Genomic DNA, 288,358 nt, shown 5'->3' with positions numbered 1-288,358 from the left:
CACGGGTCATCCAGCGGCTTCCGAGTACACTCCAGGGGGAGGGCTTATATCGAGGGAGGGTTCTGGCACAGAATAGGCTACGCACTCGGAGCGGCTGCTCCTTCAATAGGCCTGAGGGGGGAGTGTGTCAGTGGTGTCCTATTTATATGCTGGCGCTGTGGGACAACAAGCGCCAACTAACAGCACAGCACTGATAAAGAACTGTAAAAGGCGGTGGACTCAAATGGGGGGGAATCTGAAACAAAAGACTATGGTGTACAGGTGGTAGAAAACCATAGTTTCATAATATTATAATAACCGCACTGGAGTTATAAGATGAACACTAAGAGAGAATGACATCTGGGGAAGAGGCACATAAGGGCTAAATAAATGATAATAAAATATAAAATCAAAGAAATATGTGTAAAATATATAACAGGAATGTATATAAAACAATATATATATATGATATAAAATTTAAATTATGGGAAATATATCAGGTAAGAAATACAGAAATATATTTGTGTATATATAATCTATATAAAAAATTATAAAATAATAATTTTATAAAATAATAATAAATTATAAAATAATAATTAAAAAGTGTGGTAAATAGAGGGGAGGTAGGGCTGTATATAAGGAGTATGTATATATATATATATATATATATATATATATATATATATATATGCCTGCGCACAATGGGGTGTGTACATATGTAATGATATAGGAAGATAGAAAATGGATAGGGGGAGGAAATATGGAATAAAGGAATAAGGGGGGGGGTTGGGGGGGTTGGGGTTTGTTTGGGGGGTTTTTGGGGGGTGGGGGGGGAAGAGACCCCCCCAACTCCCCCACTTATTCCTTTATTCCACATTTCCCCCCCTATCCATTTTCTATCTTCTGATATCATTACATATATACACACCCCATTGTGCGCAGGCATATATATACATTCTCCTTATATACAGCCCTACCTCCCCTCTATTTACCACACTTTTTAATTATATAATATTATTATTATGCCTGCCTCAGGAGATCCTGTAAGCCCGGGTACCTGCTCAAGAACCGCTGCACCACCAAATTCAGGACGTGAGCCAAACAGGGAACATGGGTCAAGTGTCCCTGTCGGAGGACGGAGAGGAGGTTGGTGCCATTGTCGCATACAACCATTCCTGGCTGAAGCTGGCGTGGCGTCAACCACCTCTGAGCCTGCCCTGCAGAGCTGCCAGAATCTCTGCCCCAGTGTGGCTCCTGTCCCCTAAGCAGACAAACTCAAGCACCGCATGGCATCTTTTTGCCTGAGTGCTTGCATAGCCCCTTGAACGCCTACAGAGCACCGTTGGTTCAGAGGAGAAATCTGCAGAGGAAGAGGCCATAGAGGAAGAAGAAAATGAGGGGGTGGAGGAGAGAGCTGTGGCAGAATCACCACAACTAGCATTTTGGAGACGTGGTGGCGGAACAAGCTCCAACAATACTGAACCCTGTCCTGCATCCTTCCCAGCTGCCAGCAGAGTTACCCAGTGCGCCGTGAAAGAAAGGTAATGTCCCTGTCCATGCCTGCTGGACCATGAGTCAGCGGTAATATGCACTTACTGCTGACCGCCCTGTCCAACGAGACCAAGACATTGCCTTCCACATGCTGGTAGAGAGCCGGAATGGCCTTCCGTGAAAAGAAAAGGCGTTTGGGAACCTGCCACTGAGGTACCGCACATTCTACAAATTCACGAAAGGGGGCAGAGTCTACCAGCTGAAAAGGCAGCAGTTGCAGTGCTAGCAATTTGGCCAAGCTAGCATTCAGATGCTGAGCATGTGGATGGCTGGGACCGAATTTCTTTTGATGGTTTAGCAACTGGGGTAGGGAAATTTGCCTGCTAAAATCGGATGTTGATGTATCGCTAGCAGATTGGCCGCAAGTACTTGGGACACCTATTTCTATACCTTCATTCCTCTCAGTGCAAGTTTCTGAGAGGACTGGAGGTATAGTGGGGTTGGAAATCCCAGCTGATGAGGAGCAAGGAGAGGTCCGCCTTGTTCTTTGATGTGGGTCTTTTAAGTGCTGTTGCCGACGGACTACATGGGAGGTCGTCATATGTCTGGTCAAGCATGTGGTGCCCAAGCAGCTGCTGTTTTGGCCACGCTTGATACGCTTCAGACATATGTTGCAAACAGCAACAGTGCGATCTGCTTGTATATATTTTGTTGTTTTTCATTTAGCAAGTCTGTTGACGCTCCTGAAGAAGCACAAGGTGCGTAACAACTCTTCTCCAGAGAGAATAAGTTCAGTGCTTGTAACCTTTCTTCATAACTAATATCCTCCAGACCCTTTACTAGCTTTGTTGCCCTTTTTTGTACTCGCTCCATTTCCAGTACATCCTTCCTGAGGACTGGTGCTCAGAAATGAACAGCATACTCCAGGTGCGGCCGGACCAGAGTCTTGTAGAGTGGGAGAATTATCGCTTTATCCCTGGAGTTAAACCCCTTTTTAATGCATGTCAATATTCTGTTTGCTTTGTTAGCAGCAGCTTGATATTGCATGCTATTGCTGAGCCTATCATCTACTAGGACCCCCAGGTCCTATTCCATCCTAGATTCCCCAAGGTTCATACCCTAGTGAGTAGATTGCATTCATATTTTTCGCCACCCAAATGCACTATTTTATATTTTTCTACATTAAACCTTATTTGCCATGTAGTTGCCCACCCCATTAATTTGTTCAGATATTCTTGCAAGGTTTCCACATCCTGCGGAGAAGTTATTGCCCTGCTTAGCTTAGTGTCATCTGCAAATACAGATATTGAGCTGTTTACCCCATCCTCCAGGTCATTTATGAACAAATTAAACAGGATTGGTCCTTGCACAGAACCCTGGGGGACCCCACTTCCCACCCCTGACCATTCCGAGTAATCCCCATTCATCCCCACCCACTGAACGCCAGTTTTCAATCCATGTACTCACCCTATGGTCCATGCCAACGGACCCTACTTTGTACAGTAAACATTTATGGGGAATTGTGTCAAATGCTTTTGCAAAATCCAGATACACCACGTCTACAGGCCTTCCTTTATCTAAATGGCAGCTCACCTCCTTATTAGGGATGGTCCGAACGGACCCCTGTTCGGTTCAGATCAGAACTTCCGAACACCGCAAACGTTCGGACCCCAAACATCGAACCCCATTAAAGTCAATGGGACCCGAATGTTAAATATCAAAAGTGCCCATTTTGAAGGCTTAAATGCAAGTAATTAGGCATACAATGGTTATAGGGGTCCAGGTCCTGCCCTGGGGGACATGGATCAATAAAAAAAAAGTTTGTGAAAAATGTTTTTTTTAAATGAGCAGTGATTTTTTTATTTTTAAAGTGAAAGCCTAAAAATGAAATATTCCTTCCAATATAGTGCCAGGGGGTCCCCTTAGTCTAACTGTAAAGTGGCAGATCTGTACCATGTCTAGAATCTGCTGCAGCAATAATTGAATTTATAAAGCCAAAAAAAAATGAAATTTTTCCTGCAAGCTGCCTTTATTTTGCTCAGCAACAGCTGGGGAGCCAGTGTGTATGATGAGGCCACAATGTAGTGGGAACAAGATTAGAGATTTTTTGGATACATTCTGGTGTCACTTTGACTTTGAATAGAAGTAACGGGTGCGTTAAGATTGGTCTTTGGGTGTCAGTGGCGCCTTCCCACCGTAACCCTATAGAGATAATCTTGATGAAAGCAAGAATTTGCCCTGCTGTAAAAAATTGCAATGATATGCACCTGTCAAACAGGTGCAGAAAAATTGGTCTTTTGGTGTCGGTGGTGCCTTCCCACCGTAACCCTATAGAGGTACTCTTAATGTAAGCAAGATTTTGCTGTAAAAAATTGCAATGATATGCACCTGTCAGACAGGCGCAGAAAAATGGATCTTTGGGTGTTAATTGTGCCCATGAAACTTATACCAAAAACATTCTTCCAGATGAAATGATTATACACCCTCAAAGGTAGGCAGCCTCGAAGTCCTGCAGAGATTCCACATCCCAAAAAGACTTAATCAGTGACATCTGCATCAGGGGCTTCATAGCTGGTAATCCAGGACTGATTCATTTTTATAAAAGTCAAACGGTCCACAGGATCTGTGGACAGATGCATTCTATGATCAGTAACGAAACCTCCTGCAGCACTGAATGCCCATTCTGAAAGCACACTGGATGCAGGGCAGCCCAACAACTCAATAGCATACTGGGCAAGTTCTGGCCAGTGGTCTACTCTCATGACCCAGTAAGCCAGTGGATCGTCAGCTGGAAAGCTCTCCGTCTCTGTTTTGGCCCCGAGGTAATCGTCCACCATGTGACGCAGACGCTGCCGATGGGATGTGGAAGCTGACAGCCCTGGGCGGCGAGGACTAAAAAAATTCCGAAATGCCTCACTTAGGCAGATGCCTTCTCCAACATGGGGGCACAACAAGCTGCACCACTGAGCCCTGTCCTGCATCCTTTCAAGTTGCAAGCAGCGTTACCCGGTGTGCTATGAACTAAATATATCGTCCCTGCCCATGCTTGCTGGACCGCGTGTCATCAGTAAGGTGGATTTTACGGCTGACTGCCTTGCCCAACGATGCCAGAACATTCCCTTCCACGTGATGGTAGAGAGATGGAATGGCCTTACGTGAAAAGTAGTATTGACTGGGAACCTGCCATTGTGGTACAGCACATTGTGCGAATTCACAGAAGGGGGCAGAATCCACCAGGCTGAAAGGCAAAAGTTGGAGAGCCAACAGCTTTGACAAGCTTGCATTCAGGCGCTGGGCATGTGGGTGGCAGGGACTGTATTTTTTTTCCGCTGCAGAAGATGGGGCAGAGAAATTTGCCGGCTACAGTCTACAGCTGGTGCTGTGCTGCTGGTAGATGAGCTTCTAGGACCTTGGAAACCCTGTGCTAAACCATCATCCCTGTCAGTGGAGGCTGCTGAAAGGTAATGACTTGGAATCGCAGGGGCAGACTGAAGTGAGTAAGGAAGAGGAGGAGGGACAGATTTGTGCCCCTTTTGTGTGGCTTTTAGGTGCTCTTGTCATTAGGCTGAGTGGTTGGACGTTGAATGCCTTCTTAGGCATGTGGTACCCAATTGGTTGGTGTTTTTGCCACGTTTGATGTGCCTGTGACACAGTTTGCAGATAGCAACAGTGCAATCTGCTGCAGATGTGCTGAAAAAGGCCCAGACAGCTGAGCTGTGGGGAGTTGGCCAGGAGATAACAGCTGCAGAATGTGATGGAATAGGGTGGCTGCTCTCTACTCTTTCTTGATGGTGGCCTCCCTGGGGTTGTGCCGCCTCACCTTCAGTTTCCTCCTCTGCTCTATCTGGCATCCAAGTTTCATTAGTGGCCTCATCATCATCATCATCATCATCTCCATCTCCTCCATCTTCATCATTACCACTGGGGACAACTTGGCAATACGCTGCGGCTTGGGGAACATGAATGCCAATTTGTCTACCAGTGTTCCTCCCTCTCTCTAGGCTCATGTTCCTGTCATTCTCAACCTCAGAACCAACATCTGAATCCAGTAATGGCTGGGCATCATCAGGGAGCAAGTGGCTGACGCTGTGGTCAAATAACTCAGCTGACTCCTCAATGGCTGATGTTAGGGCTATGGCAGGAATAGATTTGGACAAGGAGGCAGGTTTATCCACTCTGGCAACTGCAGGGGACTGCACACTTGTCTCTGCTTGTGTGACAGAGGATGAGGAGGATGAGGAAGGTTTAGTAAGCCAGTCCACCACCTCCTCTGCATGCTGTGGCTGGATAGCATGAGCAAATTCACTAAACAGAGGAAATGATGCCCTGCCTGAGGACTGACCACCACGTCCACCTTTGCCTGTGGACACATTTGTTGCTGGCCCCCTTACAGTGCCAAGGGAACGTCTGCCTATCCTTGTTGTTCTCCCAGACATTATTGGGAGGGAGGGGGCGGTGCTTATAAGCAAATGTAAAGGAGAAGTTGAAATCTGTACATAGATGCACTTTAATCAATGTAAAGAGGTGTTTGGTGCCCTTTAATTTGAATACTCACACTACACAGACACACTCCGTGGATACAAAATAATATACTGCAATATAATGCGCCAAACGTACAGTGATGCACAGAACTATATGGCGTTAAACTGGCAGTAACGCATGCAAAACTATATGGCGTTAAACGGGCAGTAACGCGTGCAAAGCGATATTTATTTTATTTTTATTTATTTTAGTTACTTATATAGCGCCGTCAATTTACGCAGCACTTTACATATACATTGTACATTCACATCAGTCCCTACCCTCAAGGAGCTTAGAATCTAAGGTCCCTAACTCACATTCATACATACTAGGGACAATTTAGACAGGATCCAATTAACCTACCAGCATGTCTTTGGAAACGATATGGCGTTAAACTTGTAGTAACGCACACAGAACTATATGGTGTTAAACTGGCAGTAACGCATGCAAAACTATATGGCGTTAAACAGGCAGTAACGCACGCAAAACGATATGGCGTTAAACTGGCAGTAACGCACGCAAAACTATATGGCTTTAAACTGGCAGTAACGCACGCAAAACTATATGGCATTAACTGGCAGTAACGCATGCAAAGCTATATGGCGTTAAACTGGCAGTAACTCACGCAAAACTATATGGCGTTAAACTGTCAGTAACACACGCAATATGATATGGCATTAAACTGGCAGTAACGCAAATCAAATAGACAGTGTTCAACCGTCACTACACTGAAGCTATCTGAACTTCCCTAATCTAGCTATATACTAATGTCAAGATTACTGACACGGTCTCAATACACTACACTGAAACTATCTGAGCTGTCCCTACTCTAGCTGCACACTATGAAAAGCTGAATGATGGTCCTCCTCACTACACTCACACTATCCCTAGACTGACACTAAACTAATATTCTACACTGACAATTGAAGCAAAATAGCACAGTATAGCACACTATCTAATAGCACTGAACAGAGCCCTGTTCTATCTCTCTCCACACCAAAATCACACTGAAAATGGCTGACATTGAAAGAATACTTTTATACTGTGGGGCGGGAATGAGCCATGATTGGATAAAGTCATGATGACAGTGTCCAATCATGACTCTGACAGTGCTCTGTGTCTGATTGGCTGAAGCTTTCACTGCTTCAGCTAATCAAGGCTTGCAATGCACTGTTCAACACCACAATGAATTGTGGTCGGTTCGGGGGTCCAAACAAACGGTTGAACGTCCCCTTTGTTCGGCTGTTCTCCGAACAGCCGAACAACAAAAGTTCTGCCAGAACTTATGCTTGGGCCAAGCCGTTCGCCTATCCCTACTCCTCATAAAAGGCTAATAGATTGGTTTGGCAAGAACGATTCTTCATGAATCCATGCTGATTACTTCTAATTATACCGTTTTCATTACTAAAATCTTGTATATAGTCCCTTATCATCCCCTCCAAGAGCTTGCATACTATTGATGTTAGCCTAATTGGTCTGTAATTCCCAGGGATGTATTTTGGTCCTTTGTTAAATATTGGTGCAACATTGGCTTTTGTCCAATCAGCTGGTACCAATCCGGTCAGTAGACTGTCAGTAAAAATTAGGAACAATGGTCTGGCAATTACTTGACTGAGTTCCCTAAGTACCCTCGGGTGCAAGCCATCTGGTGATGGTGATTTATTAATGTTAAGTTTCCCAAGTCTATTTCTAATTCTGTCCTCTGTTAACAGATTCAAGGATACCATACTAGGTAAATGGGCACTAACCTATAAACTGGCAGTAAATTTAACTACAGCAATGTTCAACAAAGTTATAACAGGTACAACAGGATAAAAGTATTAGTGTCAATGTATTAAAAAAATTAAAGGTCCTCATGTGCACACTATGCATACAGCCCCAATAATGGTCAGGCAAATGTGTTCCTGACTAAGGAGTACCCCTGAAGGTGTCTGAAAGTACCTGGTGCCTAATTGTCTGCTTTGGTCAGTTTTTGCTGGGGCCCTTCTGTAGGTGGTGCACATGTAGCTGTCCCTTTAAGACTGTATGCAATGGATGGCTGATAAATAAGCAGAGGTAGTGAGTTAGTCAACGGTATCTGTACTCAGATGAAAACCCCCCAAAACTCAATAAAAAAGAAAACATGTATAAATGTAAAAAGAAAGGGTGGGGGGCAGACTAGATGACCACTTAGTCTTTTTCTGCCGTCACTTTTCTAGGTTTCTAGGTTTCAATGTAAAGGGCAGTGTCAGTTGGCCTTAACTATGGACAGCAAGGGTTTAAGCTCGTTAAATCCATTCACCACTCCCAGTATGCAATGGATCAGGTCCAATACATTTGGCGATCGGTTGTCCTAGAAGTCTCAGTCTTCACAATTAGGTCCCCTCTAATGTGGTGGCACATGGCAACAGGTTTTCCTAGCTTGGGTTCCAAGTCACAACAACTCTCTGGGGCTCAGCCTTGAATCCTTACAGCTCTGTCCTCGATGTAGGCAAGCTCAGGACAGATCTGCTCACGCTGGTTTTCCCACACTGTCTGCCTGGTGTCCTGAACAGACCCCAGCAACAGTTCTTTGGGCTGGTCTGTGTGAGCTCTGATAATTTTGCCTGAGAAAACACTATATTTCTCCTCCCTTCTATGCAGGGAATTGTGGGCCTTTAGTTCTGCAGCCATTAGCCTCCATTTGTTTTTATTGTGCAGTGCCCTTTTAAGGACTACATATCCCATGATCCTTAGTGGCAGCTTCACACTTGTCCCTAACTGGATCTGATCTGCCATTGCCAGAAAGGGAGGGGGAACAGGGAATCCACACAGAGCCACTGTGATCCCAATGCAGTGTCCAGAAGAAGGAGGGGAAGAAAGGCAGACATGAAGCTTCACAGCCCACTCTGAAAGTTACACATCTGGCAGCCTAGCAGTACAGTGGTGGGGGGGTGAAGGATAGTGGGCACAGGAACACACTCACAGCCCACTCCTCCAGCCGCCTCTGTCCCTGCTCACAGCGGCATAGGGGGGCAAACAGGGGATGACACAACCAGGCTACATTTTTCTGAAGAAAGGATCATTTTCAAAATGGTGCCAATACATGCAATCATAATACACAGACTGTATTGTATTTGCATAATTTAACTACCTTATAAAATTAAATAAAATTTCAACAGTTGAAGGAGTTTTATTCTCAACTCTGACAGATTGGAAGGATTACGTATTTTCAACAAACAGAATGTAGTGCAGACAGCCAGAAATATCAACACGATGAATCACCTACACTTCTTTTGTAGAATATGTGTACAATGAGCTCATGCTTTACTGGCAGAAAGGAAACCTAGAAAAATGAAGCCACTGCTGCAGGCCATTAAAAAGAAAGTTGCTAAATCAAGGAATATTTAAATAAAGACGTGGTAGAAAGAATAATCACTTACAAAAAGAAAACTATCTTGATGATAGATATGGGAGTTGTTCACTTTATTTGTGTATTCGTACATACATACAAGGCTTAATTTAACAAGCTATAATGCATGTATAGGTTGCCAAAACAAACATTATTTTGCGTGACTTAATGTTTTTAGCTTCCTTTGGCTCTTTATGATGCAAATAATGGTGGTTATAGTGAACAGCAATTATTATAGCTTAGTGAATTGAGCCTACTGTTTCTTTCAAGTATTTTCTGAGCATGTTATACAAAATTCATATAGTATTGTAGGCTTATTTCTATACTCTTATGCCCCGTACACATGATCGGACATTGATCGGACATTCCGACAACAAATCCATGGATTTTTTCCAATGGATGTTGGCTCAAACTTGTCTTGCATACGCACGGCCGCACAAAGAAAATCCAATCGTTCTGAACGCGGTGACGTAAAACACGTACGTGGGGACTATAAACGGGGCAGTAGCCAATAGCTTTCATCTCTTAATTTATTCTGAGCATGCGTGACACTTTGTGCGTCGGATTTGTGTACACACGATCGGAATTTAACCGATCGGAATTTGTTGTCGGAAAATTTTATAGCCTGCTCTCAAACTTTGTGTGTCGGAAATTCCGACGGAAAAAGTCCGATGGAGCCCACACACGATCGCAATTTCCAACAACACAATCCGATCGCACTTTTTCCGTCAGAAAATCTGACCGTGTGTACAGGGCATTAAAGTGATACTAAAAGTTTTTTTTTTTTTATTAAAATAAAAAGAAATTATACTTATCTGCTCTGTGCAATAACATTGCACAGAGTGGTCCCTTATTTCCCCTTTGGTGGTCCCCTGATGACGCTGTCTGCTCCTTCTTCCTCCAGGTGCCCCCATAACAAGCCGAGTGCTAAGGGGTACCTGTACACACACATTTCTGACCTTGGCTGTGTGCGTCAATGGACACACTCAGCCCTGACAAGCCTATGGATCCTGCTGCTCTCATTGTCTCCTGTGGGACCAGGAAGTGAGATGAGCTGTGCTGCAGCTGAGACAGCACTGGAGCAGTGAAAGGAGTCAAGTAAGTGTTTAGAGATGGGATGGGTAGGATAGGTAGTAGGGAGTTTTTTTACCCTAATGCAGAGAATACATTAAGGTAAAAAAAATATTTTTAAGATTTAGCTGCTCAATGACCAGGCCATTTTTTGCGATTCGGCACTGCATTGCTTTAATTGACAATTGCGCAGTCGTGCGACGCTGTACCCAAACAAAATTTATGTCCTTTTTTTCCCCACAAATAGCGCTTTCTTTTGGTGGTATTTGATCATGTCTGAAGTTTTTATTTTTTGCGCTATAAACAAAAAAAGAGCGACAATTTTGAAAAAAACACAATATTTTCCTCAGTTTAGTATGTATTATTCTACATATTTTTGGTAATAAAAATCGTAATAAGCGTATATTGATTGGTTTGCGCAAAAGTTATAGCGTCTACAAAATATGGGATAAATTTATGGCATTTTTATTACTATTATTATTTTTACTAGAAATTGCAGCAATCTGCAATTTTTATCAGGACTGCGACATTATGGTGGACACATCGGACACTTTTGACACATTTTTGAAACCACTGACAATTATACAGCGATCGGTGCTATAAAAATGCACTGATTACTGTGTAAATGTCACTGCCAGGGAAGAAATTAACACTAGGGGGCGATCAAGGGGTTAATTGTGTTCCCTGACTGTGTGTTCTAACTGTGGGGGGGGGCTGACTATAGGAGATGTCAGATCATGGTTCCTAGCTATTAGGGACTTACGATCTGCCTCTCCTCTCCTCACAGAACAGGGATTTGTGTGTTTACACACACACGTCCCTGTTCTGCCTCTCGTGCCCAAGATCGTGCGTGGCTGGCAGTCATCGCGACCCCCGACCACGAGCATCGGCACCCCCCGAAATGCCGACCTGCCGCAATATAATGACAGCAGCTAGTCGCACGTGGTTAAAGGATATCTAAAGTCTCCTTTTTTTAAAAACAAAAAAAAGCAAACATGTCATACTTACCTCCTCTGTGCAGTTGGTTTTGCACAGAGGGGCCCCGATCCTCCTCTTCTGGGGTCCCCCAGTGGCGCTCCTGGCTCCTCCTCTTCTCGAGGGTCCCATTGGAGAGACACTCTCCCTTGGGGCACTAATGCGGGCGTGCTCCCGTGTCCTGCTGCTGTATCTATTGACATAGACAGCAGGACTCGGCCCCGCCCCCCCAGCTCCCGTGTCATTGGATTTGATTGACAGCAATGGGAACCAATGGCTACGCTGCTATCAATCTATCCAATCAGGACCCGAACACACCTGCTGGAGCTGGTGTGCTCATCCCCGTGGCTGGAAAGACCGGGTTCAGGGAAGTAAAAGGGGGACTCTGGGGGGCTACTGCATCACAGGAGGGTTTACAACCCCTTTAAGCTAGTTGTGGATGGATTGGAATTTGCCCGCTTCAGCAGGGACTGGACAAATTTTGATCCATGTGTGGTCTCCCCCGCTCAACAGGAGCCGATCTAATAATCTTCTGTGGAAAGGTAATGTTGGAAAATTGTTCTCAATCAACGGCTGTGGTCATTGGGCTGCAGCTACTTATTAATGTATTCTGATAGTGTGACTCTGTCTCTGCTGTCAGAATGCAACCCCTGGCAAAAATTATGGAATCACCAGTCCCTGAGGATGTTCCTTTGGTTGTTTATTGTTGTAGAAAAAAAGCAGATCACAGACATGGCCAAAAACTAAAGGCATTTCAAATGGCAACTTTCTGGCTTTAACCTCCCTGGTGGTTTTCCCGAGTCTGGCTCGGGGTGGATTTTCAATACCAAAAGCGGTATTCCTCGGGATTGCATAGCAGGATCCATGTAGAGTTTACTTACCTTGTCCCCTGGATCCTGCGATGTCTCCCTGCTGTGATCGGCCAGCCGCCGTGTCTCGCTCGATTCACAGTGCCGAGCTCCGTTCCCTGCGAGCGTTGCGACGTACGGGGACGGAGTTCGGCGGCAAAAAGTGAAACACACAGTATAGATACAGTATACTGTAATCTTACAGATTACAGTACTGTATCAAATAATTACACATCCCCTTTGTCCCTAGTGGTCTGCCCAGTGTCCTGCATGCAGTTTTATATTATAAAAACTGTTCTTTCTGCCTGGAAACTGGAGATTGTCCATAGCAACCAAAACTGTCCCTTTACATCAAAAGTGGTTTTAGACCAGCTAGAAAACAGCGATAATAAATTAGAATCACTTGCAGAATTGAGCGATAGTGATTTGCGGGGAAATCCGTCACCAAACACTAAAAGTAACGAAAGCGACAATTCTGCAACTGAGCAAATTTCAGTGTTTTTGATTTGATTACATTATTGAATAATTTTTATTATTATTATATTATTATTTGGTTTAATTATTTATAGTTATTTATTATATTATAATTTTTTATTTCATTTTTCAAACTTTATGATACCCGGGATGTCTTCTAGACTCTTGTTTGGACAGATTTAAGTGAATTATTCCTAAGAATTACCGGCCTATAATATAAAATGCCAAATTTCTGTGCAAAATAATTGTACCGCTTTCAGCACCTAAAATCTGAAATAATCATACCACCAGGGAGGTTAAGAAACACTAAAAGAAATCAAGAAAAATAATTGTGGTGGCCAGTAACAGTTAGATTTATAGAACAAGCACAGGGAATAAATTATGGAATCACTCAACTCTGAGGAAAAAATTATGGAATCATGAAAAACAAACAAATAAAATAACACTCCAACACATCACTAGTACTTTGTTGCACCACCTCTGGCTTTTATAACTGCTTGCAGTCTCTGAGGCATTGACTTAATGAGTGATAAACAGTACTCTTCATCAATCTGGCTCCAGCCTTCTCTGATTGCTGTTGCCAAATCATCTTTGCAGGTTGGAGCCTTGTCATGGACCATTTTCTTTAACTTCCACCACAGATTTTCAATTGGATTGAGATCCGGACTGTTTGCAGGCCATGACATTGACCTTATGTGTCTTTCTTCACAGATTTTTTTCACAGTTTTTGCTCTATGGCAAGATGCATTATCATCTTGATAAATTATTTCATCATCCCCAAACATCCTTTCAATTGATGGGATAAGAAAAGTGTCCAAAATTTCAATGTAAACCTGTGCATTTATTGAAGATTTAATGACAGCCATCTCCCCAGTGCCTTTACCTGACATGCAGCTCCATATCATAATTGACTGTGGAAATTTGCATGTTTTCTTCAGACAGTCGTCTGCATAAATCTCATTGGAACGGCACCAAACAAAAGTTCCAGCATTATCACCTTGCCCAATGCAGATTCGAGATTCATCACTGAATATGACTTTCATCCAATCATCCACAGTCCACGATTGCCTTTCCTTAGCTCATTGTAACCTTGTTTTTTTGTGTTTAGGTGGTAGAGATGGCTTTCTTTTAGCTTTTTTGTATGTAAATCCCATTTCCTTTAGGCGGTTTCTTACAGTTCGGTCACAGATGTTGACTCCAGTTTCCTCCCATTTGTTCCTCATTTGTTTTGTTGTACATTTTCTGTTTTCAAGGCATATTGCTTTAAGTTTTCTGTCTTGACGCTTTGATGTCTTCCTTGGGCTACCAGTATGCTTGCCTTTAACCACCTTCCCATGTTGTTTGTATTTGGTCCATGTTTTAGACACAGCCGACTGTGAACAACCAACATCTTGTGCAACACTGCGTGATGATTTACCCTCTTTACCTACATACTAACAAGCAGATTTAATCTGATGCAGGTGTTAGTGTTTGTAATGAAAATTTACAGGGTGATTCCATAATTTTTTCCTCAGAATTGAGTGATTCCATAATTTATTCCCTGTGCTTGTTCTATAAATCTAACTGTTACCGGCCACCACAATTATTTTTCTTGATTTCTTTTAGTGTTTCTTAAAGCCAGAAAGTTGCCATTTGAAATGCCTTTAGTTTTTGGCCATGTCTGTGATCTGCTTTTTTTCTACAACAATAAACAACTGAAGGAACATCCTCAGGGACTGGTGATTCCATAATTTTTGCCAGGGGTTGTACAATCTCGACAGGGAGGATTCCTCCATCTTTTTTGTTTGTGAGGAATCCATTTGTTTTTTTGATCAGCCCACCGGTTGATCCAAAAAAAAAAGAGTCATATATGACCAGCTTTAGAATGACAAGTGGGCTGCAGTGGTTTTACAGCCACTGGGGTTGCTATACTAAAGGAATGGAAACGATTTACTCTGCAAAGTGAATGTTAAGAAAGTGGGCACCACAGTGGTGTAGTGGGTAGCAATCTCGCCTAGCAGTAAATGGGTCGTTGGGTCGAATACCAACCACGACACTACCTGCCTGGAGTTTGCATGTTCTCCCTGTGCCTGCGTGGGCTTCCTCCCACACTCCAAAAAGACATGCTGGTAGGTTAATTGGCTTCTGTCTAAATTGGCCCTAGTATATGAATGTGAGTTAGGGACCTTAGATTGTAAACTCCTTGAGGGTAGCAACCAATGTGACTGTACAATGTATATGTAAAGCACTGGGTAAATTGATGGCGCTATATAAGTACCTTAAATAAATAAGAACAGAATTCTTGCATTTACGTGATCAGATGATTGATGTGAACACAGCTTTACCTTATTCACTAAACTAGGTTACCATTTTTTATTCTTTAGTAAATCAACTCACCTGGAATAGAAAAATATGGATGCGGTCTAGGGTACAGCCAAACACTGGGTGCTATGAAAGTGCACCATCGCCACATATTACCAATATGGGCCTCTGCAAAGCCTCGGGTCATGTTGTACACAGCCTGTAGCTTTAAAGGCACACAAAGCCAATGTTTTTGTATGGTGCAGACCTCAGAAACAGAGTGGCACAGAGTGAAGAAAAGCTCTTTTGACTTCCCCTTGGCTTTGATATGTCATATGACACAGAGCCGGGGGAGAAACCAGGCAAGGCTTCTCCTCACTCAGCCCAGGGTGCCGTTCTGCGTGTGAGACATGGGAAGTGTTGGGGGAGATTTTTGCTAGGGGAGAGGATGGAGGCTGAATTTTTCTGGTGTGGAGATTTTTGCTAAAGTTTCATGAGGGGGGGGGGGATTTTTGCTAGCGGGAGGTGGAGATGTTTATTGGGCGAGTGAGAGATGTGATATTTGCTTTAAGATATTTTGCTATGGGAGATGGGGGAATGAGAGGGGATCTTTGTTTGGGGCAGATAGAGTGGGAAGGAAATTTTGCTTGGGGGTCAGTGCTGTAGGATTTGTCTGCATATTATCAAGTGTTGTAATTTGTTGTTTTGTATATTGTATAGATTGCCCATTTGTTGCGGACATATAGTACCAATTGATTGTTTGTTGCCTGTGTGTTGTATATGATTGTCCATTTTTTTGCCTACATATTGTCAAGTCACCACCATTATGCAGCTGAATGATTGTATGAGTATTAAAATCATTTATTTGCTTCTGCCTGCTACAACAGAGTGGGAGGTTGAAACAATGAGAGTTATGAATATGTATATCTCCCTTGCAACCGCTTGGAGATTTTTTTTTATCCTGTGGTATGGACTGGGAGATGCTACAAATATTCAGTAGTGACCTTGGTAAGTCAGTCTACCTCCTGGGCCTCCTGGCTTGGGGAGAGACATAGATGGCTGATCGGTCCTCCTAGGCCTCCCGCCAGAGGAGAGGGACCATGGGTCATGATATGTCTAGGTTTTAGACCTGGCAGACTAAGCAAGAGGATCTGTCCTGTACTTGGTGAAGATCAAGCTGGAGAGGAGGCTTCTCTTGCACCTTTTGTCCAACACAAGCCGCAAGGGGCCGAACTCTACCCCCCATTTTGAGGATTGATTACATGGAGTTATGGAATGTACCAAAAAGGAACAGTTAATATTGTTTATTGTACACGGGAGCCATGTGTTGGTGCCATAAGCCCATCTTCCTGCATGAAATCCAATAGTATTTAACCGCAAATATCGTTTAGGATATTTGAGCATCATGCCATACAGGGGTCTATTAAATTCCTCCTGATGCATGGAAAGGGGATGGAGGGTCATGCACGCATTGGTGGGTATAGCAGGTCAAAGTGCAGAATAAACAGGAACTAGCTAAAGGCCACTCAGCAATCTATTAATGTCATAGCCCAGTTTAAATAGGCTGTTTGGTGGCGGCGCCAGTGCCAGTACTGGGCATGCATGTGCACGTGCACATTCTGTTTTGTGTGCATGCGGATACATTTATGCGTGCATGCCTGTTCTGCAGTGAGCCTTTGGTCATAATAATGAGCATGCGCATGCGCATGTGGTAGCCTTCTGGTTAGAAAACATACTGAGCTTCTCTTACAGCAGTGGTCATCAACTCCTGTTCTAAGGACCCACTAACAGGCCAGGTTTTATGTATTACCTTGGGGAGATGCAGACTAGAATACTGCAATCACTAAGCAGCAAATTATATCACCTGTGATGTATTTCAGTTATCTTGCAAACCTGGCCTGTTAGTGGGCCCCGAGGACAGGAGTTGATGACCACTGTCTTACAGGATAGAAGCACCATGGAGGAAATTGGGATACCTGACAAGCTGGATGTATCTTGGTCCTCGACCAAAGTGTGGTGGCCTCTCCGCAAGGATATGGTAGCTGAAACAACTAGTGTCTTGCAGTCAGGAGCTGATTTCACAGAATTCTGGGTTGGCTTGAAGGTTATCTATTTGTGAAGACTGTAAATATGATTTTTTTCCTCATCTGATGCCTGCCAAGTTCATTGGTGCCCTGTGCCCTAACCCTCTCTCCTAGGAGTGTTGAGTTAGAGTTGGTGACAGCACCCTGTTCACATTGCTCCACTAAGACAAGCACTAGACCCTAAGGTGTAAATGTTAGCCCGTCCTGCATCTGAGGTTCCTCATGAGCCTTTGAGGTTCAGGGGTTGTTAGATATGACTCCAAACAAACAATGTTGCTGTATACATTCATATTCTTGGCACAGAGATTTGATAAAGAGGTAGAAATTGCTTTATACTTTGGTAAAAATACATTAGATATTAAAGCATCAGTAACCCACTTTGATCACCACTTGGTTTTCATTGATTTATGTCTGTTTTTCTTAATTCAAGAACAGAAAAAAGTAAACAGGGATGAGAGCTGAAAGTGTCAGGGGCTTGATTGGAGTCCAGCTTTAATTCAACTGATATGCCCCGTACACACGGTCGGATTTTCTGATGGAAAATGTGTGATAGGACCTTGTTGTCGGAAATTCCGACCGTGTGTAGGCTCCATCACACATTTTCCATCGAATTTTCCGACACACAAAGTTTGAGAGCAGGATATAAAATTTTCCGACAACAAAATCTGTTGTCGGAAATTCCGATCGTGTGTACACAAATCCGACGGACAAAGTGCCACGCATGCTCAGAATAAATAAAGAGATGAAAGCTATTGGCTACTGCCCCGTTTATAGTCCCGACGTACGTGTTTTACGTCACCGCGTTCAGAACGATCGGATTTTCCGACAACTTTGTGTGACCATGTGTATGCAAGACAAGTTTGAGCCAACATCCGTCGGAAAAAATCCTAGGATTTTGTTGTCGGAATGTCCGAACAAAGTCCGATCGTGTGTACGGGGCATTAATCTTTATGTTTGTGTAACTGCTTTCCTCTATTATTGTTTTTATTTTAATACAAGAACAGTATGTTCTGTTAACATATGTAAATGCGTGTTTTATTTATGCTGAATTATATTATACTTTATTGAAAGTCATTGCTAAATAAAAGACCTCATTATAAAAAGAAGGCAGAATGCCATTTGCTTAAATGTCAGATGTAGAGTGAAATGTGGCCACTATCTGCTTTTTCCATGACACAAGTAACAGATAACTAAGTTAATGGCAGCCTTGTCCTTGCCCTGAGGCTTTTGGATTGAAACTGGAAAGTGAGCTGAACAAAAAAAGAAAGCAAATAGAGAATGCTGACATCAGCACTTTCCTGGTGCTCTTGTCTATGTCACTGTATGATGCGCTCCCTGTTCCTAAGAGATTCTGGTTTAAGAATAGTAAGGTGACTTTCACAATATTAGGCACATGACTGCTATGTTTAGCCATGCTAACCTCACCAATGTAATAATATCTATTAAGGAAATACAACAATGATCTTATGACTTCCGTTGACTAAATTCATGTAATAACTAAGTCAGCGATATGCAAACTATAAAAAGAGCAATTTGCTGCTCTTGCAAATTCAGTATGTATTATACACAATTATAGACAGGGCTTTTTTTCAGGGGGAACTTGGTGGAACTCAGTTCCACCACCTCTGGCTCAGACCCTTGGGGGTCTGGTTTCTGTGTTTACAAGTGACAGCTCTGCACTCTGTGTTTAACCCCCTGAACTCTGCATTCTGTATGTAATGCAATCCTGGTATTTAATGCCCCTGTAGGACCCTCCCATTGTTCGTGAAATTTGACTGACCACACCCACTGTTTGATGTGATTTGGAGGGTGTGTGTGGGTGGAAGGGTTTTAGGGGGTCGTGGTTGAGTTCCAGCACCTATTGTTTGAGGAAAAAAAGCCCTGGTTATAGAATAACTAACTTTACAAATAAATTGCCAAAAGACCTTTTCAGTTTGGCTTTATCCATAAACTTAACAAGCTTTTATATCATGTTTCACAGCAAATTTTGTGTTGTGCAATATCACTAAGCATTAATATAATCTCAAAGTGCACCTGCTGTCAATACTTTAATTATACTACATTGCATACTTATGCACATACTGTAACTGTAAATACCTTCTTGTTGTATAATTAACACATTTCAGAACTTACTGGTAGTGTTGATTACTGACCCTGCCCATTCTGACAGGTGTTTTTTGGCTTATGCTCAAGATTGAAGGCCTTACTGACCCATATAAAAATGTGTTCAACTGCCAAAAATGTATTAAAACTATCTACATCAAAAGCTGCAGCAACCATTAAATGTGTTCCCACAGCATCCAGAAATTAAAATATGTGCTTGCTCTGCTTAAAAAAACGAATCTAACTCTGTAATAGATACTAATAAGTCAATGCAATACATTCAGTGATTAGTAAATTAAAGAATGCAAATCAATAGATAATTGATAATCCTCATTACGTGAATCAAAAATCAATAGTCTTCAAATATGTGAATCGGTAATGAATTACTAAATATACCTTATATTGGAGATGAATAATTAATAATTAATCTTCAGTGTATATACAGTATCTCACAAAATTCAGTACACCCCTCACATTTTTGTAAATATTTTATTATATTTTTTCATGTGACAACACTGAAGAAATGACACTTTGCTACAATGTAAAGTAGTGAGTGTACAGCTTGTATAACAGTGTACGTTTGATGTCCCCTCAAAATATCTCAACACACAGCCATTAATATCTAAACCACTGGCAACAAAAGTGAGTACACCCCTAAGTGGAAATGTCCAACTTTGGCCCAAAGTGACAATATTTTGTGTGGCCACCATTATTTTCCAGCACTGCCTTAACCCTCTTGGGCATGGAGTTCACCAGAGCTTCATAGGTTGCCACTGGAGTCCTCCTCCACTCCTCCATGACGACATCACGGAGCTTGTGGATGTTAGAGACCTTGCGTTCCTCCACCTTCCATTTGAAGATGCCCCACAGATGCTCAATAGGGTTTAGGTCTGGAGACATTCTTGGCCAGTACATCACCTTTACCCTCAGCTTCTTTAGCAGGGCAGTGGTCGTCTTGGAGATGTGTTTGGGGTTGTTATCATGTTGGAATACTGCCCTGCGGCCCAGTCCCTGCAGGGAGGGGATCATGCTCTGCTTCAGTATCTTACAGTACATGTTGGCATTCCTGGTCCCCTCAATGAACAGGAGCTCCCCAGTGTCGACAGCACTCATGCAGAAAATAATGGTGGCCACAAAAAATATTGACACCTTGGGCCCAATTTGGACATTTTCCTTTAGGGGTGTACTCATTTTTGTTGCCAGCAGTTTAGACATTAATGGCTGTGTGTTGAGTTATTAGCAAATTTACACTGTTCTACAAGCTGTACACTCACTACTTTACATTGTTACAAAGTGTCATTTCTTCTGTGTTGTCACATGAAAGAGTATAATAAAATATTTACAAAAATGTGAGGGGTGTACTCACTTTTGTGAGATATTGTATAAGTAATGACTACCACTAGCCTTTAGTTTAATAAGGATATTTTCACCAATCATTCTATGAAAAGTCCCCAAACAGCCCAAGAAAAATGATAAAGTGTATTCCGGTGCTCCACCATAAAACGGTGCTCCACCACCAGCTGAATAGCGCACTCACCTTGTTAGTGGACCCATATAAACATACAGGTCTAAAGTGTTACTAAACCAAGAACCCTGTATTCACTATATCTGGTCACCCACAGTACACAGAACATGGAAATGCAATCGTTTTAATAAATATAAACTGCTAATACCTTTTTTCATCAGCAGTTAGAGAAGTCTTGTGGCTTGTATCAGTGTCAAATAAAAGATTGTAGGAGGAGTTTTCATTCTACTCTGACTGTCCTATAAGGCTTCTGGACCCCTGACCTTTTGTCTGGACAGTGCTGATTGGCCCTGTGTTGATCACATGCACTCTCCCAAGAAAAACGCTCTCTAGCAATACACCAATATACCAAATTGAGCATGTGCAGCTTGTCCCCAAGGCTCTGTTCCATCAGGAGATGTATTGGAGTCAGTGGAAGAAGAGGAGGATCAGAGAGACAGGATCACACAGCCTTTACTGTTGTGGGTTTAGTAACACTTTAAATAAACCGAGTCCTCAGTGGAGTGTCATGTCCCAAGGATCAATCTTCCGCTTGGATCAATTTTACCACAAGATAATTCCCTTTAAGAGTGGTATCTATAGATAGCTCATCATGGGGGGTGTGTTACAGCACCCCCCATGTGGCTTTGTGGGTGGGTGGCGTAGTGCGTGAAAGCAGAGCCAAGCGTCATCGCATCTAGTACAGAGTCTAATACTGGAAGCATCCTACTTGTATGTGTTATACGGTGATGGCACTTTCAAGGCTTGTATTTCATGTATTTATGTGAATAGATTTTTAGTGTTTTTATTGTACTAATAAATTAGATATACTTCACTATTGGCGGCTCTCCTCTCTTCTCTGTGGTGAGCTATCTAGACACACCGCTCGTAAAGGCAATTATCCTGTGGTAAAGTTGATCCAAGCGGAAGATTGATCCTTGGGACATAACACTCCATTGAGGACTCCGTTTATTTAAGTGCTGTAGACCTGTATGTTTGTATGGGTCCACTAGCAAGGTGCACTATTCAGCTGGGGCAAAAGGAGCTGTTTTCTAGAGAGACTGATTGTTCACTTTGTCAGATGGAAACTGTGCACAGAGCAAATGTGTTTCAGGTGCTAAAGTTTGATTCCTTCATCAGGTCCTAGAACTATGGGAAAAGTTGTGCTCATAAGGAGCAGGTTGTTGCTGCCTTCTGTTAGGTGAACCTTATGCTTTGCCTACTTTGTTATGGAACCTAACATTCAAAATGAATCATAACTTCTCACCGAGATAGTAAAACTTTACCTAACCCATAGCATTAACAAAAAATTATCGGTTGACTATGGATGAGCCGAACACCCCCCCGGTTCGGTTCCCAGCAGAACATGTGAACAGGCAAAAAATGTGTGCAAACACACGAACACCGTTAAAGTCTATGGGACGCGAACGTGAAAAATCAAAAGTGCTAATTTTAAAGGCTTATATGCAAGCTTTTGCCATAAAAAGCGTTTGGGGACCCGGGTCTTGCCCCAGGGGACATGTATCAATGCAAAAAAAGTGATTTTAATAATGCTTAAAGTGAAACAATAAAAAATAAATATTCCTTTATATATCATGCCTGGAGGGGTGTCCCTAGTATGCCTGTAAAGTAACGCATCTTTCCCATGTTTATAACAGTACCACAGCAGAATGACATTTCTAAAGGGAAAAATGTAATTTAAAACTGCTCGCGGCTGTAATGTATCGTCGGATCCCAGCAATATAGATAAAAATACCAAAAATACCCCCCAAAAAATGTCGTGGATGTCCCCCCCCAAAAAAAATCCATACCAGGTCCTTCAGGTCTGGTATGAATATTCAGAGGAACCCCACATCAAATGTTCTTTTAAAAATGGTGGGGGGGTCCCCCAGGCCCCCAGGCACTATATACTATGAACAGCAGTATATATATTATACGGCCTGCCCTATATACCCTTATGTTACCCTTATACCCTTATGTTCGACACAAACATCAAGCTCATCCCTACTGTTGACCATGTCAAGAATCTTGTAGGCTGCCCTGTGCTCTCTGTCTGTTATAAATTATTATCAGTTAATAAAAAACACTGGCTCCCTATTTTAACCATATTTTAACCACTTGCACTCCGGAAGGTTTTACCCCATTAATTTTTGCTATCGAGAACTGTGCTACTGTAACCGTTTCCCGACCAGCGTACAATGATGTACATCGACAGAATGGCACGGGTGGGACAAAGGGCGTACCCATACGTCCATCCATCATAGCGTAAGCGCGCGCTGCTGCCAGCATGCGTGTGCTTGACGCGCGTCGCGGGAACGTGTCCTTGGGTACCGCGGACTTGATGTCTGCCGGTGGCAGCGAGGGGAGGCAGAACAGGGAACTGCCTATGTAAACAAGGCGTTTCCCTGATCTGTCTAATCACATAACAGGGATACACTGCTCCCTGTCATGGGGAGCAGTGATCTCTGTCATGTCCTAGGTAGCCCATCCCCCCTACAGTTAGAACACACTGAGGGAAAACAGTTAACCCCTTGATCGCCTCCTAGTATTTAACCCCTTCCCTGTCAGTGACATTTATACAGTAATCAGTGGCTATTTTTAACTCTGATCACTGTACAAAAGTCAATAGTCCCAAAATAGTGTCAAAAGTGTCCGATCTGTCCGCCACTATGTTGCAGTTCTGATAAAAATTGCAGATCACCGCCATTAGTAGTAAAAAAAAAATAATAAAAAAAATGCCAAATATCTATCTCCTATTTTGTAGACGCTATAACTTTTGCGCAAACCAATCAATATACACTTATTGCGATTTTTTTTATCACAGCTATGTAGTAGAATATATATCGGCCTAAAGTGAGGAAGAAATTCATTTTTTTATATATTTTTGGGGGGTATTTATTATAGCAAAAAGTGAAAAATATTGCTTTTTTTCCAAAATTGTCAGTCTTTTTTTGTTTATAGCGCAAAAAATAAAAAACGCAGAGATGATCAAATACCACCAAAAGAAAGCTCTATTTGTGGGAAAAAAAGGATGTAAATTTTGTTTGGGTACAACGTTGCACTCCACGCAATTGTCAGTTAAAGCGATGCAGTGCCGTATCGCAAAAAAATGCTCTGGTCATTAAGGGGGTAAATCTTTCGGGGCTGAAGTGGTTAACTTGAAGTGACTTGGTCATTGTTTGGTCATTGCTTGGTCAACACTTTATTCAAATACAAATTATATCATTTTTTTCACACAAATAGAGCTTTCTTTTAGAGGTGTTAAATCATTGCTCATTTTTTTTTTGCTATTTAAAAGAAAAAAAATAAATAAATAAAAAAATAAATAAATGTTTTTCTTAGTTTCTGCTATAAAATTTTTATAAACAAATAATCTTTCTACATAAATTTAGGCCAAAATGTAGTCTGCTACATGTCTTTGGTAAAAATAACCCAAATCGGTGTATACTTTTTAATCTGTGTTAAAACTATAGAGTCTACAAACTATGGTATATACATTTGAAAATTGATCTATCATGATGTACTGAAGATCTATCTCATTTGTAGAGGCCCTAAAATGCCAGGACAGTACAAATACCCCCCAAATGGCCCCATTTTGGAAAATAGACAGTCCAATGTATTTAGTAAGAGGCATGGTAAGTTTTTAGAAGTTGTGATTTTTTGTCACCTTTTTTGAAAATAAAGAAATTCAATAAAATTTGCGCTTTTTTTTCTCAATCTTTTTTACTGTTACAAGTGCAGTACATCATCATCATATGACTGGTATGGCAGTGATCAAGGATACTGACAGGTGACAGTATGTAAAAAAAAATAGTGCATACAGTGATCATCAATAGTTTTAACTGTCATTAATGGCTTTAATTCATAACAGTTTGCTTTCTATTGTGATGCTGTGATTGGCTACAGCTAATCACATGATACAGTTTTCCAGGTACCATGTGATAGCTGTGGGCCAATCACAGCATCACAGTAGTAAAGAAGCTGGCAGGAATAGATGCCATTTCTTACATGTAATCATGTGATTGCTATGACCAATCATAGCGACCACATGAAATCCCGGCCACTCACAGCAGCCAAGTACCAAGCACCGTGATCACACCCCAGGGGGCAAGCCAGTGCTCATGTGCTAAGCAACATACCAGTATGCTATATAAATCCTGTATAATAATAATAATAATAATAATAATAATAATAATAATAATAATAATAAAGTATGTTGATGTTAAAAAGATAAATGGAAAGTGAGGTGTTCTATAGTCCTGTCCAACAATGACAAAGGAAAAAAAAAATCCTAAAAAGAAAGTTAATGCATTGAACAGATCAAAATCTTTATAAGTTGCAATATTAATAATAATAATATTAATAATTTTAATATTAAAATGTTTGTTCTTTGCTTTGGATATTATTTAGCTATTGCAAACTCTCACTTAGGTGCTGAAACTACCAATGCTGAAGGCTTCCTTTCCTTCACCAAGGTCTTGTGACAGGTCTCCAGTGAATCAACATTTTTAAGAATCTTAAGTGTCTTTCAGAAAATAAGGTTACAGTGCACTGCCATGTTGTAACCACTTAGAAAACGAATTGCATGATCCCTAAGTATGTTTATGAAGCTTCTAAGGTATAGCTCTTGGAAGGATCACAGTGTAAGGTTGAAAGATCTCTCAATGTTACAAGTTAGCAAATATCTGTGTATACTGAAAGAAGATAAACAGCATGTCAGGGTGTTTTTGCACATACATTTAAAAGCAGCTTTAAAGCGAGGGCCTCTTAAAATGTTATTCAATGCATTGCAGTTTTCAAAGTGCGATATAATCTAAGATTTGTTAGTAAGACAAGGAGAGAAGCTAAAGCTCTCTGACAGCACTCTGAAAAAAACATATTTTATCAAGAACACATTGTAATTGGAAACATTATTTTCAGAAAGTTTCAATTGTTCAGTTGCGGACAATTGCAGGGATCTGTGCTATTGAATTCTGACAGCGAGACTCAGCCACCGCCAGAATACACTGATCAGCATGGCAGCCATTGGCTGCAAGCGCTGATTGAATGCTGTCTTTCCAACAGGACCATTCAACAGAAGCCGGTTGTTAGACCAGCTTCTGTTGAACAGAGAGGAGTATGCACAAAATTTGGCCAGTTCCTGCTGAACCAGCTGAATTTCCATATGTGTGTACCGGGCTTAAGGCTTTGGCTGAAATGTGTTAGCATTCTGGTGAGTTTGTTTTGATGTCCCAGATCACGTATCTTTTACCAAATAAAGTACTGTGAATGATTGTTAAAGAAATTGGACTCCATTTCAATCTTTGAATTTAAGATTTAAATGGATCAGTCAGTGATTACTGCATGAGTTTTAGAGGCAAGTGAAGCTTGGTGTGGGACAAGCTAGTCTTTCCCTTGTCAAAAGCAGACATAATATATCATAGGGTTTCATTTACTAAAACTAGAGAGTGAAAAATCTGGTGCAGCTCTGCATAGAAACCAATCTACTTCCAGTTTTTTTGTCAAAGCTTAATTGAACAAGCTGAAGTTAAAAGCCGATTGGCTACCATGCACAGCTACATCAGATTCTGAGTGCTCCAGTTTTAGTAAATCAACCCAAAACTTGGCCCCTGCAGTGTTGCATTTACTGAAGGCTCAGCCAGTCCATGGATAGGCCCCATAGCCAATTTTTGGACAAGGTACATCCTTCAGTTAGTAATACATTGATGAAAGGCAGTGCTATCATTACTCTCAGTGCTGCAAAAGCTGTCTTGGAGGTTTGTAACCATACTTTTTGGTCTTGGCTTGTATTGGCATGTTTCGACCTAGGGAGATAAGGAATGGTGTATACTCTGGGTCCAGACAGAGCTTATTATGCCCCTGTCAAATGGGCTATGCTTTAAATGCCCTTGTTATTGAAAAGTTAAAATGGGTATAAGTGGGAAATATTCTTCCAGCAATTAAATTTGATTCTCGCATTAAGATGTTGTTGCAAACTGCTAAACAATATTTGTCATGTTTTCAAAGCTGGATGGTATCTGTGGTACCATGGTTCTATTATGTAATAGTGGTTTATCTTTTGTATATAGCTTGGCAGTGTGCATTAGTAGCTTGTCTTCCAGAGGATTTGCGTACTTGTTTCAGTGATTGACATATATATAATTATGTTTTTGTGGGCTTTGTGTTTCAACATATGTTTTTAAAGAGCTGGTCTGCCAGCTCAGTAATTCATGTACAAAAACAGCTGAGCAGATCACGTGTATTTGGCAGATTACCCAAATACCCAGAAGCATTTCATGTCAGCTCAGTTTAAACATGTACTTGCAGATTCAAAAAAATAACTTATTTAATCTGTTTTTCTGTGTCCTCCCTCCACCTTTTTTGCCTGAGGGGAAAGTATTCGGTTTTATAAAAAATGAATTGAAGCCATGGTGAGTCACTTTTATCTCTTCCCACTATTGCTTTTATCTTGAGGAAATTATACCGACTTTGAACAATATAACAATGGCATCAGTTACTTTTACATGAAGAAATTCCGTCTTACTAATTAACTACTGTAAGAGTTGCTTTGTGTTTTCATCCTGTTACGGAAAACTATTTCCTGGACTCAACAAATGCCTGCATATACATCAATGCGGCTGACGTCATATTGGGTACTGATAACTTTCAGTATGTCAACATTTAATCTTCCCTCTATGTAAAGTATGAAATGAGGGCACTTCACCTTAAAGAACTATTGTTTAGGCAGAAATGTTTCCATAGTTGTTAATGGAAAAGCCATTAAGATTCCAGTGAATAAGCTAAAAACTATTTTTTCTTAGATTCTGAATTTAGGAGGCTGCTAATATGGAAACTAAACTAGATACTCAGATAATGTGACCTGTGCCCACCCAAATTTAACACCATATAACAAGAATGACTTGTTCCTAGACATGTGCAATTAGTGTCGTAACGAATACAAATTCGGCCGAATTTTGCATCTTTTGGACATTTGGATGCATCCGAATAAAAAAATTAACGAATTTCAACTAATACGAAATAAATTATAATGAAAACAACGAAAAAATTCAGCACAATTTGTTAATTCGTAGACATGTGCACACTGAAATATTTCGTTTCGGAATTTCGTTTTCGTCCGAAAAATAAATTTATTTAGTTACTCCCAAAATTCGTTTTTATTTATTTCGTTTTTCGTTAAAAATTGCATTAGTCCGAAAATCCAAATTAAGGTCGAATCTGTCATTGAAGGCTTATGGTGTCTGTCGAATGTTCAAAGAAGATTCGACGGAGCAGCTAAACTGTACGACGCCGTATAGTTTACCTGCTCCGTCGCATCTTCTTAGAACTTTCAACAGACACCATTAGCCAAAATACGTGTGTACTTAGTTCTAGCTATTTTACTGCTCCTCCTCTTTGGTTACAATCAGCCAATAACATTCATGATCATCATTATTTTTATTTTACTTCCCCCACCCAATTCCAGCAGTGATCTTTTCTCCCCTACGTCGAATCTTTTCTCCCCTACGTCGAATCTTTTCTCCCCTACATCGAATCTTTTCTCTCTATGTCGAATCTTTTCTCTATGTAGAATAATCTTGGACTAATAGAGTTAAGGTTAGGCACATTCGACCACAGGTTTGATGGACACAGATTGTTATTGTCAGCATCATGTCAAATCTCCTATCTATATCGAACTGTTGTCGCAACGAAAACGAAAATAAAGCATTTGTTTATGTTGGATCTTTTGTTTTTCAGATTCTGCACTTTCGTTATCGTTTGTTAAAACGATAACGAAAATACCTGAAATTCGGACGAAAATGCATTCGGACGAAAATGTACATGTCTATTAATTCCTTAAAGATCTAATTGAAACAAAAGGTCAACTCGGAGTAAATATCTTAGTCCAATCAGCTGATTAATTTTGAGCGGGAGGTTGGATTACTGGCAAAGTGCATTCCTGAGAACTGAGTGAAAAGGGTGTTGTATTGTATTTGAGCAGAGGAGAAGAGATATTGTCATTGTGTGTGTTATTGGATTCAATAAACAAACGACTTTCCAAACTATGAATCGTTATTACGAATAAATATACATACATAAATAATGAATTATCCGAAAACAAAACAATTAAACAATAAAACAAATTGATTCGTTATAACGAATATCTGTACTCTACAGAAATAACGAATTATCCAAAAATGAATTAACGTAACAACAAATCTATATAAAAGAACGAAATGATGTATTTTACGAATGAAAACAAAACTAAACTAAATTTTCCATCTTACACAAGTCTACTTGTTCCTATGTCTGGTATTGTTAGGGATGGGGTACCCATGTAAACAATACACTGTTTTAACGAAAGTGAGTTTTTTTCTAAGATTTTCATTGTAACGCAAACTCGGGCAGACATACAAAACAATAATTATGTAGCTGTGTAGTCATTAAAAATATCATAAATGTGTTTTTCATTGCAGCTAATTTGAAGGCCAACTCCAGGGACAAATGAAGTGTAAATAATTTTTTTTAAATTACAATTTTTTTTTTGTTATTGCATTTTAGTGTAAATATGAGATCTGAGGTCTTATAAGAGGTCCTGTCATGATTTTTTCTATTACAAGTGATGTTTACATTCCTTGTAATAGGAATAAAAGTCACAATTAAAAAAAAAAAAAAGAACAGTGTAAAAATAAATAATAAAAGGTAAAATAAATAATAAAAAAAAAAATTGAGCTCGCGTGCAGAAGCGAATGCATACGTGAGTAGCGCCCGCATATGAAAACGGTGTGCAAACCACACATGTGAGGTATCACCGCGATTGGTAGAGTGAGAGCAATAATTCTAGCCCTAGACCTCCTATGTAACTTAAAACATGCAACCTGTAGAATTTTTTTAAACATCGCCTATGGAGATTTTTAAGGGTAAAAGTTTGTCGCCATTCTACGAGCGGGCGCAGTTTTGAAGTGTGACATGTTGGGTATCAATTTACTTTGTGTAACATTATCTTTCACAATATAAAAAAATTGGGCTATCTTTACTGTTGTCTTATTTTTTAATTCAAAAAAGTGTATTTTTTCCAAAAAAAGTGCACTTGTAAGACCGCTGCGCAAATACAGCGTGACAGAAAGTATTGCAATGATTCTCTAGGGTGTTAGAGAAAAAAATGTATAATGTTTTGGGTTTCTAAGTAATTTTCTAGCAAAAAAAATGTTTTTAACTTGTAAACAACAAATCTCAGAAAGAGGCTCGGTCCTTAAATGGTTAAAACAAAACCATATTAAGCTCTGTATCTATAAGCTGTAAAACTTAATTTTTAAAATTTAAACACAGGTAGTGTTGTTTTCTATGAGAGCAGAGTCTTGGCAGGCTGACAGCCTTCTAATATAAAGAACCGGCAGGTGGTCCTAAACTATTAGAAACCCTCTGAAGTTTAACTCTAGAGATGCTTTGTTATATTTTAGGCTCCTGGAGAAAGAATAACTTTATTAAACACAGCTAGAGAGGTCAGGATGCCGTTTTTAAAACTATTCTATTGCTTGTTAAGAATTTGTAAACAGTTTATTGTCCATGTTTTGGACACAGATCTACTTAAAAAAACTTTGCCAAAAAAAATTTGGAATTTGCTATTGTTGCCCCTCTATTAAAAATGATAGTTGTCTGGCTGTGGTGCTTGATTCTCTGACTGCAACACATTTTAAACCACTTAGAGTAAACAGGCAGCAAATTAAATCAGATTGCAAGTAAGAATTCCTAATCTGCATGCTTATTTCCAGGTCAGAGCCTTAAGCCTTGTACACATGGTACGATTGTTGGCAGGGGATTGTCTGTTGACAGACTGTTGTCCTAAAATCTTACCGTTAGTACGCGCCTTTTGACAATTGTTGTTCAACTTTCGGCCAACAAATGTTGGATGACAGGCTAGTAAATTCTCGACAGACAACGGTTTGACGTCAGATTTTCGTATGGTCAATACACAAATCCGTCACACAAAAGTCGAACGTACAAACACGCATGCTCGGAATCAGTGCTCGCCAAACACAAAATTAGCAGAAGGGGCCCAAAGGGTGGCGCTCAAGAGCTGAAATTCCTCGTAGTACGTCACTACATTCGTGTTTGTTGCACGACAATTGTGTACTGTTAGTATGCAAGACAAGATCCTGGCACATGCCCTTTTGACAAAAATCAAACGCTCGGTTGGCCAACAATCCAACCGTGTATACGAGGCTTATAGCCGGCCATAGACAGTTCGAATCTCAATTGGTTCAGCAGGGACCAGGCGAGATTTGAACAATGTATGGGTAGGCTGATTGTACCCAAGTTGATTGATTAATCAACTTGGGTACAACCAGCATGTTGGATTTTTCATGCTGCTGCAAATAATCGAAAGACCAATAATGATTTGTGTGAAACCGGAAGAGGTAGGCCAGCTTTCCTTTCTAAAGTTGAGACTGACATAACTTTTGGGGTATCAGGTCTACTCAGAAAAACACAGGAGAATATGCATAGGTTACTGTTTATAGCAGCATACATTCTTGATGCCAGTTATGTTATTAGAGTACAGTTGTACGTTACTACTGTCAAACCATATGCACACAAAAACTAAAAATAAAGCTTGAATCTTGGTCTGTATATCATGACCATCTCTGCCTATTTTCTTGTCACTCTTTATTTATAAAGATAATACATGACTGTCGTGCGAAGAGCAGGAAGTACTCACATGATTTAAATCTTTTTGGATCAGATAAGCAGACTACAAAAGCTGTGTTTTTTCCATTTTGGTGCCATGTTCTTTTAGCGAAATAGGGATTTAGAAGATGTGACAACTACACATACATTATAGACATGGCCAATGAAGTTTAGTAGCTGAACTCCAGATAGTTCTAAAAAACTCTATTAATGAATGCAGTATTGCTTTTTTTTTTTTTTTTTTAAATCATGAAACTTTTTTGATGGAATAAGTGTAAGTGCCTGAAACTATCATAATACTGCTATCCCGAGTGAAGAAGCTGGACAACCGAGGAGATCCCAGGGGAGGACCCGTCATGGAAGGATCACGCAGCGTGCTGGTCTGGAGAGTGGCCTGGTGACTCAGTTGGAGGACGTATCCTAAAGTAACTGTACAGCATAGTGTTGCCGGGTTGGCTTAAAGGTTCAAGCACTGTGACTGACGTTCATTGCAGAAAGACCAATACATCCTGTGGCATAGGATTGTACAGGTTTATCCCAAACAAGTCTGTGGCAGAGACTTTTGTTCGTGCTACGTACTGGCTGCTAGGCAAGTGAGAGAAGCCTATCCAGGCGTGCAAAGAGTGTGTCCCACGAGGGGAGCGCATTCTATTGTGATATCCAAATTCTACCAGGACATTTGTCAAGAATCTTACAAGAAGATATTTGAGTTTCTTCTGCAGTTTCCTTTCTGCCTCTTTCCTGCTACTTCCTTAGTAAATTGTTTAATAAAGCATTGAAAACGTACTCAAGTGTTGGTGCGTGTATCGTCCAGAGGTAAACTCAACGGAACCCTAGACCCGGTGCCGGTGAAACAGAGGGAAAGAGAGTGAAGGTAACAAGCCCACTTAAACCAGCAGCTCCACCGAGAGTTAGTGCTACATGTGGGGGCGTCGTCCGGGATTTGTTGACCGTCAATTCTCGCAACCCAGAGAAGTGTTTTACCGGGAGTTTATGGAGAGAGCTGGACTTTGAAAAAATCCTTCAGGAAGGAAAAAGGTTAAACTGCAGGACTTTATTTCTGAGTGCGTAGACGGCGGGCACCAGTGAATGCCCGGGAGCTACGTGACCAGAAGAACAAGTTGGAGGAGTCTACCCAACTTGTTACCGCGTGGGACACATGTATGTGTTTGGCGCCAGAGGAGAAGAGAGGCCTCGTGATCGTGCTGAGAAGATCAGAGTGTGGCCATGTCTTTTTCAGCGATGTAGCCAATTATGGGACCGAGAATGTTCCCTGCAAGCACCGTGATGAATACTGTGCTATCTGGAACTCTGCTCACAGATACTGGAGTTCGTTTGAAGCCGCAGGGGAGGTTTGTCCTGTATACCTCAGGAGATATTGAGGGACTGGGCATGATCTGCCACCAATGTGAAGGATTGGCCGTACATCTCCGTCCGTTTGGCCGATGTCCGCAATGTGGAGAGTACTTGTTTGTGGTGGAGCAACCTACCACGTCGCCCCGTGCTTATCGGATGGATTGGGCAACAGGTATCACCACAGTAGAAGTTGCTACCGCTACAGAGAGAGAATGACAGGCCACCACTTTGCCTGTTGTTGCTGAGAATGTTTCGGAAAGAGACGCTGCTGCTGTTGTCTCCTCAGGGGACATTACTTTGATTTCTGCGTCCACTACACCTACTCCTGTTGTATCTGTTTAAAGGAAGGTGGGATATGTGAAGGCTTCCCGCGGCCTACCTCAGAGGTTACCTGAACCAGAGCTACCAGAGTCCACGTCAGGAATGGGTAAGCCACCGATGGGGAATGTATCTGGGACTGTAAATAGATATCTGCCAGCGGAAGAGTTGGGAGATTCGGAAATAGAATCCATGTCGGATCTTTCTGGGGATGATGACCTATTTGAGACTATGTCACAAGAGCTGTTATGGTCACAAGGTGAAGATGTTGCTTCTGCTATGACTCTCCCTGAATGGACAGCCCTGAGTTCTGGGAAGACGTCACCCTGTGTGGAGCCACACAGTACTGTTACTGGGACTTTGCCAAAAGTTGCTAGTTCACTACAGACACCGGCTGGGTCTATGGTGAGCAAATCATTTTATTCCTGTGTACCGCCTGGTATGGGGAAGGACAGATCTTTGCCCAAAGTTGCACGTTTGCAAAGAATGTTGAACAAGCGTGTGGCTGCCGAGTATGGTTTGGAGTTTCCCTATGTGCCCCAGGACATAATGCAAGTGATTGAAACTAATCGGGAACTATGGTACAGTGAAGCTGTTTGGGACTATTTGTCTGTGCCTAAGCCTTTCCGAAAGACTGAATATTCCGTTAAGATGGATGAACGTTTTAGTGGATGTTTCATGCACTGGAATTTCGGTCGGCACATCTATGCTGACAAAGTGGTCATTTGCAGGCCCGGAAAGGATGATGTTGTCTATTTCATCACCACAGTGGATAAATCGGTAAAGACACTGACTTTGCCAGATCCCCGGTTCTATGGGTGATTCTGGACAAAAGAACTTTGCAAGTAGTTAGCTAGTTAGTGTCAGTGTAAAGAAATCTGCGTGGTCAAGATCTACATAATCTGTTCAGTGTTTTAAAATCCAAGGACTTCTTTTTGCTAGCCGGATTTTTCTTTATTTGAAGAGATAATATTACAGGGATGGACTTCTTAAGTTTATTCCAATGTGGATAAAAGGAGGGGAGGCTCATTTAAAAAAAAAAAAAAAAAAAGATGAGATGAGGCTTTGCTCCTGATATTGTACAGTATATGTGTGTGTTAAATATGTTTTCCTTTTCAGGGACTATTGGATCTCCTATCAAGCTGGGAGGCTTTTCAGCTAGATAGATAGTGAGGTTATGTACAGTCATAGTATGGTTTTGTTTGCAGATGTGAACATAATGTTTTGTAGATGTAAGTCTTATAATGTCTTTCCACTGTCTTTTCCTCTCTCTTTGTCTATCCAAGTTATAAGAAACTCAAATACCTACTCCCAGGCTTGGGAATTACTGTTACTGTTTTTGGACAGATGTTGGGGACAACGTCTACTGTAGTGGAGGGAGTATGTAGCGCTGGTAGATTTACGATCTACCATATGTTAGGTAAATTTAGTAACTTGTTCGTTAGGAAGGTTACGTTTGCCTCTGTTTCAGCTTGGCTGACGTTGTGTGTGTTTCCATACTGACCGGTGGGTGTCGCTGTTATCACTAGTCAGTGTTGGAAAGGCAACGTGTCGAAGCGTATGGATGCTCTTCTGTCCCGGAGACAACTCGTGGAGGTGGTCCTCCAAGTTGCATTCTGAGCGAGGGTATTTATGGGACAGACGCCATATTGTGGGGGTCGTTTTACAGCCACCTGCTGGCCCTCCTGGCCGACAGGTATGCGTTAGAGAGCAATCTCGTGGTCCTCCGTTCCGGAGGCCCACGTCGCTGCGGTGCAGGGGTGGGCCCAGAAGCTTCTCTGGGGCCTACCACAGCAGCCGAGGAATGGTCCTGAGCTGTCTATCCCGAGTGAAGAAGCTGGACAACCGAGGAGATCCCAGGGGAGGACCCGTCATGGAAGGATCACGCAGCGTGCTGGTCTGGAGAGTGGCCTGGTGACTCGGTTGGAGGACGTATCCTAAAGTAACTATACAGCATAGTGTTGCCGGGTTGGCTTAAAGGTTCAAGCACTGTGACTGACGTTCATTGCAGAAAGACCAATACATCCTGTGGCAGAGGATTGTACAGGTTTATCCCAAACAAGTCTGTGGCAGAGACTTTTGTTCGTGCTACGTACTGGCTGCTAGGCAAGTGAGAGAGGCCTATCCAGGCGTGCAAAGAGTATGTCCCACAAGGGGATCGCATTCTATTGTAATATCCAAATTCTACCAGGACATTTGTCAAGAATCTTACAAGAAGATATTTGAGTTTCTTCTGCAGTTCCCTTTCTGCCTCTTTCCTGCTACTTCCTTAGTAAATTGTTTAATAAAGCATTGAAAACGTACTCAAGTGTTGGTGCGTGTATTGTCCAGAGGTAATCTCAATGGAACCCTAAACACCTGGTGCCGGTGAAACAGAGGGAAGGAGAGTGAAGGTAACAAGCCCGCTTAAACCAGCAGCTCCACCAAGAGTTAGTGCTACACTTAGATTGTAAGAGGGAAGGTTAGCACTAGGAGCCAATCATAATCTGCAGAAATGCACATGTGCTGATAATACATATGCTGAAATAAGGAAAGAACAGAATCAACAGAGGGATGTTCACTTCAGTGTGCTGATTTTCATTCATTATCAAATAAGTATGTTCAGTTTCCTCAGGCAATGCGTTATCATAGTTACTTCTGGTGTTTATACAATGCTGCACAAATTTTTTTTTTTCTGTACTTATATTTTAACCACCTTAAGACTGCCCATGGTGCTTTTATTGTGGGTGAGCAGCATGGACATTGATTTGCACATTTGTGCCCCCTGGGGCATGCAGCACACCGCTCCTGTACTGCTGTATCCGATTCCCGATATCTGGGTGCTATGAGCAGCTAAGGGTTCACGTGATCACTGTGAGATCACATTATCACAATGTGTACACAACTGTTATGAATGAGTTTCATTCACAACAGCTACTTTTTCTGTAGAAGTGCTGCGATTGGCCAACAGCTATCACATAGTATCTGGACCAATCACAGCACCCTGTAACATGTGATTAGCTGTAGTCAATCACAGCATGTCAACAGAAACTGTTTTAACGAATGGCAACCCGTGTATGACAGTTGAAATGAATCCTGTTACAGTATTCATTGCTGTAACAGCAAAAACAGTGTAAAAAAATCCCTGATTCAAAAGGAAAAAAAAAAGTTTAAAAAAATTGAATAAAAAAATAGTTTTTGTTTTTTTCACATACTGTCACCAGTCAGTATTCCTGATCACCGCCACACCAGTCATATGATGACATTGTACTGCACTGCTGACAGTATGTAAAAAAAAAACAATTGTGAAAAAAAACAAAAATTGTATTTAGTTTCTTTATTTTCCAAAAAATTGTAAAAACAAATTGCTACTTCAAAAAACTCACCATGCCGCTTACATATTACCTTGGACTGTCATTTGGGGAATATTTTTACTGTCCTGGCATTTTAAGGGCCTCAAGAAAAAAGATTTTGCCATTAAGATATAATGATGCATCAATTTTCAAATATATATACCATGGTTTGTAGACGCTATACTGTAATTTTAACAGAAACCAATTAATAGACGCCTATTGGGATTTTTTTTTTTTTTTCACCAAAGACATGTAGCAGAACACATTTTGGCCTAAACTGATAAAGAACTTTGATTTTATTGGATATGTTTTAAAACAGAAAGTAGAAAATATTTTTTTCAACATTTTAGCTTTTTTTATTTATATCACTAAGAATAAAAAACCCAGTAGTGATCAAATACCAGTAAACGAAAGCTCTATTTGTGTGAAAAAAAATTATATGAATTTAATTTGCATACAGCCTTGCATGACCGACCAATTGCCAGTTAAAATAGCACAGTGCTGAATAGCAAAAAGTGCTCTGGTCATGAAGGGGGAAAAACCTTTCCGGAGGTCAAGTGGTTAAAGTTAAACTCCAAGGATGATATATTATATTTATTTTACTTTTTTTGGACCAGCTTGGTATGCATATGTAATACCTGATTGGCATTCTGTAGAAGTCATAAATCACTGTAGAAGCCTGGAGTTCCCAGAGGAAACCCATGCAGGTACAGAGAGAATATGAAAACTCCAGGGAGGTAGTGCCATGGTTTGGATGTAATGAATTAAAAAGTTAGCAAGCAGTATACCGTCATAATAACGATAGATTCTACATATTGTTTTTGCATATACATATAAGTCATATTTTCACCACTGAAATTTGTCCTGGTGACACCCAGTCCCCTAAATTCTTGATTTTTTTTGCCTAGTGGTTATAGAGACAGCAAGTGAGGGGATATCTGAAGAAATTTAGACAGCTGTTGGAACCTAACAGAAGATTTTTATTGAATTGTACTTTACTTTAAGTGAGTAGAAATTGCAGAAAGTACTAAGTATTTTTTATTGTTATTTCCAATAACATACATTTACTTATATACAACCGTTTCCATCTTTTTACACAACTTAAGATAATACTTAAACTGATGACTCTGTTTGGTTATTTATCCTCTAATGTGGGTAGTATTCTCACCTAGCAGTAAAAAGGGTCGCTGGTTCAAATCCCAGCCATGACACTACCTGCCTGGAGTTTGCATGTTCTCCCTGTGCCTGCATGTGTTTCCTCCGGGTACTCTGGTTTCCTCTCACACTCCAAACACATGCTGGTAGGTTAATTGGCTTCTGTCCAAAATTGGCCCTAGTATATGAATGTGAGTTGGGGACCTTGGATTGTGGGCTCCTTGAGGGTACGGTGTGATGTATGTGTGGAGTGCTGCATAAATTGATGGCACTATATGGGTACCTTAAATATATAATAGAGGAGTATCTTAATGAGACATGTACAGGTATAGGGACACTTGTAGACATGCACCCACACTCACTCAGGTTGAACTGGATGGACTAGTGTCTTTATTCAACCTTACTAACTATGTAATGTACAAAAAGTATCATTCTTACACCCATTCACAATTATACTAAAAAAAATAAAAAATAATACATAAAATTTGGATGAAGGTAACCAAACTGTTGATTTTCTAATGTTATATACCTTGAAAAGTGCCATAACTTAATAATCAGTGGTGCACCAAACCTGCATATTAAAACCTCTAGCATATCCTGTGACCTAATTTTAATGTCTTTATTATATAAAATTGTCACTTTATTACATTATGTCAACTTCATTAGATATTTAATTATCATGAGGTTCCTTTGGAATGCTCAGGAAATGGGTTTGTAATTGAATAGCACTAATTAGACAGTTTTATGTCCTTAAGAATTAATAACTCCTAGCAGTGCATGACAAAGCTCATTTTTAGCCTCATTTTTGTTTTTAATCAGGATATACTGACACAATACAGAATGTATATTATTATTACAGAGCTACTAATACAATTTCTGGGAAAACTAATGTTTTTTAAGGTGTCCCTAGGCCTCTAGCAGTCATTTATACATAATGATTTTTTTTTTCCTTTGTGTAGCCAATCTGCCTCCTCAGCAATTCATAGCCAATTATTGGGAACTAGGCTGCTTTGAAATACTCATTTGTTCTGTTCTATGTAAAGATGAACTGTCAATAATTGTGTTGTAAAAAAGGGACTGATCAGAAAAAAAATATTTTTCATGATATCAGGGACTCAACTTCATATTATCTCCTTTGAAAATGCGATATGTAAATGTTTAAATTTAATTTTTTTTTTAAACAGCTTATGAATGATACAGTTTTTTTTTTCATTCAACGGAGTGGGTTGATTTTAAAAAAAAAACTGACTTGATTCCCCCATCCACTTACTCGATGAGTGATTTGCCTCCCAATGTGGTCTCTAGAGTTCTAGCCATGATATCTTTGACGGAGAGGCACAGGACATGAAGCTAGGCATGAAGGTAGGTGCCTACTAAAGAACAATGATGGGGCATTATTTCCACTGTCATGTATTATTACCCCTGACCACAGCGGTAGGGACATTTCTTTCTCTGACATAGGGGTTATAATTACTAACACTGATGTGGGTATAATTATCGCTGCCATGGAGATGGGGCATTTATGACTCCCATTGACCACTAGGGATGAGCCGAACACCCCCGGGTTCGGTTCACACCAGAACCTGCGAACGGACCGAAAGTTCGCATGAACTTTAGAACCTCATTAAAGTCTATGGGACTCGAACGTTTGAAATCAAAAGTGCTAATTTTAAAGGCTAATATGCAAGTTATTGTCCTAAAAAGGGTTTGGGGACCCGGGTCCTGCCCCAGGGGACATGTATCAGTGCAAAAAAAAGTTTTAAAAACGGTCGTTTTTTCGGGAGTAGTGATTTTAATGATGCTAAAAGTGAAAAAAAAGTGAAATATTCATTTAAATATCATACCTGGGGGGTGTCTATAGTATGCCTGTAAAGTGGTGCATGTTTTCCCTGCTTAGTCCCTGCACAAAATGACATTTTTAAAGTAATAAAAGTCATTTAAAACTGCTTGCGGCTTTAATGTAATGTCGGGTCCCGGCAATATGGATGAAAATCAGTGAGACAAACGGCATGGATACCCCCCCCAGTCCATTACCAGACCCTTTGGGTCTTGTATGGATATTAAGGGAAACCCCGCACCTAAATTAAAAAAAGGAAAGGCGTGGGGCCCCCAGGCCCTATATACTCTTAACAGCAGTATACAGGAGGTCTCCGGGTTACAAACAAGATAGGGACTGTAGGTTTGTTCTTAAGTTGAATCTGTTTGTAATTTGGAACAGGTACATTTTTAAAGTGTAGCTCCAGCAAAAAAATCTATTTTTAAGCTTTTTGGATAACATAGGGAAGGGTTATCACCCCTGTAACATTTGTTTTGCTGTCTGTGCACCTCTTCAGAAGATTTCACCTCACATTCTGTCCCAATGACAAATGTTTTTTGAAAATTTGGGGTTTTTAGTGAAACAAGGATTGGTGACAAAGCATCAGTGAAGAGAAGACACGTTTTTTCCCATATTAACTCTTACAGGAGAGAATTTCCCTTCCTAGGGGTAGATCTCATGTCACTTCCTGTTGTCTCCTTCCGTTTGCAAGTAGGAGTCGTTTGTAAGTTGGATGTTTGAAAGTAGGGGCCTGCCCTATATACTTTGCAGAAATTGGGGCCTTAGGTGTTGGTGTTGCCACAACACTGTAAGCCCTCACAGTTACTCTTGGTGGGTGCAGGAACAGGCCCTGCTGTGAAATATTAGATCAAGAATTGTAATTACATGCCATTGTTGAACAATGGTAGAAAAATTGGGCCTTTGGTGGTGGTACTGGTGCCACAACACTGTAAGTCCTCACAGTTACAGTTGGTGGGCGCTGGAACGGGCCCTGCTGTGAAATATGATATCAATAATTGTAATTACATGCACCTGTTGAACAGGGGCAGAAAAATTGGGCCTTTGGTGGTGGCGGTGGTGTTGCCACAACACTGTAAACCCTCACAGTTACTCTTGGTGGGCGCAGAAATGGGGCCTGCTGTGAAATATTAGATCAAGAATTGTAATTACTGTATTTATTGGCGTATAACACTCACTTTTTCACCATGAAAATTGGGTACAAATAGTGCGTGCGTGTTATACGCCAATACTTCAGTTTTAGCTGCCTCGGAGGGGACAGGGAGGGGGGGCAGGACGAGCACCGTCAGATTACATAAAGTGAGAATCTCCTGTTTACTTGGCGGCCTCTGTAATAGGAACTCCCATCTCCTGGGCCTCCATTGGACCACTGTTCTGTCTATCATAGGAGATTCTCACTGTATGTAATCTGTATGTAATCTGTCGGCGCTCGTCCCACCCCCCTCCCTGTCCCCTCTGGGCTGCAGATGGGCATCGATCAGGCTGCACTAATGGCAATGGTGAGGCTGCTGCATTGATGGCAATGGTGAGGCTGCATTGATGTGGACTGATGAGGCTGCATTGATGGCACTTGTGAGGTGCAGATGGGCATTGATCAGGCTGCATTGATGGCAATGGTGAGGCTTCAGATGGGCACTGATCCTTATTTTGCTTCAAAGTTCCTTATTTAAAATTTAAGTTTTTTTCCTGAAACTTCCCTCTTAAAATGAATGTGCGTGTTATACGCCTGTGCGTGTTATATGCCGATAAATACGGTATATGTCCCTGTTGAACAGGGGCAGAAAAATTGGGCCTTGGGCACTGGTGCCACAACACTGCAACCCCTCACAGATGCTATAGTTGGAGCGCAGGAATGAGCCCTGCTGCAAAGTATTGCATCAAAAATTGTAATTACACGCCCCTGTTAAACAGGGGAAGAAAAATTGGGCCTTAGCCACTGCTGCCACAACACTGCAACCCCTCACAGATGCTATAGTAGGAGCGCAGGAATGAGCCCTGCTGCAAAGTATTGCAGCAAAAAATTGTAATTATACGCCCCTGTTAAACAGGGGCAGAAAAATTGGGCCTTGGCCACTGGTGGCGGTGCCCAGAACCAAAAATGTTCTTACAAGCTATCAGCATGAAAATTGAGGAGGAAGAGGATTGTCACTCAGCATAACAGGATAGTCACTCAGCATCAGCATAGGCAGTCTTGAAGGGATCTCACATTAAAAAAAAAATCAATTGGTTACATCAGCATCAGGTGCTTGGTAGCTGGTGATCCAAGACATTTTTATGAAGGTCAGCCGATCGACCATTCGTACAGGCGCACCCTGTGGTCGGTTACAAAGCCTCCAGCAGCACTGAATGTGCATTCTGAAAGAACACTGGATGCAGCACAGGCCAGTAGCTCAACTGCATACTGTACAAGCTCTGGCCAGTGATCCATCCTCAAGACCCAGTAACCCAGAGGATTTTCGGTGGGAAAGGTGTCCAAGTCTTATCTTGCCCCTAGGTGATTCTGCACCATGTGAATCAGACACTGGCGATGATTGCTGGAACCGATCAGACCTTGGGGCTGTGAACTAAAAATTTGTCTGAACGCATGGGTCAGATGGCCACCTTCCCCACCGCTCCTTCTGTGACTGACCGAAGCCTCAGCAACACGTTGTCCAGGAGGACCAGGAAATTGTAGCCTCCCAGGCTTTGGAAACACTTTGCACAAACCTTTCTGCAAGACCACCCGTAGATGTTTCATCCTCTGCTCCCTCTGCACAAACCTTTCTGCAAGGCCTCCCGAAGATGTTTCATCCTCTGCTCCCTCTGCGACGGCAAGAACCTTACCCTTGTAACGTGGATCAAAGAGGGTTGCCACTCAGTAATGATCCCCCCCTTGATACCACGAATACGAGGATCCTTCCGCAGGCTTTGCAGGATCAGGGAGGCCATGCAGCGTAGGTTTGCTGAGGCAGTCAGTCCAGAGTCCTCTGGGTCACTAAGGAAAACATGATCCGCAGCCACCTCCTCCCAGCCACGTACAAGTCCATTTTTTTTCGGACTGTAAATGGTCCCTTGAAGACTGCTGCTGATGCTGAGTGCCAGGCTCCACCTTCATGCTGACACAATCCTCCTCCTCCTCATCCTCTTCCTGTGTGATCGGCGGGCACGCAGGAACACTGTCTGGATAAAGGGGGCCTTGAGAGGTAAGGAAGTCCTCCTCTTCCTCCCTCTGTTCTGCCTCAAGTGCCCTGTCCATTATTCCAAGCAGTGTGTGCTCCAACAGGTGGACAAGAGGGACAGTGTCACTGATGCATGCACTGTCACTGTGGCCTCCTCAAATGGTGACAGGACAGTGCATGCATCCCTGATCATAGCCCACTGGTGTGGGGAAAAAAAACAAGCTCCCCTGACCCTGTCCTGGTGCCGTAGTCACATAGGTGCTCATTGGTGGCCCTCTGCTGCGTGTGCAGCAGCTGCAGCATGGCCAACGTTGAGTTCCACCTGGTGGGCATGTCACAGATTAGGCGGTTCTTGGGCAGGTTAAATTCCTTTTGGAGGTCAGCCAGCCGAGTACTGGCATTATATGACCTGCATAAATGCACACAGACTTTCCTGGCCTGCCTCAGGACATCCTGTAAGCCCGGGTACCTGCCCAAAAACCGCTGCACCACCAAGTTAAGGACGTGAGCCAAGCAGGGCACATGGGTCAGTTGTCCCTGTCGGAGGGCGGAGAGGAGGTTGGTGCCATTGTCACAAACCACCATACCTGGCTTAAGCTGGTGTGGCGTCAACCACCTCTGAACCTGCCCCTGCAGATCTGACAGAATCTCTGCCACAGTGTGGCTCCTGTCCCCCAAGCACACCAGCTCAAGCACAGCATGGCATCTTTTTGCCTGCATGCTTGCATAGCCCATTGAACACCTACGGAGCACCGCTGATTCCGAGGACAAATCAGCACAGGAAGAGGCCATGGAGGAAGAAAAAGAGGGGGGTGGAGGAGAGAGGTGTGGCAGAATCACCACTAGTAAAATTCTGGAGGCGTGGTGGCGGAACAACCTCCAACACTACTGCACCCTGTCCTGCATCCTTCCCAGCTGCCAGAAGAGTCACTCGGTGAAAAGATAGGTAACATCCCTGTCCATGCCTGCTGGACCATGAGTCAGGGGTAATATGCACCTTACCGCTGACTGCCCTGTCCAGCAAGGCCAAGACATTGCCTTCCACATGCCGGTAGAGAGCCGGAATCGCCTTCCATGAGAAAAAGTGGAGTTTGGGAACCTGCCACTGAGGAACTGCACATTCCACAAACTCACGGAAGGGGGCAGAGTCTACCAACTGAAAAGGCAGCAGTTGAAGTGCTAGCAATTTAGCCAAGCTAGCATTCAACTGCTGGGCATGTGGATGTGGTGCCTCCTCCTCCTCCTCTCTCCTATCAGGCACCCACGTGGAGTCAGTGACCTTATCATCCCCTCCCTCCTCATCACTGGAGCAAACCTGGCAGTATGCTGCAGCTGGGGGAACATGACTGCCAGATTGCTGTCCTTCTTGGGCACCCCCTCTCTCTGGGCTCAAGTTACTGCCTTCCTCTAGCTGGGTACCATCATCAGAGCCTTCAAAATGCTGGGCATCCTCCTGGAGCATGTACCCAACACTGTGGTCAAACAATTCGGGGGACTCTTCAGGAGGACATGGTGGGGCTAGGGAAGGAGTGACTGATGCCATTGAGCCGAGGGAAGAGGCCGCGTTGGCAGCTGCTTTGCCAGACAAAGTACCCTGAGCCTGGGTGAGAGAGGATGAGGAGGATGAGGACGGCTTGGTCATCCACTCTACCAAGTCTTCCGCATGTTGCGGCTCAACATGGCCAGCTGCCGAAAAAAAGGACAAGTGTGTCCCACGGCCACGTGCTGATGAGGATGCACCGTCTCCACGACCAGCACTGTTGCCTCTAGACACAAAGCCTGCTTGCCCTCTTTTATTGGCTTGTGACTGTCTGCCTCTCCTTGTTGGCCTTCCAGACATACTAATGGCCTGCAGTGAGATGTAGCTATACAAAGCTGGGATGCATATATATACTGATACTGCAGCTAGCAGAATCAACTGCCTGCCTGTAGTATTATTAGTATGAGAACACCAGCAATTGTCTTCAGGTAGCTTTAGGTGCGCACTGTGCAGAGGACATAGTACACTAACTGTAAATACTGCAGCTCTCTGCCTGTGGTACTAATAGGATCATCAGAACACCAACAATTTTCTTCAGGTAGCTTTAGGTGCACACTGTGAAAAGGACACAGTACACTAACTGTAAATACTGCAGCTGCCTGCCTGTGGTATTAATAGGATCAGAACAACAGCAATCGTCTTCAGGTAGCTTTAGGTGCACACTGTGCAGAGGACACAGTACACTACCTGTAAATACTGCATCTGCCTGCCTGTGGTACTAATAGGATCAGAAGAACACCAGCAATTTTCTTCAGGTAGCTTTAGGTGCACACTGTGCAGAGGACACAGTACACTAACTGTAAGTACTGCAGCTGCCTGCCTGTGGTATTAATAGGCTCAGAACAACAGCAATTGTCCTCAGGTAGCTTTGGGTACACACTATGCAGAGAACACAGTGCACTAAATGTAAATACTGCAGCTGCCTGCCTGTGGTACTAATAGGATCAGAAGAACACCAGCAATTTTCTTCAGGTAGCTTTAGGTGCACACTGTGCAGAGGACACAGCACACTAACTGTAAATACTGCAACTGCCTGCCTGTGGTACTAATAGGATCAGAAGAACACCAGCAATTTTCTTCAGGTAGCTTTAGATGCATACTGTGCAGAGGACACAGTACACTAACTGTAAATACTGCAGCTGCCTGCCTGTGGTAATAATAGGATCAGAACAACAGCAATTGTCTTCAGGTAGCTTTAGGTGCACACTGTGCAGAGGACACAGTACACTAACTGTAAATACTGCAGCTCTCTGCCTGTGGTACTAATAGGATCATCAGAACACCAGCAATTTTCTTCAGGTAGCTTTAGGTGCACACTGTGCAGAGGACACAGTACACTAACTGTAAATACTGCATCTGCCTGCCTGTGGTACTAATAGGATCAGAAGAACACCAGCAATTTTCTTCAGGTAGCTTTAAGTGCACACTGTGCAGAGGACACAGTACACCAACTGTAAATACTGCAGCTGCCTGCCTGTGGTATTAATAGGATCAGAACAACAGCAATTGTCTTCAGGTAGCTTTAGGTGCACACTGTGCAGAGGACACAGTACACTAAATGTAAATACTGCAGCTGCCTGCCTGTGGTACTAATAGGATCAGAAGAACACCAGAAATTTTCTTCAGGTAGCTTTAGGTGAACACTGTGCAGAGGACACAGTACACTAACTGTAAATACTGCAGCTGCCTGCCTGTGGTACTAATAGGATCAGAAGAACACCAGCAATTTTCTTCAGGTAGCTTTAGGTGCACACTGTGCAGAGGACACAGTACACCAACTGTAAATACTGAAGCTGCCTGCCTGTGGTATTAATAGGATCAGAACAACAGCAATTGTCTTCAGGTAGCTTTAGGTGCACACTGTGCAGAGGACACAGTACACTAAATGTAAATACTGCAGCTGCCTGCCTGTGGTACTAATAGGATCAGAAGAACACCACCAATTTTCTTCAGGTAGCTTTAGGTGCACACTGTGCAGAGGACACAGTACACTAACTGTAAATACTGCAGCTGTCTGCCTGTGGTACTAATAGGATCAGAAGAACACCAGAAATTTTCTTCAGGTAGCTTTAGGTGAACACTGTGCAGAGGACACAGTACACTAACTGTAAATACTGCAGCTGCCTGCCTGTGGTACTAATAGGATCAGAAGAACACCAGCAATTTTCTTCAGGTAGCTTTAGGTGCACACTGTGCAGAGGACACAGTACACTAACTGTAAATACTGCAGCTGCCTGCCTGTGGTATTAATAGGATCAGAACAACAGCAATTGTCTTCAGGTAGCTTTAGGTGCACACTGTGCAGAGGACACAGTACACTAACTGTAAATACTGCAGCTCTCTGCCCAGGGGCGGATCCAGAGTCTAGTCTCGGGAGGGGCACTGCCAGAAAATATGTTTTTTTGCAGGCAATTTATTGAGGCAGTGGCTGGTGTTAGCGCTTTCATCATCATTGCACCATGGTTGTTATGGTGTCAGAATGATTGAAGAGCATTATTTATATTATTACATTGTAATATAAAATGAAATGGTTCAACTCACCATAATGCAGAATCTGTGGCAGCCCCGAGTGTGTCACTTTCCACGTCGACCTGCCTTCAGATGCAGCTTGTCACTTGCCACGTCCCTGCCACAAGCTGCGGATTGTCACTTGCCTGCCACCAGATACTGATTGTCACTTGCCACGTCACCTGCCACATGCTGCTGATTGTCACTTGCCAGGTCCCCTGCCACATGCTGCTGATTGTCACTTGCCACGTCACCTGCCACACATTGCGGATTACACTTGCCACGTCACCTGCCACATGTTGCTGATTGTTACTTGCCACGTCACCTGCCACACATTGCGGACTACACTTGCCACGTCACCTGCCACATGTTGCTGGTTGTTACTTGCTACGTTACCTGCCACACATTGCAGATTACACTTGCCACGTCACCTGCCACATGTTGCTGATTGTTACTTGCCACGTCACCTGCCACACATTGTGGATTACACTTGCCACGCCACCTGCCACATGTTGCTGGTTTTTACTTGCCACGTCACCTGCCACACATTGCAGATTACACTTGCCACGTCACCTGCCACATGTTGCTGATTGTTACTTGCCACGTCACCTGCCACACATTGCGGATTACACTTGCCACGTCACCTGCCACATGTTGCTGGTTGTTACTTGCCACGTCACCTGCCACATGTTGCTGGTTGTTACTTGCCACGTCACCTGCCACACATTGCGGATTACACTTGCCACGTCACCTGCCACATGTTGCTCATTGTGGTTGGCCTGCTAAGGTGCAGATTGTCAGAGTGAAGGCAGGCAGCAGAGAGATGATGTAATCTCTCTGCTGCCCACGGCTGTACAGTGAGGGCGGAACTGCAGTTATGCAGAGCGGGCGGTGAGAGATGATGTCATCTCTCTGCTCCCCGCCTGCCGGCTCACTGACTGGCCAGTCTCTCCACTCACCTGTGGACCGGCCCGCCCCCTCACTCACTGTCTGCCCTGCATGCCCGGACACTCAGCTGGCGACCCCCCCTCACTCGTCCGTTGACCTGCCCGCAGCCCGCTCAGGCTCTCTCTCACCTGGCCCACCTGCTCCTCGTTAACCGGCACACTTGGCCTCCCGCCCGCTCACTCATCCGCTGACTGGCCTCAGCTGTCACAAATTTCTCGGAGGGGGCAATTGCCACGTTCCCCCCCCCCTGGATCCGCCCCTGTCTCTGCCTGTGGTACTAATAGGATCATCAGAACACCAGCAATTTTCTTCAGGTAGCTTTAGGTGCACACTGTGCAGAGGACACAGTACACTAACTGTAAATACTGCAGCTGCCTGCCTGTGGTACTAATAGGATCAGAACAACAGCAATTGTCTTCAGGTAGCTTTAGGTGCACACTGTGCAGAGGACACAGTACACTAACTGTAAACACTGCATCTGCCTGCCTGCGGTACTAATAGGATCAGAAGAACACCAGCAATTTTCTTCAGGTAGCTTTAGGTGCACACTGTGCAGAGGACACAGTACACTAACTGTAAATACTGCAGCTGCCTGCCTGTGGTATTAATAGGATCAGAACAACAGCAATTGTCTTCAGGTAGCTTTAGGTGCACACTGTGCAGAGGACACAGTACACTAAATGTAAATACTGCAGCTGCCTGCCTGTGGTACTAATAGGATCAGAAGAACACCACCAATTTTCTTCAGGTAGCTTTAGGTGCACACTGTGCAGAGGACACAGCACACTAACTGTAAATACTGCAACTGCCTGCCTGTGGTACTAATAGGATCAGAAGAACACCAGCAATTTTCTTCAGGTAGCTTTAGGTGCACACTGTGCAGAGGACACAGTACACTAACTGTAAATACTGCAGCTGCCTGCCTGTGGTATTAATAGGATCAGAACAACAGCAATTGTCTTAAGGTAGCTTTAGGTGCACACTGTGCAGAGGACACAGTACACTAAATGTAAATACTGCAACTGCCTGCCTGTGGTATTAATAGGATCAGAAGAACACCAGCAATTTTCTTCAGGTAGCTTTAGGTGCACACTGTGCAGAGGACACAGTACACTAACTGTAAATACTGCAGCTGCCTGCCTGTGGTACTAATAGGATCAGAAGAACACCAGCAATTTTCTTCAGGTAGCTTTAGGTGCACACTGTGCAGAGGACACAGTACACTAACTGTAAATACTGCAGCTGCCTGCCTGTGGTATTAATAGGATCAGAACAACAGCAATTGTCTTCAGCTAGGATGCATATATATATATATACACAATACTTTGTAAGTGCAGCTAACTGACTCGCCTGCCTACTCTATCTAACTTAAATCAAATGACACTGTCTCTCTGTCACAAGCGGCTGTGCCAACACCTATTGTGCAGGCATGGCCCACCATTGTCATGATCACTAAAATGTCAATCTAAGAAAGAAAGAAATCAAGTGAGATTCATACATCATGCAGGGTGACTTTCTGAATGTTAGGGTGAGTTGACATATCTGCGATCAGAAGAATTAGTGTAGATCATTCTTTGCAACTGACGCTAGAGCAGGTACATGTAAACAGGAAGTTGTTGAAAAATACTGGAGGAGACCAGGAACATGGAGATGAAAAAAAAAAATATTATATGAAAATATAAAATGACAATTACTTATGATACCCAATTCTTTAACCAACCAAATGTTATCCAGTTAGGGGCAAATTAATTACATTTGCTCTAACCCAACTCTCAGCCCACAAAGTGAGTAACGATTCTCCCAATAAATGAATACCCGTCCAGTTACAATAGACCCTGGAGGGTGTTGCAGATTCCACAGATTATGCAAGTTCACACCCAACTAGGGATGAGCCGAACACCCCCCGGTTCGGTTCGCACCAGAACCCGCGAACGGACCGAAAGTTCGCACGAACGTTAGAACCCCATTGACGTCTATGGGACTCGAACGTTCGAAATCAAAAGTGCTCATTTTAAAGGCTAATTTGCATGGTATTGTCCTAAAAAGGGTTTGGGGACCCGGGTCCTACCCCAGGGGACATCTATCAATGCAAAAAAAACTTTTAAAAACGGCCGTTTTTTCGGGAGCAGTGATTTTAATGATGCTTAAAGTAAAAAAAAAAAAGTGAAATATTCCTTTAAATATCGTACCTGGGGGGTGTCTATAGTATGCCTGTAAAGTGACGCGTGTTTCCCATGTTTAGAACAGTCCCTGCACCAAATGTCATTTTTAAAGGAAAAAATCTCATTTAAAACTGCTTGCGGGTTTAATGTCATGTCGGGTCATGGCAATATGGATGAAAATCAGTGAGACAAACGGCATGGGTACCCCCCAGTCCATTACCAGTCCCTTTGGGTCTTGTATGGATATTAAGGGGAACCCCGCACCCAAATTAAAATAAGGAAAGGTGTGGGGCCACCAGGCCCTATATACTCTGAACAGCAGTATACAGGCGGTGCAAACAAGACAGGGACTGTAGGTTTGTTGTTAAGTAGAATCTGTTTGTAATTTTGAACATTTTTAACGTGTTTAGCTCCAGCCAAAAAATCTTTTCTAAGCTTTTTGGAAAACATAGGGAAGGGTTATCACCCCTGTGACATTTGTTTTGCTGTCTTTCCTCCTCTTCAGAAGATTTCACCTCACTTTTTTGTCCCAATGAAAAATGTTTTTTGAAAATTTGGGTTTTTTTGTGGAACAAGGATTGGAAAGCATCAGTGGAAAGGAGAACTTGTTTTCCCATATTAACTCTTACAGGAGAGAATTTCCCTTCCTAGGGGTAGATTTCATCTCACTTCCTGTTGTCTCCTTCCGTTTGCAAGTAGGAGTCGTTTGTAAGTTAGATGTTTGAAAGTAGGGTCCTGCCCTATATACTCAGCAGAAATTTGGGCCTTAGGTGTTGCTGTGGCCACAACACTGTAAGCCCTCACAGGGCCCTGCTGTGAAATATTAGATCAAGAATTGTAATTACATGCCCCTGTTGAACAGGAGCTGAAAAATTAGGCCTTAGGCACTGGTGCTGGTGCCACAACACTGCAACCCCTCACAGACACTCTAGTTGGAACGCAGGAACGAGCCCTGCTGCAAATTATTGCTTCAAAAATTGTAATTACACGCCCCTGTTAGACAGGGGCAGAAAAATTGGGCCTTAGGCACTGGTGCTGGTGCCACAACACTGCAACCCCTCACAGACACTCTAGTTGGAACGCAGGAACGAGCCCTGCTGCAAATTATTGCTTCAAAAATTGTAATTACACGCCCCTGTTAGACAGGGGCAGAAAAATTGGGCCTTAGGCACTGGTGCTGGTGCCACAACACTGCAACCCCTCACAGACACTCTAGTTGGAACGCAGGAACGAGCCCTGCTGCAAAGTATTGCATCAAAAATTGTAATTACACGCCCCTGTTAGACAGGGGCAGAAAAATTGGGCCTTAGGCACTGGTGCTGGTGCCACAACACTGCAACAAGCTATCAGCGTGATGATTGAGGAGGAAGAGGATAATTACTCAGGGATAGTCACTCAGCATCAGCATAGGCAGTCTTTGAAGGGATCTGAGATTTCAAAAAAAATTATTCGGTTACATCAGCATCAGGTGCTTGGTAGCTGGTGGTGATCCAAGACTCATTCATTTTTATGAAGGTCAGCCGATCGACCGAGTCGGTGGACAGACGCACCCTGTGATCGGTTACCACGCCTCCAGCAGCACTGAATGTGCGTTCCGAAAGAACGCTGGATGCAGGACAGGCCAGTAGCTCAATTGCATACTGTGCAAGCTCTGGCCAGTGATCCATCCTCAAGACCCAGTAACCCAGAGGATTTTCGGTGGGAAAGGTGTCCAAGTCTGATCTTGCCCCTAGGTATTCCTGCACCATGTAAAACAGACGCTGGCGATGGTTGCTGGAACCGATCATACCTTGGGGCTGCGGACCAAAAAATTGTCTGAACGCATCGGTCAGACGGCCACCTTCTCCACCGCTCCTTCTTTGACTGACCGAAGCCTCAGCAACACGTTGTCCAGAAACAGGAGTTTGTAACCTCCCAGTCTCTGGGAACGCGTTGCACAGACCTTTCTGCAAGGCCTCCCGAAGATGTTTCATCCTCTGCTCCCTCTGCGATGGCAAGATAAGGTCCGCAACCTTACCCTTGTAACGTGGATCAAGGAGGGTTGCCAGCCAGTATTGGTCCTTCTCCTTGATACCACGAATACGAGGATCCTTACGCAGGCTTTGCAGGATCAGGGAGGCCATGCAGCGTAGGTTTGCTGAGGCATTCGGTCCGGAGTCCTCTGGGTCACTAAGAACGACATGGTCCGCAGCCACCTCCTCCCAGCCACGTACAAGTCCATGTGTTTCTTGGGACTGATCCCTTAAAGACTGCTGCTGATGCTGAGTGCCAGGCTCCACCTCCATACTGACACAATCTTCCTCCTCCTCCTCTTCCTCCTCGTCCTCTTCCTGTGTGATCGGCGGGCACGCAGGAACACTGTCTGGATAAAGGGGGCCTTGAGAGCTAAGGAAGTCCTCCTCTTCCTGCCTCTGTTCTGCCTCAAGTGCCCTGTCCATTATTCCACGCAGCGTGTGCTCCAACAGGTGGACAAGGGGGACAGTGTCACTGATGCATGCACTGTCACTGCTCACCATCCTCGTGGCCTCCTCGAATGGTGACAGGACAGTGCATGCATCCCTGATCATGGCCCACTGGCGTGGGGAAAAAAAAACAAGCTCCCCTGACCCTGTCCTGGTGCCATAGTCGCACAGGTACTCATTTATGGCCCTCTGCTGCGTGTGCAGCCGCTGCAGCATGGCCAACGTTGAGTTCCACCTGGTGGGCATGTCACAGATTAGGCGGTTCTTGGGCAGGTTAAACTCCTTTTGGAGGTCCGTCAGCCGAGCACTGGCATTATATGACCGGCGGAAATGCACACAGACTTTCCTGGCCTGCCTCAGGACATCCTGTAAGCCCGGGTACCTGCCCAAGAACCGCTGCACCACCAAGTTAAGGACGTGAGCCAAACAGGGCACATGGGTCATTTGTCCCTGTCGGAGGGCAGAGAGGAGGTTGGTGCCATTGTCGCAAACCACCATTCCTGCCTTAAGTTGGCGTGGCGTCAACCACCTCTGAACCTGCCCCTGCAGAGCTGACAGAACCTCTGCCCCAGTGTGGCTCCTGTCCCCCAAGCACACCAGCTCAAGCACCGCATGGCATCTTTTGGCCTGCGTACTTGCGTAGCCCCTTGAACGCCTACGGAGCACCGCTGGTTCCGAGGAAGAGGCCATGGAGGAAGAAGAAGAGGAGGGGGTGGAGGAGAGAGGTGTGTCACAATCAGCATTTTGGAGGCGTGGTGGCGGAACAACCTCCAACACTACTGCACCTTGTCCTGCATCCTTCCCAGCTGCCAGCAGAGTCACCCAATGCGCCGTGAAACTTAGGTAACGTCCCTGTCCATGCCTGCTGGACCATGAGTCAGCGGTAATATGCACCTTACCGCTGACCGCCCTGTCCAGCGAGGCATGGACATTGCCTTCCACATGCCGGTAGAGAGCCGGAATCGCCTTCCGTGAGAAAAAGTGGCGTTTGGGTACCTGCCACTGAGGAACCGCACATTCCACAAACTCACGGAAGGGGGCAGAGTCTACCAACTGAAAAGGCAGCAGTTGAAGTGCTAGCAATTTTGCCAAGCTAGCATTCAACCGCTGGGCATGTGGATGGCTGGGAGCAAACTTCTTTCGGCGGTGCAGCAGCTGGGGCAGGGAAATTTGCCTGGTACAATCTGACGTCGGTGTACCAAAAGCAGATTGCCCACAAGTACTTGGCTGTGACACACCTAATTCTACACCTTCATTCCTCTCACTGCAGGTCTCAGAGAGGACTGAAGGTCTAGTGGGGTTGGAAATCTCAGCTGATGAGGAGCAAGGAGAGATCCTCTTTGTTCTTTGGTGTGGGTCTTTTAGATACGCTTGCCAACGAACTGCATGGCAGGTCAACATATGTCTGGTCAAGCATGTGGTACCCAAGCGGGAGATATTTTGGCCACGCGAGATACGCTTGAGACATATGTTGCAAATAGCAGCGGTGCGATCTGATGCACTCGTCTCAAAAAAGGCCCACACCAAAGAACTTTTTGAATAACGCGCAGAGACTGCAGCGCCCTGCACATGTGGAGCTTTGGGGTGTGATGCAGTCAATGTGCTGCCCTTAGGCTGGCCCCTGGAGGGCATCCTGCCTCGTTGGTGATGTGCTGCCGCCTCCTCCTCCTCCTCCTCCTCCTCCTCCTCTCTCCTATCAGGCACCCACGTTGAGTCAGTGACCTCATCATCCCCTCCCTCCTCATCACTGGAGCAAACCTGGCAGTATGCTGCAGCAGGGGGAGCATGACTGCCAGATTGCTGTCCTTCTTGGGCACCCCCTCTGTCCGCGCTCATGTTACTGCCTTCATCGAGCTCAGTATCGTCATCAGAGCCTTCCAAACGCTGGGCATCCTCCTGGAGCATGTACCCAACACTGTGGTCAAACAGTTCGAGGGAATCCTCATGAGGACATGGTGGAGCTAGGGAAGGAGTCACTGATGACATTGAGCTGAGGGAAGAGGCCGCTGCTTTGCCAGACAAAGCACCCTGGGCATGGGTGAGAGAGGATGAGGAGGATGAGGACGGCTTGGTCATCCACTCGACCAAGTCTTCCGCATGTTGCGGCTCAACATGGCCAGCTGCCGAAAAAAAGGCCAAGCGTGTCCCATGGCCACGTGCTGATGAGGATGCACCGTCTCCACGACCAGCACTAGACACAGAGCCTGCTTGCCCTCTCTTATTGGCTTGTGACTGTCTGCCTCTCCTTCTTGGCCTTCCAGACATACTAATGGCCTGTAGCTGCACTAAGCTGGGATAGAACACCTGTAATTTTCTTCAAGTAGCTTTATATACTGTAACCAGACAAGCCTGCCTGTCAGTAGGAAGATAAGAGGAACGGATCTAGCTGAACACTGTGAGCAGGACGCACTGTACTAAATGTAAATAGTCTAGCTGCCTGACCGTGGTACTAATAGGATCAAATAGAACACCTGTAATTTTCTTCAGGTAGCTTTATATACTGTAACCAGACAAGCCTGCCTGTCATTAGGAAGATAACAGGAACGGATCTAGCTGTACACTGTGAGCAGGACGCACTGTACTAAATGTAAATAGTCTAGCTGCCTGACCGTGGTACTAATAGGATCAAATAGAACACCTGTAATTTTCTTCAGGTAGCTTTATATACTGTAACCAGACAAGCCTGCCTGTCAGTAGGAAGATAACAGGAACGGATCTAGCTGTACACTGTGAGCAGGACGCACTGTACTAAATGTAAATAGTCTAGCTGCCTGACCGTGGTACTAATAGGATCAAATAGAACACCTGTAATTTTCTTCAGGTAGCTTTATATACTGTAACCAGACAAGCCTGCCTGTCAGTAGGAAGATAACAGGAACGGATCTAGCTGTACACTGTGAGCAGGACGCACTGTACTAAATGTAAATAGTCTAGCTGCCTGACCGTGGTACTAATAGGATCAAATAGAACACCTGTAATTTTCTTCAGGTAGCTTTATATACTGTAACCAGACAAGCCTGCCTGTCAGTAGGAAGATAACAGGAACGGATCTAGCTGAACACTGTGAGCAGGACGCACTGTACTAAATGTAAATAGTCTAGCTGCCTGACCGTGGTACTAATAGGATCAAATAGAACACCTGTAATTTTCTTCAGGTAGCTTTATATACTGTAACCAGACAAGCCTGCCGGTCAGTAGGAATTTAACAGGAACGGATCTAGCTGAACACTGTGAGCAGGACGCACTGCATTAAATGTAAATAGTCTAGATAGAAGATAACAGGAACAGATCTAGCTAAACTGAATACAGTGTATATATATATATGCAACACCTGGGATGCATATATATACACAATACACTGTAAGTGCAGCTAACTGACTGACTGTTCTGCCTAATCTATCTAACTCAAATCAAATGACACTGTCTCTCTCTCTCTCTATCTCTCAGCACACCGGAACACACACTACACAGGGCCGCCGTGCAGGCGGCCTTATATAGTGTGGGGTGTGTACTAAATCCCCTGAGCCATAATTGGCCAAAGCCACCCTGGCTTTGGCCAATTACAGCTCTCTCTACTGACAGCGCTGTGATTGGCCAAGCATGCGGGTCATAGTGCATGCTTGGCCAATCATCAGCCAGCAATGCACTGCGATGCCGCAGTGAATTATGGGCCGTGACGCGCCACACGAATTTAGCGCGAACGGCCCATAACGTTCGCAATTCGGCGAACGATCGAACAGCCGATGTTCGAGTCGAACATGGGTTCGACTCGAACACGAAGCTCATCCCTACACCCAACCATCAGATTAATAAAACTACCCCTGGCCCATTATGGGCCCTCAACTTCCAATGACCTTTAACAGATGGTAATACTGGTAAGTGACAACTTTTTTAGTCTTCCTAGCAACTGCAGACTTTAGGTTAAGTCTGTACCGCTATGCAAGCAAAAAGGCCAAACATCCTTTTACAAATAAAGACATTTGTTTCAGTAAATAACATACCCTTTAATTAAATGATTGAAAAGAATTAAATCAAATGTATGGGACCAGTAATCCTATGGGGTCACAATATAAATTTCTGTGCCCCTGCCATGAGATAAAGTTAGAAACAGAATATAAAATTCAAATTTTGTACAGAGTTCTTCCTGGGAATCGCAGGTGTATTAATACCATGAAAATACAATACATATAGCGCCTTAAGGAGTTTGTTAAAATTCTTGCATCCATTTTGTTTTGCATTGAAGAAAGATTTTGATTTTCAGATGCATTGAAAATATGTAGAGTTCCCATGTCTGTGCAGGCTTTTCTTACACCAGTGAGACGTTTCAGATAGACAAGGCTTTTCATGCGCTGCTTGTCTAGACCTTCCCACACACATTTCTCCCCATTGTATGATTAAATGGGATTTTCCAGTGACATGTATGTGTGTCATTTGCTCATGTTTCACCTGTATGCTTTTTTGAACAGCTTGTATGAAATTAGGCAATGGCTTATGTGAAATGACAGCTACCAGAGCTTTAGTGTAATCTATCAAATCTCACAATATTGTCTACTTTTTTTTTTTTTTGGTGAGCTGTTATTTTACAACAAACGTATAATTACATATAATTATGGTGCCATTTAGTACAACAATTTGATAGAAAATATGATATCACATGCATTTTATTTTAAAGCATGATCACAGCTGTGCTGTAGTGTCTTATAAATCCATCTTATCATTTCTGCCAAAGTTTAAAGTAGGACAGCAAAATAACCCCTTTTTCCAAACAACAGTAAAAAATATAAATATTACAGTTGACATCCATGCCCTGACAGGAGACAGGGGCTTACCCAAAGAATGGAGTCGTAAGCATCAACTTGGTCTTCACCAGAGCACCCCACACAGAATGATGGGCCAGTGACCCTAGTGGCCCCCAGACTACTTTACTGTGAGATGACACAAGGTTGTGGCCCTCAAAATAGATCAACCAAGGGGTCACAGAAACAAGATGGATATGCCGTAGAGTCAGAACAGTAATATTGTGAGAGGTAAGGATTTAGGCTGAGGTTGAGGTAGGCATCAGGCAAGAGAGTAGTCAGTATCCGGGCACAGGTTGAGGTAGGCAGCAGGATAGAGAGTGTTCAGTGTCCAGGCAAAGGTTAAAACAAGGTGGCAGGCAACAGAGTAGTCGGTGTCCAGGCAGAGGTCAAAGCACGTAAAAGGAAAGGCAAGAATATCAGCAACAGAGTAAGCAACAGGCGTAGGAGATACAGGAGAAGTCAGGCAATCCAGGACAATAATGAGCAAGACAGAACAATAATAAGCCACCATACGATGGGCAAAGGAGTCTAAATGCCCTCTCTGGTCAGTGTGAATGCCATGCGCCATGGACACATTCCAATGCACGCTAAAGCACATGCACTAATATGATGCATTCACGTTTGTGGCGCATTCCTGTTCACTTGAATGGATTACACTCAGTGTGGCAGGAATGGTAACTTTTGCCATGCGCGTGAAGCAAAGCATTGCAGCCATAACAATTAAACACCCTGTCTGCTGCCTTTGCAGCTTAAGGGGGGCAGATGAAGGAGGCTAAAATGCAGCTCAACCGTTTGTTTTAATACCCCCAATCACAAATCCAAACAACCCTTAAGGATCAACAGGGAGACTCAAAAGCAGAAAGAGTTGTAGCAAGTGATTTCATAGAATAGCATGTTAATGCACTTTTAACCACTTCAGCCTGGAAGATTTGGCTGCTTAAATACCTAGCCATTTTTTGTGATTCGGCACTGCGTCGCTTTAACTGACAATTGCGCAGTCGTGCAACTCTGCACCCAAACAAAATTGACGTCCTTTTTTTCCCACAAATAGAGCTTTCTTTTGGTGGTATTTGATCACCTCTGCGGTTTTTATTCTTTGCGCTATAAACAGAAAAATAGTGACAATTTTGAAAAAAACACAATATTTTGTACTTTTTGCTATAATAAATATCCCCCTTTTTTTTAAAAAAAAAGCTATTTTTTTCTCAGGTTAGGCCAATATGTATTCTTCTACATATTTTTGGTAAAAAAAATTGCAATAAGCGTATATTGATTGGTTTGCACAAAAGTTATAGCGTCTACAAGATAGGGGATAGATTTATAGCATTTTTATTATTTTTTTTTTATTAGTAATGGCGGCAATTTTTATCAGGACTGCAACATTATGGAGGACACATCGGACACTTTTTACACCATTTTGGGACCATTGGCATTTATACAGCAATCAGTGCTATAAAAATGCACTGATTACTGAAAAAATGTCACTGGCAGGGAAGGGGTTAACACTAGGGGGCAATCAAGGGGTTAACTGTGTTCCCTGGGAGATGATTCTAACTGAAGGGGGAGGGTACTGAATAGAGGAAGTGACGGATTGTGGTTCCTAGTTAATAGAGCTCTTGGAACAGAACAGGGATTTGTGTGTTTACACACACACTTCCGTGTTCTGTTACTCGTGCTCGCGATCGCTCGTGGCCGGCGGTCATCGTGACCGTCGGCCACGAGCTTAGGTGCCTGCTATCCCGATCCCGCGAGCAGACGTATAGCTATGACAGTTCGCAGGATCAAGCTGACCTGCCGCAGTAACATGACGGCCGCTGGTCGGCAAGCGGCTAACCTGTATTTGACCTCTGCATTTAGTGGCCATTTTTCTTAAAATTTGGCTGTAGGGATCAATGCATATGTAGCACTAACTCTCGGTGGAGCTGCTGGTTTAAGCGGGCTTGTTACCTTCACTCTCGACACCCCTGTTTCACTGGCACCGGGTCTAGGGTTCCGTTCAGTTTACCTCTGGATGATAAAAGCACCAACACTTGAGTACGTTTTCAATGCTTTATTGAACCAAGTAACGAAGGAAGTAGCAGGAAAGAGGCAGGAGGGAAGCTGCAGGGAAGCTCAAATACCTTTCTTTAGGATTCTTGAGAACGTCCTTTAAAGTTGAATATTGTAATCGGATGTAATCCCCTTTGTGGGACACAATCTTTGCTCGCCTTGATAGGCCTCTCTCACTTGCCTAGCAGCCAGTACGTAGCACGAACAAAAGTCTCTGCCACACACTTGATTGAAATAAACTCATACGATCCCCTGCCACAGGATGTATTAAATTTTGCGGTGAATGTCAGACACAGTACTTGGACCTCTAAGCCAACCCGGCAGTACTATGCTGTAGAACTACTTTAGGATACGTCCTCCAACCGAGTCACCAGGCCCCTCTCCAGACCATCACTCTGCATGATCCTTCCATGATGGGTCCTCCCCTGGGATCTTCTCGGTTGTCGAGCTTCTTCACTTGGGATAGACAGCTCAGGACCATTCCTCGGCTGCTGTGGTAGGCCCCAGACATGCCTCTGGGCCCACCCACGCACTGCAGCGACGCGGGCCTCCAAAACGGAGGACCACGAGGTAGCACTCTAACGCATACCTGTTGGCCAGGAGGGCCAGCAGGTGGCTGTAAAACGAACCCCAAAACATGGCGTCTATCCCATAAATACCCTCTCCCAGAATGCAACTCAGAGGGACACCTCCACCGAGTTGTCTCCGGGACAGAGGAGCACCCATACACTTCGACACATTGCCCTTCCAACACCAGCCAATGGTAACAGCGACACCCACCGGCTCAGTGTGGAACCACACGCAACGTCAGCCAAGCTGGAACAGAGGCAAATCTAACTCCCTTAACGAGCAATTCACTAAATTTACCTATCAGATGGTAGATCACAAATCTACCAGCGCTACACATACATTGCCACAAACTGGATGAATCACAGAACACTGACATTCCCTCCAAGTGAAACATTATAAAATTATTCTTCTACACATGTGTGTGCCAGTATGCCCGTCTAACAGATTAGATTATGAATCCAAATGATCAGGAGTCATACTTTGCATGACTCCCCATGGCTCTGGCAAATCCCATTCACATATACAGAAGGAGGTCTACAAGGAAAAAGGCTCGGAAATGAAAGTAGCTAAATTTTACCAGAATTGGGTCACGAATAAATGAAAATTAAGTCCTGGGTATTAATTTGCTTCATTTTCCTAGATACAGCTTTAGGTCAAAGTTGCATCAATATAATTCAAAATTACGAGGGGGATGTGCGATTATGCTCCATAACTTTTCTGCAAAATGTGATATAGCAATGAGAATGGTGCCATACCAATCATCATAATTGTATCTTTTTATCGATACCAAAAGTTAAAGTTTGGGTCCGCTGACAACGACAGGCCCGGAACAGCTGAAGCCTGCTCATCGTATTTATCAACATCTGAGTCTAGAGAGTAGGATTCTGGTGGATCTGGAACTGACAAGTCCTCACCATGGGGTAAAGGATGCAGTGCGGATGGAATGTTTGGATATTCCACGGTCCACTTCTTCTTTCTTCAGACCCCATTTGCATTTGGGGGAACCATGCAAAAATAGCAGTCGCTTTTATGATTGGTGGGTTTTTCTTCTTGTTTAGCCAATAACACAGATAAGTTGCACATGTAATGCAACAATAATGAGGCGCACAACTCTTGTCCTGATCCCCAATTTGCATCTAAAATATATCGTATTTGCCGGCGTATAAGACGACCCCCTAATATTCCAGCTAAAACGTTGGTTTGGGATATACTCGACCCCCTTCTGACTAGTCTGTCCAGTAGCTTCGATAACATACTGAAAAAGCAATAATAAGTCTGTGCAACTTGATCACCAGCTTTGTGAAGCAATGCTGCGGTGTTAAATAACTCATGTACCCGGAAAAAATCTACTGTAGGGGGAGAACCAATGTGTGCAGAGCCAGATGGAGGGTCAGGTGCTTCAAACCAAAGCACCGGTGGTGGATGGCGAGATGGCCATGAAAGGAAGAGGAGCAGAGGGGTAGCTGGAACAACCGCTGACAGGAACAGGCATGATTTTGTCCAAACGAGATGGTTCCGATCAGCGCATTCGGTAACGTACTGTATACAGTATAAATACAGTATACCGCACTGAGCCAATCACGACGAGCCAATCATGATGAATTCAAAGCCTGCTCGAATTGGCATTGAGAGTCAGAGAGGCGCGGGCTGATGATGTTACAACCTCTGCCAATCCGAGCAGGCTTTGTATTCATTAATAGAATACATCGCTCACCATGATTGGCTCCGTGCAGTATACTGTATGTAGCCAAAGCTACATACGGTATTACCGCCCATCTAGAGGGCAGCATTTTATAGCGGTGTATAAGATGACCCCCAATTTTTGGGGGATATTTTTAAGTATAAAAGGTCAGCTTATACGCCAGAAAATACGGTAGGTGTTATGCTTTTTACCATTGCCGTAATACTGCACTTTTCAAATGAAAATGTAACCTCGCCACAAATGTAGTAGAAGTTATATGTGTTGTTTACACAGTTTCGAGGCATCTTGGCTTCTGAGGGAAGACATCACGCAACTGTTCTTTGGAAATGTTAGGCAATGACATTTTCACAAGTCACCAGATGTAACTGTATGATGCGTAGATCTGACCAAGACAAATGTACCTTGTAATAAAAGAACAATACATTACAGTTAAGTAATAATCTTTAGTCTCAAAGTGAAGATAAATTAATACACTTCCATGTGAATATTAATTGTTAATTAATTAATTAATTGTTCTACCGTACTTTTATCCAGAAGTTACGAGGCATCATGATCATCAGGCTCCTCCCTCCCTTTTAGGCAAATAAACTCTCCTGTGTATAAATCTTTTTTGTGAAATATCTTGAAATCGTTAGCCAACCAGCATCTTTATCATCTGTTTTCTTATTCATCTAATCAAAATATGTAAGAATTAGTACATTTTATCTCGGAGGTCAATCATTTCCCAAAATTTGTAGACCAGTGTAACACTTCTCATTTATCCAGTCTTGCCTGATCATCAGTGAAAAGTATTCAATGTATGCATTTTTTAACAAAGGATTTAGCTGTTTGAAACATAAAAGAGAATTGATTTCAAATGGCATACTATTACTGATCATTCTATTGTAACTATGGTGTTCATAATGAGCTATTCTTTGGCAAGTGTGTTGAATTTGTATGTTCAATGAAGGTTCTCCTGATTAAAAAGAATTTGCAATGCTCGTAATTTCATTGTAGAAATGTTGTAGCTTGTGTCACATATGATTATTCTTCCTATAAAATATAAATGTATTAAAAGAGATACTTCAGCATGATCACAAGGTTGTTGACTAAAAATAAGCAATGTCTAACCAAAGCGTGTCCAAACCTATAAATGTTAGCAGAAGGTCACTGGCAAGGAGGCAAGAGACAAGTCAGAGATAATTTGTTGGATAAGGTAGCATGTGTGACAGGTGTAAGATTGAAGCCCTAAGGTATAATAATGGGGGTAAAGTCAGGAAGCTGATGACAGAGTGTTATAGAAGCTGTCATAAAATGTAACTTATCATTTTCATCATGTAATTCTATTGACTTTACATCACTATTGGAAAGTATATATTCATAGCCTGCAGCAATGCATTGTTAGCTTTGTTTGGTTTGGAATGTAGTCCTTCAGGCCCAATTGATTTGCCATGCTTTCCAGCTGTACTTTGTGAGTGCTTACACGTCGACAAGTAACTGAGGAGTCATGCTACAGCAAGCAGCAAAGCATGATAGATCTGGTTCATTGACTGAACACAGACCATGTAGTCTAGATCAGGCTTAGGCAACCTGCGGTCTGCCTGATCAAACATTGGCTTGAAGAAAAATCTGTGATGTTATTCATATAATTTATAATAGTCCATAAAATTCTTTAGAATCATTAATATTAACTGAAAGCTAACAGAAAATGTTCAGGCTGTCCCAGACAGAATCAGTGTTGCAGCTATTGTTTAAGTCTGTGCAAGTACTCTTTCTTTGCATACGTATATAAGCCAGTAAGATTTATATTCTTTATATACTAATAACAACTGGAGACATTCTTCAGTGAGGCAATGTCCCTTTATCTTCTGCAAAGTCAGGAACACCATAAAATATAGTTATGTTTTTTTCTAAAAGGGAACTCTAGACTTTCTGTGACAGAGGGATAAAGTGGGTGTCAGGCAGGCGCTGTGATCATAAGATGAGGGGTGGTATGGAGGCACTGTGATTAAATGGATTCAAGGGATGAACTTTGATTGGGGTTCACTCTCTGTGACCAAGGGATAAGTAGGGATGAGCCAAACACCCCCCGGTTCAGTTCGCACCAGAACCTGCGAACGGACCGAAAATTTGCACGTTGGATTCAAACGTTAGAACCCCATTGACGTCTATGGGACTTGAACGATGAAAATCAAAAGTGCTCATTTTAAAGGCTAATTTTCATGGTATTGTCCCAAAAAAGGTTTGGGGACCCGGGTCCTGCCCCAGGGGACATGTATCAATGCAAAAAAAACTTTTAAAAACGGTCGTTTTTTCGGGAGCAGTGATTTTAATGATGCTTAAAGTAAAAAAAAAAAGTGAAATATTCCTTTAAATATCGTACCTGGGGGGTGTCTATAGTATACCTGTAAAGTGGTGTCGTGTTTCCCGTGCTTAGAACAGTCCCTGCACAAAATGACATTTTTAAAGGAAAAAAAGTCATTTAAAACTGCTTGCGGCTTTAATGTAATGTCGGGTCCTGGCAATATGGATGAAAATCAGTGAGACAAACGGCATGGGTACCCTCCAGTCCATTACCAGGCCCTTTGGGTCCTGTATGGATATTAAGGGGCACCCAAATTAAAAAAAGGAAAGGCGTGGGGCCCCCAGGCCCTATATACTCTGAACAGCAGTATACAGGTGGTGCAAACAAGACAGGGACTGTAGGTTTGTTGTTAAGTAGAATCTGTTTGTAATTTTGAACTGGTACATTTTTAAAGTGTAGCTCCAGCCAAAAAATCTGTTTTTAAGCTTTTTGGAAAACATAGGGAAGGGTTATCACCCCTGTGACATTTCTTTTGCTGTCTGTGCTCCTCTTCAGAAGATTTCGCCTCACTTTTTGTCCCAATGACAAAAGTTTTTTGAAAATTTGGGGGTTTTAGTAAATCAAGGATTGGTGATAAAGCATCAGTACAAAGGAGAAAAGTTTTTCCCATATTAACTCTTACAGGAGAGAATTTCCCTTCCTATGGGGTAGATTTAATCTCACTTCCTGTTGTCTCCTTCCGTTTGCAAGTAAGAGTCATTTGTAAGTTGGATGTTTGAAAGTAGGGGCCTGCCCTATATACTCAGCAGAAATTTGGGCCTTAGGTGTTGTTGTGGCCTCAACACTGTAAGCACTCACAGGGCCCCGCTGTAAAATATTAGATCAAGAATTGTAATTACATGCCCCTGTTGAACAGGGCCAGAAAAATTGGGCCTTTGGTGATGGTGGTGGTGGTACTGATGCCACAACACTGTAAGTCCTCACAGTTACTCTTGGTGGGTGCTGGAACAGGCCCTGCTGTGAAATATTAGATCAAGAATTGTAATTACATGCCCCTGTTGAACAGGGGCTGAAAAATTGGGCCTTTGGTGGTGGTGGTGGTGGTGGTGCTGGTGGCACAACACTGTAAGTCCTCACAGTTAATCTTGGTGGGCGCAGAAATGGGCCCTGCTGTGAAATATTCGATCAAGAATTGTAATTACATGCCCCTGTTGAACAGGGGCTGAAAAATTGGGCCTTTGGTGGTGGTGGTGTTGGTGCCACAACACGGTAAGTCCTCACAGTTAATCTTGGTGGGCGCAGAAACGGGCCCTGCTGTGAAATATTAGATCAAGAATTCTAATTACATGTCCCTGTTGAACGGGGCTGAAAAATTGGGCCTTAGGCGCTGGTGCTGGTGCCACAACACTGCAACCCCTCACAGATACTCTAGTTGGAACGCAGGAACAAGCCCTGCTGTAAAGTATTGCATCTAAAATTGTAATTACACACCCCTGTTAAACAGGGCCTGAAAAATTGGGCCTTAGGCACTGGTGCTGGTGCCACAACACTGCAACCCCTCACAGATACTCTAGTTGGAATGCAGGAACGAGCCCTGCTGCTAAGTATTGCATCAAAAATTGTAATTACACGCCCCTGTTAAACAGGGGCTGAAAAATTGGCCCTTAGTCACTGGTGCTGGTGCCACAACACTGCAACCCCTCACAGACACTCTAGTTGGAGCGCAGGAACTAGCCCTGCTGCAAAGAATTGCATCAAAAATTGTAATTACATGCCCTTGTTAAACAGGGGCTTAAAAATTGGGCCTTAGGCACTGGTGGCGGCGCCCAGAACCAAAAATGTTCTTGCAAGCTATCAGCATGATCATTGAGGAGGAAGAGGATAATTACTCAGCATAACAGGATAGTCACCCAGCATCAGCATAGGCAGTCTTTGAAGGGATCTGAGATTTCAAAAAAAATTATTCGGTTACATCAGCATCAGGTGCTTGGTAGCTGGTGGTGATCCAAGACTGATTCATTTTTATGAAGGTCAGTCGATCGACCGAGTCGGTGGACAGACACACCCTGTGATTGGTTACAAAGCCTCCAGCAGCACTGAATGTGCGTTCCGAAAGAACGCTGGATGCAGGACAGGCCAGTAGCCCAATTGCATACTGTGCAAGATCTGGCCAGTGATCCATCCTCAAGACCCAGTAACTCAGAGGATTTTCGGTGGGAAAGGTGTCCAAGTCAGATCTTGCCCCTAGGTATTCCTGCACCATGTAAAACAGATGCTGGCGATGGTTGCTGAAACCGATCATACTTTGGGGCTGCGGACTAAAAAATTGTCTGAACGCATCGGTCAGACGGCCACCTTCTCCACCGCTCCTTCTTTGACTGACCGAAGCCTCAGCAACACGTTGTCCAGAAACAGGAGTTTGTAACCTCCCAGTCTCTGGGAACGCGTTGCACAGAACTTTCTGCAAGGCCTCCCGAAGATGTTTCATCCTCTGCTCCCTCTGCGACGGCAAGATAAGGTCCGCGACCTTACCCTTGTAATGTGGATCAAGGAGGGTTGCCAGCCAGTATTGGTCCTTCTCCTTGATACCACGAATACGAGGATCCTCACACACGCTTTGCAGGATCAGGGAGGCCATGCAGGGAGGCCAGGTTTGCTGAGGCATTCGGTCCGGAGTCCTCTGGGTCACTAAGGACAACATGGTCCGCAGCCACCTCCTCCCAGCCACGTACAAGTCCATGTGTTTCTTGGTACTGATCCCTTAAAGACTGCTGCTGATTCTGAGTGCCAGGCTCCACCTTCATACTGACACAATCCTCCTCCTCTTCCTCCTCCTCCTCTTCCTGTGTGATCGGCGGGCATGCAGGAACACTGTCTGGTTAAAGGGGGCCTTGAGAGCTAAGGAAGTCCTCCTCTTCCTGCCTCTGTTCTGCCTCAAGTGCCCTGTCCATTATTCCACGCAGCGTGTGCTCCAACAGGTGGACAAGGGGGACAGTGTCACTGATGCATGCACTGTCACTGCTCACCATCCTCGTGGCCTCCTCAAATGGTGACAGGACAGTGCATGCATCCCTGATCGTGGCCCACTGGCGTGGGGAAAAAAAAACAAGCACCCCTGACCCTGTCCTGGTGCCATAGTCGCACAGGTACTCATTGATGGCCCTCTGCTGCATGTGCAGCCGCTGCAGCATGGCCAACGATGAGTTCCACCTGGTGGGCATGTCACAGATTAGGCGGTTCTTGGGCAGGTTAAACTCCTTTTGGAGGTCTGCCAGCCGAGCACTGGCATTATATGACCAGCGGAAATGCACACAGACTTTCCTGGCCTGCCTCAGGACATCCTGTAAGCCTGGGTACCTGCCCAAGAACCGCTGCACCACCAAGTTAAGGACGTGAGCCAAACAGGGCACATGGGTCGATTGTCCCTGTCGGAGGGCAGAGAGGAGGTTGGTGCCATTGTCGCAAACCACCATTCCTGCCTTAAGTTGGCGTGGCGTCAACAACCTCTGAACCTGCCCCTGCAGAGCTGACAGAACCTCTGCCTCAGTGTGGCTCCTGTCCCCCAAGCACACCAGCTCAAGCACCGCATGGCATCTTTTGGCCTGCGTACTTGCGTAGCCCCTTGAATGCCTACAGAGCACCGCTGGTTCCGAGGACAAAACACAGGAAGAGGCCATGGAGGAAGAAGAAGAGGAGGGGGTGGAGGAGAGAGGTGTGTCACAATCATTAGTAGTGGCATTTGGGAGACGTGGTGGAGGAACAACCTCCAACACTACTGCACCTTGTCCTGCATTCTTCCCAGCTGCCAGCAGAGTGACCCAATGCGCCATAAAACTTAGGTAACATCCCTGTCCATCCCTGCAGGACCATGAGTCGGCGGCAATATGCACCTTACCGCTGACCGCCCTGTCCAGCGAGGCCAAGACATTGCCTTCCACATGCCGGTAGAGAGCTGTAATCGCCTTCCGTGAGAAAAAGTGGCATTTGGGTACCTGCCACTGAGGAACCGCACATTCCACAAACTCACGGTAGGGGGCAGAGTCTACCAACTGAAAAGGTAGCAGTTGAAGTGCTAGCAATTTTGCCAAGCTAGCATTCAACCGCTGGGCATGTGGATGGCTGGGAGCGAACTTTTTTCGGCGGTGCAGCAGCTGGGGCAGGGAAATTTGCCTGGTACAATCTGACGTTGGTGTACCGAAAGCAGATTGCCCACAAGTACTTGGCTGTGACACACCTAATTCTACACCTTCATTCCTCTCAGTGCAGGTCTCAGAGAGGACTGAAGATATAGTGGGGTTGGAGATCTCAGCTGATGAGGAGCAAGGAGAGGTCCTCTTTGTTCTTTGGTGTGGGTCTTTTAGTTACGTTTGCCAACGAACTGCATGGCAGGTCAACATATGTCCGGTCAAGCATGTGGTGCCCAAGCGGGAGATGTTTTGGCCACGTGAGATACGCTTGAGACATATGTTGCAAATAGCAGCGGTGCGATCTTATACACTTGTCTCAAAAAAGGCCCACACCAAAGAACTTTTAGAATAAAACACAGAGACAGCAGCGTCCTGCACATGCGGAGCTTTGAGGTGTGATGCAGTCAGTGTGCTGCCCTTAGGCTGGCCCCTGGAGGGCATCTTGCCTTGTTGGTGATGTGCCTCCTCCTCCTCCTCCTCCTCTCTCCTATCAGGCACCCACGTTGAGTCAGTGACCTCATCATCCCCTCCCTCCTCATCACTGGAGCAAACCTGGCAGTATGCTGCAGCAGGGGGAGCATGACTGCCAGATTGCTGTCCTTCTTGGGCACCCCCTCTGTCCGTGCTCACGTTACTACCTTCATCTAGCTCAGTATCATCATCAGAGCCTTCTAAACGCTGGGCATCCTCCTGGAGCATGTACCCAACAATGTGGTCAAACAGTTCGAGGGGCTCCTCAGGAGGACATGGTGGGGCTAGGGAAGGAGTAACTGATGCCATTGAGCCGAGGGAAGAGGCCGCGTTGGCAGCTGCTTTGTCAGACAAAGTACCCTGAGCATTAGTGAGAGAGGATGAGGAGGATGAGGACGGCTTGGTCATCCACTCGACCAAGTTTTCCGCATGTTGCGGCTCAACATGGCCAGCTGCCGAAAAAAAGGCCAAGCATGTCCCAAGGCCACGCGCTTATGAGGATGCACCGTCTCCACGACCAGTACTGTTGCCTCTAGACACAGAGCCTGCTTGCCCTCTTTTATTGGCTTGTGACTGTCTGCCTCTCCTTGTTAGCCTTCCAGACATACTAATGGCCTGTAGCTGCACTAAGCTGGGATATATATATATATATATATATATATATATATATATATATATACTGATACTGATACTGCAGCTAGCAAAATCAACTGCCTGCCTGTAGTATGAGAACACCACCAACCTTCTACAGGTAGCTTTAGTTGAACACTGTGCAGAGCTCGCACTACACTAATATGTAAATAATTTAGCTGCCTGCGGTAGTGATAGGATCAGGAAAACACCACCAACCTTCTACAGGTAGCTTTAGCTGAACACTGTGCAGAGCTCGCAAAAAACTAACTTGTAGCTTATTTAGCTGCCTGCGGTAGTGATAGGATCAGGAAAACACCACCAACCTTCTACAGGTAGCTTTAGCTGAACACTGTGCAGAGCTCGCAAAAAACTAACTTGTAGCTTATTTAGCTGCCTGCAGTAGTGATAGGATCAGGAAAACACCACCAACCTTCTACAAGTAGCTTTAGCTGAACACTGTGCAGAGCTCGCAAAAAACTAACTTGCAGCTTATTTAGCTTCCTGCGGTAGTGATAGGATCAGGAAAACACCACCAACCTTCTACAGGTAGCTTTAGCTGAACACTGTGCAGAGCTCGCAAAAAACTAACTTGTAGCTTATTTAGCTGCCTGCGGTAGTGATAGGATCAGGAAAACACCACCAACCTTCTACAGGTAGCTTTAGCTGAACACTGTGCAGAGCTCGTAAAAAACTAACTTGTAGCTTATTTAGCTGCCTGCGGTAGTAATAGGATCAGGAAAACACCACCAACCTTCTACAGGTAGCTTTAGCTGAACACTGCAGAGCTCGCAAAAAACTAACTTGTAGCTTATTTAGCTGCCTGCGGTAGTAATAGGATCAGGAAAACACCACCAACCTTCTACAGGTAGCTTTAGCTGAACACTGTGCAGAGATCGCAAAAAACTAACTTGTAGCTTATTTAGCTGCCTGCGGTAGTGATAGGATCAGGAAAACACCACCAACCTTCTACAGGTAGCTTTAGCTGAACACTGTGCAGAGCTCGCACAAAACTAACTTGTAGCTTATTTAGCTGCCTGCGATAGTGATAGGATCAGGAAAACACCACCAACCTTCTACAGGTAGCTTTAGCTGAACACTGTGCAGAGCTCACAAAAAACTAACTTGTAGCTTATTTAGCTGCCTGCGGTAGTGATAGGATCAGGAAAACACCACCAACCTTCTACAGGTAGCTTTAGCTGAACACTGTGCAGAGCTTGCACTACGCTAACTTGTAGTTTTAGCTGAACACTGTGAGGAGGACGCACTACACTAACTTGTAGCTTATTTAGCTGCCTGCGGTAGTGATAGGATCAGGAAAACACCACCAACCTTCTACAGGTAGCTTTAGCTGAACACTGTGCAGAGCTCGCAAAAAACTAACTTGTAGCTTATTTAGCTGCCTGAAGTAGTGATAGGATCAGGAAAAGACCACCAACCTTCTACAGGTAGCTTTAGCTAAACACTGTGCAGAGCTCGCAAAAAACTAACTTGTACCTTATTTAGCTGCCTGTGGTAGTGATAGGATCAGGAAAACACCACCAACCTTCTACAGGTAGCTTTAGCTGAACACTATGCAGAGGTTGCACTACACTAACTTGTAGTTTTAGCTGAACACTGTGAGGAGGACGCACTACACTAACTTGTAGCTTTAGCTGAACACTGTGCAGAGGTCGCACTACACTAACTTGTAGTTTTAGCTGAACACTGTGAGGAGGACGCACTACACTAACTTGTAGCTTTAGCTGAACACTGTGCAGAGGTCGCACTACACTAACTTGTAGTTTTAGCTGAACACTGTTCAGAGGATGCACTACACTAACTTGTAGCTTTAGCTGAACACTGTGCAGAGGTCTCACTAAACTAACTTGTAGCTTTAACTGAACACTGTGAGGAGGAAGCACTACACTAACTGTAAATAGTCTAGCTGCCTGACTGTGGTACTAATAGGATCAAAAGAACACCAGCAATTTTCTTCAGGTAGCTGTAAATACTGTTCAATACACTGTAAGTGCAGCTAACTCACTGACTGTCCTGCCTAATCTATCTAACTTAAATCAAATGACACTGTCTCTCTGTCTATCTATCTCTCTCTCAACGCCAGATCACACACTACACAGGGCCGCCGTGCAGGCGGCCTTATATATTGTGGGGTGTGTACTAAATCCCCTGAGCCATAATTGGCCAAAGCCTCCTTGGCTTTGAAGAAGAGGGGATGAGTTTAATTTCCTGATAGGTGCCCAATTTGCCTGCTTTTTTCTTCTCATTTACAAACTTGTACATCTGTAACCCTACTGGTATGGGACCCAGGCTGCAGTGCTCTAATCTTCAGTTGAGCCCCTAGACTGGTGGTTAGCCGCTCCTTTTGCCCTTATTGTTAATATGACCTTGTTTACACTCACTGCTTGTACAACCTGCTATCCTAAATGCATTGCTTCTTCTATTCTTTCTGTTCCTACAGAAGTATCCATATGGTACCAATTTTGAGGACAAAATTCCTCAGATCTGTTGAAAGTTTTCAGCAGCAGCATCTTTTGCCCTCTAACAAAAGATGTCTAAAGTGACTAAAAGTATTTTGTGCTCCATGTGCCAGAACCAGAGTCTTGTCATCCATTGTTAAAGTGTAGCATTTGTGACTTCATACCTGTGTCAACTCTTCCGAGAAACTTGGGAGGCATCTGGTATTTGGTCCCCATTTAGTGTTTTGAATCTCAGAGGTCCAAAATGCTCAGCAAGCTAAATTCCATGCTTTTTAGTTGCCCCTGTTCACATTTGAGCATTCAGGTACCTGTAGCTCAATACCCTCAGTTTAGAGAGGTACACAAGCAACATGTCAAATATGTCTATATCACTTTTTTTAGACATTTCATTAAAAAAATGCAATTCTGCTCCAAAAAAGCTCCTATATTTCAATTCACTTGCAAAAAAAAGAAGAAAAAAAGCCTCTCCAAATCACTTAACTGTCTGACTGGGGGCTTAGCCTTAACTACCAAGTCCCCAGGATGTTGAGGTAAATCTCATTTAGTAGACAGAGAGCAGAGAACGCATTCAGTGAACTTAAATATGGTCACACACCCTCTCGGTAAACACCTGGTATCTTGATGGACCAGCATCATTCTGAGACCTAAAGATTATTTCCCTTTTAGATTATGAGTATCTGGATTCTGTTTGGACCTCTTGGAAGCAATTTAACCCATAGAGGATATTGATATAGATAAACCACGCAAGGTCATCTACAGCAGGGCTCAAAATTTCAAGTCCTGAGCTACTAGCCAGGCCTTAAGGGTTACTCGCCACCAGTTGCCCCACCCAATCCCTACCATGCACAGGCCCTAATAGCGCTCCTATACATGCCCTCATAAATGATATCATAAAAATTACACTTAAATGGTTTATGCAGAATTAAGTTACAAAAATAAATATTAAACAACAACTTTATCAGTGCCTACCATTGCAGCCTCAGCTCACCTGTGCCCATCATTGTTAGCCTCACCTGTGCCCACCATTTCAGCCTCACCTGTGCCCACCATTGCAGCCTCAGCTCACCTGTGCCCACCATTGCAGCCTCGCCTCACCTCACCTGTGCCCACCATTGCAGCCTCAGCTCACTGTGCCCACCATTGCAGCCTCAGCTTATTGTGCCCACCCCTGCAGCTTCAGCTCACCTGTGCCCACCACTGCAGCCTCAGCTCACATGTGCCCACCATTGCAGCCTCGCCTCACCTGTTCCCACCATTGCAGCCTCAGCTCACTGTGCCCACCATTGCAGCCTCAGCTCACTGTGCTCACCATTGAAGTCTCAGCTCATTGTGCCCACCATTGCATTCTCAGTTCACTGTGCCCACCATTGCAGCCTCAGCTCACTGTGCCCACCATTGCAGCCTCAGCTCACCTGTGCCCACCATTGCAGCCTCACCTGTGCCCACCATGCAGCCTCAGCTCACCTGTGCCCACCACTGCAGCCTAAGCTCACATGTGCCCACCATTGCAGCCTCGCCTCACCCGTGCCCACCATTCCAGCCTCACCTGTGCCCACCACTGCTGCCTCAGCTCACCTGTGCCCACCACTGCAGCCTCAGCTCACATGTTCCCACCATTGCAGCCTCGCCTCACCTGTTCCCACCATTGCAGCCTCAGCTCACTGTGCCCACCATTGCAGTCTCAGCTCACTGTGCCCACCATTGCAGTCTCAGCTCACTGTGCCCACCATTGCAGTCTCAGTTCACTGTGCCCACCATTGCAGCCTCAGCTCACTGTGCCCACCATTGCAGCCTCAGCTCACCTGTGCCCACCATTGCAGCCTCACCTGTGCCCACCATTGCAGTCTCAGCTCACTGTGCCCACCATTGCAGTCTCAGCTCACTGTGCCCACCATTGCAGTCTCAGCTCACTGTGCCCACCATTGCAGCCTCAGCTCACCTGTGCCTACCATTGCAGCCTCACCTGTGCCCACCATTGCAGCCTCAGCTCACCTGTGCCCACCACTGCAGCCTCAGCTCACATGTGCCCACCATTGCAGCCTCGCCTCACCTGTGCCCACCATTGCAGCCTCAGCTCACTGTGCCCACCATTGCAGCCTCAGCTCACTGTGCCCACCATTGCAGCCTCACCTGTGCCCACCATTGCAGCCTCAGCTCACCTGTGCCCACCACTGCAGCCTCAGCTCACATGTGCCCACCATTGCAGCCTCACCTGTGCCCACCATTGCAGCCTCAGCTCACCTGTGCCCACCACTGCAGCCTCAGCTCACATGTGCCCACCATTGCAGCCTCGCCTCACCCGTGCTCACCATTGCAGCCTCATCTGTGCCCACCACTGCAGCCTCAGCTCACCTGTGCCCACCACTACAGCCTCAGCTCACATGTGCCCACCATTGCAGCCTCGCCTCACCTGTTCCCACCATTGCAGCCTCAGCTCCCTGTGCCCACCATTGCAGCCTCAGCTCACTGTGCCCACCATTGCAGTCTCAGCTCACTGTGCCCACCATTGCAGTCTCAGCTCACTGTGTCCACCATTGCAGCCTCATCTCACTGTGCCCACTATTAAAGCCTCAGCTCACTGTGCCCACCATTGCAGCCTCAGCTCACCCATGCCCACCATTGCAGCCTCACCTGTGCCCACCATTGCAGCCTCAGCTCACCTGTGCCCACCACTGCAGCATCAGCTCACATGTGCCCACCATTGCAGCCTCGCCTCACCTGTGCCCACCATTGCAGCCTCAGCTCACTGTGCCCACCATTGCAGCCTCAGCTCACCTGTGCCCACCATTGCAGCCTCACCTGTGCCCACCATTGCAGTCTCAGCTCACTGTGCCCACCATTGCAGTCTCAGCTCACTGTGCCCACCATTGCAGTCTCAGCTCACTGTGCCCACCATTGCAGCCTCAGCTCACCTGTGCCTACCATTGCAGCCTCACCTGTGCCCACCATTGCAGCCTCAGCTCACCTGTGCCCACCACTGCAGCCTCAGCTCACATGTGCCCACCATTGCAGCCTCGCCTCACCTGTGCCCACCATTGCAGCCTCAGCTCACTGTGCCCACCATTGCAGCCTCAGCTCACTGTGCCCACCATTGCAGCCTCACCTGTGCCCACCATTGCAGCCTCAGCTCACCTGTGCCCACCACTGCAGCCTCAGCTCACATGTGCCCACCATTGCAGCCTCACCTGTGCCCACCATTGCAGCCTCAGCTCACCTGTGCCCACCACTGCAGCCTCAGCTCACATGTGCCCACCATTGCAGCCTCGCCTCACCCGTGCTCACCATTGCAGCCTCATCTGTGCCCACCACTGCAGCCTCAGCTCACCTGTGCCCACCACTACAGCCTCAGCTCACATGTGCCCACCATTGCAGCCTCGCCTCACCTGTTCCCACCATTGCAGCCTCAGCTCCCTGTGCCCACCATTGCAGCCTCAGCTCACTGTGCCCACCATTGCAGTCTCAGCTCACTGTGCCCACCATTGCAGTCTCAGCTCACTGTGTCCACCATTGCAGCCTCATCTCACTGTGCCCACCATTAAAGCCTCAGCTCACTGTGCCCACCATTGCAGCCTCAGCTCACCCATGCCCACCATTGCAGCCTCACCTGTGCCCACCATTGCAGCCTCAGCTCACCTGTGCCCACCACTGCAGCATCAGCTCACATGTGCCCACCATTGCAGCCTCGCCTCACCTGTGCCCACCATTGCAGCCTCAGCTCACTGTGCCCACCATTGCAGCCTCAGCTCACTGTGCCCACCATTGCAGCCTCAGCTCACTGTGCCCACTATTGCAGTCTCAGCTCACTGTGCCTACGATTGCAGTCTCAGCTCACTGTGCCCACCATTGCAGCCTCAGCTCACTGTGCCCACCATTGCAGCCTCAGCTCACCTGTGCAGAGGATCATCACGGGTAAGAGGAAAGCCGCCGGATCACATAGAGATAGCCTGCTGTTACAGTTTACATTGCCATTGCCTCCGCTTGTGATTACACACAGCCCCACCCTCCTGACCCCACACCTGTGATAGACACTGTGATAGACAGAACAATCCCAGAATTGTACTGGCGTTCTATCTATCACAGGCCAGGGTCAGGAGGGCGGTGCTGTGTGTAATCACGAGCAGAGGCAAAGGCAATGTAAACTGTAACAGCAGGCTATTGCTCTGTGATCCATGCTCTCTTCCCCCGGGGCAATTGATGGTAGAATGGCTCCCGTTCAACCCCGCATGCTGCCCCCCACTCCCTGGCAGCCCAACTCCTCACCAGAAACAATTTTCCACTCACAAAATGCGAGTAGGCAAGTGGAAAATTTGAGGGCTGATCTACAGTATCCCAGTCTCTGGATTGTGTGCTGTTTTGGGTGGCCTTGCCCCCTAGTGTATGGACCCCCTTGCAGGTCTTTCATGGCGTGTGGGTTCCATCTCTTCTCTTGTTGTGCTCCAGATAACCACAGCCGTAAATGTCTTATCACCCCCACTTTGGCTTCTAAAAAGGGGACTATGTCCTGGAAAGGCATTTAGCCCTGCACCACCCATATGCAATTTTGCTGAATGGATGCAATGGTTATTCACCATGTCTATAGTGGGAAAGTACATGGGGGTAGAATAATATGTGACATGGGTGGCCTTAAGGGGAAAAAAAGTGCTTTGTTTTTCTGTACTATTGTACTTTTGTACACATGCGATTAAAGAAATGTTAACATTAATAAAAATATTATTGGATTTTATTAAAAGTGTGTAAGTTGTTCCTCAAATATCCCCCCCCAAAAAATATTTATATGATCTTAGACCTTTACATTAAACATGGTGTTGTTTTCTATTAAGCATATACTGTATATAGCAAAATAATGCATGACGTTTCTATCCCTGGTTTTAGCGCGCACATCCATAATAAGCCATCCCCCATTCAGTTTAGCCACACCCACTTTTCAACGCACTACGTGCCCCTCGTATCACCCATTAAATGTTTTGCCCAGGTTGCAGCCCCTGTTGCTATAGAGGATTGTGCAAGGGCACTACCAAGATTCCACCAACATATTTAGGCCCTTCCCACTTTGCTGTAGCCTATTCTATTAGAAAATAAACTGCTGTACTCACCTATCACATAGCTAGAGAGAAGGACTAGTGGTAATTGTCAAAGGACAGGATCTTGGTTTTGGTATAGTCTTGTGTCCTGATGGTGGGTTTGTGTTCATCTGCAGGAAGCTGAAGGGAATCCAGAAAAGTTGGCAGGTAAGTAAATAATTTTTACGAAAATTAGGTTAAAGCACAATGTTAAGATTTTTAAATAAGAAGCTGCTTTCTGACTGCTGTATTGCTTCACCATATTTTGCTACCTGTACTGAGAGAAATATGGAGGCTGGCGCTGCTCACTTCCAACTATAAATTCCAGCTGCATGGCTGTGTTTGGCTTCAATACTGTCAAAGACACTGACCAAGAATAGGCATACAATTCAAGAAGGTCTTAGTGGTGTCCAACCTCCTAAGCTTTAAGCTTGTTCCAGGTCAGTGACACAGAATGTACTGAAGTTATTGGATCAGCATGACAGCCAAGGAACTGGTATTTTCAAAATGAGAGGTCTACTTTTAGAGTTCGTCAGTACAGGTTTGCTTTCAAATTGGTTCTACTGGGATCCACTAACATAATAGAAATTGTGTTTTTAATATTAGAAAGTGAAAGCAATATTATGCGTAGATCAGGATAAAAATAAATATCTTCTGTACACCTTATACAGACACAAACCACTCCTGTGGTCTGGTGCTTTCAGCAAGATGCCTTTAAGCTGGTAACAGGTTGGAAACAATTAGACTATTGATTTACAGCTTGTCGACCATATTTTTCCCACAGCTACACTTAGTCACCATCTATAAAAAGGGCACTGGTATTAAATAAAGAATAGGAGTGGTGTTGTAACGTCACACCAAACCGAAAGGTACCTATGACCTCTGAATTAGTCTTTGTTACAGTTATTTCTATGACAACATGTGACGCAACCATTGGTGTACATCTTGGCTTGAACATACTCTTTTGTTAGTGTGGTTTTACTTTAACATTTTATTATGGTAGTGACATATGGCTATGTGGAACTTTCCCACGTCTCTGCCTAGAGAAATTCTACAATTATCCCTTGGTGTATTTTTTTTTGCTATAAGTAAACGGTACACTGGTTCCTTTGCTGTATTAAATGATGAAAGTTCAAGTTTTACGTAGATGTGCAAGATCATATCACTCTTTTGTACTTTGTAAACATAGCCATTGAGTTGTCTAAATAAAAGCTGTGATTTTTAAACACACTAATGAGTTTATGTTGCAAGAAAAAGAAAGTGGTGTAATTATCACAGATATTAATACACTAAACAAAACAGAAGTTGTAAGAACATAACTTTTAAAGCAGAACTCTAAAAATAGTAAGTTAAAAAAATGAATGGCTTATTATTATAAAAAAAAAGAAAAAAAAAGATTTTGCTGTAATATTTAACTTCAGTTAAGAGATTTCCCAAGCAGATCTTTTTTTTTTTTGCTGCTGCTAGTCCTCAGTCTGATGGCCACCGTTATTCAACCCACCTCCTCTGAGCCCAGGTTGTCCTGGACCTGCTCCAGCCTGTGACTAAAAAATAAAACGGCAAAACGGACTGCACTCCTGTGACCTATCCATATGAGAAGCCCAGCCAAACGAGCTTTGGTTGGACTTCTCCTTTAACTATCAGGATTCTTATTGTCAGCATATGAACTAATTGGCTTTCTCTCACACCCCTCTTATAGGGACTGCAATAAGCTGATACCAAGGCAAATTCAGGTATTTACCATATATTGTTTGCATTAAAAAAAAAAATACATTTAATTGTAGATGTATAAATGATCGCAAACTGGCATTAATTTGTGTATTTTATATCTGACTTGACTTTAGCTTTGAAGGACAATTGCAATTTATATAAAACAAAACAAAAAAACTAAAATAACCTCCACCCATTTAATTATTTACCTCAATGTGACTTCCACAGCCAACTTTGTTGTTTACTTACAGTTCTATTTCAACAGTGACCCACCAGTGCAGTGAGCCCCCTTAGATTTGAATGGCTAGAATTTAACAGCCTGCATACAGGACACCCCAGAATAGTTCTATAAAGTCTGGGAAATTTTTAAGTCATTGTAAAGGCTGAAGATTTTTTTACCTTTATGCATTCTATGAATGAAGGTAAATAACCTTATGTGTTCAATATCCCCCTGACCTTCCTAACACTTACCCAAGCCTCATCTCGATCCATCGATCTGCATGAGAGCGGCGGCTCTTCCGGGTCTCTCTTTCCCATTGGCTCCCGCTGCTGCCAAGCACAGCCAGTAAGGAGGGAGCTGGGGCTGGGTCGACCCATGCTGTGTATCTTATAGACACACAGAGGCTGCTCGGGAGCGAGCACACACGCATGCCCCATAGCAAGCAGCTTGCTATGGGGGCATTCAGAAAGGGGGATTGGCCAGGAGCACTGGCGGGGGACCCGAGAAAAGGAGGATTAGGGCTGCTCTGTGCAAAACCACTGCACAGAGCAGGTAAGTATAACATGTTTGTTTTTTGTTTATTAATAAGCCTTTATTATAACTTTAGGTAAGACTAAGTGTGTGGAGATCGTCATCTGCCCCTGGAGACTGCAAGATGAGAGCTGTGTGCTGGATGTCAGACTGTGATTTGCCTGATAATCTTTTCTTTGCTCTCCATGTTTTTAATTTTTCTTCTTTTATTTCTATTTCTTATTTCTAGTCCTATCTATGTTATTCTTTTTTTTCTTTATGTAACATTATGTACAGTATCTCACAAAAGTGAGTACACCCCTCACATTTTTGTAAATATTTCATTATATCTTTTCATGTGACAACACAGAAGAAATTACACTTTGCTACAATGTAAAGTAGTGAGAGTACAGCTTGTATAACAGTGTAAACAGTGTTGGATACTTACCAGTGGTCACATATATTTGAACATTATATATGGTGTTGCTTGATGCTTAGTGGGGAGATTCTTCAGGGAACTCTGCTGATAAGATAATGAGACCCGTTCTTTCCAACAACCCCTGAATGTGTCCTGATGAAGCAAAACAGCTAAACGTGTTCATTATGTGATATGTATTTTTACCTCTTTATCTTTTTTGCTCTATTTTTGCCTTATGAATTGTTTTTTTTTTCTTGTTATAAACAAAAGTTTATTGCAAGAAATATGCAAGAAAGTTGTACAATGTTACATGCAAAGTAAATATAACCGTACTACTCAATAAACTTTAAAGTAAAAATAAAAAATAAGTATCAAACTAGTAAAACGAGTTCAACCAGTAGTTTTGGTGTTATTTTTTCCCTATGTACGTTAAGAGACCATATAATGTAAATTTGCATATTAACAGAGCATAATCCAAACAGCAAGTTGCACAGGCATAGCATATATCGGGCTCAATTACGATTCACAGGTTGTGCGGGATTTCAGCCATCTATCCCAGATTTTATTAAATTTGGGCAGGCACCCCCTGTTCATATAGACCACTTTTTTATATGGCAGTGTATTATTAATCTCTGCAATCCAGGCTGACAACATAGGAGCCGCCGCCTGGATCCAGTTACGAGCTATTATTTTCCTTGCTGTAAACAGCGTTTCATGTAAGAAATGGCGTGTAAATTTGTCCATTTCCTCTTCAGGGAATAGACCCAATAAACATTGTTTGGGGTCCAGGGCTACCGGTGAACCCATTTGATCATGCAAGAATTTAATTATTTGAGACCAGTATCCCTGGATCCGAGGGCACTGCCAGATAATGTGATCAAAGGTACCAAGAGCAATCAGATATCTGGTGCATCTGTCACTGCAAGATGGGCAGAATTTGGCCATACGTTGTGGAGTTAGATCTATGGCTAATCTATGGGTAATGTAGGTTTGTATAAGCCTGTCAGACAGTTTAGGACAGGGGTCTCAAACTGGTGGCCCTCCAGCTGTTCTAAAACTACAACTCCCATGAGCCATTGCAAGGCGGACAGTTACAAGCATGACTCCCTCAGGCAGAGGCATGATGGGACTTGTAGTTCCGCAACAGCTGGAGGGCCACCAGTTTGAGACCCCTGGTTTAGGAGAAACCAGTTTGGGAGTCTCCAATATGTCACCCAGTCCTCATCCTCTATTACACCTATCCCATCTGTCCACTTCTGTTTAACTGAATATGCTAATTTCGTTGTAGAGGGCGTGTTAAGCATATCATAAAAGAGGGATATTAGCTGACGTGGTTCATCATGAAGCATCACCGTAAGTATGTCTAGGGAGGATAGTGCGGGAGGCATGGTCCTGAACTGAGTGTGGAGTGTATGGCGTACCTGAAAGAAGCGAAATAGTATGTGGTTTGGGAGATTGAATTCCATTTTGAGCTTATCAAAAGTTTTAATCTCTCCATTATCGAGTACATGTGACATTGTATATATTCCCCGAGATATCCAGATTGAGGGGTCAGGTACCTGAAGGAGCTCCGGAAGGTGTTTATTGTACCAAAGAGGGGTGTTATCATGAAATACTGGACAGTCCAGTTTGGATGTCACCAGATCCCAAACCCTTTTGTATTGGAGTGAGAGTTTGGAGCGATGAGGAGATATCGGCGCGCCATTCAGTCCTCTCAGTATATCACAAAAGAGGTGTGGGAAGCATGAGTCTGTGGAATCGGATACCAAGGCCAAATACCTATGCCTATCTGACTTATCTATATGATAGAAATGGGAAAGTTGTGCGGCTAAATAGTAGGTCCCAAGATTCGGGACAGCAAGGCCCCCCAATGTTGTCGGGCATTGTAATGTTTTCCATGAGAGTTTGTGTCTGCCTGGTCCCCATACAAAGGATTGTAGAAGCGTGTCCATGATTTTAAAGTATTTGAAGGGGATGTATATTGGAGAGTGCCATATCACATACAAGATTTTTGGCAAGAGTATCATTTTAATTAAGCCTATACGGCCCATCACTGCCTTATGAACTGTTATCAATAAAATATATTTTTATATTCTATCTGTCGTCCAAAGTGCCTTTAAAGTCCAACCTTGGGGCAGTCTTTGCCCTTTTCCCTTTTTTTAAGTACAAATTGAAGCAATGTACTTGTTCTTATATATTACAAAAACAATGAAAATGGCATTTATTCAAAATAAATAAATAAATAATAATTAAGTATGGGCTTCAGTAAAATCAAAGAATTATACTCACCTAGGTGTATGCAGATCTATGACCGAGAACTGAACAAACACTACTGATCGCTCAGCTTCTTCAGGTTGCAGAGAGCTAGCGACTGTCAGTCCCCGGCTTTCTGCTCTGCCCCCATGCTCACTGAAGCACTTGACTGTCGAGGGGGCGGGAGCAACTGGCTCAGTCTCCTACCAGCTCACTGAGAGGCTGAGCCAGTTGTCAATCCAGGTATCTGGGTGGATCCCAAGCATATGGTCAGGATGTTTTCAGAGCCTGGACCAGCTCTGTGACGTCAGCTGATAGCGGTTTTTAGCTCGCTGTCTGCTGAAAATAGAAAGACAGAAGTGCAGAATGAACTGCTCCTGTGATCCATAGGAGAAGTACAGCCAAAAAGGCTGACGATGTCCCATTGGATGAAACGCATCAGGCGGGCCTAGGAGACACAAGCACGCTGAGAGCCGTGGAATTTTATGATTTTACACATGTCAATGCCTGTTTTTATTTCTTTGATGAAAGTACAACTTTATTAAATTGAATCCATTTACCATACGGACTTCACTATGTGCTGCCTCATTATTTTATTGGTGACATCATGATTGTGAGCGATACATGAGTGAGCCAGGCATCTGAGGTCCTAATTGTTTTGGTAATCCAGAGAGGTGATTGAAGAAAATCTTTCTTCCAAACTGCAACAGTGCTGATTGTTTATGAAGAGATTGGAGTGTGAGCTGTTGATTATACATGCCTCTTATCCTTTTTCTTCTGGTAAGGAGATTTTGATTGTCACTGTGGTGTGGAGTGCTGTTAACACACACTGAAGCTGATGATGGGATCCCTCTCTTTTTCCTGTTTCATGTAAAGGACTGTGACATTCATATACTGTATCAATATTTTCTCTGCTTTTATATATTGATTTTTTTAAATCATGTCTAGTCTTTTGAATGTAAAATAAATAAAACTTTTTATTCTAAAGTGTATTGTGCTTATCGCATTGTGCTTACCGAAATAGTCCGTTTTCCTTCCTCTCCTAGTGGAGAACAGCCTCAGCAACTGTCTCCGCTCCCCTTTCGCATATAATATTCAGATGATGGTACCCATTTTTTGTTTATTATTTTAATTTCCCATGTTGGGAACTCAACCCTGAGGCAAATTCCCAGATTTTTGCTGAAAATCATCATTAAAGAAAAACACTTCTTTCCTCTTTTTTTAAAACTGGCTGTATACCATAACCCTCATTCAATTTCAGAAGAACAAAAACCCTTTCTGTGAAAAATCAATTTGTGATAATGGGGGTTTCCTTGCCTATATAAAAGTGAAAGAATTCAAAGAATAAGGACCTGTACATGTCTGCTTCATCACATCATAACATACCAGTGAGCATATTTAACTTCTCTTTGACTAAAAATAAAACCACAAGCATTTACTTTGTCCCAATTAATTGGTACACATCAATAAATAAAAATGTAGACTTTCAACAAAGTTAAAAAAATAGATTTGTTATAAAAATTGAAAGAAAAAACACAATCAAATATTTATGTATATTTATTCAAAAAAAGCCATTATAAATTAGAATTTTCAAAGTTATTGTAAAACACTTTCAAGTGTTTCTTTAAGACCACATATGCATGTAATAAAATAATGTAAATGCTTTTATTATCCTAAACCAGTGTACTTAATTAAAGCTGGTGTTTGATCTGCTTATATTTCACCTTGGTTCCTCCTTTCCTCCTTCATCAATGTGCACTACTTTTTAAACAGACCCTCTGTATATTGCTCAATCTAGCCATCTTCAACTACCAGGCAACTCTACAGGTCAGCTTGTATGTCTTACACACAGTGTGAGGAGTGAGTGGGCTTTGCAGGCAATGCCCAGATTGTACAGCACCTACATGCTGTACAGGTATGAATGAGACTGGTTGGCGTTTAATAAATCCATACATTTCAATATGGCCAATCTATCAATAAATATGTATAGGTAATCAGCCTCGACCCAGGCTGAATTTGAAGATGTACCATTGAACAGTGTTCACTTTCATGCATGGAAGATTAAAAAGCATGTGTGGAATCTATGACACCGTTTCAACATTCCAAAGGTATGTAGTTCACTTCCCTGCCTTGCAGCTACCTTTTAGCACCTTCTTACAACAGTATAACTTTACTATCATGTATTGAATGTGAAAAAATAGTATGGGACAGAACTCTGCAAAAAAACCCCAAAAAAATGCAAATACATCCCAATGAAGTCAGATATTCAGAGCTTTATTTCATCAACCATGGTCTGTACCTAGGGACCACCCACTGATGCATTTCACCACATGAGGCTGAATCGCAGAGAATGATCTTTATAAATAAGCCTGGGGTTGTGAAATGCATCAGCTGTGGGTTGTCTCTAGACCCGGTGTGGATAAGAGGTTCACATACATGTTGGACTTTGGGGCAAGCACCTATTGGCAAGTACCTGTGGAACTTGGGGCAAGCACTGTGTGCAGAGGTGCACTGGGACCAGAGTGTCCATACATCACTACTGAATCTGCTACATAGTACAGAAGCCCATGGGTTTTGTAGTTGGGTGGAGCCTGATGGAGATTCAGAGATATTAATTCCACCTTAAGGTCCACCCCCCATGTGATTGACAGCAGGGAGTGGGTAAATCCATGGCCAGTAGATCGTCTGGTATTGGCTATAAAATCCACTCACTGCCTGCTGTCAATCACAAGGAGAGAACAGATCTGATAAGGAGCTAGTCAAGGAGCTCAGAGTCAGCCCCCCCCCCCCCCACTATGAACATCACTGGTTGTTAGTAGCCTGTCAACTGGAGATAATTCTTTTTGAATTTGGAGCAGGCAGTAATGCTACCGAAACTGATGGCAGGAGTTTTCAAATCTGGCACAGTCCATTTTAAAAAGACCATACTGGTAAAAAGGGTTTGTAATGCTTTATTTATTTACCTCTTTGCTCTAAAGAAATGTGTACTTTTTTTTTTTTAAGAAATATGCATTTTAGCACTATTATGTAATAAGTTCAGAATAAACAAGAGAAAAATGTTAAACACACAAACCTCCCCAGAGTAAGAACAAGTAATTTGGCTATTTATAGGGATGAATGACTTCACGTGACAGCTAAATCCACGCAATTGGAAAAATTACAAACTGCAGCAGTTATCCAATTAGTACAACACTGATCTTCCCATCATTACATCACTATAATTGATGGAAATTATTGTAAAACTATTTTCTTCTTTGTAAATCAAATGTCTGAGCAAGTTTTAATGTTTTTTGTTTTTTTATGCTTTATTGAAAGTTACATAACAATCAAAAAAGTGCTTACATTACAGAAGTCATACAGGTGTACACACAGGTGCGCAATTTCTGAAGTTAGCTACAGTTGGATAGATTCCAACTCTAGAGCCTGAAGCCGGAGCAGAGACCAGGGCCTCCTAACTCTTTTGTATTGAATTGTATTGTTGCTGTATCGTCTCCCTTTGTATTGTAAAGTGCTGTGCAAACTGTTGGCACTATATAAACCCTATACAATACTAATCATTTTTTCAGAGACCTGGAGTTGGATAATAAATGAGCTGAGGGGGCAGAGCCATAATCAGAATGGAGCTGAGCCCTGGAGACCACTGCTTTTGCAATTTACATTGTTGTGATACATTTAACATAACTGGTCAGCATGTAATTAATTGAATAGAATTGAATATGTGTACTTACTGCAATACTAGTTGTGAATGTCAGGAAATGATCTAGTATAAATATTAAACAGAGATGTTCACCAGGGCATCATCCCTCTTTAGACCCCTTTCACACTGGAGGCGTTTTTCAGGCGCTTTAGCGCTAAAAATAGCGCCTGTAAAGTGCCTGAAAAAAGCCTCATCTGCAATCCCATTGTGAAAGCCCGAGGAGATCACCATCTTCCCCATTTAGGTGCAGTCCATCCCTTCTACAGAGCTGGTAAACGACTGAGAAGTTCCCCAGTTCTCCAAGAACCCAAACCTCTCCTTTCTACACCAGCTCCTCAGCCACTTGTTTACTTCCCTAATCTCCCTCTGCATTCTGGTGTGGTATTTCTGAGAATACTACCTTGGAGGTCCTTTTCCTCAATTTTCCTCAATAAGTCCCTAAAATTGTTTTTTAGGACACTCCATCTTCCTCTGACTTTGTCATTGGTGTCAACCTGCACCATGAGAGCCGGGTCTTCCCCAGTCCCTCCCAGTAATCTGTCCACCAGATCTGTGTTGTGCCGAACCCGAGCGCCCGGTAGACAACATACAGTTCGGTGCTTTAGGTCTTTGTGACAGATTGCCCTCTCTGTTCTTCTAAGAACTGAGTCCACTACCACCAGAATCTGTCTTTCCTTTCCCTTGGCTTTACTCCCACCCTCACTGGAGGAGTTATTCCCCTGGCAGCTAGGAGAGTCACTCAGCTTCAGCAGTGCTGGTCCCTGACTGGTTTCACCAATGTCACTCAACGGGGCGTACATATTGGGATGTTCCAGCCCAGGACTGGCCTCCCTGACTCTTTCCCCTCTAACCTTCCTGACTGTCACCCATCTATTCTGCTTTGGTGCCTGCCCCTCTTTATCTCCACCCGCCTCTGTGCTTGACACTGCTGTCACCTACCTGGTACAATCCCAACTCTCGTTTAATATGGAGGGACTTAATGTTTACAGTTGCTTCCCTAGATTCAGAACCTGGGCTTTCAGGGAAACAATGTGCTTACATTTTGACAGCAGTATTCGCCCTTGATCAGATGATCAAGGAACGCATACACGCCGCAAGATGTACACCGAGTCGCATCTCCACACCCGCCAGGCATCATAACCACTAATTTAATGGGGATTGGGGGTTATACTCTGTCCAAAATAATGAACAACTCGCTTCCTGACACTAATACTCAACAATATATAGGTTCTCAACAAGACAATACCCAGGTACTCGCAACATACGTGCACTCACAGCCCACGTGCCCTCACAGCACATGTGCACTGTTAACTAGAGTGAGTTAAAGCGAAGTTCCACCCAAAAATATAACTTCCGCTTTAAGGGAAGGTGACCCCCTGACATGTCACATTTGGCATGTCATTTTTTTATGGGGGGGCGAATACCCTCTTTTTAGAGAGGTCCAGCTACCACTTCCTCCGCTGCCCAACCGGAAGGGAGATCACCTCTCCCCCCTCCCTCTCGGCAATCATCTGGAACACGTCACAGATCCCAGATGATTGCCCAGTCAGTCACGGCGCGCCACACGGCTTGCGCATGCGCAGTGCTTGCCCGGCTGTGAAGCCACAGTCAGGCGCCCACAGTGACAATGCCGGCGCCGCAGAGAGGAGGGGGAGATGGGAGGGGCTTCGTTCCCCCACATTGCTGGACCCTGGGACAGGTAAGTGTCCGATTATTAAAAGTCAGCAGCTGCAGTATTTGTAGCTGCTGACTTTAATTTTTTTAAGCGGAACTCCGCTTTAATGCAGTAATGATCTCACTAAAGATTGGTGAGATGTTGTATAGTGCATGCAATATGCATGAGTAATTGTAAATAACAAAAAGATTGTTATTAGCCATTTAAATCTGTTGTGTGATTTTTGTGAAGATATAAAAACAATTGCAGGTAAAAGCATAGAAAAATCAAGCTTACTTGCAATGTTTTTCCTTTCCATAAAATTATTTTAATACATTCTTTTTTATTCACTTGCATCATGCCTTTGAACTTACTAGAAAATGTGACTACTCCAGGAAGAGTCAATTCCCAAGCACAGCTCCTGTGCATGTCATAACCTTCTAAAGAAAATTAAATCATCATTAATGCAAAAAGTGAGCTGGCCTCTGGCAGCAGCACACCAGTATAAAATTGAATGAAAAATATTAGAAACTAAAATGGTTTATCCCAACACATTCTTAAACCAGAAACAATTGATGCCTTTTGGAGATAACTCTTGGCTAAAGACTGCTGTGTGCTGAGGTATGGGGTAACACCACTTTATAAGCCCTGTGTTAGCCTAGAGACAGTCCTGAGTAGCATTGTAGCAAGGTACCTAGGTAGGAGTGCTATACAGCAATGGTGGCAATTCATGAAACCTGGAGAGTAGAAAATGGGCATACAAGTGGAGTTGCTGTTCATGGTGACCAAAGTCAATCCTTGTTTAATATTTCAATAAAAATGTGAATCCTAATTGACTGGTTCTAGCAACAACTCCAATGCTTTGCTATTTTTATTTTCCTCCATTTTTTCATTAATCAGCTTCAATGAGGTAAAAGTAAATTTTTCGAGCATTTTAGTGTATCATAGTAATACTCTAATCAGATTGACTCCCTGCCAAGGATTACTCTATCACCTGTTCATAATTGTGGCTGTTTATATGTTTCATTGCCCTTTCACATTCTAACATCTAAAAGCAGGTGCAATTACACCGTATATTCCCTCCAACACTGAACTGACAAAATAGTCACCATCAGAAAATGTTGTGACTTTCTGAATGACATGGTGTAATATCATCTGAATATACACATCGCTTTCTGAGTTTTCAGCTACACAGGAAGTCGAAAAGCTTGTGGTTTTAAGTAAGAAGACAAACCCCCCCCACTAGAAAAATTTTTTTTAGAATCTTGTAGTTACTGAAACACTTCTACGCAAAACACAAGAGTGAACTTGCTGATACTCATTTCAAAGATTAAACATTTCATCACGTATGGGGTAAATAAATTAAAGGATCTGCTGATGGTAAGCGATTCTTTCTCATTGCCTTTTTGAAAGTGATATTGTTTGAACTGCACTCTAATGGCTTATGTGTGTTTTAACTCTCCTATGTGATTGTGGGGCTAAAAGTTTTTTGCTGTATAAACATTACAACCTACTGAAACGCAGGTAAAAGATGCATCCTACATCTTCAAGAGATTACCTTTTACCCATATCAGCTATTATTCTCGTTGTGTGGGCATTTATTAAATATATGTGTTTAAGCCATCTTTATGAAGAAGTCTAAAATAACAGGAAACAAGACACTGAAACTTATACCAATAACCTACATGGAAACAAAAGGCTGCAACAGAGTTGTTTAGTTTGTAGCATTAAATAAAGAATCTTGCTTCAAGCCACATTTGTTTTGACTAGTTACAGTCTACAGTGTGTTACATATTATATTTAGTGTTTTGTAAGTTTTCTAGTGATATGAAGTTATTTTTGCCATGGTTGAGATTTTTCATTTTTTTTATGCAGTTGTTTTAGAACTTTTAGTTCTAGTTAAAACCCCTGTCAGTTTTTATTTTTCATTTTTTGCTGTATCCAATTGGAGAGATTTCCTTTTACTTCCTGTCTTGTAGACACAATAGGAAGTGAGAGGAAATATATTGAAAGTAAGACCAATCCCCTCTTAGACAGTGGTCCCCATTGGAAAATTTCCTCTCTACTTCTGTTCTGGTGACAACCAAAAAACCTTACATAGATTTTAACTATTTCTTTCTAAGAGGTTTTTGACATTTATTCACTACAAAACAGCATCTTTAGAGCATGTTTGGAGAGCTAAAAAACTCCCCTCTCCGTTGAGATGAATGGGAAATGCCGGAAAAGCACCTGAAAAGCACTTCAAATGCTCCTCAAAATGTTTTTTGGAGATGTTTTTGAGGCACGTGTTTTTTAAAAAGCATACCGCAAATGCTGGAAAAGCGCATGAAAAGCTCCGCAAAAGTGCCGCAAAAGCACTGCAAAAGCATTCAGTGTTTTATGGCAGTTTAGAAGCACCTCAGTGTGAAAGGGGCCTAAGTGCTATTACAGAAGGACAGCCTGTCACTGTGTAAAAATGCAGATAGTGACAGAGGGAGAGTCTGCTTCTGCAGAAAATGAGTACTTGAACAGGTGTGAAACTGATTGGAGACAGTTGGATGTTGCCCACAAAGAAAGTAGTCTCCACTCAGACAGTGCTACCGAGACAACAAGGCTGTATGAACGTTCACTCCTTGCATATTCAGACCTGTCAGGCCCTACAGACAGTGAGATACTGTCTTATTTGAGAGACTATGGGATTGATTTACTAGAGGTAAAGATACTGTGCACTTTGCAAGTGCAGTTGCTCCAGAGATTAGAAAATAGGGTAAAGCTCCACTTTGAAAAGAATACCCAAACACATGCAAGAAAAAAAAAACTGCATTTTTACTTGCACATGATTGGATGATGGAAGTCAGCAGAGCTTCTGCTCATTTACTAAGCTCTGGAGCAACTGCCTGTTGCAAAGTGCACAGTCTATTTGCCTTTAGTAAATCAACCCCTATGCTCAAACAGGCAGAGAGCCTGCATCCCCAAGCTGGGTAACTAATATAGCCCGTAAGCTATTTTGAATAACACCCCTGCAAGGATATTGCCTTTGTTAGAAAACCCGAGACTGAATAAAAGTTGGCGCATATACTAGTCTGTCACAAATCTCTATTTGAAATTAAATTTGAAATGGCAAAGTTGTTACGACTCAACAGGGGTATACATGTGTGAAAAAGAACTGAAAACAAAGAATTTCAAGCATGCTTGAGGATTCTGTACGATGTGTTCAGCTTATGATTTGCCTGGATCATTAACAATCATTAGGGTCAAGATTTGATAATAGAATCTCAGTCATAATAAATACAACCATCTTGATATGTGAGGAATTTTAGGTATAGATTGGTAAAACAAGATTACTTTTTGTCAGGTACAGCTAAAAGTTCAGTCTTTGCCCGTTCTCCGAATGACTGCTGAGCACCAAGAGAATTATTTATAAATTGGCTTTGACTCAACTTGAATTCAAGTCAGCTTTTTCCAAGAATGCTCGAAAATTTCAAATTCAAATGGTTCAAATTGTGTGTGAGTCAAAACACTTCTTTTTAATTGCCAACCATACACAATCATTTCTTGTAAAGCAAAGCTTGACCTTTTGTTGAAATGCTGCTCAAGTGTAGATAAGGCCAGTAGTAGTGCATGAATAATTAAAATTGTAACAATATAGTTTAACTCCAATTCAACAAAAATGAGACTTTTAGGGTACCAAAGAATGCTTTTGGTACCTTGAAAGTCCCATTTTGTTGAACATGGAATTACATTATATAAGAGGGATGTGGGTACCTATATACTGATTATTTAATAACCTGGGTCCATAATGGCTTATGTAACATACTGTATATTTACAATATCGACTGGGGTGATTTCTAATGCATTGGCACCTAATTGCTCATCTCTACCCATATTAAGGACTGCGTTCTATGAAACAAAATGTACAATAAACAAGAAAAGTAAAATATGTGTCATGGTGAAATATTATGTCATGACCTGAGAAATCTATCATGCAAACTTACAGTAGAAGGTGTTGCTGACACAATGGAAGGTTTTGTGATGGAATATTTATGCATGTTGCCGGTCTACTAATTGCACTGTAGCATGAACAATAACAGTGTAAATATTGTGTGCCCCACTTTTTTTTATTATACATGTGACCAAGTAAAAGGGCAAAGATGTGCTACACTCAATAAACTGATAACACATGTTAGAGTAATATATGAATACTGTATATATTATATACACAGTATACTGTATATATATATATATATATATATATATATATATATATATATATATATATTGGATATAAAAAGTCTACACACTCCTGTTAAAATGTCAAAAATGAGACAAGGATAAATCATTTCAGAACTTTTTCCACCTTTAACCGGTTCAATACAGGGCATTTTCACCCCCTTCCTTCCCTGGCCAATTTTTAGTTTTCAGCACTGTCGCACTTTAAACGACAATTGCGCGGTCGTGCAACGTTGTACCCAAAAAAAATTGATGTCCTTTTTTCCCCACAAATAGAGCTTTCTTTTGGTGGTATTTGATCGCCTCTGCGGTTTTTATTTTTTGCGCTATAAACAAAAGAAGAGCGACAATTTTGAAAAAAAAACACAATATTTTTTACTTTTTGCTATAATAAATATCCCAATTTTTTTTTAAAAAAACAAATTTTTTCCTCAGTTTCAGCCGATACGTATTCTTCTACATATTTTTGGTAAAAAAAATCGCAATAAGCGTATATTGATTGGTTTGCGCAAAAGTTATAGTGTCTACAAAATACGGGATAGATTTATGGCATTTTTTAAAAAAAAATATTTATTTATTTTTTTAGCGGCGATCGCGATTTTTTTTCATGACTGCGACATTATGGCGGACACATCGGACACTTTTGACACATTTTTGGGACCATTCACATTTATACAGCGATCAATGCTATAAAATTGCATTGATTACTGTGTAAATGTGACAGGCAGTGAAGGGGTTAACCACTAGGGGGCGGGGAGGGGTTAATATGTTTCCTAGGGAATGCTTCTGACTGTAGGGGGAGGGGACGTACAAGGGGAGGAGACCGATCAGTGTTCCTCCATTCTGGGAACACAGATCGCTCTCCTCTCACCTGACAGGCTGTGGATCTGTGTGTTTACACACACAGATCCACGGTCTGGCCCGGTTAACGGGGCAATCGCGTGTGCCCGGCGGACACCGCGGCCGCCGCGCACACGCACCGGCTCCCGAGCAACGCGGCAGGCGCGCGCGCCCCCTAGACGGCCGGGAATCCCAGGACGTCATATGACGTCCACTCAGGATGGGAGATCCCATCCCAGGACGTCATATGACTATATGTGGGTAGGGAAGTGGTTATTGTGACCTATAAACTGTACAACTCAATTGAAAAACAACTGAAATCTTTTTTTGGGGGGGGGAGCAAAAATAAAAAACTAAAATAATGCATAAGTTTTGCATAAGTGTCTCTGCAAATAAAGTTCAGCTGTTCTAGTGGGTCTTTCCTGACATTTTCTGACATTTTCTCAGTCGCATTCTACAGCAAAAGCCATTGTCCACAGAGAGCTTCCAAAGCATCAGAGGGATCTCATTTTTAAAAGGTATCAGTCAGGAGAAGGGTACAAAAGAATTTCCAAGGCATTAGATATACCATGGAACACAGTGAAGACAGTCATCTAGGGGAGAAACTATGGCACAACAGTGGCATTACCAAGAACTGGATGTCCTCTAAAAAACTGATGAAAAGACAAGAAGAAAACTGGTCAGGGAGGCTGCCAAGAGGCCTGCAGTAACATTAAAGGAGCTGCAGGAATATGTGGCAAGTACTGGCTGTGTGGTACATGTGACAACAATCTCCTGTATTCTTCATATGTCTGGGCTATGGGGTAGAGTGGCAAGGCGGAAACCTTTTCTTACGGAGAAAAACATCCAAGCCCGGATAAATTTCACAAAAACACATCTGAAGTCTCCCAAAAGCATGTGGGAAAATGTGGTATGGTTTGATGAAACCAAGGTTGAACTGTTTGGCTATAATTCCAAAAGATATCCTTGGCGCAAAAACAACACTGCACATCACAAAGGAACACCATACCCACTGTAAAGCATGGTGGTGGCAGCATCATGCTTTGGGGCTGTTTTTCTTCAGCTGGAACAGGGGCTTTAGTCGAGGTAGAGGGAATTGTGAACAGTCCCCCAGTCAATATTGGCACAAAACCCTCAAGCTTCTGCTAGAAAGCTGAACATGAAGAGGAACTTCATCTTTCAGCATGACAACGACCCAAAGCATACATCCAAATCAACAAAGGAATGGCTTCACCAGAAGAAGATTCAAGTTTTGAAATGGCCCAGCCAGAGCCCAGACCTGAATCTGATTGAAAGTCTGTGGGGTGATCTGAAGAGGGCTGTGCACAGGAGATGCCCTCGCAATCTGACAAATTTGGAGTGTTTTTGCAAAGAAGAGTGGGCAAATATTGCCAAGTCAAGATGTGCCATGCTGATAGACTCATGCCCCAAAAGACTGGGTGCTGTAATAAAATCAAACGGGGCTTCAACAAAGTATTCATTTAAGGGTGTGCACACTTATGCAACCATTTTATTTTAGTTTTTTATTTTTACTTCCCTCCACCTAAAAGATTTCAGTTTGTTGTTCAACTGAGTTGTACAGTTTATAGGTTACAATAAAGGTGGAAAAAGTTCTGAAATGATTTATCTTTGTCTCATTTTTTTACATCACAGAAACCTGACATTTTAACTGGGGTGTATAGATTTTTTCTACCCACTGTATATATATATATATATATATATATATATATATATATATATATATATACACACACTATATTGTCAAAAGCATTGGGACACCTGCCTTTACACGCAAATGATGAGTCACAGATGAGGTAAACCAGATGGGGAACTAGTCTCCACGGTGCCTTTTGTAAGAACGGAGCCTATAGGGGAATTGAGAAAAAAGCTCCCCATCAGGTCTGCCTTGCTTTTGATTGACAAAACACAGCAGTGGGTGGAATCTACAGAGACCACCCCCCCCCATGCTAACTGCCATACACTGTCAATCAAAAGCAAGAGCAAGCATCCTCAGTTCTTTTTAGGCTTCCCCCACCACACTACAAAATGCTCTGTCATGCACGTGTCTGTGTGACGGGCACAGTGGCCAGAGTGGTAACTTACAGTATGGATACTCTGACCTCAGTGCCAGCCTCCAAAAGCTTATTTTATCTGTTTCTGGGAGGTACATGAATCGTACACAGGCACTAAGAATTTTGGTGCAGAAGCCCGACAGAATTTTAAAGGGTGTCTAAGACACTCTTTATGCATTTCTCCTAATGTGTCTCATGCACTTTCAAAGATTTTAAAGATAGATAGATAGATAAATAGATAGATAGGTAGATAGATAGATAGATAGATAGATAGATAGATAGATAGATAGATAGATAGATAGATAGATAGATAGATAGATAGATAGATAGATAGATAGATCGTTAGATAGATAGTTTATAATTGGTTCACTTTGAATGTTAATGAGCGACAACCTAAATTATAAGAATTCGATTCCACATATATATATATATATATATATATATATATATATATATATATATATATAATTCAAATTTCAGACAGCCAGAGTTACCTGGACTGGCCCATTATCTCAGAAGGAATAACCCATGAGCCCATGCATTACTGGATGTGAGAAACTGGGCCAGGTGCACAATTTTGCCATTAAAGTGCTCTTTTGCGCACTCTAAAGTGCATTACAATGTAGATCCCACTGGTGGCATAGATAGCGGCGGGTGAAATATGTGTGTGCTGGAGCGTAGATAACACTGATAACATGGATACTGCGGAATGAGTGTTGTGGTACACATATAACTTGTGGCATAAATACTGGAAGGTTAGCTATACAGTATGTGATGGAGTAAAGTTGAGCTAGTAGCAGGGGTACTGGAGAATGAAATGTACTGGGGGGACAAGTTCTAGTGGTCTATGGTCTAGTGGTCTGTCCCTTTGAGCTCGTGCAGTAAATCGGTAACATCTGAAAATGCAACATATGTACAGTATATATAATTATGTTGTGCAGTTTATTTCAATACAGACACGGGAGGAAGAACAAAGGTCAAGGTAAATCTCCACATCTCTGAAAACCGATTATAAATAAATAAAATCATGTTTGACGGTAATAGCAAAGAGTTTCAAAGCACATCCCCTTAAAAACAAAAATGCAAAAACTTTATTTTTTAAGATATAGAAATAAAGTCACAGAAAAATGAAAAACAACTTAGAAAAAAAGGAACTTTGGGTAACACTTATAATTCTTCTGGCTGATACCCTAATATATACACACATATGTGCCAGTTATAGTGCATGGAGTAATGAGAAAGAGAAAAATAAGAGCTAGAGAACTGATATCAAAAGCGGCATTATTTAAAAATGTCCACAATATTTTCCCTACTTAGTATTTGGGGTTTATACTCTTCATGAGGAAGATAAGATGACAGATTTAGGATAAATTACTCTGAAATGTCATCTTATGTAATGTCACACATGTGAAATTCTAAAACTTGCCGACAAACACAATGAAATTGAAACCAAGTCATACATCAAAGAGCCAGACAAGTTTATGGTGCACGGATACTGATGACAGTAATGGATGGCCCTAGGCCGCTGAATGACACTTCCTGCAAATTAGTTTATACATTTACTTCCCGACATTTTTTTTCCATATCATTTCATGCCTAATGTTAAAAAAAAGATCTGGATCTATTCTATTACCAATAAAAATCATTTTACTATATCATTTTACAAGTTTATCCAAGACCCTGCAATTTAATTTGGATGTCTATTGATACTCGTAGTATTGTAAATTAGGATGCTATTAGGATCACAGTTGGTGATGCTAGTTGAAAGAAGTGCATCTAAATCAAAACAACAGACAGCTAAAAGCCCCCCCAGTTGCTTTATATTTTTTTTGCCACCCACATCATTCTTTTAAACTAGTTGAGGCCTTGCACAATACAGGATATCTGGCCTGGAAGATACTAGTGTGTGGCCACTTAATGCCGCGTACACACGGTCGGACTTTTCGTCTACAAAAGTCCAACGGACGCTGACGGACTAAAGCTGGCTGGTAATCCGATCGTGTGTGGGCTTCTCCGGACTTTCAACGGACTTTTTTAGCCTCAAATCCGACGGACTTTAGATTTGAAACATGCTTCAAATCTTTACGTCGTAAGTACGACGGACCCCGAAATCCGCTCGTCTGTGTGCTAGTCCGACGGACAAAAACCCATGCTAGGGCAGCTATTGGCTACTGGCTATGAACTTCCTTATTTTAGTCCGGTGTACGTCATCACGTACGAATCCGTCGGACTTTTGTGTGGTCGTGTGTAGGCAAGTCCGTTCGTAAGAAAGTCTGCCGCAAGTCCGCCGAAGGTACGTCGGAAGTCTGTCGGACAGGCTGTCGGACTTTTGTAGACGAAAAGTCCGACCGTGTGTACGCGGCATAAGATTTCTTCCTGACCCAGATATACACCTGCACTGCTCAGCAGCTGAGTATAGCCAGCATGACAAACTTGGAGGATGCCTCAGGCTGGGTTCACACTGGTACGACAAACATGCCGACATTGGGAGCACATGTCACATGACATGTATAAATCGATGGTTCCTTATTGGAGCCGTCTTAACTGGTTTGACACAAGTCGGTCCGACTTTGAAAAAGGTTCCTGCACTACTTTGGTCTGACTTTGATCCTACTTCAGCCCAATGAATATCACTGAAGTCGGATCAAAGTCGGATCATCGTCTCAACTGATCCGACTTTGGCATGCTCTGAGGATCTTGAAGGGGAACCCCACGCCAAATTAAAAAAAATGACATAGGGTTCCCCTTCCAAGACTATACCAGACCCTTCGGCCAAAAAAAGGGCGTGGGGCCCCCTAAAATCCATACCAGACCCTTATCCGAGAACGCAGCCTGGCAGATCAGGAAAGGGGTGGGGAAAAGTGAGCGACGCCCCTCCTCTTGAACCATACCAGGCCACATGCCCTCAACATTGGGGGGGGGTGAGTGCTTTGGGGCAGAGGGATCCTGTGCCCCCCCACCTGAAAGCACCTTGTCCCCATGTTGATGGGGACAAGCGTCTCTTCCCGACAACCCTGGTCGGTGGTTGTCAGGGTGTCACGTACCTAGTGGCTTGAGCCGGAATTGCAGAGGGAGGCCTCCCCTTATGGCTCCTACTCACAGCCCCTGGTAAAGTAACGGGAGGCACAGGAATGAGGAGTGGTACGAGTGCCTGGCAGGATCAACAGCGGAGTGGGTCAGTCCAGAAGTCCAGGAATCCCTTGCAGGAGACAGGAAACAGGAACAGGAGGCAGGCTGAAACTGAGGTACTGGACTGGAACCAGGAACAGCTGACAGGTTAGCAGGCTGGAACCGGAATACTGGACTGGAACCAGGAACAGCTGACAGGTTGGCAGGCTGTAACTGGAGTGCTGGAATGGAACCGGGAACAGCTGACAGCCTGGCAGGCTGGAACCGGAATACTGGACTGGAACCAGGAGCAGTTGACAGGTTGGCAGGCTGAAACTGGAATACTGGACTGGAACCAGGAAAAGAAACAGCTGACAGGTTAGCAGGCTGGAACTGGAACACACTGAGAGTAGTCAGGCAAGCCGGATATCAAGTGGGCAGCAGAGGAACCAGAGGAACAGACAGGAGAATGGTCAAAAGCAGGCAGGAGGTCAGATGTAGGCGGATAGCTGGGATAGTCACGCTTAGCCGGGTATACACAGGTTAGGTCTCAGATCAGGTTAAGGCACACAGAATGCTGGAGAGCAGATAGTGAAGTTTGTATGTGACAGGCAGGTTTAAATAGCCCACTGGGCATCAACAGGAGTGTGCACGCGTGCACATTCCCGTGTGCGCATGCGCAATGGCGCCCGCGAACGTGCACCAATGCACCTGGAGTGCCTGTTACTGGCATGATCTTTCTGACACGGGGTGTGCGGGTGGGGGGGCTTATTGGAATCTGGAAGCCCCCTGATCCCATCCCCCGCACCCTATGTGAATGAGTATTGTACATTGTACCCCTACCCATTCACCTAAAAAAAGTCTCAAAAATAAAAACAGTACACAGGTTTTTGACAAAGTAATTTATTAAAGCAGCTCTGGTGTCTCTTCTCCTTCCGATTTCTTCTCCCTCCGGTGATGTCTTCAGCCTCTGGTTGTTTTCCCTCTGCTGATGTTATCTTCCTCTGGTTCTTCTCCCTCCGCCGATGTCTTCTTCTGCTGCAAGTTCTCTTTTCTCAGCTGTCTTTTCCCTCTGTCAGTTCTCCTCTCTTCGCTGTCTTCTTCCTCTGTTCTTCCTCCGATCTTCTCCCAATGCTCGCTCCCGCTGTAATGCTAGGTCTGCTGTGTTCCGTTACTTATATAGTCATAAGGCATGGCCACCCGGTGACATCATCAGGATGCCCCGCCCCTTGTGAGGTCACCGCCCATCGCATGATGGGGCGGTGATGATGGCATGATGGGGCGGTGACATTACAAGGGGGATGGGCCTCCAGATGATGTCATGGGATGGCCACACCCCATGGCTATATAAGTAATTGGGGAAAGATCGGAGGAAGAACAGAGGGAGAAGACAGCGGAGAGAAGAGAACTGGCAGCGGAAGGTAAAGAGCTGATGAAGATCAAGATGTCATCACCAGACGGAGAAGAACCGGAGGATGAAGACATCGCAGGAGAGAGAAGAAATCGGAAGGAGAAGAGACGCTGGGGCTGCTTTAATAAATTACTTTGTCAAAAACCTGTGTACTGTCTTTTATTTTTGACACTTTTTCTGGTGAATGGATAGGGGTACGTATGTACCCCATACTCATTCACATATGGTGGGGGGCTGGGATCTGGGGGCCCTCTTGTTAAATGGGGCTTTCAGATTCTGATAAGCCCCTCCACCCACAGACCCCAACAACCACCAGCCAGGACTGTCGGGAAGAGGCCCTTGTCCCCATCAACACAGGGATAAGCTGCTTTGGGGTGGGGGGGCGCAGGGCCCCCCCCGCCCCAAAGCACTCACCCCCTCTGTAGGAGGCATATGGCCTGGTATGGTTCGAGGGGGGCACTCACTCGTCCCTACCACCTTTCCTGACCTGCTGGGCTGCATGCTTGGATAAGGGTCTGGTATGGATTTTGGGGGGGGGGGCCCTATGTCTTTTTTTGGCGTGGGATTTCCCCTTAAAATCCATACCAGACCGAAGGGTCTGGTATAGGCTTGAAAGGGGAACGCTATGCCTTTTTTTTTCATTTTGGCATGGAGTTTCCCCTCGAGATTCATGCCAGACACAAAGGGCCTAGTATTGTCAGGATCAGATCCCGTTCATTAAAGTCGGCAGGAAGTTGGACTTCAAGTCACAGGGCAAAGTCGGATCCACAATTGTATGACTGTCATGTTGTACCAGTGTGAACCCAGCCTCAGGCTGGCCATGCATAAAAAAATCCCCCCATCCACACATTCGAGGTGGATGGAGGAACACCTGCCCACTATGCCATTTTATTCTGATGATGGGTACTCCTTCATTGTCGTAATACAGTAGTGCTGCAGCTGATCGAATGAAAATTTTCCAACATTCCCATTCAAGAGAAGTTGGTCATTATATTGACTTCTCTTGAGTGAGAATGGACATTGATGGATTGAAATTCAGTCTGTCCCTGCTGAACCAAATGAATTTTGATCCACCTATAAACCTACATGTAAATTGGTGAATGTAGGATGTACTACAGCAAACGTGTCATTTATAAAATGTCCTAGCTGGCTTCATTCTGTTTGCAAGCAAAGCAGCTAGAGGGTTTTCCTCAACATCTAAACATTTTAAGAAAAAAATTGCATGGGGTCCCCCCAAAATCCATACTAGACCCTTATCCTTGATGACCCCGTGCAAAAAAAAAAAAATGCACTTATCCAAAGCATGCAGCTTGACTGGACAGGAAAGAGCGGGTAGCAATCATGTGCCCCTCTCCTCTTGAACCATTCCAGACTATATGTATATATACTGTAGGAGACCCAGACTTAAATACTCAGGTTGCTAGTTGACAGGGCTCCAAACCATTAGACACTCTATCTAAAACATTAAAAATACAGGTTTTGGTTGGAGCTGCTCTTTAAATAAATGAAAACATAGGTAAACATTGCATACAATTGCATATACAGTAGATGTGAAAAGCCACACTGCCTTATCTTGGGTACCCTTTAAAAAGTAGTCTTATACTGTGTACACACAAACGGTCTTTCCATCGGACCGAAGTCTGACGGTCTTTACGACGGAGTTCCCATGGACTTCTGCTGAAACGGACTTGCCTACACACGATCACACCAAAGTCCGTTCGTTTAGAACATGATGACATACGTCAGGACTAGAAAAAGGAAGTTTAATAGCCAGTAGCCAATAGCTACCCTTGCGTCGTTCTTGGTCTGTCGGACTAGCATACAGACGAGCGTTTTTTCCGATAGGAACTGAGTCCATCGGAAAGATTTGAAACTTGTTCTATTTCTAGGTCCGTCTGAATTTTCGGAAAAAAGGTCCATGAAGTCCACACACGATCAGAATGTCCGACAGAATGGTTCCGTCTGACCTTTTCTGCCAGAAAGTCCGGTCGTGTGTACGCGGCATTACTGTCTTGTATGGAGGATGATCATCTGACTACTGAAGTATCGCATTTAAAAAGCCAGATTGTTTCAATAGCAGAGCAACACATAAAAATCCAGGCAGTTGAAAATTTCACACAAAATAACAAGTCACAAACGAACAATGAAGAGGTTTACCAGCACTTAAGCAAGCCATAGATTATACAATTTTCTTTCCTTCCACCATGGGTGGAAAGAAAAGAAAGTCACCTGATTCCCCCATCAACACAGTCAGTGTTGATGGGGGAATCCCTCCCGCCGCGCTATTGTGTTCTGCTAGCGGAGAGTCTTCCGGGGAGCTATAGCCACCGGCAGTGATCACATGCAAAAATCTGACAGGCTGGTTGTACTGAAGTCAAGGCTTAACTTCAGTAGAACCAGCCTGCCCATAGATGCATCAAATCTCATCTGGTCCCTGCTGAACTGGCCAAGATTTGATACACCTGGTTGTGTTGAAGTCAATCGAAAGATCAACTTCAGTACAACCAGCCTGGCCATAGATGGATTAAATCTTGTCCGGTCCCTGCTGAACTGGCCAAGATTTATTCCATCTCTTAAGTTGTGGCAAAAGGAAAAGGGGACCTATTTAAAATAATTTAAATGAATAACAAAAGTCTCATCACCAACATACATAAGTTGATAATTGCTTTATCAGCTAATTTGGGGATGTTAGTACATTGCCTGGCCTGCATATCAACATGCCCACTTGGGTTAAATGAATTTATGAAAGTACAGTATGTGTTCATGGACTGAACAATCATTCTTAGGTTGGTTGTGCCAGTTCCATTCATTTTTCAGTGCAGGATAGCAACTCCTAAAGAGGTTATTAGTACAATACTGTTTTGCCTGTTACCAGTACAGAATACTGTAAAGCTGTTTACAGTTTGTGGCATTACAGATGGAAAGGACTAATTATGTCACTAACTGAGATAGCTAAATAAGGAGTAAAATCCATGTAAAATTTCTCAAGATTCCCCAGCCAATTATTAATTATAGCCTCACACTGAAGTACATGGGTTCAATTAAAAATGACTTCAGCTTGTGGATGATGGGTGCTTGTTAACGAAATAGCTGAGGAGGCTGTTTAGGAAAAGTGGAAGCTAAAATGAGAACTGAATCATCCAGTTCTAATTTAAGGAAAAGTCTTCAGAGTTTATTTGACATTTAAGCTACTACGCATAGCTTATGTTAATGTGAATAGTGCATGGTGCTAGTTTTTTTTTTTGTGGTCTTCGTCATGAAAGTAATTTGTGTTATGCATGCATTGCAACACATTCAGTTTGACAAGTTTGTTAATGTATTAGACAGGATTAGCAACATATTTCATCTTGAATACCTACAAACATTGACGCTTCACAAACATCTGAAGTTTAGTCCACTTGACAGAACTTGGTCTTAGTCAGGGTTGCCAACTGTCAGTAAGTTTACTGACAGTTTGTAAATATCAGTGACAACTGTCTATAAATATCAGGGGCTGATTTTGTCATACTGTGTTGAGTTTTGTAAGTGTAAACAAGGCAAATTACTTGTTGCATTGTCAGTGTTTCCATATTGTGTTTATACTCTTTAACAACTTGCCAACTGCGCGATAGCCAAATGACAGCTACAGCGCGGTCGTCCAGTTCTGGGAGGGTGTCTATTGACATCTTCCCAGAACCGCTTTCTCCACGTATTAGCTGCGGCATGCACCCAGTTCGCTCTGTAATTGCTGTGTCCTTCAGACACAGTTGATCACAGATCGGGGTAAAGAGCCAATCACAGCAGCTTTGTACCAGGTGATCAGCTGTGTCCAATCACAGCTGATCACAATGTAAACACACTTGCAGGTTTTCAGCATTTCTTTCCTTACGCTGTGACAGCAAGAGGAGCAGAGAGAACCGGTAATAGGCTAGTGTGAAAGGGGACATCTGCACTGATCAGTGCAGCCCCAACAGTGTCCACCAGATCTTCCTATCAGTGCCCATTAGTGATGCCAATCAGTACCCATCAGTGCTGACAATCAGTGCCTCCTCATCAGTGCCACCTATCAGTGCCCATCAGTGCCACTTATCAGTGCCCATGAATGCCACCTATATGTGCCACCTATCAGTGCCCTTCAGTGCTGCCTATTAGTGTCCATCAGTGCTGCCTATCAGTGCCCATCTGTGCAGCCTCATCAGTGCCCATTAGTGCAGCCCATCAGTGCCTCCTCATCAGTGCCCATCAATGCTGCCTATTAGTGCCCATCAGTGCACATCAGTGAAGGAAACGATTTACCTGTTTCTACCAGAAACTAAGAAAAAGGTTGGGGTTTTTTTCACAATTTTTGGTCTTTTTTTGTTTGTTTAGCAAAAAATGAAAAACCCAGTGGTGCTTAACCACTTCAATACCAGGCACTTAGACACCTTCCTGCCCAGGCCAATTTTCAGCTTTCAGCGCTGTCGCAATTTGAATGACAATTGCGCGATCATGCAACACTGTACCCAAACATTTTTTTTATCCCACAAACAGAGCTTTCTTTTGGTGGTATTTGATCACCTCTGTGGTTTTTATTTTTTGCGCAACAAATAAAAAAAGACCAAAAATTTTGAAAAAAAACAAGTTTTTCTTTGTTTCTGTTAAAAATTTTTGTAAACAAGTACGTTTTCTTCTTCAATGACGGGCACTGATATGGCTGCACTGACGGGCACTGAGACGGCAGCACTGATGGGCACCGATGAGGTGGCACCAATGAGGTGGCACTGATGAGGTGGCAATGACGGGCACTGATGATGGGCACTGATAGGTGGCACTTATAGGTGGCACTGATGGGCACTGGTATGCGGCACTGATGGGCACTCATAGGTGGCACTGATGGGCACTCATAGGCGGCACTGATGGGCACTCATAGGCAGCATTGATGGGTACTTATGGGTGGCACTGATGGATACTTATGGGTGGCACTGATAGGTGGCACAGATGGGCACTGATGGGCACTGATAGGTGGGCACTGATGGGCACTGACAGGTGGCACCGATGGACACTGATGGGTGGCACTGATGACACTAATTGGTGACACTGATGACACTAATGGGTGGCATTGCTGGGCATCACTGAAATATAATGGTGCCAGTCAGTGCCCATTTGTGGGCACTGATTGGCACAGATTGGGCACATTGGGCACATGTGGATGGCCATGGGGTACATACCTGGCCATCCACATGTTGCCCCCTTCCCTGGTGGTCCTGGCAGCTTCACTGGTGGTCTAGTGCGGGCAACTGAGGGGGGCTGTGCTGATAAACAATCAGCGCAGACCCCCCCTGTCAGGAGAGCCGCCGATCGGCTCTCCTCTACTCGCCTGTGTCAGATGCGAGTGAGGAAAAGCCAATCAACGGCTTTTCCTATTGACATCGTGATCAGCCGTGATCGGACACGGCTGATCGCATGGTAAAGAGCCTCCAGCGGAGGCTCCGCCGGAGGCTCTTTACCAAGATCGGTGGAGCGGTGTGTTAGACTGACACACTGCTCCACCGATTGCTGCGATGCACACCCCTACGGGCGTGCGGCGGCATGTTATCCTGCTGGACGTCATATGACGCCCAGTCAGGATAACTGAACCACCGCCCGGTTGTCAATCTGCTATAGGGCGGGCGGGAAGTGGTTAAATACCTTTAAAAAAAAAAGCACTATTTGTGTGAAAAAAATGATAAAAATGTCATATGGGTACAATGCTGCATGACCGTGCAATTGTCATTCAAAGTGCGACAGAGCTGAAAGCTGAAAATTGGCCTGGGCAGGAAGGGGGTAAAAGTGCCTTGTAGGCAAGTGGTTAAATATTGTTTTTTTTTTTGTTTGTTTTTAATAGGAGTTCTGTCGTTTTTAAGGTTGTCAGTAAAAAATGTGCTCCACCAGTAAATTTTTCATGTTTTGTTAGTAAAAAATGCAGCGGGAGATTGGCAACCCTGGTCTTAGCCATCCACAGTAACAGGTAAATCTGATCAGTGTGGATATTCACCACCTACACTAAACATCCAGATCTTACAAAAGACAATGCTGATTTTTATATGGTAACTACATACTAATACAAACTCCAAAATGGCCTTCATATACTGTAACCGTTTGATCTGGACCTTTGATATTCAAGAGGCTACCTACTGGCTTCAATAGCCTCAGCTAATTTAGTCAAAGCCCAGTAACTGACTTGGATCAGGAGTCCTGATCTTTAAACGGAACCTGACATGGCCTAAAATATTTCTAGATAGTTACCATGTGGAACCTCCACAATCTTTTGTTAGTCTTCAAAATGCAAAATGGATGTGTAAAAATGATGTTAACAGTGGGGAGGGGGCTTAAAGTAGTATTAAACCCTTGGCTTTTTTCAAATGTACTGCGTAATGTCAGGCTGTGCAGCAATACCCAGTACATTTTTCTTAATATATGTGGCTGAAGGTTTACCTATCCCCCCTCCACTCCAGGTCTTTAGAAAAAACTTCCCTTGAACTTGCAGGTAGTTAAGCATGCACCCTGTGCCCTTTATAGGAACTGTTCAGCTAGGACAGCACAGGCTTCAGGCGCTGTCAATCTGGAGCTGGAGGGAGGAACAGGGACATGGCTTGCTGCCACAGGTATGGGCTTCTGTGGAGGTAAAGAAACTCTCCACAAAGCTGGGCAGGACATGGTGAACCTTTGTAGCCTCCCTGGCGGTATTCCCGAGTGTGGCTCGGGGTTAAAATTCAGTACCATTAGCGGTAACCCCGAGCCACACTCGGGATCGCATTGCAGGATCCTGGGGCGGCTTTACTTACCTTGTCCCCGGGATCCTGCGATGTCCCCCGCAGTGTCCGAGGGCTCTGTCCTCCTCCGAAGCCTCTCCGTGCCAGGCTCCGTTCCCTGCGAGCGGCGCGATGCACGGGGGCGGAGCCTGGCGGCAAATTCAAAAAAATGTAAAAAGCATAACACATACAGTACTGTAATCTTACAGATTACAGTACTGTATGACATCATTTCACATCCCATTTGTCCCCAGTGCTCTGGCCCATGCCCTGCATGCAGTTTTATATTGCATATACTGTTCTTTCTGCCTGGAAACTGGAGATTGTCCATAGCAACCAAAAAGTGTCCCTTTACGTCAAAAATGGCTTTAGACCAGCTAGAAAACAGCGATAGTAAATTAGAACATTTGCAGAATTGAGCGATAGTGAATCGTGTGGAAATTTATTTTATTACTATTTATTTTTATTTTTTTTAATTATTATTTTTTTTTTATTATATTATAATTTATGTTTTTGTGTTTCAAACTTTATCATACCCGGGATATCTACTAGACTCTTGTTTGGACAGATTTAAGTGTGTTATTGTTAAGAATTACAGGCCTACAATAAAAAGAAAAAAGTACGTAAACCTGTAAAGGGATTTTTAAGGCAATGGAAATTGTAAATTTGGATAAAAATATATTTATTTTAAATATGAATTTTAATTGTATAGATACAAAAATACAAAAAATATATAAAAAATACAAAAAAAACAAACAATAGATAGAATTGAATAGGAATATCACATTACAAAATTGTTAAAAGAGTGCATTCGCTTGTGGAAGGAAAATTTGAAAGAGAGTGATACATCACACTACACGATACAGTCACCACAGACAAGAAACCGTGGCGTCGAGTAGTGAAATTCCAGTTTTTTGTTACCTCACTACCACTTGATTTGACCAATGGCTTCTAGGCCACTTCTAGGTGGAGCTTTGAGATTTACTATTGTTTTTGCTGTTGTTTTTTACTGTCCTTACTAAATCATCCCTTTTGCAATTTGGGGTTGTCCGGTGTGGGGGTGGAGTTGCCCCTCCCCATGGGTTTCCCATCTGGGAAGGGTTTTCCCCCTCTTTGCCCTATCCCTACCTGACACAGGGGGGCCGCGATGTTCCCTACTACATCGCGGCGATCCCTACCCCAATGCTTGGAATGCTGTTCGAGCAGGGGTCCCTGTGTCGGTGGTTACTAGCCCTTGGTTATTCCCCCTTTTCCACTCTGTGTTTTTTGAGTGAGTCAGGGGGATAGCCCCTGTTGGTGTCCCAGGCCCTGGTAAACCTCTCCCCCATAGGCATAATCCATCTTCCACCCCACGTAGGCCACTCCGCCGACTAGGACTCACTATTTCTGTCAAGCGGTTCTTTGGGCATATTTTTCCATCCAGGGGGTGGGGGGAGGTTTTCTTCCCCTTATGAGGACATCGCTTTCACGGCGCCGATGGCGACCGGTCAATTCGGTTTTGACCTCATTCGTTTTCCCAACTATGGGCACAGCCCCTTTCCATCATGGCGGCAGGCCCATCCAGGCTGCTGTGCGTCGCTGCTGTCGTGCCTGCGGCGGCGCACTGTGTCATGGGGACGCTCGGCATCATCACGTTGGACGGCTCTGTCGGTGGCGATTGGAGGTTAGCCGTGCCATTGGCTGACACAGCGGCCCATCCCCGCCCACACCATACAAAAGGACGCCAGAGACGGCAAATGGCGCCACTCCTCCCTCGGGTACCACCGAGGGCCATCAGGGTACACAGGCCGCTCCAGGCTAATCGGACCTATACTCTCTGCCAAAAGTAAGTGCTTTTTATCTCACACTTCAATACCAGAACAGGAAAACCAAGGGGGGGTTTCACCCCCCCCTTCCCTATTATGGTCCCTTTACTCATTACTCCTTTTCTCTGCCCTGTTTTACACAGCCATCAAACATTTGATGCTGAAACGCCAATACTTGCATTATAACTTCTTATCCAGCCGTCTTGTAGAGGATATAGAACATTGTTAACCCATGGAGGATCAGGACCCCTTACCCTGACATTGGAAATATAATTAACCCACGAAGTGCATTAGGAGGATGTAAGTGATGTGTCAGCCTCAATTTGTGAGGAAAATACATATATATATAGATATATAGATATATAGATATATCTATATATCTATATATATATATAGATATATAGATATATCTATATATCTATATATATATACAGTATATATAGATATATAGATATAGATATATATATATATAGATATATATATCTATATATCTATATATATATATATCTATATCTTATAACATTACTGCTTTGATTTTTCTTAGACTGTGGTGCATTTCCCTGAAGAAGACTTTTCTTTGAAATAAGTATGTTGAAACGCGTTAGCATTTCACTACTCAATGCCACGGTTTCTTGTCTGTGGTGACTGTATCGTGTAGTGTGATGTATCACTCTCTTTCAAATTTTCCTTCCACAAGCGAATGCACTCTTTTAACAATTTTGTAATGTGATATTCCTATTCAATTCTATCTATTGTTTGTTTTTTTTAATTTTTTAAAAATTTTTTTGTATTTTTGTATCTATACAATTAAAATTCAGATTTAAAATAAATATATTTTTATCCAAATTTACAGTTTCCATTGCCTTAAAAATCACTTTAGAGGTTTACGTACTTTTTTCTTTAAACATATACGGGATGATGGCAATGACACATCCATACCACCAAGGTCAATCAGATATAGATAATTTCAGGTGAACCTTTTTAAACCAAGCAGCTCCTACAGGGGTACCACTACATATCTATACAAAAATGTTTTGCCTTTCCTTTCTATTTTAAACTAAATTTGGTTGTTTTACAATGCGAGGGCTTACATACACTTTAAGTGCTTCTGGACCTCCCCACGTAAAATTACTGTGACAGGGCGGCCCGGCTGCGCAAAATCACGTACTTGATTGGCTCCTGCTGTGATTGGACACATCAGAAGCCAATCAGCGGGTCCGGTGGCCGCTATGGCTGCCTCGACCCGCGATGGCCGCCGCGACCTGCCGATCGTTGACAGGAGTGACGGATCAGCCAAAACCACCAAAAGAAAGCTCTATTTGTGGGGAAAAAGGACATACATTTTATTTGGGTACAGCATCGCACGACCGCGCAATTGTCAGTTAAATCGATGCAGTGCCGTATCGCAAAAAATGGCCTGGTCAGGAAGTGGGTAAAACCTTCCGCAGCTAAAGTGGTTAAATATTTGATTTCATGCCACTTTCTCTTTAAACAAAACCAATTTTCCTTTTTATGATGTACATGCTAACTCAGTGACCTTTGAGAGGCTTGTGCTAGGAAAAGGCAAATCACGCATCCCCTGGCATAACTAGATTCATGCACTGTCAATTTGTGTATGAGAGCCATAATTGAACTGATTGCAGTTGCCATGGACGGAAACAACTAATGATATTATCCAGTTACTCAGACATGGATAAGAGGGCTAAATAACATTTGCTCTGAGCTAGGTTCATTCAGAGGTAAGACAGCAAATGTAATAAGCCTGATAGAGGAGTTGAGAAACTGCATTAGTACATATGTGCTGTGAGGATGTAATTCATAGACTACTGAAGTGTTTAGTCCTGCGTAGTGCATCTCAAGATAAAAGGATGTGTGTCAATTTACTATGAAAACCACTCAGGGGGTCTAAACTGTGCTGATTTAATTGGATAATATTTACAGATGTCTGCCATACTGTGTATTAGGCCATACTGTATATACATTCTGACTAGGAATTCGCTGATGGTTCGGTCTGAACTTTAGCTTGTTCATAACCCTGTTCGGAGGGAGCTAAAATTCATACATTTAGCCTAGGGTCACATTGATGTGACATGGCATGTGATTTGCCATGTCAAATAGCATGCCAAATCTGCAGCAATTGGCGGCAATGGCACCGTCCGAATCGGTGCGACAAAGTATTTGCAGCACCGCACCCATTCCCAAAAGTCGTTTCTGTACTACTTTTGGCGACCTCGAATGCGATTTCAATAGACATCTGTGCATGAACCCACAGAGATATGTCTCTAAAATCGCCCCCCGAAGTCGGATTGACATGCGGGAATGAGTTCAGCTGAACTCGCGGGAGGTACCCCAATTAAATCCATACCAGACTCAGAAGATCACATTTATTTTTTTTGTTCATTCCTGCTGTAGGATGTGCTCTAGTAAAAATTACATTTACAAAGAAAAAAAAAGGTACAGTTTAAATTGCTGGCAAATGAGATTCATTGTCAGCCCCCCATGCTATTTTTGACATTTTCATATTTGAAAATGTTTTTGGGCATTTTCATTTGACAGATTCAGCTTCCATTGATGTCAGTGGAGTTCAGGGTTAGGCAACCAAACTTCTTTGAAAAGTGCTCAACCCTGCTTGAGCCGAACCCAGAGCAGTTCAGCTCATCATTAAGTCAGCCATAGACGGATCAAATCTCAGCTGGTTCCTGCTGAACTATTCAAACCACGTATGATCAATCAACTTGGGTACAACTGGTCTGCCAGATTCACTTGCATTTACATTTATTGCTAGCGGCTGCTATAGCCGTTATCAACAGTCTTTTCCCTGCAGGGACAGCTCCCCCCCCCACTGGGAGGAGACAATTGCTCGGCAGGAGGGACTCCCCTGTCAGCACTGTGTGTATTGATGGCGGAATCGTGCAAATTTCCTCTGATGCCCTGCTGTCTGGATCCAATCTTGAGGCAGTGCCTACATTTTAAATGAGTTTTGGAGACACTTTACTGTTTAAACTATGAAAGTTACTCACAAGGCTGGCAACAATGTAGCTAAACTCAGTCTAAACAAGTCCAAGTCCCAAATCCATATACTATGTGATGCACAAGCCCCATAAAATAAACAAAAAACTTCTTTTAGGGCCAGTTCACACTATAGAAATGCAATCCGGATGCGTCCAATGCACCCCCCCCCCCTTTTAAATGAGGACATGTGTGTTCCAGTGCGTTTTTGATGCGTTTTACAGCTTTCCAGTACAATCCAGGAAATATGCAATATGTTCTACTTTTTCTGGAACTGGAACGCACTGGAACTGCAAGCACTGGTGTGAACTATGCCATTGAAAGCCATATAACTTACTTTCCATGCATTTAATTAAAGTGGAAAGAGATGATCAGTTATGAACCATAGCTGGTACATTGTAGACATTTGAGGCTAAATTCAACAAAAGAGCTGCAAGGGTTAGCGAGTGCAGGGGAAGTTGAGAGGAGTCACAAGGTTCTTTGTTGTTCAGAAAACATAAAAATAATTCTTTTTTATGTTTGGTGATCTTTACAGTTTAAAAAGTACTGCCTTCAGTAGTACATTCTAGCAGTAGTTTTAATAAAACAGTCACATGACATAATGAGCTGCTTAGCACAAAAGTACATCATAATTCAGGTTTATCTGGGGCAGCATGATATCTACAAATGTCCCCGACAATTGTCAGTATTTCAAAAACCAAAGTCTGTGTATTATCATATCTAGCACTAGCTCTGTTCATCACATTTTAAATGCAATATATGTGTAGCACTAACTCACGGTGGAGCTGCTGATTTTTAGCAGGCTGTTACCATCACCTTTTTTACCTGTAATTTCATCAGTACCAGGTCTAGGGTCCCGTTGAGCTTATTATCAGACAATGTAGGCACCAGTCACTTGAGTACTTTTCCAATGCTTTACTGGGAGATAACTGGAAGAAGTAGCAGGAAAGAGGTAGAAGAAGAGTTGCAGGGAAGTTCAAATACCTTTTCTTGGCGTAGCACTAAGGAATTGAAATCTTTGGGATGAATGTATCCTCAGCTCAGGATTAAATCTTTGCCCACCTGGATAGGTTTCTCTCACTAACCTAGCAGCCGGAACGCAGCACGAACAAAAGTCTCTGCCAGAGACTTGGGTGAAACAAAACTGTACGATCCTCTGCCACAGGATGTAGTAGTTTTCGATGAACAGCAAACACAGTACCAGAACCTTTAAGCTGACCCGGCAGTACTTGTGCGGTAAAGTAGTTTAGGATGCGTCCTCCAATCGAGTCACCAGGCCCTTCTTAAGACCAGCCTTGCATGGTCACTTCCAAGATGGGTCCTCCCATGGATCTTCCCGATCATACGACAGCACAGGACCATCCCAGCAAGAGCAGGCCCCAGACAGGCTTCTGGGTCTACCCGCTCAGCTGCCGCAACGCAACCCTCCAGGCCGGAGGGCCACGAGGTAGAACTCACTAACACATGCCTCTAGGCCAGGAGGGCCACAAGGTAAAGCTCCTTGACACATGGCGTCTGTCCCATAAATACTCTCTCCCAGGGCCGTCTTTAGCGCAGGGCAAACGGGGCACTTGCCCTAGGCCCGATCTTTGTTGGGGGGCCCGCGCTAGCCGTGAATTGGGGCCCCGATGACAGCTTTGCAGAGCGCACAGAGGACACGGGAGGATGTATTCCTCGCTAGCCAGCTGGGAGGGGGCGGGGCCGGGAGCTCCACTGACGCTCTGACCCCGCCCACGTGCAGCCTGTGGACTCGGAAAAGAGCTTCTGTAGTGAGAGCCAGTGATCAGAGTGGGAGTGTCAGTGGAGCTTCCGGCCCCGCCCCCTCTATACTGGCTGGTGAATACAGAGGTCCGGGGGCGGGGTCGGGAGCTCCAATGACACTGCCACTCCGATCACTGGCTCTCACTAAAGGCGCTCTATCCCCAGTACACAGGCTGCACGTGGGCGGGGTCAGAGTGTGCGCTCTGCAAAGCTGTCATCAGGGTGACAATTCACGGGTGATGTGGGCCCCCCAACAAAGCATCAGTGGAGCTCCCAGCTGCTTTAGTGAGAGCAGAGAGTGGAAGCCCCGCCCACAGTCCTGAATGTATGTAGTAAGTTTGGCTGGCCAGGTATGTCCTTACAACCATAAAATGCCTGACTGTTTAAACCCTGAGCTGTGTTATTTAACTGTACAGCTGTGCATTGCTGAAAGTTCTCTGACCATCACCTGTATAATGTCCGCACTCTCTGATTGTCTCCTGCAGTATGTCCACAGTCTCTAATTGTCTCCTGCAGTATGTCCACAGTCTCTAAATGTCTCCTGCAGTATGTCCGCAGCCTCTGAGTGTCTCCTGCAGTATGTCCACAGTCTCTGGTAATCTCCTGCAGTATGTCCACAGTCTCTGGTAATCTCCTGCAGTATGTACGCAGTCTCTGATTGTCTCCTGATGTATGTCCGCAGTCTCTGGTAATCTCCTGCAGTATGTCCACAGTCTCTGATTGTCTCCTGCAGTATGTCCGCAGTCTCTGATTGTCTCCTGCCGTATGTCCACAGTTTCTGGTAATCTCCTGCAGTATGTCCGCAGTCTCTGATTGTCTCCTGCAGTATGTCCGCAGTCTCTGATTGTCTCCTGCCGTATGTCCGCAGTCTCTGGTAATCTCCTGCAGTTTGTCCGCAGTCTCTGATTGTCTCCTGCAGTATGTCCGCAGCCTCTGATTGTCTCCTGCAGTATGTCCACAGTCTCTGGTAATCTCCTGCAGTATGTCCGCAGTCTCTGATTGTCTCCTGCAGTATGTCCGCAGCCTCTGATTGTCTCCTGCAGTATGTCCGCAGTCTCTGGTTGTCTCCTGCAGTATGTCCGCAGTCTCTGATTGTCTCCTGCAGTATGTCCGCAGTCTCTGTCTCCTGCAGTATGTCCGCAGTCTCTATCTCCTGCAGTATGTCCGCAGTCTCTGTCTCCTGCAGTATGTCCGCAGTCTCTGATTGTCTCCTGCAGTATGTCCGCAGTCTCTGATTGTATCCTGCAGTATGTCCGCAGTCTCTGATTGTCTCCTGCAGTATGTCCGCAGTCTCTGATTGTATCCTGCAGTATGTCCGCAGTCTCTGGTAATCTCCTGCAGTATGTCCACAGTCTCTGAGTGTCTCCTGCAGTATTTCCGCAGTCTCTGATTTTCTCCTGCAGTATGTCCGCAGTCTCTGATTGTCTCCTGCAGTATGTCCGCAGTCTCTGATTGTCTCCTGCAGTATGTCCGCAGTCTCTGTCTCCTGCAGTATGTCCGCAGTCTCTGATTGTCTCCTGCAGTATGTCCACAGTCTCTGATTGTCTCCTGCAGTATGTCCACAGTCTCTAATTGTCCCCTGCAGTATTTACACAGTCTCTGATTGTCTCCTGCAGTATGTCCGCAGTCTCTGATTGTCTCCTGCAGTAAGTCCGCAGTCTCTGATCGTCTCCTGCAGTATGTCCGCAGCCTCTGAGTGTCTCCTGCAGTATGTCCGCAGCCTCTGAGTGTCTCCTGCAGTATGTCCGCAGTCTCTCATTGTCTCCTGCAGTATGTCCACAGTCTCTGGTAATCTCCTGCAGTATGTCCGCAGTCTCTGGTAATCTCCTGCAGTACGTCCGCAGTCTCTGATTGTCTCCCGCAGTATGTACGCAGTCTCTGATTGTCTCCTGCAGTATGTCCGCAGTCTCTGATTGTCTCCTGCCGTATGTCCGCAGTCTCTGGTAATCTCCTGCAGTATGTCCACAGTCTCTGATTGTCTCCTGCAGTATGTCTGCAGTCTCTGATTGTCTCCTGCAGTATGTCCGCAGCCTCTGATTGTCTCCTGCAGTATGTCCGCAGTCTCTGGTAATCTCCTGCAGTATGTCCGCAGCCTCTGATTGTCTCCTGCAGTATGTCCGCAGCCTCTGATTGTCTCCTGCAGTATGTCCGCAGTCTCTGATTGTCTCCTGTAGTATGTTCGCAGTCTCTGGTAATCTCCTGCAGTATGTCCACAGTCTCTGAGTGTCTCCTGCAGTATTTCCACAGTCTCTGATTGTCTCCTGCAGTATATCCCGCAGCCTCTGATTGTCTCCTGCAGTATGTCCGCAGTCTCTGGTAATCTCCTGCAGTATGTCCACAGTCTCTGAGTGTCTCCTGCAGTATTTCCGCAGCCTCTGATTGTCTCCTGCAGTATGTCCACAGTCTCTGAGTATCTCCTGCAGTATTTCCGCAGTCTCTGATTGTCTCCTGCAGTATGTCCGCAGTCTCTGATTGTCTCCTGCAGTATGTCCGCAGTCTCTGATTGTCTCCTGCAGTATGTCCACAGTCTCTGATTGTCTCCTGCAGTATATCCGCAATCTCTGATTGTCTCCTGCAGTATGTCCGCAGCCTCTGAGTGTCTCCTGCAGTATGTCCGCAGCCTCTGAGTGTCTCCTGCAGTATGTCCACAATCTCTGATTGTCTCCTGCAGTATGTCCGCAGTCTCTGAACCTCTCCTGTAGTATGTGTATTAATGTGCCCCTTTACTTGCTCAATTATTTGGGATTGCTTCACTGCTCAGTGAGAGGTAATGATGTGCATGAACTTCTAGCAACCAATCAGCAAACAGTAGTGATCTGCTTTAATCTCTAGCAACCAATCAGTAAGTGCTAATGATGTGCTGTAACCCCTAGCAACCAATTAGTGAGCGCTAATAATGTACATTAACCTCTAGCAACCAATCGGCAAGCAGAAATTATGTGTTGTAACCTCTAGAAACCAGCCATTGAGCAGTAATGATAGGCTGTAACCTCTGGCAAACAATTGCAATAGCTGCGTGATCTGCTGCAGTAAACTGATTTTGAGTCTACCTGCTATTTTTTGTATGTCTCAGAATGGAGGGGGGGACCCAAAAAATTGTTTGCCCAGGGCCCAATCAAAATTAAAGACGGCCCTGCTCTCTCCCAAAATGCAACCCGGAGGACCACCTCCGCCGAGTTGTCTACGGGACAGAAGAGCACTCATATACTTCAGCTTGTTGCTTTCCAACACCGACCCATGGTGACAACGACACCCACAGGCAGAATGTGGAACTGCACGCAACACAGCCAAACTAGAACAGAGGCTAATCTAACTGTAAATTAAATCTGAACTATATACAGAACAGATGAACCACTAAATTTAACTAGAAGCGGTAGATTGAAAAATCTACCAGCGCTACATATGATATAATATAAATTCAATATACAGTATGACAAGCTTCTACTGCATGTGCTTTGTAAAATCAGAAGCCCAAACATAGCTGCTATCATTATTTACCAGCTTTTATTACTATCTGTTCAACATAAAACATTAATCATTACTTCACATTCCTTCCCTCATTCTTTTGTTTGCTGTATAATTCTTAATTTGAAAATTTCCTTTGGGAGCTTTGTTGATGGCCTTGGGTACACATCAGAATTACTTCCCTTTCTATATAAGTCAATGGGAATGCATACCTTATGTCTATGTTAAGACCTGTGTTGAAAGGCTTTCGTACACTTCAGAATTACTTCCCTCCCTATACAAGTCAGTGGGAATGCATAAGTTGTGTTAGGGCTGCACCATTGTGGCTAAAATGAGAATCACAATTTTTTTGCTTAGAATAAAGATCACAATTCTCTCACAATTCTCACGGCGTAAAATCATCTTTCACATTATACAAAAATATTGGGCTAACTTTACTGTTTAGTTTTTTTTAATTCATTGAAGTGTATTTTCTCCCAAATAATTGCATTTGAAAGACCGCTACGCAAATACAGTGTGACATAAAATATTGCAACAACCGCCATTTTATTCTCTAGGGTCTTTGCTAAAAAATATATATATATAATGTTTGGGGGTTCTAAGTAATTTTCTAGCAAGAAATACAGATTTTAACTTGTAAGCAAAAGGCTTAGTCTTTAAGTAGTTTAACCTGACATTTAGGCCCCTTTCACACTGGGGCGGTTTGCAGGCGTTATTGCGCTAAAAATAGCGCCTGCAAACCGCCCCTAAACAGCCTCCGCTGTTTGTTCAGTGTGAAAGCCCGAGGGCTTTCACACTGAAGCGGTGCGCTGGCAGGAGAAGAAAAAATCTCCTGCAAGCCGCATCTTTGGAGCGGTGAAGGAGCGGTGTATTCACCACTCCTAAACCGCTCCTGCCCATTGAAATCAATGGGACAGCGCGGCTATACCGCGGTAATACCGCGGCTATAGCCGCGCTATACGAGGGGTTTTAACCCTTTTTCGGCCGCCAGCGGGGGATTAAAGCCGCACCGCTAGCGGCCGAATACCGCGGTAAAACAGCCCTAAAAATAGCGCTGTTTTACCGCCGACGCCCCCTACCGCCCCAGTGTGAAAGGGGCCTAACAGAATGAAGTTCATCCCTTTGATCTAAAATAACTAAATGATATAATGTTTATAGTTACCTCTCAGCGTTCAGCGGCTTATTTTTTTTTTGACAGCTCTAAGCAGAGAATGCTTTGCACTTGTTACATGTAATTGTGGTAATGCCGGATTAAGATTGTGAGGGGGGGGTTGAATCGATGTAACGATTTTTTAACGATTAATCACACAGCTCTAACTTGTGTCTATGTTAGGACCTGTGTCGATGGGCTTTAGTACACGTCAGCATTGCTTGCCTCCTTATACAAGTTAATAGCAACGCAATGCAATTGCATATTCATTTGTGCCTATATTAAGGCGTGTGTAAATAGGCTTTTGTTCCTTCAAGCTAATTTTGCATTCCCATCAGTGTCCCCCCCCCCCCGACACCTCCACCGCCCTCCCCATCCATGCGCCCAGCCCCTTTCAGGACACCAGACACATGAATTACTATGGCAGGGATAGGCGGGGGTTGTGTATTTTGAAGCACGTGATTAGAGCCAGAGTCTCTAATAGGCCTCAAAATAGGGTGGGCTCAGGGCACAGAGCACTGTTGTGTGACAATAGCGAATTAATTTTTGCTATAGTCACACTACAGTTCCTCCCCGCCAATCAGGAGGCAGGTGTGTGAGACTTATTTACCAATTGGCCAAAGTGCCAGACAATCCTATTGGATGCCTAGCGCTTTGGCGGAAGAAGAGACACACAAGGGAGGAAGCTTGAGGAGCAGACACCGGAGCCGCCGCTCCCCGCACTGGAGAAGAGGAGGAGGACAGCCCCACCACTGCAGGAAAGGAGGAGGACAGCCCCACCACTGCAGGAGGGAAGGAGGACAGCCCCGCCACTGCAGAAGAGCCCTGCACGGGTGGACTGGTGGGCGGTCAGTGCCGCAGGTGGTCTGGCGGGTAGTTAGTGCTGCGAGTGGTCCAGCAGGTGCTGCTGGTGGTCAGTTCACCCCCCAAAGAGAACCCACCAGCCACCACTGATTCCCATGCAAGTAACTGGAAACATAGAACTCACAGGTCAAACACAGGTAAGAAGGAGCTAAACTGCAAGTCAAATGCTCCTGCCAACAACCTGTGAATCTCAGAAACGTCTTAGACTATCAAATCCATCAACACAAGCCATCAACACAAGCTCTTAAGCAAGTAGAAAAATATGTGTAGATATATTATTTTTGTTTTAAGCTATACAGATCAAGAGTAGTATTGCTGACATGCAGGTATCTTTGAACTTGTTGTTATTTCCACATTTGTCATCCATTAGACTTTTTAGCTTTGACACCAAAAACTACTATGTTTTCATATTTTTTACAGCTAAATACAAAATCTCTTATGACTGATTCAATGCATGGAAACGTTAAGATATATTGTTTTTTAGTAACACTTTTTTTTTGTTTAAAAGACAAGCTAGACCTTGTTTTAATAAAAAAAAATCCCACCAAACCCTCTGTTGTTTTCAGTGTAATTTTTTCCTCTAGGGCCCTGTGATTAGTTATTCCTGTGACTTGGTACATAGTTCTAGTATTATTGTTTTGCAAGAAGAAAACACAGCATTTATGCCACCAAGACATTTCCAGTAAACTTGTATTTTTTTAAGAACATTTACTAGTGGATTCCTTTGAGGGAAAAAAGCCAGACCAATGTTCCACACATTAATACTACCCTGCACTAATTCCAGACTTGCTTCTCATTGGCCGTACTTACAAATCACAGTTCTGTGCCAATGAGCACATCATTTCTGGAACAACACACATTTTCCCCAAAGTTTGCATGTGGTATTTAACATCTCACATACTTGTTACAAGACTAGTAAACAATAAACATTCATTAGCAGTTCTTGCTCCATGGGGAAACAGAGAGAAGCGTTTTGGAATGTCTGACCTTTTAAACATGTACGGTAACTGTCTAGCAATTGCATATTCTCTCATACTTCCTAAATATCTTCTTAGATTTTAGTTATTATGGTTAATTGATGAAAAAAAAATGACCTAATTACCTTTGGTAACACAAAACTATGCCAAATGATAAAAAATGTCTAGCTATGCCCTCGCTCCTCATTAGCAAACACAGATTTAAAGTGGTAGTAAACTCTGTTCTACCACTTGTACCTACAGGTAAGCTTATAATAAGGCTTACCTGTAGGTACTGTGAATATCACCTAAACTTGCACTGTTTAGGAGATATTCAGAGTGCATGCATCCACTGATGTCACGGGCGCATGTACTATGAAGGTCCGGCATACAGTGCTGGATCTTCAGAGCCAGTTCTGTAAACGGCAGCTCCAGCGCGCATGCATGGGAGTGACATCATCGTGCCCCTGGCCACTCATGTAGCCAGAGGTCGCAAACTTGGAAGAAAGACCGGGGGAAGATGGAACCCTCTCAGTGGCGATAGTGCAGCGCTGTAGGGCTTCGTTTTGAGGTAAGTCTATCATAATGTCTCTCTGTCACATGATGACATTGCCTTGAAGGGATTTTTTTTTTTTCATCAACTGCAGTTTACTACTGCTTTAACATGCTCAACCCCTATAACTCCCTATAAACCCAACATGCCCACCCTATTACCTCCTATACCTAAAGTCCCTAGCCCTTAAAACAAGTCCTTGTTTACTAAAGCTGGCTATACACATAAAATTTTCATTTTAATAAACTTCTTTCAATTTTCTATTTATTAGCGGGGTTAAATGTACGTTTTTGACTGCAGCGGTGAGAACACTCAAAGAAACAGGGTTCTCAAATGATTTCAATTTACAAATACCATACTGGTGACCCCACAATAGGGATAAAACATTTTCACGAAAGAGAGTTTAACAAGACACGTGGCCACTCACTAAAATTAGAAGAAAAGAGGTTTAACCTTAAACGGCATAGAGGGTTCTTTACTGTGAGAGCGGCAAGGATGTGGAATTCCCTTCCACAGGTGGTGGTCTCAGCGGGGGGCATCGATAGTTTAAAAAAACTGTTAGATAAGCACCTGAACGACCGCAACATACAGGGATATACAATGTAATTCTGACATTTAATCACATACATAGGTTGGACTTGATGGACCTGTGTCTTTTTCAACCTCACCTACTATGTAACTATGTAACTTCAAAAAATTTGTAGTAGCGTATCTGGTTTTCATTTGGTAAAGTCCATTTCTTCCAAATTTAAACGTTAACAGCAAGTACGGTACTTTCAAACTCTCAGCCTTCTAACGTGCTGAGAATTATTGTACACATTTTCGTATGAATTTCCATTTGAAAGTCTACTAATATATGGCCAGCCTAACTCTTCCCCTACATCTACAGTATAATCCTTTCTACCTTGCATACTACGTCCCCTCTCTTAAAGGAGACGTGTCCTCTTCTCCAGAGCTCCACCAGCTATAGTAAAATAAAATGTACTGTATGCTTTGCTCTCTGTGTTATCTGGTCTAAGAAAGGGAGGACACACTATCCCTCCTGCCACCATAGGAGAACTGTGCATCTGATTTGAATAGGACTTGGTAAGCTCTATGGGCTTGCCAGGCACGGGGGCAATCACTGTTAACCCTGTACTATTCCTTTAATACAAATGCCTGGCTAGGATCTAGCCCCTGGGCAGGGGCGTTGCTAGGGGGTGGCTTTTGGGGCTATAGCCCCGAATGTAGGGCCGATAGCCCCGAGTCTCTGCAAGGGTCCCCAAAGGGGAGGGGAGGCTCTCTGGGGACCCTGATGCAAGAGAGAGGCTCTCTGGGGACCCTGATTTTAAGGCAGAGGCTCTCTAAGGACCCAGATTTAAGGGGGAGGCTCTCAGGGGACCCTAATGTAAGGGGGGCCCTCTGGGTACCCCGATGAAAGGGGGAGGCTCTCTGAGGACTCTGATGTAAGGAGGATGCTCTCTAGGGACCCTGATGTAAGGGGGGCTCTCTGGGGACCCTGATGTAAGGGGGGACTCTCTGGGGACCCTGATGTAAGGGGGCTCTCTGGGGACCCTGATGTAAGTGGGGGGCTCTCTGGGGATATATATACACACACACGTATATTACTGTATATACATGTGTATGCCCGCCCAAGCTTATGACTTTCTTTACTATGCTGCTATGGGCTCTAGCCCCAGATCTTTTGTAGACCTAGCAACGCCCCTGCCCCTGGGTAACCTATTTTTACCGGTGATGTACATACCCTTTTCAAAATGTGGACCCATCGACAGGTTTATATACACAATCATACTTATGGGATAGAACAGACTATGAGTTAATGAGATTCGAAGAAAAAAATGTTCTTCTGTCAGCCAGACCATTTTGCCAAGCCTTCATATCTGAACAGCAAGCTTTAAAATACCCTTAAAGCATGTTTATACTTTGTTCAGACACCTCTTAGGAGAGCAACAGTAATCATTTGAGAAAATGAGGCTGAGGGGTGTCTGTCCTGATGCTCATCTATTATCAAACAGATCGGGCATCTGTTATCCTTACCTTTGGAACTATCATCTTCACACATATGGCAGACAACCTGATACATTTAAATTAAACGCACAGACCCATCAATATGATTATTAAAATTATAAATAATGTAATTTATATAGTCAAGCCTTGCAACAGTAAAATGATGTGCCTCCCCTAGACTCATAAACCAGTATTCATTTTCTAATACCTGCCATTAATAGTGTTGAAACTTTAGAACTTTGCAAATAATATGGGGGCAGCTACATGGTTAAGGAGGCCCTATTGCCAGACCATTCATGAAGGAGGAGTTGGACCAGCATAGAGAGTAAAGCTGGCCATAGATGGATTGAAATTATGCTGAACCAGCCAAATTTCAATAAATGCAGGTATGAGGTTGTACAGAAATCGATCTACTGATTTTCCAAGCTTGATCAGTGCCACAGGCTATAGCTGGCAGCATTGATCAGTGTATTCTGATAGTAAAGAAGTCTCCCTGAGTGTTTGGCTGGGGAATCAAGTTATCTTTTTTCATTCAAGTGGCTATGGGCTGCCTAACCGGACACTCTCAGCAGAGGAGAGGGCTATGAAAGGGAACTGAAGTAGTCAAAGTGGCTAACTATTTCAAAGGTGCATTGGAAGAAAAAAAATATTTATGGAAAGGAAAAAAATGCAAGTAAGTATTTAAAAGAAAAGTGCGAGTTTACAAAAAAACAAACGTACATACTCATGCTAGATGTCTGCAGCTGTCCCCCACTGGCTTTACACTGAGAACTGTGCAATCAAAGATTGCTGATCGCTTAGTTCTTAGTTCTGAGTGCGCTGAGAGGCTGAGCCAGGTGACGGTCAAGCATCTGGGTAGATCCCAGCATTATTGTTGGGATCCCTGCAGTCTAGACTATCTCTGTTGCATCAGCCAACAGCTGGCTTTATTCTGGTGTCAGCTGAATCTGGGACACAGGACTGCAGAACTAAGTGCCCTCCTGTGATCCCAAGGAGAAGTATGGCCAAAAAAGCTTTGGACATACTTCTCTATTAAATACTCGATTTTTCTGTTCTTTCATATTGCATTATTTTTATGAGGTGTGCAGAACTATAGTTATTCTAAAATTATATCTTTACTATCTGCAAATACTTTATGGTTGCAGGAGGCAAAGGTGGTATATTCTTTAAAATTCTGGTACACACTTCGATAAAGGGGGTTCCTTCACATTCCCCTCCAAACAATTTCCCCAGATCTACCACTCCTCAGGACCTCATAAGCGAGCTGAGGTTGCCATACTTATTAAACACGGGTCCCCTTTCACTTGCTCTGAACACTATAGCGACCCACATGGCCACTTCATCATCCTCAGAGGTCTGTGGCAAACACAAGTGGTCACTTTTTGTGCCTTATATGCCCCGAACATTAGACAACATAGATTCTTGACTAAAGTGTTCACCCGCCTCTTCCGATCTGAGCACGGGTTTTTGGTGGTGGGGGGGCGACTTTACCCTTACCCAATCTGTAACTGCGGATCGCCACTTGGTGAACCCCTGGACATCACTGGCTCGAGCCCTCAGGGACTTGAAGCTCTTTCGACAACTCTCCAGATGTTACGCTCTCTTTGATGCCTGGAGGGCTCTCCACCCTGGGTGTCGGCAGTATACCTTTTACTCAGCCCCCCACCGAACACACTCCCGCATTGATTACTTTTTTATCATCAACCCCACACTTAGAATAACACGCGAAGCATGGATACTCCTGATCTCATGGTCCGACCACGCCCCTATTTTGCTAACGTTAGACCTAGGCTCCCCCAACCATAGGCCTTAAAACTGGAGACTAAACACACTCCTTCTCCAACACCTCCCATCAAAAACAGAACTAATCTCTAACCTAAAATTCTGTTTTGTGGAGAATAACACTACAGACATATCCCTCCCCACACTTTGGGAAGCCCATAAGGCAGTCCTCCGGGGTAGATGTATGGAGTTATCCTCTGCCATGAAAAAAGATACACTATCTACAAAGCTGCAGACCAAGAAGGAGCTCCAGGCCCTAGAACGTCGGCTACAACTGTCCCCTGCCCTATCCCTCCTCAAAAAGATTACAAACTTGCGAGCGACCCTAAGCGATTGGCGCTGTGCTGCGTAGAAAAAGCTCTGCTTAGATTAAAACAAGTGTACTACGACAAAGGTAACAAGGCCCACTCCCTACTGGCAAAGAAGCTACGTGACAACTCCCACACAACGACACCCCACCAGATTAAGAACAGATCAGGCTGCCTACTATCCCACCCCAAAGATATAGCCCATACCTTTGCAGAATTTTACACGGACCTCTATAATAATCCTGACATCCCTAGTAACCCCCCTGACCTTTCTCATCGCATGCGGAGTTCCCCAACTCCAACCCACTGACTTATCATCCCTAAATGCACGGATTACTGAAGAAGGAATAGAACAGACTATTAAATCTCTGCCATCCCACAAATCCCCAAGCCCGGATGGACTGCCTTATGAATATTACAAAACTGTTCTTCCCCTCCTACTCCCCCACATGTGCAAACTTTTCAATGCCTTTCTTCAAGACACCCCCATTCCATTGGACATGCAGCGATCCTTTATCACTTTGATCCCCAAACCAGACAAAGACCCCATCCTGTGTGCCAACTACAGGCCCATCGCTCTGCTGAACTCGGACCTAAAATTTTTTACGAAGCTACTCTCAATCCGCTTGAATGTAGTCCTCCCCTCTCTCAACCACACGATCAAGTGGGCTTTGTCCCACTCAGACAGGCGGGTGACAACACCAGAATAGTGATCAACCTGGTGGATGTGGCGAACAGGGAGAACTTGGCATCCTTGCTACTTAGCCTGGATGCCGAAAAGGCCTTTGACCGTCTTGGGTGGCCCTTCCTGTTCGCAACGATACATCATGTTGGGTTAAGGGGACCTTTACTGTGAGCGATCCGGCAGCTCTACTCCAACCCTTCCTCTCAAATTAGGACCCCCTTTGCCCTTTCCTCTTCTTTCTCCGTAGCTAACGGCACCTGGCAGGGGTGCCCACTTTCACCCCTGCTATTTGCACTCTGTGTTGAACCCTTAGCTGCCTCTATCCGAGGTAATCCTGATATTCAAGGTATCTCGGTCAGGGATAGAAAGTTTAAAATTTCGCTATTCGCTGACAACATCATCCTCACCCTGACTAAACCTAGAATCTCCCTCCCGAACCTCCATGCGGGATTAGACCGCTATGGAGCACTCTCGGGATATAAAATTAATGCATCTAAATCGAGGCCCTTCCAATTAAAATCCCCGAAGTGGAAATTGCTCACCTGAAGGCCAACTTCTCCTACTGTTGGAAACGCACCACCCTAAGATACCTGGGGATACACATCACCCCAAAATTCACCGTCCTATACAAAGAAAATGTCCCCCCCTCTTCCGCTCAATCAGAACCCTGCTCCTGCAGTGAAAGAAGCACCACATCTCTCTTCTACATCGGATCACCTCAGTTAAAATGACGATCCTCCCGAAGCTACTGTACCTCTTCCAAACACTGCCCTTACCTGTCCCCTATAAGCACTTGAGAAAACTTCAATCCGACCTATTTCAATACACCTGGGACTACAAAAGGCATAGAGTACCCCAATCGGTACTAATGGCGGCTCGCTCGTATGGAGGCCTCGCATTTCCCAACCTCATTAAATATTACCAGGCGACCCAGCTTCGTGCAATAGCTTTGTGGTTCACCCAACGATCCTACAAGTGGACGGAAATCGAAAACATTTGGCTTGCCCCGACACATCCGAATAATTTACTTTGGAGTGCGAATGCAGAGGCAGCCCCTGAACGTTTGCTAGGATCCATGTCCCAACTTCGGCAGCTTTGGCGCAAACTGTCACATCCACATGGGCTGTCTTCAGAGAGATCGCTTCTAACTTCTTTTGTCTGCAACCCCAAGGTGCCAGATAGCCTCACCCACCAAATGTCATACCCGTGGACATCACGGAATCTATTTCACTTTGGGAACCTAGTGGACCCTAGATCACACAAATTATTGCCCTCTGCCAAACTTCAGACCAAATTTGATCCACCTCGCCAGGTTTTTTAACAGGTACTTGCAAATACGCCACTACGCCCTATCCATAGCTCCTAACTTGCAATCCCCCCCCCCCCCAACCGCATTTGAAAACCTAATTCTAGCAGGCTCTGCCCAGAAGGGCCTAATCTCCTACATTTACAAAATACTAAATACCTACCCCTTAGAAACACAAGGCAAACACACCTATATGAATAGGTGGGAGAAAGCCCTCAATGAGGAAATTTCCATAGAACACTGGCAGGTGATCTGGTCCCAGGTGGCAAAGAGCTCACTCTGCACACTATATAAAGAGAATGCGTATAAAATCCTCCTTTTCTGGTACATGACCACGGATGTGCTCCATGCCATCTATCCCACTAGTTCTGATCGCTGTTGGCAATGTCAGGGAGATCGAGGTTCCCTGCTCCGTATTTACTGGAGCTACCCACTAATCACCATCTTCTGGAACACCGTCCAGCAGTTGCTGGCCCGTCTTCTTGAAATACCTGTCCCTACGACCCCCAAATTTTTTCTACTGGGCCTATCGCCACTGAAGATTCCCACATCCTACAAAAAACTAGTTCGCCACATCCTCACAGCTGCACGCTGTCTTGTAGCCCTAAATTGGAAAAAATGCTCCTCCCCTACTCTGGAGGCCCTATACGCTAGAATTAAAGATGTGGAGCTGATGGAGAAAATGACCACTAGGATGCAGGATAGGCTGAAAGCCCATGACAAAGTCTGGGAGCTGTGGCACCTTCGGGAGGACCCACCATGATCAGGTAAAAGAGCTACTACGATGACCCCTTCCTTCTTCTTTCTCTATTCCTTTCCTTTCCCTCTACTTTGAGTATTCTTGTGACTCTTACTACCTAACATAAGTTACTACATGTTATTAAATGAGACCATAACGCATATACAACAACATCAGATATGTGACTACTATTGTCTTTGAGCATATTGCAAGAAGTTTCGAGTAAATGTCTAAAAGAATTGATGCATAATATGATCTGTAGCTTTCAATTCACATATTCTTTTTTTTTTTTTGTACTGCAAAAGCAAATAATAATAATAAAATGCTATTTGGAAAATAATGATGGTACAAGCTACAAAAAGAAGGGATTTTGCATGTATAGATAAAACTGGAAACTACAGTGCTGTTATATCTAAATGCAAAACATAGAAATTCAGTGATTAACATTTGTAAATGTAAAAAAAAAATGTGTGCCTAACATATTCACATTTTATAAAAGCTTCCTTCTCTAATACTGTTATGTTGACTTCAAATTACCTAATCTATCCTCATCACATTAACTATTCATTATTGTCTACTGTTTTCCCAGCTTTATAGAGAGAGTGCTAATTAAATGTTTACCATAGGCTCCCTAGTGAAATTTGCAAACACAAATTAACCTTATATTTACTTACCAGAAAGGAACAGTTAGCTGATTAACTAGGTGACAAAAGTAAAAGTCAGACTCTATGTGTAAGTTGGGCCATAGACAGAGCTATTTTATTTCCTGCAACCTCGGATTGTACAAAAGATAATCTCTTGATTTCCCCATGGGGGAATCCCTCCCACGGAGCCAACATGTTCTCCCGGGGGGGGGGCTTGGCGGGGGAAGCCATCCCTGCTGGGAGAACTGGGTGATTACTAAGCCGATACCAATAATTGCATGCAAAATCCAACAGGCTTGTTGTACCCAAGTTGATCAATCGATCAACTTGGGTACAATCAGCATGCCCATAAATTTTTCAACTAGATTTGAACCATCTATGGCCGGCTTAAGTATGTCACTCAGAGAAGGGTTTCTATGCCTCTTGTATTTGTCTGGTTTGCCTGAAAATAGATTTGAACAGATGATCTATAATTATTCACATATGGAAGAAACTAAATATCAAATTGGTTCATATGTTGAATGTATCTGTCTATGTACAGTATGTGGCCATTCCATAACTGCTTCCAAGACCAACCCCTATAATTGGAATTTGATCTAAAGCCAGTGCCAACAAGATCTCATTTGAGTGAAAGGGTACCTACAAGTTTGGAAAATACTAACATCTGCATACATGCAAATCCCTACATAGTTGTTTTGTTTACCGCAGTGTTAATTACTGTTTATGGATAACACATATTTTTCACTTTAGTGTGAATGATGGAGATGGAGCTTGGAGTTCCAATGTGCCTTATCACTTCTTTTTGCTATGGCGCTAAGTTCATAGTAGTTGAACTGGCCACACACTAGAAGATATATTTTGTTCAGTCTGTGGGCAGAACAAAAGAAATCTAACAGATTCCTTAATCCACACAAAAGTCATTTGTTGACAAACCCTCCCTACCAGGCAAATGTATTTTAACAAATGCTAGTGCTGGTTATCACTCAGACCACCCAGACAGTGTGCAGGTGAATGACTACAGGTGCTGTTTGGCAGACAGTTTTCAGACCCAATTTCTCGGATAAAAATTTATTGAGTAATCAACTTTTGTTGAGCCAGCAGGGCCACCCATTATTAGAATTTCAGATGATTCCTCTGACTTGGCCGAAATTCTAAAAGTGTAGAGCAAGCATTACTCTTCTCACTGCTTCTATGACATCCTGCATAATAGTAGAATCCATATTGGTCTTATTCACAACTTGGCTATTTTGAGACATGACTATGCACATAAATAAATAATAGTAGTTCCGCGCTTAGAACTGAAAGGAAAAAAGGAGAACTGCAGCCCCCCTATATAGTAATTTCACCAAGTGAAATACAGATCAACAAATGTCTTAGGAAAATGGGGAATTGGCGCTGTTCTACTAAATGTGCATAAAATGTGATTCCTAAAAAACATATATAAAACACAAATATAACACAATTGTGTGTGAGTACATCCAATGTGATCATAAATAACTGTGATTTAGTGCAAAAGGGCTCATCCACCCAGTGTTATGCAATAAAAGTGCAATGTGCTGAGAGATATATATATATGAATATGTATATGTGTACCCAAAATTTGTAAACAATCCAGAAATAAACAAATGATGATCTACTTATTAGACCAATATTGTGAAATCACCAACATAAATAAGTAAAAAATCCAAATAACAGCTCAAGTGATGAATGAAAAGTGCTAAGTGAAAACAATGTCCAAAAAAAAAAAAAATGTCCCAAACACAAAAAAATATATATTTTTTTAAAAAGTCTCAGAAAAAATATATTTTACATCCCAGGAAAAAACTATTTCTTGTATGAAGAAAGACTTTTTAAATGTGTCCCTTGGATGGAAAAACTGTGAAAATAGTGTTGCAGGTGTCCCCCGTCTTCCACCGCACCCCCACTCGTGCTCTCACTCACCAGACAGCCCAACCCCTGCAGGGGTAAAAGGCATGTAGGTAGACTCCAGCGATGTTGAATCCAGGAGAAAAGTCCTCAGCCCACTGTGGTATATCCTTCAAAGGTGTCAATGGTGTCACGATATCCCCAGTGTTAAATATCCATGTACATCAAAAAAAGATATGTCTCATAGCGTGAGTCCGTAAAAATAAATTTATTATCCAAAAAAGCTTTAAAACATTGAAACAGGAGCTAGCAATGCTGCACAAGCCGGTTCAGAGCCTGGAGGGCAGCGTGGTGAAGCGTGCGTTCCACCGGCCGCCTGTCTGAAACCGGAACTGGTCGTAAACCAGACAGAAGATTGATGTATGCGTATCAGGAGGCCACGCCTTACGCGTTTCATCATCAAGACGTCATCTGAGGCGCGTCCGGTTTCAGACAGGCGGGCGGTGGAACGCACGCTTCACCACGCTGCCCTCCAGGCTCTGAACCGGCTTGTGCAGCATTGCTAGCTCCTGTTTCAATAAAGGATATACCACAGTGGGCTGAGGACTTTTCTCCTGGATTCAACATCGCTGGAGTCTACCTACATGCCTTTTACCCCTGCAGGGGTTGGGCTGTCTGGTGAGTGAGAGCACGAGTGGGGGTGCGGTGGAAGACGGGGGACACCTGCAACACTATTTTCACAGTTTTTCCATCCAAGGGACACATTTAAAAAGTCTTTCTTCATACAAGAAATAGTTTTTTCCTGGGATGTAAAATATGTTTTTTCTGAGACTTTTTAAAAAAATATATTTTTTTGTGTTTGGGACATTTTTATTTTTTTTTTTGGACATTGTTTTCACTTAGCACTTTTTATTCATCACTTGAGCTGTTATTTGGATTTTTTACTTATTTATGTTGGTGATTTCACAATATTGGTCTAATAAGTAGATCATCATTTGTTTATTTCTGGATTGTTTACAAATTTTGGGTACACATATACTGTACATATTCATATATATATAACTCTCAGCACATTGCACTTTTATTGCATAACACTGGGTGGATGAGCCCTTTTGCACTAAATCACAGTTATTTACATTGGATGTACTCACACACAATTGTGTTATATTTGTGTTTTATATATGTTTTTTAGGAATCACATTTTATGACTATGCACATACTTTATATGTCCAAATTTATTAAAGATCCCACCATCCTAGGATTTGGTGAAACAGTTGTTCCTTATGACATGTGGGCATCTTTGGGATTTGAATTGTATCCCAAAACACTCTTTTCTATATTTTCCTCTCTTTACCCCTCTAAATGTTGGTACCCATAGACTTGAAATAACATTCACTCAATCCAACCATCTGGAAGACTTTTGATACCACTTACTGGCAACTGCCTGAGGAAACAATCAATAAGCCAGGTTAAAAAAGGTGAAATAATTACTATTTTTCTGCACTGAAATGAATGGCAGTAGCAGCATCTGCCACTAATGCACTAATCTCTACTCTAGCACGAACAAGAATATTCATATTTTTTTTTCAGTGTACCTACAACCAATCACTTTACTATCTCATCTTTATTTACCACTTTAGACCTATCTTAAATACATTTTACATTATTTGTCAACATTCCTTCTCCTAATGTCATGATTTAGCCCCCTTTCACACGATCGGACCGTTCAGGTCCGCCTGTCAGTTTTGACGGTGGACCTGAACGGGCGCTCCATGTTAGTCTATGGAGCGTCGGATGTCAGCGGAGACATGTCCGCTGACATCCGACCCAGTCCGATCCGCTAAAAGCAGACGGATGGCTCTACGTCCAGGTCCGTCGCTGACGGATCGGGTGAGATCGGATGAAAACGGACATGCTGTCCGTTTTCATCCGATCCCTCCATAGGCGGCAGCGGCGCCCGACAAGCCCCTCCCCGCTCAGTGAGCAGAGAGGGACCTGTCATCCGCCGGTTCAGCGGAGATCAACAGACTGATCTCCTGCTGAGCCGGCGGACCGAGGCGGGCTCCGTGGAAATGGAGTCCGCCTCGTGTGAAAGGGGGCTTATAGTAAAGAATATTTTTAAGTAGGGAAATTAATGAAATATTGAAGTGTTGGTGATTTTCAGAAGTTGAGCATTGGTGTCAAAAGTGTTCCTAAGTAAGAAAGAAATGTATTGATGAGTTGAGTAGGTCTATGACTGAGACAGGCAAAGGCTGTATTTTGTGACCTGTCATATTTCATAATGTAAATAATTTTAACCTTCAAATGTATACTTTGCATACTGTTAAATATGAAAGGGACTGAAACAAAGCATGAAGCTCAGATAATCAACAGCTAGTTGCTTTTGTTTACAGTAAAAAATTGGTAACTCCATTTGCCCCTAAAGCCTCATACACACAATAAGAAAATTAGATTGGAAAATTCGTAAGACGAGCTGTCTGCGGATTTTCGGATCGTTAGTACGGTGCTTTCGACAGCCGATTTCACTTTTTCATCAGACAAAAGCTGTATGTGCAGGCTATAAAATTTTTGTTGGATGTGAACTCAACGTCTGATTTTCAGATGGTCAGTACAGAAATCGTCACACAAAAGTCAAAAGTACAAACACACATGCTCTAAATCAAGGAACGACCGGGAAGAGTTCGGTCTTGTAAACTACCATTCGTAATCTAGAAATAATATTCGTAACGCGGCAATTGATGAAATGTCAAAATGCAGCGCACATTCTCATCTTCTTTAATGGGATAATAATGAAGCTGCTTTGCTGGTGATACTGAGGTAGTTATGCCAAACGTATTTTAAAAAGGCATTTGCTTTGTAGTGATATAAATAATATTAATATTACGGTTGTTTGATTTTTTGGAGAAGTTACCATAACACCATTATCCCTGAGTTTTTAAGATCAAAGATACAACTATGTTGGTGTCCCTTGTTAATTTTCCATTGTGTTGTTTTTAATGTAACTGCCTACTCCCAAACTGTCATTTGAAGAAAAACACATAGCCATGTATTATTCTACACAATTTTTTTATTGTGCAGAAAAAAAAATCAATAGAAATTAAATTAGAGATGCTATCTCCCATCCAAATAAAAATAACTTAACAAAAACGTGTGAATCTACGCTCACCACACTTCCACTAACATGAAATTAACAGAAGGGGCTCAAAGGGTGGTGCTTGAGAAATGAACTTCCTCTTTATACTCTCATAGTACGTCACTACAATCATATTTGTCAAATGAGAATTTGTGGATAGTTAGTATGCTAGATAAAATCCTGCACACTTGCTTTTGACAAAAATCAGACGCTCGGTCGTACAACAAATGAACCATGTGTACGAGGCTTAAGTCTTGTGCAGCAGTGTGGACCCAAATTCCACTAATGTTTCCGAACCCAACAAACAGATAACAAATACAAGCGCAACCTTGTTGTACTACAGAGCACTTCTTTTCAGCAAAAATAGAAGTTATTCAATCTATTACTGAAAGTATAAAGGTCCAATAATTTGCATTGACGGTAATTTGTCTTTGACTTTGTTAACCTTGTCACAGATGAAGGGAAGCTTCCCACCAATGACACTGAAAATAATTTGTACAAAAAAAAACTAGTAAAAAAAGTTTACTGGGAATTTTTTAACAATTCAAAACTGTGATAAGCAAACCACAACAGGGAAAAACAGTACTAAATGAGCATCCTTTTTTTGTACTACAGTATATGAAGGAAATGGAATATTTATCTTTGATATGCAATGTTTTAACATATCTGGATCATTACATAAAAGTAAACTGACTTGGCTTAAAAAGCCCAACAGTGCTCAAGTACAGGGAACTTGTGGTACCTGTAAAGCTAGCCATAAACATTTGGATTTCTTTCAGCCTTCAGGGCGGAATGAGAGAAGCGAGTCAAGTCAGTCATTCTAAAACTCAAACATGGCCTCAACTTTCATTCAAGTTGCAATTAAGCCCTGCCTGTGGTTATTTCATTGTCAAGTCAGAGCCTCAGTGGGCTATAGAAGCTTTAACATTTTTAAAATTTCACTGTAAATGAGGCTTAAGCCTTGTAAACACGGTCAGATTATTGGATGAATTTTCGTCAGTTTTTTTGTTTAATGCTAGTCTCAAATCGAAAGTGAAGAGGGTACTCACCATCAGAAAATTTTCTGATGACAGAATTCAACGTCACAAGTGACGTAATGTGTTGAATTGTTTTGTATGTGTTCTTTCATTTCTGAGCATGCCTAGTCTTGCTCTTCAGATTTTTTTTTTGGCAGAAAACCGTACTAATGAAAAGAAAATTGGACGTTGTGGTCACATCAGACAAAAATTTTCAAGCCTGCACATCCAGTTTTTGTCTGCCGAAAATTCGTAAATGGCTGTCAAAAGCAGCATACTAACGATCAGAAAATCGGCAGATTGTTCATCGGAAAAAGTTCATCTTCAGATTTTCTGACCGTGTGTGCGGGCCTTAAGACCACCTACACACTATTAGATTTTCTGCAGATTTTTTCCTTCAAATTTACCAAAACCATATAATATGAGGTCAAACCTTAAGAGTTTCAATTTTTATGCAATCAGGCAGGCCCTTGCACTACATAGGTTTGGTAAATCTGAAGACAAAAATCTGCAGAAAATTTTACAGTGTGTATGGGGTCTTAGGCTCAATTCACATCTATGCATGTTGCTTTTGAGTGTTTCTGCAGTGTTTTTTGTGGTGCTGCGTTTTTGAACAGCGTTTTTACAGCGTTTTTGCAGCGTTTTTGCCGCATTTTGCGTTTTTTTTTTTTTTTTACAGTTTTTTTGTTAGACTGTATACAGTCTAAAAAAAAATGCCAAAAACACAAAACGCGTCAAAAATGCTGTAAAAACGCTGTACTTGCGTTTTTTATGTTGGTCCATTGAATTCTTTTACATGCAAAACGCTGCATTTTGCATGAAAAAAGTCCCTGACCCTTTCCAAAAACGCAGAGGTACAAAAATGCATTGATGTGAACATGTTCCATAGGAACCATGTTAAAAAATTCCCATGCATTTCTACAAAATGCAAAATGCATCAAAAAACGCGTTAGTGTGAATGGAGCCTTAGGCTCGGTTCACTCTGGAACCTAATGTGTCAGCAGGGGTGAAGCTTGAAGAGTATCTGTGAGTGCCAAGCCAGGGACCCAGCAGGGAAGCGGGGATGACGCTTGAGGAAGATACTGAGTGCTACAGTGAAAGAGCTCAGGGGATCCAGTGGCTGGTGGATCTGAAGTCTAGTAAGAGAGACTGGGAGCTCGTTGAGTGAACAGTGAGTAAGTGTGGGGTAAAGAGAACTGTTCATGTTGCAGATAGTTGAATACCTTTACTGTTAGTAACAGCTATAAGATTGTTGCCATAGAAGACAGTGATCCTGCCTATACAGAAGTGGTGTCCGGCTGGAGGCCTTCACCTGTATAGCTGTCTACCTATAGAAGTCTCGGAATCTACCAATTAATATTGCATCTACCTAAGGGAGTCCTGGTCCTAATACTCGCTCTCACAGTTCTGTTTAAGAGACAATAAATCTCTTTGCATTCAAAAAGTGTCTGGTGCCCACCTGTTCATCTTGCATTACACCCACCATGCCTTGTAACCCACTCCACACTGAAGGATGTAAGCTGTCCTTAACTCTGGAGGTCACCATTGGGCTTCAGGGGCCCTGAAACTTTGCTACAAATATAAATGTGTATTTTTAAATATATATAATATTAATAATATTGTTTAATCGTGGGTGTTTTCAAATATTTACTATCATAAAAAATCCATATTCTGAATATTTGACTTTATATAATGAATGAACAAGAAAAAAAATAAGCTTAAACACATACATATTATGGAGTAATGGAAGATAGTAAATGCGCTATATCTGAAAATTCAAAGAAGAGCTGCTACAAACAATGTGACAAACATAAAAATATAAAAGTGGGTGAATTGTAGCGCTAGTGTAAAAATAACATAAAACACACTGTGAAGTGATGTATAAACGTCTATCAAAATATATGACTGTACATCCCAAATAAAACGAGTGTATTCCAGATGTTTCTGAATAAAGTCCGTGCCAAAATGATAACATGCAGTGAATCAGAGGGGAAATTCCATCAACAATCTGAATGTCCAGTATAGGACCATCAAAACATTGGATAGGTGTAGATACGCTTACCGGAACCGGTGGACTCTAGTGCCGGCAGCATAGAGTCTATCGAGCAGTGTGCCACCATGGCAGATGGAAAGATGGTCACGGGGAGGATGGATGGTTTCCGGATCGTCACAAGTCACGCATCCAATGTTTTGATGGTCCTATACTGGACATTCAGATTGTTGATGGAATTTCCCCTATGATTCACTGCATCTCACCATTTTGGCACGGACTTTATTCAGAAACATCTGGAATACACTCATTTTATTTGGGATGTACAGTCATATATTTTGATAGACATTTATACATCACTTCACAGTGTGTTTTATGTTATTTTTACACTAGCGCTAAAATTCACATACATATTATGCACAGAAACATGCTTAAAAAAATCAGCTTAACCACTAGCCGCCCGCCCACTGTCATATGACGGTGGTACGAGGCAGCTCTCGTTCTGGGCGGACGTCATATGACGTGATTGCCTTCCCGAGCCACTAGGGGGCGCTTGTGCCCCACCAGCGGCATGCGCGCGCGCCGCGTCACTGGGGAACCAATGCGCGTGCCCGGCGGCCACGATGTCCGCCGGGCACCTGCGATTGCCCAGTAACTGAGCAGGACCGTGGATCTGTGTATGTGAACACACAGATCCACGTCCTGTCAGAGGAGAGGAGACCGATGGTGTGTCCCTTGTATATAGGGACACCGATCGGTCACCTCCCCCAGTCAGTCCCCTCCCCCCACAGTTAGAATCACCTCCTTAGGACACACATTTAACCCCTCGATCACCCCCTAGTGTTAATCCCTTCCCTACCAGTCACATTTACATAGTAATCAATGCATTTTTATAGCACGTATCGCTGTATAAATGTGAATGGTCTCAAAAATGTGTCAAAAGTTTCCGATATGTCCACCTCATTATCGCAGTCACAATAAAAATCGCAGCTCGCCACCATGACTAGTAAAAAAAATTAAATAAATAAAAATGTTATAAATCTATTCCCTATTTTATATACGTTATAACTTTTGCGAAAACCAATCAATATACGCTTATTGCAATTTTTTTTACCAAAAATATGTAGAAGAATACATATCGGCCTAAACTGAGGAAAAAATTTGTTTTAAGAAAAAAAAAATGGGTATTTATTATAGCAAAAAGTAAAAAATATTGTGTTTTTTCAAACTTGTCCCTCTTCTTTTGTTTATAGCGCAATAAATAAAAACCGCAGAGGTGATCAAATACCACCAAAAGAAAGCTCTACTTGTGGGGAAAAAATGATAAAAATTTCATTAGGGTGCAGTATTGCATGACCGCGCAATTATCATTCGACAGCGCTGAAAGCTGAAAAATGGATTCGGCAGGAAGGGGGCGAAAGTGCCCTGTATTGAGATGGTTAAACACATGTGGTAATGGGTGTCAAAAGCAAGCATTATTGAACATGCATATGAGTGAAAGGGCCATTGTCCTCAAATCACCATCAGTAAAGAGGTTGAAGTCATTGAGTGGAAATTTAAATGCTTTACTTTAGGTACAAGAAACTCAAAGGATTGCAGGAGAAAGTTTATCTACCCACTTTACATCTTAGCAATTCATATTTACATAGTACCAGCCATGCTGGGGGCTGATAAAGGCTCCTCAAACAAAAGATAAGCCTGGCATTTCCTATGTAGGATTGGAGGCCAATTAGGCCTGCTATCACTTTGCGCCAACAAAGGCCCAGTGTCGTGTTTCATCACTTCTTTTGTCAGCTTGGAACAAGGTGGAGTTCAACTGCTTTCATATTACTAGTGCAGTCAACGGCACATCTAAGCCAGCTCTGAAGATAAAGAAAGTTGATGGTTCTAGAAATTGTCTAGTATACATTACACTAGAAAATGTGCATACAGCTACAATAAAATCTTTACAGCCTCTGGTTATCTGGTATATATTATTGATAATACAAATAAGTTTTATACTGTAGTATGTTAATTCTTTATCTCAATTGCTACTACATCTGATCCACCAAATACTTGGGTCATTCAAGGCTATGCTTGATACAGCATGGTACACTCCCAGTTGTGTTAAATGATTGCTAATTTACAGACAGATATTATTTTTGGAAAATCTGTGTGTGAAGGGTACAAACCTTTCTTCATTTCAGCAAGACTCCCTCGGGATTCTCACCCTGGAGTCTCTTCCATGAAGGGCCCCTGCATGCTCTAACTTCTTGCTCTCCCATGAATCTCTGACAGAAATGGCTTCCGTGATGCCTCTTTCTGTTCTTGCTCTATCTGGGGTGTTTGATTTAAACTTTTTCTATGGCCTTGAGAACCATAATACTAGGCATTACTTCAAGTTCTGGAAAGCATATTATTTTCTTGCCCTGGTATTTCTTTAAATGCAGGTCAAGGGCATAACTAAAGCCATAGCATACCATGTGACAGTTTAAAAGCCCCATCACCTGTAGATGTAGATAATGACCCAGATACAGTAAAATGACATACAAAACCACAGCAACTTTGTTTGGTTTAAGTATCTCTGATTATGCACTTTTTTCAGGTGGTGCTTTGGATATACAGGACTGGCAACACCATTAAATTATTTTTCTGATATTAGTACTAAAATATATAGCACTGCTAACAATTCAGTACAATTTCTTTAAAATTGGCTCTAGTGTGAATGAGTTTGGTAGGAATGTTATGCAGCGTACACACGATCGGGATTTTTGTCGGAAAAAGATATGATGGCTTTTCCGACGGGATCCTGCTCAAGCTTGCCTTGCATACACACGATCACACAAAAGTTCGCTGAACTTTCGACCGTCAAGAACGCGGAGATGTACAACACTACGGGGCAGCACAGTGGTGTAGTGGTAGCACTCTCGCCTAGCAGTAAGAAGGGTCGCTGGTTCGAATCCCAACCACGACACTACCTGCTTGGAGTTTGCATGTTCTCCCTGTGCCTGCGTGGGTTTCCCCTGGGTACTCCGGTTTCCTCCCACACTCCAGAGACATGCTGGTAGGTTAATTGGATCCTGTCTAAATTGTCCCTAGTATGTATGAATGTGAGTTAGGGACCTTAGATTGTAAGCTCCTTGAGGGTAGGGACTGATGTGAATGTACAATGTATATGTAAAAGCGCTGCGTAAATTGACGGCGCTATATAAGTACCTGAAATAAATAAAATAAATATAAAATAAACACTACGACAAGCCGAGTAAAAGTTCAATGCTTCCGAGCATGCGTCGAATTGTTTCTGAGCATACGTAGGAATTTTGCGTGTTGGAATTGCTACAGACGATCAAATTTTCGGATAGGAACTTTTTCCAACCGAAAAATTGAGAACATGCTCTCAATCTTTTGCTGGCTGGAATTCGGCCAGCAAAAGTCCAATGGAGCATACACACGATCACATTTATCGACCAAAAGCTCTCATCGGTCTTTTGCTGGCCGAATTTTCGATTGTGTGTACGCGGCATAAAGTGCTATCTGGGAACATGGACTGATGTGAACAGATCTGTGTACTCTATAAAGTTTTAGAGAGACTGTGTTTTTGAGAGTGTTCTTATTTTTCTTTTTTTACAAAATTAGATGTCATTGTATTTTATTTTTATTTTTTACAGCGCATGTAAACTGCATGGAACAAAAAGATCCAGGAAAAAAGAAAGAAGAAAAGGTCCATGAAATACACCCAGCTAATGCCAAAGGGGATTTCCTATGGAGATTACTACTGCGTCAAAATATTACATAGCTTGATTCAAGGAGGAAGATCTGAACAATGGTAAGAGGAAAATGACTGTGTATGTTAACAGTGAATACATTTTAGGTTTTGCAATTTGATTGCTATCAGTTGTACAAAAGGGATTTGATTATTTTAAAATGACATGGATTATTCTTCAGTTTAAAACTCACAAACAGGCATAAGTCGTTGGTAAATTCATATTACATTCACATTGTAAACCTCTAGGTATTACCACCTATAAAAAGGTAGGTAATGTTATGACTGGGCTATGTGTGTGACAATAAACAAAGTCCACAAGAAGAGAATAAGCTAGCATCTTTTAAAGAAAAGATTAATATAAGGCATTTGTTGTACACTCAGCTATTACAGTATTCACACAAATAGAAGGTTGACAGGGGGCGAAGAGACTGCAGCCACCCTACAGAAGTAGCCTATGAGTTATAAATGGTATAGGGGCAAGACCTGGTACATTGAACCAGTTGCCTCAAAATTTCTTGAATTTGAGTGGACAAGTCCTCTGTTGATAGACTCATTTTTCTTGAACCAAAATATCTTTAACTATGGTAACCCATGTTTTGTCATCTGGTGGTATAGGAACAATCAGCCACTGTGCTATGAGCTTGCAGACCAGAAACAGTAGTATGTGCATGGGTATTCTCTACACTGGGTGAAACCTCTTTGCCATCTATTAATCCATGTAAATATAATTTAGGGGCTAAGGTAAAGGCAGCTTAAAAAACGCTATTCACAGTGGTTAACATATTTGTCTAACAAGGAAAAAGCTTTGGCCACCTCTATAATATGTATATAATATTCCCTGGAGACTGTCCACATCTTCCACAATCCAGTAGAGACCTACCACCGTACTGATGGAGCTTTGTGTGGTGGGTTGCGATAGGTTCCGTGTAGTATAAAACAATTGGAGTTTTTGAGATGGTGGCAAGGACAGCACGAGAAGGACCTCTAGAATAGATTATTCATCTACCAGCCTACTCAAATCCATCCTCTATTTCAATTTCCACTGTAAAAACATTCTGTGTTAAAAGCTGAAGTAAGAATAAGATATATAATGAAAATATGGCCCTTTGTTGTGGAGGTCTGAGTCACTAAGCCAAACAAGGGGACGTGCATTCATTTAAAACACAAAGACATACAAGTACTGTTCGTTTTCATAGTTTGTGGTTTAGAAAAGAGCTTAAAAGGGATTTAGGAGAAGTAGTTAACGGTAAATGGTAAGATCTTAGAATGTACAAAAAGGTAGATTTAATATGTGATAGAAATGTAGTAATAGTCTTGAATGAATCATTTAAAAGACACATCTTGTCTACTTCTGCAAGATCATAAAGAAAACAAAGATGTTTGACAGCCAAGTAAATACTGTACATTAATGAAAGGAATGAATAGACCTACTGTAGCTATAATTAATGTTAAACAAAAAATGGGCTCATTTACTGTAGGAGAAAGGTGGAATAAAAGTGACATAATCTGTGTGTATAATAATATCTAAGGTCAGTTGCTATAAAGATTTAGCTGTATCGTTCACAAATGGAGTAAATTTGGTTTTACTACCTCTACGGAAAGTGTGATTCCTGTGGTTAGATTGTGGAATGCACCTTTTGTAAGGTGGTAAATGCAAACTCAGTAGCTCAGTTTACTTAGATAGAAGATTCTTTGCAAGTAATGGTACAGTATATATAGCCATGATCAGAGAAATCCAGTACTGTATCTGATACTTTTTTTTTAGCAGCATTGGCACCTCATTTTTCAAGACATGTTTTCAAATGATCCACTCACTTTATTAATACTGCTTTGAGTTGCGAAATAGAACAGATCTTTTGAAAGCTGTTAGAGCCCTTTCACAATGAGGCACTTTTCAAGAGCTTTGGCACTAAAAAAAGCACCTGAAAAGCTCACGAAAACCTATTTCCATTAAAATCAATGAATGCTTTCACACTGCAGCGGTGAACTGGCAGGGAGGTGGAAAAACTCCTGCAAGCAGCATCTTTGGAGCATGTTTGGAGCACTATAAAAAACACCTCAAAAGTGCCCTTCTCTATTGAAATGAATGGGAAGTGCCTAAAAAGCGCATGAAAAGCACTTCAAAATCGCCTTAAAATGGTTCTTGAAGCAATTTTTGTGTTATGTGACCTTCAAAAAAGCACACAGCTGACGCCCGAAAAGCGATTGAAAAGCGCTGCAAAAGCGCCTAAAAAGAGCCGCAAAAGCGCTTGCCATTTTATGGCCAGTTTTCAAGCGCCTCAGTGTGAAAGGGCTCTTAGTGCAAATAAAAACTTACATACACATCACATACAGTACTCAAACATACACTATATTGCCAAAAGTATTGAGTCGCCTGCCTTTACATGCACATGGACTCTAATGGCATCCCAGTCTTAGTCCGTAGTGTTCAATATTGAGTTGGCCCACCTTTTGTAGTTATAACAGATTCAGCTCTTCTGGGAAGGCTGTCCACAAGGTTTAGGAGTGTGTCTATGGGAATGTTTGACCATTCTTCCAGAAGCGTATTTGTGAGGTTAGGCACTAATGTGGACGAGAAGGCCTGGCTCGCAGTCTCCGCTTTAATTAATCCCAAAGGTGTTCTATTGGGTTGAGGTCAAGACTCAGGCCAGTGCAGGCTAGTCAAGTTCCTCCACCCCAAACTCGCTCATCCATGTCTTTATGGACCTTGTTTTTGCACTGGTGCGCAGTCATCTAGAACAGGAAGGGGTCATCCCCAAACTGTTGCAACAAAGTTGGGAGCATGAAATTGTACAAAATGTCTTGGTATGCTGATGCCTTAAGAGTTCCTTTCACTGGAACTAAGGGGCCAAGCCCAACCCCTGAAAAACAACCCCACACCATAATCCCTCCTCCACCAAATGATTTGGAGGGGTGGACCAATATTTTTGACAATATAGTGTGGATTAGTGAGTTTAACTCAATATTAAACCCTACGAACTAATGCCCCGTACACACGGTCGGATTTTCCGACACAAAGTTTGAGAGCAGGCTATAAAATTTTCCGACAACAAAATCCGATTGCGTCAATTCCGACCGTGTGTGGCCATTTGCGACGCACAAAGTGCCACGCATGCTCAGAAGAAATTTCGAGACGGAACAGCGAACAATGTGAGAAGAATGAAGTAGTTTTGCTGCTCATATTCACACAGACTTCTCACAAACTTCTTTCTTTATTATTTATTGTGATTCCCTCAATATATTTAGATTTCTCACATCTGGCCAAATTTGTTTTGTGTTGTTTTTAATTTTTTTTTGTTTTATTCCAGGCTGGTTTTGTATTTTTTGGGGGGTTTGTTTTTTTTTTTTCAAGGCTGTGTTTTTATTGTTGTTTTTGTTGTGTTTTACTCTATAATATTTTTGTGTGTGTTTTGTGTGTCAAGTTACCACAACACCATTGATATCTTGTATTATTTAATCTGTAGGAGATTGTTTGGTGTTGGTGTCTCTTGTTAATTTCACATTGTATTTTTTAAATGTACCTACCTACTCACAAACAAACTGTCCTTTTTGAAGGAAAACACACATAGGCAAGTATAATTGAACAAAAAAAAAAAGGGAGGCAACACTGGAGAAACAGCTGAAATGGGTGAAGCCTTTGACCCCCAGGGCACACATTAACTATTTGCAAGCAAAATTGGTGACCTGAGGAGTCCATATCTAAGGGAGTTCAGTCTGGTCCAGAAGTCCCAGAGATCCGGAAAGCAGCAGATGACATCTGCGTCCCCAGGCTGTGGTCATACAAGAGACTGCATCTTTTGTCAGACCTGACTGAACCCAGGGTCATCACTCTCTGGTCTTTCTTCCACACTTCCTTCCACGCTGTGGCTGTGGTGGTGGAGTTGTGGCAGCAGGAGGAGGAGGAGGAGGGGCCAACTCACTCAGGTGGGTATTGGGTGTTAGTTCCCCACTCACCCCTTTACTTAGGACTTTATACAGAAGGTCCTCACACAGCCGGCGTTGGCCCTCCTGCATGCCCTTCAGTTTGGTGGCAGCCATGCAGGCGAAGGCCTCTTCAGGAGTGGGGAAGGCTCTGAGGGACGCAGAAGCCTCCTGAATGAGCCTGAGTGCTGAATCCTGCATGTGAGTCGCCTTCCTCGCTTTTTTGTATGGAAGGCGGAGGGGAGGAACCTGAAATTCTGTCAGGCTGCGACTGGTCCCAGGCTTCTCCTGGCTGCCACTTACCCCTGCCTCCTCCTGGCTGCCACTAACCCCCGCCTCCTCCTGGCTGCCACATTCCACCGCCTCCTCCTGTGTGCCACATTCCACAGCCTCCTCCTGGCTGAGGTCTTCCTGTGTATAAAAAAGGGACATAGTTTTAGTTTTTTATTCATCAATCACACACAATTTTCACCTCATGACTGTTGCAAATTGAATGTTAACAAATATAACAGAATATCATTCTGAGCCCAGCATTTTTCATTCTTGTCCCAATTATTTTTGCCCACTACTGTCTATTGTCAAACACTTTATTAAATCAGCAATTAGTGATCAATACTAACATCTATTAAACATAATTTATTTATTGAGCAGAAATCTGTAGAACAATGCTATACCTGGCTCAAGCTGGCTCCTCCATTTTTTCCTGGCTGGAAGTCCCAGGTTGGACATCGGAAGCCTCAGCTGGGGTGGAAGGAAGAGTGGAAGGAAGAGAGGAGAGGGATTCCCTGACTCCAGTGTGGTCTGACAGAAATCGCAGTCTCTCATAATACCACAGCCTGGGGACATAAGCCTGGGGATAAGTGCTCCTCAGGCCACCAATTTGGGCTTTTAAATAGGGGATGGTTGCCGTGGGGACCACCGGCTTCACCAACTCCAGCAGTTTCTCCAGCGCTGTCTGCCTCTTTTGTTTATTGTTGTAATGGGGGTGTCTCACCTGCCACAGACAGGGCATCTCCCTGTATTTGTCTATGAACAGGAGGAGGAAATTGTGGTCATTGAAGCCATCCATTTTCTCTGCAAGACACAACACAAGACAAACCCTAATGTCAGGCGAAACTCTCCTAATATAGTTACAATATAGGCCTCAATTTGGAAGCAGTATAGGCCCAAGTTTAGATCTTACCTTCGTTTTCACGATCGGCGCCTCCGATACTCCTTCCTCCGCTCACAGATCGTACGTACTACGCACGCATGTTACGCTTTATAGACACTGCGCATGCATGTAACTCCGCCCACCCCTGACGTTCTTTCTAGTCTATTCCCCGCCCCTTTTTGTTCGGCGCAGTGGGGGAAGAGCAGATGGCGGAGACACAGCAGGTGCGTGCTAATTGCAGCAACGAGGAGGAGGAAAGCCCGGAGCCGGAAACGTCTGGATCCAGAAGGAGAAGATTTAAGGCCTCAAATATGTCCTTTGGGGAGATGTTGGAGATGGTGTACATCCTGAAGAGGGCCGACTATGATGGAAAGTATGGACCTTACCCCAACCCCAATGTCAGAAAGGCCAAGATAATGGCGAACGTGGTCAAGAGTCTGCACCGGAATTCCGGGGTACGACGATCGAAAGATCAGCTCAGGAAGCGGTGGTCGGACCTCTAATTAAGAGAACATGAGCAGTACAGAAAGATCCGGAGAGTGCTGCAAAAAAGTAAGTAGTTATGCTGTGTTCCTATTCTTTTTGTGTTTATTACGTTCGTGCTGCTCCATGTGCTTTTCTTAAATGTTGTACAGTTTAAAATGGCAACTTTCATGTTCATGGGCACATTATTCGTTCGTATCAAAGATTTTTCTTTCGGCCTATAAAACACCATTGTTTTGACCATATGCATTTGACCACATTTTTTAGGGCCTACTTGTATGAAAATAATTTGGTTGTGTAGATGGGTTTGTTACTAGAATGAAATGCAAACTCGATTCTGTGTAAGGAGAGGACACTCAGCAGCAATTTTCACATCTGGACACTGAAGCACTAGTGTGGGACACAAGAACACCCTTTTTATTAGGGGGCCCACACAGGTGCTCCAGTGTATACTATAGGGGTGTCTCCATCTGTGAAGCTTGGACAAAACAGGTAAAGTATTGAAGCTTGACAAAGGACACTAAAAATTCTACATCTTGGAACTCTGCCAAAAGAGACAATTGTACCCCACTTCCAAGCAATGTTTCATATTTATAGTTCTGCCATCAAATATCTGTGTGCTAAGTATACCATTTTTTTTTTTACATAGGGCAGAAAAGACTCGGAGGACACCCCTCATCTGAGGAGACCAGAGACCCCCCACCTCTGGAAGAAGGGGAAATCCCCCAAAGACAAGAAGAGCAGGAGGAGGAAGATGTGGTGGAACTAGTCACCACAACAGGTGAGTGTCTGCGACCACAGGCTCAGGTAAGAGATGGATGCCGGCATATTTATAATACATGTTTTTTTTTGGTTTCTATCTTTTTAGGTGATCGTGATGTTATGGATCCAGGGCATTTCATCTCGGAAAGTGCACAGATCCTGATTGGGGAGATTTTGGGGTGTAATGTTGCATTGGAAAACATCAAGAAAAACATCAATGATGTTATTCAAAAAAATAAGAACATCATTGATGTTTTGGGGAGAGTTTAAAACCCCTCCAAATCCCTTTCTTTTATGGTGTGCTACAATTTTAATTTTTTGTAGAATTGTAGAAAAGCAAAATTTTGAAGAGGCACACAGTGTGTCAACATGTGCCTTCTGCCATCACGGGAGATCAATGGACACGTTTTGGGGGTGCAACCCCTTCCTCAATAATAAAGTAGCTGAGAGGAAGGGGTTGCTCCCCCAAAACACGTCCCTTGATCCCCCGTGATTGGCAGGTAGCACATGTTGACATTCGTAAATTTGTGTGCATCTTCAAAATTTGGCTTTTCCTGGGGTGACTTCACCCCATCTGAACGCAATATCAAACACAGTTCCTAAATACTCATGTCTGATATTGCCTTCAAGTTCTACCAAAAGTGAACTTTGTAAGTTCAAGATTTGTGTCTTTCTTGTTGGTTTGAAACATGCCTGTTTTATCTTAAATGGACATTTCTACTTTTCTAATGCCACCCCAAAAATTGTTATACAACAAACATGTTGGTTTGTTTTAAAAACCTTTTCTAAATGCACATGTGATTGTGCAGGTATTAAAAAGATTGTTAATCAAGAATGTGTGGATTATTGTCTCAACGCTCCAACACTTTTGTTGTGCCCTAATTGCTGCTTTCTGTGACAATGGGGGTTATTTCCACTTTCAAGTGCACTTGTAGTGCAAAGTGTCTTTGCCTTTAGTAAATAACACCCAACAGTGCTTTGTAAGGTTACACAATCACGTCATTTTCAGGACTCCACACATTTCTGTCAGGGTCAGCTAAAACAAACACAAGCAGTAAATGTCACCAAAGATTTGCTTAATGTTTTTTTTTTCATTTGATAAAGGTTTCACACATTGTCTGGCATATTGATAGCCCCCCTACCCGCAAAGAATTCAAAGTATCTTAGCCGGACATCACGGGCACTCAGGGAGGGCAAGCCAGGACGGCCACTTTCAAGCGCCGTCAGGGTTGGTTCACTTTGAATTCCGGCTTCAGGCCCAACTGAGCCAGCATAGTTGGCAGAATGTTGCCGTAAAAAGTTGTGTAGAACACAGCACGCCAGGATAATGTGATTCAGTTTATACTCCGCCATATGTATGGGTGTAAGAAATAGGCGGAACCGGCTGGTCATGATTCCAAACGTGTTTTCCACCACTCTTCTGGCTCTGGTCCGGGGTGAGGGTCCTCATCGGTAATGGCCACATAAGATGGTCCCCCAGCGCAAAGGCTTCATCCGCAATGAAGACGAATGGGAGTCCTTCCACATTGTCTTCTGGAGGTGGCAAGTCCAAGCTGCCATTCTGGAGACGCCTGTAGAACTCGGTCTGGGTGATTACTCCACCATCGGACATCCGGCCATTCTTCCCCACGTCCACATACAGGAGCTCATAAGTAGCCGACACCACCGCCAACATCACAATACTATTGAACCCCTTATAATTATAATAGTACGACCCCGAGTTGGGTGGTGGGATAATGTGGACGTGTTTCCCATCAATTGCCCCTCCGCAGTTAGGAAAGTTCCACCGCTGGGCAAAGTGGGAGGCCACAGTCTGCCATTCCTGTGGCGTGGAAGGAAACTGTTGAGGAAAACAAAAAAATTAGGCATTTTGCACATAAACATGGAAAGTGGAGATGACACATAAACATTCATTGATTTATGGGAATTTTTAAAGACCAAAGTATAAGGTACACCTATCATATTCCCCCTCCTCCCCTCTCATGGGCCATTTCTAACTTGGACAGGTAACTCTCTCCACTTAATTTAGAGATGAATGCCTAAATAATGTGTATTACTTGGAACAGCCCCTCCTTAGTTACACTATTGGCAGCCCACTGGACAGGTAAGAAGTGTCATAATACAAAGATATAAATACACACTGTACACATTTGAGCATATTTGGACATTCTGCTATTACCTATCAAGATAATAATAGGATACAAAAACTTGAAACAGTACCATTTGAAAGCATACAGGCAGGCCCTTGCACTACATGCTTTGGGGAATTCATCCATAAATCTGACCACAAAAGAGAGGTGTGTATGGGTTTGGCAAAGTCAGCAGATAGATGATTGAGGATAGATAGAGAATTGGTATCAGCTGACTTAGCAGTTGGGGGGAGGGAGGGTTCCAAATGATTTGGGGACCCCCCAAAAAAGCCTCTGGCACTCTGCCTGAATTTAAAGCACAAATCACATTTAAAAACATTTTAGGGGGTGTTTGGGGTAAAGCACTACTATGGAGCTGATAAAATACGCTGTTAAGTGACTACATGAGGTGAATATAAGGGCAGGAGACCATGCTGGGGAGGTAAGTGAAGGCAAATAAGTATGAAGGACCAAAAAAAAAATAACATAAAAATCCAGCATGCATGAGAACAAAGGGGACATTCACAGCATATTCCAATCATGGTAATTAAGGAATGAGGAAAGAAATACAATATATTAGCAAACATTATATACAATAAAATGTGATATTAAAGGATAAAAATCTTACCTTCATATACTCCTTCTGCAGGACCTGGATGATGGCAGAACAGGTCTCTGGGATAATGATCCCCAGAGCCTGGGGGGAGATGCCTGTCGAGAACTTCAAGTCCTGCAGGCTTCTCCCTGTCGCCAAGTACCGCAGGGTAGCGACGAGCCTCTGCTCCGGAGTGATGGCTTGCCTCATGCAGGTATCCTGCCTGCTGATATAGGGGGTCAGCAAAGCCAACAAACGGTGAAATACAGGGTCCGACATCCGGAGAAAGTTCCTGAAATCATCAGGATTATTCTCACGGATCTCACGGGGCAAAGGCATATGACAGAACTGGTCACGCTGAAGCAACCAATTCTTGGTCCATGAACTCCTCCCCACCCTGTTCATGGACTGGACTTGTGTCAAGGTCAGGTCCCCAACACCAAGCCCCCACACAGCACAAACTCTGCGAGGAGTACGTATACGCAACATGGCAAGAAAATGGTCGGCTGCTCAGAACTAAGTAACAGAACGCACTGAAGAACAGCAAGGCCTGTGAAGAGCGACCTGAAAAACAGTAACGAACGAACAAGAACACACTGACAAGTCAATGGTACTCGCTGCATGCACTGAAGAGCAGATACAAACCCACAAGCACAAACTGAACAGCAGAAAACGATCTGAAAACCACGAGTCTGAAAAAGCGTGAATCGTCTCTCACCAAACTTTTACTAACACGAGATTAGCAAAAGGAGCCCAAAGGGTGCCGCGCTTGGTTCTGAACTGGCCTTTTCTAGTCTCGTCGTACGTGGTTTACATCACCGCGTTCTTGCCGATCGGAAATTCCGACAACTTTGTGCGTCCGTGTATACGCAAAACAAGTTTGAGCCAACATCCTTCGGAAAAAATCCTAGGATTTTGTTGTCGGAATGTCCGATCAATGTCTGACCGTGTGTACGTGGCATAAGACTGGTATGTCATTAAAGTTTATGTGCATGTAAAGGCAGGCATCCCAATACTTTTGGCAATATAGTGTATGGCTGCTGGCTTACCATGAAATATTGTCCTTTTGTGAGACATATTGGTTACACTTGGAGTTTTGTGTTCCTCAGGAAGGATCAACACTGCTAGACAACAGGCCTGGTTAATGCGAAGGCCCTGTGTATTTTTCATTGAATAAAACAAAACTTACAGCACTTTGAATCTCTGAACTCACCACACTGCAAATGACCAGTGTTGACCATCAATGTAACAATGAATAATTGATCAGTCATAGAATTCGATGGTTTGAAATGATCCCTTGACCATGAGCAATTATTTAAAATATCAAACAATAGGAACATTTTAACTTAAATAATTTTTTTTTTACCAGAAATAATGAAAAAATTGGATATGGACGGAACTTCTTATATAGTGCATGTAACTACTATATGATTATATAAACCTTAATAAATACATCTTCAGTAAGCTTAGGGAATGGTTTTGCTATATAGGCTATTCGTAACAAAATCTAATGTTTACTGTTTAAATATGAGGTTGATTACCTCAGACTCCAAGCCTGTCGGTGGCCATCTCATGTAAGGGTACCTGAGGCAGACGCCCTTTAACTTCCAGCTACCCAACATGCACATCTAGTTCTTGAACTTGTGCAGTAATGACTGCACAGAAAATATAATTTCTTAGACTACTGACAGAGGTCATGCATTAACCTGTGCAGTGCCATGCAGCATGCATTATTGTTTGAACACAAACAGAAACTTCTGACACCACTATACTGTCCGTACAGGTCAACAAATGACACCAGGAAACTACATGATCAATGCACATTTTATGCAGGTGAATACCCCAAGGTGCAGGTCGAAAGGTCTATAATGCTGTTAACTTTGCAATGAAGTCTCTGCTGACTTCCATCATCCAATCATGTTTAAGCAAAAATACCATTAGTGATTGTGTATTCTTTACCAAGTGAATTTTCACCGCATGTACTATGAAAACGATCTACTCCTTTAGTAGATAAACCCCAAAGTGGCAGTTGGACATGCTGCTTGTTTTCTTAAAAGCTGAAAGCAGAAGGTTTTTTATCTTAATGCATTCTATGCATTAGGATAAAAAAAAAAAAAAACTTCTGTGGGCAGTTTCTCCCCTTTAGCCCCCTAATACTTACCTGAGTCCCATCTCTATCCAGCGATGTTGCAGGAGAGACACCGCTGTCAGAGATGCTGTCTCCTGATTGGCTAAGACACACAGAGGACACCATTGGCTCCCACTGCTGTCAATCAAAGTTAGTGAGCCAATGAGGAGAGAGAGGGGACAAGGCAGAGCCACGGCTCGGTGTCTGAATGGACACACAGAGCAATAGCTCGGCTCGGGTGGTCCCATGGCAAGCTGCTGTCTGTGGGGGCACTCAACAGGAGGGAGGGGCCAGGATCACTAGCAAGGGACCTGAGAAGAGGAGGGTTGGAGCTGCTCTGTGCCAAACCACTGCACAGGGCAGGTTAGTATAACATTCTTGTTATTTTTCAACAAAAAAAACAAGACTTTAGTATCTACTTGAAGTTTAGGCAAATGTTTTTTACCGGTTTGTTTTGGCTATACATACTGTACACTGTACACTTTAAAATGGATCCTACAAAAAAAAAGTAAATATTTGCTATGTTGTACAAAAAAGTTAGAATGCTTTGAATTCCCGCTGAAAAAATGGCAGTGAACTTTCTGTCATGTAAATCTATGTTTCTTTAAAGGTAACTTTATTGTACATAAGGTTTGTAAGTACAATAAAATAGAGCAAACACTGCTCATATATAAAAACGAAGTATAAACAAAATATCCATGCATTACACTGTCATCAGATAAGAAAGGAACAGCTATATGACACAGCTGAAGACATTAAAGCAGAGTTCCAGTCATTTGTTTGTTTATTAAAAGTCAGCAGCTACAAAAACTGTACCTGCTGACTTTTAATAAACACACACTCACCTGTTACATGATCCAACGGTGCACATACCGCAGCCGTGTTCTCCCCGTGTCCTCCCTTGGCGGCACTGGCATCTCTACAATGGGCACCCGGCTGTGACAGCTTGCGGCTTCACAGCCGGATGCCCACTGTGCATGCTGCTCTGCGCTCTGTTACTGGTCCCAAAGTCTTCTAGGACATGTCATTTATCCCAGGAGACTTCGGGAAGGAGAACTTCCGATTCTGATCGGCTAAGGTGACTGGAACGGAAGTGGGAGCAGGTACCTGTCAAAAGCTCAGTTTCACAAACAGGAACTGGGGAGGAGGCCATAAAGCGGAAGTTGCACTTTTGGGTGGAACTCCACTTTAAGTGCAGGTCACTAACAATCCTGAAAAAAAAATGAAAATAAAATATACATGGGATGGTCCTTGGGTTGCAATCTTATAAACAATGTATACATGCATAGTAATCTATTAAATCAGCAAGTGGGCTTTAGCTCCAAGCAATACCTTTAAGCTTCATGTACACTTAGTCATTATTTACTGCGGCCACGGTTTTGCTGCGTTTTGCGTTTTCCCGCAACTGGAAAAGGTTGAGGGAGGTTGAATCTCACCTAACGTCTCCTAAACTCTGCTGTAAGCCTATGTGTACATTGACACATAGGCTTTTATAGAGTTGAGTTTAGGAGCTTTGGCAAAAAAACGCAAGTTTAGGAGCTGCTAGTGTACATGAAGCCTAAACATTGGGTGGTATAGTATGGTCCGAATTCACCCAGGAGTTTCGAATCTTATGACATTTCTTAGGGCAGCCTCTGGCCTAATATGTCAATTTGTATAATGGGAGTGCCTGATTAATTAGTTTGAGCCAAAAAGACACAGTAGGGGGAGCTTGAGATTTCCAGTGAATAGCTATAGATTTATTGGCATAAAACATAACTAAGCGCAGAAAAAGCTTGGCACAGTTAGGGAGAGAATCAGCATCAATATAACCAAATAGCAATCTTAAGGGATTACAAATATTCTGTCATGGGACTCTAGCTATTTATCTGCTTTGTGCTGGATCTGACTGCTAGTCTTAGGAGATTTGGCAATGTCACTACTGTGCTGCCCAATGTTCTCTTTGCTGGAGAGTATACTGTATCTGAGGACCTGCACTGCATGCATCTCCCCGCCTCAATTATTTAGTGGATTTCTGCTCTCCACATTTCTTGCTGCTTCTTGGATATTCCTCCTATAGTCACTAAATCTCTAGTCATCAGGGGAGCAGCTCCAACATGAGAAAGCTATGCTCCTCTCCTGAGATGACCACACCCTCAGAGAAACAGTCAGTTGCAGGGAAACTTCAGGCAAAACTGGTGACTTTGCCCCTTGCTTGCTTTGTTGACCATATATTCCACAGGTCAGGTTTCCATTTAACAACATTTGAACTAAGGTATGTTTAAAAATGGCAAAGTGATGAATGGTATTTACCTAGTACTGTTTATAAATGGCACTAGATATAACACCATTGGGCAGCCATTTCATCCATTATTCCAGGTAGGCTCAACCATCCTCAGGCACTGTGTATAGAGCCAATCTTAATGTCTCTGTACCTTCAGATCTCTATGATTGCTCGTAGCGAGACCAATCACATGATATAAACAGTATGTGTTTACAGCTAAGAACATTCCTCTTCCTCTTGCAATGGAGATAGGGTAGGAATCAGAAATGAATGAATGACTGGCTTTTTTATTAGTTTCTGAGCAGAATATACAATCACTGCAGCAGCTACAATAATAATGTTGAATGCTTTCATCCCCCTTCTTCTCCTACCCACTCCCACTCTCTCTATGTGACTTGTATATTAACCCTTCATCTCACTTATTCTGAACATTTGTACATTAACTTCTTCATCTGAATTCTACCACTGTACAGTATGTGACCTGTAGACTAAGGCCCCTTTCACATCTGGGCATTTGCGATCGCCGAGATTTTGCCCACAATCCCAAAACACTTGGCAAAACTGACAAATTACACCATGCTTGTTCAGGGGTCATTCATTTTTAATGGAACCTAAATGCAGGTATGATTCTGCTGTGATTGTCTTGCGTTCAAGGTAGGCAAACCGCAAGCTTGTCGCACAAAAAGGAGCTGGAGGTTCTTTTGGGCGACAAGCTTCGCACAATGAGGTTTGCCGTGATTGCAGAGCAATTTCTCATGCAACAATCACGGCAGAATCGCACCCGTGTTTAGGTACCATTGAAAATGAATGGCCCCTGAACAAGCATGGTGTGATTTTTCTATTTTGCAGAGCGTTTTGGGATCACAAGCGGAATCGTGGTGATTCTACTCACGATTGCAAATGCCCAGGTGTGAATAGGGCCTTATCCTTTGTGTTTGACCTGTATTCACTGTATCTAGTGCATCATTACCTGTGCTTTGGTAGATTAGAACATCACTTCCAGTATACTGCTCCAGTCATCGGTGAACAATATTGAACATTTGGAAACAATAAACATGGGTGGTACATAAACACTGATCCCTTGAAAAGTAGCATTTGGGAGGAGGCTTATTAAAACCAGCAATGGAATTCTTAAGCTGAACTGGAAAACTCTCAGCTTGGTTGCTTAGTTACATTACCATTAAGGCTTTATTAAACACAAAATCAAACATTTGTATTGTTGCAGCTTTAGGCTTTCTTTCTTCTATTTTCATCTGGTGATCTGGTGATCCAGCCTACAAGTCTGTTGTTTTTTTCAACAGAATGCTTCTATTTACACGGATGAGACAAACCACTTAACACTAGCATGGGTGATTAAAATGATAATTTTTTATTTATTCAGGCAAAACCTTTATCCCAAAAAGAAAAAAAAACATTAAAAGCTATTTCACATGGATATTTTACACTTTGCTTGAAATTATCTATGAAAAAATGTCTGATCCTTTGGTATTCTCATTGATAAAGAGGAAGGAAGTACTTAAAGAGTAAATGCAGTCTGCTCACATGTAATAAAAACATCTTTGCCTTTCCGAAGCTTCCCTCCAACCACTTTGCATATTATTTTATATATACTGTGATTCTGTACTTGCCAAATATGCTGCAGAAATCTCCCTCCACTGAGTCTGTCTGTAACCATTTTAACTGTGGGCACCTAAAGCTGCTGCCTGTTCACTTCATGGATTTACACATACACACAGAGGCACACCTCCAGCTCTGCAGCTCTCATTGGCCCTCTTATGACTCACCCCCCTCCCTTCCTGGTAAACTCTCACCAGAGTGTGAGAGAGAGAGCTGTGCGTGATGTCATAAGCTTTTTATCAGACAAGAAACAGGAAGCGGCTGTATAAGGTATTTACTGGCAGAAAAAAAAGTTTTACTATCCAAAGTTAAAACAACAAGGGCAGAAGATTTAATAGATGGAAAGATGAAAAAATGACTGAAGTTCTGCTTTAATCATACGTGCACAATGTCTACTCTCAAAGACACAAGGAAGAATGTAAAGAGTCATGAAGCTTTTGATGCTGAACACATTTTTCACTTCCCCTCATTCTCAGAGAGTCATATTCTAATCTAGTATTAGCACCTGCATATATATATTTAAAGTAGATAAAGATAATGCTTAAAGCAGAGCTCCAGGAATTTAGTTACTTCCTAAAATGTGCCAGATTACTATGGGTTAAGTCCAACAAGGTTCAAGCAACCTCATGGACTTATCTCTTTAATTTACATTTTTACTGAGTGCTGGTAGCTCAGCTATTGCTGTATTTTTAACGCTTCGACAGTGGACCTTCTGGTCTCCACTCCTGCAGCTGCAAAGTCACTCTACCCATCTCTCCCCTCCTCCTGGCCAATCATAGAATGCTTTGTATTATGTGAACCTATTCACAAAATACAAAACATTCTGTGAATGGACAGCAGAGGGGAGCATCTCTCCTGTCAGAGCATCGGGAGTATAGTGATAGCTGTACTCCCAGTGCTCAGAAAACTGCCAGTTGTAAATAAAGGAGATCCATGAGGTGGCATGCACCCATATTAAGCTAGCACATTTTAGAAAGAGTCGGAATGCATCCTTTAGACTTTAAATAATAAGAAACCAACATGTAAAGTGCAAATCATAAATAACCATTCTTTATTCTTATAGCTCAAAGCTATGATCAAATCAATGTGAGTAGTTGATATGAGTATTTGAACATTGTGCATCTTTTTCTCAGTATACTGCTGAATTCAATAAACTTTCATGTGTTATAGCTGCAAGTTTTGCTTACTGGTTAAGTAACAGAAAGCAGCACAGCTGTAACCTTTGGGGTTAACCACATGAGCCTTAATTAACATTAACAACCTTATGATACATCTTCGGGGCCATTAACAGTGCTTGTTTTAGCTTCTTAAGTACGGTAATTGCATTTTATTTAAAATTGAGTACATTTTATAAATGTAATTTGCTTAAATAAAACAAGGTAATTTTGTTCCAAATCTATAAATACACTTTGCTATGAAAGCATAGTAAAACATAAAATAATATGTAAAAGTTGTCTTTATGTAACATATTTTTAGTTGATAGTAAAAGCATTGGTTACATTTCTTTTAAATCATGTAATGTAAAATATTTTATTATAAATTAAAAATAAGTTTAGCTAATGCCTCTAAGATGTGACTCATCAGCTACAAGAAGCTACATGTTTTCAGAGAAGGTTTCAATCAGACAAAGCCAGCCTCAAGGCAGGCAGCTACTGCTGATCTGTCTCTTAAAGCAATACCTGAACTGTAACAAATACATAAGCAAAGGGCAAAGGAATTAGAAACAGTATTACCTGTGGTCTCCCTGAAGATGACCTTTTCCCCATTATTGACTCTATTATTGACTTACCAATCTTCACTCCACATTGTGTATTTCTAGCTAGTGGGAGCAGCCGTAAATGGATTGAAATTCAGCCAGTCCCTGCTGAACTGGCATCATTTTGATCCCTGCATGTTCATAACTGGATTGCACAGATCATAGACACCAATTTCAAAGCAACCACCTGTTACAGGCAAAGACAACCCTGATTGATTGATAACATTTAGCAATCAGTCAATAGACAAAACTTAATGTAACAATTCATCAAGAATTCATACAGTTGTCAGATAAAAAAACAACCTTCTAAAGTCTTGTTTTTTTCATTAAAAATAACAAACATGTTATACTTACCTCCTCTGTGCAGTGGTTTGGTTTTGCACAGAGCAGCCCGGATCCTCCTCTTCTCAGGTCCCTCTTCAGTGCTCCTGGCCCCTCCCTCCTGATGAGGGCCCCCACAGCAAGCAGCTTGCGATGGGGGCACCCGAGCCGAGCTGCAACTCCATTCAGACACAGAGCCGGGGGCCCGGCCCCACCTCCTTTCTCTCCTCATTGGCTGACTGACTTTGATTGACAGCAGCGGGAGCCAATGGTGCCACACTGCAGCCAATGGCGCTACGCTGCTGTCTCCCAATGAGGAGGGGAGTCCCGGGCAGGCGAGTCTCTCATGCAACATCGCTGGATAGAGATGGACCTCAGGTAAGTATTAGGGAGGCTGAGGGGGGGTGCTGCACACAGAAGGATATGCACATAGAACATAGAATGCATTAAGATAAATAGAACCTTCTGCCTTTACAGCCCCTTTAATACATAATATACTTTTGGAGCAATGTTCAATGTATGTACTTTTCAATTTATTTATTTATTTTTTTTCTTTAGAAACCATAACCCATTTTTGTTTTAGCCATATGACCATAATTATAAATTACTGTTATTACTGTCTGGCACAGTAAGTTAATTTTCTGTAGCTTTTTTACGTTGTTGTAATTGTAGATCTGGATCTGATACAAAGCACATTTTTTTTTATTTCAATAAAAGGCTTTCTCCACTATCAGCTTATTTAGCCTAAAGCGGTATTAACCACTTCAGCCCCGGAAAAATTTGCCCGGGGCATTTTTTGCAATATGGCACTGCGTCGCTTTAACTGACAATTGCGCGGTCATGCGACGCTGTAGCCAAACAAAATTTAAGTCCTTTTTTTCCCACAAACACAGCTTTCTTTTGATGCTATTTTTATTTTTTGTGCTATAAACAAAAAAAGACAGACTATTTTGAAAAAAAATCTTTATTTTTTACTTTTTGCTATAATAAATATCCCAAAATATATATAAAAAAACAAATTTCTTCCTCAGTTTAGACCGATATGTATTCTTCTACATATTTTTGGTAAAAAAAAAATCACAATAAGCGTATATTGATTGGTTTGCGCAAAATTTATAGCGTTTACAAAATAGCGGATAGATTTATAGCATTTTTATTATTAATTTTTTTTTACTAGTAATGGCGGCGATCTGTGATTTTTATTGGGACTGCGACATTGCAGCGGACAGATCGGACACTTTTCACACTATTTTGGGACGATTGACATTTATACAGGGATCAGAGCTATACATAGCCATCAATTACTGTATAAATGTCACTGGCAGGTAAGGGGTTAACACTAGGGGCGATCAAGGGTTAAATGTGTGTCCTAGGAAGTGATTCTAACTGTAGGGGGATGGGACTGCCTGGGTGAGGAGAGCGGATTGTTGTTCCTAAGCAGTAGGAACAACAGATCGCTCTCCTCACCCCTGACAGAACGAAGATCTGTCTGTTTACATTAACAGATCTCTGTTCTCTCCTTCTCAGGAGCAATCGTGGGTAGCCGACGGGCATCACGCATGCCAGCCACACGCACGGCTCCTACATCACGTGGCGGGCGCGCACGCCCTATACTCCTTAAGGCGCCCACCGTACAGCTACGGCGATTCCCGCAGGAGTGCCATTCCGCCGCCATCAATCGACGGCAGGTGGCCATCAAGTGGTTAAATTCCAAACTGTAATACATTGCAGCTTATCATTCCTTAGATTGGTGGTTGCATTCATTTTATTTATTTATGCTTTTTTTTTTCATCGTCTTCTTCCAAACCACCTGTATTAGAGTGCCTGCACTCTGAATGAACGAGCACAGGAGGCACCTTTGGAAAGCAGCATTGTCAGTCTGGGGGGGAGTGTTAGATGTACTAGAAGATTTAGATAGACTAACAAATTGTAAGCAGCCCTGTCAGTGGTAAATGGTTTATCTCATGTCAAATGGTAGTAACTGATACATTCCGCTGTAGAGCTTGTTATTTTGAAAAACAAAAAACTTACTGGCTGGATCACCAGGTGAAAATAGAGTCTAAAAAAGAAAATGAATGCAGCCATCACATCTAATGCTGCGTACACACAAGCGAAATTTCCATCGGAAAAATCTTGGATGGTTTTTCTGACGGAATTGCGCTCAAGCTTGGCTTGCATACACACGGTCACACGAAAGTTCTCTGAACTTTCGACCGTCAAGAACGCGGTGACGTACAACACTACGACGAGCCGAGAAAATGAAGTTCAATGCTTCCGAGCATGCGTCGAATTGTTTCCGAGCATGCGTAGGAATTTTGCTCGTCGGAATTGGTACAGACGATCGGAATTTCAGATCAGAACTTTTTCAGACCGAAAAATTGAGAACATGCTCTCAATCTTTTGCTGGCTGGAATTCCACCAGCAAAAGTCCGATGGAGCATACACAAAGTCACATTTTCGGACCAAAAGCTCTCATCTGACTTTTGCTGACGGAATTTCCGCTTGTGTGTACGCGGCATAAGAATTAGTAAGCTGCAAAATAATAAATGTTTTCTTTTGTGTTCAATTGCACTTTAGAAAGGTAAGCAGTGGTGTTGCAAAGTCCTTTTGAATGTTCTGTTTCTTAAAGCCTGGAGCCACTGTTCACAAAGAACCAGAGTACTATTGTTTCAGTTCTAAGTGAGTGCTGCAGGTAAAGGGAAAGTAATCAAAGAGAGGGAAAAAATACAAGAAGACAGAAAAGAGATACGATGGAGATAAGAAACAGTCTCGCATTTTTGTTTATGCTACAAGTCCTACTTCAATCTAAGTGCCCAGAGTCCCAGGTCTTTTAAGATCCTAGCAACACCATGGAAAAAAAAAACAGAAATACATTAATACATTTATACATTTCTCTTTGAGAAAGAAATGTTTTGTACTAATGATCTTTTAGAACAGGCATGTCAAAAACATATGGTTCAGTGAGTAGGATAAGTCTAGAAGGGGCCACTTTCACTCTATGGAGGAAAGCACTTACCTAACTATAAAGATATTTTCTAATTGGAAATATACTAGAGCACTCTGGAGATTAACACATGCATTTAAGATAATCTGATTAGTCTTTAGTTTAAATTATTGCAGCCTGCAAATATATTAATATAACAGAGGTTCAAGAAAACATTTTTGAAAGTACTCAAGTCCAAGAAGTGTGTTTTTATTAGGTCCCAGTGTATTTAAAAGTGACCCATTTAAAGTGTAAGTTCACCTTCAGCAATATTTTGCAAAATCCCCCTATGCAATTCCATAACTTCTGAATAGTACATACTAGCAATGCTCCTGCTTCAAATGCTGCACCTTCTGCCATTACACATGCAGGGGATAAGGGGGGGGGTGGCTCTCCACAACAACTGCTGCTCCCTCATTTCCATTCCAGCCTGCCATTTTCAGGATGGGTTAAACATTTTAATTGTGTGCCTCCTAGCAGCAGCCCCAGGGCCTTCAAACTGTGTGCATGCGCAGTGCACTCTCTTTCTCTAGCTGAGCTTGGTAATGGAAGGAGGTAGAGCATTTAAAACAGGGGAAGCGCTGGTATCTGCTATTCAGAAGATATGGAATTCTACAGAGGGATTTTTGGAAAATCAGGAGCATTGCTGAAGGTGTACTTACCCTTTAAACATCTTATTAGCTTTTGGTGCTCTGAGCTGTGGTCAGTGGCGTACCAAGGGGGGGGGGGGGGGAGTCCGCCGAGAAGGGATACTGAGAAGGGAACGTCCTGCTGAGGGAAGGGATCCAGCGGTAGGTGCACAGCGCTGTGTCTGGGAGGATCTGTATGTAAGTCCGGAGGGCTCCTGTGCCAGCTGCGGGATTAAAGGGATCCGGACACCTGGGATCAGCATCGCTCCAAGAAGTGCAGATTGAGCTCCAAGTAAGAAGACAGGGTGCAGTCATTGAAGGTCATGCACTGGCTCCCCAATGACAGCCATCCCCTGCTGAGAAAAAATAGCCTAGCACACAACTAGTGAAAATCATCCCCATGACTGATCCATGATGGGAAACACCTGGATTGGAAAGACTGGGTTGGCCTCTATTAAATAGGTTAGATCCTCTAATTAACAAAGTGGTGCAAAGTGCCATAACCCATAGCAACCAAAATCATCAGTCAGCGTCCAAAATTTAAAAGACTAAAAGACTGATTTCTGATTGATTGCTGGGGGTTATGATACTTTGCTTCTTGCAATCAGACCTGCCCCCCCCCCCCCCACTGTGGTTGCTGGGGGTTACTTCTCTAATGTAATGTAATTTTAATGAGCTCTTCATTGGTTGTCATAGGATCTGTGTGATCCTCAGAGAGGCCTTATAGAACTCCTCTTAGGAATCCAGATCTAATCACAGCAGAATATCCTATACCGGGGGGGGGGGGGGATGCTCTAGGTATGCCCCTGGCTGTGGTTGTTCCCCTGAGCATCACCACAGGCAATGCATGGCCAACAACCCTGCTCCTCCTTTGTAAGATGGAGACAGCACAAGACTGCTGGAACTTTAAGACAGGCCCTGTCACAACCCAAGAAAAACCATACCAAGCAAATAATAAAACAGCAGCTGAAGTTCTGAAAAAGATATTGACTTTTCCCACAAAAGTTTAACTTTCCTTCAATTCTTTTCCTCTCCAGTTAAGAATGTTAGAAGTTTTAATGTGATCGACACCCTTTTTGACCAACAGGAATCTTTGGGTGGTGGGAGAGGCTGGGCCAAGCCTAACTTTTATGAGAAAATGTCAAGATTTTCATAGAACTTCTCTTAGCTCAGCATTTACTGATTGTTTCACTGAAGTTAACCTCTGCTTACCATTTATTTACACTGTTCAATACAGTCAATGAGCTTGACAGGGCTGAAACTAGGGGGCGGGGCGGGGCGGGGCGCTTGCCCCGGGTGACAAATCTAGGGGGGTGCCGCCAGGGGTGCTGCCCCCACCCGCACTGGGAACCACTTCTCTAAGGGTGTCACTGCCACCCGATCAAGTGTAATGGACAGGCATGTCTCCCTCCTAGTCCTGCCCAGTGCCCAAACAGCCTATGTCTTTTCTACGTGAGGCATCCCAGAGAAGGAAAGGCTTCAAAGAAGGCTCTGGACTGGGGGGGTGCAGAGGAGGCCCTAGGCTGGGGGGGTGCAGAGGACATCCTGGGCTGGGGGGTGCAGAGAAGGCCCTGGGCTGGGGGGTGCAGTGAAGGCCCTGGATTGGGGGGTGTAGAGGAGGCCTTGGACTAGAGGGTGCAGTGGAGTCCCTGGGCTGATGGGGGTTGCAGAGGAGGCCTTGGGCTGGGGAGTGGGGAGGAGGCCCTGGGCTTGGGGGTGCAGAGGAGGTCCTGACTTGGGGGGTGCAGAGGAGACCCTGGACTTGGGGAGTGCAGAGGAAGTCCTGATGGGCTGGGGGGTGCAGAGGAGGCCCTGACCTGGGGGGGAGCGCAGAGGAGACCCTGGATTTGGGGGATGCAGAGGAGGTTCTGGGCTGGGGGGGTACAGAGGAGGTGCTGGAGTGGGGGGTGCAGGGGAGGCCCTGGACTAGGAGGGGGGTACACATGAGGCCCTTGACTGGGGGTGCAGAGGAGGCCCGTTAACTAAGAAATGGTGGTTGGTGTGGCAAAGGTCCCTGGATAGGTGGGGAACAACGGAGATACTGAACTAGGTGAGGGGGTGCCTGGAAGTCCTGGATTAGGGGAGGGGGTGTCTGGAGGCCCTCGACTAGGGCAGCAGGTGTATGGAGGCCCTGGACTAGGAGAGGGGGATCGTGGAGGCCCTCTGGACTAGGAAAGAAGGTGCCTGAAGGACCTTCCAGCTTCAGGGAGAGAGTGCCTGGATTTAAAGCCTGGGCTGAGGAAGAGCCTGCCTGGGCCCTAGAGGGTGAGTTCACAACATAAATGGGGACATTTATCAATTGTCGCAAGTGATGCGAAACAGGAGCAGAGAGACAGGTCCTGTGATAGATTTATTAAAGGAGAAGTACAGCCAAAGCCTGATTGGTTGTACTTCTCCTGTTGATTGCATCAGTGTAGATTGTTTTGCACTCCTGTGACCCATTTTCAGCTGACAGCGGGCTTAAGCCTGCTCTCGGCTGATGTCACAGAATCGGTCCAGGCTGCGGAAAGATCGCAACCATATGGTTGGGATATGCTCACATGCCTGGATCGGCACCCAGTCCAGCCTCTCAGCGAGCCGCTGAGAATCTGAGCCGGCTACTCCCGCCCCTCCACAGCCCAGTGTTTCAGTGAGCACCGGGGGAGGGCAGAGCAGACTGACAGCCACCAGCTCTCTGCTTAGAAGCACTGAGAACTAAGTGATCGGCTGTTTAAATACTCGGTTCTCAGCCTTAGAGCTGGTGGAAGACAAATGCAGCATCTACCTAGGTAAGTATGATCCAAAAATAAAATTTCCATACTTCTCTTTTAATTACCCAACATCTCCTCTTTCCTGATGTCTGGCCCATTTACATGGAGCATATGCGTCCATGCCCAGTGTGATGGCCGTGTACTGTGTGGGGATATTTGGTATTCTGTGCATCCCTGTGCAAGCAGTCCAGTCAAAGTCAATTGGGACGCAGCAGCTGCATTGATAGTCAAATATCAAAATTTAACATGCAGACAGGAAGGGATGCATGTATCCAAATGCACAGTGTCTGCATTCGGGTCTGTGCACCCACCTCTATAGGTGAAGCTCTCTGGTGGATGCAGATGCAGTAAAAAAGTGGCTCAGCATACAAGACCTGTCTGCTTAGCCCTTAGGGGAATTTATCAAAACTAGAGCAGACAGAATTTGGAACAGCTTTGCATGGTAACCAATCAGCTCATAGCTTTCATTTTAAAAGCTGAACAAGCTGAAGATAGAAGCTGATTGGTTGCCATGCGCAGCTGTTCCAAATTCTGAGTGCACCCGTTTTGATAAATTCTCCTCACTGTGTTTTACATTTCTTACTCCTGACTACTGCATTCTAAGTACAGCACATTCTTTGTTAAAGTGGTTGTAAAGGTACAACATTCTATGCATGACGGTAAAAAACCTTCTGTGTGCAGCAGCCCCCCCAGCCCCACCTAATTCTTACCTGACCCCCTTCTGGATCCAGCGAGGTCCATGAGAGCCTTGGCACTCCTGACTGGCTGTTGGCAGCAGTGGGAGCAGAGTCAAGCAATGGCTCTATAAGTGAATGGACACAAGCTGCTTGCTGTAGGGGCACCCAGAAAGAAGCAGGAGCCAGGGGTGCCGGCGAGGGACCCAAGAAGAGGAGGATCCAAGCTTCTCTGTGAAAAACCATTACACAGAGCAGGTAAGTATAACATGTTTATTATTTAGAAAAAAAAACAAGACTTTAATATCACTTTATGGTTAGCTGTGTGTATTAAATAATGTGCAATAGAACAGTTTTATTTCATTAAAATTAGTATACTGAGGTTTGTACTGTCTGATACATACTCGCTTGTGGCACAGTCATTAAAGTATATGGCCCTTTAAGCCCTTCCCAGTGTTGATGCAATCTGATCACACCCACAGTTTTGAGTTTTGGCATGGTGCCGCTATATTGCCACATACCATTTTTCTTGGTAAAAAAATGCCCAGCCCCAGTTGCCAGATGTGCTAGCTACGCCACTGGAGCTTGAATTACATAAATTCATAACGCATACATTAATACAGAATAAAAAATAAAGACTTTGATAGCAAGTACATTTTTATGGTGAAAGAGAGCGTATTAGCCCCTTCTACCAAAAAATGTTTTACCGGTCTGCTATGAATTTTTTTTATTAGTGTACACTGCCTGCTGCACATGTGCAGTGAACTGCACACTGCCGTTCATTTACGACTTCTTTAGGATGCCAAGGATGGAGCTGGATTCAGGGACAAAGTAACTTTAGCACAAGTGTACATAAGTGACATTATCAGTGACCACCTCAAGGTCAAAGATAGAAGACTCTGGAGAAATCATTAGCAGCCATGAATTGAAACAAAGTGGGGAAGTGCCAACCTTAAATCGCTGAAGGAGGGCATACTAGAGGATAGGTGTGCCATAATGTGTAAGTGCACTTGAAAATTATTTCAAGAGTTTCCAGACATGCAGTGGATTTAATTCTTAATGAAGTGAAATTGTTATTTTGCAAATATTGTAAATCTTAAATATTACCAATCAAAACAGTGTGTTAAAAATACAGTAAATGATAGAAAATGCCTACCGATATGTTTGCTACAGAAACTGGTGCTTTAATTTCCTAAAGAGAATGATGGGAGGTGTTAACTGGGAATGTAGTCACAAGATACATTCTACAACCCAGTAGGTTCCAGCATGGGTGGAGGCACCACCTCATCATATTATTTTCATTGAGACATCTGTCCATCTGTGGCCACCCTTGATCGATATGTGGGCATCTGTACTGATACACTGAAAAAAGCTTCAAATGGGCTGTGATATGTTATGCACTGTAAACTTTTAAAACTTTTAAAGCCACTACCACCACCCACCAGTCAATTTGTTTCTCAATTAAACCATTTACTGTCTTTACCCCTACTAATTCAGATTCTTTTTCTTTGTTTTCAGCATAAAATTATCCTTTTTATGTCAGACTCCAGTCCTTTGTATTGTAACATGTGCTTATTACAGAGGAAATGGCAATTATCTTTTGAAAGTAAAAGAATTCTAATTGCCCTGTCCAGAAGATTACAGGGATCAGCCCTTTAAATTAGGTCCTTCATATCAGGTCACTTCTATCAACAATAAATCAGCGTAAACTCAGGAGCAAAAGCCCAAGTATTTTGTTTTCTTTTTTTTTTGGGGGGGGGGGGGGGATCACTTAAAATAATTACCAATGGTGAAAGCAATCTTAAGGATTTACTAACTGGATATTTAATTCAGGTCAATAAATTAAATAAATGTACTTTTTTAGAATTTTTACTGGTAACTGTAAAATCAAAGTTTTACATTTAGTAAAGCATTTCTACAAATCAATGAGATTGTTACAATTTTTAGAATTCACACATTAATCTGAGTTGAAAATGTCCAATTTTGTTATGCTGGGAATGTTAGAAATAAAACTGAGAACCAATATATATTCTCCTTGTTCATCAATTTATTAATTTGGTATTAAACTGAAGCTAACAGCATGTGCTATAGAGAGCTCGTTCACAGTTAGCTTTCCTCTTCAACTGGACAGTGTAGAGTCCTTTTAGCCCTTTTATAACAATATTCTGTATACTTATGTACCTATGATAACTTTCATAACTTGTTATCTTCTCAGATACAGTGGGTAAAATAAGTATTGAACACGTCACCATTTTTCTAGGTAGATAGTAAGACCCCTTTCACAGTGAGGCGGTGCAGGCGTTTGCGGTAAAGCCCTGTTAGTTTTAGTGGCGCTTTACCGCTGTCATAGCAGCACTTTTTTGGCTGCTAGCGGGGAGCTTTTAACCCAACCCCGATAGCGGCCGAAGAAAGGGTTAATAGCGCCCGTGTTGCGGCGCTGCCGAATCGCTTTGCAGCCTCTTCGGCAGCGCTGCCCATTTATTTTAATGGCCAGTGGAGGAGCGCTGTATACACCACTCCCGCACCTCCCCAAAAATGCTGCTTGCAGGATTGTCCTGCAAGCGCACCACATAAGAGGCGCATTTCAGGCGCTTTACAGGCACTATTTTTAGCACTAAAACGCCTGAAAAGCCCCCCAGTGTGAAAGGAGTCTAAGTAATTTCTAAAGGTGCTATTGACATGAAATTTTTACCACATGTCAGTAACAACCCATGCAATCCATACATACAAAGAAACCAAAACAAATAAATTCAGAAATTCAGTTATGTGTAATAAAATAGAATGACACAGGGAATAAGTATTGAAAATGCTAAATGAAATGTATTTAATACTTTGTACAAAATTCTTTTTTGGTAATGACAGCTTCAAGACACCTCCTGTATGGAGAAACTAGTCGCATGCATTGCTCAGGTGTGATTTTGGCCCATTCTTCCACACAGTCTTCGACCCCTTTCACACTGGGGCGGTTTGCAGGCGCTATTGTGCTAAAAATAGCGCCTGCAAACCGACCCGAAACAGCCACTGCTGTGTCTCCAGTGTGAAAGCCCCGAGGACTTTCACACTGGAGCGGTGCGCTAGCAGGAAGGGAAAAAAAGTCCTGCTAGTAGCATCTTCGGAGCAGTGAGGGAGCGGTGTATACACCGCTCCTTCACCACTCCTGCCCATTGAAATCAATGGGGCAGCGCGGCTATACCGCCGACAAAGCGCCTCTGCAGAGCAGCTTTGCGGTGGTTTTGAACCCTTTCTCGGACGATCTTTAGTTCTTTCCATAGATGTTCTATTGGATCCGTGGCGGCCACGTCTATACGAGATTGCAGACGTGGCGCTTCATTTGCGGGCCTTTAACCCGCCTTGTGGCGTGATCCATTGCGCCGAGTAGCTTCCGCATATTATATGCATTAGATGGCCGGGACTTTGAGTGACATTCAAGTTATGATGTCACTTCCGCTTTGTCCAAAAATGTACTTTTTCTCTGTGCTGCCTGTACATGTTATAATTGTACATTATTTTGCCTTTTGCACGTTATTGCTTATATCTGTATGATTAATATCTATCTAGTATATCTATGTAGTATATCAGTCACTCTTTCACTTTGGTTTATCTCATTTTATATTAATTTTATATTAACCTATCATCTGTCTGGCTTTATCTGTCTATCTATATCTCTCTATCTATCTATCTCTCTATCTCTATCTATCTATCTATCTATCTATCTATCTATCTATCTATCTATCTATCTATCTATCTATCTATCTATCTATCTATCTATCTATCTATCTATCTATCTATCTATCTATCTATCTATCTATCTATCTCTCTATCTATATCTCTCTATCTCTCTATCTATATCTCTCTATCTCTCTATCTATATCTCTCTATCTCTCTATCTCTCTATCTATATCTCTTTATCTATATCTCTCTCTATCTATATATCTATATCTCTCTATCTCTCTATCTATATCTCTCTATCTATATCTATATCTATATCTATATCTCTCTATCTCTCTATCTCTCTATCTATATCTCTTTATCTATATCTCTCTATCTCTCTATCTATATCTCTCTATCTATATCTCTCTATCTATATCTCTCTATCTATATCTCTCTATCTATATCTATATCTCTCTATATATACCTCTCTATCTATATCTATATCTCTCTATCTATATCTCTCTCTATCTATATATCTATATCTATATCTCTCTATCTATATCTCTCTCTATCTATATATCTATATCTATATCTCTCTATCTATCTATCTATCTCTCTATCTCCCTATCTATCTCGCTATTACTATTGATATCGATACTACTACTACTATAGATACTACTACTATTGATATTGATACTACTACTATTGATATTGATACTACTACTACTGATATTGATACTACTACTTCTGATATTGATACTACTATTGATACTACTACTATTGCTATTGATAATAATACTACTGATGCTACTACTACTGTTACTACTACTACTGATACTACTGCTACTACTATTGATACTACTATTGATATTGATACTACTACTACTGGTATTAATAACACATGAAAATAAATATGAATAATATGAAATACATGGGTTCATATAAAATCCTACTAAAGATCCCAGCGGTATGTACATGGAGATCAGTATATAGGAATATCTATCTATCTATCTATCTATCTATCTATCTATCTATCTATCTATCTATCTATCTATCTATCTATCTATCTATCTATCTATCTATCTATCTATCTATCTATCTATCTATCCCACCCAGTGTCTCTCTTTTTGTAGGCCCTATTGCGGGCGAGCGACAGGGGGAGGGGGGTATGGGGCACCAGCCACCACTGTATTGGATTCAAGTCAGGTGATTGGCTGGGCCATTCTAGCAGCTTTATTTTCTTTCTTTGAAACCAGTTGAGAGTTTCCTTGGCTTAAAGATCATTTTTCCATTCATCCTTCCTTCAATGATATGAAGTTTGCCAGTACCATATGCTGAAAAACGGCCCCACACCATGATGTTCCCATGATGTTCCCACTTCCAAACTTCACTGTTGGTATGGGGTGTTTTTGGGGTGATGTGCAATGCCATTAGACCCCCAAACATGGTGTGTATTATGGCATCCAAAGAGTTCAATTTTTGTCTCATCTGACCAGACTATATTCTCCCAGTATTTCACAGGCTTGTCTAAATGTTGTGCAGCAAATTTTAAATGAGATTCAACATGCTTCTTCTTTAGCAATGGAGTCTTGCGTAGTGAGCGTGCATACAGGCCATGGCAGGTGGGTGCATTACTTATTGTTTTCTTTGAAACAATTGTACCTGCTAATACCAGGTCCTCCTGAAGCTCTCCACAAGTTGTTCTTGGCTCTTGGACAACTCTTCTGATAATTATTTTCACTCTTCTGTCAGAAATCTTGCAAGGAGCACCTGGTCGTGGCCGGTTTATGGTGAAATTATGTTCTTTCCATTTCCAGATTATGGCCCCAACAGTGCTAACTGGAATATTCAGAAGTTTGGAAATCCTTCTGTAACCAATGCCATTAGTATGTTTTGCAACAGTAAGGTTGCAAAAATCTTGAGAGAGCTCTTTGCTTTTACTCATCATGAGATGTTTCTTGTGTGACACCTTGGTAATGAGAGTCCTTTTTATAGGCCATCAGTTGAGGCTGAACCGGATGATATTAACTTGCACTGACAAGGGGCAGGATTGCTTTCTAATTACTTATAGACTTCAGCTGGTATCTTGCCTTTCCATGCCTTTTTACACCTCTCTTTCTTCATGTGTTATAATAATAATACGGTGAGCTCCTAATCTGCACGCTGGGTGGAGCACTTTGGCTAAACACAGCATTGGATAGTGTTCCAGAAGTGCATTTGTGAGGTCAGGCACTGATGTGGATGAGAAGGCCTGGCTCGCAGTCACCGCTCTAATTCATCCAAAAGTTGTTCTATCAGGTTGAGGTCAGGACTCTGTGCAGGCCAGTCAAGTTCCCCCAGCTTTATTATTATTTTTTGTGGCACTAGTAATTTGTGCTCTACATTTATTATTGTATGTAAATCATTTTAGGTTGGGGAAACCATGTTGAGAGCACCGGGAATTTGGGAGCAGCATCCCACATTTTATATGGTGTAACACTTATATTTTGGTCTGGCACTACGCTTTTATTTAATTGGTCATATAATTGGAATTTAGTTGTGTTTATACATTTTGGCCAAAGCGCCACACTGATTTTAAAGAAATTCCACCATTACATTAGTTTATTATATCAGATCATTATTGAACCATCTCCAGCTCAGATATAAGGGACTATTTCTCCTTAACCAGGGTCCAAATTTGCCGACAAGTTCTAGTATTCCATGGAGTAAGTGAAAACAGACCAGGGGAACCACACATCTGTAAACTTATCTTCCATTTGATACAAGGAGACCATAAGCTCTTCCATCTGTTAACATTAGTTTTAGTGAACCACGGTACCTGCTTGTTTCCAAGTGGAGGGAATGCAGGTCCTGGTCGAATTAAACAGAATGACCATCAAGGAGGTCTTGTACTGAAAAAGAGTGGGACTTAATTAACCCCTATAGACCCAAGTAACCCATATGTACAGCAGCAAAATGCTGGGCTTTAATGCCCACACACTGCATATGTGATGGGAGCGCGCACCGTGTGTTCTCCCAGCACAAAGACCAAGCTGCCAAAAAATTATTTTGGTCCCAAGTAAATATTAGTACAGCCAATCACAGTGGTCACATGATCACCAATCCTTCCCACCCCCCCCCGGGGCAGTAAGAGCATTTAAAGCAGTAGCGGTGCGTCCATAAGGGCGCACAAGCGCTACCCCCTCTCTCCAGCCACCCCCTCTATGACCAATGGATAGATTCATGCATAGCATGAATCTATCCATGGCCGCTGCTGCCATCCCCTATTCAGGTGCCTGGCACCTTTTCGGGCGCCAGGCGCCTGAATTACAGCGGCAGGGGGTGTTTTTGAAGCACCTGATTAGAGCCATAGGCTCTAATAGGTGTCAAAAAAGGTTCACCCAGGTGTGTTAGAACAATGAATGAATATTCACTTTCCTAAAACTGAACCGCCTCTCGCCAATTAGGTGCTCGGGTCTTTTACCTGTCACCTGATTGGCTGAAATGACAGGCGCTGTGATTGGACGCCTATCAGGAGGAGAGGACGGGAGGAGAAGATGGGAGGAGATGCATGGAGGACACCGCTCGTCGACGTCACCCGCTGCCCCACCAAGACGGGTCACAGTGGTGGCATTCGATTGCACAGTGGCAGCATTTGATGGCACAGTGGCAGTATTTGATTGGCACAGTGGCAGCATTTGATGGGCACAGTGGCAGCATTTGATGGCATAGTAGCAGCATTTGATGGGCACAGTGGCTGCATTTGATGGGCACAGTGGCAGTGGCAGCATTTGATGGCACAGTGGCAGCATTTGATGGGCACAGTGGCTACATTTGATGGCATAGTGGCAGCATTTGATGGGCACAGTGGCTGCATTTGATGGGCACAGTGGCAGCATTTGATGGGCACAGTGGCAGTGGCAGCATTTGATGGCACAGTGGCAGCATTTGATGGGCACAGTGGCTGCATTTGATGGGCACAGTGGCAGCATTTGATGGGCACAGTGGCAGTGGCAGCATTTGATGGCACAGTGGCAGCATTTGATGGGCACAGTGGCAGCATTTGATGGGCACATTGGCTAAATTTGATGGGCACAGTGGCAGCATTTGATGGGCCTATAGCTATGTGTGCTAATATATATTTTCTACTAGTGGTCACATCTGCATTCTTTAATTATGGTGAATCCTTTTTTTTTAACTAAAAAGTGACTCGAGCAGATGCAAAGTATATGTTTCTTATTTCACACATAAACCACAACACAGTTTCACATCAAATTAACATGTTTAAGGCAGGAAACCCAATTCCTCAGCTACGCTTATACCATATTAAGTGTTATGCACCCTATTCTACTTGAGCTGTCCTTCTTAGAACTGCATATTCCAGAAACAATTGTCATTACTGTTGATATTTTGATGCTAAATTTTCACATATATCGCAACTACCAAGAAATATACAGTACTATTTTTAAACTTCAGAGATATAATACAGTTGGCAAAAAAAGAAAGCAAAGGAAGGTACCTAAATCCCTACAGACACATACAAAGTAGCTGTTCCTCTATTTAGGACTACCGAGATCCTTTAACATTATTATAAAAATCTTTATTGTGTCTTTATTTTATATTTTAAAAATGTAAAAAAAAAACACTTATATATTTTAGATATAAAAAGTATTTATATACTTTCTCCTTAATGGCCTACCCTTACACAGGCTATCCCCCCTTCAATCTATTATGAATGCTGCTGCTAGACTAATACACCTTACTAATCGATCCGTGACTGCTGCCCCTCTCTGCCAATCCCTTCACTGGCTTTCCCTACCCCACCGTATAAAATTCTAAATGCTAACCATAACATACAAGGCCATTCACAACATCTCCCCATATACATCGCCAACCTCATCTGCAGATATCGCCCAAATCGTCCCCTCCGCTCCTCCCAGGACCTCCTGCTCTCTAGCTCCCTTGTTATCTCCTCTCATGCTCGCCTTCAGGACTTCTCCAGAGCCTCTCCCATCCTCTGGAACTCCTTGCCCCGGTATATCCGATCAGCCCCTAACCTGTCCACCTTTAGGAGATCCCTGGAAACTCACTTATTCAGGGAAGCCTATCCCACAACCACATAACAACTGTCCCCGAGCCACCCCCATCAAATCATTCCCTGCATCTATTACCTTTTGTACCACCACCCCATCCCTTTAGAATGTAAGCTCTACAAGCAGGGCCCTCCTGTCCCTTCTGTATTGAACTGTACTGTAATTGTGTTGTCCCCCTCTACATTGTAAAGCGCTGCATAAACTGTTGGCGCTATATAAATCGTGTATAATAATAATAATATACAAACTAAAACAAAGATACATACATAAAACAATTTTTGTGCACTATTTTTATATTTGAATCACTTATCAAACCTCCCTATTTTGGTATACATTTCAACTATCCTATGGAATGGTTAGTCTCACATTTGTATCTGAGAGGGATTCATGGACGGAATGAATTGCTCTGCTCATTTTGCAGGTGAGACCTATTTCCTCAGGATAATAGATATCAGTGCTGTCCTATAGCATTAGCAATTTCCGGAATGTTAATTTTCCTCTGGGAATCATGGGGCATCTACAGTGTATGCAGAAAGAGCGGCTCATAGGAACTAGCATTTTCAGTTGGCAATGGAGACCCATGTACTCCTCCAGATACTTGTTTCCCCTTCAACCGCTACAGGCCTATTTTCAGGGTAGTTTCATGCTAATAGAAGCTACATGAAAAAAAATGTGTATATTAAAAGGGAAATTATACAGATTTTCCATATCAGCACTCATTGTCCTACAGTGATATAAGCATCCTGCTTGCATAAGAAGCATTCAAATGTATAAAAAGGCCTACTGTAATGTGGGAATGTTACCTCCCCACCCAAACTTGTCAACACATGACCAAAAAGTCAAATAAGGTAACTTCTTACAATGCCACCATATAAGAGTATTTGCACACCACTGGCATATGATATGTTAGAATAGCAATGTCTGCATTGCTTTATTGTTACAGGATGTTGTCTTACTTTACAAATATACAGAAGATATGGATAAAGGCTTGTGAATAAAATACAGAAAATGTAATTGTTTCTTTAAGGCCACTTTCACACTGATTTAGTGCTAAAAATAGCACCTGTAAAGCGCCTCTCCTGTCACTCCAGTGTGAGAGCCCGAGTGCTTTCACACTGGGGTGGTGCACTTGCAGGACGCTAAAAAAAGACCTGCCCATTGAAATGAATGAGCAGCGCTGCCAAAGAACCTGCAAAACGCTTTCGGCAGAGGCGCTACACGGGCGTATTAACCCCTTCTTTGGCCACTAACGGGGGTTAAAAGCGCCCGCTAGTGAAAAGCGCTGCTAAAACTACTGTAAAGCGCCGCTAAAACTAGCGGCGCTTCACCGCCGACGCGCTCACCGCCCCAGTGTGAAAGTAGCCTAATTGATTTCATTTCATGTTTCATGCTTACAAACAAACACATAAACACATACATATTTATCCATTTCAGCTGCCATACCGGTATATACAGTATATCATGTTTATAAACCATAATACAGTATATAAATGTAGATACTTTATGGAAATAAAACATTTTTACATTTCAACTGCAGATTTGACAAAAATGTATTTTTACATTTCATAACAAAGTAACACTAATATTGTTTTTGGGTGAGGCAAAAAGGCTTTATTTTGGCAATATTGTCATGAGAAAATAATTTTATTTTGCAATAAATGGGCAAAAAGAGGTAACCAAACTAAGGAATACTTTTCTTATTTTTAGCAGTAATTTTTTTTTTTTAAGTTTGACCAATGATAGTTTTAAAGCAACTGAATTTATTGGATAATTTATCCAATTCATAATACAATAAAATGATGGTTCTAGTACAAAGTATTACAAAGTTTACAAATAGAATACCTTTTTTGTTTTGAGGGGGTTTTTTTATACAGGAAATTGCAAAATTGAAGAAATAAGTACAGGTGGGTGCTATCTACTTATATCACCTGGGAGATAACAGTTACTTAACCACTTCAGCCTCGGAAGAATTTGCCCCCTTAATGACCAGGCCATTTTTTGTGATACGGCACTGCGTCACTTTAACTGACAATTGTGCGGTCATGCAACATTGTAACCAATAAAAAATGACGTACTTTTTCCCCCCACAAATAGAGCTTTCTTTCGGTGGTATTTGATCACCACTGCGGTTTTTATTTTTTTAAATAAACAAAAAAAGAACGACCATTTTGAAAAAAAAGCAATATTTTTTACTTTTTGCTATAATAAATATCCCCCCAAAAAATATAAAGAAACACATTTCTTCCTCAGTTTAGGTTGATATGTATTCTTCTACATATTTTTGGTAAAAAAAACAAAAACAAAAACGCAATAAGCGTATATTGATTGGTTTGCGCAAAAGTTATATCGTCTACAAACTAGGGGATATATAGCATTTTTATTATTTATTTATTTTTTTACTAGTAATGGCAGTGATCTGGGATTTTTAGTAGGACTGCGATATTGCAGCAGACAGATTGGACACTTTTGACACTTTTTTAGGACCATTGCCATTTATACAGCGATCAGAGCTAAAAATAGCCACTAATTGCTGTATAAATGTAATTGGCAGGGAAGGGGTTAACACTAGGACATGATAAGAGGGTTAAATGTGTGTCCTAGGGAGTGATTCTAACTGTGGGGGATGGGACTGCCTGGAGGAGGAGACCGATCGTTGTTCATACTTGGTATGAACAACATATCTATCTCCTCTCTCCTGACAGAATGGAGATCTGTCTGTTTACATTGACAGATCTCCGTTGTGTCTCTCTCAGGAGCGATCACGTGTGACCGGCGGTGACCGCCGAGCACGCGCATTGGCTCCATCGTCGAGGTGCGCCCCCTAGTGGTCTTAAAGCAGTCGACGTACAGCTACACTGATTTGCCCAGGGGAGCCAACCTGCCGCAGTATAACTGTGGTGGCTGGTCCTCTAGTGGTTAAAATGTTACTAAGCCCAGTAATATGAAAATAGTTCACCCCCCCCCCCCCCACAGTGCCCACAGCTTAAAAATCTTTTTACATTAAAATATTGCCACTATATACCTTTTTGAATGATCTGTATACCACGGTTACATCATAAACTGCACAGTTTCTTCAGTGCTGAGAGTTCAGGAAGGTGGAGATTTTCAGCCTGTATACACGCCCACATGTGTGATGTCAATATCATGTGACCTGGCTATCTCTGAGAACAATAAACTGTTATCTCCAGCATAAAAGACACAACTGAGCATGTGCAGGTTGAGGTTGGCTACCTTGCTTGTTCTTTCCAAGGTTGACATTGCAGGAGGGGGAGGATCTATGCATACAGGATAAAACAGCCTTATTACACAATGCAGAAGATTAACCCCTAAAGTACCACAGTGAGTTTACCAAGCATGCTATGCTGCATAAACAGACTGATTTTACTGTTGTGGGTTTAGTAACACTTTAAGAACTGCATGTCCTACAATTGCATCCTTCAGATAACTACATTGTCATTTCTATTTGAAATCAGTTGGCCAGGTGCCAACGTCATAAACTGAAAGGTTACCATAGTCTTACAATATTTCCCAACTAGTATCTGTCAAATTAGGTGATAGTTATCCAATCGCTACAGGTAGCTTTTAGGTCTGGTTCACATCTATCCAGGTTGCGGTTTGCATATTCCAGGTGCATTTTGCGTTTTTTAAGGCTTGATTCACACCTTTCAGTGCTTTTTGCATTTTGCAGATTTGCACTACAGCCCATTTAACATGGTTTCCTATGGAACACAGTCTGTAGAGCAAATCTGCAAAATGCAAAAAGCACTAAAAATGCATAGGTGTGAATCAAGCCTAATAAACGTTTTTGATCCATTGAAGTCTATGGCAGCCTTTTTCAACCAGAGTGCCTTGAGGTTTCTCCAGGGGTGCCTTGGCAAAATGCCTAAAAATCACCCAGAAATTGTATACAAGCTGGCGTATGGATGAAGCCTGCCTTTTAGTTACACAAAGCCACTTGTTTGGATTGTGCACCATTCCAACCTTCTAGCTGCCGGCGTCCTAACGATCAATGGCATCATCAGTTGATAAGGAGGATGTCGGTCCTTGTTTGCCCCTCTCCCTCCCCTGCCCCTCTCCATAGGCATTGGGTAGAGAGGTAGAAGAGAAACATTGGAATATTAGTCAGTACCACTTTGCAAAAGTGTATTTGCTTTGGTAAAATAAATCACCTCTTACGTTGGGTGCCCTACTTGTGTGGATGTTGCTGCATTTTGTAAAAAAAAACTACAAGAATATTTTTTTTTATTTTGGAATGGGTCACCTCAAGTCTGTCCATAATTTTTAAAGGGTGTCTTGACTGTACAAAAGGTTGAGAAACGCTGGTATATGGAACCAAAAACCAGAAAAAAGTCCCTGGCCCTTTCCATAAAATGCACAGAAGTGAACATGAGCTTGGTATATTGTAGTTTGTATCTTGTATTATGTATTATGTATTTTCATGGTGATGTCTGCACTAACACAATTGTAATACTTTAATAAACTTTGCTAAAAGTTTTAATCATTACAGTGTTCAATATAGTTTGCCCATAAAGTCTCACAGTACAGGGGGTACTTTTTGTCCTATATATAAAATTTAGGGCTGTTGGCAACACACATTTGGAGATATATTCTCTTCATGGTTGTTTTTCCCTTTTAAATGTATTATATGGAGGTTTACAAATTCTTAGATTTGATGGCTGTACCAGTTTTAATTTTTAGGCTTTCTTCTATTTTCATGGATGGGACAAGCCATTTAACACTGGCAGGGGTGCATTCAATGATAGTTCTATTTATATATGTTTGTGACCTTTATCACAAAACGACAAAAAAAATGTTTGCTGTAACCAATATTAAAAGTATGAGCTGGAGTTTGGCTTCAGTTTGCTATTGTATTGAAATCTTCTAGTCCGTCTAACCCTCCCCCTTCCCCCAGACTGACAATGCTGCTTGTCTGCTGTGTCACCTGTTCTCCTACATCCAGATTGAGGGCACTCTAATGCCCCGTACACACAGTCGGACAGTGATCGGACATTCCGACAACAAAATCCTAGGATTTTTTCCGACGGATGTTGGCTCAAACTTGTCTTGCATACACACAGTCACACAAAGTTGTCGGAAAATCCGATCATTCTGAACGCGGTGACGTAAAACACGTACGTCGGGACTATAAACGGGGCAGTAGCCAATAGCTTTCATCTCTTTATTTATTCTGAGCATGCGTGGCACTTTGTGCGTCGGATTTGTGTACAGCCGATCGGAAATTCCGACAAACTTTGTGTGTCGGAAAATCCGATGAAAAATGTGTGATGGAGCCTACACACGGTCGGAATTTCCGACAACAAGGTCCTATCACACATTTTCCGTCAGAAAATCCGACCGTGTGTACGGGGCATAACACAAGAGGTGTGTTACTGGCCAGATCCACCAGGTGAAAACAGAGGGGGGAAAAGCCCAAAAAAAAAGAGAAAACAAATGCAACCATTACTTCTAATGATTGGTAAGCTGTAATATATTACATTTTTGGTTTGGGGTTTAACCACTTGCCGACCGCCTTCCGCAGATATAACGTGCATGAGATAGTGTGGTCATGTGCTCGCTGCACGCCGGGGAGCGTGTGCATGGGTCCGGTATGTCCGCCGGCCACCCACAATCATGGTACAGAGAGGCAGAACGAGGATCTGTCTATGTAAAAAAGGCGGATCTCCATTCTGACAGGGGACAACTCTGAGATCGGCTGTTCCTAGTAATCCGGAACAGTGATCTCTGTGTTGTCCCAGTGAGCCCATCCCCCACACAGTTAGAACACACCCAGGGAACACAGTTAACCCCTTGATCGTCCCCTAGTGTTAACCCCCTTCCCTGCCAGTGTCATTTATACATTGATCAGTGCACCAATACACCAACTGTATTGGTGTCACTGATCCCCAAAAAGTGTCACTTAGGGTCAGATTTGTCCGCCGCAATGTCGCAGTCTCAATAAAAATCGCAAATGGCCACCATTACCAGTAAAAACTATTTTAAAAAATAAAAGTCTCTAAATCTATACCCTATTTTGTATATGCTATAACTTTCCGCAAACCTGAGGGCTGAACAAAAGAAATCTAACAGACACCCCTATTCAAAAAAGAGTGGCTTGCCCCCCCCCCCCCCCCCCCCCCGGCAACCGGGAGAACTTGCTGTCAATATACCTGAACAGTGCCTGTAGCAGATTGGTTGCCGCACCATTCACCCAGCACATTTCGGCCTGGCTCCTCTACTGAGTAAATCAAGGTGGCCACTTGGTTGTCTTTTTTTGCATTCACCAAGTTTTACAAGGTGGGTGAGACAGCATCAGTTTTAAGTGTAAAGTTTTGCAGGTAATACGTTTTCATGACCTGTATTATTCTCTTTTAGGATGGTTGGTATACATTATTTTTGCTTGCCTGTTGTGGTGCATCCCAGTAGGCGATGATCTAAAGCAGAGCTGTGTTCTCCAATGAACACAGGAGAAGGATTTTATAGCAAGTTTACGGCAAAACTATTTTTTAGTAGGGCATTTATATTTCAGATAGTACCACCAAGCAGTATTTTAGACATCTTGAAATTTCCAGGTACCAGTCTTGTCATGTTAAATGGACTGTAGGGTGTTTCTGCAACACTGAAAACGCACTAAAAAATGCATAGGTGTGAACCAGGCCTTAATAATCCTGCATATATTTTCACATATGGGCGCCTGTAGCCATTCATGACTTTTTTCTCCAAAAAAAAAAACTTTTGCTACATAGTAGGACCGCACCATTACCTGAAAGCAAGCTGACTGGTGTGGTCAATGCTGGAAAATGTATTTCTTCATCTAGTGTCTGTATACATAATGACTAATATAATAAATAAAAACCTTTATCTTCAGTTGTTTCTTACATCACAACAACGTAGCTAAAGAATTGTTTTTGAACCCAAATCATGAAATATTTTTTTACTTACTCATATAATAGCTTTCACTGTTAGGGATAATGATGTAGTAGACAAGAAAGCACAAATGTGTTCGCGACAACAAAACAAGAGGTTCATTTACTAACAATGTGTGAAATGTAAATATGTAGCAACACACAGCTTTATTGATCCTGTCCAATAGACAATCAAAGCACATGCCGGATTGCACTTTTGCACTTTTGAACTGTGTTAGTAAATAAGCTCTTTCTGAAAGAGACAGTTTGGTTTGCTACCAAATAGTTTTACCTATCATTTAGACACGTTATGTTTCCACAACAAAAATGCTTACTCCGGAAGGAAGTGTGTTCTGACCTCAGGTTTTGCTAATTTTTGTACTTTAGTGTTGGTGCTTTCACATGCATTAAAATGTATAAACATCATTTTACATGTGTTTACCTACATTTACATGTATTTACATTCATTAACATCAGTTAGAATGCATTTCCTACAAAAATAAATAGTTCAAAAATACAAATGCACATATAGTACTTGTTTTTAGGCCTAATTCACACCTATGCAGGTTGCAGTTTGCATACTGCAGGTGCATTTTGCGTTTTTCAATAGACGCTTTTGATCCATTGAAGTCTATGGAACCAAAAACCAGAAAAAAAGTCCCTGGCTCTTTTCATAAAATGCACAGATGTGAACTACAGCCATAGGAAACCATGTTAAATGGACTGTAGTGTGTTTTTTCAAAACTGAAAACACACTAAAAAAAGCCTAGGTGTGAACCAGGCCTAAAATAAAATGCAGGAAATGCATTGCTGAGCATACCCTGTGCACGGCATCATTTTTAATGTCATACTTATTTCAAGGCAGTGCACACCAATACAGTACATTGCGCACCATTCTATTGTATGAGGTTTATCCCCTTGCCGACCAGCCGCCGTCATTATACGGCGGCAGGTCGGCGCGACCCCACGAACCATCGTAGCTATACGTCGGCTCACGGAAATGGGATAGCAGGCGCGCCCGTGCCACCGGAGGCCGCCGGTCGTGATGACCGCCAGCCACGAGCATTCGTTGGCACGAGAGGCAGAACAGGGAAGTGTGTGTGTAAACACACAAATCTCTGTTCTGTTCTGTTCTGTGAGGAGTGACAGATCGTGTGCTCCTACTAGCTAGGAATAACGATCTGTCATTTCCTCTAGGTCAGTCCCCTACAGTTAGAAACACACACAGGGAACACAGTTAACCCCTTGATCGCCCCCTAGTGTTAACCCCTTCCCTGCCAGTGACATTTTTACAGTAATCAGTGCATTTTTATACAACTGATCACTGTATAAATGCCAATGGTCCCAAAAATGTGTCAAAAGTGTCCGATGTGTCCGCCATAATGTCATAGTCCCCATAAAAATCGCAGATCGGCGCCATTACTAGTAAAAAAAATAATAATAATAAAAATTCTATAAATCTATCCCCTAGTTTGTAGACACTATAACTTTTGCACAAACCAATCAATATATGCTTATTGCGATTTTTTTAAACAAAAATATGTAGAAGAATACATATCTGAGAAAAAATTAGCTTTTTTAAAAAAAAATGAGGATATTTATTATAGCAAAAAGTACAAATTATTTTTTTTTCAAAATTGTCACTCTTTTTTTTGTTTATAGCGCAAAAAATAAAAACCACAGAGGCAATCAAATACCACCAAAAGAAAGCTCTATTTGTGGGAAAAAAAGGACGTCAATTTTGTTTGGGTGCAACGTCGCACGGCCGCACAATTGTCAGTTCGGCAGTGCCGAATCGGCAAAAAATGGCCCGGTCATACAGCAGCCAAATCTTCCAGGGCTGAAGTGGTTAAAGTAAAGACAAAACTTTTTTTTTAGTTTTGGATGGCGTGGAGATGGATTGGAACCCCTGTCAGTTTTATTGCTGTCTGTGTCCCCATTAAGGAGATTCACCCTGTCTATTTGTCCTGTTTACCATTATCACTGAAAGTGAAAGTAAAAGAAAATCACAAATTTTGGGTTGTCCCCAGAAAAGTAATAGAGTGGAAATCTTCCAATGGGGACACTAGTTCTGGTGACCTGGGAGTCCCTAAGGAGTTCCCTTAATTTGCAGGGATTTAATTTGCCCTTCCCGTTTGGCTATGGGACAGGAAGTGAAGGGAAATCTTCGCAATGGCACACAGATGACCAAAAAAAATCTGACAGGGGTTATAACCCTCCCTCATGGACCCCTAGCCTAGGTTAACACTGGTGCGGTGCGGGGAACCGTTTGTGATTCGGACAGGAATCGCACCACATTTCTGTTCAAGTCACATGCGACTCGTTGCAGTGCGATTTGAACCGCACTGGAATCGGATCACATGGGTGTTCACACTAACTTAACATTGACACCCGCAATGGTTAGCATGAACGTAAAGTGTAGGAAGTACACAGGAATTGCTGCAAATCCCGCACCACATCAGTGTGAACCTAGGCTTAGAGTTACTACTGCACAGCCCTGGATTATTCACTGAAAAAATTGCACGTGCTTACAGCAGCCTTTTTCAACCAGGGTGCCTTCAGGTTTCTTTAGGAGTGCCTGGGCAAAATGCCTAAAAAATTGGTCAAAAATTGTATACAAGCCAGCGGATGGATCAAGAATGCCTTTTAGTTACACAAAGCCACAGAGCCACAGATTTTCACTGTGCACCGGGTCCTAACAACCAAAGATATCATTGATTAATAAGGAGCATGTAGAGTGCCTCCACAGCATTCTTGTTTGCCCCTCCCCTGCCCTTTTCTGTCAACAATGGGATCACATTAGCAGAAACATGGTGAGAAATTAGGGGAGAAGAGAAACATTGGAATACTAGTCAGTACCGCTGTGCTAATATGTATATGGGTTTTTTTTTAAGCACATGATTAGACCCTGAGGCTTTAATTGGCTTCAAAAAAGGGTGGGCTTTGTGTGACAATAGAAAATTAATATTCACTGTTGTCTTCTTGCTTCTCCTCCTGGCCCATCAAGAAGTGGGAGGAGCAGGATTGACCAAGGAGAAGCGATCATATTGGCTGGGCAGGGGGTAGGATGTACAGGAAGATCCCGGACTCGGGAGGTGGCTGCCCAGAGCGATCTCTCAGTGCTCTGCATTGGTGCAGATTGAGAGCCCGACCATGTGAGTACTATCTCGGGGGGGGGGGGGGGGGGTTGGGATGGTTTGTTTTCCACCCCACCACCACCCGGCTGTACAACAAAGACTGGCTGAAATGAAAAATCTAATCCAATAAATTAATCTAAAATAAAACCAAAAGGTCAGTGGGAGGCAGACCGCAGAATACAGCAGAACAGTGTCTCGACAAGCCGTGTGAGCCAATAACAGGCTCACCACAAGCTGTCAAAACACACACTTCCTCTTGATCATCCGACAAAATTAAATCAATATAAAAATGTGACAAATACAAGTCATCCTAAAGAAACATAAATGAGTGTTAGTAAACAATGTCTGGGTGTTGGACTTTTAGTAAAAATTCCAAACTGCAAAATGATATGTCCTTTTTGTCAGGGTACACTGACCTATCCAGTCATTAGCACAAAATATTCTAGAGCAGTCATTTTCAACCAGGGTGCCCAGACACCCTGGGGTGCTTTGAGGCTTCTTCAGGGGTGCTTTCACAAAATGCCTAAAAATTGCCCAAAAATTGTATACAATTCACAACCGGGGTGTGGATGAAGGCTGCCTTTTAGTTACACTAAGCCCCCTTTCACACCTGTGCGACTTCAAAGTCGCGTGATTTTGCGGCCGCGATTCGTACAACTGTGGATCTGACTTTGCCCTGCGACTTGAAGTCCAACTTCAATGAACAGGGATCCGACTTTGATCCCTGACAAGCACTGTCTGGTATGAATCTTTAGGGGGAACTCCATGCACAATGTAAAAAAAAGGCATGGGTTGCCCCTCCAAGAGCATACCAGGCCCTTGGGTCTGCCATGGATTTTAAAGGGAACCCCACCCCAAAAAAACAGCGTGGGGTCCCCCCTTTAAATCCATACCAGACCCTTATCCGAGCACACAGCCCGGCAGGTCAGAAAAGGGGGTGGGGACGAGTGCCCCCCCTCCTGAACCGTACCAGGCCGCATGCCCTCAACATGCGGGGCAGGTGCTTCGGGCAGGGGGGAGCACTGCACCCCCCACCCCCAAAGCACCTTGTCCCCATCCCCACAAGAGAATCCAACCCCTTGTAGATCTTAAGGAGGTGTTAAAATACTGCCATTGTTGGATATTGGGGGACCAATATTTCAATCTCCTCTTTGCTAAACACCCCAACCATGACCTCCTTATGGACTAATGTATTCTGTCTTTCCTTATAGATCTTCATAGGATTACTTTTCAGTGTCTCATAGGTATGGTTATCAGATAGTTGTTTTAAGATCCCATTCCTGTAAGCTGAAGCACCTTGCACAACAACCAAACCTCTTTACCTGAATTCTTAATTACAAAATCATTACCTCTACTCAATCTCATGAGCAATTCACGCTCCTCAGTCGAAAGGTTGTCGTTAAAGATAGTACCACGTACAGATATTTGGGACACTGGCCTAGTAAGATCTCGCTCAATCATCTTTTGAAACTCGTTCATTACTTTATCCCGCAAATTGACCGGATAAAAATCGGATCTGGTTTTACAGCTCATGGGTCCAGCAATGGCAGTGCCCTCCTCTCTAACCATACTTGACTGACCCATCAGATCTTCCAAATCTATGATTGCACACTGGTCTCCAAGATCTTGGGTCCATCCATAGGATGCATGATGATGTCGCTGGGCACTGCCACCTGACGCAATGCATCCCGATTGGACTTCCTTAGAGGTAAACACCTCCGCATTAGCAGATGCCAGGCTACATTTGCTGACACTTACTTTATAGTTCGAGGCCAGCTCAGTTATTCTTGTGTGTCATGCCGTGTCACGTAGCACACCCCTAGTTACAGAAGGTGATGGGAATAAATAGATAAAGGGTGTGCTACAAATTAGTTAATTATGCCACTATGTTTTATATATGATTTTTGGGGATAATTTTTAAAAAAATTGTATAATGCTGCTGTGGGTACCTAAGAAGTCAGTTTTTTTCTTTTCTTTTCTTTTTTTTTTTTTTTTTAGTCTAAAGTGTTTATTATTATTATACAGGATTTACATAGCGCCAACAGTTTGCGCAGCATTTACAATATAAAGGGAGACAGTGCAGCCACAATACAATTCAATATAAGAAGGTTAGGAGGACCCTGCTCCTGATAGCTTACAATCTAATATGCTACAATGCAATTAGATTATCATATATTTCCGCAGTTATGTTTGCTGTATCATATGCTTAAAATTCAGTTGGTAACATCATTCTAAGAATTGTGAATTTTTAAAGAAACTAGTCAGTATAATTGTGATTTGTAGCTAGATGTTAATAATTATTGTGACTATCACCCATACACTAGGGATTGGCCAATGGCTTAACATACATAAGCTTTGAACTGGCCACTCAGGGGTTAAAGGACATATATGCTAGGTATTTTTAACTGAGGGGTTAACACACATACCCTGTGAACCAACCACTGTGGGGTTGATACATATATGTTGGATACTGGCCACTAAAGGGCTTGCATACACTCAGTAGTGTATTCGGATTTTGTGCTGCCCTAGGCCTGACTAAACTCGTTCACCCTCTAATTTAAATATAACCCACCCCTTCCTGTCAAGGCCACACCCCTTGCTGTTTAAGACCCGGCCTGAAATTTTCGAGTGGGGACACTAGTTCTGATAGTTCTGAGGGCCTGGGGGGGGGGGGGGGGGGGCAATGGATTCCCTTAGTTTGCATAGATTTCCTCTCACTTCCTGTTTGGCTATGGGGCAGGAAGTGAAGGGAAATCTCTGCAATGGGACAGTAATGGTAAAAAAATAAACTGACAGGGGCTATAACCCTCCCTTATCGAAAATGAAAAAAAAAAAAGCATTGTCTATAGTTCTACTTTAAGCACAAATTTCTGATAATTTTATGGAGAGGACTAAGAAGATATAACCATGCCATTGGTGCAGCAGAAAACATATAGCACAGTAAGGAAGGTTTGTGGTACAGGATGGTAGGACAGTCAAAATTAGAAGCGGCGCCCCCCCCCCACAGTTGCGGAATGCTGGCCGCCCGCATACCGGAAGAAGTGCGGCTACTTTATGGGGGTACTAGACTAATTTTCCTCTCAGCCTAGTCCGCCCCATAAGACTGGCGCTACACTAACAGTGTAACGCAAGCCGGCGGTTACTCTTTCCATGCTGCCCCCCTGCAAAGTGCTGCCCTTGTTGGCCTAGGCCAGGATACAGCATTGCATACACTTGCTATGGACTGGCCACTGAGGGGGTCACCACACATAATCTGGGACCAGGCTACTAAAAAAATGAATGCACACAACAAGGGGACTGGCCACTGAGGTGATAATGCATATATGCTGGGGAAAAGTTAGCACACATCCCACACATCAGTATACTATAGATAAAAATGCCTGGTTGGCAATACTACGTTATAGGTTGGCCCTTTATTAAAGTCAGTATTGAGATGTGTGGGTGACTATTTGCCATCCTGAGCAGCCTTATTATGTTGCTGCCTTAGGCCAGCGGGCTGAGCAGAACAAAAGAAAGAATTCCTCCATCCAAATAAGCAAATTTAGTAGAGGAATCCACTCCACTGGGACATTATATTCTGATAATGGGACTATCCACTGTCCAAATACCATGAACAGCAGCTGCAGCTGATCAAGAAAAAGTTTCCAATGATTTTTTAATGATTGACTTTTGTTGAACAGGTAGGCCACACATGGATCAAAATTCGGCCAGTCTCTGCTGAACTGGCCGAATTTCAAACCATCTACGGCTAGTTATAGCTATACGGAAGTCTGATACTATAAATGATACAGATATTTGTCAATTGCACATCGTACATCCCTATAGATAGTTGCATTTACTTTTATCTAGAGGGTAGGTATGAGAGGGGTCTGCAGGCATTCTAAAATACAATGAGCCTAATTTTACAAATAAGAGAATCACAGACACTTTATTTATTTTTTCTAAGCTAACAATCAGGTTGGAACATTTTTTGTTTTTCTTTTCCCAAGGAGTTTTCTGTTTCATGTCGGAAAAGAATTAATCTAATTGATTGTTGCGGCCAACGATTTTTCATACATTAACCCAAGGACTCCTTCTATGAAAAATACAGATAATTATTTAACTATAAAACATATTGCTGACGTTTATAATAGATTTGATAATTATTCTCTTTCATAACTATAAAACCTTCTTAGAACAAGGTACTTCGATGGTAATAATTATTTTTTTTTTTTTTTAATAGATTTTTTATTTTATTTTAATTTTTTTTGAGAACAAGGTAGACAAGGCAAACAACACATGCCAAAACAGTGATATCGCCAATCGTAAAGAAGAGAATGTTACACTGGAAACAACATAACAGAGTATTCCTTAATGCAAACATAGATGGACAATGATGATAATCATTTTATCTTTATAATTTTCATCATAATCCTCATCGTTATTAAAGAAGGCAGTCAAGGCAATTCCAGTTTTCAAATTTAATTTGCTTCCTGTCACCTCTGCAGAGACAACAATCAGCATACTGTGTCACTGTATGACTCAGGACACTCATAGTAGGAGTGGGTACTGCTCGTTCAGCTGGAATACAATTGATACTTTATTTAAACTTTGGAAAACAATATTTGCGTATGGCCAATTACATTAAGGAAATACGTGCATCCTTGAAGAGCTTCCTTGCTGATTTCACAATTGTACATCAAAACAAACATTTCTGGCTACATATTCATTCTATTTGAGCATCTGAGTATCATAATGGAAACACATAGGCAGTAAAAGTTACGCTAATTAAATCTAAATTCTCTGTAATCAACTGCAACAAAAATTCAGACAGCAGCAAACAGGGTCACTGGAAGTGTATTTCCTGAATCCTGTGCTGCATTTTTATTAACAATCATATCATAAAGGATAAGTTTACCTTTATAAAAAAAAATGCAGAAAAAATGTTTTTTTTTGTTTTTTTTTACAGTAGCCTACAGAGCTTTGCACCCACGATCAGTGGATTACAAGTGCAATACATTACAGATACTAATTTATGCATTAACATCATTATAGATCATTGTGCCATTGGAAAACTGCAGCTAACATAGCCTTACACAAGATGCCCGATTATACATCCTGAACCCAAAAAACCCTGTGCAAAATATGTTTTTTTTGCACAGATCATTTTAAAGTGTTTCTGTGCATAGTCAGCAAAAAATAAAAAAATTAAAAAGATGTCTAAAGTTTTCCACTAAACCAACCAAATAAATTGTGATGTTTGATAAGGATCATTTACCACAAATTTTTATTCCAAACAAGGATAGATGATTTACACTAACTGCTTAATTTAAAAAGAAGGAAAAAAGGGAGAAAAGAGAAGAGGAAGAAAAAACAAGGAACACCACTGATATCTACAGCATATTGAAATAAAGGTTGTAAAGAATACAGTGTAAATCAAGTCTCTTCCCCTGAACCCCCCTCACCTTGCAACAGCTGGAGGGCCGTAGTTTGGACACCCCTGCCTTATTCCTTTGACCTTACCAACTTAAATAACTACAGGGAAAAATCAAATATGATGAATGCTTACTTGTAGTGTTTTTTCTTTCTATGAATTATGTTTTATTCACTTGCAACATGCCTTTGAACATGCTAGAAAATTAGACTGCTCCAGGAAGAATCAATTCCCTAGGACACATCGAAAGCCCTCTCCCTTTCTGGGAGTGTCTGATTACTCTCTGTGCTGGCCCAATTTTTTTCTCCCTTCACCGCCCTACATAACTTTTTTTTTTGTAACAGCCTGTTGGCAGGTTCCTAGCCAGGTTTAGTATTGGCACTCTTCTAGGTGACCCACCACAATACAGGACTGTACTGGGGCCTAACACTTCAGCCCACAACCACCTTATAGCCCAGTCTGGCATAACAACAACTGCACAACAGGGCTCTGACAGTCCAGCCGAACACCTGTAGTCCGTGTCACCCCTGTGACATCCCCATATCACCTGGTACATGTCGCCGTCAGGAGGGCAACTTCTTCCCCTGACCACCACCACACCCGACCCAGTGAAGTTTACCTTGTATATATGATCCTGTACACTAAAAACCATGTAGCACATCAAAATCTGCAGGCCCCACCTGTGACCTAACTGTGTACCAGCCCAACCAAAAGCCCAATTTCTTTACTTGAATAATGAGCATAACTTCCAAACATTTGGCACGGTGAATAAGACACTGTAGGTTTCTGTCCAGTAAACCCATATCTTTGGGTACAGTCTGAAGTCCATTTTCCCTTTAGGTCAGTGTTGGTATCTCAAAACCCAGAGTTGGGGAAGCCCACATGAGGGAAACAACACGGTTCCCTTGGCCCTTCCTGCATTCTTCCTGTCCAAGATACACAACAACTCTCACTCTTCTAGACTCCACCCACGTTATATCAAGGATCCTGCCAGAGGGGCAGAGACAACAGGTCACTTTCTGCATGGAAGAACCTTAGCTAAGAATTAACTCTCTCCTGCAAGCTGAGAAAGTAGTGAAGGGGAATGCTATAACTTGTCACTATAGTGACAGCTCTGGGTCTAATAGGGCTGCCGACATCAAATCCAAGATGGTGGCACAGCAATAGCCTTAGAACTTTTGGATTTATAAAAAAAGTAGGCATTTACAGGTAATTAACCTGACTAAATTATGCTAAAAACACATAAAATCTTATGGGAGGATTGTTGTTAGAATGGCGACATGGTCTCTTTGTCATAGGCAGCAAAGGGGGTGGGCAGCTTAACTGTTCCAGTATATTTTCTCTGCTACAGGAAGAGCAAACAAGTACAGCTACCCTTAGTGATAGGAAGTGCATCACCCTCTACTTTGATTAGTTAGCACATACATGTATATAGTACACTTCTCATTCATTGAAGGGGAAATATAAATGGCAATGCTCATCCTAAAGGAGAGTGAACTCACTAGAGAAATTTGACCACCTAAAATATTAGGTAATGTAGAGAGTCTAAAATATTGATTGGAAACATGGGGGGAAAAGCTTGGTTACCAAAATGATCCATTACTAGTAGGGTTACATAAATATTAGTGTTTCTCATTGCACGTACTCACTATGATCCATGACTCAAGTGAGAGTTTTACAAACAAACAAAATCCTGGGGCTTTCCATAGTGTGATGTAATACTATTTGTGTATGGCACAACATTTTTGGGCTAAATATGCCTTTCTGTAAAACCATCCCCACTACTGCATTTTGTGAATGAATGGTAGATCCCTGCGGATCAAACTCTCACTTGGAAGTTATGTGATCTTTGACTCATATATAAAAGCCACATGGACATTTAATCATATGGAAAGTATTGGGACATTCATAAATCAAGTAACCTTAAGAAGGCTGTCAAACCCTTACCAGGGTGCTGTGCACCAGCTTCACAGGAGTCTTTGAGAAACTAGGAGATATCTTCTTTTTAATCTTTTTTAATACTAGTGTGCTATATCCTGCATTCTTATGTTTTCATAAAATGAGTTTGTGAAAAATGTATGCCAGCATGGGGTCTTAGGCAACCATGCCCAATGTTTAAAGTATATCCAAACCACAACATCTTTTCCACTTTGTAAAGAGTAGAGAAGAGTTAATATCACTGTCAGGGTTTTTTGTGTCCCATTCAAAAAGTTTTCCCTCACTTCCCGTCCTGTAAATACAACAGAAAGAGTATATCTCTCTAATGTAATGTAAAAAATCTCTGCCTACAAATTCGTCATCAGAACAAGTGTCCTTTTATTCTATTCATTTTATTTCTATTTCTATTTCATTTTTATTTTATTATTCATATTTGTTTCATTTCATGATTATTACTGAAAAAAATTGATATACAGAAAAGTGAAGTGTTAATAAAAATCCACTCTGGGTGTGAAATATTCTATGTACACGACATTGTTTATTATTTTATTTATTATTATGTTTACAACTTACTTATCACACCAAAAAGTTTCAGATATAATGACTTTTAACAGAGGTACCTTTAAGACTCTAAAACTTTAAAAATTTGAAGGGTTCGTCTGGGGTAAAAAGATTGAGAAAGACTGGCCCAGTGGAACAACTCCATTTTTGGCAAGGGTCTCCTTATACCAGGGATAGTGATGGATGTAATATTTATTTAACAAATTTAATGCATCAAATCCCATGATTATTCAGTGAATATATATCTTTCTCTTCATCCTCCCTACTTACTCAGTTGCTAAAAATAAAAAGCCAGCAAAAAAAAAAAAAAGAAGATAGATTTAATGTTACGGAAAAATTGCTTTCTTCCTATCTACTTAGGCTGCTGTTGGACTCTCTTCTTCAAGGGGAAGTTGTTCAGTGGTAAAACTGTGAATAACGCCAACATTCTTCATAACCTAGCTGGAAATTCTGAAACAGACACGACATTTACATTGAGACTGCCACAGGGGAATGCCGAGCTATTGAAAGGAGTTTCATTACAGCAAATATAAAAATTAAAAAATCCCTGACTTTAATAATGTAGATTTTTGGTTTCAGGGACATTCAGCATTTTTTATGGAAATTCAGCAAGTTCAGAGGTGACTTGGTGGCTTCTTAGCTATTGGCTACAGGGTCTGTATCACAAAGCTAAAAAACCTTTGACAAGGAAAATAAAGTTGATGTTATTTACATAGTTACTGCATCACAGCAAGTTCCAGGTCCAGGTCCAGGTCCATGAGTTTGTAGCCTTGTTATAACACTGAAGATCTAGTATAAAAATAAAAAAAGTGCAAAAAGTGATTCACAAATTGTTTTAACCAACCAAAAAGTATCATACAACTAATATGTACAGTAACCCTTTGGCTTTGGGTCAGCTAATAAAGGGCTTTATTTAAATTCCTGTTTTCACTACAGTCACCTGAAATGTATTTGGTTGATATGGACTTTTTTGAATAAGCTGTAGCTTTCATTATTTCCATAAGGTCATGTATGGTTGTGTCGTGTCATTTCAGAAGTTGATAAGAAAAAAGTTACATATATAATGAAATGTACTGTATATGTAATAGCTACTGAATACAGCTAATCTCAGCCTGTAGTATCAATTGCAGATTTCCAGTTGCAAGCCAAAAGAGAAGCATTATCTTTTCAAGAACCTCTTATATGTCCAATAAGGTATTCTGATCAAATTCATGGAACTGGAATAGGGTGATTTTCTATCATAAAGTACCCCCCAAAAATAGTATCTTGCAGATTACCAGACCATAGATGTGGTGGTTGCATTTGTTTTCTTCCTTAAGCCTGTGTTCACACTTGTGCGAACACAGACATTGCATGTAATTCGCACCCACACTGCGGTGCTGATCGCATGCGATGTCTGTGCATAAAGTTGTATGGCTGAACTCACATTGGATTCTCGCACTGGCATCGGATCGCATGGGCATTTCCAACCATGTGATCTGTATCCTGTGCGAGTTCACAGTTCGCACTGCGATCTGTGAACTGATCTGGGGTGTCATTAACATTGTATTGACACCCGCAGCAGTTCGCAGAGGGCAGTGTGAACTGCCTGCGGGAGGGATGCGTTGCGGGAACCGGCGCTGTAATCGCACTGGTTCCCGCTTTGCATATGTGTGAACCTAGGCTAAAAGAAAAGTATGGCCAAAGCTTCTTTGTTTGGTCATATTTCTCTTGTGGGTCACAGGGGTGCACTTACGTTTGCACTCCTGTGACCCGGAATCAACCAACAGTGGGCTAAAGCCAGCTATATATATATATATATATATATATATATATATATATATATATATATATATATATATATATATATATATATATATATATACACAGGGGCGGATTAATGCACAGGCTGGTCTAGGCTGCAGCCTAGGGCCCCACGTGTGCAAGGGCCCCCGATTGGCCATGATATTTTTATTAATTTATATATATTTATGTATATGTAGAAGAAAAACCATGCCTGCGTGTTATATGAATACGCCAATAAATGTTTTTTTACCAACAGGGAGCGGGGATCGGGCGGTCCGCCCCGGGTGCCACCCATGGGGGGGGGGGGTGTCAGGCCAGCTGTACCGCCTCTCCTGGCCCTGGGACAGTGCTGCCAGCATACTTTAAAGTTGAGAAAACATTACTGCCAGCCCTTTCTCATGCACAGCTCCTCGTGTGTCACTCTCAATGTAAATGGAAGTCTCTTAATAACTCAATTAAAGCTGCTCTGTCTGGCCGCTCTCCTCCTCCCGCTCCACCTCCTTCCCGAGTGTAGCCTTTGATTGCAGGAGGAGAGCGGTCATGTGACCGTCAATGAAACAGCAGAGGAGAGCAGTCACATGACGGGGTCACGAAGAACGGCGTTAATTGAGGTATTTAGAAGCTTTGATTTACAATGAGTGACAAAGGAGGAGCGGTGTATGAGAAAGGGCTGGCAGTGATGTTTTCTCAACTTTAGAGTATTCTTTCCCAGGAGACTGGGGGTCTCCTGGGAGTGCAGGGGGCTTTATAATGAAAGAGGCCTGTGTGATATGCAGGCAAAGGGGTCTGTGTACTATGCAGATGTCTGTGTACTGTGCAGGGAAAGGGGTCTGTGTACTGTGCAGGGAAAGGGGTCTGTGTACTGTGCAGGGAAAGGGGGCTGTGTTATATGCAGGGGGTCTGTGTACTGTGCAGAGGGTTCTGTACTGTGCAGGGAAAGGGGTCTATGTACTGTGCAGGGGGTCTATGTACTGTGCAGGGGGGCTGTGTACTGTGCAGGGGGTCTGTGTACTGTGCAGAGGGTTGTGTACTGTGCAGGGAAAGGGGTTGGTGTACTGTACAGGGGGGCTGTGTACTGTGCAGGGGGGCTGTGTACTGTGCAGGGGGGCTGGGTACTGTGCAGGGGGCTGTGGGAAGTTTTTTTTCCTGAAACTTCCCTCTTAATGTTAGGGTGCGTGTTATATGCACTCTGAAAATGAAACAAAGGCGCCACTCTAAGTGCAGTAAAAAACATGGAGTTTAATAAAACTGTAAAAAAGGTACTCACAAAGGTACATAGTGAACAAGCATGTTAGCAAAAGCTGACGGATATCCTGGGAGTGAGTCTGGTCCGTTTCCTGGATTACAGTGGTGTCCGATGGACAGGCTGCACCGATGGATGCTGGCACTTCCTGCGTTGGAACATATGATTGTTCTGCTGTTGATTATTGCTTGCTTTTATGTGCTGCTGCTGTTTATGGTATTTGAATGGTTTTTATTCGATTGGAATATTACACAGCGTTTCGATTGGTCTCTGTCAGGATGTTGTGATTTTGCCTCAGTTAAACAGGAGCTGCTGCAGACGTTTTTGGCCTAACTGTTGGTTTAGAAAGGTAAAATCTGTTACCAGCTTGCAGGTGTATTTTGAATCCTTTTTTTCTGTGGCATTGCTGTTTATAGTAGGCTCATGTCTGAATGTGTTTGGGCTGTAGACCTGAGAGTGGCACTTGAGGCATGTAATATAGGTCTACCCTTTTACACATGGCACTAAATAATTTATTTTCTGGTAAAGCATGCTTAGGAGGAGGCCACACAAAAAGTAGCTTAGGGGCCCATGACCACCTTAATCCTCCACTGTATATATATATATATATATATATATATATATATATATATATATATATCCCAGAATCAGCCAACGGCAGGCTAAAAAAAGCCAGCTACACACATATATATATATATATATATATATATATATATATACAGTGGAGGATTAAGGTGGTCATGGGCCCCTAAGCTACTTTTTGTGTGGCCTCCTCCTAAGCATGCTATATATATCTCAGAATCAGCCAACAGCAGGCTAAAAAAAGCCAGCTACATATATATATATATATATATATATATATATATATATATATATATCCATCCAGATGCCTGACCAGCAGCTGGAGTGCAGCTGAGAGCCTGAGCCAGCTGCGCCAGCCCCCTCCACAGCCCAGCGCTCCAGTGAAAACTGGAAGGGCAGAGCAGACAATGGTGACTGACAGTTACTATGGTCTGTTCAGTGAAGAACAAGAACTGAGCGATCAACGGTCATGTGATTGCCATATAGGTGAGTATGTATGTTTGGTTTTTTATTCCCGCACTTCTCTTTTCAGGGTCTTTCCCTTTTTTTCATCTGGTAATCCTGAAAGTAATACACTTTGGGGGTGAATTACTAAATTTGGAGCTTACAAAATCTGGTGCAGATCCACATAGAAAACAATCAGCTTCCAGATTTTATTGTCAAAGCTTAGTTAAACAAGCTGAATTTAGAAGTGGATTGGCTACCAGATTCTGAGTGCTCCAGTTTTCGTACATTTCTCCCTTTCTGTCCTAGAGTGACAATGTTTACTCACTGTACTAGAAAGAAAGTTGTCACCCTAGAATCAAAATACAGAACATCTGCCCTTCTCCTCTTCTCAATAACATAGGAGGGAGATGTCCTGTAGTGTAGAGAGAAAGCTGGGAACAATGCTAACTGATTTAACTGACAGTATTTAACAGATGAAAATTTAAAGTGTTTGTTAACCCAAAAAAGAAAATTGAGATCCTGTTCCCTTAAAGCAGATTAAACAGCACAGTGCTTGTGCTGTGTAATCTTCCCCGCTCTTAACTGTAAAAAACCTGGCTGATCCTGCCACTTCCTGTATCTGCGCTGACCACGATAATCAGGGCTGAGCCCTGACCACCGTGGTCAGTGTACGTCCCTCCGTCATCCGCAGCTCTGCTATGCTCTCCTCTCTCCCCCTTACCCCCTCCATTCCTGCCTGTCAGCTCCGTGTTCTGTGTGTGTCTCCACCCCCCCTCCCCCTGCCAATAGCTGTTTAGTACAAATAAAATATTACAGATTGTCACTCTCCAGCCCCTCTATTTCAGGCAGGCATAGTACACTGTATATGTGTTATATTAAAATGAGGCATGTAAATAACTTTTTAGAGCTATCTTCAGGTCAGTCACGTGACTTGTGGCCGCTTTACAGCTCTGATACAGGGCTTCTGCAGGAGGGGCTGAGCGGCCATGTGACCTCCCCAGCTGACATCAAAGGGAGATCTTGGCCTCTCCTGCAGAAGCCATGTATCGGAGATGTAAAGCGTCCGCGAGTCATGTGACCGGCCTGAAGATAGCTCTAAAAAGGTATTTACATGCCTCCTTTAATATAACACATATACAGTGTGCTATGCCCGCCTATAATAGAGGGGCTGGCAGTGATTTAAAATGTTGGCTTAACAAACACTTTAAAGGAGATTTATTGGGGTAATAAAGAGATGAATACATATTCACATTAATACTGTAGCAGTTCCACACTGGCTCTAATGCCTCGTACACACGTTACGAATATCGTACGACCCTTCTCGCAAGTAGAAATTGAATAGCTTAATAAAGTCACGAAAATTTTCAGACGACAGGCAAAAAAAAAAAATCGGAAGTGATGTCATGTATTGTAATGTATTTGTATTGTATTTTCGGACGACAACTATACTGAGTAAATGAAAATCGTACGATCTGGATTAGTTAATATACTCCTGTGGGATGGAGAAAATAAACCCTTGTAGTGCGGCCCCAGCACTGCAAGGGTTAAATATTCATTAAGGGATATAGAAATAAGTTACTTGCTCTGGCAATCCGCTCTTCTGCCTGACATTCCAGGCTGTGGGCAGTCCCTTGGGGTCACCATGCCCAATGTAGGGCTATTAACCCTGCACTGAAGGTGGGAAAGTCAGGTGCGCAACTGTGACCAGGAGCACCTTTGTGAGGAGCAGCTGCACTGATGGAGGGGACCTACAGGAGCAAGGAGTAAGGTAAGCATTCTTTTTTATTTTTTATCTCTGTACTCCTAGACTTTATGAGACTACCCTTGTTGTGTGGGAGGGATTACTGCAAAGGTAATTGTTTTCCTCTGCCTGTAGTTGGGCTTTAAAGTAATACTAAATACACACTGTTTAATTTACATTGTCCCTTTTATTTCTGTGTGTTTATGATGGCATTGTAATTATTTTAATTTAAAAAAAAACATTTAAGTATCTTTTTCCTATGTGATATGGCTGTCACATGACCCAGATCTTTCCCAGCCTGTCTGCAGGGAAACATAATCATGAGGAGCTTCTAGTCCTCTGCTGCTGGTCACATGTTCAAAATAAAAAATAATTAAAAAAAACAGCCTTTGGAATACAGAGTAAAAAGAAATAATTAATATCAATAAACTGTTTTAACTTGTCATACAAATATATATTTGAAATCAAATCTTTATTATTTTTTGGCAATAACATGGTATGGGTGGATTTCTGCCAGTCAGAGGCTGTGTACGGTCCTCCAGCCTGTGTCTTGGAACAAGAGGGAGGTGAAGTCTCCATCAATCTACATGTAATATCCCGCCTCCTTTGTGTTTAGTTGGTTAGTGAGGATGGAGGAGGAGGGAGGGAGCGGCCTGTCATTTATCACTGTGTATATGCCCACATGTGTGACTCTATAGTCATGTGAGAGTGAAAAGATATACCTGTGCTCAAATCTCAATAGCTTGTATGAGTTTTTAAACTATCAGGTGCTAAAGGGGTGTGACTGTATATTAATACTACAAATTCTGAATGGACCCTCTGCACACTTCTATACACTCTTTCCAGCAAACTTTGCAAATGAAAAACAAGGATTTTTAGTTCACATACATATATTGCAATACATGTTCAAATTGGCCAACTGTGTCAAAGAAATCCCTCTTATGGCCAGTCCTACACTGCTTTGCCACTGCAAATGCTACGGTGGACACCATGCCAACCTGGGGCATAGCCTCACAAAGGTGGGGGGGGGGGGGGGGGGGGGCTACTAGGTTCAGGTCTGGTCACTGACCTGTGTTACAACAGAGACAAGATATATCTGTGCTCAAATCCCAATAGCCTGTACATGTATTTAAACTAGCAATCCCTCTTATGGCCAGTCCTGCACTGCTTTGCCACTGCATATGCTACGGTGGACATCATGCCAACCTGGGGCATAGCATCACAAAGGTGGGGGGGGGAGCTACTGAGTTCAGTTCTGGTCACTGACCTGTGTTACAACAGAGACAAGATATACCTGTGCTCAAATCCCAATAGCTTGTACATGTATTTAAACTAGCAATCCCTCTTATGGCCAGTCCTACACTGCTTTGCCACTGCATATGCTACGGTGGACACCATGACAACCTATAGTCACATGCTCAAAAGTGATAGGAAGGAAATGTTCAGTATAGAAACACACTGAAAATTGAGCATGTGGAGAGCTGCCAACACTGCTCTGCAAAATCCTGAACTGCAATGGGGGACATGGACAGAAGGGGGAGATAGAGAACAGCAGGATCAACCAGGTTTTTTTTTCAGAATACATAAAACGAATCTCATAGTAACTGAGTGAGTATGAACAGCATGTAATACACCATTTATTGATAGTTTTTTATGATGTGGGTTTAGTGATACTTTAAGGTGTAAGGTTAGGTTCTGTTCAGGGTGACCTTGCTTGCAAAATTAAAGCTAGTGCTTTACTATGGTGAGCTAATTTCAAGGAAACCACTGTAATCTGATTTAGAATCATTCATGTTTAAGCATAGAGAAGTAGATGATTCACAATTGTTTGATAGTTATAGAGATATAGAAAAAATGGTGTTGGGTCTTGTTAAATTCAAAAGTGCTATAAGGACAGACAGATCTACACTACCCACAATTCTCATTGATAAATCAGAATGATTACAACCTGCTTTCCACAATCAAGAAAAAAAATGTACAGTGATACCTTGGATTAAGAGCATAATTCGTTCCAAAAGAAGGCTTGTAATCCAAAGCACTCGTATATCAAAGCGAGTTTCCCATAGGAAATAACGGAAACTCAGATAATCTGTTCCTCAGCCACTGCTTGGCTATGCTGTACCGCATGTGGCCAGAGGTGCGGGGGCACCGGAGACACTCGGAAACACTCGGAGACGCTCAGAGTAGACCCTCGGAGACATTCAGAAACACTCCGTTCCTGAGTGTCTCCTCCGAGCGTCTCCGAGTGTCTACTCTGATCGGCTCTGAGTGTCTCCGAGCGTCACCGGCGCCCCCCGCACCTCTGGCCAAATGTGGTACTACACACCCCAGAGTCTTCAATCCTGCTCGTCTTGTGAGACAATGCTTGCAAAGTGTGTCTGGATTTTTCTTTAAAAAACAGCTCGTATTGCGAAACGTTTGTAACCATGTTACGCGCAATCCAAGGTTCCACTGGACCCAGAACCTCAAAAATTAGTTTTATACTATTGTAGATAACTGTATCCAATACACTGTAGCTAATGTACAAATATTGTGATCCTATATGCTAACATTGCTTCCACCAGCTCACTCTGCATTTCACCATGGTTTTATTTATTAACTTGCTGCTTATGAAAGGTGGTGACCTAACCTCCCGGAGCGGCACATTTCTAGAGCATCATTCCTTCACACTCTGGCAATTTAACACCAAATTCACGGCCTTTTTAAATATCGTAAAAAAGAACCTTTTGTATTATGAAGAGGAAGCAGACATTTTTATGAGAAAAATGTTTATAAACCAGGTACTAAAAATAACTGAGAAGTAGGGGAGGTTCTATTTAGATCTGTCAATTCATTCATCTGTTTTCTGCATTTAGACTTCAGCAGGAAAGAAAGGAAGCTCATGGTCCACACCCTGTTTATTGCACTATAAACAGCACACATACATAATGTCTGGGAACAGACTTTATTGTGTTCCATGAATGCAGAAATTGTTAAAAAAAAAAGTTGATATCTGTGTTGGCATTTGCTTATGCAGACAATTTGTGGCTCTGTAGGAGCAAAGGGCAGAAAAAGTGCTCATACTAAAAATAATTACAGGAATATAGCTCTGGTGTTGGAGAATAATTTGGCCCACAACCAATACACTATATAATTGCATAACTGTAGGCAAAGGTTTTCTATTTCTCTATCAGGATTCCTAACTCTGGCCTCTTCCATTGACATAATGACCCTGGCTCACTCTGGTCCGAAACAAGTCGGTCCGACTTTGAAAATGCTCCCTGTACTACTTTGGTCCGACTTTGATCCTACTTCAGCCTATTGACTATCATTGAAGTCGGATCAAAGTCGGATCGCCGTCTTGCATGATCCGACTTTGGCATGCGACTTGTACACTGATGATCTTGAGGGGGAACTCCGCGCCAAATTAAAAAAAAACAAAACGCATGAGTTCCCCCTCCAAGAGCATACCAGGCCCTTCGGTTTGATATGGATTGTAAGGAGAACCCCCTACGCCCAAAAAACGGTGTGGGGGGTCCCCCCAAAATCTATACCAGACCCTTATCTGAGCACGCAGCCCGGCTGGTCAGGAAAAGGAGTGGGGACGAGCAAGCGCCCCCCCCCTGAACCATACCAGGCCGCATGCCCTCAACATGGGGCAGTGGGTGCTTTGGGGCAGGGGGGCGCCCTGCGCCCCCCCACCCCAAAGCACCTTGTCCCCATGTTGATGAGGACAAGGTCCTCTTCCCAACAACCCTGGGCGTTGGTTGTCGGGGTCTGCGGGGGGGCTTATCGGAATCCGGGAGCCCCCCACCCTATGTGAATGAGTATGGGGTACATTGTACCCCTACCCATTCACCTGGGGAAAAACAGTGTCAATAAAAAAACACACTAGACAGGTTTTTAAAGTAATTAATAGGCAGCTCTGGGGGTCTTCCGAGTTCGGGGGGTCGCTTCCGACTTCGGGGGGGTTTCTTCCAACTTCTCCGCTCTTTCCGGCCTCTTCTCCCGGTCTCCGGTTCTTCTCCGGCTCTCCGGTGTCTTCTGTCGGGCTCCTCCGCTATCTTCTGCTCTTTTGCTAGTGTGGGCCCGGTCTTCTCCGTCGTCTTCTTCCCTCCGGTCTTCTTCCGATGTTGACATGACGCTCTCTCCCGATGTAATGCCGTGTGTGCGGTGCGCAATGACTTATATAGGCATGGGGCGTGGTCACCGGGTGATGTCACCCGGTGACCCCGCCCCTTATGATGTCATTGCCCCATCATGCCCCAGGCGGTGACGTCATAAGGGGCAGGGACACCGGGTGACATCACCTGGTGACCACGCCCCATGACTATATAAGTCGTTGCCACACACAGCATTACAGCGGGAGAGAGTGTCGTGTCAACATCGGAAGAAGACCGGAGGCAAGAAGACGACGGAGAAGGCCAGGCCAACGCTAGTAAAAGAGCTGGAAGAAGATAGCGGAGGAGCCTGGCAGAAAGCACCAGAGAGCGGGAGAAGAATCAGAGAGCAAGAGAGGACACCGGAGAGTGGGTGAAGAGAGCGCCAAAGTCGGAAGAGACCCCCGAATTCGGAAGAAGACCCCCGGAGCTGCCTAATAAATTACTTTAAAAACCTGTCTAGTGTGTTTTTCTATTGACACTTTTTTCCACCCAGGTGAATGGGTAGAGGTACGATGTACCCCATACTCATTCACATAGGGTGGGGGGCCGGGATCTTGGTGCCCCCTTATTAAGGGGACTCCCAGATTCCGATAAGCCCCCCGCCCGCAGACCCCGACAACCAACAGCTAGGGTTGTCGGGAAGGGGCCCTTGTCCTCATCAACATGGGGGCAAGGTGCTTTAGGGTGGGGGGGCTGCAGGGCGCCCCCCTGCCCCAAAGCACCCACCCCCCATGTTGAGGGCATGCGGCCTGGTACAGGTCAGGAGGGGGGGGGCACTCGCTCGTCCCCACCCCCTTTCCTGACCCCCTTTTAAAAAAAATTGGCGTGGAGTTCCCCTTTATGCGCAAGTCGCATGCCAAAGTCGGATCAGTTAATACAGAATTCGACCTTGATCCGACTTCAGAAAAAAAGTAGTACAGGAACTACTTTGAAGTCGGCACGACTTAAAGCCGTGCCAATATGAATGGTAGTCATTCAGAATCATGGAGAATGATTTGTCATGCGATTTTGCAGTCCAAAATCGTGGGACAAGTCGTATAAGTGTGAAAGGGGGCTAAGACGGCTCCCATAGGGAAACATTGATTTTCACACGTCATGCGACATGAGCTCCGAATGTCGGAGCGTTTGTCGCACCAGTGTAAACCCGGCCTTAGAGGAAGGCAAAAGTGATTAGAAAAAACTTCCACCTGAAAGTATTTAGTCAGAAGGTATCTGCTGCTGGCCGCATCCAAAGGTTAACAGATTTGATCTAAGCCACCTTCCATAGACATACTCTATTCACATGTTCCAACAATATGAGAGAAATATAAGAAAAACATTAGGGCTTACAAGTTAAAAAAAGAGCCCCAAACCTTTGTATTTTCTGAAAGCATAGGACCTATTCGATAAAAGATAATAGTCCACATTTTGTACATTTCAAAATTTTTGAGCTCATGTTTATGAAAATCTATATTTTCAGTGAAAAGACACTAGATTTTCTTAAGTGACCTAAAAATTTCCTTTTTTAATATAAAAAAAAGCGAGACTGTGTGGTTTTAATAAATACCAAATATATCTAGCATATATCTAGCATGTAAATTGTATCAACTTGTGAAACAGTGTAAAACAATGATAGCTAAAACTGTACATAGGTGGTAAATAGGTAAAATTGGTAAATAGGTAAAACCCTTTGAAGCTCATTAGTTTACATTTAAACAAAAATGATGGCCCTGAAATTATTATTCTATCGCTGGCTTGTGTGTGGAGGCATAATATTATTGGTTTAGGTAGGCACAAACATTTTAAATGTAGGTATTTGTATGTACCGTATGTGCCTGTGTATTTGTGAAGCTCATCTCTATTTTAATGTATTTAACTGCTTGCAGACCGCCCGCCTGCAATGTACTGTGGAGGGGCTGCCCGGACAGGCAAAGCGGCGTACCGGTATGTCACCACCTGCTTCTGAGTTTTGGGCGCATGCATGCGCATCCCCTGCCAACACCTGCTGTGATTGTACATAGCGAAAGCCTATTAGCAAGTCCCGGCCAATGATTCACGGTCAGGACCTGCTGATTGGCTGTGTGCAATCACAGCCCTGAGCCCTGTGTTGACAATCAACACAGAGCTCTGTACAGTCGGAACGATCTCTGTTTCTTATTTCTGCTTTGCAGAGATAAGAAACACAGAGATCTGTAGTAAAAAACAGCACACATTATACATTGTTAGGCACACATTTAACCCCTTTATCTCCCTAGATGTTAATCCCTTCCCAGCCAGCCAGTGTCATTAGTACAGTGACAGTGTAAAGTATTATCACTGATCACTGTATTAGTATCACTGGTGATGTCAGTGGCTGTTACACCCCCCCGCGCGTGAGTTTGTTTTAGATTTCCCGCCACACTATTGCAGTCCCCATTACATTATAAGTCGTAGTATAAAAACAAATATATAAAAATACCTGTATATATACCATAGTTTGTAGGCACTTTATATTATGGGCAAAATTTATGAAGAATTTTTTTTTTTTAGTTTTTTATTGGATATGTTTGTAGCAGAAAGTAAAAATTATGTTTTGTTTCAAAATTTTCTGTCTTTTTTCATTTATATAGCAAAAAATAGAAAACCCAGTGGCGATCAAACACCACCAAAAGACATTTGAATACCACAAAATGAAAGCTCTAATTGTGTGAAAAAAATTATATAAATTTTGTTTATGTACAGCACTGCATGACTGCACAATTACCAGTTGAAGTAGCGCAGTGCTAAATAGCAAAACTTGGCCTGGTCATGAAAGGGTTAAAATCTTCCGGAGCTCAAGTGTGCAAGTAAAGACTTCATAAAAGTTTGCTTCCTCCTTCTCCTACTTATGTTGTATACTGCTGGTAAAAAGATATTTGTAGAAACCTTTTTTAAACCCACACTGGTATGGTCATGTCTTGCAAAAGTTCTGACTCTCTTTTGTCATGAGTGGCTGCTGCAGGGGAGAGGAGAGAGCACCAACAATGGATGGGCAATGGACGCTGGAGGGCGACATCACGGCTCTCTGCATTCAGCCCTGTTGTTGAGTGCTCTGTGATACAAGGGAGCCTATGTGTACTCATTAATTGAGTTTTATTTCTAGCACGAAGTATACGCAGGGAGTCAGGTGCTCTTTATGGTGATTTAGACACCCACCATGCCCTAGGCACCCACTAAGGTTGCCTTGTGGGCAGACCAGTCCTGGGTTGGACAGCTGTATGTATAGCAATTGACCAGTTTCACCTTACTGATCTCAGATCAGATAAAGGAGATTTTATCACTGGCTGCTGTGACTTACTGCACTTTACATATTAATCAGAAAAGGAATAAAATGCCCAGGAGCAGAAAGTGCTGATTATCTTAACTCTTTGCATTGCTTTTTTAAAGTAAATTCTTTTGTTCGTATCAATTTTGACTTACTATATCCCAAATAAAAAGGGCATCAAAGGGCGTTTGAAAAGAATGAGTAAACAACCTGCATACTATACAGATGCAACAGGTCACCTAGCGGATACCTTAAAGCTGAACTCCAGGAAATTATTTGTAGGTCCAGCCTAGCACTATGTAAGTATGCATTACTCATACTTGATGGACCACTGGAGAAGGTGGAAATCACTTGACTGCTGAGAAGCATAGGCTCATTTATGACCAATTAATAGCCAAAACCTTGCCCCCCAAAAAGACACAGAAGCTGATTAAGTTGGAAATACGGCAAATGTACCAAACAATGCCAGTCACAGTATACCATGAGCACCCATATATATAAACTCACATAGTCTAAGAGGCCTGTCCTTACCATCAGTGCCAGACAGGCATTAGACTTGACCCCAGAAGTTAACTTGAGGGCATAGCCCATGAAGCAACATCAATTGCTGGCAAGGTCAAAACTGCCAATAAAGCTGTGACAAAACCTCACAACGGGCTGGAGGGTGGGCAACTCTTGTGACCGCTAAATCTGCTCAGAGCAGTTGGATGTGCCTCAGCGTAGCCTTTTACTAGATTTCAGGCTTCACCCAGTCACCTCAGGTCTTTATAGTCAATCCTAAGGGAGCTACTTAAAGTGGAGTTCCACCCAAAAGTGGAACTTCCACTCATCAGATTCCTCCCCCCCTCCGGTGACACAGTTGGCACCTTTCAGGGGGGAGGGGGGTACAGATACCTGTATATTACAGGTATCTGTACCCACTTCCGGCATAGATAGCCGCAGAATCTGCGGGTATTTACGCCACATCCTGTTCCCCCCCCCGCTGCCTGCTGGGAAACACACGGGTCCCAGAGGCAGCAGGGAGCATTCGTATTGCGCGGCGCGACTCGCGCATGCGCAGTAGGGAACCGGGAAGTGAAGCCGCACGGCTTCACTTCCTGATTCCCTTACCGAAGATGGAGGCGGCAGCACCCGAGGACGAAGAGACGATTCGGCCTCGGGTGCCGACATCGCGGGCGTCCTGGACAGGTAAGTGTCCATGTTTTAAAAGTCAGCAGCTGCAGTATTTGTAGCTGCTGACTTTTAAAAAATTTTTTTTTAGGTGCCACTCCGCTTTAACTTCCCTTTTAGGTTCACACCCATAGTGATACCATGCTTCTAGCAGTCAAGGCTCCCTTTCCCTAAAAGCGGTTCAAGGGGCCTTCATTAGTACTACTCTACTACAGTGTTAGCCACAATCTTCCACCTCCTGCTCAGGTTCTGTACACACACACTGACCACAGGGGGGGGGTAAGTAAGTATAATCTTAAAGTGGTTGTAAAGGTAAAAGGCTTTTTTACCTTACTGCATAGAATGAATAAAACCTTTTAAGTGCAGCTCCCCTAAATACTCACCTGAGCCCAATCTCGGTCCAGCGCTGTGCACTCTGCAGCAGGAGGGGAGGAGCCAGGAGCGCCGGTGGGGGATCCGAAAAGAGGAGGATTGAGGCTGCTCTATGCAAAACCATTACACAGAGCAGGTAAGCATGACATGCGTTTTAATTAATATCACTTTAATTGATTGCATACCTAAATTGATCCGATATGGACCAATTAACAGTATGTATGCATACTTCATGATATAGCGGGAACTAAGCTGTGAGGTTACTAGCTGTCTACTTATTACAATTGAAGCGGTTTATCCAGGATTCAAATCTATTTATCTGTGTATGCATACCTCATACCTAAGGATTTGCTGTGATAGTTGACAATCATAGTTACTGCAGTGACAGCTGCGACCTTTTGGTTCCTGTGTCCAGCAGCTTCCCCACCGCACACTGACCACAGAGGGTTGCTCACTTGGCAACGCCACCATTTATAGAATGCCTTGTATTTTTTTTTTTATATAAATACAAGACATTCTCTGAGTGGACCAAGTGCAGATTGTGACATCACCTCCCCTCCTCTCCACCTTGTCAAATCAGAGAATACCTCGTATTGGCTGAACAGTGGGGGTGCCGAGCAAGCGCCTCTCTGTGGTCAGTGCACAGTGGGGGTGCTTGCATAGAACCTCAGTAGGACCCAGGAGATCACAGCTATCTCTGTAGTATCACCAACTACTAGAGTGATTTCAAGCTACCCCAGTGGCCCATCATGTATGAGTAATGCATATTTACATCATGTCAAGCTGGATCAATGAAAGTATGTAGTACAAAGAATTGGGTGGCCTTTAAAGATATAGGGGTAGATTTACAAAAATGTGGAGCACTCAGAATCTAGTGCAGCTGTGCATCTGTGCATGGTAGCCAATCAGCTTCTAGCTTCAACTTGTTCAATTAAGCTTTGGCAATAAAACCTGGAAGCTGATTGGTTTCTATGCAGAGTTGCACCAGATTTTGCACTGCCTAGTTTTAGTAAATAACCCCCACAGACTGCAAGATCTATACTGAGTGTTATCATTTCATCTGTAATGTTTACTGAAAGATATATTAGATATCACTTACTGTATATGTCACAGATACAGGTTATATTATGAAGTAGGACGAATGCATTCATCAGAACCCTTTATTACACAACAAGCACTTAACTGGGGCCTTTCTTGCATGCGATTGTTTTCATTGTGCCTGCATTCCTCCTCTCTGGCCCACGCATAGCTTGGATTCCATCTGACTGCTTTGCTTTTTCCTCTACAGTCAGGCTGAGCGTGCCAAGTAGACTGGAGCAGTCCAGGCAGACCAGACATTAGCTGCAGACCAGCCATACCTCATGATTTAGCTCACTGTCTGACAGAGTTCTAGCAATGCCAAACATAAGCAATGCTCTCTCAGAGGCAATTGTTTCACAATTATTTTCCCCCTTTAAGCTTTGGAAGATGCTATTTTCCACTTTCCACAAAAAACAAAACAAAAATATAACCTCTTCAACAGAAATGTAATACTATCTAGCGTCTTGTCTTCAATGCAGTGCTCTGTATTATTTATTATTACAATATAAAGAATAGCCAGAAACAGTTTTCCCATATTGATATAGCATTGACATATGCATTCTTTTATGCTATATTATATACAGATGAGTAAAACCCAAATTCATGTAGCATTGACATACTGCTTAGCCTTTTATGCTGTGATGCAAACAGATGATTCAAAAGGGTTCCAAGTGTGGTGAAATGTATCACAGTCAATACAGCTGATACGAAGGAAAGTGGAAGGCTTGTCTGCGGCAACTAATGTAGCTGTCATTTTTTTTTAGTGATTTGTCTAATGTATTTACAAATAAACAAACATTTAGGCTGGGTTCACACCTATGCGAATTGGACGCGGGTTTCCCCGCGTCCAATTCGCATGACAGGAGATTGTGATCGGCTCTCTATGGAGCCGGTTCACATATCTCAGAAAAAAAGAAAAAAGGGAATATTTGTGGACTTTAAATGAGACGCAATGGGGAATATTGCGCCTCCTTCCCTGGCTGCTTTTGCAAAAAAGAGGGGGGGGAGGGGGGACTTTAAATGAGGTGCGTGGGGTAGACCCAAAAAAAAAACCATATACATATGTAAAAAATTGTATTCTTTATTAAACCAAAGATAGAGCATGGATCAACCCATATAAACGCATAATAGCACATTGGCATATAAAATACAAAGTATCAACATACATATTGAAGATAGTCACCAACATGACACAGAAAGTAAATATTATACATCACAGTCTGCCAAATGGAGTAGGGATAACATTATATCAGGGTGGTAGAGCAATAAAAACCATCTAGAATCATAAATAGATGGATGCATCAAAATAAGCTTGAGGACGTTTTGTGGACTTCTATCCACTCATCAGGAGCAAGTGCATCCACATACTAAAAAGGGGATAAAAAAAATCACCATTATAGTTTGATATAACCACAGACTGGGGGGGTAGAGGGATTAAGGATGATGATGAACAAATAAATGGCCATAACTGAAAGTACTCACATAAGAGCTGATACTAGGCCATGCGATACCACCTCCGGAGGTCATATCTCCGTTACGGCTGCGGAGCGGCTTGCAAAGGAACGCTGTGCATCTTTGGCTCTGTTTCAGGGCCAAATTCAGGCAAAAATTCGGCCCTGATTTGTCCCTGAAATGGAAAACAGGGACGCACCGGACCCCTGCTGAGAGCTGCATCCGTCGGAGGTGTGAACACAGCCTTAAACTGTAAAAAAACAACACTGCAATACATACATGTGGACTGTTTTACCTGCCAAAAGATGTGTTTTTCTGTTCAGTCCTTTCTTTGATTCACACTTCCAAACTACATAGCCAGGATGGTGACATCACTTTCGCTTATAAAGATCATAAACAGAGTGGTGTGACCTCTACTGAACAAAGAGAAGCAGCAGTTTTCTCTTTCTGTAAAGATGTTTGCAATTTAAAGTATTACTAAACCAAGGACCCTGCATTCACTATATCTGGTCTCCCACGGTACACAGAATATGGAAATGCAATTATGTTAGTAAATATAAACTGCTAAATACCTTTTCTCATCAGTTGTGTATAGCAGTCTTTTGACTTCTATCAGTGCCTGATTAAAGCTTGTATGTGGATTTTTTACACTGCACTGATTGTCCTATCAGGGTGCAGAATCCCTGATCCTCTGTCTGAACAGTGCTGATTGGCCCTGTGCTGATCACATTCACCCTCCCAAGAAAAAAAAAAACTCTTTAGCAATACTCACCAAACAGAGCATATGCAGCAGATAGAATGGGGACAGTGGACGAAGGGGGGGTTAAGAGAAGACAGAATCAGGCAGCCTTTTTACACAATCCGGAGGATTAACCCCTTAGGTTCCACAGTGAGTATAACAAGCATGCTTTATTGCGTATACAGACTGATTTTACTGTTGTGGGTTTAGTAACACTTTAGGTTAGCCATATACCAACAGGTTTCTTTCGTTCAGCCTGTGATGAAAAAAAGAAATCGGGTGGCACAGTGGTGTAGTGGGTAGCACTCTCGCCTAGCAGTAAGAAGGGTCGCTGGTTCGAATCCCAACCACGACACTACCTGCCTGGAGTTTGCATGTTCTCCCTGTGCCTGTGTGGGTTTCCACCGGTTACTCCGGTTTCCTCCCACACTCCAAAGACATGCTGGTAGGTTAATTGGACCCTGTCTTAAATTGTCGCTAGTATGTATGAATGTGGGTTAGGGACCTTGGATTGTAAGCTCCTTGAGGGTAGGGACTGATGTGAATGTACAATGTATATGCAAAAGCGCTGCGTAAATTGACGGCGCTATATAAGTACCTGAAATAAATAAAAAATAAAATCTAACAGATTCCTCCATCCACATTTACAAGTGGATGAACGAATCCCTATTGCCAGGCTATTGGATTCTGACAGCTGTGAGCATCAGCTATCAGAATATCCAAACAGTAACAGCTGCTGATTGAATGCAGACTCTTCTGTAGAGCCGTCAAGGCCACCCAATTCCTTTATATAGTGTCCAGCCCCATCCAGATACAGGCTTCCGAAGACATTGACAGACTGCCTGCTGAGTGGCTAGATGAAGCACCTGTCACTTCCTGGTGCCCTAAAGCTCCAGAAAGGATATGCTGCAGCTGGACAACCTCCTGTGTAAGGGGCCATAGGCCCCTTTCACACGGGCATTCTGTGTGTCCGTTTTTCATCTGTCTATTGATGGATGAAAAACGAACAGCAATTCATTTCTATGGACAAACAGATGTAAACGGATGATCATCTATTTACATCCGTTTACATCCACGTCCATTTAATTCTGTTTTTTTTAAACAGAGCAGCAAATGTCCAGATCCATTGAAACGGAACAGAATTTGATGTAAATGGATGTAAACTAATGCCGTCCATTTACATCCATTCTGTTTATGTCTGTTTTTAGAGTTGTTACCTCTGATTTATTTCTTCAACGACTAAAAAAAAGGGATGCAAAAACTGATGTAGACAAATGTAAAATGCTGAAAATTGAACTGAACTGATATAAACTGATATGAACTTAACTGAACTGAAGACCAGGGCCAATCCTAAGGGCACAGACGCCTGGGTGCAGAAATATTAATGGTGCTCCCACATGGGTGTGGTCATCTTACTAACTCCTCCCTTTCACACATGTTCATATGGTAACGAGTCCCGCTATAAGACGCTGATCACCAATACTAGTAAAAAATCCCATAGTTTGTATACGTTACAACTTTTGTGCAAATCAATCAATATACGCTTATTGGAACTACATGCTGGGACTTGCAGTCGTTCACTTTTGGGAGGGTCACATCCCCCAAAAATGACAGATGTGACACCCCCCCACCCCCAACTAGGAGGACAACAAGTCCTAACATGAGCCCCTGAGATTTAAAAATGTGATCCCCCCAAAAGTGAAGGATTACAAGTCCCCGCATGAACCTCTGAGATCTCATGACCCCTGAGATCTCATGGGTTCATGCTGTGACTTGTAGTCTTTCACTAGTTGGGGGGCCAGGGGGACACCTCTTCAGCTCTGAGGGATTCATGCTGGGACAGTGAGACCTGTAGTACTTCACTAGTTGTGCGGGGGGCGGGGTGTGATACATCCTCAGCTCTGAAGGGTTCATACTGGGACCTGTAGTCCTTCACTTTTGGGGGGTCCCTGCATTAATCCTTGTGACCTCCTCCTCCCATCCCTCTGCGGGTGTCATATGCTGCCAGCCTCATTCTGCCCAGCAAACACAATAAAGAGACTGCTGCTCACTGCTAGTGCTTCCCCTTTCCGGCCAGCATCTGCAGGAGCTTCAAATCTGTTTATTTTCTTCACCTACTTACTTGCCTGGTTACAGTACAACCCCACTGTCTTTCAGCTGCCCACATCTTCTTGTCAAATGTGATGGGCTGCGGAAAGAGGGGCAGGTTACAGTAGCGCTCTAATGATGATTGGCTGAGAGGCAGTAGGGGGCGGAGCAGTTGTCGCAACTGCAGAGGCTCGGATCGTCTCGGGCGGCTGGCTCTCCAGCATCTCCAGAACTGCACATGAGCAGTTTCGAGCTGAGCCAGTCACAGGGCAGTTGGCAACACTGCTTAGCTTGTGGCACCTGGGCACGGTGTACCATGTGCACTTGCCCAGGATCGGCCCTGCTGAAGACGGATGAGCAAAATGATGTTAGCTGATGTAATCTGAGTCCGTTTTCATCAGTTTTTTTTTGTTGCCACTTGCCGACCGCAGTACGTACAATATATATACATTGCAGTTTGCAATTGGTTTACTGGGGTTATGGCTGAAGATATCAGTCATAACCCCGGTACCATTTTTTGCAGCCGGCAACTGGCTTTCTCATGAAAGCATTCTGAGTGGCTCATGAGCTGCTGGAATGTTTTCCAAAGCAGCGATGGGGGATTAAAACCACCCCCGTTCGCTGGTGTTTCTCGGGCTTACCGTTTCCGCCAGTTTGTCCAAGAAACGATCCAACAGTGTGGCTGGCTGCTCCCGTAGGCCAACTCTAAGGCCTTGGAGGACCGGAGGGACATCATGACGTCACTTCCAGTCCAGGCTGGAAGTAAATGCATTTTTAACAAAAAAAACAAACATTTTTTTTAATCTTTTGCTTTTAAAAGTTAAGAGATTTTGGGTCTTTTTGACTCCAGATCTCTCCATAAAGAGGGCCTGTCATCCTTATTTCTATTGCAAGGGATGTTTACATTCCTTGTAATAGGATTAAAAGTGTTTAAAAAAAGTTAAAGGGACAGTGTAAAAAGAAAAAAGAAAAAGTAAAATAAATTAAAAAAAGTAAAGCTCCCCTATCCTTCTGTACTCTAGCGCAGAAGCGAACCCATACGTAAGTTGCGCACGCATATGTAAACAATGTTTGCACTACACATATGAGGCATTGTCGCGAACGTTAGAGCGAGAGCAATAATTCCAGCACTAGACCTCTGTAATGCTAAACAGTAACTTTACACCTGTAAAGGCGTTTAAAACTTTGTCCATGGAGTCATAGTTTGTCGCCGTTCCACGAGCGTGTGCAATTTTAAAGCATGACTTGTTAATTATCTATTTACTTGATGTAACATCATCTTTCACATTTTCCAAAAAAGTTGGGGTATATATGGGGTTTTTTTTAAGTTGCGTTTAAAAAAACGCTGCACAAATACCGTGTGACAGAAAAAACTGCAACAAATGCCATTTTATTCCCTATGGTCTCTGCTAAAAAAAAAAAAAAAATGTATAATTTTTGGGGGCTCTAAGTAATTTTCTAGCAAAAAATACTGATTGAAACTTGTAAACAAAAAGTGCCAGAAAAAAACCTGTTTGGCATGTGGTTAAGAAAAAGGTGAAATCTGAGTTCTGTTGTAGTCATACATTTCCATCATTTACCAGCATCAGATGCTGTACAACAAGATAGGGTCTCACCTCTAGTGCTTTGACCTACATGACTGAGTTTAAACGACCTCCCCTTGGTTTACTGAAGCCTGTGCAAGACAGAATGACATAATTAATGTCATTGCCCCTGCAGGCACATTTTTCCTCAACCTTGTTATGGGTGGAGTAGAGAAAACGCCTGTAATTTGCAATGCAAAACAGAACTTAAATCTACTGCATTGCTACTTAAAGATGTGGTTAGCAGCTCCAAGTGCTCTGTGGCTTCTTGGAATGTGGAATTATCATGCAGAAATCTCTGTATTGGAAGGCAGTAGTCCCATTGTGGGCAGTGAATCAAATGAGTGAAGTTTAATTCCTGCAGTGCATATTTTAGTTAGGGGAGGATGTGTTCCTGCATTGTTTAGTAATCTCTTTTGGCTGGGTCCTTGTAGCCTTAGGGGCCACATTTGTAAGACACAAGTAACTCAAAGCGTACATGCATGCATATGTACCCACAGGGGCAGTACATTTTCAACCTAATTTGTGAATGTGCTGGACATTGATAAATTAGATAACACTACTCAATAATTGTTTACAGCAGAAATGTTAAAAGATAAACTATAATGTACACACTCGGTAATATTCTTTTTTTTTTTTTTTTGCTTTCATAAAACTAAAGTCAGCCAAAGAAGGTTTGAATCTCGGCTGGTTCAGCAGGGACTGGCCAAGATTCGAATCATATAAGGGCACTGGGCAGACTGAATGTACGAATGTCGATTCATTGATCGACTTAGGTACAACCAGCTTGTCCGATTTTTGGCATGAGATTATTGCAGCTAGTGTTCTCCTGGCAGGGACACTGTCCCCCTGCCAGGAGAACACAATAGCTCTGTTGGAGGGATTCCCCCATCAACACTGGCTGTAGTTGCAGGAAAGAAAATCCCACCATCTATGGCCTGCCTTAAGCCTAGTACACAGAGGCCGAATGTCGAGCAACATTGACCGGTTCAATAAAAAACGCTCGACATTAGGCCCATGTGTATGGCAGCTGGTCCAATAGAAGCCAGAAGACGCGGCCGACTGGCTCGTGATAGGCGCTCTCAGCCAATGACCAGAGTGTTCTGGCGGCGGGGGCATCCCCCTGTCAGAACACAATAGCTCAGTAGGGGAGATTGCTGTACTAACATCACACTGTTAGTACAGCGGTACCAATCTGAGCTATCAATTTTTTTTCATAGTATGTCCGCAGTCTCTGACACTCTCCTGTAGTATGTCCGCAGTCTCTGACCGTCTCCTGTAGTATGCCCGCAGTCCCTGACGCTCTCCTGTAGTATGTTTGCAGTTTTTGACGCTCTCCTGTAGTATGTCTGCAATCTCTGACGCTCTCCTGTAGTATGTCTGCGATCTCTGACCTTCTTCTGTAGTATGTGTATTAATGTGCCACTTTATTTGCTCAATTATTTGGGATTGCTCCACTGCTCAGTGAGTGGTAATGATGTGCAGTAACCTGTAGCAATCAATCAGTGAACAGTAGTGATCTGCTGTAATCTCTAGCAACCAATCAGTGAGTGGTAATGATGTGCTGTAACTCCTAGCAACCAATGAGTGAGCACTAATGATGTGCTGTAATCTCTAGCAACCAATCGGCAAGCAGAAATTATGTGTTGTAACCTCTAGCAACAAGTCAGTGAGCAGTAAGGATAGGCTATAGCCTCTGGCAACCAATTGCTCTGCTACAGTAAACTGATTTTGAGTCTACCTGCTATTTTTTTGTATGAAATGGGGGGGGGGGCAAGAAAATTTTGCCCAGGGCCCAATCAATATTATAGATGGCCCTGAATTTGCTAATATGTTTTTGTAGCTTTGTGGTGGCCAAAATGCTTAAATAAATTACTGATTTCTCTTCCAATCAATCTTTTCCAGTAGGAATATTTGGTCTATAATTAATAAATCCATTTGAACGATATGCCACATATGGGGAAGCTGATTTCAATCAATAGTTAAGTTATCAATCAGTTGTAAGTTATTAATCCCATCCCTTTTACCACCATATAATCTCAATATCAAATCAATTGAAAGATGATCATATTCATCCCAGTGCTTCCAGTCGATGCAAAATGATCGATACATTTCTGCCTCAAAAGTTGATGAGAAGGGAAGTTATGGCTACTCAATAATTTGTGGATAGGATCTTTTTTATTGAAACACATATCAATCAGAAATTAAAAGAGTGTATAACCACCATTAAGCTGTTGGCAGATGGGTAATTCTGCTGCTAGAGACAAATCACCAGCTGTAGGATTGCTAAAGAGGTTGCCTGTGTGTCTCTATAGAGTTGCACCTTCTGTAGCCACAAGCAGCAAGATGTTGATCTGTTGCTGACCTGAGTGCAACCTAGGCAGCCCATAGATGTTTTCATTTTCTTTTCTTCCAATATGGGCGGAAGGAAAGAAAATCATTTGATTAACCTATCAACACAGTCAGTGTTGGTGAGAGAATGTCTCCCGGAAAACACTATTGTGTTCTGCCAGTGGTGGGCGCGGGGAGCCTTCCTGCCCGCCAGAACACGATTACTGCTAGAGGCTATAGCCGCCAGCAGCAATCGCATGTTAAAAATCTGACCGGCTGGTTGAATCAGCCTGCTCATACAAGGATTGAAATTCGGCCGGTCCCTGCTGACCAACCAAATTTTCGATCTGTGTATGATGACTTTAATCTCAATCACTAGCAATGGAAGCTCTGCCTCAGCTGCAGAGAGAGAGAGAGTGATTCCATAGGGACTGACAGACAGCCTCTTAACATTCTGCCAATCCTCGCCAGAGGCAGGAATGCTGGCGCAGAGTTGCCTGTCTGACATCAGTCTTAATGATAGGAATTACACATTTTGTATGATGATTAATATGATTGATATGAGGACATCTTCTATAATAGTTCATACCACAAAGATTGTCTAAATAATTCAATTAGAAAACAGGTCAACACCACAAATATGCTTATTTTGTTCTTTTCGTTGTCATCCTGACAATTGTCTTTATTCACATTTTTTATATATATATTAACTACATAAAGCCCCAAACCTTCTCATAACATATATACTTTTGTTAGATATCTCAATGACTTCCTAAATAAAATTCTATTGAATACCCCTTGTGAATGCATGGCCCATCATTCCACATTTCTGGCACTTATGTTAGGATAGTTCCTCCTGTGTGATGACACATTGGTGTTTAAGGATTGCGACAGCTGCAAGACTTTGAAGTTCTCAAAACAAGGGTTTAGGGAGAAGAACTGGTGAACAGCTTGGCTACAAGAATTTTTGTACACCACCTAAGGTAAACCTGTAGATGCCGGTTTGCTGCACATCAGAAACAGTAAAGTCCCTGTACTTACATTGACCTGCACACCATCTCACTTCACCACCATGGAACCCAAGGTTCCTAGATAAGTTTCCACTTTCTAAAGGATGAAACTTGCACAGAGCTCAACAAGCTCTTTATTGTCCCCATATACCAGTATTTAGGCCTGACAGGCCACTCGGGCACCAAGCACTGCATTATGGGGTTCCAAGTAGAATGTCACACCCCACCACCACCATACCCAGATATACAGCATTCTTCAAAGCAGTGGGGAATGGAGAGAAAGAATGTATGGTCACCTTATGATGCTTGCTTTACACCAAACCTGTTACTTTGCTTATTAAAGTCAAAGAACGGCTTTGTCTTAAAGTGGTTGTACACCTCAAACATTAAATATGAACAAAGCATATCCTTCTATAGTGTGTACTTGTCTCACCTAAAAGCACTAAGTGTAATTTCTGTCTGTTGCTTCATTTATCTGCTATCAGCATGAATCACTTCTAACAAGTTTCCCTGACACCATGAGAAAAAAAGGTGACAGGGAAGGGCACAACCCGTAATTGACAGCCTCAGCTCTGTTTCTGTGTGCTGTGTGAATTAGGGGGAGAAGGGGTGTCCTTTACCTCAAATCAGCTCTCAGAGTTCTTCGTCATATTTGCAATTTCAGCTCTCCGTCCCTTTTTTCTGTCAGCTCAGACAAGCTTTATAAATTCTGGATTTTGAAAATTCTGGCCATTCACTTCACTGGGTACACTGTATGTAAGGGTTTACAACCACTTTAAATCAAACCTATCACAAACCAACGTGGTTCAAACTGAACCCATGATAAAAATATTAATTATCAGAAGTTTTGTTTACTGCAAGTCAATCATTAGATACAGAAATATAGGCAGCAAAGGCCGACCAAATAAGGGGTAAATTTCTTTCCTGCAACACCGGGTTCCCATTGCCCCATTAATACAGCCAATGACAGGGGAGTCCATTGTGTTCTCCTGGAGGGTGGGGGGGGGTCAAGGCAACCCTGTCAAATGCTATGATCGACTGAAATATTCTGTGACTAGAGGAGACTGAATGCTGTACCAAGCAGTACTTCTGTTTAGGGCCCTATGCGCTTAGGGGCAAATGCCCTGAAGGCAGAATACTGCAAGCATAGCAGCCCATGTTCAAGTTTTGTATTCTTCTGGCAATTCTTCCTTCTAAACTCTTTGTATTTAGTCACTAGTGATAAGCTTGGGTTCAGGCCAAACTCAAGTTTGTCCGAAACCTGGAATGTAGCTGTCATTGCTGTGTCAGGGAAGTAGATTTCTTGCTCCACAGTTGACAGGGTGGGAATGCTTGTGACATTATTGACCCAATATGGGCACATGACCAAATAAGGTCATTGTTGTCACAAGCATCTCCACCCCCTTTTTTACGTACAGCTGTAGACAGGGAAGCTCCTGTCCATATCTCATTGGCCCAGCAATGACAGCTATCTTCCAGATTCAGACAGAGCCCATGAGAATACCGCATGAATGATTGTCCATTTTTTAAATTCTTTTTGCATGCTAGTCTCATATGGAAAATGAAGAGGTTTTTAAACCAAAAAAATTCTCGTATGACAGAATACAACTTCACAAATGATGTCGTGTTATATTATATTGTAATCTATTCTTTCCTTTCTGGGCATGTATGGTCCTGCTCTTCCGATTTATTTTGGACTAATACTGTACTGATTAAATGAAAACCGTACAATCTGGTATCGTACGTGAAAATATTTCATGTTTGTCTCTTCAGATACTTTCAGAGGAACTGCCACGATCGGCTCTGGAAAGCTGTGTACTAACGATCAGATTATCGTATGACCGATTCGAAAGCAATATTTTTCATTCGATTTTCTGATTGTGCGTATGGGGCTTAAAATGATGTTAAAGGCAAAAAAAAAAAAAAAAAAAAAAAAAAGAAGAAACATGTCATACTCACCTGCTCTGTGCAGTGATTTTGCACAAAGTAGTCCTTCTCCTCCTTTCCCCACGCTGGCGCTCCTTGCTCCTCCCTCCTGTGGAGTGCCCCCGTAGCAAGCAGCTTACATTGGTGGCACCCAAGCAGGCACACTCCGGAGCCGCAGCTCTGCGTATCCATTCAGACATGGAGCCGCAGCTTGGCCCCACCCCCTCTTTTTCTCATCATTGGCTTACTGGCTGTAATTGAGTGTCTCAGCCAATGAGGAGGGAGAGTCCTCGAAGAGTTGATGCTCTTGTGCACATCGCCAAATCAAGAGGGAGCTCAGGTAAATATTAGGGGGGCTGCTGTACAGAGACCTGTTTTTGACAGGTACACGTCCCCACTTCCGGAAGATTCGCGCATGAGCAGTAGGGAACTGGCAGTGAAGCCGCAAGGCTTCACTGCCGGTTTCCTTTAGAAAGAATGGCGGCAGCACCCGAGAGTCGATTTAAAAATTGGCTAGGGTGCCGACATCGCAGGATCCCTGGACAGGTAAGTGTCCTAATATTAAAAGTCAGCAGCTAAAGCAGTGGCGACTGGTGCTCCATTTTTTTTGGAGGGGGCGGTAAACAAGCTTGCCCCCCCTCCCGCTCATGCAGGTTGGTTAGTGACAGGGAAGTCAGCAAGTGCTTGCTGTAGCTCCAGAGCAAAGTCAACTTCTGAGTCCCCAGCATCAGGCATTTCTTTTTTACTCACCGGCCCCTACTGTGGAGAGGGAGTGTGCTCCATGTCCCATTCAGCCTCTCCTCTCAAGGCCACCATGCTCCTGTGAGCCGTTTGGGCTGTGCAGAGTTCGCCGAGTAGTGGGAAGCGGAGCTCCCTGTCATATTGACCCTTCGGGCACACAGTGCGGGCTGTCTCCTCTCTACTGGCACTGTTGCTGTGTGCTGCTAATTAGTCGCTGATCCCCGCTGGAGCTCCCCAGTCAAGCGCCCATACTAACTCGTGGCCAAGCTCCATCCGACTCCTGGCCAATCAAGTCTCAGGACTGCTTCCTGATTGGCCGGGAGGAGATGCAGTAAGACATTAGCGAATAATAATTCGCTATTGTCACACAAGTAGGTGGGCTTGGGGTGCAGTGCCTTTTTAATGCCAATTAGAGCCTCTGGCTCTAATCACACGCTTCAAAGAACAAAAAAAAAACATTGAAATGATTATTATTATACAGGCTTTATATAGCGCCAACAGTTTATGCAGCGCTTTACAATATAAATGGGAGAGAATACAGTTATTATACAATAAAATACAAGAAGATTAAGAGGACCCTGCTCAGAAGAGCTTACAATCTAATAATCCATGCATCCAGCGCCCTGCATGGATATTAGGGGCCAGGCGCATGGATTAGGTGGGCCTAATGAGCGCCCCCCCCACTGAGCTACAGTATTTGTAGCTGCTAAGTTTTCATTTATTTTTTGGGGAGGGGGGTGGCTGGAGCTCCTCTTTAAGTCACATCACATAACATCTCATGGCCACAAAGGAAGTTGATGTCAATCGCTGGACAAGGAGAGAATACATATATATAACAGCTTCCCTAATTGGGGTCTGAATGGGGAAGCATCTCCAATCACAACCACCAGCCCAACCTATATCATTATTACTGATCCAGGGGGAAATGATCTCCTGCAACCAAGCCACTCTTCCTCTGCTCACCCACATGATGAAATAATAATAATACCTTATAAAATAAAGTGCCCTATAAAACAATGTGCTGTCTTCCAGGAAGCTATTGTCAGTACATAGCTATGTGAGCTGCCTTCCCTTGTGTTAAATACAGCTATGCCCCGATATAGAAGTATCAGATCATTCCTGCAAGAGTTCATCACAACTCCAAATACTGTGTACACAGAGAGGGGACGCCACACCCCCCCTGTCACTAAGCCCTGCCCCTCCCAGCCTATCAGGAGACAGTATGCAAATGTGATCACACTCTGCAGGGTGCAACCTAAACAGAGCTCTCACATAGCAGACCAGCTTGTAGTAGTCGCTTGTGATTTCTCTGTTCCCTTCTTATGAACACTGATCCAATGCAGGCTTCCTAACAGCAACCACCGGAGAGTGTGCAACCATGAAGTACAAGGTGAGAGCAACTTTTCCCTGCCTTCTACTATTGCCTGACACTTTTCAAGGGTTGGGATGAGCTTCTGTGTGGCAGCAGTGCTGGGATCTGGGATGACAGGATGGCATATGTGTCTGTAAAAGCTTTGCTGCCCAGGATCAGGCTGATTTCTAGTGCTTGGTAGGAATAGATTGTGTTGGCAGACTTCTAGTAATCCTGATGGAGTCTGGCTCCATGCTTCTTCATAATAGGAGGCTGGAATGTTCCCAAAGTGGGATCGCAGTCTGACTTTGTAATGAGGCCCTATGGCAAAGGTTAACCCCTCAGTGTGAAGGCGTGCGAGCTGCTGACACTCACTGGGGGGGGGGGGGTTCGCTCCCATCCAAGTCCCAGCACTCAGGGAGGGGGAATCTGGCAGGTTCTCTCTACTAAGCCATTACAGCTAGTGGTGGCCATATACACTGCTATAAACCGATCGATCGCATACATTGATCGCGTGCCACACATAATTCAATCAATGTTTCATACATGTGTATCCTGAATTATGATTCATTGTGTACATACATCGATCAAGTTAACTGGACGGCAGCACTGGTCTCTTATTGTGCTCCCGAGCGATTGGAAGTGGTGAATCACAAAAAAAAGTCATCAACCCCGTACAATCTTCTTTTTTTTTTTTTTTTTTTGCTCATCCTTGTCTTTTTTTATATCTTTGTCCTGGTTGATCGATGTCCAACCCGATCATTTTGTCAAATCAGACATCAGTCGTTCAGTTTTGTCGCACAATGTATGGCCATCCTAGGACTTGTCTCTCAATCTCTGCCAGAAACTTGTATTGGAAGATCCCTCTAATAAGCTGGCCATACGCCAGTAGAATTTTGTTCAAAATGTTTTCATTTTCAGGATGTTTCCTTTAAGTTCCTAATGATTGGGGTCAAATTGATGTCCGCTTTGGACCGCAGTGACAGAAAAAGTCCAAGAAGTGGAATGGAATTTTTTCTTTTCTTAAAAATCCTCTGAATGTGGTTCTCGTTTGGAAAAATCGTACATATTGTCATGAAACCTGTTTAATACGTCTGGGATGCCGTTCAAATAGCAGGTCTGGACAAAATTTGAAGGGCTTTAAGCAAAATTAGTTTGCTCAGTGAAGGCAAGAAAGAATGTTCTAGCGAATGATTTTTTGTACGAAAGTATTGAAGAAAAGTCTAAACGTGTGCGGCCAGCGTAAAGCGGAACTTTACCCAAAAGGGCAAGTTCTGGTTTTCCTCCTCCTCTTTCCCTTCCTCTATCACTTTTGGCTACAGTTATTTTTTTGGGGGGAGTGGGCACCTGATTTTGACAGGTACCCACTCCCACTCGGACCACCCTTCCTTATTGCCCGCAGTCTTCTGGGAGGCATCACTGGTACCAGAAAGCCGCGGGACCATTCACATAGCGCGGCTCGGGCATGCGCAGTGGGAAGCCGGCTGTGAGGCCACAAAGAAGTCACAACTGACTTCCCTTAGTAAACATGTTGGGGATCCGATGACTGGTGAAGAACCAGCCTGGGTGAGGACGGTGCTGGATCCTTGGACAGCTAAGTGTCCTTTTAATAAAGGTCATCAGCTACAGTATTTGTAGCCGCTAACTTGTCATTCTTTTCCTATATCCTGAAGATCCGTTTTCTTTACCTATATATCTGTTAGTAATGAAAAAGTATTAGACTTGGCTGATGCTTTTGAAATCATAACAGGTTTGTTCAAAAAGGTAATAAAAAATGACAATCCTGCTGTGATTTTTACAGATCTTGCATTGTTTAGTCTATGGCACATTGTTTGTAAATATTACATTGTCATTACTCCTAGATCCCTCCCTATCTTTGGATGTCAGCAGAGTAATAATTCAGCTTTGTATGGATGAGGGGTGGTGGGCTTACCACTGAGTTGTGTTTGTTCTTTTGATGTTGTTCCTTAAAAAAAAACCTCTAAAACACTACCTATAAAGAATAATTGATCTACTAAAATAACAAGTGACAAAGTACTCCAGCATAGATAGCTCTAATGTCTATTATGAGCTGTTGCACCTTGTACAATCTTGTTGCTCTTTGCACTACAATATGAAACAATCCCATATTGACTGAGTGCTTAGGATACAATGTATATGATGATTCTGCATTGGATAAATGGGAGAATATTGAGCGTAATGATTATCCTTCTCAGTATTGTAGTTTATCTTTTTAAAATTCTGTTGAACCTGATTGGGTACATGTAGTGAGCATAGATAAGTGACATATCTGTAGACAAACCGTAGCTTCCGCAAAGCAAAAAGTAGCTTTCTGAGTGGTCAGCGCCATCTTACATATAAGCTAGTATAGATTATACGCTAAGCACGCCCCCCATCATCACAGGAACAAGCGTAAAGCTGCTGTATTGCTCGTCCACAAATCCACACATGTGCAGTGCGCTCTCCCACCCCCTGGCACAGCAGTGCTGAACTCAGTGCTGCTGTGACAAGCACACTGAGCATGTGTAGATTTGTGGACAAGGGAGAGCGCTGTTCATGTGTAGATATGTGGACAAGGGAGAGCGCTGAACATGTGCAGATTTGTGGATGAGGGAGAGAACACAGTGCAGGTATGGATTTTTTGTTGAGGGAGAGCGTACTGCACATTTGCAGGTTTGTGGAATAGGGAGCGTGCGCTAAGCATGTGCAGATATTTATGGATGCGTTAGAGCGCACTGAATATGTGTGGATTTGTAAACAAAGAAGATCACGCTAAGCATGTGTAGATTTGTGGACAAGGAAGAGAGCACTGAGCATGTGTAGATTTGTGGACAAGGAAGAGAGCACTGAGCATGTGTAGATTTGTGGACAAGGAAGAGAGCACTGAGCATGTGTAGATTTGTGGACAAGGAAGAGAGCACTGAGCATGTGTAGATTTGTGGATACAGAAGAGATCACTTAAGCATGTGTAAATTTGTGGACAAGGAAGAGCGCATTGTGCATGTGTAGATTTGTGGACAAGGAAGAGCGCATTGTGCATGTGTAGATTTGTGGACAAGGAAGAGCGCATTGTGCATGTGTAAATTTGTGGACAAGGAAGAGCGCATTGTGCATGTGTAGATTTGTGGACAAGGAAGAGCGCATTGTGCATGTGTAGATTTGTAGATGAGGGAGAACACAGTGAGCTTGTGTCTATTTGTGAATGAGGGAGAACACCCTAAGCATTTGTGGACAAGGGAGAGTGCACTTTATAGGTACGGATTTGAGGTGCACTGTGTGGATCTGTGGACAAGCAACGCAGCAGCTCCACTCTTGTTCCTGGGATTGCGGGGAGAGCATTCGATGTACCATCCATACTGACCTATTTGCATGAAAATGCTAGTTTTTTGGTCCGAACATTATGGAAGCCGTATTTGGAATACAGATATGTCATTTAAATAAAGTTCAATTACCCTACATTGCACCATGATTTGTAAACCACCAAGGCTCCTTGACTGCTTTACAAAGTTTATTATAAAGGTAAACCAACCCTTTAATGTTGTAAAGCGCTATGCAAACTGTTGATGCTATATAAATCTTGTATAATAATAATAAACTAGCCCTTCTGACTCCAAATTCTTCCACTGTCATCTTGGCTATTTTGGGCTATAATGGGAGAGTATACTATATGTATGTGAATTGCCTTGGTGAACCTCGGGACTGTAAAAGGTCAGCATTGACAAGTAGCAGCAAGCTGAAGAGGTGCGGAGTTCTTGTTCCAGCCTGTATACATCCTCCAGTCTCATCTACATGACATTGCTTCTACTGTAAGGCTCAGAAGAGGCTCTTTGTCCTTGGCTCTACTCCTGTTATCTCTGCTGGAAGAAAAGGCAGTTTGAACAAGATTCAGCACAACAATGCACTACTTTCTTGAGGGTTTATTCACAAGACCTAAAGGCAGTCGTGATCAGGCTGATTCTTCCATTGTTAAACCTACCCATTGCATGTATTTTGTAGAAAGACTACCAAGAGATGAAAACCCTTCATAAGCACATTAATACGTTGATTCAAGCTGACACTTTCCCACAGAATCACACAGCTCATTTTGTGCCCGCAAATTGCATTCCAAAAATATGTTGGAATAGCGTTTTCTTGTTCATTATTGTCATATACTCTTCTGGTAAGAGGAGGGCATTTGCATTAGGTTTATATTTGGACCCGTATACCTTGAAATGACAGCTGTATATTAACAGAAGGTTATCATTTTGTACACACCTATATCATTGTGTGAGGCTGTGATTTTGCTTTGATATACTGAAGGGTGTAATTTTTGTAAAAAATAGTAGCTTGTAATTTCAATTTACCCTTGTTATGAGCATATGTCAGTTCTGGAATGCCTAAGTCCCCCTAAGAGTAGCACTAGCGCATGGGAATTGTTACTTAACACTGCTTAAAATCAGACCAGATTGTCTTGGACAGATAATGGTTTTGACTAGGTTAAACACATATGGCTAGACTAATAGACTCTCCCTCCGCATATCTGGCTAAGAACAATATAGGGCTTAAAGTGTTACTAAACCCACCACAGTAAAAATCAGTCTGTATATGCAGTAAAGCATGCTTGTTATACTCATTGTGGAACCTAAGGGGTTAATCCTCTGCGTTGTGTAAAAAGGCTGTTTGATCCTGCCTTCTCTGGTCATCGCCTTATTTCACAGTCCCCAAACTATCTCCGGATAGAACAGAGCCTTGGGGACAAACTGCACATGCTCAGTTTGATGCTAGAGAGTTTGTTTTTTTTTTTTTTTTTTTTTTGGGAGCGTACATGTGATCAGCCCAGGGCGAATCAGCACTGTCCAGACAGTGGGCCAGGGGTCCTGCAGCCTCATAGGACAGTCAGAGTAGAATGAAAACTCCTCCTACAAGCTTAAACCAGACACTGATAGATGACATAAGACTGCTGTAACTGCTGATGAGAAAAATTATTTAGCAGTTTATATTTACTAAAACTATTGCATTTCCATGTTCTGTGTACTGTGGGAGACCAGATATAGTGAATACAGGGTCCTAGGTTTAGAAACACTTTAATCATTTGGTGGGATGGCCATTGATCTACTTATCACCATCTAGACACACAAATCATTATGTTTCTGGGGTGCAATAAATTGATGTACAATGTGATTGTTGTATGCCTTCGACTTGTTGCTGTTCTTTATACATTCTCATTTACTTTTAGCTAATATGACCTGGTGTCTGGAAAACTACATTATCTCCAACAGAAGCCGTTAGTGTCAATAAATAAATTGTCACATTTGTTCCTACATATTAGTATAAGGCTCCTTTCACAGGGGTAGCGTCCGATCAGTAGGGGATCTGTTCACAGGGTCAGAGCAAAATGGAATGGATGTCACTTTTGTATGTTCAGTTTCTTCCAACTTCTTGTGAAGTAGTAAAAACTGGAGTTTAATGGACCTATGTTAGGTCTATGAAGAGGCTGATGTGAATGAACATTAATCTGAGTTAATTGGATGTAAACAGATGCCTGTCTGTTTATATCTGCCTGCCCATAAACTAACATTGAGCTTCCATTCAGATTTGCCTGAAAAAATGGCTGCATTAAAAGGGGCCTACTTCATTCTGTAATAAACACTGTATTTGCTCATTGGATACTTTGCTTTTTTTTGCAGTCCTACACAATGACTGTGCCTTACGGAACCCTTCCACAAGACAAGTCTATGAGTTGGCCATCTTACTGAAAAAATGCGCTCCCTTGGAAGCTGATATCTTATTCAATCATTGCAGTAGCTAATCTACAGTGCCTCTAGTGGCCAATATATAAATCTGTATATTTAATATAACAACACAAATATGGAAGAGCAAGAATGTAAAATGTACATGTTGTATCAAAAGTTGCTATTTGATTTAAAGTTTATTAGAAAAAAAAGTTTAATAGGCTATTAAGTAAATACATTTTGCGTCCTTAGGCCATCCATAGATAGCTCAAACCTCAGCTGGTTCAGCAGGAACTAGCCGAGATTTGAACCATGTATGGGCATGCTGAATGTACCAAGCTGATCGATCAATCAATTTGGGTACAAACAGCCTGTCGGATTTTGCATGCGATTATCACTAGCGGCTAGTATATCCTTAACCCCTCCCCCCAGGGAGAACACAGTGGTTTGGCGGGGGGGGGGGGGATTTCATGGTCAGCACTGTCTGGGTTGATGGAGGAATCAACCCGTGGTTGCAGGAAAGAAATTTGCTCTGTTTATGGTTGGCCTTAGCTGCTTTAATTTCTTTATAGGCTGCTTTACAATGTTAGCAATTTATCACCGGTTGTATTTGGGTTATGCCACTTCCGTTTAACGTTTATTGGTCTTTTAAAGAGATACAGTAATCATGACTCCTAGGACTAGCTATAGACATAGTAGTCAGATAATAAGACTGCCACTGTGGGTGCACTCCTGGTGCCATCATTATCTCCCCCTGTGGTCATTCTGAAATGTCTCTAATGTATCCATAAAAATACAGTCATTGTTTATTTCAGCCACAGGGTGTCTGCAATGCTTATAATGTATCCCTATACATACAATCATTCCCCTTTTCTGCCACATAGTTTCTGCAATGGCCATAATGTGTCCATAGACATACTATCGTACCCTATTCAGTTGTTATCAGCCATATTGAGCAATGATCATCTCAAGTCTGGGGGTAGCCTAAAAGCAGCAGCTTGGTTTGGTATGTAAATTACAAATTGTTGCAGTCACTAAAGAGGCAAAGATTGACCTGCTAGAATGTCACTAATGCTGATTGCAAAAGTGAATACATGACTTGACATGACTTACTGGAGTAGTTAAGAAGGTTTCTACAGAATGGACCTCATTATGAAGGTAAACATTAGAAAATAAGCCTCCAGATGAAATACAGCATTATTGTAGTGCAGTTTTTTCAACCAGGGTGCCTTCTAGATTTTTCTATAGGTGCCTTGGCAGAATGACTAAAAATTGGGTCAAATTGGCAAAAAAAAAACTTGTCAACGTGGTCCAAGCCTGCCTATTTTATTACACAAAGCCACAAGTTTTTGTTGTGCAGCATTACGGCCTTGGTCACTATGTAGGTCAGTTATTGGCATTATAACAACCAATGATGTCATAGGTTTAAAAGGCGGACATCAGGTGTCTGAGGACATCTTTGTTTGCCCCTCCCCATCAGTACTGGGTTCACATTAGCTGAACGATGGAGAAAAATTGAGGGAGAAGAGAAATGCTGGGATATTAGTCAGTGCCAAAGTGTTTTTGCGTTGTAAGCATAAATTCCCTCTAATGTTGACTGTCCTATGTAGGTTGATGCCTCTGCATTATATGAAATTATTAGTTTAGTTTTTTACATTATAGAATGGGGTGCCTCCAGATTGTGCATAATTTTAAAGGTAGCCTTGATTGGAAAAAAAGTTGAGAAACACTGTTGTAGTTCACCAATTCAACTCAATCCCTTTTGTGAGTAATCTGAAAACCCCAGTTTATTATGCAGGAAAGGAATTCCCAAACACACCCACTACAGGATGCATATGACAGGACAAATGTAAAAAAATATTGATACCAAAAGAAGTTTTTTCACGGCCATCAAACACCTTCGTTGGCAGTTTAAATGTGGCTCGTGCTGCAGGTTGCAGAGAGAAAGTTACACAGCTGAAGCTTTAGGATGTTCGTTCACTGTAATCTTTTAGGCTCGGTTCACACTGCCATGACTTGAAAGTCGTGCCATTTTCGGTGCCACTTTGCCAGGTGACTTTCGGCGTGACTTTGACGCGACTTTGGCGTAACTTTGGCATGACTTTGAAGCAACTTCAAGGAATGCCTGTGTAATCTTCCTGTAATATCGGATCCAAATCACATCAATTAAGATGAGGGTCCAACTTGGAGGCAACTTCCATTAAAGTCTATGGGAACAAATCGGATAGAAGTCGCCTTGAAGTGGTACAGAAACCTTTTCTAAAGTCGGAGCAACTTTAGTAGTGCTAATTAAGACAGCTCTCATTGCCTAAAATGGGATTTCACATGTCATGTGACTTGGGGTCTCACAAGTCGGATCCCAAGTTGTGGCAGTGTGAACCAAGCTCTGGATTTGGGCAGCAGTGGATTGCCAGGATTAGTGAAGTGCAATTGAAGCTCTCTCATTGGTTTCATTTATAGTCTGGAATTTCCCTCAAAATGCCTGGGTTTTCTGCTGCCTAATTAGTAATACTGTATCTTGCTTTTTATCGCTAGAACACTTGGCATTAACCCTACTTCTTTTAAAGGTTTAGAAAAATACTTCTGAAGTTTTAGCAGCAATAACATACCGTATTCCGAGCTCCTGTGCCAGTAAGAACATGGGAACTATTGTTGGAAAGATTCACAAGAATACCATTAGATGGACGCTGATTACCCAGGCAACACAAGACAGAGTGTATTTTACTTTGTAGAGAGAGGGGGAAAATAACAGTGTGTGCTTTGTAGACTTGGATATGCTTATGCCTCACATTCCTGATTCCTATGGTTATTAAATGTCTGCTAAATTGGTAGATAGTGCTTTGGAAAGTTAAAGAAAATGCTTTGGACCAACTAAGTTCTAATGAAAATGATTATATAGCTTTCGCCCTCTGGCATAGCTGCTACTAAACACATTTAATGTGTGTGCTTGGAGGATCTGATGTTGGGTGGAACATTTTAAGCAAACAATTTAATTCTTCTAAGATTACAGACAATGACTAGATTCCATGACAGTAGGTATAAAAAGGGGACCTCCTTTATTGTTTATAGAATACATGGTTTAAAAAACCTCCTTAAGACTAAGCTAATCACCTTTTTTTTTTTTTTCAAAATCAAATCTGTCATCAAGTTATTATCAGATTTTAATCACCATTTGTGCTCTTGCCAATATACGAATTGAAATATAATACACATATACGATGGTGTAGCAATTAGTCCTGCCTTGGTTCATTGAATCAGTAGGCTTGGATTTCTGGGTGCTGAAAGCTTGTGTTCAGACACAATTTTGTAGGTTTTGCATAATACCAGTTTTTCTATAGGAGAAATCTAAATTAATCCTGGTGGCAAGGTGTTTGAAGTTCTTACTCTGTAGATCTCTGTACTGCTTAAGTTTTCTTCCTTAAATTGATATTAAACCCTCCTAGAAAAAAATAAATGTAGCTGCATACCTTAAAACACATTTTGTTCCTGTTTCCAGTTTTGTGCTGCCTTTACAGCATTATCAGCCCATGAAAGTTTCCTCTGTTGAGTTTCTCACTAAAGGGTGTCTCCTGGTGACATCCTAACATCTGCAGTTCCGCCATCTTGTGCCTTGCGCAGTAGGGATCACTGCCTTTCAGTGCTCTAGTACTGTGTCCGGCCGGTGCATTAGGGGCTGCTGGTGCTGTTTGGCTGACACACAGTACAGCAGGGGTTTATGTCATTTTAAGCTCTGGTGCTGGGCCAAACCATCAACCTCCATGACTAACCCCCATGAGCAGGGCGAAATGCGTTCAGGGGCATGGTCTGGACGCAGTCTGGGCTGAGGCTGCTCTCTTCATTCACCCAGGGTTTTGTGAGATGTGCGGTATTCGGGACCATTCCTTTTTCTACATGTACAGTGGTGGTTTATGTCTTTTTGAGATCTGGTGCTGTGCCAAACTGATGCACATACAGCACTGTGCTTTGAATTTAAGCACAGTACTGTTCTCGTGCCGCCCACGCAACACCAGTGGCCCATACTATATACACTCCCTAGCTTACATGAATTGTGTGAAGCTTAATGTAAAGGGCAGTTTTAGTTTCAGGGTTTAACACTACTTGAAGTACCTATACATATGAAGATTATCTGCAAAGAAGCTCATTTAAAGCCCTGTCAAAAAGTAGCATAACCATTTCTGTCCTATATTTACCTAACTGGATACTGTTTGGGGAAATGGAAGACGCAAACCATAACTCCCATTGCCCCTGACATGCCCACCAGTTACTTACTATATCTAAACCCCCAACATTCCATACACCTTTTCTGCACCTATTCTCCCCAAATGTACAGAGCCCCATCCACTTTGCACAGTATGACCCCCTTAAAGGGGAAATAATTTATCCACATACTTGTTCAAGATGATAGAGCTGCAGAAGAAGTTTGGATATAGCTTGGTTGGCCGTATGGGACCACAGGAGTAAGGGCCCAGTTGTAACCTTCAACCCTGCCACCCCTGTTCCTACATGACTGCTTCACCAAAGAACATAAATGTCTACAAACTGTACATAAGAACAAAGTTTTTAAAGTAACAAAAGTTCATCTCTAACCACGTTTTTCAATTTTCCGAAGAGTGGGAAAGAATCTGAACTTCTTTCAGGTTTACATTGTTTGTGTCCCTTTTGGAGAGAGTTTCTCTCACTTCCTGTCCCAAAGGTACCACATGAAGTAAGAGAAAAAAACAAAATTTAGTTGAAACCACTGACAACCTTATAACCGCAGGGGATTTCCCTTTACCACCTGTTGCGGTGACAAATATTTAAAAAAAAAAAAAAAAATTGTTCAGGTGGCAACTGTCATTGGGGAGGGTGGTAAAGGAAAATCTCACCAACAGGGACAGAGGCCGCAGTTTAGCTCTTCCCGACTCCAACTCCAAGAGATTGGAGTTTACAGTATGTTAGTCGTATGTAAATAAATATATTTACTGAAATCATTTTTTTAGGAGGTCACCCAGTGAAATAAATCATGCATCTTTCCTAAAAGCCACAGTCTGTTCTCCTACATCAACATTCTAAAGATAGTTGCTACTCCACAACAGACAAATTTTCCCTATAAAAGTAAAGTTTCTGGTAATGATTCATGTTTTACAAGCTGTTACAAAAATATACCTAAAAGGCAAAACTTTCTCCTTTGTCAAAATCTTAGGTGCGTCATTCTGTGTCCAGGAAATGGGTGGAATAATAGGGAATTTTGCTGTCTGGAGGCACACTTTTATTTATGAAGCTAAAATTGTAAGAGAAAAAAAAAATGAACTACCTGTTTCCTGCCACGAGATGACAAATACTTCTGCACATAGATTCGGCAAGAGGGCGAATTAATAGACGGCGATGAATAAAGAAGTGCTTTATTTTTTTATTTTTTTTGTGGTTGGCCCATTATTTTCTCCTTCAGCCCTGGAGATGACATGCCATGCTGAATGCTTAGGTTTGCGCTGTTGATAAGTACAAAGAATAAAATGAAGAAAGGAGTTGTTTGTGAGATAAATAAATGGGCTGGTTACGCACATGAATACAATAATCAAATCAGCAGCCTTTTAGGAAAAGTATCCTATTCACTGAAGGCCTGGCAGCTCACTGGAAACAGGCCTGTGCATTCCAAACACACAATGGGTGCTGAAGGATGCAATAGTTGCTTGGGAATTTAGCTCGATTGTATGTGACTGCTGGTAGCCATTGGTAGCTGGATACTTCATCAGCTATTCAGAATGCCAATGGACAAAGGTTCAAAGGCCTGGTCTAGAGCCAGATTATTAAATCACTGTCTAGATCAAAATAACAATAAATATGCTAATAGGTAATTTAGTTGTTTACAATAGTATATGATCAGGTGTCTTGATGAAGGGATTGTCTTCTGTTAATATTTAGCATTTTTAGTAAGTGTACCATGTCTATGATTAAATCCTAACTACAGTCAAGATCCATTTCATTTTAATGCTTCACAGCACTTTATATCTTTCTAACTGTTATAAAAATCATTCTGGACAAAAAGTTGCTAAAAACCCTCTTTTCCACCTACTAGGATAGTACCATGGAAGCTTTACTTCTGGTCAATCGCTGACATCAGCCAGGCTGCTATAATGCACACCGTTTCCTGCGTTGTGTCTCCGCCTTCTCTGTGTGCTTTGCCATTCACAAAGCATATGATGTTTATGATGCCTTGATCATCCGAGGGAGCATAGACACAAAAACCGGACTGGTGTCTGTTATCTGACCTCAACAATTATCCAGAAAAACAGCTATTGCCGTACTATCCATGAAAACCAAGGTTTTCCTCATATTTCCAGTCAGGTGGATTTTCATAACGGTGAGGAAGGTATAAAGGGCTGTGAGATACTACAACTGTTTTAAAATGAAACTTGCCCAGAGTTGGGGCCCATTGCATATTTGCATTCTTGTAGGATTATGAGCACCCATCTTTTCCAGGAGGTAACGGTGAGGCACAGTGGCACCACCCTCACCTCCTGGAAGCAGAAGCCGAGTCAGTGGTAAGCTATTTTTTCTTTTTTTTTGCAAGCTTTATTGTTGAAACACCTTTTGGAGGTGATTTGACTTTGGGGGGTATGGGACTTTCAATAGAGTGGACCTTCCATTTTCATGGAAGGTCTACTTTAAAGTGTTTCTAAAGCTAGAACGTTTTTTGCCTTAAGTAGAGTAAGGAGCAAAAAAAAAAAAACGTAGGGTATTTTTGCTGCCTGTGATTTGCCCCCTCTTCCCTGGTGAACTTTGCAATGGGAAATCCAGAATCTTACAGTTGTCACCAGATCATACGGTAAGGGGACATTTTCCAATGGTGACATCTGTCCCATTAACAAGTGACTATAAGGAGATTCCCCTTACTGTGTAGAAATGTGCTTCAGTTGCCAGGACAGGAAGCAAAGAGAAATCTCCCCAACAAAATACAGACAGCAAATAATGGCTTGGGTTTAACCATCCTTTACTTTTACTAAAGCTATATAAAATGTTTTGCCTTTAGATATGCTTTCATAATATTACTTTTGAAAGGACAGGGTATGATCACAATATATATGTGTTACTGTAATAAGTAGCTGTAGAGGAGCCATTCATTGATGTTTTATCCTAGAGGAACAGGTGGAGATTCTAAACACATGGCAGCCTTTAATCTTATTAATAACTGCTTTGCTTATTAATTAGTGTCTCTGAGTTCTAGTAGCCTCTGGCATCAACAACCTATGCTTTTCTTTCCTAAGTACATAATAATACACCTTGAGAGTGTCTGCACAAGTGAGCGTATGATTTCTCACACGCCTACCACTGTACCACTGTGTGTGTTCATATGTGTGTGCCTTTACTTTGGTGTGGCTTCACTTGCTCACTATGAGATCATTTCACTTCACAATCAGTTGGTATTTTCTGTTTTCCTTGACTTCTCCTTTCTCGAACTCTGACAACTATCACTGCAGGAAAAAAAAACATGAATGCATACCTGCATATTTTTATTAACCTGTCATACCTTGCCCTGAATGCTGCAAAGATGCTAATAACAGGGTTAGTGGCACAGCACATCTGCACATACACATTTGTGCCCTTCTAATATACCTTTTCTTTGTACTTGGGAGGCTGTTAAAGTAAGTGGGAGGAATTTACTGCACTTTTCAAAGACAAGTTGAACCAAGACCCTTAGTTGAATGTAATTTTTTTGCGAACTAATTGGATGTATAATAGAGGGAAACTCTATTCATTAGGTTCACATATACTGTCCTGGCCCTCTCACTTGTATAAATTGTCTGGTAAAATTATATTTACAACGAGTATATTTATACAAACGTTTACAGTGTACCAATGTTAGATTTTATTGTTGCCTTATTGACATCTTTCTGCATCACTAAGCATGACATCACCATCCATTCCCAAGGGATGTAGAGTGGGTCAAATCGCATGAGAAGACATCCTAAGAGCATCTTCTCAGGAGATTTAGGCTTGTCTCTTTTCCCCAGTATCTTGGTAGAGCAGTGTGACATTACCCTCACCTGGGGGCCACAAATGGAAGAAGTAAGTATAAAATCTAACTTTTTTCTTTACAGGTAGCTTTTGCACCTAATATCACCTCCCTGTCACTTTGAGAAAGTGGACTCGTGTTTCCAAAATTTGATGGTCAAATGTTTCAGAAACACATTTGACCAAATTTGTCAAAGCTATGTTTTTCTACTAAGATCTCAGTGAAAAGTTGAGATCTGCCTATTTTGGTGTGCTGGCCATTACTAGTCTTTGGTCCTCAACAGTGTCTCGAAAGGCATGCACCCACCCTCTGCAGGGTGTGAAGTTGTAGGATAGATGGCAGGTACATGAATTTGACCCAGGCTCGGACCTTTGCTGTGCAGAGGCCCGACACTTTTCTAAAGAGTGTCTACAACTCTCGTTATAAATTTTATGGAGAATGTCAGAATGGCAGTCAAACAACTAGCATTTTCATATACAGTGTATCTAAAGCAACCTCTGTATTTTCCCCATGTTAAGTTTATTTTGAGCTGAAAGGACTGACAACAGAACTGACTCATAGCTGGAATAAGTTTATCAGACAAAAAAGGTTGCAAAAATGGGATGGGATTTTCTAGAAGCACTAAATGCATTCATCAGAATATTTATATAAAGTTGTGTGAAAAAATGAAGTTGTGGTCAATAGGGTGAAATGGAGAAGTGAAATTCAAATACACCCAGTTTAAGGACTGTAGGGAAGTAGCCAGCCAGCTCTTTGTCAAAAATATTCCCGTGGTCCTTTTTCTTGTCCAGCAGAGTCCAGTTGTGTTAGTGGTGTATATTCTGAAAAATACAAGCAGGAAAACAATGTTTCCAAATTGTAACATATTTGTTTTAATCCTAATGATATCCTTTCACAGGGGACTTGTTCATGCCAGCAAGGCTGGTAGTCACTGATAACATTGTATAATAGTATAACTTTACCAAGACAAATTAGGAGTAAGCTGCAGTTCCTTTGCAGGTGTAAAGTCGGATGCATTTTGGAACAATTAGACCAAGGAACCAGGAAAAGGAGGAGGGGGGATCTGTTCCAGGAAGCTTAACCCATTAGATGTGGCTAATCATTAACTCCAGTCAAATTTCACTAACAAATTAAAGAGTACATTTGTGTGAAAGACCTTTTAATCCCTTTTTTTTTCCATTATTATTTGATATACTTTTATTTGAAAGGGACTGGTTTTTAGCCCATATGTGCTAAAGATGCTCACCCAGAGATACACTCTTGATGGCAGCTTCCATAAATCTTCTATACACGTGCATTAAGGAAGCCATTTTGATTATATAAATCTGCAATAAACCGTTTGATCATCTAGGTACATGAAAATAGAATGAGAGGAATAGTTCTCACATAATACCTAGTGTTTTCCCTTTAATTGTGAAATTAGAGAATTCCCAGTTCTCCACTGTGCTAATTAATCTGAAATGATGTTGGGTTAATGAAGAAGAGCGCTTCTGTTACTAAATATTGTGTACTGACCTCTTTTACAAAAGTGACCACAATTCTTAGGAGCAAACGCTATACTAATTCTTAGTATTTTTCAGAACTTTAAACTTATATTTTCAAGAGGTCTCTAAATAAAATAATTGTCAGGTCTCTAAATAAAATAAAACAACACTTATCTGCAAAGAAGAAGGATTATACTCATCTTTTCTGTGGTTTGTAAGTCTAACCTTCCCTCTGGTCCAGCACTGCAACCTCCTTCGGTGTCTTTGGCATTAAATACTTACAGGATTGTTGGATGCCTGTGCCCCCTGCTGCATGCCTTGGTTTCATCCTCCATTCTCCATCACTACAGGATTCAGTAGTGATGTAGGGATCAAAGTGAATGGTAGCAGAGACAGACATCCCCTAAGAGTCGAATGACAAAAACACTAAAATAGGCTGCAACAGTGGAAGAGAGGGGAGGTAGGAGACATAGTCCACCGAAGAAGGGACTACTGTCAGTCTACCTTATTTATAGACTTGACAGGGTTTCAAAATAGCAATTCTATGCAACAAGTAAAATAATTTAGTGGACTTATTCAGCAAATACAACATCTGTACTGAAGTCAGAATTTCAATAATGTACTTTAAAGAGGTTGTAAACTTCCAAAAAAAATTAAAAAAAAAAAGAATAACGTGCAAGACAAAGGCATAATGAGCTAGTATGCATCGCATACTAGCTCATTATGAAATACTTACCTTACAACGATGCCCTACAGTGCCGCCCACACTCTGCTCCCAAGGCCGTTATCTTTCTCGGAGTTACTTTCCAGTTCGCGGGATCCGGCGCTGTGATTGATCGGAGCCGCAATGATGTCACTCTCGCACATGCGCACAGGTGCCGCCGGTCACGGCATGGGTCCTTTCTTTAGTGCGCATGCACCGATGATGGCAGTGGCGGCAGCGTATATAGTAAATATCTCCTAAACGGTGCAAGTTTAGGAGATATTTACAGTACCTACAGGTAAGTCTTACTATAGGCTTAACTGTAGGTACAATTAAAGAGGAAGACTTTGCGTCCTCTTTAATGGGAGTTTCATGAAATCCATTGCAGCCAGAATCCTGCAATCTCCTGTAATTACTGTCATTTTTTATATAAGGTTTTCTGTATGTGACTAATGGCAAGGAACATGTGGTGGATTTGTTTGGAAATCTCTCTTCTTCATAGTAAGAATAGGTTTTCAGATCGCCAGGTTACTGATCAAAGGGGTTTTGTTGGACTAGTGCACTACAGCAATAACTGGATGAAAAACTGAAGCAATGAGCGGGTAGGCTATGCTGCTTGCATGCTTCTCTTATGCGTTATGGATGTTGAACTATATGAGAATCATGTGACTTCATATAGCTGACCTAACATAGAAGCTAACAGTGATCTTTGCGTGAAAACCAGGCAGGCAGCTTCCTTGGTGACATGGCAAATAAGGGGAAAGGCCTGCTCTGTGACAATGTAGATCAAATCAACAAAGCCATAACTTTCTTTATCTGCATGGTACGTGAGCTTATGCAGCTTTACCTATTTACTTTGAATACACAGTTGCTTTGTTTAGAAGGGATTTGGATATATAACCTTGTAGCTTCCTTTTATTCCTAAGTGAATTATTAACAGAATTTAATTGTATGTCCATAGAAATTCCTGATCATCTGTGCACCACACAGTAATTAAAAAGCTTTTTTTGTTGAAAATTTGAAGACTGTCATTCACATGAATCTGTATACCCTGAGATAAAAAAAAAGCATTTAATTATATAAAAAAAAAACGGGGCAGTGCTATTCAGCTCCGATTGTTGTAGGTCCAGTTTTGAAATGGCCTTTGCAATGTGCTGAATAATAGCCAGCCAGTCAAGTGAATTAACTTATAAATTCATTAACTCCTAGGGAAAGTAAATAAGGTGTAGTGCTTACCTTTCCCTCTTTCTATCTGTGTGACTAGTCCCCTAAAGCCTCCTCTTTAAGATGCTTTGTCTGACTTCTGACATAATGACTTCATCAAGTACAGTGCAGGGCCAAAAAGCAATTAGGGACTGGCCACAACCTGGAGATGGGGAGAGCATTGGAACCTGCTGGAGCAAGGCGAGTATAGTATCCTATTCCTCATCCCCTAGAGTTAATGAGCACTTGACCCTTGGGGTAGTTTCATAGAGTTGGGCTTTAGACCTTTAGAGCATAGTTTAAAATGAACCTTCAGTTTCCCTATACAGGGTAGAGCAGCATGTTTACTTTAATGGTGCCCCCGCTAGCAGTACAGAATCCTATCACTCCACGCAGCTGCCAACAGCGAAGCAGAATGCCCAGGTTTGAGGGAGCATGTGTTTTTACACTTTGTCCTCCAACATGACTCTGCAGGTGCTTGCTTGGGCACTCAGGTACCCACCTTTGTGACGTGGTGCAGGGATGAAGAATTCTGCCCATCTGACTGACAATGACATGCTCCTTGCGGGCTAATGGAGCAGTAGGGAAGTGTAGGAAAGAAATGTAGGGTGGGGGTCAGAATAAACCACCTTGGCACCAGCCTGTATACACCCCATCATTACCAGGCCATTTTTCAGTTTTCAGCGCTGTGGTAGTTGACTGACATTTACTTGGTAACATAGCACTATGCCTAAATAAATGTTATACTATTTATTAAAACTGATAGAACTTACCACAATTTTCAGAATGGAGAAAACATGCTGGTATTGAGGCAGTTAGAGAGTTTGTTACCCCAGCATTTCATATTCTGAAATGTGCCTGCTGTAACATGTACTTGTATGAAAAAGTATCCTGTTCTGTTTGTATTGCTTTCTTTGTGTGAAAACCCTGGTGTTCCTGCCAGTCCCTCTGTTTTCCTGTTAGTAACTGACCACACTAAGCAGGAGAGCAAAGCGTGGTCAGTTCTCTAGCTGTGCTGGGAGCTCAGCCTGCTCTCCCCCAATAATCAAGCTTGTCCTGACAACCCCCCCCCCTGCAAAGCCTTTCACTGAAAAGTTCAGCGCGCTGCTGCTTCTCCTCCCCCCAGCTCTTATGCAGCTGAGAACAGAGGGAATGTGATTACTTATTAAAAAAAAAAAACAGGGAAAAAAGGTTATTTATATATTTTTTTATATCTATACACAAAAGTTTTGCCTTTCATTTCAATCTTAAACTGCATGGGTTGTTTTACAAAGGGATCATTTATAATCGCTTTAAGGCCCCTTTTGCACTTGTGCGACTTTTCCTGCGATTTTGGACATCAGTCACATGACAAGTCGTACCCCACGACTCCCAATGTTAACCATCCATATCTGTGCGACTTCAAAGTATTGGGACTACTTTGGTCCATAGACCTCAACTTTACACAGGCATTCTCTGAAATCGCCCTCAAATCTCGCAACTTTCAAGTTGCGGCAGTGTGAAAGGGGTCTAAGGTAAACGTGTTGACTGTCTTGCATGGGCAAAGCAGAGCTTTACTTAATATTTGTGATGATCATTCCTAGAACTGAAAACCTCATCACGCTCCGCACTTTTTATCTCGTAGTTCCACAACAGATCTGCTTTCTTTTCTGAACTGGTTTCAAAAGCAGGAATATTCTAGAATTGTTATAGTGGACTATAAATTATTTACTGCAAAACACATCAGAAATACACTATCTACCAATGTTGAAGTTATGTCACATATGCTAATCCAGACGTGCAAAAACAAATAGCTGACATTCAGGTCAGTCTGCTTTGCTTGCAGGAGTTTTAGCTAACGGCAACAATCTGCGTGTGGGAATATTTACTGTGAGACAGCATTCTATGCTGATTTCCACCGTGTATTGTGAATTAGGTGGTTACTAGTTCAGTGATAAGAACCTACTGACTCTTTTCACATGGGAATATGATAAGTACTAATACAGTTTCTTACTACCAGGCTAGCTCCCAAATACTTGAAACAGTTGAATTTGGCGCCAGAGTATCTCTTCTGTGGCAATATGATAAATGTGGACCTAATATGGAGCCCATTGTGAGCTCATTTGCACAAAATAAAATTTTAAAGATACGCTGCAGTCTGTCAACAGCATTAACACAATCGGAGTCCTGACCAGTTGATTCTGTCAGTAGATCTGTTCATATTCTAGTTTCTTTTACAGAGTGACAACATTGCAGTTCTGCAATGAAAGCACTTCTGCACCGTGGTCAACCCGTGGACCAGGTTTCCTAAATGAATTTTCATTTTAGGTAGACATTAAATAATTGACAAACTTCAACAACTTTTGAAACAGTTACAGCAAAGTAGACCCTCTTTCACATGGGCCTAGCTGCGGACTTGCATATTATGGTAGATCACTTTGCCAGCAGCGGCTGGCCTGCGATTATCAAGTTTTTAGGAGGAGATATGCTGCCTTTAGATCTACTGGATCCATTCACCTCTATGGGGCACAATAGCCAGTTGTTTTTTTTTTGCTGCAACATGAAGTACAACTTTGTGGCTGCGACACAGTGTATGAAGCTGTCTTGTACCCATTGCCTGGTTTTAACAGGTGGCTAAGGTCAGTTAAAAATGTGCCTCAAGTGCCTGATTGTGAGACCCTTGTAAAAGGATATATAGTAAAACCTTGGATTGCGAGCATAATTAATTCTGGAAACATGCTTGTAATCCAAATCACTCTTATATCAAAGCGAATTTCCCCAGAAATAATGGAAAGTCAGATGATTTGTTTCACAACCATTTATTTATAAATCCTTCAGTTTATAGTCTATATAAAAAGATTATAGCAATGTGATAGGTTGTGTAACCATAAAATGTCCATCCACAAATGGAAGCCTCCACAAAGGGATTAGAAGCAAAATCCATCAGGAGCTACAGAGTATAAAAGAGAAAAGAGGTGCTTCTAAGTGTAGCAATATGGTTACATTTAATGAAGGTACAACATTTAGCAACTCACATGGTTGATGGTTAAAAGAGGCACATCTAAGTATGCAGGCATCCGGGGTAAAGCTGTCCACATAGACCATCCTCTGCACCACCGGCTCTCACCGCTGTCAGTCTGCAATCATGAACGAGAAGACTACCCTGGAGTAGAGCGATCTTAAAGCGAGGTTTGAATCGCTCATGGAGCGCAGCGTGGAAGGGATGATGTTGATGGCGGTGCAGAGGATGGTCTATGTGGACTATCAGCTTTACCCCGTATGCCTGCATACTTAGATGTGCCTGTTTTAATCATTAACCATGTGAGTTGTTAAATGTTGTACCGTCATTAAATGTAACCATATTGGTACAATTAGAGGCACCTCTCTTTTATACTCAGTTGTGACATGGCGCTACTCTTATATCAAGACATCGCTTGTTTATCAAGTCAAGATTTATAAAAAAAATTTGCTTGTCTTGCAAATCGCTCTCAAACCAAGTTACTCTCAATCCAAGATTCTACTGCATTGCTTTTTTTTTTAGATGTAATCATTTCATAATACATTTTACTTCTTTTTTTTTTTAGAACCTTATGGCAAGAGCTTTGTATGATAACGTGCCAGAATGCGCAGAAGAATTATCATTCCGGAAAGGCGATATCTTAACAGTAATTGAGCAGAACACTGGAGGTCTGGAGGGTTGGTGGCTTTGTTCATTACATGGACGCCAAGGCATTGCACCAGGAAACAGACTGAAGCTTCTCATAGGCCCAGTGACTGAGACTCCTAGACATGATATCCCCAAACAAGAAGCATCACTGCAGCCTGGATATCAACATCAGCTTTACCAGAGTCCAAAGTCTTCATTTCCAGATCCTGTTTATCAGGTGCCCCCATCTCACCACGGTCCAGCCATGTTTAAAGCCTATCGAGGTCATGACTTAGGAGATGTGAAGCAAGGAGCACCGTTAATGGAAAATGTAGATGGCTCTCTGGGCAACAAAGTAAGTAAATATCCATACTATGTACTTGCAGTACACAAAGGATTTGTACTTTGATGGTATAAATTAAGGGGCTAATTATGTTCTTGATAAAACCCCTTAAAAATAGGCAGTATAATGAGATCACTGTTTCTCAGGAACAGTAATTTCACTGTACTGATTGCAATACTTAGCATGTTTATGAGTAGTCATGGGCAATTACATTCTGTGACTGACTTGAACTTCCTCAATTCAGGTATAAAGTGAATACAAAAACATACGTGTATGCTGCAGGAACACAAAACTTTGACCTTTGTTTGTTAAACCCTGTCTAAAGATTGAGAACATATTTTTATCCACATCAATAAAAATTGACTTTAATTGTTATGATGAGACATGCCTACTAAAAGCCAGTGGCTGATTGGATGACTGACACCCGATCTGGCTGATAACTATGAAATCAGGAAGCAATTATACGTCTTTTGGATAAAAAATAAAATTGTGCAGGCAGTCTTAGGGCCAAGTGATGGAAGTGGGAAGAATTAATTCACAGTTTCCTGAAGATTAGGATAGTGCCTAGGATTGGGGGGATTGCTAGGATTGCATGCTCACCCAGTGCAGCTGTTTACGGTTTTGCCACAATTATTCATTAGGCCAGTTTTGTAGCAATGACCATTTCCGATCATCATCTGCCACATCTGTGAGTATCTTTTGTGGTCCCTTGCTTTATACTGTACACTGTTTTGTTAGATGACATTTTTCATGGTGTATGTTTTAGGTACAGGATGTTCTGTTTGCAAATGAGTGTGTGCAGGAATACCTTCCTTGTGTTCAAGAAAGGATTGAAATAGATATTTGCACCCTGCTTAGAATGATTCCTTCTCAATTCCAGCATCAATTATTTCTTGGCTTTAAAATCCAATAAAGTCGGAGTACTTTTGGCTCCATATAATCTTTAGTCAGCTCTTTGTTGGAACTATGAAATTACATTTAAGTAATGTCATCTGTTGATTCCAAATGAAAAACAAAACTTTTGGCTTTATAATAGTGTGTTTAATGCTGTTAAAGCTTGGATGGGTATATATAGATTTCAAATTAAAACAGATTTCATAGGGGTTACATTATGCTTCCATGTTAAGCTACAGCGTATACTTTGTTGCCAAAAAGTCATAATCTCCACTAGTGGACTTATCATTAAAATATACACTTCATCAATTATTAGGGCACATGTCCACTTAACAACATTACTTTGTGTTAAATTGACCCCTGATCACCACAGGGTCGCTTTTACAAAAAAAAGCCCTGCTGTAAAAGAAGTGTTGATTTACTTACCTTTCTGATGGCCAATGTAAGGAAAAGCCACTGCCTTTCCACTCTCCAGCCAGTGCAAGCAATCAACCATCAGTTGAGTTAAATGCTTGCTCCCTGCAATGGCTGCTGTGGTTCCTTTCTCCAGTTCATACATCACTATGGGAGATACAAGCCAACAAGAGGAACAGCGGAAGCTGGCGGGGGAGCAAGCATTCAAATCATCCAGCAGGGGGAGCAAGCATTCAACTCATCTGATGGACAAATGCTTACAGCGGCTGGGAAGCAGAGAAGCGGCATCATTTCTTTACATGGGCCACTGGAAAGGCAGGTGAATAAACATTTCTTTTACAGGTGGGATCTTTTATAAAAGTGGCTCCGTGGTGACCAGGTCACTTTAAAGTAAAAGTACCTCCTGCCAGGGATAAGGAAAAAATCACTGCTCCCAAGCAGCCTTTTTTAACAAGAAAAAAATGCTGTAGTTCCTTGAGACAATAGTAGGTTTCCTTGCTTTGTTTTACATATCCTGTGCTGTCTTTCTTCATAGTATAGAGAAGGGGTTGGACATAGACACAATTATTATCCAGGGTATCAGGTCCCAGATTGCTCATTAGCTGCTTTCCCATTCCAACCAAGGTATAGTGATATAATATAAAAACTCGCTCGCTTTTGCTTGTGAGTTTTTATATTATATTATAGTTATAGGGATGGAAATTTGCGACTCTTCCCATCGGTCCCAACTCCCCTTCCCCTTGGTTTCTCAAGGTATAGTGATAGTTGACTGTATTTAGTGAGCTCTACAGTTCCTCGTTTTAAAACGAGGTCTTGTTTTTCAATTAGACCATGCTTCTTTAAGCATTAGACTTTACAGAGTTGTCAATATGTTTTCAGCATTCCTGACTCCGCCAAGCAGACAAAGGCAGGACAGTGGAGGATATGCTTGGCTGCTTTTGCAGTTTAGCCTTTGAACACCAGCTTATATTGGCAGCGAGGTCAGACATTTTCCTCTCTAGACTTAACGCTGCTGCTTGCAGACCTTTGTAATATTTCTTGTGGGACTTGTACTCCAGACTACATTTTTTGTAATGCATATTTGGAAAACCAAGGCTCACATATGGATTTTCTGTTTAATAACACTTGCGGAAGCTCCTCCTGTTTTTGATCAAAGCCAGGTGCTGGATTATTTTTCAAGTAGTATACATTACCAGTAGAAAGTTCAGCTCTAGAGCTAGTGCCTTTGTTTACTGGCCTTTGAGTTTGGAGCACCTTGTGCGTTTCTTTTAGTTAACTGTATCAAATACAGCTGGGACCTACATAGCACACAATAGGCTGTTCATAAAAAGTCAGATGCAAAAGAGGGCATCTTCTGAGCATTCAGGATCGTGGACAAATTGCAGGTGCCATGGCTGTTGTCCTTTATTTTTGACTTAAAAAATACATAATTTTTCTGAGTGGAAGGGGGATTTGAGATCAAAGAGCAAGAAGTTAATAACTTTGCACAAAATAATGTTACATTTAGCATGTATTTAGTTATTTGTTCTATAGTAATCGAAAACTACTCTAAAGTATGTGTGATATAAGTGAAGTAATTGGAACACACCTCTAAGGATTTATCACATAAACTTCAGAATCAAATGAGCATTAATTTCATCGAGTTATCTGAAACTAAGCAAAATGGAGCAATTACATGGTGCTAATTCCTGATAAATCACTGCATACTGAGGAAGGGATTAGATTTTGCATTACAGAGACCTTGAGACTTGTTAAGTTTGGAGAAAGTTGACATATTATACTCATCCATCTGTTACATTGGAATGCAATAAAGAACTGATGAAAACCACCAACAAGCCACAGCGTGACCTTTAGCCAACCCTGTACAAGCGTGCGCATTACTGTTGAAAAACGGCATTTCCAAAGCACCTCCGAATACCTTTGATGAACTATTAAAAGCATAAAGAGGCAGTCAGTTGAGGTTTAAGGATTATATTTCATGATAATTCAGCCAACAAACGCGTGGAAACATGGTTAGGATGGCCATACATGGCCTGGTAAAGGAAAGAATGCAGCTATTTAAAGCTGAACTACAGGCAAATTTAAAAATATACGTATAGATGTAGCACTATAGTTGTTAATAGATCAGTTAATGTATCTTTAAATGCAAGCAGTGAGTACCTCAGTTTGACCGGATATCAGTTTCTTGCAATCCTCTGTAAAGCAGCCTTCAGTGTGGAAGAGGGAGGAGCTATTCAGTTATGCTGTAGTGCTCATGTGCTAAGCATGTCGATAAGAAGAGAGAGCACAGTGACAGAGAGATGAGCACATCAGTCTGCTGCTTCTCCTTCACAGTCCAGTCACAGGCTGGGGGAGGGACAAGTCTTGTAAGGCCCCTTTCATACTAGCCGGGCCCGTTTGTCCTCTGATCCCCTGCTGAGCTGAGCTGAGCGGAGTGGGTGGATGACAGGTCCGCTCCGCTTATGCAGAATGGAACAGCCTGCTCTGCTCTATGGGCAGTCGGATCTAAACAGACCAGCTGTCCGTTTTACACCTGACTGCTCTCTGATCCAATTCCAATACCCATTTGCCAGTTCCATTTGTTTTTAGCAGATCGGATTGGAGGTGGGCAGGTACAAATGGACAAAAGTCAGTTTATATCCACTGCTCCATAGAGGAGAATTGAGGGTCTGCTTGAAAAACGGACAGGCAGACCCAGTCGGACCTCTCGTGTGAAAGGGGCCTAAGTGCAGCAAAGAAAAATGACTTCCCCTACACTGTTAGACAGGGATGTACTTGTGTGCTGATAGACCGAAGTGCTTTATCAGGTATTTCAGTTGTTTATGTAGCTGCTTGCTTGAAGTTCATCTAAGTATCATTTGCAACAAAATGTAAACTTGCTATCATTTCTGGTAGGCAGAAGTTATTCTTATCACAGAAAGATTTTTTTTTTTTTTTTTTTTTTTTTTTTTAGCCTGATGATAAATCTGAGACGCATAGCCACTTTCGTTTTTTTTATCAATAATAAGGAAATAAATTGTTTATCAAGTACTATGTTCTGATGATGAAGCTGTATTAGGAAAATGATCACACACAGCGCATTAATCATTCAAGGATAACCAGGTATTTTGTCAATGACCATTCTTGGTGACGCATACACACTTTTATGGCCCCCCTTGAAGACGTTTTCCTTGTGGCTTACATATGTCTCTACTTTTTTTTTTAATTTGTATATATTACTTTGAAAGAACCAAGTGGTTCTCTTTTGTATCATGCGCACATTTTTTTCTAGATTGTTGGCCAACACAGAATGAGCATGGCAGATTGGTGGCCAGTCATTCTGAATAAGCAACCAGTAATTTTTATTAGTGGCCAAGCATTGCATACTACTGTAACTTACAAGTAACCACAAACACTAATGTGGACAAGCCCCAAAGCATTTACATTGCAGAAGATGTCAAGGTCAAAACTGTAAAATGCAACCAAACATTTAACAACATTTGGTACATAAATTCCAGCTATTCGAAGGCAGTTACTTTGTGGTTGAATACACGAATACTTTAATATTGCAAGGGTCATTTACAGAGGTGACTTCATAAAAAGATATCGGTCACAATAATATAAGCACCATGGTGTTCTTATTATCACAATATGATGGAATAGTCCAAAGTTCCCCGAGATAACAGCAATGACTATGCTGTTTTCTGCCTTCTTCTCCAATCAGAGCCTGTGCAGGAGGCCAGTGCTCTGATCTAATTGTGTAACCAGTGAGAGAGTTTTGAAATGTATGTTCTATCTAAATTAGTCATACTACTATTGCCTGCAGTTCTTAGCTAATGATCTGGCAAAAAAGACAGACCTTAAATGTGTTGCACAGTGCATTACATGTGTGCTATTTACTTAACCAGTGGTGCAAAAATAGGAGTGACAACTGGGCTTATTAGAGACCCACGTACCACCTATCCAACTAACCATTTTAGGCTGTATACACATATTTTCCATAATGTAGGCAGGCTGAGCGATTGGGGAAAAAATTCAGGCCTCGTATCAGAAAGCATCAAGAATCACAAGATATATCATGGAAAACAAATCTGGTACAACAAAAAGTGAGCACTCCAGTCCAGAAAGGTAAAGCCTTGTATAGAAAAAGATGGGCTTGAGGGTACTTATTCAAAGCCACTTTGGTTTGGTTACTGTAATGCATTTTGGGGTTTTAGTACTCTCCCTTCAGGACATAAACCGATCATATAATAAACAATATCGGGGCCATAAAAAGGAAAATCAACAAAGAATAAAAGGGTGAAGAATTAAAATCTATATTTAAAAAAGAGCATTTAGATCACTAACATAACACTGCTGCAGGACCTAAGACATCTGTGGGTATGGTAGATGACAATGTCCAGCAGTTACTCAATGCTGGGATATGTTTATATTGGGATTAGCAAAGCCCAGTGAGGAGAGACAACCTCATTTACCCCCTTGGTATGCACTTGTTCAGTTTGATGGTGACAGGGGAGGGAGCTCCAGCCTCAGCTCTGTTCCAGTGTGCTGTGTGGACGGAGGTGTGTCTTTTCCTTCCAATAAGCTCTGAAGAGCTCTCCTGACTGATGTAACTACAGCTCTCCGCCCCCTGCTTTTTAGAGCTGAGAGATCTTATGTAAATTCTGCACTTTGAATGGATGTAGGGGACAGACAGCTGTAGATAAACAGGTACAACTTATGCAGGAGAATTTGTTTCATCTTTGTGTATCACCTAAGTCCAGTCATGTCACTGGGTATATGTAAGGGTTTGCAACCACTTTAAGATATGTTCTAGTATAAAATCCCTGCAGTTTTCCTTGTCCAGGGAGCATCAGGTGGTACATACAGCCAGCCATAGAAGTAAATGGCTATATGTGGCCTTACTTGGGTATGTGTTGATGTTTTTGTACATCAGCGTGTGCATTTGCATATGACATGTTCCTTAAACCGCTAATTCTGCGTTCAGGGATTACGTCATACACACATGTGCATGTTTATGCTGTTGCATATTAATTATACAGGAATAAAGCCACATACAGCTATTCATTTCTTTGGCTATGCATCACCTGTGGCTCCCTGGGCAGGAACAAATATGCCAGTATTTTACACTAGAACATATTTGGAGCCTAAAACTGTGTGCATGAAGCCCCAAATTAAGTTGCAGGACCCGTGATCCTAAACAAACAATGAGAACTCCTTATTCGTACCTTTTTTGGAATAAAATCCCCTTTTTGTAGAAATGAAAACATGATTTAGTAATGTGGTGCATTAATATGAAACGACTTACAGAAGCCGTCTATATTTATGTAAGCACTTGCTCTATTGGCCTCCCTGGGGCTGGTTTTATTCATAAGCATGTTGCTATGTGAGCAAATAGACGGAATCATTACTACAGCCCGAGACGTGTTGCTTTTTTTAGTATCCGAGTTTCAGAGATCAGAGTTAACTCGATTCACATTTTTGACCACACAAGAGTAATATTCAGGTTGAGAGCAAACACAGCTAGCTGGATGCAGAATTCAGGAGTAAACACCATATGCCTCTGACCATTTGGGTGTAAAGAAAAGTCTACTAAGTAGCCACAGCAATGTAAACACTTTTAGCAGCTCAGTATAATTATCTGAAACCCCATATGCAATATTTACACTGAGCTATATTAATCAATCTAAATATGAGCTTGCATGATACTTATTTATAGCCAGTGTTGCAGTTTGCGGATTTCACGCCATGAAAGCCAGTTTTAACATTTTGTGAAGTAGTCTTTTGATCAATGCAAACAAAAAGTTAAAGAGCCAGTTCACACAAAAATGAAATTTTGGTCCCTGCCATAATTTACAACCCTGTTTCTGTCCAAATGGGAGTTTTGGTTGTTTCATAGTTGGGTTAAAAAAAAAGACACAAGTCCATGTCGTTCAACCAACTAAAAAAAAAAAAAATAAACAGAAAACCTCAATATACAAAATCTTCTACCCACAGTTGATACAAAGGAAGGCAAAAAAAAAAACCTATGCAGCTGCAGCCTCTGATCAGTGTATTATGACTTATTTTATTATTTACTAAAACTGGTGCAGTTGTGCATGGTAGCCTTCGACTTCTAACTTCAGCTTGTTCAATTAAAGTGATTGTAAAGGTAATTTTTTTTTTTAAAATAACGAATATATCATACTTACCTCCACTGTGCAGTTCTTTTTGCACAGAGTGGCCCTGAGCCTGCCCTGAGTGGCCCTGAGCCTGCTTTTCTGGGGTCCCTCGGCAGCTCTCGCGGCTCCTCTCCACATCCGATAACCCCCTCGGAGAAGCGCTTCCCCGAGGGGGTTACCTTGCGGGCGCATTCCCAAGTCCAGCATTCAGCATCCATAGAGGCCGAATGCAAGACTCGGCCCCACCCCCCGGCGCTGGCGTCATTGGATTTGATTGACAGCAACGGGAGCCAATGGCTGCGCTGCTATCAATCTATCCAATCTAGAGCCGAGAACCCCAGGCAAAGAGACAGCGCATCCCCGCCAGTCAAGCTCGAGGGCGCAGGTAAGTAAAACGGGGGGGCGGGGGGGGCTGGGGGGCCGGTCACTGACAGGTGTTTTTTCAATTTAATGCAAAGGATGCATTAAGGTGAAAAAACAAAGGTTTACAACCCCTTTAAGCTTTGGCAATAAAACTTGGAAGCTGATTGTTTTCTATGCAGAGCTGCACCAGATTTTGCACTCCCCAGTTTTAGTAAATAACCCCCAATGTTTTAGCTTGGAGGATTCCACCACGCTCGTGCGGAGAGAGGAATCTGTTTATTTAACAACCCATCTTTGATATCTTTCTCCCAGAATTGTATGTTCCAGCATCTTGTTGTATTCCTCATAAAAATCCTACAGGTAGAGTTGGACCTTCATAATAGACACAACAGGTGTCTATCATTGATGTACTACTGCTAAAAAGAGCTCAGCTGTCATTTACATGAGTGATCATCAGAACTTTTAGGACATGGCTTTTGGAACTATAAAGCCTTTTCTGATGACTGCTGTTGTATAACTAATGGGTTAAAGGAATGACATTCATTGAATAGATGGGTCCTGAATGTTCTGTTCTGTCCTAAGTGTTTGTACAGCAAGAGCACCTGCTGTTTGTGTAGGCCCTTCTGTTTCATTGGTGATTCACCTGGGGCAGCTGAAAAGCTTTATTGAAAACCTTCTGAAATGTTATTTAAGTCCTTGTCTTATTTTATGGCGTGGGTTTTGTAGAATAAAAAAATGGGAGCCTGGTACGTATTATGTTACCTTTGAGCCAGGTGTCATTGATATGTGTTAGAAAAGGGTTAGTCTGTATTCTTAATATTCTAAATGCATCTGGCTTAAAGTGATTGTAAACGATCACCTTGTAAAACAACCCATTCAGTTTAAAATAGCAATTTTTTGTAAAAAAACATTTATTTTTTTTTTTACCCTTTTATAAGTGATCATATTCCCTCTGTTCTCAGCTGCATAAGAGCTGGGGGGAGGAGAAACAACTTCCCAAAGAATGGCTGTGCAGCTGGGGCGTGTCAGGATAAATCTGATCATTGGAGGAGTTTACACTAGTGAACTGACCATGGTGTGTTCTGCTGCTTAGTGTGGTCAACTTTTACTAGGAAAGCAAGGGGTGTAGCAGGAACATAAGGGATTTCACATAAAGGAAGCAATACAAAGAGAACAGGATACTTTCTCATACAAGTACATGGTGCAGCAGGCTCATAACAGTAATATGAAGTGTTGGGGTAACAAACGCTTTACATATCTTATGTCAGCAGGGCAGTCTTGCAACTCCAGCAACAGACACCCCTGAAAGTGTAGTTATGTATGCACTAAAACTCATTAAAGGTGGTTTATTTAAATACTGCCAGGGTAAAATACCAAAAAGAACCACAGACTTGATGGCAAACATGGCTGTGTTGCATGTCAGAGGTGTATCTATCACAATAGTGGCGGAACAGAATTCCAGATATTTTGGCAGGAAAACCGTTTGCACATTCGTCCACTTCAAACTGATATAGTGCTTTGTCAGCTTTTTATAGCTCTACATGACCGCAGAAAAAATTTCCCCACAATTTACAGACCTTTCATTATAGGCCGGCCATACATGGAGCAATTTTCTTTCCTGCAACCATGGGTTGCAGGAAAGAAATTTGCGTGATTTCCCCATCAACACAGACAGTGTTGATGCGGGAATCCTTCCTGCCAGGCCATTGTCTTCTTGCTAGTGGCTATAGAAGCCACTAGTGATAATGGCAGGTAAAACCCGGCATGCTGGTTTTACCCAAGCCAGGTGCCAAATTCGAACCGTGTATGGCCTGCCTTAGTTACCAAGTTACCATTACCCTTAATTTGGAAATATCTGCTTTAAAGCGGTAGTAAACACAGTTTTGTTTTGTTTTTTAAACCCTGCAAGGCAATGCCATAATGTGCTATATAAATCCTGTATAATAATAGTATGCATCGCATACTAGCACAATATGTGAAACTTACCCTAAAATGGAGCCCTCACTGGCTGCATCAAATGTAAATATCTCCTAAATGGTGAATGTTTAGGAGATACTTGCAGTACTTATCGGTAAGCCTTACTATAGACTTACTTATAGGTAAAAGTCATGCATGGGAGTTTACTCCCACTTTAAGCCCCTGTTCACATCAGTGCGATTTGAAATGCGATTTGATAGGTCAAATTGCATGTCAAATCGGAGCCTATTGCCGGCAATAGGAGCATCCCAATCGGTGCAATGCCAACTTTGTGGCTCCGCACCGATTTCCAACAGCAGTTCCTGCACTACTTTAGGTGACTCCTGAGGCGATTTCAATAGACATCTGTGCATGAACCCGCACAGATGTCTTTCAAGTCGCCCCCCAAGTCGGACTGAAATGCGGCTTTGAAATCGTGCGAGTTCAAATGAGCTCGCACAATTTCAAAAACCGTGTTCAGTGTGAAAGATTGCTAATTGTCTTTAAAGAAAACTAGTCACCTATCTGAATCTCCACACCTGAAGTGTTATACTAGGGCAGCTTTATCTATCAGGGAATGTTTGTTTTTGATTATTTACTTGTATTCTCTCCTTGTCAGAGCAGAAATTTCAAGTAAGACTTGTCTCATGCCTGAAATACCTTAATCAGAAGAATACAACATTATGGCCACTAAATGGAGATGACAATCAAAAGAAAATAAACATATTAGACACAATACAGGGATTATTCATGATGCTTGTAGGAATGTTCAGACATTCACACAACAATTTTTCTATACATAGACCTCTCAGTACAATAGAAGCTTTATTTCTTCTGCTTTATATAAGCAATCATGTATAAGAAGAGTCACACAGTATGGTACCTAATAATGTACTGAGACATTTCATATATACCACAGTTTTGCAGCTAATGTTTGGACCTGATCAAGTTGAACTTGCTTGACAATGTGTATGTACAGTGTGTATATACTAATAATAATCTAGGATTGCCGTGTCAGGGCCGTAAATATCGGGGACCAGTACTGGTGACATTACTAGCCACAGCACCTGCCCCTGTCTATAAGGAGTGACAGCAGAGGTCAGATCACTTCCCTCTGATCTCAGGCTAGTTTACAGACTGTCACCTTGCCTTTCACATATCTGGAGCATGTCCAGTAGCGGAAAGAAATGATTTGCTTCACTATTATTTTCTCACACAAGATCCCTCATTGTTTTCCTCACAGCTTCTCCCTGAGAAAATCAGTCTTAATGGAAAAACCAGGAACTAAAATGTGAGCGACAGGAAGTAGTGTAACCTCTGTGTACGCCGGTACAGAGGAAATTACACAGTACAGACGTATTTCTTCAGTGTGGGCAGATACTGTAATAGGCTGCTTTTATCTAGGCCTCTGCATTCTTTCAAAGTTTATAACATTGTCCTTTTTGTTTCTCACATTTTCACTATGGGTGCATTGTTTAAGGCCTCCTTCAAAGCAAGGGCACCACGATATGGTACATTTACATTCAATCATTCTACACAGTTAGTAAACGTATTTAAATGTTGCCACATACGGAGAGGAATCAATTTACCACAAAAGATTGCAAGATTTTTTATTTTTAACTGCTGCATTTTATTTATTTATTCTTTTATAAAATAAAAAAATTATATCTGCGCTTAGTGATTGAGTGATTTAAGTGATATAAAATTTCCAATTGATGACTTGCAGTTGAACACTATAATCCATTGGGCACAAAATAGTAATATAAATGATAAAGTGCAGCGCTAAGTTTAGGCACAAAATGACCCTGTGCATGAAAAACGTATGTAAAATTAAGTACAACACAATATGATAAGTGTGCAATATAACCTAAAACATGAATAGCATAAATTCAAATAAAGTGCAACTGTGCAGTGCAATATAATAAATTGTGCTGTATACAACCAAATAGTTGTTATTATTATACAGTCCTATGTGACAGTGTATGGTGAAACCAAAGTCGCATACAAAACACACAAAAGTGCGAAAAAGACGATAAAAATGAAATAACAAAAGTTCATATATTGCTGGAATCCAATATAGTGACTTCAAGGTGCAACATATAACGTAGATAGGGTGCTCAATTGCGTGTTTCCCATCACCTCATTAAGATAAAAGGCTTACCAGAAAGCCTGCCACCTCCCTTACTCAGGGGGAGTTAAACAGCGCTTTTAGTAGAATCAAAGATTCACTGATGGAAGACTCTGGCATTCCCCTCTGAAAGGATCCATAGACATTAAATGGAGTCCAAGTGGTGTGGGCAGCAGGAGATGATAATATAAAAAAGAAGAAAGGCTCCAATAGCATAGGAAGTCTTCCCAAAGCGTTTTATTAAAAGAAGGGAGTTGCAATACAAAAACTCCAAAGCAAATATAAAAAATTGAAGAAGTGATCCTTGCAAGGAAAAAAGACATACAAGTCCGTTTAAAATCAGATTGCGCATGCGCAGAACGTGTGTGCGTAGAGTCTCGACGATCGTTTCGTCAGATGTGACGTCGTCTTTTATGCACATTTTGTTATATTTTTCTTTCACCAAAAATGGTATAAATTCTACAGTAAACATGGGGAATTAGAAAAATGTTTGGACCAACTGAGCATATCAGCACCTCATCCTGATTAAACGTAGAAAGAAAAGTAAATGGAATTTTTAAGGGTGCCGAAACCCCCCTCAAAGTCTCATCTTTAAAATCAAGAATTGCATTACAGTAAATCGTTAAAAAATCTTGGGGGAAGATGATCCCCTTAAAAGTACATAGTGATAGCAGCTCAGCTTTCCTGACATACCCTTATTTACCAATCGTATTCATACAGATATCAATACACCAAATATAATATATAGTTCAAAGGGGAGGATGGTAAAAAAAAACAAAATGTTTCGCAGTTGTAGCTTCTTCGGAGGTTCAGGAAATATTGTTGAGCGAAGTGACCCTACACATAAAACAAGTGTAAGGGAAGCACAGCATACCCAGTGCATGCAAGGAGCCACATGGTAAATTCTGCATTATTATATATCATTGAGGTGTGAAGTATAGTCTTATGCTTTAGGACTTCATCAGACAGGCGCTGGCATCCTTCCTGCGCGTTGAGACACTTTTTTCCACATTTGCATCCACCATAGAGCTTCAAGCAGGCAGCTCATGGAAGTGAATGCAGACACAGTTGTTGCATGGACACAGCTGCATGTCAAAATTTGACATCCGTGCAGGAGCAAGTACACGGATTCAGACACACACGGGTTGTCTGCGTTTTGAATCCGTGCACCCACTCCTGCACGCATGTCAGATTTTGACATATGGCTGTGTCCATGCAGCCACTGCGTCCGCATCCAATTCTAAAAGGCTGCCTGCAGGCTGCTCCAAAGTGGATGTAGACGCAGAAAAAAAAGCGGCTCAGCATGCAGGATGGATGCCAGTCTAAATGGGCCCTTTAAGAAATTCTCAGGCACAAATACCTAATATATATCGTGAATATTTAGCCGATAAATAAAACAGTAGATGGCTGTTTAAACTGTATCTAAGCCCTAAAAAAAAAAAAAATCTAATGTATTGTTGCTTATCAGTCATTAGATGAGGTGGCTGCATTTGTTTTCTTTTTTTTTTGGCTTTTTTTTTCCTTTATTTGTAAGAATAAATGATGCGAGTGCCAGAAGTGTGCAAAAAGTCCAGATTTATTAATCTTGATGAAAAGACCACAAAGTAAAACTAATGTGGTTCGGGGAATCAAAGCTCCCTCTTTGAGGGTTTAAATGCTGGTGGTAAAAGGAGAAAGTACTGGAAATGAATGTAAGAATACAAGTATGACGGTGAGATTATTGAAAGAATGATCATCCGTTGTTTTGGGGGTTTTTTTGGCATGCTGGTCTCCATATCGAAAATTAATCGGTTACTAAAGTACAAAAATTCTCGTACGACAGAATAGAAATTCGGAAGTGATGTAATGTATTTGTATTGTATTTTCAGGCGAAAACTGTACTGATTAAACAAAAATTTGTACGTTCTGGTATTGTACAAGAAAAATGTTCGTGTTTGTCATTTCGGAAATTTTTTAGCGAAAGCTGTGTAGTAACGATCAGATTATCGTACGATCGCTTCGAAAGTGGTACCTTTTATATTCTGATTGCGCGTATGGGTCTTAACAGTCTGTCCTTGGGTGGTTTTGCTCACTCTTCCCTGTATCTATGGCTGGACCAGGCTGTATCCCAACTAGGCTGGACTTCAAACACTCAATTTGTAAACATTGCATTCTACACCAATAATGGGTGCACGAACAATAATGATGCATGGTCAACATATGAAGAAAAGGTCAGCATGCTACATTGGAAAATATCTCATGGATCGCATCTCATGGATGCAAAAGTACAAAAACAGATATTGTTCCATGAAGTGTTGGGGACACAGACCCAGCAATTTTTTTTTTTTTATTATGCTATGTGAATAGCAAATAGTAGGTGAGATCCCAGTTTGGCTGCAATGTGGAAATAAGCCTTAACATGATACAATACTGCTTTAGTGCAATATCCTTTTTTTTTTTTTTACATAAATGTCATCCAACCTATATACACAATAACTATGTAAGTATTCCATCCTGAATTGGAAGGACTCTTCTGTATGCTCTTGTCACATAGCCTAAGACTTAAGCATTTCTCGCAGAGATGTGATTACAGGCCTGCTTATTCGGTGTTTGGGTTAGGGCCTTACCATTATCTGCAGGCTCTCCAGCTGTTTCTTTTGTTGCACAAGCTAGCGATTAAAAGCTTGGAATGTGCTGTTTGTTCCACAAAATGACTGCAGGAATTTAGTGGAAACCTAAATAAGTGAAATGGCAGGGAGTTCATTAGCATAGAAGCCAGGAAGTACATTCCGAAGGAGGCAGCACATATAGCCAAAGAAATATTTCCTTTTACTGGAATGTCCCTGTTTTTTTTCACTGGATAAGACGTTTATAATAAAAATATTCCCCATTCTTGAGATAGTATTGTCATCCCACAACTATAAATAAAGGTGCATGGTTATAATGCTTGCCATTTTTTATTCCATTTTCTATGATGTACAGAAAAAATATGTTGGCATTGTATATATAACACTGCTTTGACATGATATTGCAGAAATAAATAAATGTATGTAGATAATTATTATCAGAGAATATACAGTAATTGTCTCTTTTTTATTCGTTTGCTACTGGGATTCATTTTTGATTCATGTCTGAAAGAACTGTGTTTCCCAAAACAATAATTTACCACCACTGAAAAAAAGAACATTGACATTTGTCTAGTAGTTACTAGAGGATTGCATGCAGGACTACTTTTATACTTTTTGATAAATGAGGACTGTCTCCTGTTGTGTGTGTATACAGTTACTCCTCGTTTAACAACTCCTCCGACTTACGACCGGCTCTCCCCACTCTAACGTCACGTATAGTGCAGTACAGTACAGAATTCTAGTTTTTGTTCTGTAATTATGCAAATTAAAACAATGTTATTGAGCTGAAGTTTTGTGTTTAGACCTTTTTATCACAATACAGCACAGTACAGTAGTTAAGAATTCTTAAAATACTGATTACTTGTGATTCCTCATTTAACAACCTGGCCGTTGGAGCGGAACCTGGTCGTTAAGTGAGGAGTACCTGTATATACATTTTATACTGCATACTTACTTTATTTATGACATACTGTATTAATACTATGTACAAGCTGTCATTTAATGCTCATGTAGTATTTCTGTTTTTTTTTCCATTATAGGCAGTAAACCCAATCAGGCATTGTCAAGGATATAACCATGAATCAGGTTCAATATGGCAAGCCAGTGTCTATGATATCCCACCGGCTCGCCCTCAGGGGGTAGGTACATAAGGACATACTGAAAATTCAAAATATTTAATATCAACATTTTTTTTTATTATTACATTTATTTTTTGTATTTGCAGAGGTTACAGTTTTGTGTTTCTTACATCAGTTCTTGAATTAGTTGTACTGGTATTCGTTAGAATTGCTGGAAACCAAGCAGTTATTATTTATTTATCAGCATTATTCTGCCCCGCCATAGTGGATATGTACAAATGAAAATTTGCTATAGTTGTATTTACTGCTTTACACATTAAAGTTGGCCCTACATGGGCTAAACTGGACATTTTATCTTTACAGTGAAGACTTTTCCTAACTTAAAATTACAAAAGGCACCCATGAATGTGAGATAATGATCAGGTGACAATTATCATGTCTATGGGCAGCATCAAATACCAGTAATGAGCCACTGACTGACTAACAGTTATGCCCCATACACACAATCGGATTTTCCAAAACAAATGTTGGATGTGAGCTTGTTGGCGGAACGTCCGACCGTGTGTATGCTCCATTGAACATTTGTTGTCGGACTTCCCGCCAACAAATGTTGGCTAGCAGGTTCTCAAATTTTCCGCCAACAAATTTTTCTTTGTCGGACTTTCCGATCATGTGTACACAAGTCCGTCGCACGAAAGTCCACGCATGCTCAGAATCAAGTACGAGCCGGAAGCGCTCGATCTTGTAAAACTAGCATTCACAATGAAGATATCACATACGTCTTGTACGTCACTACGTTCGTAATTGTTGGCCAAGATTTGTGTGACCGTGTGTATGCAAGACAAGTTGGAGCCAACATCCGTCGAACAAAAATCTGCGGTTTTGTTGTCGGAAAGTCCGATTGTGTGTACAGGGCATTAGTTGGGTTGAAATATTTCTGTAGGACCTTGTTGTTTAGGGCTGCACTCTGGATATCTGCCTGCCCTTCTCTTTTCTCCATAGCTCACAACCTGGCGATGTGAGTTCGTAAATTAATGAAAAAATAGTTTCATGAGAAATATATTTTGCTAGTCAGATCATGCTCACGTGCCAAGCACCACTTGTGGCCAAAGTAGTTCATTAATCTTGCAAATTGAGGATTCAGCATTTTCTGAGTGACTTGATTGCTAAAGTACAACAATTCTTTGGCTATCCTAGGAAAGTTGCTACACATATGTCTATATCCAGATAGTTGTGTAATTTTGATCTGTATCCAGATCTGTAGCTTTGATTTACAAATTTTGTAACTCTAAAAGCTAAAAAAACTCAAATAAGTTTATCCCACTTCTGTTCCAGGTATATGATGTTCCACCACCTTCTAAAAATAGCATGGGCTTAAGTCCAGCCAGAGAGCAAGGAATTTACGATGTTCCTCCTCCACAAGCGGTAAGGATTTCATTTCTCTTTTCATTATTCATTATTTCAATCTTGGTTACCTATGTATGCAGCTGCATTTATTATTCATGGCAAGAATGCGGTAATTTTATCCAAAAATATAGTGATATTTGATAATACTGACATGTGACCTATTGATTATGTGAAGCGTGTATTTCTTTACTGGTCCAATTTAAAGTTATGTTATCCAGTACTGCTGGATAGATTAATGATGAATAATCCAGCCTTCTTACTGGGCTGGTTCTTCCCTGAAAGGAAGGATCAGCTAGTTTGAATTCCAAAGTTTCTCTTTGGTAAAGATCACATTGCCAATAACTAGGCTTTTTGTTATAAAAACACCACTGGAGGAACCCTGAAGCAACAGTTTCTTCTAGAAAGGTAAGTATCTTAGACTATCTGTTAGTCCCTTATTTATCAACCCCAGAAAGACTGTTACATATCAAAATAGGACCAATTTCAGCAATTCCACTAAGACCAGGCAGCAGTGTTTAATTTTGGCAGCAAATTTCCATTTAGTTTTAGTCTTAAGCCTCGCATACACGGTACAAAAGGGCGTGTGCCAGGATCTTGTCTTGCATACTAACGGTACACAATTGTTGTGCCACAAACGCGAACGTAGTGATGTACTACAAGGAATTTCAGCTCTTGAGCGCCACCCTTTGGGCCCCTTCTGCTAATTTTGTGTTGGGGAGCAGTGATTCCGAGCATGCATGTTTGTAATTTCAACTTTTGTGTGACGGATTTGTGTACTGACCATATGAAAATCTGACGTCAAACCGTTGTCCACCGAAAATGTACTAGCCTGTCATCCAACATTTGTTGGAAAATTGGACAACAGTTGTCAAAAGGAGCGTACTGACGGTAAGATTTTAGGACAACAATCTGTCAACAGACAATCCCCTGCCAACAATCGTACCGTGTGTAAAAGGCTTAAGTCTTTTAACTAAAATGGCATTTTAGTTTTAGTCCCATTTTAGTTTTCTGACTAAAGTGCCATTTTAGTTTTAGTCGTATTTTAGTCATCTCAATTGTTTTAGTAGTATTTTAGTCGACTAAAATAAAAAAAAGTTAAAAAAAGTTAAAACTTGTTAAAAAGTTAACACTGCCAGGTAGACTGAAACACAGAAAATGTTTCATTATGCTTTTGTAATTTTTTTAAACAAACAAATAAATACATTGTGTTGTTTGAAGTTTATTGTCTTGGCATAAAATATGTGATATACATCAAAATGGCAACGGAAACAGTCCGCCACAGTGACAGTTTAGAATTAGTAACTTTTGTTTATTTTTAAATATTAGACTAGCTATAAAACCTGAATTTGTTTTTGAATTAAGACAGTTGGTTTGCTAAATAAGTAATTCTGTTATACTTTCTGTTTTATAGATCTATAACACCTTGCCCCCAACTAAGGATAAAATGTACGATTTCCCTTCTTCAATGAAGCAAAAGCCTGAAGCAACATATGACACCTTGCCTCCAAGTTCAAAAACCTGTCAAGAACAATGCATGAAAATGAACGGACATTTACATTCTGAGACACCTCCAAGGAAATCCAGCTTATACGATTTTCCTCGTAATCAGCAAAATCCGTGCACATCTGAAGATTATGATTTCCCTCGAGGAGTCCATTTCTCTGGGGAGACTGGAAGTTTTCCTGATGACCAGGAAGGGATCTATGACTTCCCACCACAGGTTCAGCAGGACTGTAAAGGGATTCAGGATGCAACTGACGGTGTAAATAGACTTTCATTCTCTAGCACTGGAAGCACTAGGAGCAACATGTCTACGTCTTCCACAACTTCCAAGGAATCTTCTGTGACATCCTCGCCTTCTCAGGACAAAAAACTCTTGATGGATCCTGACTCTGCTATTGAACTGCTGTTGAAACTTCAACAAATGGTGGAGTCTTCTGTCTCTAAACTTTTGACATTTGTCAATGTTGAGTGGCGATCTTACAGTTACATGGAAAGGCATATTAATGAAATACATTCTGCAGTAGACAAAGTAAAGCAGTCCCTATTTGAATTTCTCCACTTTTCAAAAGGGGCTACAGTAAATGCATCTTGTGTGTCGGAGCCTGGACTTTATAATAAAATGAAAAGAGAGTTACAGAGACTAGATGACTCTCATCAAATCTTAACACAAACCAGTCAAGAACTCAATAATTGCAACTGGTCGCTCAATGTTCTTTCTTTCAATAAAACTGCCAACAAATGTGACAACCTTGAAAGGTTTATCATGGTTGCTAGGACGATTGTGGATGATGCAAAGCAGCTAACAACAACAGTTAGTATTAATGCTGTGCATTTATTTAAGCATGCTCCTGCCAATGTGCAAAAAAGAAGACCTTCGGACGTAATCAGCAGTGTTTCTGAAATTTTGTACAGTGACTCAAAACCTCATATACAAGATGACAACAAAAAGTCCTTCCAACATATGGGGAAAGAACATAACCCTAATTTCATAAGTCGGGATGGCACAATGAGAAGCTGGATGGATGACTATGATTATGTCCACTTACAGGTAATATTTGCATATTTAACTAGATTTTAAGTGTTATATTCTATTTTAGTTTAACACGAGCAGTACATTTTTGGAGAGCCAGCAAGTCATTTTAAATTATAGCACTGCTAGAAGTGTTCACCTAACCCATCAATTTGTTATCCAATGACTGGTTATGTAAAAGTCTTAGAAGACATACACAGTCACAGCATTTCTATTGACTGAGGGAATGCAGAGCATTCTCTTACAGTTCGTAAAAAGATTTTCTGAGGACCTCATTCAGACCATCTGGACACCTGTTGCGCACCAGTGGCATAAATAGTTTACGTGTCCCTATTTAAGAGAAAGCTCATTACATTCATTCTGCTGTAAAACCACTGCTTGAAATGTAGTTTTTATGAACCCTATACTTCCCTGCTGTTAATAATAGTTTGTACAAGTACTTTTAACATATAAAGTGCAGGACTCCAAGTGCATTTTTAGCATCACAAATGAGAAACAGTGTCCAGTTAGAACTGGTAACTGTAGGCCACTAGGTTATCAACTTGCTGTTGCAGGCCCAGTCTCTTTTCTGCTAACTGACAGGGTCCAAAGTATATAATGTTGGCCATAATGCAAATGTTATTTTGTAGATTTAACTATCCTACAAACTCCTTTTTCATAGCTGACATAACCTAGTAACATCCCATTGGTTTTAAAGTGCTGTACCCCTATTTTATCCACTTAGATAGCCCACAATGTTCCAGCCCATCCTATCTGCTCTGCAGCAGAGATTATTTGTTGTGATCCAGATATCCCAAAATAAATTACAATTGTATTGATTAAATGACCTGTCCTACATCCTCCCGTATGACTAACATAGCAGCAGAGGTTCAGTTGTATGGTTAGACAATATATTCAAAACAATTACACTGCAATGGAGTCAATGGTATCTATAGTATACAACAGATCATATTATTTGTTTTTCTGGATTTACAATCCAATAAATGTGTAGTTTCAAGAAGAATCATCCTGAAGCCATAAAAACTATAATATCTATTAAAGCTGATTTCCAGCTTGCTTTTTTACCTAAAATGAAAACAGATGTTATATTTACCTCCTCTCCTGAGTGTACCCTCATTGCAAGTTGCTTGCTATGGGGGCACATGTCCGGGCTCGCTCCTGAGCCAGGCTGTGTGTGTCCATAGACATGCGCAGCGCGGCTCAGCCATGCCCCCAGTTATCTTTTCACTTGGTTTGATTGAGAGCAGCAGGAGCCAATGGATCCCACTGCTACCAATCTGTCTTCTGAGAGCAGGATGAGAGACCAGATCTGCTGCAGATGGGCACAGTGCTGGATCGATGTAGGACTCAAGTAAGTATTTATCGAGGGGGGACAAACAGATAATGGAGGTTTGTTTTTTGTTTTTTTTTTTACCTTAATGCAGGTAATTCATTAAGGTAAAAACCTTTAGAATCACTTTAAATAGTTTGTTTAGACCAAGATAGTCCAAATGAACTTTAACCTCCACTACTAGATGTGCCTGCTGTGTGCGCTGTTATGGACTTTATGTAGCCCCTCAGCTACATACAACATATAGCGCTGTGTTGCAGCAGCAGAACTAGAACGTCCTGCTCCCAGAACCAAAGTGTGTCAGGGTGAACCTGGATGAATGCTGCTTAGCCATTTGCATGAAGCTTTGTATTCTAAAAATGAATGGCTGAGTCAGAGATCATGATGTCATCTAATCGCCTTCATTCATAGAATACAAATCTCCCTGTGAATAGCTGTGCAGTGTTCAGCCTGACTCAATTTTGTTCTAGGACAGGATGGGAAGTTCCCATCCCGCTACTGGAACACAGCACTGTATACTGTATGTAGCTGAGGCTACATACATAGAACGCACACAGTGGGCACGTCCAGTACTGAAGAAATTAGTTCATTTGGACCAGCTTCCAAATGAATTACTTAAACTTCACTAAAAGCTGAAGATCGGCTTTAAATATGTCACTTTTTAATGCACTTGCATGTCGTTTTGCCAAAAACTTGTTTTTCATGTTGCTGTTTTTTCTGTTTCAGAAAGGCTAAAATTAAAGTTATGTCTGCATGCATAATAAAACTTCAGACTTCTCATATGCCTGTATTTGTACAAGAGTTTATTACAAAAGAAAAGATGGTAGATTAGCTATTTTATTTGTTGGTATAGCTGAATCTAAATTCCATATCTGATACTTATTAATATCAAACATATTAAATTGTAATCATGTAAAAGTAATCCAGGATAGAACCTGATTGATGTGCGCACCGCGGTTCCTGCCTACAAGTTAATTAAGCTATAGGCCTCCTTGCTCTAGGCCCCTTTTGAGCACAGTCCCTGGAATTCATAAAGACTGGCGCAGGTAGATCTTACGAAAGTGTCCCTCATGCATGTTAAAAGTGGTGAAGAATGGGCTAAATGTATATACCCGTCTAGAACTTGAATCTGGCACATGCTGCACCACTTTTAGAAGGCACAAGAAACACTTTCCTAAAATCTGTCTGAACCAGTTTTTCTCTCTCTACGCCAGGAGCGGCCGGTCCATTAGGGGCGCCACCCTCATACGTTTGTATCAATTTTTCTTTTTTTGCAAGCCACATGATTAGAGCCGGAGGCTTTAATTGGCTTGAAAAGGGTTGGGCTCGGGGCACAAAGCACTGCGCCCTGAGATACCCACTTGTGACAATAGTGAATCAATATTCACTATGATCTTCCGGCTTCTCCTCCTGGGCAGTCAGGACAGGAGGGGGATTGGGTTGGGCGGGAGAGAAGAAGCCGCGAAGGGGTGAGTGCGAGTGTGAGTGCAGGGGGGGGGGGGGGTTTGGGGCGACTGTCACCATGGAGAGGCTGAGTTCTTGTGGATCTGGGGGGGTTTGTTTGTCGCAAACCCCCCCCCCCCCCCCCAAAAGCTTTGCACCAGCCGCCACTGCTCTATGCCAAAGGAGAGCTGGTCTTAATTAGCTCCACTTTTACTGTACACTTGGCGCATTCAATGTGACATGCTGAGTGGCGCATTTTAGAAATATCTAATTTTGGTGCATAAGTCTCTTTTAATACCAAAAGTGTTGCACATGCTTCATGAATTTGGTGCAATACATTAACAAGAGGGATTAACACCAGAAAAGTGGCCCAGCAGCTTTACTGAATTTCCCCAAATGTGTGTTTTGCATGCTCACTTTCAGTATTTCCCATGAAAATGCACAGATATGTTAATTTAACAGGGGTAAGCTTGTTGCCTCTGGGATTTTGACACCCTATTCTTCAGCCTTTCAATATATTGAGGCCTTGGAGTCATCAGACTACGGGCTAGTGCAAGAGCAGCAGCAGAGTCCTAAATCATATTTGTGGATTTCCTTCACAGCTTTGCTAATAGTTAAAGAGGAACTGCAGTCTGCTCACATAATTTGTAATAAAAACATATTTGCCATTCTGAAGCTTCCCTCCAACCACTTTGCATATTTTATATATATATATGTGTCTGTGTAAATCCAGGAAGTGAACAGGCAGCAGCTTCAGCTGCCCACAGTTAAAATGGCTGCAGCCAGACTTGCAGAATTCTGTAAATCTCCCTCTCCACTAAGTCTGGCTGCAGCCATTTTAACTGTGGGCAGCTGAAGCTGCTGCCTGTTCACTTCCTGGATTTACACAGACACACGGAGGCACACCTCCAGCTCTGCATCCTTCATTGGCCCTCTTATGACTCATCCCCCCCTCCCTTCCTGGCAAACTCTCACAAGAGTAAGAGAGAGAGCCGTGCATGATGTGATAAGCCTAGGCTTTTTACCAGACAAGAAACAGGAAGTGGGCTGTATAAGGTATTTACTGGCAGAAAAAAAAAGTTTTACTATCCAAAGTTAAAAAAAAACAAGGGCCCAAGATTTAATAGATGGAATAATGAAAAACTGACTGAAGGCCCACTTTAAATAGCACAGCCAGCAAGGACCTTCCAGCTAGAGGCACTGATTGGTGGTTTCTTTGGCATTCTGCATGGCTCTGAGATAGAATGCATATTGAAAACATTGTCTTACTATTTTCTTATAATTTACAGTGTTCAAAGTACTCATAGATCAGCCTTTCTCAACCTTTTCAAAACAGAGGAACCCTTAAAATAACTTTCCGGGCTCAGGGAACCCCTGATAAAAATGACTATATCTACAGCTCATGATACATTAGAGTGTTGTCCAATGGAAAAAAAAGCTGATTACACTTGTAGACATTTGGAAGAATTACCCCCTTACAGACAGCTAAAAATATCAATGGTGTAAGTGGGAACGTATCTGAGAGGCAGAATTGGTCATTGCACAAGGAACCCCTAGCAACCTCTGGAGGAACCCTAGGCTTCTGGATTAAAGTGAAACTGTGGTTTCCCATTAAAAAGAAATATGTGCTGCAGCACTTAACCACTTGCCGACCGTATAACTTAGGTATATGGGGCCAAAGTGGCAACGATGTGCCGGATCACATACCTAGTACATGATCCAACACTTCCGGGTCTGGGGCGCCCATGACTCGATGTCCGCCGCCACCGCCGATTGTTAAGTACACAGGCAGAACGGCGATCTGCCTATGTAAACAGGTTGCCGTTCTGTCAGTAGGGAAGGCATTAATCCTGTGTTCCTGCAAAGCAGTGACATGGATCTATGCCTTCCCTTAGTAAAAACACCCCCACCCCCCCCGCAGTACACAAGCACTAGCTAGGAACACATTTAACCCTTTGATTGCCCCTGATGTTAACCCCTTCCTAGCCAGTGTCATTAGTACAGTGACAATGCATATTTTTTTTAGCACTGATCACTGTATTAGTGTCACTGGTCCCCAAAATGTGTCAGTGTCCGATTTGTCCGTTGCAATATCACAGTCCAGCTATAAGTCACCGATCACTGCCATTACTAGTAAAGAAAATAAAATAAATATCCCGTAATCTGTAGACACTACCTTTTGGGCAAACTGATCAATATACGCTTATTGGGCTTAATGTAGCAGAATACATTTTGGCCTAATCTGATGAAGAAATTTGATTTTTTTTTTTAATTAGATCTGTTTTATAGCAGAAGGTTTTTTTTTTTTTCAAAATTGTCAGTCATTTTTTGTTTATAGCACAAAACCCCAGAGGTGATCAAATACCACCAAAAGAAAGCTCTATTTGTGGGGAAAAAGGACATAAATTGTATTTGGGTACAGCATCGCACGACCGCGCAATTGTCAGTAAAAGTAACGCAGTGATGTATCGTAAAAAATGGCCTTTTCACGAAGGGGGTAAATCTTCCAGAGGGCAAGTGGTTAATTATAAGTGCATCTGCACATACAGTTTTCTTTTAGTCCCCCTGCAAAGTTCTACCAATACCTAAGGATCCTGCCTGTGAATTCACCTAATGCAGCTTCCTGTGATGGTGTGGCAACGATCCTGCCATGCTTTTCAATTCAGAGCAGAGTTGCCACTCTCATGTAGGTTGTGCCTGCTTGCACTGCCGTGTAATGAAAAAATGTTGTAGGGGACGTTGCCATCATCATTACCGAAAATACTGCTGATTCATAGTCTGTAGCTTGTCACTCAGCACCTGACCCAGTCCTGCCCGCTGCTTTCTAGATTGGCAGCACTGCCTCTGATGCTGAAACCCTCCCAATGTGAGCTGCAGTGTCTGGAAGGGGGAGTGTATGAGACACAAATGAAGGAGGAGTAGGCTCAGCCAGGGAGGGTAGAGGAAGATTTTAATTTACTCTGAGGATTGTGCATTGCATAGTAACTGGTTACTGCTTACACGGTCATACAGGAACCTTAGTTGTACTTTTGGCACCACCTTTAACTACTTTTTACATCATGACTTTACCCTAACAAAATGTTTGGCAGATTCTATATATAGAAATGACCTCACTGTGATTTATGTTCTGACCCGCTGTTTCCACTACATAATCACTAAAATGTTTTAACCGAGACGTGCTTTATTTTTCAGGGAAAAGAAGAATTTGAACGTCACCAGAGAGAGCTTTTAGAGAAGGAAAATATTATCAAGCACGGAAAACCACAACTAGAACAACATCAGGTAAGCAGTTTCCCCTTTCTTTTCATTTACCGTTATTTTTAGAGATGACAGAGGAGATCATGTTTTTTATTATCTCTGTTGCAGCTGAGTCAGTTCCAGCAGCTGGAGCAAGAGATTACCAGACCAATGGAAAATGATATCTCAAAGTGGAAGTCACCTCATAGTGTCCCTGTTGAAAGCAGCGCCCTGACACCTCAAGATAAGCAGCTGCTGTCCTTTTACTCTGACCAATGTGAGAGACTTTTCATCTCCCTCCTCAACTCCATTGACGCCTTCTTCAACTGCATGAGCTCCTCACAGCCTCCCAGGATTTTTGTTGCTCACAGCAAGTTTGTCATCCTGAGCGCCCACAAACTGGTATTTATTGGCGACACTCTGGCAAGGCAAGTGTCCACAAAGGAAATCTGCAACAGACTGATGAATTCCAGCAACCAGTTGTGTGAACTGCTGAAAAGTATTGTGATGGCTACTAAGATGGCCGCTTTGAACTATCCAAGTTCTGCTTCATTGCAGGAAATGGTGGACCGCGTGACAGAACTTTCCAACCAGGCACAGCTTTTTAAACTTTCTTTAGCTCAGATGTCATCCTTATGAGACTCTCTGTACCTATTATAGCTGTATATATTTATAGTGTCTATGACTAGAGATTCAGAGTTTTTTTTTCTGTAAATATTAACGTTATATTTTTGTAGATTTTTGTATTGTGTAAAAAGAGAACAAATGTGGTATTTTGGCTTGGCCATAACATTTAGAACAAATATAATGCTCATTGATATACAATGATATATTACATGCTAATGTTCCCCCAAAACAAGCACCTTACGTGATGTAAAAAAGACATTGAAAAAACCTGTACATCCGTATACTTTACTTCTGTGAATGTATTGAAATAGCAAACTACTTTATAAGGCACCAACACCATTTGTCCATCTTGATGTTAGTTGACTATGTGACCTTTGCAAAAAAAAAAAAATACTGACTTTCCTATAGTTGCTATTTTTCTGTTCTATGAATAATTTCACACCAAGGTCCATTTTTTCCAACTAAGCCAAAAGTGGTGATCAGATGGCCTTTTTTGCTGAAATATGACGATGTAGATAAGATAGTGTGCAGTATCTTTTAGCAAAGATGTCACCTCTTATCAAGATAAAAGGGAATACAGATGAATTGTAACTGGTTGGTATTGGTTACGGAACTTTCCACATTGCTATTAACTTTATTAAAGCCCAACTTTACTCAAACCTTCTTTTGGAGCATATGTGAAAGGGATAAAGTATGTTTTTTTTTTTGCCTTTGGAGTTCCAGTTGGGCAGATTTCTCCTCACTTCTTGTCACCATGTCATCAGGACAGGAAGTCAAATAAAATCTCTTCAACAGAGACAAACAGCAGTGTAAACACCTTTCAGTAGAGTGGAGCAGGCTTAGAACTTGTGTCAGGTCCTTATTCTGTTCAGTGTCCTCTTTTAAGAGTTTGACCTTGATTCCCTGTCCCAGTGACACCACATCAGGACAGTAGACAGAGATCTCACCAGCACACCATTAGGGAAGAATATCAACAAGATGTTTATTCCACACCATAGAGAAAGTGATGTTTCTGGGCAACTAAGGACCCCTTCCTCAGCCAAACAATGCATCCGGTCATGGTCTGTCTGGGGAAGGGGTCATCATTGGCCCCAAAAAGGTGATGGTGAATAAATTCATTTTAAATGATGTGTCGGTGAGATTTCTGTATTTGAACTTTGTTTTGGGACACCCCCATCAGTCTCTTTACTGCAACACCCATGATATCTTAGATTTATGACTGTAAGGAAAGCGCTGGAATTCAAAAAAACGAAATCTTGTTGACACAGACTTCAACAAAACACGACAGAGTAAACTTCTACCCTTCCCCACTCTATGCAAAACTAAAAAAAAAATATATATATAGGCTGGGGTTTAGCTTTAAAGGTCACAATGCCTGACTCCTTTTGAAAGTGAAGACAGTGTCATAACTTATATTAATGTTTATTAGATCACGTTTGTACCACAGTTATGTCTGTGAGGTAAATATTTAAACATTTTTATGTAAAAAAAATAAAATGCAAAAGATTATTTTGCCGAAAGAAACTCATCACAGTTTACTGGTTTTATTACTTTACTATTAAAACTACTCTCCTATTTCCTGTAAAATTATGAGAGGCTGAAAGCTGCTGTGGCTGGATGGTGCAGCAAGTGTTACTAACATTTAGGGCAGTATGTGCCCAGGGACAAATGTTCAGAATTCAAGCAGTCTTCGTTCCGGACATTGGTTACTAGGCACATACTGGCCTTAACATTTGTAGCATGTATAAAAGCATATGTAATTTTACTTCCTAAAAATTACTGATGCCCCTTTAGAACTCACAATCTGGCCATACCCACCATTCAGTGTGGTACACTGTGCACGCCACTATTGCTGACTGTATTTTTAATTTTTTTATATATGTGAAGGTGACAGGAGTGTGGAACAGCTCTCCCATATTGCAGGCTGATTGGCAGTTCAACTTATGAACTTGCACACAGGCCATTGCATTACGAAAATGCTCCTGGCCCTGGGTAAGGTCCAAGTCACACATACAGCTCTAAGGTAAACATGAAATGCAAAGCCTCAAGGTACATCGAAAAGGCTTTTCAAATCTTTGGTATGAAGAAATGGCTTCAATTGCTTTATTCTGGAATACCAATTAACTTTTGGGTAAATGATAGCAGGCTTAATCCAGGGCTTGACAAATTTGCTTTGAATCTACGAGCCAGCTAAAAAAGTTAGGAGCCAGTTTTTTTTTTGAATACCAGGGCTTTATTTTCGACAACGGAGATGGCAGATCTCGAATTTGCACATGAAGGGGACTGGAGCCGGGTATGCTGCTGAGTGGGACGGCTTTCTCGCTGGAGTGTGGGAATTTGACACTTGAGGTTGTTGGGGCTGAAGTGTTTGATCTGTTTGTTGTGTGGCATGCTATGTGGGCTGGACTGTGCTAGCCTCCCTACTTGTCTCCAACGCCATGTGTGGGGACTGCTTGGGATCAGATTGGGTGGTGCCAAGAGAGAGGGGAGTGTGGGGGAGCCTTTCTGCACCAGGTGGGTAAAGGGTTCATGGGGGTGCCGATGTGTGGAGAGGAAGAGAGAAACTTTGGCTCTGCTGCGGGAAAGCAACAGAGCTGGAGGTTTTTTGTTTTGGATGCTGAGCTGGATCGGCTGTCAACGCCCAGAGCTGCATGTCCAGGGCGTCAAGCAATGGGAGTTGCTCGCTCCTGGTGCCATGGATGGGCTAGCAGAAGCCCAACTGCTAGGACACGGTTTCTGGTCACCATGGATTTGTTGAGCGCTGACTTAATCACCCACTGATTGTTTTCAGCAACCCATACATGAATCCGTGTTTTTAGTTTAACAAGTGGGTTGAGCAAAAAAAACTGACCTGATTTCCCCATCCACACATTTAAGGTGGATGGGGGGAATCCTCCCTGCTGATCTATTGTGTTGTGACAGTGGGAAGACTTCCCACCGTCAGAATAGCCACCAGCACTGATCAAGTGGCAAAAATCCAACCGGGCGGTTGTACAGAAGGCGATCGGTAGATCGCCTTCTATACACCCACCCTTCCCATACATGGATCAAAATTTGGCTGGTTCCTGCTGAACCAGCCAAATTTTGATCTAAGTATGCCTGGCTTTAGTATCACTTCCCAAAGCCACCAATTTGCTTGGAAAGGGAGGTTTGGTAGTCTAATATAAAAATTTGTTGGATCTTTCACCACACACTCCTGTCCTCAATGTAGCACCCTCTACCAATAAGTAGGTGCTAGTAAGGGTTATTTTACTAGGGTTTTTCAGCACAGGCAAATTTAGTCAGGCCTATGCTGCATGCTAGGCCTGTCTGTTTTGATCTGATGGCTGAGAGTGGTCAGAGTAGCAGTGGGTGTGACCACCTGTGCTCTAGCTCTGGGGCGCCTCCCCTGCTTCCAGAGAGAAGATTCTGGAAGAGGGGCTGGGCCTGGAACTGGAGTGGCAGGCAGCTCATGTGGGAGCCCTGACCAATCCCCAATCGGTATTGGCAGGGGGCGGGCCTCCAATATAAGCTGAGGTGATATGCGACTGGGGGGAGAAGTCGGCTGAGTGAAGTGAGGAATGGAATGCTAGGCAGCCGCAGGAGGACACCCCCATCTGGGGGGGGTGTACCGATCGCAGGAGGAGGCCCGGGGAGAGCTGTGAGGGAACTTTGCCTCTACACGGTCATTGGCAATGTCTTTGTCACCACACAGTCGGTGGCAGAGAACTGCTGGAGCAGAGGGGTAAGTGAAGCTGTCGGAACACATGGCCTGGTCAAGTTCCTCATCAAGGACTCAGGGCTGTGGAAGGTCAGTGAGTGTCACCACAGTGGAGGGCTGGATGTGCCAGGAAGTCTGTGAGGGAACTCTGCTTCTATACGGTCATTAGCAGAGTCTTCATCATACACACGGTAAATGATGGGGAGTCCTAGATCAGAGAAGAGACTGTGGGGATCTGTATCAAATCGATGTGGCCTGAGGGCACAGGATTTGCAAGTTGGGCTGGCTGGGAACAGTAGTCCACTGTCATGCTTTTAAACTACTAGGCCTCCGGGAGAGGTACTGCAGACCTCAGGCCTAGTAGCGGCGAGCAACCAGAGCCTGATAAGGGACTTATTCAGAGTGGATCCCTATTACTCAAAAAGAAGAAGATGTGACATACTTAAACTTATTAACATTAAGTTTGTGCAGGAGGGAACAAGTCTATGCAGGAGGAAACAAGTTTGTGCAGGAGGAGGAGTTCTAAGACCATCATTTTTACACGGTCAAAAGTGGTGTCTTCACCCCTCACACGGTGATGGATGGGGAATTCTTAGAGAAATAGTCTGCGGAGATTAAGCAGAGGAGGAGCAACAGTCTGCATGGAGATGCAGGAGGAAATTCATACTCAGTTTAAGTGCATCTAATATTCTGGCTCTAACTTTGTGCTGGTGTGCTTAAATATCAAATATGATGGCAATGATAGATTCTATGGGCATCCCATATCCCTTTCCCCTATCCAACTTGTACCCCCCAATAAAACAACAAAAACAAAACCAGCAAAAGACTGTTCATTGTCTCTGAAAGTGGTGGATTGTTCATTACTAGCTGCAACTAGAGTTGCCACCTCATCCCTTTAAACCCTAACATATCTGAATTACACAGGTTGTGAGGCTAGTTTAATGCAGATAAGGCACCAAGTGAGTTTAATTACCACCTTAATCAGCCACAGAACCTGTGTAATTAATATGTGTTTGGGTTTAAAGGGATAAGGTGGCAACCCTAGCTGCAACACCATGGCTACATGTACATGTTGATGTATCTTGACCTAATCGTGAGCAGGGATTTACCTATTTCCAGGGCTTTTTTTTCAGCGGGAACGCGGGGGAACGCAGTTCCGAGACCTTCACCACTGACAGCAAGTGGTGCTGGGGTGTGCTGCAGGGTCTATTGATATTCACTGCTAGGGGATCTATAGCTGGAGGGTATCTATTTTTGCATGGGGGTCTATTGTTTCTGAGAAAGTCTATTGTTGCTGGTGGAAGACCTACTATTGCTGGGGAGTCTGTTGTTGCTGGGAGAGATCTACTGTTGAGAGAGGGGTCTATTGTTGCTGGCTGACGGAGAATCTATTGATGCTGGCTGTGGGGAGATCTGCTGCTGCTGCTGGGAGTCTATTGTAGCTGGGGGGGGGATTTTTGTGGTGGGGTGGTCTATTGTTGCTGGCGGAGGCTCTGTTGTTGCCGGCGGAGGCTCTATTGTTACTGGCTGCAGGGGTTCTATTTTACTGCTTTGCTTGTTATAATTACCAAATTCATTACAGATTACTTAGCACAACAAATTGATACTTAGTTCCGTATTGTGTAAAAGGGCAGTACTGGGTAGGGGATGGAACCAAGGAACGGTGCTCGGACGTGGGTAGGGGTGGCTCAGAAAGGCGGAGTTCCTGCACGTATTCGGCACAGGGATCACGTGCCGTCCTCTGGGGGATATCGATATCCCCCAGAGGAAGGCACGTGATCCCTGTGCCGAATACGTGTCGGGGAGGGGTAGGACGGAGCTGTCAGCAGGGAAGGAGAGGAATATACACCACACCGCACGCCATACGAGCCGCTGCTAAACGAAATACACCTGTATAGTTTGGTGCACTGTAGCACCTGCATACTGTGAGTACCCTCCTGGAGGAACTTCTTTTACTTTAAATAAATCCCTTACTATATTACACCATGGAGCTTTCGTTTTCTCTTTTATGAATGATGTTTTACCTGTGAGGATTGGACATACATCATTGCATCCTGAGTGAGCCCAGGAGTGGCCCCAATGCGTGTTTTGACACTGTTTAACTACCGTGTCACATGAATAGAGGTGAGCACAAGCACAAGTGGGGGATCACGGGAGAGCACATCCAGCTTGTTGTGATTTGGACACTTTTCAGGAGAAGCTTGATGAACACTTCATTCATGGACACTGTTTTCTTGCACTTCTTTGTTTCAGTTTGAATCTACTGATCGTATTTTGTTTGGACACTTGATTGTCACAGGATTTGCACTTATTAATTAGGTCTATATTCATGCATGATGCACTTTCAGCATTTTATATAAGGATTGCACTTTTATGTGGATGCACTTTGTGAATTTTATATATAAGGATTGCACATTATATATATATATATATATATATATATATATATATATATATATATATATATATATTTTTTTACATGTATGTTTTTATTAGCATACTAATTATGGTTTAACATTTTTGCACAATTAGTTTATATTTTATACTCAGTTTATATATATTCATATATTTTTTTCAATTCACATTTTTAGCGCGAGCACAATTGATTTTATTTATCTGCAAGTCCTATTACCTGCAATATTTGGACCTCAGATACAGCAGAGCAGAAGAAGGCCTCCATGCTCCTCCTTGGCTCTGTCACACGACACAGTTTAGAGGAAGCCTGGAGCTTTACCATACTGCATGACAGGCTCCGTTCAAAGACCTTAGTGGTCTGCATGGGAGATGTGTTTATTAAGTAACAAGGAGGGGAAATTTCTGATTAGAGGAGACTTGTGTTGGATTATGCCAGATGAGGAGGTTAGTGTTGGAGTGAGAATTTTACTTCTAAGGAGAATTGTGCGGTGGGGTGGGAGATTAGTGCTGGGGGGTTCTTTGCACTGGCAGGATGGCGGGGGGGGGGGGGGGGTATTGCAGGGGATAAATTAGTGTTTTGATGGTGTATATGTGTGCCTGAAGAAGATAGGGGAAAGATTTGTGGTGGTGGATTTGTGCTTGGGGGGGAGGGATATCTGTACTGAGGGGGGGGATATTTGTTTAGGAGGGGGTAGATTTTTGCTGAAGGAGGGGGTGTGTGAAGGGGGAGAGATTTGTGCTGTGTGGATTTGTTCTTGTAAGGGGGGGTAGATATTTGCTGGAGATGTGACCCAAAGGTGACCCATGTCTTTCACAAGCATTCTGATAGTGAGCACATTTTACTACCATGCTTTATATCAAAGTATTCCCTTAGGCCAAGCAGCCCTTGCAACCCCTCTGAAAATCGGTCTGCAGTGAAACGCTTTTCTGATGCATTTGACAGGCTGTGAGTAGGCATTTTTGCAGCATCACTGCCTGTTTAACCCTGTAAATACCACACCACTGCGCCACAACCTTATGCACTGCATAAGTTTGTGACGCCCCCCCATTCACTTGAATGAGTTGTGTTAGTTGGTGGCACTGCCTGCTAAACGCGACAGAGGGGGATCACTTTTGCCTCAGCGTGTGTATTAACCCTATCCGGCTGCCTTTGGGTCTTAAGGGGGGTGTTTGATAAGGTTTAGGTATAGGCTTAAAATCTACTCTGCATATTAAACTTCCTCATGTTTTAAGTGTGATGAAAAAGGAACTTATTGGCACAAAGTAGGTCAGAAAAAAGTTTCATTATATTATGAACTTAGAGACTTCTAGCCTTCATTTAAAAATAACATATCAGTGAACAATAAGTACTGCTTGCATTTGCAATTGCCAGAAATGGGTTTTAAACATTCCCCAACATTTTAAATACTTAAATTGACTTTCACATCCCTTTGTAAAGGATAGATGTTTATTCTTCATCAATGTGGTTCCTATTGTGAGTGTGCCCCCTAAGTCAAAGGAATGACCACATCACATATGACCTTCGACCTCCAGGAAGGGTCAGGGAAAAGCCCATGAACTCCTTTTTTACTTAGAGACATCAAACCTTCAGCCATAAAAGTCTTTGAGGATGTCTTTCAGTGGCAATTACATCTAAGTATCTTCCTAAAGTCCTGAATGATTAATTTACTCTTCTTTGTTGACTTTGCAAAAGCTTAGTGGGAGGTTTGTGAATTGTTCAAGGTTAACTGTGAATATCTTCTTGATGATTTATGTGTTGTTCTTTACATGTGTTAAATAATTTTATGGAGCTCTTTTTTGAGGGGTGGGGGGGGCTATATATTTATACAGAAAAGAAAGCTGTCAATTTATCTGTAGGATGGTAAAAATGCTTTAGTCAAGGATGCTAGAGGTACCTGCTCTTAACCAGAGCCATTTATGATGTGGTTGGAACTTTTACAGAAAACACTTTAGAGTGAAAACCCCAGGCATGGTCTTATTGGTGCAAATGGGCAGGGCAGATGAACCAGAGTACAAAGAGTAAGGCAGGCTGGTAATCTTCGTCATGCCAAAGGTCAGCTATATGAAAGTCAAACCGTTAAGAGCAATCTACCAGGACAGGGACAGAAGAGAGGTGAAGAACAAAGCAGAGGTCAGGGCAGATGAAAAATTAGATCAGACAGGAAAGCTATGGTGGCGACAATGGTAGCAAGAGTAGGTCACCAACAAAGCAACAGACTCAACTGTGTATTAGTGTATACTAGGAGGACTGGTCCCCCTGAAGTGATGCTAAACCCTCAGTTTTTAAGTGCTTTTAGCAGCTATTTAAAGCGGTAGTTAACTCTCTATTTGAACTTGTACCTACAGGTAAACTTATAATCAGACTTACATGTAGGCACAATGAATATCTCCTACCGTTTAGGAGAACTTCATATTGGCAACAACCATTGACATCACCCGCACATGCACAGTGACACTCTTTATTCAGGGCAAACAGGGTGCCATGGAATGCCGAGCAATGTGCTGCTCCAGTGCGCATATGCAGGAATGACGTCATTGCAGGCTTATCATTTAAACCCCCAGAGCCCGCTTAGCAAGACCGGGTGAAAATGGAAGCCCCGGCAGCAGTGATAGCGGGTCGCTGGAGTCCTTTGTTTGAAAGGTAAGTTTGTCAAAATGGGCTAGTATATTATTATTATTATACAGGATTTATATAGCGCCAACAGTTTGCGCAGCACTTAACAAAATGAAGGCAGACATTACAGTTACATTACGATTTGGTACAAGAGGAATCAGAGGGCATGGTCCATACTAGCACATTATGGCATAAACCTGCAGGGGGCCCAGATTTATTTTGTTTGGTCAGTTTACTACTGCTTTAATTATTGTGTATACAGCTTCTTTAATCCTTGCCTATGTTCTATTTTTAAGGATAAGTTTACCTATGGGGACATGTTACATGTTCCACCCGTTTTTAGGGTGGAACATATGATATGTTCCTGCTCCTGGAACTGCTCCCCAATCTCCCCCTCCCTGTGACAGCGGGCCAATGATCTTCTCCCTGCACCCGCTGTCACAATTTGAAAAGAGTTCTGTGAATAAATGAACTACAAGTACCGACACCCTTTTCGGCTGACAGCTTGTGGTTCTCAATGAACTACCACGGCACTGTTGAGCTCTCTAGGTAGTTCATTAATTCTTCCTGTCATTGTATAACTGCTTACACGTGTGAGATACGAGCAGGCAGCTTACACTGACAGTCTGCATTACACCTGCAATCTGATAATCGCAGGTGCAATGCTTTCCAGACTCCTCCAAAAAACATTTATAAATGCATTTTTTTTTTTTACCTGCAAAAAAATGTACATTTACTATTATAATTTTTTTTGTTAAAGGTGAACTTATACTTTAAGCTGGTACCAAGACCTCTGCTTCAGGTTTCCTGTTTCAATGTGGATCCTTTATCTTACAGCATCCTATGGAGTCACCATTGTATGCAGGAGCTGAAATTTTGTCTCCCTACACTGTGTGCATCAATAGATAAATACACAGCCCCGTAGCCTAGGATGACCAGGCACTCCCCTTCTTTCCTCTCCCCCTCTCACCTCCCTTCTCCAAGCTAACAGACTGACTACAGACCGAAAGATCAGGGAAGCAGCAGTGGAAAAGCAGGAGCCAGCAGCACTGAAAGAAGTTTTAAATTGCAAGTGCTGCTGTAAGAATTTTAACAAATAGTTTATTAGGGAATGTTATTGTGCTCAATGCAATAAGCTAAAAAATGCTGATGGTTTAATACTACTTTAAACTTAGGCAAGTTTCCATGAACTGCATTTATATAAGAACAAACAATGTCTTAGGCCCCAATTATCGCGTGGCGAAACACGCAAGCACTGCAGAAAAACACACATGTAAAATCTCGCATTGGCTCAGGGCCAAAATTTGGTCCCTAAGCTTCTTTACCATGACAAATGTGCATAGGGCAGCCCATTCAAGTGAACACGGAATCGCATTAAAATCGCCCACACAAAATCGTGAGGGGGAACGCGAGTTCCCGCTACATGCACTGTGAACAGGGCCTAAGAGTATACATCTGTCTGTAATTTGGGTCAAATGGAACAAAACATCAAACACATCTGTGCCACCAACAAAGAGAATATTTGGGAATACAATTTAAAATTCTAACTACATCTTAAAAATGAAATGGAAGATTGATATTAGAGTTGATAATAAATTAGTGATTCTACCAGGAGAAAAACCTATAAAAGACAAATGCTAAATACTGAAAATAACATCTATGGTTACTTTAGCCTACCTGCTAAAGTTGCTACCTGCATGGAGTTTTCATGTTCTCCCTGTGCCTGTGTGGGTTTCCTCCGGGTACTTTGGTTTCCTCACACACTCCAAAGACATGCTGGTAGGTTAATTGGCTCCTGTCTAAATTTGCCTTAGTATGTGTATCTATGAATAAGAGGGACCTTAGATTGTAAGCTCCTTAAGAGCAGCGACTGATGTGAATATACAATATATATGTAGCACCCTGGAATTTAGGCAGGGATGCTCCTCACAAATTTACTTGCTAGGAATAATTATCTTGGTGGATTGTTAGAGATCCATTGATTTCCCCTTTGTTTGGCCTGGTTGCACTTTTCTCTTCTACCACTAGGTGGCCACGTACTTGGTAGTACTAGATATGAGAAGGGCAACGCAAGATCAGATTATGGGTATATGGGGCACCTCAGCCGATGGGCAGGGATTTTCTTGAATCCCTTGGCCTGCTGGGAGAACCTATATATTTGGGTGGAGTCAGGTGATCTGTGTTCTGTGCCACCTGGATGGTTGTCTGGGTGGACGTGTGTTGTATTGCCCAGGCTGCTAGGCCAGAGATTGGGCCTATCCGGGGCACATCTGGGTGCTAGGCTGTCTGAGGGCCTATGCAGAAGCAAGAGAGCAGGGTTGGGACTGTGGCTTGCAATCCAACCAAAAGTGACGGTTCTGCCGGCCGGAGAACCTGTCATGGTTGGAGGTAGAGGGGAAGCTGTCGCACGTAAGGGAATATCCGCCTTATTACCAGGGACCACCATGAGTAACTGAAGCAAGTACCAAAGCAGCATTCTCACCAGACGGGGATGGTGAGGAATTGGGAAACTTCAGTGGGAATCAAGCCAGAGACCCAGCTAGCGAAGGTGACGCTTGCAGAGCAGCCTTGTGTTTCAAGCCAGGGACCGAGCAGGCCAGTGGGATGAAGCTTGAGAGGTATCTTGAGTGCCAAGCTAGGGACCCAGCAGAGAGGCGGGGGTGACGCTTGAGCAAGATACCACCATGAAGTTTGGAGGAGCTCAAAGGATTCAGTGGCAGTAAATCAGCTGGTCTAGTGAAAGACCAGGAGCTCAATCGGCTGAAGAACTACAAGGAGAGGTTGTAGTGAAGGAGAAAGGAACTGTTATGTTTGTGTTAGGAACTGTTAAAGACTGTTGCCATAGGAGACAGCATTCCTGCACATGCAGATGTGGCGTCTTGCTGGATGCCTTTCCCTGCATGGCTGTCCTCCTATTGAAGTCTCGGTCTGCCAATTAATCTTGCAACTACCTAAGGGTGTCCCGGCCCTAACCCTCTCTCCCCCAAAAAGTTAGTTAAAAGAAATAAACTTTCTTTTGCATTCAAGAAGTGTCTGGCGCCCAATAACTTTAACTACTCTGCACCCACCATGCCTCAAAACCCAGTACATACAGAAGGATGTCAGCTATCCCTGGCTCTGGAGGTTCTCACTAGATCAAAGGATGCCTGGGACCTTGCTATATATAGATATATATATAGATCTATATATAGATCTATATATATACAGTTGTGCTCATAAGTTTACATACCCTGGCAGAATTTATGATTTCTTGGCCATTTTTCAGAGAATATGAATGATAACACAAAAACTTTTCTTTCACTCATGGTCAGTGTTTGGGTGAAGCCATTTATAATCAATCAACTGTGTTTACTTTTTTGAAATCATAATGGCAACAGAAACTACCCAAATGACCCTGATCAAATATTTACATACCCTGGTGATTTTGGCCTGAAAACATCCACACAAGTTGACACAAAGGGGTTTGAATGGCTATTAAGGCCGGGTTCACACTGGTGCGACACGACAGCCCTCCTACTTTGGATCCGACTTTGCCCTGCGACTTCAAGCATAGGTCCGACTTTCAATGAACGGGGATCCGACTTGGATCCCCGCCAATACCAGGCACTGTGTTTGGTATGAATCTTGAGGGGGAACTCTACACCAAATTTTAAATAAAAAACCGGCATGGGTTCCCCCCTCCAAGAGCATACCAGGTCCTTGGGTCTGGTATGGTTTTTAAGGGGCACCCCCTACGCCGAAAAAGCGGCGTGGGAGTCCCCCCAAAATCCATACCAGACCCTTATCCGAGCACGCAGCCCGGCCGGTCAGCAATGGGGGTGGGGACGAGCGAGCGCCCCCCCCCTGAACCATACCAGGCCGCATGCCCTCAACATGGGGGGTGGGTACTTTGGGGCAGGGGGCGCCCTGCGGCCCCCCACCCCAAAGCACCTTGTCCCCATGTTGATGAGGACAAGGGCCTCTTCCCTACATCCCTGGACGTTGGTTGTCGGAGTCTGCCGGCGGGGGGCTCATCGGAATCCGGGAGCCCCCTTTAATAAGGGGGCCCCCAGATCCTGGCCCCCCACCCTATGTGAATGAGTATGGGGCACATCGTACCCCTACCCATTCACCTAAGGAAAAAAAGTGTCAATAAAAAAACACACTAGACAGGTTTATAAAGTAATTTATTAGGCAGCTCCGGGGGTCTTCTTCCGACTTCCGGGGTCTCTTCCTTCTCAGCGCTCTCTGGCCTCTTCTCCACGCTCTCCGGTTCTTCTCCCGCTCTCCAGTATCTTCTGCAGGGCTCCTCCGCTATCTTCTGCTCTTTTGCCCGCTCTTTTGCTAGCGGTGGCCCGGTCTTCTCCGCCGTCTTCTTCCCTCTTCTCTTCTTCCAATATTGACACGACACTCTCTCCCGCAGTAATGCCGTGTGCACGGTCCGCAACGATTTATATAGGGATGGCCCCGGGACTATGACGTCATACGGGGAGGGGTCACCGGGTGACATCACCTGGTGACCACGCCCCATCCCTATATAAGTCGTTGCGGACCGCGCACACGGCATTACAGCGGGAGAGAACGTTGTGTCAACATTGGAAGAAGAGAAGAGGGAAGAAGACGGCGGAGAAGACCGGGCCACCGCTATCAAAGCAGCGGGCAAAAGAGCAGAAGATAGCGGAGGAGCCCAGCAGAAGATACCTGAGAGTGGGAGAAGAACCGGAGAGCGCGGAGAAGAGGCCGGAGAGCGCGGAGAAGAAAGAGACCGCGGAGAAGAAGGAAGAGACCCCCGAAGTCGGAAGAAGACCCCTGGAGCTGCCTAATAAATTTCTTTAAAATCCTGTCCAGTGTGTTTTTTTTATTGACACTTTTTTTCCTAGGTGAATGGGTAGGGGTACGATGTACCCCATACTCATTCACCTAGGGAGGGGGGCCGGGATCTGGGGGCCCCCTTATTAAAGGGGGCTCCCGGATTCTGATAAGACCCCCGCCTGCAGACCCCGACAACCAACGGCCAGGGTTGTCGGGAAGAGGCCCTTGTCCTCATCAACATTGGGACAAGGTGCTTTGGGGTGGGGGGGTGCATGGCCAAGAAATCATAAATTCTGCCAGGGTATGTAAACTTATGAGCACAACTGTATATATATATATATATATATATATATATATATATATATGGAAAGCGCTGCATAAATTGACAATGCTATATAAGTACCTGTAATAAAAAATAAAATAAATAAATAGTATAAATGAAAGGCAGGTTTGTAGAGGTGCCTGTCCATACTTGAAGATCCCAAACCAGGACACTATTCTAGCTAGATATTTCTAAGCTAGGCCGATATGTATTCTTCTACATATTTTTGGTAAAAAAAAAAATCGCAATAAGCGTATATTGATTGGTTTGCGCAAAAGTTATAGCGTCTACAAAATAGGGGATAGTTTTATGTCATTTTTATTATTAATTTTTTTCTACTAGTAATGGCGGTGATCTGCGATTTTTATCGGGACTGTGACATTATGGCGGACACATCGGACAATTTTCACACATTTTTGGGACCATTGGCATTTTTACAGCGATCAGTGCTATAAAAATGCATTACTGTAAAAATGTCACTGGCAGTGAAGGGGTTAACCACTAGGGGGGATCAAGGGGTTAATGTGTTCCCTATTGTGTGTTCTAACTGAAGGCGATAGGGGACTGTGTAGAGGAGATGACAGATTGCTGTTCATACTCCGTATGAACAGACGATTTGTCTGATCTCCCCCTCAGAGAACCGGGATGTGTGTGTTTACACACACATCCCGATTCTCCGTGTGCCCCGAGCGATCGCGGGTGCCCGGCGGTGATCTTGACCGCCGACAATCATATCGGCTCCATGGGCGATCGGGGGGGGGGGGCGCTCGCGTGCCCCTAGTGGCCAAATATCCTTGCGACGCAACATGAAGGCGATTCGCACAGCCGAGCCATGTTGCTGCAGTACAACTGCTGCTGCTGGTCGACAAGCGGTTAAGGCATTACAAACTGTCCTACCTGCACTTTGTTTTTTTCACCTGCATAAGATGCACTTTAATCGTGTAGTTTTTTGGTGTAATTTGTTGCCCTGTACACACAGCCTGTAATATAGAGTGAATCTTCACATTCTTTTGTCAGCAGATTCTGTTTGAGTTCAAACATGAGGCATGCAGCACAGTACTGCACAGGCTAATGCATGACCTCTGTCTGTAGTCTAAGAACTGACAATTCATATGAAGAAATTACATATCCCACAATCCCTGGGTCTATCAGTCTAGTGCTGTGAAGAAGAGAGCTAAACAGTAATTAGATCAAACACAGAAACATACAGACGGTGCAATTAAAGTGGTTCTAAAGGCAGAAGGTTTTTTGCCCTAAGGCATGCTATGCGTTAAGATAAAAAAAACTTCTGTGTGCAGCAGTGCAGTAGCCCCCCTAATACTTACCTGAGCCCCATCTTGATCCAGTGATGTTGCATAAGAGTCTCTGCTGTCCAGGACTCCCCCTTCTCATTGGTTGAGACAGCTGTAAGATGGGAAGCAGCTTTCATTGTATGAACACTGTTTGTACACTGTTTAGAATTAAATATTTAACTGTCATTCTGCTGTTTGGCCACCAGATGCCGCTGTTTTTCCTGACACAGCTAACAGGAGAGAGAGAGGAGCCAGCAGGCAGCCGTTTTGAGAAGGAGCTGGTTCTGAGGACTGTGTGCAGAGAATCCTACAGCATCCAGGTGTGGGAGCAGACTTCAGTGGCCAGAACTGCAGCTGAGTGAAGCTACTTTTGTCCAAGATCCTGATCCTGTCCAGAGGAACAAGGAATTGCTTGCAGGAACACGGATGAGAGCTGAGGAATAAAACAACATACACTGAGGGACCGCATACTTGTTGGAGAGACATTTTGTTCCGGTCAGAGTCACCAGCGGATGCAGAGCAGACCCGGGTCGGTAAGATCGTGCACGTACCCCATTACTTTGTTGGCGCCTAGGGACTGAGACCAGGCCTGTAGGTAGTTAGTAGGGTCTCTGTGTCAGGCCAAAATTGTTGCTACTGTTCATTACCCGGGACTCCATAACCTAGAGTGGCATGTCACAATTGAAGAGCTGATGAACTTTCTACAAACTCAAGGCAGACTGGCGTTGTGCTCAGGAGGAATACACAGACGCATGATACAACACCAGTTAAGGAAGGAGGGGAATACGGTAGAGCTTTGTAAGTTTGTAAACTGTTGTGCTGCACCACAGGCTAGCCCGCACCGCACACCCATACAGTTATTCTTGTGTTGTTCTTAGGGTATTAACAGGTAAGGTGTGGTGGTTTAGTCGTGCCCGTCAGTAGGCAAATTACTTGTCTTTCTCCTGCATCCTACGGAGGGCACAGCGCTGTGCAGCACAAGGGTCTCAGCCTTCTGGCTACGTGTCTGTAAATTTGTTGTATGTTCCCAGAATTGGCAGTTAGGTTCTTTACCACGTTTAAGTAAAATTCAGTTTTTTCAAGAGCTGGTGGTGGAGTTGTTTTCCTCTTTCGTGACTTCGCTGTATCCTGGGGAGCCCATCCCGGTACACGTTCTACACAACAGTAGGGTGCCATTGGCTCCTGCTGCTGTCATTCAAAGTGAGTGATCCAATGAGTAGAGAGAGGGGACGGGGCAGAGTTACGGCTCAGTGTCTGAATGGACACACAGAGAAATGGCTTGGCTCGGGTGCCCCCATGGCAAGCTGCTTGCTGTGGGGGCACTCGGCTGGAGGGATGGGCCAGGAGTGCCAGTGAGGGACCCGAGGAGAGGAGGATCTGGGCTGCTCTGTGCAAAACCACTGCATTGAGCAGGTAAGTATGACGTTTGTTATTTTTAAACAAAAAAACACAAGACTTTAATACCACCTTAACAAAAAGTCCATCATGCTGGACGAGATGTGTTTTTATGACATTAGCACTCCCACATTTGTGATCTTTCGAACAGATCCCTTCCATTTTTTTTTTCCGGACTTGATTAGATCAGAGGTACCGGGATGTAAACAGTCACAAGTCTGTTTATATCTAACTACCCATAGAGGAGAATGGAGGTCTGATCGGGTCCACCTGAAAAATGGACAGGCGGACCACGTGAAAGGGGCTTTAGTTATACCTTAGGATTTCAAGCATCTCTTTCCCTATATGCTATGCTGAAGAGAGCTGCTCTTTCACTTAGTGAATGAACTTTAGGAAATTCATTATTAACCCTTTATTTGAACCGTGCCATCTCAAGCAGCAGAGCATGGAGGGGATAAGTGACATCCCCTTGGCTGTTTTTCATGTCAGTAGATAAATAGTTCCTTTATATTTATATTTATATTGTCTGGCACATGAGATCCAAGAGAGGGACAATTGTATAGGAAAGAGTGATAGATGGGTATGAACAAGAAGAATAATGCCTTCATAACATTGACTTGAGTTATGTCCATGTTAAAGTGGCATTAAAGTGGTTTTAAAGGTTCAAGGTTTTTTACCTACATGCATCCCCCCCCCAGCGCCCCTCAAATACTCACCTGAGCTCCCTCTCAATCCAGAAATGTGCACAAGAGCTGAGCTTCTCCTGGGTCTCTCATTCCTCATTGGCTGAGACAGCATTGGGAGCCATTGGCTCCTGCTACTGTCAAATACAGCCAGTGAGCCAATGAGGAGAGAGAGGGGGCAGGGCTGTATGTCTTATGGACGCATAGTGGACGAGCGCCGGTGGAGGACCAGAAAAGACGAGGATGGGGGCTTTTTTATTTTTGAAAAACCTTTTTTTTATTTTTGTTTTTGGAAAACCTTTGTCCCAAAAGGAAAAAAGAAAACAGTTTGCTGTAACTGCTTATGAAGTGTAAGCTGGAGTTTGGCTTCAATTTGTTAGTATATTTAAATCTGCTAGTACATCTAACACTGCCCTCCCCCCAGACTGACAATGCTGCTGTCTGCTGTACCCCCTGTTCTCATTCATCCAGAGTTGCCACACTAATACAGGAGGTGTATTACTGGCCAGATCACCAGGTAAAAACAGAGGGAAAAAAGCCTAAGAAAAAAAAAACTGATACAACCACCACATCTAATGATTGGTACACTGCAATGAATTACATTTTTGGTTTTGAGTTTAATACTTTAACTAGCTAAACATTATAGGGGCAGTTAAATTTATGTTTTCAAGCTGAAACCACAGCTATAACAAGTACCTTCAATTTCAGATTATTACATGGTGCCATCTGGTGGCTGAGCTGTGGAACTACCTTTATAACAGCATGGGTTATTAATGAAGCACAAAAATCTGATCATACAAGAGAATATTATTTCCACATATTCGATCATGGAACTGACCCCACGCATATTGTACATATTGGTTGTGGAAATAAGTATTGCAAAAGGGCATGAAGTGTATAGTTTGTGATTAATATATTTTAATACTCCAGGAGCCAACATCTTCAGGAATAGAATATTCAGACATGCTAGTAGAAATACAGAAAATATAGGTTAACTTGTTAAAAAAAGTATATATATATATATAAATATGTCTTTATGGACCTTGCTTTGTGCACTGGTCTAAAATCATTTGGTGGAGGGGGGATTATGGTGTGGGGTTGTTTTTCAGAGGTTGGGCTTGGCCCCTTAGCTCCAGTGAAGGGAACTCTTAAGGCATCAGCATACCAAGACATTGTGGACAATTTCATGATCCCAACTTTGTGGGAACAGTTTGGGGATGGCCCCTTCCTGTTCCAACATGACTGCACACCAGTGCACAAAGCAAGATCCATAAAGACATGGATGAGTGAGTTTGAGGTGGAGGAACTTAACTGGCCTGCACAGAGTCCTGACCTTAACCCGATAGAACACCTTTGGGATGAATTAGAGTGGAGACTGCGTGCCAGACCTTCTCGTCCATATCAGTGCCTGACCTCACAAATGCGATTCTGGGAGAACGGTCAAACATTCCCATAGACACACTTCTAGACCTGGCGGACAGCCTTCCCAGAAGAGTTGAAGCTGTTATAGCTGCAAAGTGTGGGCCAACTCAATATTAAACCCTATGGACTAAGAATGGGATGCCATTAGATTTCATGTGAGTGTAAAGGCAGGTGTCCCAATACTTTTGACAATATAGTACCATGCGAAAGTTTTAGGCAGGAATGAAGAAATGTTGTAAAGTAAGAATTCTTTGAAAAATATATATTTTAATTGTTTATTTGTATCCAGTTACAAAATACAAAGTGAGCGAACAGAAGAAAAATCTGAACCAAATTAATATTTGGTGTGACTACTAGGGATGAGCCCGCGGTTTGAGTCGAACATTGGGTATTCGTTTGTTCTAAAACGAACTTACCATATGGGATGTTCGTGGGAAATTCGAGCGCCGTGGATTGCCCCATAATGCACTGCGAGAGCACAGTGCATTGCTGTATGATGATTGGCCAAAATATGCACCTGACCTGCATGCTTTGGCCAATCACAGCGCACTCTGGTGAAAGAGCCATAATTTTCCAAAGACAGGGTGCCTATGGCCAATCATGGCTCGGGGAGCTAAGTCCATGCCCCACACTATATAAGGCTGCTGCTTACACGGCGGCCGTATAGTGTAATGAATGAAGTGAGATTAGGCAGCTTAGTTAGTGGCGTGCAGGCAGTGTATTTAATATATATACAGTCTATATATATATATATATATATATATATATATATATATATATATATATATATATATATATATATATATATATACTCTGCATTTAGCGTAGATTAGATATTCAGTGTAGAATCTATATTCAGTCAGTACAGGCATTGTATTTGATATATATACAGCCTAGTATAAACTCTGCATTTAGTGTAGATTAGATATTTAGTGTAGAATCTAAAATCAGGCAGTGTAGTATATATAATATACTGTATTGAAGTGGTTAAGAGGAACCCTGCGCCAATTTTTTTTTAAAAATGGTGTGGGGGGTCCCCCAATCCATACCAGACCCTTATCCGAGCACGCAACCTGGCAGGCCGCAGGAAAAGGAAGGGGACAAGAATGCGCCCCCTCCTGATCCTCTTCTTTGGATATCTTTTTATATCCCTTTCCTGTTTTATACAGTTCAACTACCTTTTCCCGCAGATGCTTTGAAATTCTGCCGCGTAAACACGATCGGAATTTCCATCAGAAAAAACTTGGATGGTATTTCTGACGGAATTCCGCTCAAGCTTGCCTTGCATACACACGGTCACACAAAAGTTCGCTGAACTTTCGAACGTCAAGAACGCGGTGACGTACAACACTACGACGAGCTGAGAAAATTAGGTTCAATTCTTCCAAGCATGCGTCAAATTGTTTCCGAGCATGCGTGATTTTTTGCGTGTCCGAATTGCATACAGATAAACGCATTTTCGGATAGGTACTTTTCCCGACCAAAAAATAGAGAACCTGTTCTCAATCTTTTGCTGGCTGGAATTCTGCCAGCAAAAGACCGATGGAGCATACACACGGTCGCATTTTCCGGCAAAAAGCTCTCATCAGAGTTTTGCTGGCAGCATTTCCGATCGTGTGTACACGGCATTCTTTTGCTTTCCCCATAACTCAGAATCCAGAAACGTCGGTGCAGCACTGGATGAAAGATGCAGGGGCCTGTCAGGAGTCCAGAAACTCATTGACCTTTTATATACACACACTAATTACAAGCAAACAGATCACAGGTGAGGATGGTTACCTTTAATAGCCATTATAAACCCTTTTGGTCAACTTATGTGCATGTTATCAGGCCAAAATCACCAGGGTATGTAAACTTTTGATCAGGGTCATTTGGGTAGTTTCTGTTGTTATGATGATATAAAAAGAGTAAACACAGTTGATTGATAATAAATGGCTTTAGCCAAACACTAATCATGAGTAAAAAAAAATGTTTTTGTATTATCATTCATATTCTCTGAAAAATGGCCAAGAAATCATAAATTCTGCCAGGGTATGTAAACTTATGAGCACAACTGTATATAAAGTCCCACAGTTAACAGTGCATGTCAGAGCACAAACCAAGCCATGAAGTCTAAGGAATTGTCTGTAGACCTCGGAGACAGGATTGTATTGAGGCACAGATCTGGGGAAGGGTACAGAAACATTTCTTCAGCATTGAAGGTCCCAATGAGCACAGTGGCCTCCATTATCTTTAAATGGAATAAGTTTGGAACCGCCAGGACTCTTCCTAGAATGGGCCACCCGGCCAAACTGAACGGTCGGGGGAACCCGATGGACAGAGCTCCAGCATTTCTCTGTGGAGAGAGGAGAACCTTCCAGAAGAACAACCATCTCTGCAGCATTCAACCAATCAGGCCTGTATGGTAGAATGGCCAGACAGAAGCCACTCCTCAGTAAAAGGCAGATGACAGCATGCCTAGAGTTTGCCAAAAGTCACCTGAAGGACTCTCAGACCATTGAAAACAATATTCTCTGGTCTGATGCAACAAAGATTGAACTCTTTGGCCTGAATGGCAAGCATCATGGATGGAAGAAACTAGGCACCAATCACCACCTGGCCAATATCTCTACAGTGAAGCATGGGGGTGGCAGCATCATGCTGTGGGGATGTTTTTCAGCGGCAGGGACTGGGAGACTAGTCAGGATTGAGGGAAAGATGAATGCAGCAATGTACAGAGACATCCTTGATGAAACCTACTCCAGAGCGCTCTAGACCTCAGATTGGGGCGAAGATTCCTCTTCCAACAGGACAACTAAGTGCACAATAACAAAGGAGTGGCTACGGGACAACTCTGTGAATGTCCTTGAGTGGCCCAGCCAGAGACCAAACTTGAACAAAAAAGGGTAAAGAAATAGGCGCCTTCTATGAACTGTAGAAACTTTATGGTACAATAAATTAAAACACTCACATTGAGGTTGAAAACGATCAGCATGAGTAAAGTTCTGCAGCAGTGCGTCTCCTTACTCGCTGGATCAACAGGCTATATCACTCAGGAACCCATAGGAAGCCATGCGCTGGCTCTGTACACTCTGTGGCTCAGATGGTAATACAGAGGAGAGGTCTGAGCCGCTCTTGGAACGTCTGACGTCACTGGAAGTGTTGCAATGCCGTTTCTGAGCCTGCGCACTGTCAGTAGGAAGGACAGGCGTGCTCCTTTGTCAAGCTGGGTATGTGGAGTCCACCATCTAGTGGTGATAGGTGGAAATGGCAGGTGATAATGAAACACTGGTGGAGAATAATATGGTCATGCAGGTGGGGCCATCTACTGGACATACTGAGAATAACAAATAATAAGAACAACAATGATAACCAATGTAATGTACTACATATAAGAATGGGAATGACCACGGGACAAAAAAAAGAGAGGAATAGAGCAATAAAAGGTGGCTAAAATAAACTAAAAAAAAACAATGATAAAATATGTGTGATAAAACTTAATATATTGGAAAAAAAGTTTAGACTTGATGTAAGTATTAGACATTCAGCACATCATGGGGAATCATAAGGTGATACTAATGTGGTGGTGATTTAAGAAATAGGGATGAGGGGGCCGAATGGTGGACAGGTTCCATGTATAGGCAATAACAACATGATGATCTAAAGTCATGTGTATTGGAAAAATAAGGAAATGTAGGGATCAGTATATATATGAATCTGATAGGTGCACTGGGCATGGGATCAGTAAATAATGAACTGTGTGTGGTATACAAATATATTGGTAAGTGTATGTGTGATGGCCTGAAAATAACTATAGATCTAGACTGCCAAAGAGAAAAATCATGTCTGGCGGATATAAGATACCCTAAATGGTGAAGGGGGCCACAAATCCATGGTGCCAGCAGCCGCAAGACTGGCTCGGCAGCACAGAGACAGGCCCCCTGAAAACCATCAGGTGGAGAAAGGGAGGGGGGTTGGGGGGGTTAAGGGGAGGAAAAGGGGAAAGAAAATTACATTTAGTGTCAAAAAGTGTATCCCGGACAATATTCTTACAGGTACCGAATCAAAACACCCACCACCCCAGTAGCGAAGGTCACCCAACCACCAAAAAAAATGTATATATACGATATCAAGGTGATCTGGAAGAAAAATGGAGGATAATGGTTAGAATGGGGTTTTTGGTATCTGTTCAACAACCCAGAGTTCTAAGCCCTGAGTATATTTTTGGTGGCACTGTGCAAAGTGGCGATGGATACTGTTCTGATCTGTTCCCTCTTTCACAAAGCGACGGTGTTCACCAAACAACTGTCTGAGGTGGCGTATAGTACGTCCTATATACAGCAATTTACATGGGCAAGTAATGCAGTACACCACAAAATCAGAGGAATAGTTGTAAAATTCTCAGATTTTGTGTGTTTTGCCTTTTGATGAGAATTCCTTTTTGCACTTTTTGCACTGATGAGGGGGACAAGTCATAGTTGTGTAAGATGAGAGGTCTGTTTAGGCTGTAATTTGCTGGGAGCAACTTTATTTTTAAGGTTGGGAGCTCTATGATATGTGACACGAGGTTTGGTGGAAAGAATGGCTTTGAGGTATGGATCCTCTGTTAGGATATTCCAGGATTTTTCAAGGATATGCTCC

The 288,358-nt window shown here is 42.6% G+C and overlaps 1 protein-coding gene across 3 annotated transcripts; it reads left to right on the top strand.

The window, feature by feature from the left end:
• The first annotated feature begins 88,086 nt into the window (after positions 1 to 88,086).
• On the top strand, positions 88,087 to 266,632 carry NEDD9 (neural precursor cell expressed, developmentally down-regulated 9). 3 transcript variants are annotated; one of them, XM_073631059.1, is made up of 8 exons: positions 88,087 to 88,209; positions 137,905 to 138,062; positions 238,543 to 238,959; positions 254,489 to 254,587; positions 255,863 to 255,952; positions 257,346 to 258,485; positions 264,433 to 264,522; positions 264,607 to 266,632. In XM_073631059.1, exons 2-8 carry the CDS (start codon positions 138,060 to 138,062, stop codon positions 265,114 to 265,116), a joined length of 2,349 nt encoding a protein of 782 aa, XP_073487160.1. In that variant the 5' UTR covers positions 88,087 to 88,209; positions 137,905 to 138,059; the 3' UTR covers positions 265,117 to 266,632. The 3 variants fall into 3 exon arrangements, with proteins under 3 accessions (XP_073487160.1, XP_073487159.1, XP_073487158.1); XM_073631058.1 differs by lacking the exons at positions 88,087 to 88,209; positions 137,905 to 138,062 and adding an exon at positions 217,750 to 217,924 and having other exon boundaries at positions 238,543 to 238,963; positions 254,493 to 254,587; XM_073631057.1 differs by lacking the exons at positions 88,087 to 88,209; positions 137,905 to 138,062 and adding an exon at positions 217,751 to 217,924.
• Positions 266,633 to 288,358: the final 21,726 nt, after the last annotated feature.

This window comes from Aquarana catesbeiana, linkage group LG05, assembly GCF_042186555.1.
Source record: "Aquarana catesbeiana isolate 2022-GZ linkage group LG05, ASM4218655v1, whole genome shotgun sequence".
NCBI lineage: Eukaryota > Metazoa > Chordata > Amphibia > Anura > Ranidae > Aquarana > Aquarana catesbeiana.
Note: the sequence above shows the minus strand (reverse complement) of the source record. Positions and strands in the feature narration are given on the sequence as shown.

Excerpts from the sequence above, each read along its gene's own strand:
- NEDD9 (XM_073631058.1), top strand. Across the intron at positions 254,588-255,862 it reads CACCGGCTCGCCCTCAGGGG|GTATATGATGTTCCACCACC; the intron begins GTAGGTACATAA and ends CTTCTGTTCCAG. Across the intron at positions 255,953-257,345 it reads ATGTTCCTCCTCCACAAGCG|ATCTATAACACCTTGCCCCC; the intron begins GTAAGGATTTCA and ends TCTGTTTTATAG.